Consider the following 212,326-nt stretch of genomic DNA (forward strand, 5'->3'; position numbering starts at 1 on the left):
GTGAGGTGAGGGCGAGTGTCCTTGACATCAAGGCCACATTTGACCATGTGTGGGGTCAAGAAGCCTGCTGTGGTGTCTTTGATAAATGGACCACAGGAGTCTCAGGTACAGGTTTCGATCATTTATTCAAGCAATTGCAAGGAGGGCACCATCTCAATACAGCTTGAGACAGTACTCTGCTAAACTACAAGTGTTCATCATATTTATACATTATTGGTCACGTACAAGAATAGTTTCCAGATCAAAAACAGAATTACCTGGAAAAACTCAGCAGGTCTGGCAGCATTGGCGGAGAAGAAAAGAGTTGACGTTTCGAGTCCTCATGAAGGGTTATGAGGGCTCGAAACGTCAACTCTTTTCTTCTCCGCCGATGCTGCCAGACCTGCTGAGTTTTTCCAGGTAATTCTGTTTTAGTTTTGGATTTCCACCATCCGCAGTTTTTTTGTTTTTATAATAGTTTTCAGATTCTGATCTTGTCAACATATAGGTTTCCGTTAAACAGACAAGTCTGGTAACAAGTACATGCACCGTATGTCCCTCTTTGTTTCTCACCCAGGCAGAGATCTTCCCTCCTACCTAAACTAGGACCATTTGTTCTTTCCCTATCTGCTGTAAACAGGCTCAATCTTAGTTGTTTTTCAACCTAAGGCTCTGGTCTGACTCCCAAAACACCCAATCTATCATATTTGCATTCTTCTTCATCCAATATGGCCTTGCTGATATGCACAAGACCTGAGAATGTGCAAGGCTCAGATTTATCTCTGTCCAGCCTGGCTTTTAACTGTTAACTGCTTACACAAACAGGTTTTGCATGCTTCGATATATTAAGTATCCATTCCCTTCAATAAGTTCTTACTGTATCCCTATATTCCCCCCTAACAAAGCCCCAGCAAAACTGGAGTCAATGGGAATCAGGAGGAAAACCCACCACTGATTGGAGTCATACCTAGCACAAAGGAAGATGTTTGTGGCTGTTGGAAGTCAGTCATCCCAGCTCCAGGACATCACTGGGGACAGTATAGTAAAGGGGGTGGACACTGTTCTCTGTAGTAAAAAGCGAGAGTCCAGGAGCCTGTGTTGCTTGCCTGTTGCCAGGGTTCAGGACATTGCTCAGGGCTGGAGAGGAATTTGCAGTGGGAGGGGAGGATCCAGTGGCCATGGTCCATGTAGGTACCAACAACATAGGCAGGATGAGGAAGGAAGCTCTGTGTTGTCAGTTTGAGGAGCTCGGCACCAAATTGAGAAGCAGAACCACAAAGGTAATAATTTCTGGATTATTACCTGAGCCATGTGCAAATTGGCATAGGACAAATAAGATCAGAGAAATGAATGCATGGCTCAAAGACTGGTGTGGGAGAAGTGGGTTCCAGTTCGTGGGGCACTGGCATCAGTATTGGAGAAAGTGCAATCTGTACCATTGGGACGGTTGACATCTGAACCATGCTGGGGCTGGTGTCCCTGCGAGCTACATAACTAGGGAAGTAGAGAGAGTTTTTAACTGAAGAATGGGGGCAAGGGATCAAATTTGGAAAGATGTGGTAAACCAAAGAGTAGAGACATGGCAGGAGAGACAGGTATTAATATGGGAAATGATTAACAGACTGTGACAGGAAGGAATAAAGAGTACAAATATGAGAGTAAACCTGTAGATAAGTCTAGATGCTGCAAAAATAATAAAAGGTCAAAACTAAAGGTTCTGTATCTAAACGCACCTAGCATTTGAAACAAAACAGATGAACTGATAGTGCAAATAGAAATAAATAAGTATGATCTAATAGCCATTACAGAGACATGGCTACAGGATGCATAGATTGGGACCTGAATATTGAAGATTATGCGCTATTTAGGAAGGACAGGGAGTTCAGAAAAGGTGGAGGGGTGGTTCTGTTAATTAATGATGGTATTAGCACATTAGAGAGGCTGACCAAAGTTCAGGAAACCAAGATATAGAAGCAGTTTGGGTTAAGATGAGAAATGATAAAGGCAAGAAGTCACTTTTGGGCGTAGTGGACAGTCCCTCTAATTGTAACTACATGGTAGGACAGAGTATAAAAGAAGGGATAATGGGAGCTTATCAGAAAGCTAAGCAATAATCATGGGGATTTTAATCTACATATAGACTAGAAAAATCAGATGGGCAAAGGTAGAGTAGATGAAGAATTCATGGAATGTTTTCAGGATAGTTTCTTAGAATAGCAGATTCTGGAGCCAACCAGAAAGCAGGCTAGACATGGTATTAAACAGCAAGGTAGGATTAATTGATAACCTCTTTGTGAAGGCACCCCTAGATAGCAGTAATCATAACATGATTGAAGTTTACATTCATTTTGAGGGTGAAATGAGTACATCCAAGACTGATATCTTAAACTTAAATAAGGGCAATTATGAAGGCATGAAAGTGGAGCTAGCTAAAGTGAACTGGCGAATGAGGTTAGGGGATGGGTCAATAGAGGTTCAGTGGCAGAAATTTAAAGGTACAAATTAGAATATACAGAATATATACATTACAATGAGAAAGAAAAACTCCAAGGGGAGGGCCCACCATCCATGGTTAACTAAAAATGTTAAAGACAGTAATAAACTCAAAGAAAAAGCATATAAATACAGAAAGACGTGGGGCAGATCAGAAGATTGGAAAGAATATAAAGAACAGCAAAGAATTACAAAAATATTAATAAGGAGGGAAAGAGTAAAGTATAAGAGAAAGCTAGTTAGTAATATAAAGACAGATAGTAAGAGTTTCTGTAGGTACTTAAATGAGAAAAGAGTTAACAAATTGACTGCTGGTCCTATAGAAAGTGCATCTGAGGAATTGATAATGCAAAGTATGGAGATGATGGATGAATTAAACAGGTATTTTTCCCTCTTCACTATAGAGGACACAAATAACATCCCAGAAATTGTTGTAAATCAGGAAATGAAGGAAGAGAGGAACTCTGAAAATTACAATCACCAAGAAGGTGATATTGAGCAAATTGTTGGGGCTGCGGGCTGACAAATCTCCAGGTCTGGATGGACTTCACCCTAAGGTCTTGAAAGAAGTGGCTGGTGAGAGAGTTGATGCACTGGTTTTAATTTTCCAAACTTCCCTAGATTTGGGGAAAGTTTCATTAGATTGGAAACTAGCAAATGTAACTTCTTATTCAAAAAATGAAGGAGACAGAAAGCAGGAAATTACAGGCCAGTTAGTTAACATCTGTCATAGGAAAAATGATGGATGTTATTATTAAAGATGTTATAGCAGGGCGCTTAGAAAAGTTCAAGGCAATCAGGCAGAGTCAGCATGGTTTTGTGAAAGGGAAATCATGTTTAAGCAATTTATTGGAGTTTTTTGAAGGAGCTGCTTGTGCTGTTGATAAAGGGGAACCAGTGGATGTACTGTACTTAGATTTCCAGAAGGGATTTGATAAAATGCCACATCAAAGATTTTGCGGAAAATAAAAGCTCATGGTGTAGGTGGTACTATATTGGCATAGATAGAAGATTGGCCAATCAACAGGAAGCAGAGAGTTGGCATAAATGGGTCTTTTCTGGTTGACAGGTTGTGAGGGTGGTGTGCCACAGGGATCAGTGCTGGGGCCTCAGCTTTTTACGATTTATATAAATGACCTAGATGAAGGGACCGAAGGAATGGTGGCTAAATTTGCTGATAACACAAAGATAGGAAAGTAAATTGTAAAGAGGACGTAAGGTTAAGGTTAAGTGGGTGGGCAAAGATCTGGCAAATGGGATATAATGTGGGCACATGTGAAATTGTCCATTTTGGCAGGAAGAATAAAAGAGAAGCTTATTATCTAAATGGTGAGAGATTGCAGAGCTCTGAGATTCAGATGGATCTGGGTGTCCTAGTGCATGAATCACAAAAGGTCAGTATGCAGGTACAGCAAATAATTAGGAAAGCTAATAGAATGTTATAATTTATTGTAAGGGGAATTGATTACAAAAGTAGGGAAGTTATGTTTCAGATGTACAGGGCACTGGTGAGACCACATCTGGAGTATTGTGTACAGTACTGGTCTCCATATTTAAGGAAAGATGTGAATTCGTTAGCAGTTCAGAGAAGGTTTACTAGACTAATACCAGGAATGGGTGGTTTATCGTGTGAGGAAAGGTTGGACAGGTTAGGCTTGTATCCACTGGAATTTAGAAGAGTAAGAAGTGACTTGATTGAAACCTTTAGGATCCCAAGGGATCTTCACAGGGTGGATGGGGAGAGGATGTTTCCTCTTGTGGGAGAATCTAGAACTAGGGACCACTGTTTAAAAATAAGGTGTTGCTCATTCAAGACAGATGGGGAGAAATTTTTTCTCTCAGAGGATAGTGAGTCTTTGGAACTTCCTTCCTCAAAACACGGTGGAAGCAGACTCTTTGAATTATTTTAAGGCAGAGCTAGATAGAATTTTGATTAACAAGGGGGTTAAAGGTTATCGTGGGTAGGCAGGAATATGGTGCTGAGGTTACAGTCAGATCAGCCATGATCTTATTGAAAGGCAGAGGAGGCTCAACGGGCTGAGTGGCCTATTCCTGCCTCTAATTCATATGTTCATTGGACCTAGGCACAGGAAATTACAATGGCATACCAATCTCTGTTGACCCTTCAAAGTCCTGTGCCAAAATTGGGAGAGCCGTTCTGCAGACTAGTCAAGCAACTGCCTGACATAGTCATATTCATGGAATCGTACCTTACAGACAATGTCCCAGACACCGCCATCACCATCCCTGGGTATGTCCTGTCCCACCAGTAGGACAGACCCAACAGGGGTGGTGGTACAGTGATATAAAGTTGGGAGGAAGTTACCCTGGGAGTCTTCAACATTGACTTTGGACCTCAAGATTGCAGGTTCATGTTCTGCTGTGATCGTTTAACTTCAGATTAAAAAGGGCATGGTGAGTGGCAAAGACTTCTGTTTAAAAAGGGCGTGGAGATTGAGGAGACTTTGGTTTACAAAGACTGCAGAGAGCTAGCCTATCTGAGGATCAACTGGGTTCTGAGTAAAGTCAAAGTCTGATGTCACAGGGAAACAGATAAGTGATTGGTTGGTGAGTATTTCCTTCATTTATCTTTAAACTCAGACAATTTATTATAATTGTAAGATTTTTATAAGGTTTATCAGTAAGGCTTATTACCACTGATATAGTATACCTAAGTATTGGTAAGGCTTATCAATATTGCTAACATTTATTAATAGTAATAAGTTTGATTGGTTACTAAACCAATCTTTATTAATATTGGTAAGGTTTATTACCAGCAGTGAGCTTTAATTGTAGTCACAAGGTTATCACTTAGTAAATACAGAAATATCAAGACTGCTCCAACCTTGAGAGTGCCCATCCTGTGCTATGTGGGAACTCCCGGACATTTCCCACGTCCTGGATAACCATTTGTGCAGGAAGTGTCATCAGTTGCATAATCATGAACTCAGGGTTGTGGAACTTAAGCAGCAGCTGGTGTCATTGAGGATTATCCGTGAGGCTGAGAGTTACGTAGATAGAACATCTATTGATGTGGTTAACCTGCAGCTTAAGAGTATACAGGGAAAGAGGGAAGGGGTGACCAGCAGACAGTCAAAAAGGAACAGACAGGCAGAGCAGGTGTCCCCTGAGTGCAACCCACTCTCCAACCAGTATTCAGTTCTGAATACTGATGAAAGTGATTGTTCATCTGGGGAGTGCAGCTAGAGCCAAGTCCATAGCACCACAGGTGGCTCAGCTGTACAGGGGCTACAAGGAAGTCTTGAAGAGCAATAGTGATAGGTCATTTGATAGGGGAATAAATGACCATTTCTGTGGCCGCAGATGTGAATCCAGGATGGTTTGTTGCCTCCCTGGTGCCAGGGTCAATGATGTCACTGAGTGGCTGCAGAGTTCACTGAATGGGGAGGGTGAATGGCCAGCAGTCATGGTTCACATTGGGAAAGAGGGGTGTGGCCCTGCAGTTAGAATTCAGGGAGCTGGGTAGAAAATTAGCAAGAAGGACCTCAAAAGTAGTAATCCCCGGAATACTCCCAGTGCCACACTCGAGTGAATACAGAAATAGGACGACAAGACAGATGAATGTGTGGCTGAAAGATGGTGCCGGAGGGAGGGTTTTAGATTCTTCGGACATTGGGACCAGCCTTAGGGGAGATGGCACCTGTACAGGCAAGACAAGTTGCACATGGACTGAGCTGGGACTGAGTTCCTTGTGGGACCGTATTGCTAATGGTGTTGGCGAGGGTTTATACTAAGCTGACAGGGGTGTGGGAACCAGGAGAGAATTACCACAGGAGCAGAATACTTGGAGAGATGGATAGCATTGGAGTAGGGAATAAGTTAATAGGTGGGGTCAGATTAAAGGAGACCGTAATAGGGTCTAAATTACTGTACATGTATGTGAATGCAATGCGGTAAATAATATTTGTGAGTTACAAGCGCAAATTACCATGTGGAAGTACAGGCCTGAATTTTTTGGATGGCAGGGTCTTGTTTCCTGCCAACCGAAGAGCCGGCAGGGAACACGTCCATGCCGACTACGACTGCCCCACAGCAAATTTACACTCCAATGTGCGTTAGTTGGCTGCAGGCAGGGCTTCCGCCCCTCACTCGAGAGCCTTGGAGAGCCTCCGGCCAATCTGATTTGTTGGTAGCTCTCCAGTCCCTACAGTGGCAGCGCTGCAATGGATACAAAAGGAAGTTCAGGAAGACATCGGAGAGTAAGTCCAGGAACCGGAGGCCTGGCGGAGGTGGAGGTGGGGTGGTGGGGCGGTGGGGGTGGGGCACCCAACTTCAGACAGGGACTTCTGTTGGAGACAACCCCAAGCCCAGCCCCACCCCTTCCAGCCTGGAATGTAACTTTGTTGTATTTTGGGCTTCCCCATGGAGGTTCAATGTTCCCACCAGACTAAAAATTGAGGCAGGGCTGGAAGTGGCCCTTAAGTGGCCATTAAGAGCCTCAACTGGGGCAAGGGTGGGCTTTGCATCTGAGACCTTGCCCACCCCAGTGTAAAATTGCTGTGTGTTCGTGGCGGGCGGGAACCCGGAGAGAACCCCATCCGTTAAATTTTACTTTCCGCCCCCCCCCCACCCCCATCTAAAAACCGGCTGGTGGGTGAGTGTGAAATTCAGGCCATGATGTTCTGGCTATAAGAGGGACCTGACTCAAAGGAGGGCAGGACTGGGTGTTAAATATCCTTGGATACAAGGTGTTCAGGAAAGGTAGGAAAGGAAGAAAAGGAGGAGGGGTGGTGGTATTGATTAAGCAGAGCATTTCAGTGCTGGAGAAAGAGGATGTCCTGGTGTGGGGTGGGGGGTGGGGGGTGGGGGGTCAGGGACAGGATCAATTTGGCTAGAGCAAAGGAACAAAAGCCATGCAATTACATTGCTCAGTGTAGTCTATGAGTCTATGGGCCACCAACTAGTGGGAAAGATGTAGAGGAAGAAATTTGCAAAGAAGTTAGAGAGGAGCAAAAATTATAGAGTACTTATAATGGGGGACTTTAATTATCCAAATATAGACTGGTATAGTATTAATGTAAAGGGCAGAGAGGGGCAAGAGTTCCTAGAGTGCTTTCAGGAAAATTTTCTTCAGCAGTATGTCTCCAGTCCAATGAGGAAGGAGGCACTGCTAGACTTGGTTCTTGAAAATGTATCATAAGGTTTAGGCTGACTACGGGTAAATGACAAAGAACTGTCCATAGCAAGAATAATTAACTGGGGGATAGGCAACTTCAATGGGGTAAGAAAGGATCTGAGCTGAATAAACTGGTGTCAAAAGTTGGGAAGAAAAACAGTAGCTGAACAATGGGCTACCTTCAAAGAAGAGATGATTCAGGCACAGTCAAGACACATCCCTTGAAACAGGAAGGTAGGGCAAACAAATCCAGAGCTCCCTGGATGACAAAGGAGATAGAAATTAAGATAAAGAAGAAAAAGTATGCTTATGACAGGTTCAGGTAGAAAATACATTGAAAACCAGGCTGTATACAAAGGGTTCAGAGGAGAGATGAAGAAGCAAATAAGAGAAGCAAAGAAGGAGTATGAAAAGAGACAGGCAGCCAGAACTAAAGGAAACTTCAGAATCTTCTATAGGCACCTAAATAGTAGAAGGGTGGTAAAAGGAGGAGTAAAGCCTATTGGGGACCAACAAGATGATTTACACATGGAGGCAGTGGCCATAACTGAGATATTAAATGAATATTTTGTATCTGTCTTTACCAAGGAAGAAGATGCTACCCATTTCACAGTAAAAGATGGAGTAACTCAGGCACTAGATGGATTTAAAATTGAAAAGGTGGTGGTATTGGATAGGTTATCTAGACCTAAAGCTGATAAGGTGCCAGGTCTGGATGAGATGATCAAAGGGTACTGACGGAATTGAGAGTGGAAATTGCAGAGGCATTGGCCATAATTTTCCAGTCTTCCTTAGACTCAGGGGTGGTGCTGGAAGACTGGACAATTGCAGACATTACAGCTTGTTCAGAAAAGGGTATAAAGTTAAACCCAGCAACTACAGGCAAGTCAGTTTAACTTCGATGGTGGGGGAGCTTCTAGAAACAATAATTTGGGACAAAATTAAGTCACATGGTCAAATGCGAGTTAATTAAGAAAAGCCAGCATGGATTTCTTCATGGAAAATCGGGTTTGACTAACTTGCTGGAGATTTTTGAGGAGGTAACAGAGTGTTGATGAGGGCAATGCTGTTGATGTGGTGTATATGGACTTACAAAAGGAGTTTGATACAATGCCGCACAACAGACTTATAAGCAAAGTTGTAGCTCATGGAATAAAAAGGACTGTAGCAATATAGATACAAAATTAGCTGAGCAACAGGAAACAGAGTAGTGGTTAATGGATGCTTTTCGGGCTGATGGAAGGTTTGTAGTGGAGTTCTCCAGGGTCAATTGCTTTTCCTGAAATATGATGTTAATGACCTAGACATTGGTGTACAGGGGACAATTTCAAAGATTGTGCATGATACAAAACCTTGGAAGCATTGTGAACAGTGAGGAGGATAGTGTAGAACTTCAAAAGGACATGAGTGGCCTAGATAGGATAGATAGGAAAGATTTTTTTCCCCTAGCTGAGGGGTCAAATACCAGGGGGAGGGGGGGGGGTGGCGGGTGCATAGGTGATTGGTAGAAGGATTAGAGGGGACATGAGGAGAAACTTCTTCATCCAGAGGGTAGTGGGCATCTGGAATTTGCTCAACTCATTAAAAAGGCACCTCAATCTGCATCTGAAGTGCTATAGCCTGCAAGGCTATGGACCAGGTGTTGGAAAGTGGGATTAAAAATGAGCGGCTAGTTTCTTCTTGCTCTTTCTGTCTGGCACTGATGCGATGGGCTGAATGGCCTTTTTCTGTGCTATAACTTTCCTATGGTTCTATAGTTGACATAGACAAGTTGATGGAATGGGTGGACAGGTGGCAGCTGAAGTTCAATGTAGAGAAGTGTGAGGTGCTTCATTTTGGTTGGAAGAACATGGAGACAATATAAAATAAAGGGTACAACTCTAAAGGGGATGCAGGAGCAGAAAGATCTGGGTGTATGTGTGCATAAGTCATTGAAGGTGGACAGGTTGAGAGTGTGGTTAATAAATTATACAGCACCCTAGGCTTTATTCATAGGTGCATAGAGTACAAGAGCACAGAGGTTATGTTGAATTTGTATAAGTCACTAGCTCAGCCTTAGCTAGAATATTGTGTCCAGTTCTGGACGCTGTACTTTAGGAAGAATGTGAAGGCATTAGAGAAAGTGCAGAAAAAATTCATGAGAATGCTTCCAGCAATGAAAAACTTAAGTTATTAAATAGATTGGAGAAATTAGGAAGGAGTTCCTTAGAGAAAAGAAGATTAGGAGGAGAATTGATAGAGGTATTCGAAAAATCAAGAGGAGTCTGGACAAATTAGATAGGGAGAAACTGTTCCCACTCGTGAAAGGATCGAAAACGAGAGGGTACAGATTTGAAGTAATTAGTCAAAGAAGCAAAAGGGACATGAGGAGAAAATTTTTATACAGTGAGTGGTTAGTGTTTGGGATTCACTACCTCAGTATGGTGGAGCAGGTACAATCGAAGCCTTCAAAAGGCAATTAGACTGTCATCTGAAAAGGAAGAATGTGCAGAGTTACAGAGAGAAGGCAGGGGAATGGCACCCCGTCCACCATCTTGAACATTCACTTTCTCAACCACCAGCACACAGTGACAGCAGTGTGCACCATCTACAAGATACACTTCAGCAACTCCCCAAGTTTCCTTCAACAGCACCTTCCAAATCTCTGACATCCACTGCCTAGAAGGACAAGGGCGCAAAGGCATTGGAGCACCAACACCTGGAAGTTCCCCTCCAAGCCATATGCTATTCTGACTTGGAGCTATATCAATGCCATTTCTTCTCTGTCGCTGGGTCAAAATCCTGGAACTCCCTTCTGGAAAAAACTGTGGGTTTACCTACAACACATGGACTGCAGTGATTCAAGAAGATGGCTCACCACCACCTTCTCAAGGACAATTAGGGATAGGCAATAAATGTTGGCCTGGCCAGTGACATCCACATCCTGTGAACAAATAAATAAAAGCTATTTACAATCTGTTAATGATTTAGATGAAGATAAGTGTATTTCAGTTTGCTGATGATACAAAGCTAAGTGGAAAGGTAAGCTAGGGGGAGGGCTCAGAGAGGCTGCAAAGAGATCCAGACAGATTAAGTAATGGCCAACATGATGGCAGATGGAGTATAATTTAGAGAAGTAGGGGTCATTCTCTTTGGTCATAAGAATAGAAAAGCAGAAGTTTTTTTTAAAAGGGGTGAACCTTGTAAATGTTCATGTTCAGAGAGGCTTGGGAGTGCTTGGACTGGAAGTCAGCATGGAGGTCCAGCAAGCAATTGGCATGTGGTCTTTATTGCAATGGGACTGGAATACAAGAATAAAGAAGTCTTGCTACAATTGGGTTTTAGTGACACCACATCTGGAATACTGTGTGAAGTATTGGTCTCCATATTGTCATGAAAAGCCGATTACCGCCATGAATTACTTACGGGCATATTGAACTTTTTAATGAAGACGTGCGTGTTTTTAAAGAAATACAGGATAGGACACTGAACGTCTCGTCAGTCACCCAAAAATCCATCTCCTGTTGATTTATATCTCAGAATGTGTAAGTACTTCTGAGATGGATGTAAGATGACTATTTCCCCCCATGGAATACACAGGGAAGATGGGTTAAAAAACTAGCTGTAGAGCAGTGTAGTGTGTGCTGGTGTGCTGTGAGAGTGACAGCACAGGAAGACCATAGTCATGAAGAGATTAATGTCTATAATGTTATTGGAAATTATTTTAAAATAGAGTTCTAGTGGGGTCTGTGTGTTAATTGGATTAAAACCAGCTAGTCTGGGTGCTTTGATGTATACCAGTTTTGAGATGTTGTTTAGATAAACGTAAGGTAGGAGGTAAAGTGTAAATTTGCATTTTTAAATGAACCATTCAAAAGACTGCAGGTGAAATCTTACACTTAGCTAGAAGACTAGCTAGATAAGGGAAGTGATGGTGTAGTGGTACTGTTGCTGGACTAGTAATCCAGAGACCCAGGGTAATTCTCTAGGGACCTGGGTTCAAATCCTACCACAGTAGGTGGTAGAATTTGAATTCAATAAAAATCTGGAATTAAAAGTCTGATGATGACCTTTGTTGACTATTGTAAAAACCCATTAATGCCCTTTAGGGAAGATCTGGCCTACATGTGACTCCAGGCCCACAGCAATGTTGTTGACTCTTAAATGCCCTCTGAACAAAGACAATCAGGGATGGGAAATAAATGCTGGCCTAGCCAGTGAAACCCACATCCAATGAATAAAAAAAAAGATGCCAAGCAATGTGTTTATTTTTTTCAGCTTACTAATAAAATTGGTGGGGCTGAAACGATGTTATTGTTAGAAGAGGTAAAATTAAAAGCTTAGTGATACAATAGAAAATTTACATTCAAAGAGAAAGATATGTATAAAGGAGAAAGGAGACTGTGAAATAAGAGGCATTTTAAGACCCAACAAGTTTGAGAAGTTTCAAGCTGCTGTCTGCAAGCACCCAGAGCTAAAAGAGACTCATTTTGAATGCAGCTATCCAGGTTGTGCTTTGCCAGGTGCCTGTTGCCTTAACAAGGGTGTAACTGAGAGATTAATTAGGGGATTTTTGTAGTTATTGTGCTAGTAAATTTATAGGCAAATGTATGTGTTTACAATCTTTCTTGTAATAAAAAATGTTTAATTTAGTTTTATAAAAACCCTCTTGAGACATATTGAGGTCTTATTACTACTGAATTCAAAGCCTACATCTTGAAACATACAAATTGCAAAAATGGCTTATGACAGTTGTTTCAAGTTTCCCTCTGTGATTTGAACAACTCCACCTTCACCATCAACTGTGTCACAATAACCAACTAGTCACCCCAGCAGTTGCAGGCAAAGTCTCTCTCTCTCTGTTGCTGGGGGCAAGGCTCAGCAGAAGCTACAATCAAAAAGGAAATAGGCCAGCCTCTTCAGCTACCCTGCAGAACCAAGTGTTTCCAAGCCAATTGCAAAACTACCAAAGTCAGCTCTACCAGGATCACCCAACTTAATGGTTGCAATGTACCACCATCTATGCCTCATGAAGAAGCCAAAGACTGATTTGCATTTTTTGTAAACTTTTATTTGGACTCTTAACTTTTCATTTATGATCTGTGTGCATGTGTGTTGTGTTTTATTATTTTTCTTGGGTTTTAATAACTAATAAACCTATTCTTTCTTTGACTCAAGAAAGCCTGGTTAACTTGGCTTTGTCAGGAAGAGGTATTAATATATATAATGATATTGGAAATTATTTTTTATATAATAGAGGTTAAGTCTGTGCATGTGTTAATTGGATTAAAGCCAGCTAGTCTGGGTGCTTTGATGTATAGTAGCTTTGAGATATAAACAATAAGATAAAGGGTACATTTGCATTTTGTTAAATAAACCATTCAAGAGTGGAAGTGAAATCTTGCACCTAGTCAGGGAACACAAAGTAATGTTTATATTACTAATAAAATTGGTCCTATGAAAGGAGTTCAAAGGGCCTGGTGATACAATGAGAATTATATTCAAAGAGAAAGGCTGGGTAAAACAGAAAGGAATTTGTGTGTGCAGGTCAGAGGCATGTAAGATCTAAGCCTGTAAGCCTACCACTGTGCCTGCAAAGGAGCCAAATTGAAAGGAACCTCATTATGAATTCGTAAGGTGAAAAATGCCTTGCCTGGTGTCTGTTTAAATCTATTGGTTATTATTGCCTTAGTGGAGATTAATTTGGGAATTTGTTAAAAGCTATGATAGTAGCAATTTGTAGCCATGTGTATGTGTTTTATTTGTTTTAAATTACTAAATGCCTCATTTAGTTTAGAAAAACTTCTTGAGAACTGGTGGTCTTATTCCTAAATTTAGAGCTGCAACTCAAAACCTACCAATTGAAAATGTAGGTTATGACAGTTGTTTAAAATTTCCCTTTGGGATTTTAAATAACTCCACCTTTATCAACTGCTATGTCATAACAGCTCCTTCTAAAAAATAAATACATTTGTACTGGTATTAGGTATCTATGGAGAGAATGGATCCCTTCTAAATTAACTTTGTTGCAGTCAACTGAGGGGGTTGAATAAATAAGGGGAGCTCATTCCTCCTCATCTGGGAGCATAACAAAATTGGGGTCCCTTTTGGGAAATTAACAAATTGGGAGCCTTGCCTGGGGACTGGTTGTAACAATATTTAAGGAAGGATATACTTGCACTGGAGACAGTACAGCAAAGATTCACTAGATGACAGGGCCAAGTAAACAAGTAAACCTATATTCTCTGGACTTTAGAAGATTGAGAAGTGATCTCATTGAAGTGTATAAGATTCTGAAGGGGCTTGATAAGGTAGACATTGAGAAATTATTTCTGCTGGCTCCAAAATCTAAAACACAGGGAAACCGTCTTAGGATAAGAGGACAGTCATTTAGGACCGATGAGAAATTATTTCACTCAAAGGGTTGTGAATTTTTGGAATTCTCTATCCAAGAGGGTTGTGGTTGCTCCATCATTGAGTATACTTAAGGTTGGGATAGACAGATTTCTGGTCTCTTGTGGAATCAAGGGCTGTGGAGTGTGGGTGGGACAAAGGAATTGAAGTCCAAGATCAGCCATGATCATATTGAATGGCGGAGCAGACTCAATGGGCTAGATGATCTACTCCTGCTCCTATTTCTTGTGCCATGTGTCTTAGAAACATAGAAAATAGGAGCAGGAGTAGGTGATTTGGCCCTTTGAGCCATTCAGTATGATCATGGCTGATCTGTCTCAATGCCGTACTCCCGTTCTCTCCCCATACTCCTTGACACCTTTAGAGTCCAGAAATCTATTTCCTTCTTAAATATATTCAGTGACCTGGCCTCCACAGCCTTCTGTGGTGGAGAATTCCAAAAGTTAACCGCCCTCTGAGTAAAGAAATTTCTCCTCATCTCAGTCCTAAATGGTCTACCCCTTATCCTGAGACTGTGACCCCTTGCTCTAGACCCCACAACCAGAGGGAATATTCTTTCTGTATCCAGTCTGTCCATCTCTGTCAGAATTTTATGTTTCCATGAAATCTCTCATTCTTCTGAACTCCAGTGAATACAGGCCTAGTCGGCCACACCTCTCCTCATACGACAATCCTGCCATCCCAGGAGTCAGCCTGGTGAACCTTCACTCCACTTCTCTATGACAAGTACAGCCTTTCTTGGGTAAAGAGACCAAAACTGCACACAATACCCAGTTGTGGTCTCACCAAGGCCCTGTACACCTGCAGTAAGACATCCTTGCTCCTGTATTCAGGTCCTCTCGCAATGAAGGTCAACAAACCTTTTTCCTTCTTAACTGCTTGCTGCACCTACATGCTTGCTTTCAGTGATCGGTGTACAAGGACACCCAGGTCCTGTGTACATCAACATTTCCCAATCTATCACCATTTAAATAATGCCCTGCCATTCTGTTTTTCCTACTAAAGTGGATAACTTCACATGTATCCACATTATACTGCATCTGCCATGTATTTTCCCACTTACTCAACTTGTCTATATTGCCTTGAAGCCTCTTAACACCCTCCTCATCGCTCAAATTCCCACCAAGTTTCATGTTGTCAGCAAACTTACATTTGGTTCCCTTATCCAAATCATTGATATAAGACCATAAGATGTCAGAGCAGAAGTAGGCCATTCGGCCCATTGGGTCTGCTCTGCCATCCAATGAGATCATGGCTGATCTGATAATCCTCAGCTCCACTTTTCTGCATTTTCCCCATAACCCTTGATTCCCTTACTGATTGAAAATCTGTCTATCTCAGTCTTGAATATATTTAATGACCCAGCCTCTACAGCCCTCTGTGGTAAAGAATTCTACAGATTCACTACCCTCAGAGAAGAAATTCCTCCTCATCTCTGTCTTGAATGGGCAACCCCTTACTGTGAGATTAACCCACTCAACCTCTCCTTATAAGAAAATCCCTCCATACCTGGGATCAACCCAGTGAAACTTCTCTGGACTGCCTCCTATGCCAGTATATCTTTCCTTAGAAAGGGGGAACAAAACTGTGCACAGTTTTCTAGATGTGGTCCAACTAGTGCCTTTCTTAAATACCTGCCATTGCTCATCAACCATCTTTTCTGCTAAACTCCCTTCCCGGTCCACTCCAGCCAACTCTGCCCTCATTCCTTAGTAATTACCCTTATTTAAGTTTAGCACAATTGTTTCTGATCCAAGTCTCTCACTTTCACACTGAATGCTAAATTCTACCATGTTATGGTCACTGTTTCCGAGGGAATCTTTTACGCCGAGATCATTTATTAAACATGCCTCATTACACATTACCAGATCCAAAATAGCCTAATCCCTGGTTGGATCCACAACATATTGTTCTAGGGAACTGTACAGAATACATTCAATGAGTTTTTGCTCGTGGCTACTTCTGCCAATTTGATTTTCCCAATCTACGTGAAGATTAAAGTCACCCATGATTAATATACTGCCTTTTTTATATGCCTTCATTATCCCCTGATTTATTCTGTGTCCTACAGAATAGCTACTGTTAGGAGGCCTACAGACTACTCCCACCAGCGTCTTCTTCCCCTTGTTATTTCTTACCTCCACCCATATGGATTTTGCATCTTCCGATCCAAGATCATTTCTTGGAATCATACTTATTCCATCTCATACTAACAAAGCTACCCCACCAGTCTTTCCTTCCTGCCTGAAATTTCGAGAAGTCACATCCCCTGAATATTTAGTTCCCAGCTTTGATCTCCTTGTAATCGTAATGATTATAAGATCATAACCATTAACCTGTTAGTGCCATTAATTCATTTATTTTTTTCTGAATACTACATGCATTTAGGTAAAGAGCCATTGGTTTGGCCTTTTGACCATTTTTTCCCCCTTTGACCCTATTTGCTGTTGTTTTTTCATGTTTGTACACTCTGTCCCTTCCTGTCACACTCTGGGTATCATTACTTATATAGCTGCCCAGCAAGGCTGCCATATCCTTTTGCTTTGTAAGCCTACGAATCCCCTCTCCATTACCCTCCCTCCTCTATATTTAGCTTGAAGCCCTCTCTACAGCCCTGGTTATTTGATTCGCCAGGACACTGGTTCCAGCATGGTTCAAGTGAAGCCTGTCCCACCGGAACAGCTCTCTTCTACCCCCCAGTACTGGTGCTAGTGCCCCATGAACTGAAATATATATTGTGAATAGCTGGGCCCAAGCACTGATCCCTATGGTACCCCATACTAGTCACCACCTGCCACTCCAAAAAAGACCCATTTATTCCTACCCTCTGTTTCCTGTCTGCTAACCAATTCTCAATCCATGCCAATATATTACCCAATTCCATGTGCCTTAATCTTACACACTTACTTCTTATGTGGGACTTTATCAAAAGTTTTCTGCAAATCCAAATACACCACGTCCACTGGTCTTGAATGAGGTGTCCACCTGTCTCAGGTGTAGGCCTCAAAGGTCTGTCATTAAAATTGCTATGGGGTAGAATCAGAGCAGGAAAAAATGCGGCCCCATTTTTAACTCCCCTTCTGTGAACATTCAAGACTAGATTACGTGGATGAAGAAATAGGTATGAAAGGATATAGGAATTGAGGTGTTTAAGACCATTAGATATTGTAGATAGAGAGAAATTATTTTCTCTGGTGGGATAGTCCAGGAGAAGGGAGCATAACCTTAAATGTAGTTCTTTAGGCTGTTCAGGGGTGAGGGTAGGAAATATATCTTGATGCAAAGGGTACCGGAAATCTGGAACTCTCTCCCCGAAAAAACTGTTAACAGTTGAAAATTTCAAAACTGGACTGATAGATTTTTATTATTAAGGGTTATAGAACCAAGGCAGGCAAATTGCACAACAGACTTGTGAGAAAAGCCATAGCTCATGGAATAAAAGGGACAGTAGCAACGTGGATACAAAATTGGCTGAATAATAGGAAACAACGAGTAATGATTAATAGATATTTTTCAGGCTGGAGGAAGGTTTGTAGTGGATTCCCCAGGGGTCAGTGTTGGGACCCTTGCTTTTCCTGGTTTTTTTAATAGAAACATAGAAATATAGAAACTAGGAGCAGGAGTAGGCCATTCGGCCCTTCGAGCCTGTTTTGCCATTCATTACGATCATGGCTGATCATCCAACTCAATAGCCTGCTCCCGCTTTCTCCCCATACCCTTTGATCCTTTTCACCCCAAAAGCTATATCTAACTCCTTCTTGAAAACATACAATGTTTTGGTCTCAACCACTTTCTGTGGTAACAAATTCCACAGGCTCACCACTCTCTGGGTGAAGAAACCTCTCCTCATCTCAGTCCTAAATGGCGTACCCCATATCCTTAGACTATGACCCCTGGTTCTGGACTCCCCCACCTTTGGGAACATCCTTCCTGCATCTACCCTGTCTAGTCCTGTTAGAGTTTTATAGGTTTCTATGAGATCCCCCCTCATTCTTCTGAACTCCACGATTATAATCCTAATCGACTCAATCTCTCCTCATATGTCAGTCCCGCCATCCCAGGAATCAGTCGGGTAAACCTTCGCTGCACTCCCTCTAAAACAAGTACATCATTCCTCAGATAAGGAGACCAAAACTGCACACAATATTCTAGGTGTGGTCTCATCAAGGCCCTGTATAATTGCAGCAAGACATCCCTATTTCTGTACTTGAATCCTCTGGCTATGAAGGCCAACATACCATTTGCCTTCTTTACTGCCTGCTGCACCTGCATGCTTACCTTCAGCGACTGGTGTACGAGGACACCCAGGTCTCGTTGCGCATGCCCCTCTCTCAATTTATGGCCATTCAGATAATAATCTGCTGAAGGGTCATGAAGACTCGAATCGTCAACTCTTTTCTTCTCCGCCGATGCTGCCAGACCTGCTGAGTTTTTCCAGGTAATTCTGTTTTTGTTTTGGATTTCCAGCATCCGCAGTTTTTTGTTTTTATCTCAGATAATAATCTGCCTTCCTTTTTTTGCTACCAAAATGGATAACCTCACATTTATTCACATTATACTGCATCTGCTATGCATTTGTCCACTCAATCGGCTTGTCCAAATCACACTGAAGCATCACTGCATCCTCCTCACAGCTCACCCTCTCACCCAGCTTTGTGTCATCTGCAAATCTGGAGATATTACAATTAATTCCCTCATCTAAATCAATATATATTGTGAATAACTGGGGTCCCAGTGCCGATCCCTGCGGTACCCTACTAGTCACTGCCTGCCATTCGGAAAAAGACCCGTTTATTCCTACTCTTTGTTTCCTGTCTGCCAACCAGTTTTCTATTTATCACAATACACTACCCCCCAATCCCATGTGCTTTAATTTTACCCGCCAGTCTCTTATGTGGGACTTTGTCGAGAGCCTTCTGAAAGTTCAAATAAACCACATCCACTGGCTCCCCCTCATCAAATCTACTAGTTACATCCTCAAAAATTTCCAGTAGATTTGTCAAGCATGATTTCCCTTTCATAAATCCATGCTGACTCTGTCCAATTCTGCTGCTGTTTTCCACATGCTCAGCTATTAAATATTTTATAATGGACTCTAGAATTTTCCCCACTACTGACATCAGGCTGACTGGTCTATAATTCCCTGTTTTCTCTCTGCCTCCCTTTTTAAATAGTGGGGTTACATTAGCTTCCCTCCAGTCTGTAGTAACTGTTCCAGAGTCTATAGAATCTCATAGGGTGACCACCAATGCATCCACTATTTCTCGGGCCACTTCCTTAAGTACTCTGGGATGTAGATTATCAGGCCCTGGGGATTTATCGGCCTTCAATCCCATCAATTTCCCCAATACCATTTCCCTACTTATACTGATTTCTTTCAGTTCCTCCATCTCACTAAACCCTGTGTTCCCCAACATTTCTGATATGTTATTAGTGTCCTCCTTTGTGAAGACAGAACCAAAGTATGTATTTATTTGGTCAGCCATTTCTTTGTTCCCCATTATAAATTCCCCTGTTATTACTGTAATGATCTAGATCTTGGTCTGCAGGGGACAATTTCAAAGTTTGAGGGTGATATGAAACTTGGAAGCGATGTAAACTGTGAGGAGGATGGTGTAGAACTTCAAAAGGACATAGACAAGTTGGTGGAGTGGACAGACAGGTGGCAGATGAAGGTCAATGCAGAGAAGTGTGAGATGATTCATTCTGTAGGAAGAACATAGAGAGACAATATAAAATAAGGAGTACAACTCTAAAGGGTGTGTAGGAGCAGAGGGACCTGGGCGTATATGTGCATAAGTCATTAAAGGTGGCATGACAGGTGGAGAGAGCAATTAATGAAGCATACAGTATCCTAGGCTTTATTAATAGTGGCATAGAGCACAAGAGCAAGGAGGTTTTGATGAACTTATATAAGTTTAGCTGGAGTGTTGTGCACAGTTCTGGGCACTGCGCTTTACGAAGGATGTGAACGTAATGGACAGAGTGCTGAAGAGGTTTACAAAAATGGTTCCAGGGATGAGAAACTTCAGTTATGAAGATAAATTGGAAAGGTTGAGACTGTTCTCTTTGGAGGGAAGAAAGCTAAGAGGAGATTTGATCGAGGTGTTCAAAATCATGAGGGGATGGACAGAGTAGACAGGGAGAAACTGTTCCCACTTGTAAAAGGATCGAGAATGAAAGGGCACAGATTTAAAAGAAGCAAATGTGATGTGAGAAAAACTTTTTCACACAGTGAATTGTCCGAGTCTGGAATGCACTGCTTGGAAGTGTGGTGGAGGCAGGTTCAGTCGAGGCATTCAAGATGGCATTAGATGATTATTTAAATAGAAACAATGTACAGGGTTTATGGGGAAAAGGCAGGAGATTGGCGCTGAGTTATAATGCTCATTCAGAGATCCAGTGCAGATACAATGGACCGAATTGCCTCTTCTACACCATAACAATTCTGGTGATTCCGAAATTGAGTTAAGAAACAGATCAACCATGATCTAATTGAAAAGGCTCAAGCGGCTGAATGGTGCACTTCTGTTCCTAGAAATGTGTTTAGGACTCTTTCCTTGTAGGAAGGTTGGCCTGTTTCCTTGTTGTAACCATGTTGTATTTCTATAATTATCTTTGCAAGTGAAGGGAAGAATTCACGATAACTAATAAATTCAGCAATGTTGGTGAGAGTGTGTTCATTTGCCAGTTCACTCTTGGAGAATGAGTACTGATGAAATACTCTGGTCATGTTTCAACAACAAGCAATGAAGGTCATGACTATGATATCCTCCAGTACAGTGTACAAGAAATTGCCACATTTTAAACAACGCATCAAGATTTTGATACCAAACTGTGGAGGAATAAAATACGTGTATAACTGTGAATGAAATAAAATACATGTATAATTATGAATGAAATAAACTACATGTATAATTGGGAAAGGAAATTAAAATGCATGTATAATGAAATTACTGTAGAATGTCCCCAAACAGTCACGCAGCCAGCACATAAATTAGCAAATCAAAGGGCCAGTGCTATCTTCCCAGACCAAGGGGCTCCGGATGTCAGATACGGTTGCAAAATCCAAGAGAGAAAAAACTATTGTGTGTGCATTGCCCAAGATATGTAGCCATTAACACTATCTATTTCCTGAACCATCGATATTGTCCTGTCTAATCGTTAAATCATTACCACTGATCGCTATCCTTTGAATCCATTTGAAACTATTGTAATTGCCCAAGTTTCTGTCACGAACCTTTTGCTATATCTATGTGTGTAAAGAGGTGTTAGTGAGAGACTGGTTCGCTCTGTTGTATGCGACTAGACTCTCCGTGATATCACGATTTTAATAAAGACTTCCTGGACAAGCCTCCAGGGTCTGAGTGTTCACTCCATTTTTCCGCAAAACAAACGTACAGGAAAAAAAGTGTGAAAACATGAAATAAACAATGAATAAACCTGGTGAAACTTTGAATACAATCAAGGAACTTTATATGAAGAAACAATAGAAATTTTAATTGCTGGCTACAGATTAAGAATCAATTCATCAGTCTTTTGGGTACCTTTAATTGCCGGGATAGTCACACAGGTAGAAATCTGGCATCACCAATACTCAAAATGCATTGAAGGGACCTAATCCTTAAGGATCATTGCCACTGGCAAAAAAAACACTATTCTTGAGTCATAAAGAGGATGTTGTGACAAGAATGAAATTAAAATCAAAACTCAATGTTAAGAAAAATGTTTTCAAAGGCAGGAACTGAAACAAGTCAACCAAATAATGGAAAATCCCCTTCCGCAGATTGGAGTTTCACCAACTGCTTGCATAACTACTTTCAGCTAATATCATAGACTTTCATAACTGAAACAGAAAAATGAAGTTACTTTAGTGTTTATAAATCATTATACCTATGTAAGGTAACTCAAATATTTGCTATTCCCTCGTTTTAAAACAATATTCTGCTTTACCAAGGTAAATAATTTCACGCTACCCAACAAAATAATCCACCTGCATCTTTTTTTGCCCAAATCCTTAGCCAGCCTATATCCCTTTGCAGTCTCTTTACATACTCCTCACAGCTTCATGTCCCTCATATTCTTTGAGAATTCTGAATTATTTATTTAGATGTTAGCCACTGCTTATCGACCATCATATCTTTTAATCTAATTTTCCAATTTGCTTCAGCCAATTGGCCCTTTCATTATTGCCTTAGTTTACATGGAAAATCCTAAATTCAGACTTAGCCACATAACTCAATATGAAATTCCATCATAATCTGATCACTCTTCTCTTGAGGATCCTGCACTATAAAATTAATAATTAACACCATGGGCAGAATTTAACCCGTGTCGGGTGGGCTCAGCGGGGGCGGTCGGGAAGCCGATTGGTGCTGGAGCGTGATTTCATGCTGGCGGGTTAACTAAGGCCCTCCCAGCATGAAACATGAGTGGCAGTGCTCAGTGCTGCCTGCGTGTGGGGGGAAGGGGAGGTGGCGGGTAAGGGGAGGTGAGGAGGGTGAGCGGGGTGAGCACGAACTTTGCGCATGCACGCAAGTGAGCACTTGGAAAATCTCCCTGAGGCACAGAGCTGCCTCAGGGAGATGAAGCGTTTTTTTTTTAAAAAAATAAAAATTTGAAAAATGTAATAAATGTGACTCTGTCACATGAGCAGGGCTGTGTTATTACTTCAATTTTAAAACTTTTATTTTATTTTTATTTGCTTTTGGAAACCTCATCCCAGCTGTGGATGAGGTTTCAAAAAAAAAGCTAAAGGCTGTTTCAATGGGCAGCGAAAAATATAAGTTAATTGATTCTTTAATTGCCTTAACAGGCCTTTTAATTGTTGGCGGGCGCATGCCAGAGTCGGCAGCAACTGCCTACTGACATCGGGATGCTTGGCCGACATCAATGTGCATCATTTCACGCTTAAGCAGGTCGGGCGCACGCCCGCCCACCGAACTAAACATTTTGCCCCATGTCATTACAGAATCTTCTTCTTCCCTGCCCCATCGCACCAACAGTGCGATAACCTCCAACACAAGGTAAGGCAAGGAGGCAGGTCCCAAACCCACCTCAGCCAGAGGAGGGGAATCAAGCCCCCTGCTGTTGGCACCAAACTGATCCACACCAGATATCCAGCCAACTGGCCGCCCAAGAAGTTCAAGTTGCTTTGGCAATATGCACTTTTACATGCATATTGTGTTCCTGAGCTATGAATAGTGATGGTAGAAACTCCAGTTTTCTTTCCATCACATGGCTGACCAGCAATCTCTCCCACTCTTATTGCCTGCCATTGGCATACGTGGAAGGATGTACAAGTTGATACTCAACCTGTTTGGCCATGTTATGAACACATCTTCCTTGGCCATCAAGTCCTGGAGTGGGACTTGAACCTAGAGCTTCTGGCTCACAGGTGGGGACACTATCCACCGCAAAACAAGATCTCCATCACATTCTACAATACTAGATCTAAAAAGTTTGCTCCCTACAGCTCCTTACTTTATTCCTCAACATTTCAGTCTATTTGAAGATTAAAGTCCCCATGATTATTGCATTATGCTTGTTACATGCTCTTCTAATTTCATGATTTATATTTTGTTCAACACTACGTTTCTGAAGTTGATCTTGACCATGGTTGACGAGAAGAAAGCAGGAGCTCCCAAGAAGGGCACCAAGAATGTACTCAAAAAGATGCCACTCAAGAGTGGCAAGAAGAGGAAGAGAGCCAGGAAGGAGAGTTACTCCATCCACATCTGCAAAGTGATGAAGCAGGTTCACCCCGACACCGGCATCTCCTCCAAGGTCATGAGCATCATGAACTCGTTTGTCAATGACATTTTCAAGTGCATCGCGGGTGAGGCTCCTCGCCTGGCCCATTACAACAAGCGCAGCACCATTAGCTCCCAGGGAATCCAGACCGCCAGTGCCTGCTGCTGCCCGGGGAACTGGCCAAGCATGCCGTGTCGGAAGACACAAGGGCGGTGACCAAGTTCACCAGCTCTAAGTAGAAATCCACAAAGTAACAAAAAAACTCATCCGAAACTAATCCAAAACACAACTACAATTACTTACAGGGGGTTTCCCACCTGTATTTTCTGTTATTTGTTATTTTGTAGCTCTAACCATACTGATTCTACATCCTAATTTTCTGGGCTAAGGTCCTTTCTTTTATTGACTTTGCCTAATGCCTTGTGGAGGGCTTGTGGCACAGTGGGTGCTGCCCCTACCTCTGAGTCAGAAACTCAAGGTTCAAATCCCACTCTGGGAATTGATGGCCGTGGAAGGCGTGTTGATGGTGTGGTCAAAAAGGTTGATTATCAACCTGAAAAAAAATTCTTCCAAAATGTTTATGGCAGGCATCAATAGTGGGAGAGTCTCCTAGTCAGCAAGAGTCTGCAGAAGGTAATGGCAAAGCAAACAACTGCACTACCTTGTCAAGTATAACCATGGACCAATACATGGAAGTACAGAGTAGCCAATGGCCTCTTAGGGCATGATACCTGAGAGAATCTCACCCCTTGTTGTCAGGGCTATCCCATCTCTTTTCCGATTTAGTCTACCTTTTCTCAAAGTCAAGTATCCTGATCATTTCAGGGGGAAACTTTCTACTGGTTGGAGTCATACCTAGCACAAAGGAAGGTGGTTGTGGTTGTTGAAGGTGAATCATCCCAGTTCCAGGACATTACTGCAGGAGTGCCTCAGGGTAGTGTCCTAGGCCCAACCATCTTCAGCTGCTTCAGCAATGACCTTCTTTCCATCATAAGGTCAGAAGTGGGAATGTTCGCTGATGACTGCACGATGTTCAGAACAGTTGTTGACTCTTCAGATACTGAAGCAGTCCATGTCCAAATGCAGCAAGACCAGGACAATATCCATGCTTGGATTGATAAGTGGCAAGTAACATTCAGGTCACACAAGTACCAGACAATGACCATCTCCAACAAGTGAGAATCTAACCATCACCCCTTGACATTCAATGGCATTAACATCGCTGAATCCCCTTCTATCAACATCCTGGGGGCTACCATTGATCAAAAACTGAACTGGACTAGCCATATAAATACAGTGGCTACAAGAGCAGATCAGAGGCTAGGAATCCTGCATCGAGTAACTCACCTCCTGACTCTCTAAAGCCTGTTCACCATCTACAAGGCACAAGTCAGGAGTGTGATGGAATAGTCTCCACTTGCCCGGATGAGAGCAGCTCCAACAACACTCAAAAAGCTTGACACCATCCAGGACAGAGCAGCCCACTTGATTGGCATCCCATTCACAACCATTCACTCCCTCTATCACTGACGCACAGCGGCAGCAATGTGTACCATCTACAAGATACACTTCAGGAACTCACCAAGGCTCCTTAGGTAGCATCTTCCAAACCCACGGCTGTTACCATCTAGAATCACAGAATATTAGCGGCACAGAAAGAGGTCATTCAGCCCATCATGCCTGCACCAGCTCTCCTATGAGCATTATGACCTAGTGCCATTGCTCTGCCTCTTCCCTGTATCCCTGCACATTACAAAAACAGAATTACCTGGAAAAACTCAGCAGGTCTGGCAGCATCGGCGGAGAAGAAAAGAGTTGACGTTTCGAGTCCTCATGACCCTTCGACAGAACTTGCGTTTGAGTCCAAGAAAGAGTTGAAATATAAGCTGGTTTAAGGTGTGTGTGTGGGGGGCGGAGAGATAGAGAGACAAAGAGGTGGAGGGGGGGGAGGGGGGGGTGTGGTTGTAGGGACAAACAAGCTTGTTTGTCCCTACAACCACACCCCCCCTCCCCCCCCCTCCACCTCTTTGTCTCTCTATCTCTCCACCCCCCACACACACACCTTAAACCAGCTTATATTTCAACTCTTTCTTGGACTCGAACGCAAGTTCTGTCGAAGGGTCATGAGGACTCGAAACGTCAACTCTTTTCTTCTCCGCCGATGCTGCCAGACCTGCTGAGTTTTTCCAGGTAATTCTGTTTTTGTTTTGGATTTCCAGCATCCGCAGTTTTTTTGTTTTTATCCCTGCACATTGTTTCTATTCAAATAATCATCTAATATCCTCTTGAATGCCTCGATTAAACCTGCCTCCACTACACTCCCAGGCAGTGCATTCCAGACCTGAATCACTCATTGTGTGAAAAAGTTTTTTTTCACCTCACATTTGTTTCTTTTGCAAATCACTTTAAATCTGTGCAGTCTCATTTAGCGAGCAGGAACAGCTTCTCCCTATCTACTCTGTCCAACCCCCTCATGATTTTGAACATCTCTACCAAATCTCCTTTTAGCCGCCTTCTCTCCAAGGAGTACAGTCCCAACCTCTCCAATTTATCTTTGTAATTAAAGTTTCTCATCCCTGGAACCATTCTTGTAGACCTCTTCTGCACTCTCTCCAATGTGTTCACACCCTTCCTATAATGTGACACCCAGAACTGTGTACACAATGCTCCAGCTGAGGTCTAATGAGCGTCTTATATAAATTCAGCATAACCTCCCTGCTCTTATGCCCCTGTTAACAAAGCCCAGGATACTATATGCTTTATTAACCGCTCTCTTCACCTGTCACACCACCTTCAATGATCTGTGCACATATACACCCAGGTCTTTCTGCTTCTGCACCACCGTCAAAATTTCTTATTTTATATTGTCTGTTCTTCCTACCAAAATGCATCACTTCACACTTCTCCACATTGAACTTCGTCTGCCACCTATCTGCCCACTTCACCAACTTGTCTATGTCCTTTTGAAGTTCCACACTGTCCTCCTTGCAGTTTACAACTCTCCCAAGCTTCGTATCATCTGCAATCTTTGAAATTGTCCTCTGCACATGAAGATCTAGGTCATTAATATATATCAGGAAAAGCAAGCGTCCCAGTACTGACTCCTGGGGAACTCCACCTTCCTCTGGCCTGAAAAATATCCATTCACCATTACTCTCTGCCTCCTATTTTTCAGCCAATTTTGTATCCACGTTGCTACTGTACCTTATGTTCCATGAGCAATAACTTTTCTCACAAATCGGTTGTGTGGCACTGTATCAAATGTCTTTTGAAAATCCATGTACACCACATCAACAGCATTATGCTCGTTGACTGTTACATCTCCAAAAAACTCTAGCAAGTTAGTCAAACACGAGTTCCCCCTTAGAAATCCATGCTGGCTCTTCTTTATCAGCCTATATTTTCCCATGTGACTACTAATTCTATTCTGAATAATTGTTTCTAGAATCTTGCCCACCACTGAAGTTAAACTGACTGGTTTGTAACTGCCGGGCTTATCCTTACAGCCATTTTTTGAACAAATGTGTAGTGTTTGTAATTCTTCAGTCCTCTGGCACCTCCCAAGTCTAGGGAAGATTGAAAGATTATGGCCAGTGCTCCTGCAATATCTACTTTCACTTCCTTCAATATCCTTGGATGCATCTCATACAGGCCCGATGCCTTGTCAACTTTAAGTACCGACAGTCTATTCAACACGTCCCCCTTATCAATTTTGAACCCTTCTAGCGACAGAGTTTCCTCGTCTGTCACCATGGCCTGGGTAGCATCTACCTCCTTGGTAAAGACAGATGCAAAGTATTCATTTAATACCTCAGCCATGGCCCCTTTGTCTGCGTAAATTCCTTTTAAGTTCCTAATTGGCCCTACTCCTCCTTTTACTACTCTTTTACTATTTATATGTCTATAGAACACTTTGGGATTCCCCTCTATGTTGGCTGCCAATCTTTTCTCATAATCCCTCTTCGCTTCTCTAATATGCTTTTTCACCTCCCCTCTGAACCTTCTTAATTCCTCTTGGTTCTCAGTTGTATTTTCTCCCTGACACATGTCATAAGCACACATTATCTTCTTTATCTTAATTTCTATCTCCTTTCTCATTCAGGGATCTCTGGGTTTGATTGCCCTACCTTTCCCTTTTGGTGGAATATACCTTGACTGTGCCTGGACCAATTCTTTTTGAAGATAGCCCATTGTTCAGCTACAGTTTTTCCTGCCAATCTTTTACTCCTGTCTATCTGGCCCAGCTCCATTCTTGCCCTATTAAAGTCGACTCTTGTCCTGTTAATTATATTTACTCTGGATTGCCTTTCGTTCTTTTCTATCATCATCCTAAAACAAACAATACAATGATCACTGTCTCCTAAATGTTACTCCAATGACACTTGATCTATTTGGCCCACCTCATTTCCAAGAACCAGGTCCAACAGTGCATCATTTCTTGTTGAATTGCACACATACTGCTGTAGAAAATTTTCTGGAACACAATCCAGGAACTTTTGTCCCTCTCCACCCTTTACACTACCACTGTCCCAGTCTACATTCAGGGAATTAAAGTCACCCACTATAACTACTTTATAATGCTTGCATCTCTCTGTAATTTCCCTGCAGGTTTGTTCTTCTACTTCCTTCTCAATAGTTGACAGTCTATAGACTACAACGGGCAATGTAATTGCACACTTTTTGTTCCTTAGCTTTAGACAAATTGATTGTCCTTGAACCCTCTGGGACATCCTCTTTCTCCAGCACTGCAATGCTCTCCTTAATCAATAATGCCACCCCCTCCTCCTTTCCTTCCTTCCCTATCTTTTCCGAACACCTTGTACCCAGGAATATTTAACACCCAGCTCTGCCCTTCCTTGAGTCAGGTCTCTGATATCACCACAACATCATATTTCCACATGGCAATCTGTGCCTGTAACTCCCCATTCTTATTTACTATACTCTGTGCATTCACATACTTTCAAAGTAACCCTGATTTAGATTGTTATTTTCTCCCTCACCCTGACTGCACCTTGTCCTAAAAAGACAAGGGCAGCAGATGCATGGGAACACCATCACCTGGAAGATCCCCTCCAAGACACTCACCATCCTGACTTGGAAATATATTGCCGTTCCTTCACTGTTGTTGGGTCAAAATCCTGGAACTCTCTCCCTAACAGCACAGTGAGTGTATCTACACCACATGGACTGCAGCGGTTAAAGAAGGCAGCTTACCACCACCTTCTCAAGGGTAATTAGGGATGGGCTTAGCCAGTGATGCCCACATCCCTATGAATGAATTAAAGAAAAATTAGTGCCTAATCTTGATCACCCTGCAGCTACATCTCGGTAATTGCTACTAGAACAAAACGATTTATCCCTATTTCTGTCAGTAATTCCTCTGTCTTGTTGCAAATGCTTTGTTCATTCAGATCTAGCACCTTTAATTTTAACTCTCCACTAGTTCCCCTGATGTGGCTTGGTCATTAATACCCATTTAACTTTACTAAACTCCCTGTCCGTTCCTGACATAACTGCTTGATTTTACTCACATCGCTATTCTGCAGTATAGCTTTGACTTCTCTTTTCAGAGTTATAGATTTACCCTTTTCTGAAAACTGCTTTCCCCATATTAGTTTAAAGCTTTATCTATCATCTGGTTTATTCGATTTACCAGGACAGTGCAGCGCAGCAAGTTTTAAATGGAGCCCATTTAAACAGAAGAGCTCTCTCTTTTCCCAATACTGGTACCAGTGCCTCATGAATTGAAACCCCTGTCTCCCACACAACTCTTTCAGCCCTGCATTTAAAGCTCTAATCTGTTTATCCCTATGCCAGTATGGTGGCTCCGGTAGTAATCTAGAGATTCTACCTTTGAAGTGCTGCTTTTCAATTTGCACCCAGCCCCTCAAATTGTCTCAGCAGAACCTCATTCACAGCTCTACCTATGTCACTGGTTCCTACCTGGACCATAACTATTGGATCCTCCCCCTCCTTTACTGAGTGCAGAGGAAGAAGGGAGTTATGGGGAAAGAACAAAGCCCTTTACAAATCTATGGCTGGGATTTTCTGGCCCCGCCTACCACCGGGATCTTCTGGTCCCACCGAAAGTCAATGGACTTTTGGCTGGCCCACCGCATCTCACCACGGCAAAGCTGGAAAATCCCAGCCTGAATCTATGCACGTTGGGGTTTTTTGTCAAAAATGTATTTTGAAATGATAGTTCATTCGTTCTCCAACAAAACATGTATAAATAATTTCCACATCTTGTTTTTCAAAACTGCACAGGGTAACTGTTAGTCAGCTGATAAACAATAGTTAAAATGTTATGAATTTTACATTTTCACAAAAAACGTCGAGGACTTTAGGATGTTTTGTAATTCCACTGACGACTAATACTAATTACGTATCCAGTCACCACTGAATGAAAAAAATTGAATTAAAAGCTACAGATCCTTACAGCAGCAACTTGTGAGGCTTATCTGCATTAACTCAAAGGGTCTTACCTGTATAAGGCACAGGACCAAGCCTAGGTAATATTGAATGACGATCTGCTTTGCCTCTATTCCTAGAAAGATTGCACCTTTTCTCAATGAGTTCACAATGTCACTGTGCATAACCACCTGAGTAACTTTCCCTCTGCTGTAATTTCTTGTAACCCTAGCTTTTAAAACATTTGTGAGGAAAACCAACATAGATCAATTGATTAGATGGTCATAATCCTCAAACACAGTTTTCACAGAAAATATATGGGTGAAAATGCATTATTGTGGGGACCCTCCAATGAAAATTTCACCCCTCCCCCACCAGTTCCAAGCTTAACAAAGGCTGAAACTCATGTTTCAACAGCATAGACTATTATCTGCTGTAAGGTACCATCATATTACTTGGCCTACATAACAACTTTACCACATCACCAGCTGGTTAGAAGGCAACGTCTGTATTCAAACCAACATGAGGGTGGTTAGAATGAGTGGTTGATACCCATGATGTGATCATATCTTGCTACTTCCTGCTGCAAAACAAAGGCTACCAAATGTGAGAAGGGGGTGGGGAGGAGGTGGAAGGGATGAGGTGAAAGGACAAATAAGGGTTAACAGAAAGTCCTTTAGATGAATTATATTGCTACAGATTAAATGCAAGTAGAACGTATTTGAGTTAATACTATAATGGATAGAAAACCGGGTAGGGTAATGGATGCTTTTGGGTTGGTGGAATGTATATTATTGGTATCCTGGGGCCTCGCTTGGTTTCCATTTGTAAATGATTTGCACACAAGAGGAATGAAGTCTCCTGATAATAACACATTAGAGATCTTGGTGAATTGTGAGAAAGAGACTGCAGGGAGACTTAAGATACCAAATAGGTAATAGATGCCACAGAAGCTTAACGTTGTACATTTTGGGAAAGAGAACAGTGAAAAGAAATGGTTAGGCTGTTGACAGAGGTATTCTAGGTATTTGGATACATGGATCTTTAAAGGTGGAAGTCTAAGTACAAAAAGACCTAAGCAACCATATATGATACCAGGACTTATACATAGAGCAATGGATCTAAAAGTGGGGCACTGATAATGAATTTGCAGAAGACATTGTTTAGACCAAAGTTGGTCTGCAAATCTAGGCACTTCATTATAGGAAGGATATTAGAGCCATGGAAAAGTTTCAGTGAAGATTTACCAGAACTATATCAGAATTAAGAGGTATAGTTGTGAACAAAGATCCAAATCACCACTACTACAGACATTCATTGAACAGCACCTTCCAAACCTTCTACCATCTAGAAGGACAAGGGCAGCAGATGCATGGGAACACCACAATCTGCAAGTTCCCTTCCAAGCCACGGACCAAACCCAGGAGCACCATCCTAAGGCAGCTCACCATCACCTTCTCTAGGGCAATTAGGGATGGGCAATAAAAACACTGGCCGAGCCAATGATGCCACGTCCAATAAATGAATTTAAAAAAATTTTAAAAAAAGATTTTCAGGGAAGTCTTTTTAAGTGCCTTGATAGCTCCCTTTCATAGTTGCTTTTGACAAGTCCACTAGACCCTTAACAAGTGCGCTTGATGGTTTTGATAAGTCCTCTTGACAGTTCTGACAGGTCCTCTTGACAATCTCACCAAAGTGCCATACAATTGCAGCAAGACTACTTTATTCCTGTACTCCAATACCCTTGCAATAAAGCCTTTATTTGCCTTCTGAATTTCTTGCTGTACCTGCATGCTAACTTTGTGTTCCTTGTACAAGTACGTCCAAATCACTCTGAACATCAACATTTACAAGTTTCACACCTTTTAAAAATATTCCGCTTTTCTATTATTACTACCAAGTGAATGACTGCACGCTTCCCCACATAATATTCTATCTGCCAATTATTTAACCTCTTTTTTCATCTCCTTTCAGCTACTTTGTGACATCCTGACAGCTTATGTTTCCACCTGGCTTTGTAGGAGTTTCAAAATTGGATACATTACTTTAGGCCTCTTTGTCTAATTCATTAATGGAGATTGTAAATAGCTGAGGCCCCAGCACTGATCCTTGCAGCACTCCATTAGTTACCAGGGAGGCAGTGACGTAGTGGTATTGTTGCTGGACTAGTAATCCAGACATAGTGATATTGTTGCTGGACTAGTAATCCAGAGACCCAGGGTAATGTTCTGGGGACCTGGGTTTGAATCCCACCATAGCAGATGGTGGAATTTGAATTGAATAAAAAAAAATCTGCAATTAAAAGTCTAATGATGACCATGAAAACATTGTCGATTGTCGTAAAAACCCATCTGGTTCACTAATGCCTTTAGGGAAGGGAATCTGCCATCCTTACCTGGTCTGGCCTACATGTGACTCCACAGCAATGTGGTTTACTCTTAAATGCCCTCTGAAATGGCCTAGTAAACCACTCAGTTGTATCAAACTGAGACAAAGCATCAAGAAAGGAATACAATTGGACGGACCACCCGGCATTGACCCAGGCACCAGAAACGACAACAGCAAACTCAGCCCTGTCATCCTGCAAAGTCCTTCTTACTAACATCTGGGGCTAGTGCCAAAATTGGGAGAGCGGTCTCACAGGCTAGTCAAGCAACAGCCTGACATAGTCATCTTCATGGAATCATACCTTACAGATAATGTCCCAGACACCACCATCACCATCCCTGGATATTTCCTGTCCCACCGGCAGGACAGGCCCAGCAGAGGTGGTGGCACAGTGGTATACAGTCAGGAGGGAGTTGCCCTGGGAATTCTCAACATTGACTCCAGACCACATGAAGTCTCATGGCATCAGGTCAACACGGGCAAGGAAACCTCCTGCTGATTACCATGTACCACCTCCCTCAGCTGATGAATCAGTGCTCCCCCATGTTGAACACCATTTGGAGGAAGCACTGGGAGTGACAAGGGTGCGGAACATACTCTGGGTGGGGGAATTCAATGTCCATCACCGAGTAGCTCAGTAGCATCACGATTGACCGAGCTCGCTGAGTCCTTGAGGACATAGCTGCTAGACTGGGTCTGCGGCAGGGTATGAGGGAACCAACAAGAGGGAAAAACATACTTGACCTCATCCTCACCAACCTGTCTGCCACAGATGGATCTGTCCATGTCAACATCGGTAGGAGTCAACACCGCACATTCATTGTGGAGACCAAGACCCGCCTTCACATTGAGGATAACCTCCATCATGTGTGGCACTACCACTGTGCGAAATGGGATAGATTTCGAACAGATCTACCAACTCAAGTCAGGGCATCCATGAGGTGCTGTGGGCCATCAGCAGAATTGTACTCAAACACAATCTGTAACCTCGTGGCCTGGCATATCCCCAACTCTAACATTAGCATCAAGCCAGGGAATCAACCCTGGTTCAATGAAGTGTGCAGAGGGCATGTCTGGAGCAGCACCAGAATCTCAGAATCACACAGTGCAGAAGAGACCCTTCGGCCCATTGAGTCTCCACCAACATGTGAGAAACACCTGACCTACCTACCTAATCCCATTTACCAGCACTTGGCATAGTCTTCAAAGTTATGATGTGCCAAGTGCTCATCCAGGTACTTTTTAAAGGATGTGAGGCAACCCGTCTCCACCACCCTCCCAAGCAGCGCATTCCAGACCGTCACCATCCTCTGGGTAAAAACGTTTTTCCTCACTTACCCCCCTAAACTTCCTGCCCCTCACCTTGAATTTATGTCCCCTCGTGACTGACCCTTCAACTAAGGGGAACAGCTGCCTATCCACGCCCCTCATAATCTTGGACACCTCGATCAAGTCGCCCCTCAGTCTTCTCTGCTCCAACGAAAACAACCCAAGTCTATCCAACCTCTCTTCATAACTTAAATGTTTCATCCCAGGCAACATCCTAGTGAATCACATCTGCACCCCCTCCAGTGCAATCACATCCTTCTTATAATGTGGCGACCAGAACTGCACACAGTACTCCAGCTGTGGCCTCACCAAGGTTCTATACAACTCCAACATGACCTCCCTACTTTTGTAATCTATACCTCGATTGATAAAGGCAAGTGTCCCATATGCCTTTTTCACCACCCCACTAACATGCCCCTCCGCCTTCAGAGATCTATGGACACACACGCCAAGGTCCCTTTGTTCTTCAGAACTTCCTAGTGCCATGCTGTTCATTGAATACTCCCTTGTCAAATTACTCTTTCCAGAGTGTATCACCCCACACTTTTCAGGATTAAATTCCATCTGCCACTTATCTGCCCATTTGACCATCCCATCTATATCTTCCTGTAGCCCAAGACACTCAACCTCACTGTTAACACCCGGCCAATTTTTGTGTCATCAGCAAACTTACTAATCCTACCCCCCACATGGTCATCTATGTTGTTTATATAAATGACAAATAATAGGGGACCCAGCACAGATCCCTGTGGTACGCCACTGGACATGGGCTTCCAGTCACTAAAGCATCCTTCTGTCATCACTCTCTGTCTCCTACAACTAAGCCAATTTTGAATCCACCTTATTAAATTACCCTGTATCCCATGTGCATTTGCCTTCTTTACAAGTCTCTTGTTAAAGGCTTTGCTGAAATCCATTTAACTACATCAACTGCACTACCCTCATCTACACACCTGGTCACCTCCTCAAAAAATTCCCTGGCTTATCTCTATAACCCTTCTTAATTAGCAGAACCACATTAGCTGTTCTCCAGTCCTCTGGCACCTCCCCCATGGCCACAGAGGAATTAAGAATTTGGGTCAGAGCCCCTGCGATCTCCTCCCTTGCCTCCCTCAGCAGTCTGGGACACAAATCATCCGGGCCTGGAGATTTGTCCACTTTTAAACCTGCCAACACATCCAATACTTTGATAAATACAAAAATACTGCGATGCTGGAAATCCAAAACAAAAACAGAATTACCTGGAAAAACTCAGCAGGTCTGGCAGCATCGGCGGAGAAGAAAAGAGTTGACATTTCGAGTCCTCATGACCCTTCGACAGAACTTGAATTCGAGTCCAAGAAAGACTTGAAATGTAAGCTGGTTTAAGATGTGTGGCCGGGGTTGGGGGGGGTTGTGGGGGGTGGGGGTGGGGGGGGGGGGGGGGGCGGTGGAGGTGGAGAGAGAGAGACATGTGGAGGGGGTTGGTGTGGTTATAGGGATGAACAAGCAGTGAAAGAAGCAGATCATCAAAAGATGTCACCAACAATAGAACAAAAGAACACATAGGTGTTAAAGTTGGTGATATCTAAACAATTGTGCTAATTAAGAATGGATGGTAGGGCACTCAAGGTATAGCTCTAGTGGGGGTGGGGAGAGCATAAAAGATTTTAAAATATTTAAAAATAATGGAAATAGGTGGGAAAAGAAAAATCTATATAATTTATTGGAAAAAAAACAAAAGGAAGGGGGAAACAGAAAGGGGGTGGGGATGGAGGAGGGAGCTCAAGACCTCAAGTTGTTGAATTCAATATTCAGTCCGGAAGGCTGTAAAGTGCCTAGTTGGAAGATGAGGTGTTGTTCCTCCAGTTTGCGTCGGGCTTCACTGGAACAATGCAGCAAGCCAAGGACAGACATGTGGGCAAGAGAGCAGGGTGGAGTGTTAAAATGGCAAGCGACAGGGAGGTTTGCGGACAGACCGCAGGTGTTCTGCAAAGCGGTCGCCCAGTTTACGTTTGGTCTCTCCAATGTAGAGGAGACCACATTGGGAGCAACGAATGCAGTAGACTAAATTGGAGGAAATGCAAGTGAAATGCTGCTTCACTTGAAATGAGTGTTTGGGCCCTTGGACGGTGAGGAGAAAGGAAGTGAAGGAGCAGGTGTTGCATCTTTTGCGTGGGCATGGGGTGGTGCCATAGGAGGGGGTTGAGGAGTAGGGGGTGATGGAGGAGTGGACCAGGGTGTCCCGGAGGGAGCAATCCCTATGGAATGCCGATAGGGGGGGTGAAGGGAAGATGTGTTTGGTGGTGGCATCATGCTGGAGTTGGCGGAAATGGCGGAGGATGATCCTTTGAATGCGGAGGCTGGTGGTGTGATAAGTGAGGACAAGGGGGACCCTATCATGTTTCTGGGAGGGAGGAGAAGGCGTGAGGGCGGATGCACGGGAGATGGGCCAGTCACGGTTGAGGGCCCTGTCAACGACTGTGGGTGGAAAACCTCGGTTAAGGAAGAAGGAGGACATGTCAGAGGAACTGTTTTTGAAGGTAGCATCATCGGAACAGATGCGACGGAGGCGAAGGAACTGACAGAATGGGATGGAGTCCTTACAGGAAGCGGGATGTGAGGAGCTGTAGTCGAGGTAGCTGTGGGAGTCAGTGGGTTTGTAATGGATATTGGTGGACAGTCTATCACCAGAGATTGAGACAGAGAGGTCAAGGAAGGGAAGGGAAGTGTCAGAGATGGACCACGTGAAAATGATGGAGGGGTGGAGATTGGAAGCAAAATTAATAAATTTTTCCAAGTCCCGATGAGAGCATGAAGTGGCACTGAAGTAATCATTAATGTACCGGAGAAAGAGTTGTGGAAGGGGGCCGGAGTAGGACTGCAACAAGGAATGTTCCACATACCCCATAAAGAGACAGGCATAGCTGGGGCCCATGCAGGTACCCATAGCCACACCTTTTATTTGGAGGAAGTGAGAGGAGTTGAAGGAGAAATTGTTCAGCGTGAGAACAAGTTCAGCCAGACGGAGGAGCGTAGTGGTGGATGGGGATTGTTCGGGCCTTTGTTCGAGGAAGAAGCTAAGGGCCCTCAGACCATCCTGGTGGGGGATGGAGGTGTAGAGGGATTGGATGTACATGGTGAAGAGGAAGTGGTAGGGGCCAGGGAACTGGAAATTGTTGATGTGACGTAAGGTGTCAGAGGAATCACGGATGTAGGTGGGAAGGGACTGGACAAGGGGAGAGAGAAGGGAGTCAAGATAACGAGAAATGAGTTCTGTGGGGCAGGAGCAAGCTGAGACGATCGGTCTACCGGGGCAGTTCTGTTTGTGGATTTTGGGTAGGAGATAGAAGCGGGCCGTCCGAGGTTGGGCGACTATCAGGTTGGAAGCTGTGGGAGGGAGATCCCCAGAGGAGATGAGGTCAGTGACAGTCCTGGAAACAATGGCTTGATGTTCAGTGGTGGGGTCATTGTCCAGGGAGAGGTAGGAGGAAGTGTCTGCGAGTTGACGCTCAGCCTCCGCGAGGTAGAGGTCAGTGCGCCAGACAACAACAGCACCACCCTTGTCAGCGGGTTTGATGACAATGTCAGGGTTGGACCTGAGAGAATGGAGTGCAGTAAGTTCAGAGAGAGACAGGTTAGAATGGGTGAGAGGAGCAGAGAAATTGAGACGAGTAATGTCGCGCCGACAGTTCTCAATGAAAAGATCAAGAGAAGGTAAGAATCCAGAGGGAGGAGTCCAGGTGGAGGGAGAATATTGGAGGTGGGTGAAAGGATCCGTTGAATGGGGAGAGGACTCCTGCCCAAAGAAATGAGACGGAGACGAAGACGGCTGAAGAAGAGTTCAGCATCATGCCGAGCCCGAAATTCATTGAGGTGAGGGCGTTAGGGTATGAAACTAAGTCCTTTGCTGAGCACTGAACGTTCAGCATCGGAGATGGGAAGGTCAGGGGGTATAGTGAATACACGGCTGGGGCTGGGATTGGAAGATGGGGTGGGGACGGAGGGACAGGCAGGGGTGGAGGGTCCTAGATGGGTGTTGGTGTCGATGAGTTGTTGGAGCTTAAGCTAATTGCTTTCTTAAGCTCCACCCTGCACTGTCTGTACTCCACTAATGCCTCAGCTGATTTGCTTCCCTTGTACCTGTTAAAAGCTTCTTTTCCTTCTCATTGTAACCTGAATATCTCTGGTTATCCATGGTTCTCTGGGCTTGTTACTCCTTCCTATCACCCTAGAAGGAACGTATTGAGCCTGTACCCTCCCCATTTCCTTTTTGAACGCCCTCCTCCCACCCCCCCCCCCACCCACCCCCACAAACCCCACTGCTTCTCTGTAGATTTCCCCACAAGTAATTGTTCCCAGTCTACCTTGGCCAGATCCTGCCTTATTTTACTAAAATCCACTCTCCCCCAATCCAAAACAATTTTTTGCAACTTGTTTATTTCTTTGTCCATAACAAACTTAAAATGTTGTGGTCGCTATCACTAAAATGCTCCCCCACCACCACCTCAGCCACTTGTCCGGCTTTATTCCTCAGCATTAGGTCCAGCACTGCACCATCCCTTGTTGGACCCTCTACAAATTGACCTAAAAAGTTCTCCCGTACACATTTCAAGAAATCCACTCCATCTGAGCCCTTAACACCATGTCTATCCCAATTAATGTTGGGAATGTTGAAACCACCTAATATAATTACCCTATTGTTATTGTTTTTACACATCTCCACAAATTATGCACATATTTGCTCCTCAATTTCCCGCTGACTATCTGGGGGTCTATAATAAACACCTAACAATGTGGCTGCCCCTTTTTTATTCCTAAACTCTACCTACTAAGCTTCATTCGATGCTCCCTCCAAGATATCATCTCTCCTTACTGTAGTATCTGACTCCATAACTAATAACGCAATACCTCCTCCTCTTTTACCCCCTCCCCTGTCTCGCCTGAAGATTCTATATCCTGGAATGTTGAGCTGCCAATCCTGCCCCTCCCTCAAACACATCTCAGTGATGGCTACTATATCACAATTCCACGTGCCAATCCTCACCCTTAACTCATCCGTTTTGCCTGTAACACTCCTGATATTAAAGGAGAGGCCATCCAGCCTTGCCTTGCTCCCTTGAAGCTTAATGCAGCTATACTCCCTCTGACTTGATTGTTTTACTGTATTATGATTTGTCCCTATTCTGCTAACATTCTGTGTCCCCTCCCCCTGCCAACTTAGTTTAAACTCCTCCCAACAGCACTAGCAAACCTGCACTCAAGGATGTTAGTCCTGCTCTGGTTCAGATGTAGACCGTCCTGCTTGTACAGATCCCACCTTCCCCAGAAACGGTCCCAGTGATCCAGGAATCTAAAACCCTCCCTCCTGCACCAACACTTAAGCCACGTATTCACCTGCACTATTCTCCTATTTCTGAGCTCGCTAGCAAGTGGCACTGGGAGTAATCCAGAGATTACAACCCGAGAGGTCTTGCTTTTTAGTCTACTGCCTAACTCCCTGAATTTTGATGCAAGATCTCATCCCTGTTTATATCTGTCATCGGTGCCAACATGTACCATGACCTCTGCCTTATCACCCTCCCCCTTCAGGATGCCCTACAGCCGTTCAGTGACATCCTGGACCCTGGCACCAGGGCGGCAATATACCACCCTGGAGTCGCTAGGCACACCTAAAAATGAGGTGTCAACCTGGTGAAGCTGTAACACAGGGACTACTTGTATGCAAAACAGCATAAGCAGCAAGTGATAGACAGAGCTAAGCAATCCCACAACCAATGTCAGATCTAAGCTCTGCCACATCCAGTCGTGAATGGTGGTGGGCAATTAAACAACTCACTGGAGGAGGAGGCTCCGCAAATACCCCATCCTCAATGATGCAGGAGCGCAGCATATCGGTGCAAAATATAAGTGCATTTGCTACAATCTTCAGCCAGAAGTGCCGAATGGATGATCCATCTTGGCCTCCTCTGGAGGTCCCACCAACACAGATGCCAGTCTTCAGCCAATACAATTCACTCCACGCGATATCAAGAAATGGTTGGATAGTGCAAAGGCAATGACCCTGTTAATATTCCAGCAATAGTACTGAAGACGTACTCCAGAACTTGCCACACCCCTTACCAAGCTGTTCCAATACAGCTGCAACACTGGCATTTAGCTGGCTCTGTGGAAAATTGCCCAGGAATGCCCTGCACACATAAGCAGGGCAAATCCAACCCGGCCAACTACTGCCCCTTCCATCTACTCTCCATCATTAGTAAAGTAATGGAAGGGATCATCAACAGTACGATCAAGCAGCACTTGCTTAACAATAACCTGCTCACTGGCACCCAGTTTGGGTTCTGCCAGGGCCACTCAGCTCCTGACCTCATTACAGCCTTGGTTCAAACATGGACAAAAGAGCTGAACTCCCGAGGTGAGAGAGGTGACCTTGACATCAAGGCCGCATTTGATCGAGTGTGACATCAAGGAGCCCCAGCAAGCCTGGAGTCAATGGGAATCGGGGAAAACTCTCCAATGTTTGGAATCATACTCAGCAAAAAGGAAGATGGTTGTGCTTGTTGGAGGTCAGTCTTCTCAGCTCCAGGCTGTCACTGCAGGAGTTCCTCAGGGTAGTGTCCTCGGCCCAACCACCTTCAGCCGCTTCATCAATGACCTTCCTTCCATCATAAGGTCAGAAATGGGGATGTTCGCTGATGGTTACACATTCGCAGCTCCTCAGATACCGAAGCAGTCCGTGTCCAAATGCAGCAAGACTGGACAATATCCAGGCTTAGGCTGACAAGTGGCAAATAACATTTGTGCCACACAAGTGTCAGGCAATGACCGTCTCCAACAAGAAAGAACCACTGACCCTTGACATTCAGTGGAATTACCATCACTGAATCCCCCACTATCAACATCCTGGCGGTTACCATTGACCAGAAACTGAACTGAGTTAGCCATATAAATGCTGTGGTTACAAGGGCAGGTCAGAGGCTAGGAATCGTGTGATGAGTAACTCATCCCCTGACTCCCCAAAGCCTGTCCACCATCTAAAAAATACAATTCAGGAGCGTGATGGAATACTCCCCACTTGCCTGGATGAGTGCAGCTCCCACAACACTCAAGAAGCTTGACACTATCCAGGACTTGATTGGCACCCCATCCACAAATATTCATTTCCTCCACCATTGACGCACAGTAGCAGCAGTGTGTACCAGCTACAAGGTGCACTGCAATTCACAAAGGCTCCTAGGCAGCACCTTCCAATTCCATGCCCACTACCATCTAGAAAAACAAGGGCAGCAGATAGATGGGAACACCGGCACCTGGAAGTTCCTCTCTAAGTCACTCACCATCCTGACCTGCAAATATATCGCAGTTTCTTAACTGTCATTGGGTCAAAATCCTGGAGCTCCCTTCCTAATAGCACTGTGGGTGCACCTGCACCACATGGATTGCAGTGGTTCAAGAAGGCAGCTCACCATCACCCTCTCAAGGGCAATTAGGGATGGGCAATAAATGCTGGTCCAGCCAGTGAAGCCCGCATCCTGTGAATGAATAAAATAAAACCTGCTAACTTGAAAATGGCTCGTTTATCTCTACTCTCTCCTTTTTGTCCATTCATCAATCTTCTATCCATGTTAATGTAATACCGCAACTCTGTGATCCCTTACCTTTTCATATTAAACTGTTCTGTGGCACCTTACTGAATGCCTTTTGGAAATCCAAGTCTACTACATTACTGGCTCCCCTGTTATCTTCACTGTTTGTTAAATCCTCAGAAAACTTTAATAAATTTGGCAAGTATGATTCCCTCCAATAAAACCATGTTTACTCTCTCTGATTGCACTATGATTGTCTAAGTGTGTTGTTGAGACTTCCTTAATAATTCCAGCGTTTCCCCGATAACTGATATCAAGCCATCATGTAGTCCCTTGTCATCTCTCTTCCTCCTTTCTTAAATAGCTGGGGTGTTTTCCCTCATGTCCTGGCCAATATTTATTCATCAACCAAAATTACTAAAACAGATTATCTGGTTGCTGTTTGTGGGAGATTGCTGTGTGCAAATTGGTTGACACGTATTCTATGTGACAATAGTGAATACACTCAAAAAGTAACTTCATTGGCAATAAATTGCCTTAGTACATCCTGAGGTCATGAAAAATGTAATAGGAATGCAATCTGTCTTTTTTCTTTATTTCCATAGGTGCTTTGAAGGTTACCATGAATGCGACATTTGCACAAGGAGGTGGTGGCATGGTGGTATTGTCACTAGACTAGTATTCCAGAGACCCAGGGTAATGCTCTGGGGACCCAGGTTGAATTCAATAAAAAAAAATCTGGAATTAAAGTCTGATGATGACCACGAATCCACTGCCAATTGTCGTAAAAACCCACCTGGTTCACGAATGCAATTTAAGGAAGGAAATCTGCTGTCTAACCTGGTCTGGCCCACAGCAATATGGTTGACTCTTAAATGTCCTCTGAACAAGGGCAATTAGGGATATGCAATAAATGCTGGCCTAGCCAGTAACGCCCACATTTCACCAATGAATCAAAAAACCCTCTGATTCTGCAGCCTGCCATGGTCACTGTTGCAGTGGGCTGTTTTTCCAATGAGTGACAATTATCTTGCTTTCTTAAAGCCCCGTCCAATGCGCAAGAGCACGATCCAGTCATGGGCCTGTTTCTCTCCTGCATCCAATGCTTGACACTGCAAGAGGAAGTCTTGCAGAAGCTGGTCCCTCTGAAACGGATGCTTCACACAGACAAGGGTCATTTCAGGCCCTTAAGGTTCAAGGGGAGCCACCTCAGTCAACCACTGTTCAACCTTATCTCACTCAGAGAACATTCAGTGGAAGTAGCTGTTCTGGAGCGAGTAGCTGGCAGAGTGAGGTAAAAGGTCAGTGGGTTTTTTTGTCACCTGAATCTTATTCTGCAAAGTAAACATAGATTGACTACATAGAGTTTGGAGTTCATTCCTGTGAAGGCTTGAAAGTTTTTGAAGTCTGGGAAAGATCTGAAGTATGTGGGACATCTGAAGAGATCTTCAGTTAAATGGAGAAGCAATAGGTCCCACTGCAACTCTGCAGTTCAATATATATTTCAAAATGGGACAAATTGAGGGAGGTCTGGTCCACAGGCTCATGGGGATACATTCTAACACCCAAAAAGGGCTAGGTTCGAGTCAGGTCAGAAGATAAAACGTTAAAAATTTCTAACCCGATGACAATCTGCCTTCTTCCAGGCTTGGCAGAGGCAGTACATGGGTTGGGATGCCCTCCTGCTCCCTGGAGGTAGATTGGCAATTCAAATATTTTAATGAATTTGAGTGTGTCTGATTTAACCTGTTTTACAGGCTTAACTGTGGCTAGCGGGGCTTCCCAGGCCTCGGGAAATCTGGCAGCTGAAGGGAGGCGAGGGCAAATCTGGGGAGAGGGTAAGTACATTTACTGCATGGCTTGTGGGTCAGGAGGAGCAGGAGTGCTTCCTCCTAGGCCACCCAAACTCAGACCCAGCCCTGGCACACATCGGGGATCAGAATCCAGCCCAGGTTTAGACCTCTCCTATCCGCATGTCTGGCCTGCTCCTGAATCCTCCTTACCCTACTGGGAGGCAAGCTCATCAGTTAGACCAATTGCTGGGAAGGGGGTGTCACAAGCACAAAAGACAACTGATTCTTTAAAATTAAAATTGCAAAGCATGCAGGGAAACCTGGACTTCTGGGATTCCCATACAAAACTCCACATCTCTCACTGCAACCCAATCCTGTTAATATCCAGGCCATGATTATCTTGAGAAGGGCAAGGGGAAGTTAGAAGGATATTTTTATGCACAGGTTTTTTTGGAACATGGAATACTTTACCATAAGTTGCTGCTTCAGCATAAACCATGCATAATTTAAAGACCAGTAAGTGCCTGTAAACGAAGTTTAGTGAAGGGACATGGAAAAAAGGCAGGGAAATGAGTGGAATAGATCGCTCCAGTTGGAGAACCAGACCTGGCACAAACATAAGAAGTCAAATAGTCTCCTTCCATGCTGTGATGTCTTTGGTCTATAAAAACATCCCAAGGCATCTTGCAAAAAGAGGGTTTAGGAACAGGCAGGGATCAAGAGTTAGGGAAGGTGATCATTGGCTCTGCTGAAGAACAAAAGAATCCTTTGAAGGTGGGGTGAAAGGTGGCATTATTAGACCTGGGAAGGCTGTTCTAGAATGCGGTTGTTGCAATGGCCTGAGGTACTGCCATCAATGATGGTGCAGAGGCAGGGAGGGTGGTCAGGGATAGGCAGGGTAGCTGCAAGTAAGATGTTTCTTCTCGTTGGGGTGCCTAGAACCAGGGAGCACACTTTCAAAATAAGGAGGAAGCCAGTTAGGACTGAGGATGAGGAGAAATTCTTTTTACTCAGAGGGTTGTGAATCTTTGGAATTCTCCATCCCAGAGGGCAGTGGTAGCTCAGTCATCGAGAATGTTTAGAAATTGACAGATATCTAAATACCAATGACGTAAAGAGATATGGGGATAGTGTGGAAAAAAGGCGTTGAAGTGGATGATCAGCCATGATCGTACTGAATGGCAGAGCAGGCTGAAAGGCCTACCCCAGTTCCGATGTTCCACAGTCAGAATAGCGGAAGATCCGAGCTCCAGCTAAATCCACACCTTGAATACAAACAATTTCAGATCAGTGCCATAGGTACAGGTTATTATTAAGTCTCATAGTGTTGCTTCCGATCTAGCAAGTAGTCAGAGCTGTTTATGCAATTTCTGCATCGCTGCAGCAGACCTAATACTAGTTGGGGAAGGAAAGCCACCTACATATGGAATATAAAAAAGGTAATCCACCTTATACATGCTCCTGTTTTCAACTTAACATAACAAGCGTCAGAAGGCCCACACGGTTTCTATTTTACATTGAATGTTACGATTTCAGTTGATAATTATTACTGTTCAGATAATGCTTTTTTTAAAAAGAGTTTTGTGCCTCTTGAGCTCTCTCCTCCTTTTAGACAATCCTTAAAACCTTCCTTTTTGATCAAGCTCTTGGTTACCTGCCCTAATACAGTAACACCTTTAAAACCCAGCATGCGCAGGGAATGGGTGGTGCCAGTTAATTAAAAATGCTGGTTACCCAAGCGTTCTGTTTTCAACCAATTCTGATCTCTTGGCATACAATACTGCATAAAATCCATCCTTATTAGCAGGGCAGGGAAATAGCTCTTCTGTTGTTGAAATCGGAGCATCTCAAACTCCACATGCAAGGAACGAACAGGGCTGTCATCATTTACATGGATACATCAGCCTGTGACTGAGCCTCTCACTGTATCTTGGATACCAACTCTGGAATCAGGGTGCCAGCACTGCCTTTTTCTCTTGGCTCTGGCACTGCAGAAGTCCTACAGAGCTGTCTTAAATCTCTGGCCTAATTTTCAAATTCCTGCATGCTGGCTTTTAACTTCCTGGTTAGTTTACCTATGAGTTTAGTGGTTGATGTGAAAAATATTGAACTGTCAGAAATCCCGGTTAATTGTTTTTATTTTATGCTCATCAAGTTGAGAGGTAGGAAATCTTCATATTTTAGGCACGCAGTGTCTGCATTAAGCAGCAGTAGGTTGGGTGCAGCAAAGATAGATGCAAAATAATGTTTCTTACCCAATACCTCGACCCCAATCTCAGAAGTACGATAATAATGTTATCTTGTCCCATTCATGTCATCTAGTAGCTTCTCTGAGTAACAGTTTGTGCTGAATCTTTCATCCCATCAGTCTGACTGGATTTAAACTCAGGTTTGTGAGGTGAAAGATCAGTGCCTAACCTACTGCAACACTCAGTTGTAAGATTGAATTCTTGAATATTGAGATTTAAACACAGAATTTTATCAGAAGTCTCAAAGTCCAAATGAATTATCCATGAGAAGTTATCTCACTACTTGTATTAACAAAATTTACACAATTTGTCTAAGTATTTATCCATGGAGATTAAAATAATTAAAAAAATCTTTAAGAGAAAGGAAACAAAATCAAATGCTACTTATTTGGTGATCTATACTATGACATAATTCATTCCCATAAGCCCCAAAGGCAGTGAATCACGGGGAATATAATTCCTCCAGTCATAATTTTCTTAAAAAAGTTGGTCCAGATGCAAAATTGGAGGATTGTTACACACACAACAATGCTTTTGTTATTGCCATCAGGAGGAGAAATTTTGTTCCCAGGATTTAGTATGGTTTAACTCCACAGTACCTAAGGGTCTCTGGAGGCCTGAACCTGGTTTGGCCGACATGTGACTTCAGACCGACAACAAATGTGACTGACTCTTAACTGCTCTCTGAAATGGCCTAAGAAACCATTCAATTGTCAAGAAGGCAACTCACTACCCACCGTCTCAACAATAATTAGGGATGGGCAATAAATGCTGGCTTTGCCAGCGACGCCCGCATCCTGTTAATGAATTTTGAAAAAATATACACTGCCGTAAAGTACAGGTATGAGTTGCATTAAGGCTATAGATGTAAATTATGTTAAGTACACGCTGGGTGAGCTACTTCAATGATTAATTGGTATTCAAGCTGCTGATTGAAACATTGTCTGTATAAAAAGATCAGTTCAGAGGTTGCAAACATTGTAGCACTGATATTTTCTCTTCTTGGAGATTTTTTCTGTACAATAAAGACTGATTTTACTTCTTGATACATTTTGTGTTCAAGTGCGATATAGAAATTCACATTAGACAGTATATGACACCTAGTGTGGCAGTCAGAAACTACACCCAAAATCTCCTGTGCATTACTCATCGTATGATAGACGATGTGCTTTTTCAATATGAACAAGGGCAATTACACTAAGAATAATATTATTCTGGTGTGTAAGAATAGATGTATGGCTCTTTAAGGTTAGTAAGTCTATTGGTTTTAAGTAACCATCTGTGTTGTTGGAAGTTTGTCTGTACGTTCCAAAAAAATTGCCTTTATTTCATTATATTTACTCCCTAACACTCTAACAAGTATCACAGAAATTTGCATGGGACAATGTGTGACATATGAAGTGTGGTAGACAGAAAATGCATGCGTATAAAGAGATTTTTATACAAATAAAGCCTCTTTATAAGGATGCATTTCCAGACTAGCTCTATGTATATGTATTTTCATGTAGCATGTATATGTTGTGTGATGTTACTTAACAAGTAAACATTTAAAACTATAATCACTGTTTATTAAAAGTTGAACAAGTCTGGATGGCCCAAGAATTTACAATTTACCATAACTTATCAGGGATTAGAATTGCAGTTTTGACAAAGAACAGCTAATGTATAAGGACACTTCAAACAGGAGTTCAGACATCAGCATTATGTTTCATAACTAAGGTTACTGCTGACTGGAAAAAATGGTAACAACAAACGCAGCTGAGAGAGATGGCCAACAACATCTGAACAGTATTGATTTACTGGGGAGATAAATAACAGAATCTTCAAGCACATCTATTAACAACCATATATTTTTATTCTCAGAAGTGCTTGAGCAAATTAAAACAGTGATCAAGCATCAAAGTCTTTACAGTTCTTTTGTATCAAATTCCCAAAATAGATTCATCCCAAAGCTTTTCTTCTTCTGTTCTCATATCAACTTCCTTCCTCTTTTTTTGCTTTTTATGTTTTTGTTTTATTTCATCTCTTTCTTGATAAAGGTCCTTTTTTTCCTTTTTATGTTTCAGCTTTTCTTCTCTGCCCAGTAGAAACTCTTCTTTATCCCTTTGCTCTGGTTTCTGCTTTGACTGATCTTTACCTTGTTCTAAAGCTGGCCCTTCGGGACTTTTCTCTATTCTGTAGCTCGGATGTTCACATTCTTTTTTAGATTCTGTCTCCTTGTTTCTTTTCTCCCTCCTGTGTTTCTTCCTCCTATCACCCTTGTCTTTTTTGTATGAGCCAGTGCTGTCGTCGGAGGTCATGGGTTTACATTCATCGGCAGACTCCACGCTGGATGGATCTCGACTATTTTCTGGATGAGTTGGCATTATATAAGGTGGCATTTCTGTGTAGCACTCTATATGCAAGTCACTGTTTTGCTCGCACTTGTCCCTCAGGTGGTCATTCTGCAATGGAGGCCACTGTTCAGCTTCAGCTTCCACATCCACTGGGAAAATCTGCTCATCTGGGAAGCAACTTGGGTTGGACACAGGCATGCCTTGCATGACTTCCCATGGGTATTCAGGAGAATAGGGAGGGCTTTCTGAAGGTAAGTCCTCAGTCATCTCTTCTTCTGGAACATCCTCACATTTTCTAAAGGACACCTTTGGCACAAGGCCCCTTGCTTTCTGAACTTTAATGAAGTCATAAAGTTCATCCTGGAATGAGTCATATATCTTTGACTTTGTATTCTTTACCAGGTTAACCACTTTATTTTCTCTGTAAATAAATAAAAATGAATGTCAGCTTTCGTCTTTAACAAATCCTGTTCATTCTTTTGAAAATATGGTTTAGTAAAGGATGCAAGTTATCCTACGTGGCGCTCTTAGATTACAAGCTGATCATTTCACTGTATCTATGAAGAAACATATAGAAATAACAGGCATCTGATCCATCAAGACTGTACCACACACAAGTGTGATGCCTGAAGTGATGTTGTTTCGACAGCCCCTATCCACCAGAAGCTCTGCAATCTTTTGGAAGAGGCAATAAATCAGACTAAAACAAAACAAATCCAATTGGGAACAAAATGAATTCGGAAATAAAATATCTTTCTGCATGCATTTATTAAAATATGTTGAAACATGTTGAAAAGCAATGCAATTGTTGGAAAATTTTGCGAAACAATGAAGAAGTATAATTTGATTTGAATGCCTCAAACAGGTTGTCAGTTCAGCAGGGTCACATAGATCTTGGAACTTTGCAGATAGCAAGAAAAAGCACTGAAAGATACTTAACACCATCAGAAGTAAAAACATAGATTTAAAAAAACTCTGTTCTGAAATGTTAAGATTAGAAATGTGCATCGAGTTTGAAAAAACATTCGTTTTTGAATTAGGAAAAAAATCTCTAACTTCTGTTCAGTTTCAAGTAATGTTGGAAGTGAAAGCATTAAGCTGACATTTTTTTTATATATGGCACACTTTTGAAAAATACACAAGCATACATATTGTGATGATGACGTGGCTTATCACTCATGCACATTAATCTTTAATTTCATCAGCTGATCAAACTGATTGGACTGTTTAAAGATGACTTTTTAAAAGCAAGAACAGATACTGACTTAAGATGGCTGTCACAAGTTACCTGATGTCAGGCATTGCAATTTGACTTTCTGGAATGTTCCAATGTGAATTACAGTTCAGACATGCCCAGAAACCTTTCTATGGAATTTTACATCTGCTGATGTGATATCAGAAGGATTTACTGGAAACTGTACTGGACCTCATTTGTATTTCTATAAGGCTACCTCTCAAGTGGAGTCAGAAAGCCTACTAGGCCAATAGCTACATGGAAAGGTGTTCTTCCTATTTCAGCAAGGTAGATAATGGATATTCGGGAGTTAATGGCTGGGACAATACAGAATCTAATCATCTCGGCAATAAAACAAAAGCCACAGTCAGTTCAGATATCAGTTAAGCTAATATGTTCTGAAGTCATTATGGGGAGGTCATGTGACTGAAATAACCATTTTTGAAATCTCTTAATACAGCACGCAAGCTGCTAAAACAGTAGTCTGGAAAAGCTGCCAGTGAAGTAGTAATGAGCTCTCTTCTTTTCTCTCCCAAGTTAAGGCCCTATCTCTTACAGTTTAAAAATCCAGCACAGAAATACAGGAAGTCCATCGAAAGGAACCTTATGTGCAAAAATCATCGACATTTTGGAAAAGACGGATTGCATCTTAAAAAGAAACTGTCTCCATAAATTGCAGTCTACATGGACTTCAACTGCTCACAGAATCACAGAACTGCTTAGTGTAGAAGGAGGCCATTTGGCCTATCATGTCTGCACTGGCTCTGAGCATTTTAACTTAGTGCCAATCTCCTGCCTTTTCCCTGTGACCTTGCACGTTGTTTCTATTTAAATAATCATCCAATGCCCTCTTGAATGCCTCAATTGAACCTGCCTCCATCACACTCCCAGGCAGTGCATTCCAAACCCTAACTACTCACTGTGAAAAAGTTTTTCTCACTTCGCATTTTCTTCTTTTGCAAAACACTTCAAAACTGTGCCCTCTGGTTCTTGATCCTTTTACGAGCGGGAACAGTTTCTCCCTATCTACTCTGTCCAGACCGCTCATGATTTTGACAACTTCTATCAAGTCTCCTCTTAGCCTTCTCCTCTCCAAGGAAAACAGTCCCAACTTCTCCAATCTTTCCTCATAACTGAAATGTCTCATCCTAGGAACCATTCTTATAAACCTCTTCTGCACTCTCTCCAATGTGTTCACATCCTTCCTATAGTGTGGCACCCGGAACTGTACACAATACTCCAGCTGAGGACTAACCAGTGTCTTATATAAGTTCATCATAACCTCCATGCTCTTGTATTCTATGCCCCTATTAATGAAGTCTAGAACACTGTATACTTTAGAAACAGCTCTCTCTACCTGTCCTGTCACCTTCAATCACTTATGTACATATACACCCAGGTCTCTCTGCTCCTGCATACCCTTTAGAATAATATCCTTTATTTTATACTGTCTCTCCATGTTCTTTGTACCAAAGTGCATCACCTCACACTTCTCCGCATTGAACTTCATCTGCCACCTATCTGCCCACTCCACCAATGTGTCAATGTCCTTTTGAAGTTCTACACTGTCCTCCTCACAGTTTACAATTCTCCCAAGTTTTGTGTCATCTGCAAACTTTGAAACTGTCCCCTGCGCACCAAGATCTAGATCATTTATATATATATGAAAAACAAGGGTCCCAATACCAACCCCTGGGGAGCTCCACTGGAAACCTTCTTCTAACCCAAAAAATACCCATTAAACATTACTCTGTTTCCTATCCTTCAGCCAACTTTGTATCCACCTTGCTACTGTCCCTTTTATTCCATGATAAATAACTTTCCTCACACGTCTGTTGTGTGGCACTGTATCAAACGCCTTTTGGACGTCCATATATACTACATCAACAACCTTGCCCTCATCAACCATCTGTTACCTCTTCAAAAATCTCCAGCAAGTCAGTTAGGCACGATTTTCCTTTAACAAATCCATGCTGACTCTTCCAAATCAATCCACTTTTATCCATGTGACTATTAATTCTATCCTGAATAATTGTTTCTAGAAATTTCCCCATCACCAAAATTAAACTGACTGGTCTGTAATTGCAGGGCAGATCTTTATAACCTTTTTTGAATTGGGTGAATTGCTTGCAATTCTCCAGTCCTCCGGCACCTCCCCCAAATCCAGGGAACATTGGAAGATTATTGCTAGTGCTTCTGCAATTTCCACACTCACTTCCTTCAATATTCTTGGATGCTTCTCATCTGGTCCCGATGCCTTATCAACTTTAAGTACCTATAGCTTATCCAATACCTTCTCCTTATCAATTTTAAATTCTTCTAGTGACAGAGTTTCCTCCTCAGTCACTATGGTCTGGTCAGCATCTGCCTCATAGGTAATGACAGATGCAAAATATTCATTGAACACCTCAGCCATGCCTCTATGTGTAAATCCCCTTTTTGGTCCCCAGTTGGCCCTCCTCCTCCTTTTACTACTGCTGTGCTTATAGAATACTTTGGGATTTCCTTTTACGTTAGCTGCCAGTCTTTTTTCATAATCCCTCTTTGCTTCTCATATTTGCTTTCTCACATCCCTTCTGAACCTTCTGTATTCAGCTTGGTTCTCAATTGTATTTGCTACTTGACACTGTCGTAAGCACACTTTTTCTTCTTTAACTTAATTTCTATCCTCTTGTCATCCAGGGAGCTCTGGATTTGTTTGTCCTAACCTTACCTTTTGAGGGAACATACCTTGATTTTGCCCAAACTATCGCCTCTTTGATGGTAGCCCATTGTTCACCTACTGTTCTTCCCGCCAACCTTTGATTCCAGTCTATTCGGCCCAGCTCAGTTCTAGCTCCATTGAAGTCTGCTGTCTTACTCTAGATTGACCAATGTCCTCCTAAACGTTATGATACAATAACAACTGTTCCCTAAATATTCCCCCACTGTCACTTGATATACTTGGCCCACCTCATTCCCAAGCATCAGGTCTAGCAGTGCCTCCTTTCTTGTTGGACTGGACAGATACTGCTGTAGGAAATTCTCCTGAACACAATCTAGGAACGCTTGTCCCTCAATGCCCCTTAAAGTACCACTATCCCAGTCTAAGTACAGGTAATTAAAGTCCCCCTTTATAACTACTCTATGATGTTTACACCTCTCCGTAATCTCCTTGAAAGTTGTTCCTCTATATCTTTCCCACTAGCTGGTGGTCTATATATTATACCGAGCAATGTAATTACACCCTTCTTATTCCTTAGCTCTAGCCAAATCCGTCCTTGAATCCTCTGACATATCCTCATTCTCCAGTACTGCAATACTCTCCTTAACCAAAAATGCCACCCCACTTCCATTTTTCCCTTTCCTATCTTTTCTGAACACCTTGTAGCCAGGGGGAGAATTTTCTCCCTGTTGAGGGGGTTGGGTGGGAGGAGGCATGGGCATGCGTGCAGCCAATCGCTGTCCGTGATTGGCTGGGCACTCGAAAGAGCGCAGAAATCTCCGAGGCACAGAGCTGCCTCAGGGAGATCAGTTTAAGTTTAAAAAATCTTAATAAGGGAAATAAAAATTTTTTAGGACACATCCCCTCATGTGAAACTGTCACATGAGCTGGGGCATGTCTATGAATTTTATTAAAAATTTTCTCAAACCTTTAAAGACCTTCATGAAAGCTCATCCTGCCCAAGAATGAGGTCCCATGAAAAATGCGACGGCAACCTGGGCTCTTCGCCTGCCCGCCAACCTTAATGTTGGATGGGCAGCTCAGTTTATTGTTTTAATTGATAGTTAACTGGCCTTAATAGGCCGTTGACAATTCAACTGAAAATCTGAATGAGGCGCAGTGACATCAGGACGCATGCCCGACATCACCGCGCGTCATTTTACACCTTGGCGAGTGGGCCCCGCCCCCGCTTGCCGAACCGAAGATTCTTTCCCAGGAACATTTAACACCCAGGTCTGCCCTTCCTTAAGCCAGGTCTCCGTTATTGCCACAACATCATAATCCCACAAGGTAATCTGTGCCTGTAACTCCCCATTTTATTAACTATACTCTGTGTATTTACATACGTGCAGTGTATCCCTGATTTAGACTTCATTACTTGATCCCTTACTCCGACTCCATCTATTAACTTACTATTCTCTATTTTAGTGCAATCGACCTCTCCCAGCATTCTGTGCACCCTAGTATTACTTTCTAATACTCACTCCTGGTTCCCACACGCCTGCTGTTAGTTTAACCCCTCCCCAACAGCACTAGCAAAATGACCCACAAGGAACACAGTCCCAGCTCTGTTCAGATGCAACCTGTCCAGCTTGTACAGGTGCCATCTTCCCTACAGCCAGTCCGTGTCCCAGGAAACTACAGCCCTCCCTCTTGCACATCTTTCCAGCCATTCATTCATCTGTCTTATCTTCCTCCTGAAATCGCAAGACCGCCAAAAGTTTCTGCTTCATCAACCAGATGCCAGCAAAGGTCTTAAACAGCAAACTCTCTTTTTTACCTTTTAGCATTGAACTTCAATTTGGCTAAAGAAGCAACTCTCTGCTGTATATCTCGTAAGTCCACATGCAAGTGTGTGTGTGCATGTGCGTGTGCTTGCGCAAAGGTCAGATGCGGGTCTGCCTTTTTAAACCTTTACCTAGGTGTACTTTTTACTCAATAAAAACTAACCCCTTTTTTGTTTTAAACTTGAGAAAGCCTGCCAGACTAGTTTCTTTATAAATGGCATGCAAATGATTAAGCACAGGCATTGAGTAAATGCCTTTACCTGTACAAATTCACAAAACAACCCTGTTATGGTCAGACTTGGAGTGGTAGGATAGGGGAGTGGTAGGAAATGGGAGTCATTTCTTTACCCTCTTCATGTGGCTGTATCAATATTTAAAAATGAAAATCCAGGCATGGTTTAACTGCGCCAGTCAGAAGGTTGTGGATTCAAGTCCCGCTCCAGTCACTTGAGCACATATTCCAAGTTGGCACTTCACTGTCATTCGTCAGAGGTGACGTCTTTTGGATGAGGTGCTAAACCGAGACTCTGTCTGCCCTTACAGGGGTGTAAAAGATGCCATGCGTTGTTTCGAAGAAGAGTAAGTGTGTTCTCCCCGGCACCTTGGCCAATATTTATCCCTGAATCATCATGTACTAAAACAGGTTACCCAGTCATCATCACATGGATGTGGGAGCTTGATGGATGCAACTTGGGTTGTCACATTTCCGACTTTACAACAATACAGTCACTTCAAAAGTGCTCAATTGGCTGCAAAGTATCCTAAGTGCCCCAAAGTGGGGCATCCTGAGGTTACGAAAGGCACCGTAAAAATGCAATTATTTCTTTTCCCTTATAATTGACTATGGAAAATTGACCATAAAGACAATGACAGTAGAAAGGTCACATTGAATCTGCCATTCAAATAAAAATGGAAGAAAGTACGATGAGCAGGTTTAGGCATGCACTGGAGCAACTGAAGAACCAGATAATGCATTTTCCAAGCAATGAGGGTCTAAATTGCTTTCATTAAAAGTAAAATCAAGTAGAATATTAACCCTGAAATCAGACTTTTATATATATTGTATAGAAGCACACAGCAAATGTTGTTCCATGAAAATTCTGTACATTTCCAACATGAACCAGTCTAGTCAACTAACACTGAAAATTAAGAAATAACTTGCATTATACAGTGCCTTCAAGCTGTCAGAACATTGCAAAGCGTTTCATGTTTAATGTCGTCACTTTTGCAATTCAGGCAAATGTGAAAGCCAATTTGCACATGGAACAACTAAGCAATCTGTTTAAAGTAAGAACAAAAATACTGGATAAACTCAGATCAGGCAGCATCTGTGGAGAGAAAGAGAGTTAACATTTCAGGTCAGTGACCTTTCATCAGGATCTTTTTTCCGGCATTTTTGGTTTTTATTTCAGATATCCTGCATCAGCTTTGGGTAGCCCATTTAGGACTGAGATGAGGAAAACTTTCTGCACTCAGAGAGTGGTTAACCTGTGGAATTCTCTACCACAGAAGGCTGTGGAGGCTGGGTCACTGAGTATATTCAAGAAAGAAATTGATAAACTTTTGGATATTAAGGGCATCAAGGGGTATGACGAGAAAGCGGAATGTGGCGTTGAGATAGAGGATCAGCCATGACCATACTGAATGGCGGAGCAGGCTCGAAGGGCCGAATGGCCTACTCCTGCTCCTGGTTTCTATTATTTTGCTTGCATAGACGATGTGTTTTGCTGACATTGATTGAGAAGTTAATGTCGGCTAGGACACCTGAAAAGCACAATATCAGTGCCACGTGATATTTTATAGTTGGAGTTTCAAGACTTTCCTGAGACATGGCATCTCCGATGGTGCTGCACTGCCTCAGCCTTGATTAAATAAATGCTCAAGTGTCTGGAGTGGAGTGTGAAGCTATGACTTGCTCATTTAAGAGACAAGCGTCCTACCACTGAGGTAAGATTGACAGTATCATGATAAATGTATCTCAGCAGTGAGATGACTTGCTAGAAGTTAGCCAGATGACACCAGCGCTCAATTTGATGGAACACACCATCCTGACTTGGAAATATGTTGCTGTTCCTTCACTGTCGCTGGGTCAAAATCCTGGAGCTCTCTTCCTAACAGCACTGTGGGTGTACCTACACCACATGGACTGCAGTGGTTCAAGAAGGCGGCTCACCATCACCTTCTCAAGGGTAATTAGGGATGGTCAATAAATGCTGGCCTAGCCAGCGATGCCCACATACAAACTGGGAGTAGGAGTAGGCTATTCGGCCCCTCAAGCCTGCTCCATCATTAAATAAGATCATGGCTGATCTGATTGTAACCTCCCACATACCCCCGATAACCTTTCACCCCTTTGTTAACCAAGAAGCTATCTAGCTCTGTCTTAAAAATATTCGAAGACTCTTTTGAGGAAAAGCGTGCTCTCAGAGAGAAAACATTTTTCCTCATCTCTATCTTAAATGAGTGACCTCTTATTTTTAAACCGTGATCCATAGTTCTTCACAAAAGGAACTATCTTCTCCACATCCACTCTGTCAAGATCCCTCAGTATCTTAAAGGTTTTGATCAAGTCACCTCCTACTCTTCTAAATTCCAGTGGACACAAAACCTAACCTGCCCAACCTTTCCTCATAAGACAATCCACCCATTCCTGGTATTAACCCAGCAAACCTTCTCTGAACTGCTTCTAACGCATTTATATTGTTCCTTAAATAAGGAGACCAATACTGTACACATTACCCCAGATGTGGTCTCACCAGTGCCCTGTACAACATCCTACTTTTGTATTCAATTCTCCTTCACAATAAATGATAACATTCTATTAGCTTTCCTGATTACTTGCTATACCTGCACACTAGCCTTTTTGTGATTCATGCACTAGGACACCCAGATCCCTCTGAATCTGAGCTCTGCAATCTCTCATTTAAATAATATGCTTTTTTATTCCTCTTGCCAAAATGGACAATCACATTTTCCCACATTATACTCCATTTGCCAGATCTTTGCCCACTTACTTAACCTATCTATGTCACAATGTAGCCTCTTTATGTCCTCTTCACAATTTACTTTCCTACCTTTGTGTCGTCAGAAGATTTAGCAACCATACCATCTGTCCCTTCATTCAAGTCCTTTATATAAATTGTAAAATGTTGAGGCCCCAACACTGATCCCTGTGGCACACCACTCGTCACATCCTGCCAACCAGAAAGAGATCCATTTTTCCTGTTTCCTGTTGGCTAGCCAACCGTCTATCCATGCCAATATGTTACCCCTACACCATGGGCTTTTATTTTCCACAATAACCTTTGTGGAACCTTATCAAATGCTTCCTGGAAATCTAAGTACAGTGCATCTACCGGTGTCCCTTTATCCACAGCACATGTGACTCCTTCAAAGAACTTCAAAAAATTGGTTAATTGATTTCCCTTTCACAAAACCATGTTGACTCTGCCTGATTGCCTTAAACGTTTCTTAGTGCCCTGCAATAGCTTCTTTAATAATAACTTCTACCATTTTCCCTATGACAGATGTTGAGCTCACTGGCCTGCAGTTTCCTGATTTCTGTCTCCCTCCCTTTTTGAACAAAAGGGCAGAATTTTTCATTCAGCATGTGGGCATGCGCCTGACATGCTCGAGTGTAAAATAGTGTGTGATGATGTCGGGCAAGTGTCCTGACATCATTGTGCACTCGCACGATATTTCGGTCGGCAGGTGTGTGCAAGAGTTGGTATCGCGCCTCCCGACGATTAAGAGGCCTATTAATGCCTTTAGCGTATTAATCAACCGTGATTTCTCGATGCCCATCCAACTTTACGGTTGGCGGGTGGACGAATTGGTTAGACGGTATTTGCCTTTTTGAGGAAACCTCATCCAAGGGTGGGATGAAGTTTCCAATATTAATTTAAAAAAATGTTTGCACAGAATTATCATGTTGTATATGTTCAGGTGACTGTTTCTCACGCATGGGCATTTTTTCCAGGTTTTAAAATCTGACTTGAATTCTCTGCTTTCAGGAAGCTTTGTGTGGGCACTCTCCCATGCCCGTGCTGACTTCAGCATTCACCCTCCTCCCATTGCCACCTTGACAGCACTGAGTATTTCAGTGCGCCTTCCACGCTGGCTGGCCGTTAATTGGCCAGCCAGCGTGAAATCGAGTTCAGGGCCGATCACGGTTGGTGGTCCATTCCCTGACTGCTCTCGGGCCTGCTGATTGCGCCCGCCGAGCTGAAAATTCAGGCCAAGGAGTTACATTTGCTATTTTCCAATCTAATGGAACCTTCTCCGAATCTAGGGAACCCTGGAAAATTAAAACCAACACATCAACTAACCTACTAGACCTTAGAATGAAGTGCATCAGGACCTGGGGATTTGTCAGCCCACAGCTCCAACAATTTGCTCAATACCACTTCTCTGGTGTCCACTGAGTTCCTCCATTCCTTCCATAACCTGATTTACAGCTATTTCTGGGATGTTACTTGTATCTTGTATAGTGAAAATCAATGCAAAATACCTGTTCAATTCATCCTAACTTTCCATTATTAATTCCCCAGACTGACTTTCTATGAAACCAACACTCACTGTGTTAACTCTTTTCTTATTTAAATACCTATAGAAACTCTTACTGTCTTTATATTTCCAGCTAGCTTTCTCTTGTACTCTAATTTTTTCCCTCCTTATTAATCTTTTTGTCATTCTGTGCTGTTCTTTGTATTCCGTCCAGTCTTCTGACCTGCCACCTACCTTTATGTAACTATATGCTTATTCTTTAAGATTGATACTATCTTTAACTTTTTCAGTTAACCACAGATGGCAGGTTTCTCCCCTTGGAAGATTTTTCTCATTGGAATGTATCTATTCTGTGTATTCTGAAATACCCCTTTAAATGTCTGCCATTTTTAAAAATCCCATATCCCATGAATGAATATATTAAAAAAATTGCCATGTTGTTACCTTAGAAAAAAGATTCAGGTAGCCTGATAGATTTCCCCAATGGAATGGCTTTATCCAAAAGTAATTCAGACAATACAATTTGACATAATGAATTATGTTGATGTGAATTGTGCAATGCTACATACAAGTTGAGAGTTAAGCATCCATAAAAGGCAAACGGCATAAGTTGAAAATCAAAAGCCAAAGAACTTTGTTTCATGAAGACTTATTCTCTGGCTCATTACCACCAAGCCTTCAAGCTACATGATATATTGTCATTCAATCCCAATCATTAAGACTACAAGTGTTTTTGCATCAATGGGATTTGGCTGGAAAAAACATAAAACTCTTACTTTAGGTGATGTTTGTATCCTTGCAGGTGACACTGGTATTGTTCAATGGAATTAAGTGTAACATTGCAGATAGCACATGGATAGTCGCCTGTCCCTACTACAAAACATGGATTGAATTATTTTTCCAATCAATAATCAGATCAGGACAAAATTAAGACTGTTACACAATTTACTTATTTTCAAACATACAAATGTTAAGGATGTAAATTATAATCTGCACCATCTATACCGTTTTTATCACTTCTAAATGTTTAACAATACAGTATGTGTGTCTACTGCATATCAGACACCTGTGAAGTAGTCAGGAGTCTCTCACACGTCTCTTTTCTTAGCCTTACATAGCTGAAACAAGCAGATACAATATCAATTCAGTTTAACTCTATTATATTCTTGGATCTTCTTTGGATGCTCTTCTCGACTGTAGATTGGGACATGCAAACTGCTCCCACTTAAATAAGAATACCTATGTCACAGTGTATTGAATATCCTTTGTTTCCCAGGTTAATTTTTAGCTTCGTAGAGTCCTTTAGAATCACAGCATGTTATTACACCATTGGGTCCAGTGTGTGTGGGAGTAACTGCATTGAACAACAGTCAGGAAACTCCACCTTGCCCAGTTGCTTGATCAAGATCCCTGCCACTGGACTCAATATTCTCTCTGCCTTCACTGGCACATTTTGATTGCTGTATGTACCATCTACACTGAAGAAACTCATTAAGCTGACTTACGGCATCTCCTAGGCCATTCTTATCCCTGGGAAGGGCAAGTATAATGTGAACATCAGTTCAAGTTTCACACCACCTGATCTGGACATATTATCATTGCTCCCTTGTCACTGGGATGAAAATTTTAAAATTCCCAACTTAATCCCATTGTCGGATTAAAGCTGCAGTGGTTCAAAAAGGCAGCCCCCTAACACCTTCTCAAGGCAATTAGGAATAGGAGCAGGAGTAAGCAATTGAACCCCATTTAATGAGATCATGGCTGATCCGTATCCTAACTCTGTCTAATTACCTTAGCAAGGTAGATGAAGGACAAGGGCAGCAGATGAATGGAAACACCACCGCCTACAAGTTCCCCTCCAAGCCACACACCATCCTGACTTGGAAATATATCGCCATTCCTCTACTCTCACTGGGTTAAAATATTGGAACTCCCTTCTTAACAGCACTGTGGGTGTATCAGCACCAGATGGACTACAGTGCGTTATGAAATCTGAGTTATATTAAAGTCGAAAGCAGGGGGCAGGAACTCCGAGTCCTGATGGGCCTCGGGAGTTTTGTGCATACGCAATTCAGCATTTTAAGATCTTCAGGCTGAGGATGGGCCCAGCATGTCTGCACGAAAAGAAAATGGCATGAAAAACTGAGACACGTGACCCAGAAGCGAGTACTATATCGAAGAAGAGTCCCATGCAGAGGACAGCAAGTGTTCCCGAAGAAGAGTCCCAGGCAGGGGACAGGGAGAGGTCCCAGTTAAGTTACGGAGAAAGAAGAGCATAGAAAGAGGCTGCAAGCAGAAAAAAGGCTGCGGTTAGCAGACTTTAAGTGGTGAAGGCTCAGAAGAAGCCTTGGCAACCGAAGAGAGCTCAGGAGCAGCCATAGTAATCGAAGAAGGCAGCAGAGGTTTGGTGACTTCGTGCTGCGAACAGTTGGGGTAAAGGTGCCCCTTTGGAGCAGAGCACCTAAAATGGTGTTTGAGAGTTAGTGCTTAAGTGAATACTCAGGAATCCAGGAAATTGGAATTTTGGGAGGGAGGGTTGAAACCCTCCGAGGTAGGCTGTGGTTGAGGCCATCCGAGGTGGGGTGACTTTTGGAGAGAATTCCAAAGTTAGATCTTTGAAGGTGAATACTGGAATCCCTCGTGAGAGGCAAAGTCTCAACGAGATTGGCTGACTCACAGTGGTTAGTGATTTCTGGGTTGGTAATTGAGAAATCCGTGGAATCTATCTTGGTCGCACATCTGCCATTTATTGTGCAGTGTGGTGTGTTCGACCACAGTTTATCTGCTAATTCACATGTACATCATATTAGCCCTAAACGTTAAAGCATAAGATAGATATTGTAAATTGTTTTATCTTTATGACCTTGCATAGTAAAGTTTATTTTTGTTTGTTCAAAACCTCTGGAAGCTTGTGGCTTTATTCTCTTAGCCGGTATCTTGAATTTCAACTTTGTCTACTTTAAACAAAAGGTTATTCGCCCCTAACCAGATCTCACCAAAAACTTGGAGGTCTGATCCAGGATCTTCATAAGCAGTTCAAGAAGTTGACTTACCACCACCTTCTCAAGGGCAATTAGGGATGGCTGACTTAAGACAGTGACAAAACATCCCATGAAAGAGTAAAAAAAAACCCTTAGCTAGCAAAAATCCATCAATTGTAGATTTAAAATTATTAATTGAGCAAGTATCTACTGCTTTTTTATGGGAGAGTTCCACACTTTTATCTCCTTCTGTGTGAAGAAGTGTTTCCTGTGAAACTTTAGTCACCATAAAGGCTCCAACTAATTTGAATTATTTAATGCTGTGTATTATGGTTATAATGGCATCTTTTATGAGAGCTGGGTGAAACAGTTTGCACAAGAAATACTTCCCACATCCTCCAGAAGTAAAGTGACCCGCGTACAATTTATATGCATGTGTGTGAGAAACTCCAAAATCAGGGAAAGGCATGTGTGGGTTAATTACTCTGGATTAGTAAAGTTATATTTCCCTTTCTCATTGGTGATGGAGCAAGAAGCATATATCCTCACTTTGACAGCAACTCATTAAATATAGGGGAACAAAATGAAGGGAGACATAATATAATATGATGAGCCTGACCATGGGAGATTGGAACTGACTCAATCCTGGATGGTAGACTCAATAAGCTGCCTGTGGTACCCAAGTGCAAAGTGCTCTCTTCAGTCATGTTATTAAAAGATTTGCAACACAACTACAGATGGAAAAACAGTTAAGTTGGCATGGAGGCAACTGAGTTTAAAGAGTTTTAAATATTGCCTTCATACATTACCTTCTGACATACGGACAGATTGTCACAATGCAAGTCATAGAGTCATTGCAGCACAGAGCATTGCGTCTGTGCCAGCTCACTGTGGAGCACTCCAGTCAGTCCCATTCCCCAATGCCCCCACTCTACCCCTGTAGCCCACAAGTTTATTTCCCTCAAGTGCCCAACCAATTTCCTTTTGAAATCATTGAGTCCGCTTCCACCACTCTTGTAGGTAGTGTGTTTCAGGTCATTATCGCTCACTGCCTAAAAAAAGTTCTTCCCCACATTCCCTCTGTATCTCTCGCCCAAAATCTTAAATCTGTGCCCCCTGGTCCTTGTACCATCAGCTAATGGGTACAGTTTTTCTTTGTCTACCTTATCTAAACCTGTCATAAGCTTGAACAACTCTATCAAATCTCCCATCAATCTCCTTTACTCCAAGGACAGCAACCCCAGCTTCTCCAACCTAACCTTGTAACTAAAATCGCTCATCCCTCAGGCCATTTTGGTGAATCACCTCTGCACCCTCTCAGGGACTCTCACATCATTTCTAAAGAGTGGATGACCCGATTTGGACGCAATGCTTTAGTAGCGGCCTTATCTGTGCTTTATAAAGGTTCAGCATAACTTCTCTGCCTTTGTTCTCAATATCTCTATTTAGCAATCCCAATCCCAAGGTTCCAAATGTTTTGCCTTGGTATGTTCTGTAACCTTTAAAGATTGATGCTCATGGACTCCCAAGTCCCTCTGTCCCCGCACACTCTTTAGAATTGTACCATTAAGTTTATGTTGCCTCTCCCTAACCGTTCTGCTAAAACGCCTCACTTCACAATTCTCAACTGAATTCCATCTGCCACTTATCCATCTGTTCTGTTTGCCTATCTGAATCCTTTTGCAGTGTTCTTTTTATCTTTTTGTAGGATGGTAGCATTGCTGAGAAGGCCAGCATTTGTTTCTCATCCCTAATTGCCCTTGAGAAGTGTCTTCCATTCTGTTTTAGACGGTGGCCGCCTCCATAAAGATTGCACAAGTGTGCAAATTCGTGATCTACAGATTTACAGTAAGACACTAGGGCTTTCTTTTCTGCATTTTCCAATCTTTCAAAATTATAAAATTTTGATTTAGTGAAGCCAGTAAACATAACCACGTTTTGGGTAAGTACACTCTTTACCTGCACCCTCTGTATATTTTCAAATGATAATTACTAATAGTTACTAACCATTTTTTTCAGAAGAATCTGCCTCCTTCCCCATTTCCTCCATTAACTGTCTCCTTATGTCATTTTTCTTGTGCTTCTTGCCATTATAATGTTGCTGGGCCATTAGTGGGTTGTTAAAGGAGGCACTACATAGTTTGCAGAACTTGTTGGGATCCTCCAGGTCCAAAGCTGTGGAAGCTGAAGAGGCTTCATGAGCCAACTCTTGCTTGCCTTTTTCCAGTTGCTCATTCTGCACAGAACTCTTCTCCTCTGAAGGTGTACTTGCTACATTCGTGGACACTGTGATAGAACACAGCACTGAAATTCAAAGTAATGGCAGCAATGATTCAAGTCAGCTTTCAAAATTTACTCTTCACATTATTGTTTTTAAAAAATTAAACAGTGTACAGATTCTACTGAAGGGAAAGGCCACATTTATACCCATAATTCTGAGCAGCTAACAAATCATAACAAATCAGTGTATAATTCAAGCCCCAAACTTGTGGTCTTAAAAATACAAAGATACAACATATACATATTTCAAATTTTCAATCTAAAAAGTAAAATAATAGTAATTTTCAAATATTTCACTCCAATTTTGAGTCAAGTACTAGATTGCTGTAATTTATCAATTAAACCCTTAAAAGTATTTTACAAATAATTCTGATTCATTACACAATATGAAAGTAATTATATCTTCTAAAGCTATCTGCATTACAAAAATTATGCAAATACAGTGTTAGAGAAAACCACTGCATTCTCAACAAGCACTAATCTGGATAATTACAGGTCTGTTAATTTAACATCTGTGGTGAGGGAAATTTTGGAATCCCTTTAATTGGAAGGTTAATTTATTATATATTGGATGAAAGGAAAATAATCAGAAGCAGCCAACACTGATTTCAGAAAGGAAGATAAAGGCATATAGATAGGTTAAAACCTGGGTGGGCAAAAAAAAAAATTGGCAGATGGAACAGTGGGAAAATGTGAGGTTGCCCACTTTGGTAAGAAGAACAGAAAAGCATTATTTAAATGGAGAGATATTGCAGAATGCTGTGGTACAGAGGAACCTGGGTGTCCTTCTACATGAACCACAAAAGGTCAGCATGCAGGTACAGCAAATAATTAAGTAGGCAAATGGAATGTGGTCTTTATTGCAAGGGGAGGGAATATAAAAGTGGGGGAGGGGGGTCTTGCTACAACTGTACAGGGCATTGATGAGACCACAGTTATAGTATGCGCAGTTTTGATCTCTGTACTTGAGGGACATAGTTGCCATGGAGATAGTTCAGAGATGATTCACTAGGCTGATTCCTGGGATGAGGGGTTTGTCTTATAAGGAAAGGTTGAGCAGGTTGGGCTTATACTCATTGGAGCTTAGAAGAATGAAAAATTATTGAAAAATAAAAAATTCTGAGGGGTAGATGCTGAGAGGATGTTTAACGAGGGGACGCTGCTTCAAAATAAGTGGTCTCCCATTTAAGATGGAGATGAGGAGGAATGTCTTCTCTCAGAGGGTTGTTAGTATTTGGAATTCTCTCCCCCAGCAAGCAGTGGAGGCTGGGTCATGGAACGTATTCAACATTAAGTTAGGCAGATTTATTTATTAAAAGGGAGTTAATGTCAATGGGCGACAGGCAGAAAGTGGAACTAAGGCCATATCAGATCAGCCATGATCTTATTGACTGGTGGAGTAGGCTCGAGTGGATCCTGCTCCTATTTCTTATGTCCTTACACTGAATGAATAGGCTTGGAAGGGGCATGAGTTGGCATGTAGTGTATAAGGGGCCATGGAGAGTGGCTGTGGGCAGGGGGGGAGAGGAGAGGAGAGGGTGTGGGGGGGAGGTGGATAGGTGGAGTGGGTAAGTACCTCTGAGCCTATCTTTCAAAAGGCTCCCCAAATCCAGACCATAGGGGCAGTGAACCATGAATCATGAAGGAGCTGATCCAACTCCATGAAAATTGTAGAGGGGGCTAGGAAACGCCTACCCCCGCAATGGTGATGGCTAGGTCAGGAATGCAGTGTGCAGGCTTGCCACCCACGCCTTTATCTTGAACCGGTAAAAGTTGCAGGCACAAGGAATCAGGGCAGGAATCCCAGAATTGGGTCATGCCTGCCATTTTTAAATGCCTCTGGAGGCTGCGAAAATCCAGCCCTTTGTCTACGATTCCAGCCATTGAAGAGTTCTCCCAATGAGTCCTAGTGACTTCAATTTTACTCAGGCTCTTTGATGCAACACTTGGTGAAATTCTGCTTTGACTAGCTGACTGGTTGGGCAAATGTCCTGTTTCTATGTTGTCAAAAACTTGTGATTTCTATGTCACTGAGATAGATTCTACTGTGGTATACTTGTCACCAGATATGATGATGAAACTGTCATTTAAAAAATTCTTTCACAGGATATGGGCATCGCTGGCAAAACCAGCATTTGTTGCCCATCCCAAGTGTCCTCGAGGTGAGAGGCGCGCTAGGTTAATTCAGAGGGCAGTTAAGACATTGCTGTGGGTCTGGAGCCACATATAGGCTAGACCAGGTAAGGATGGCAGATTTCTTTCCCTAAAAGGACATTAGTAAACCAGATGGGTTTTTAATGACAATCGATGATAGTTCTTTCCAGTGTCATTAATTGAATTCAAATTCCACCAGCTGCCATTGTGGGATCTGAACCCATCTCCCCAGAGCATTAACCTGGACCTCTGGGTTACCAGTCCAGTGACATTACCAATACACCATCATCTCCCCATAATGCTACCATCTCTATGCACAAGTTTGCAAATGCATTGGTTGTGCTTTTTGATTGGAAGCTCAACATTTTTAGCTCACCTGGACCTGCTAATGAGAGCAGATTCATACACTCTTCGTAGTTTTACACTTGAAAATTGAATAAAGCTGATATTGTTAGCAAGTCCACAGAGCATAAGTTAAGACTGAGGTTATATTTTGAGCAACATATTAACATAATTTTATTTCTCTGAAACTCTTCAGTTGATCAGTTGTTCCCACGTATGTAAAGCTCTAGCTTTCTCTTTCCATAACAACATTTTCAAAAGAAAGTGGATATGAAAGCAGATATAGCATTCTAGTTAGCAGGCCTTAGGGTGAACCTGAATACATTACAATAAACACAATATCTGCAATGAAGTTGAGCTGAGGGTGAAGCGAGGGTTTGGGGAAGAGAAGTGTTAAGGTTCATGCCAGGTCCTTTGGAAATTGTGTGTCAAGTGTGATCAACAACTCGTTAAAAAAACAAATTAACTTAGTTGCATATTTAGAAGCACAATAATCAGTTTCAATGGATGTTATCAGATCTAATTAAAGAAAGCGCATGACAGATGCAACCTCCCAAAAGATTGATTAGACTGAATATTAACATAATTTGTAAGTTAGAGCTATCTCATGAGTAGGGATACTCATAATAGCTATCCTATTTCAGACAGGTAGAAGGTTTGTTTTAGTAAAGTTTGTTCTAGGTTTTGTAACCCAAGCTACACTGCCAAACAGTGGCTAATACAATGCTTAAACCATTTTTAGGTAATATATCTTTTTGTGAAAGGGGCTACAGAAATGTACGCAAAAAAGAGCAAGTTGTAAGATTGAGTGTATCTCATGAACTAGACTGGAGTCAGAATCAGATAGCTGAAGTCAGCACCAATGGTTTGAGCTGCTATTCTTGAGCCACAATATGCCAACTCGACTGAGGCCAGCAAATATTCTGACAAAATCAGACACTGAGTACAACACAGAAGAGCATATCCTACCGGTCTGTGGCTCTGGGACACACGACTGTTCTCCGACAAGCTGTTTGAGCCGCTTTGCATGAATCTTGCCTTGATAATGGGATTGAGCAACTATCGGGGATGTGAAAACCATATTGCACAGGGTGCAAAATTTATTCTTGTCCACTTCTCCAGTTCCAGCATCCTGCAAATCAAGCATCAGGTACAAACTCAGCAAATATACTAGTTGCTCAATAATAATTTGTGTTATTTGGCCAACACTCTGCACCTTGAATACCTTACTGTACAGTAGTATATATCTTTTTCATAAAGAAAGACAAGTATTTCTGTAACACCTCAACATTTCTAACCAAAATGTCCCAAAGTGCTTCACGTAGAATGAAACTCTGTGCAGCAACTTAAGTAAGAAATGTTGCACTTTGCACATGAAGATCCTAGAATTAGCAACAAGATGAATTGCCAATTAATGTGCTTTTGGTAGAGGGAAGAATGTTGGTTAGGACACCAGTAGAATTTAGTATTCCTCTTCAAATAATGGTACAGGATGTTTAAAGCACAGCTGAACAGTCAGATGAAACTTCAATATAGTCTCCATTTAGTACTTCCCTATTGATTAGATTATGAGCTTAGTATGGTAGTCAAAGCCACAATTTTTAGACCCAGTGATGAGAGTGGGTGAAGTTTGCTTCTTTGCTGGGGAATTCTTCCACACTTGGGAGAAAAAAATATTTTCTTCTAAGACCAGTGCAAACTGAAAGATATTTCAATAATGTAGTTAGCCAGATAATTTTGTACTGTTTAACGTAATCTTCTTTGCCAGGTAGCATCTTCGATTATCTGAGGGTCACTGAACTATGGGGCAGGGCGAGGAGGCAGGCCTGAAGTCTACCTTAGCTGGAATGGGGATTGAACTCTACACTGTTGATGTTATTTTGAGCCACACAGCTCCATTTAATGTAATAGGATTTTTTTTGGCACAATTCTGAATTACAAACTTGAAAAAGTGGTGGAAGCAGATTCAATAGTAATTTTCAAAATGGAATTAGATCTGTACTCGTAAAGGAAAAACAATGTATGGGGAAAGAGGGAAGTGGGACAAACAAACTGGATACCTCTTTCAAGGGTCAGCACAGGCATAATGGGCTGAATGGCCTCCTTGTGCGCTGCAGGGTTCTATGATTCTCTACTTTTATGAACAAGGTACAGCACTGTGAAAAAAGCACAGCATGTAACACCATCCAATTTCACCTTCAAGAAACACCACTGGCTTTCTAGGCAATACAACAGTGAGGAACCATATGCAGGACTGACCGAATAAAAATATTAACATTCAGCTTTTTTTAAGAGAACAAAAATTCTGTGCTGAGCTTCCTACTGCTTATTTCCTGTTATAGTGTCAACTGTCATAAAATGCATTGCAAAAAGGAGACATCCCCAAAACAGTGCAAGAAAAAAACCAATATTAGATGATGAACTTGTAAAAAAAAAGAAATGGCTCATCCTCGATAATGCAGCACATTTTGAAAGCAATCAGCTTTTTAAACCAGTCACAAAATTAACCTGTAACTTTCCTAATTCAAAAAAGTATCTGCTCTGAATTAGCTTTATCAGTGACAATTGACGATCTTTTAATAACACAGGTCAGATGGTGCATCTCTTCACTCCATCCACCCCTGCTCCCCTTTTGTTTGCTCTGATATCTGAATGGCAAATTTGCCTTATTCTTGATACCGATAGTGCTTTAATGAGTATTTATTTTATTGCTGAATAAAAGACATTTTGTCATTTTTCAGCCTTCTAAGATTGTGTCTTGGCACTGTCTCTTTAATTTAAAATAAAATGGAACAATGAAGGAAGCCATGTGACTTGTTTTGAGTTGTGTTCAACAACAAATCTTTCTGACATTTATCCGACTAGATGGCTCCTGCTAAGAAAGGTGGAGAGAAAAAGGGCCATTCTGCCATCAACGTGGTGGTTGCCAGGGAATATACAATAAATGTGCACAAGCATATCCATAGTGTGGGTTTTAAGAGACACGCTCCTCATGCCATTAAGGAGATGCATAAATTTGCCATGAAGGAGATAGGTACTCCAGATGTCTGCATTGCTACTCGTCTGAACAAGGCTGTTTGGGCTAAAGGTGTAAGGAATGTTCCATATCGTATTAGTGTGTGTTTATCCAGAAAACGCAATAAGGATGAGGACTCTCCTAACAAACTCTACACATTGGTAACTTATGTTCCTGTCACATCCTACAAAGGTCTGCAGACAGTTAACGTTGATGAAAACTAAATTGTAAATGTTTTGTTAAAAATAAACTGCGAAAAGTGAAAAGAAAAACAAGCTTGGTTGTTAAAGGGGCCCAAGGTTGTTTTACTGGGAGGGTGATGTGGGATATTCACTCCTGTAGACAATGGCAAGGGCATCTGTGATGACTGCGGATAGACTGTTCGTCTCCAAGTCTCACCGGGAGGTGTTAGGAATGTCAGGTTTTATAAACAGTTATACATTGTCTATTTAATTTCAAAGATAGAACGGAGTTAGGGGTTTAAGGAAAGCTAATTAGCACTTATACATGGATATAAGATCCATATAATTCATGTTGCCACAGGTTCCAGGATTTTGACTCAGTGACAGTGAAGGAACTGCAATACATTTCCAAGTCAGGATGGTGAGTGACTTGCAGAGGAATTTCCAGATGGTGGTGTTCCCATCTACCTGCTGCCCTTGTCCTACTAGATGGTAGCGGTCATGGGTTTGGGAGGTGCTGCTAAGGAGCCTTGGTGGATTCCTGCAGTGCATCTTGTAGATGGTACACACTGTTGCTACTGTGCATCGGTGGTCGAGGAAGTGAATGTTTGTGGATGTGACGCCAATCAAGTGGCTGCTTTGTCCTGGACTGTGTCAAGCTTCTTGAGCGTTGTGGGAGCTGCACTCATAAAGGCAAGTGGGGAGTATTCCATCACACTCCTCGCTTGTGCCTAATGGATTGTGGACCGGTTTTGGGGAGTCAGGGGGCGAGTTACTTGCCGTAGGATTCCGAGCCTCTGACCTGTTCTTGTAGCCACTGTATTTATATGGCTAGTCCAGTTCAGTTTCTGGTCAATGGTAACCCACAGGATGTTGATAGTGGGGATTCAGTGATGGTAATGTCATTGAACATCATGGGGCGATGGTTAGATTCTCTCTTGTTGGAGATGGTCATTGCCTGGCACTTGTGTGGCGCAAATGTTACTTGCCACTTGTCAGCTCAAGCCTGGATATTGTCCAGGTCTTGCTGCATTTGGACATGGACTGCTTCAGTATCTGAGGAGTCGCAAATGGTGCTGAACATTGTGCAATCATCAGCGAACATCCCCACCTCTGACCTTATGATGGAAGGAAGGTCATTGATGAAGCAGCTGAAGATGGTTGGGCCGAGGGCACTACCTTGATGGACTCCTGCAGTGATGTCCTGGGACTGAGGTGACTGAGCACAAACATCTTCCTTTGTGATAGGTTTGACTCCAACCAGTAGAGAGCTTTCCCCCTGATTCCCATTGACTCCAATTTTGCTAGGGCTCCTTGATGCCACATCTCGGTCAAATGTGGCCTTGATGTCAAGGGCAGTCATTCTCACCTCACCTGCTGTTTGGGAATCTGAACATGGGGGCACAGTCTCAGGATAAGGGGTCAATCATTTAGGACTGAATGAGAAATTTCTTCACTCAAAGTCTTTGGAATTCTTTACCATTGAGGGTTGTGGAAGCTCCATTGTTAAATAAATTTCAGGCTGGGATAGAGAGATTTTTGGACTCTCAGGGAATCAAGGAATGTGGGGAGTGGGCAGGAAAGTAAGGTTAAAGTCCAAGATCAGCAATGATCGTATTGCATGGCGGAGCAGGCTTGACTGTCTGTATGATTTACTCATGTACTGATTTCATGTCTTATGATCCATTGGTTGTGTAATTGCTTAGCTTTGTCTACACTGTTCTGCATGCATGTAGCCCAGTGCTGCAGCTTCACCAGGTTGGCACCTCATTTTAACAACACTTGGTGCTGGTCCTGGAATGCTCTTCTATGCTCTTCAATGTACCAAACTGGTTCCCTAACTTGATAGAAATGGTAGAGTACCATCAACATAATTACTGTGTTGAAAATGGAGCAATTAAAAGGAATATTTCAACCAGTGGTAGATGTTTTACAGAAACCAACCAGAATCCTCAACCTCTGCTCAATGTCAAGTGGTGAGAATAAAAAAATTAAAGTAACTGAGTTTATTGCAAATTAAATGTCCATTGCAGCACCATACAATAGCAGTTTAAGGTATTACAGGAACACAACTAAACCTGGGGCAGGATATTGGGATGTCAGGGTCAAATGGAGGTCAAAACTCCACACTGTGAGGGAAGCAGTCACCTGGCAGTGATTCTCCGAGTTGGACAATTAGTGACCAGCGGGTGCGCACACCGTCTAATTAAGGAGGCGAGTATGTTCTGAAATCTGGAGGCCAATAGGAGACCCTTCAGCACTGGCTGCTTTTTCAGGCGAGAGAGAGGGCACCTGAAGATGGAGGCATCTTAAGCTTTAAAATAAAAATGGCTATAGTAGTCAGGCCACTGTTATGGAGGGGAAACTTCTCCAAAGAAGCAGGCTGCAGGTGCACCTGAAACTAGTCAGGTGGGGATGACCTTGAAGCCTGTCTGGAGTGCTGCCCTTTCTCCTGGTCTGCCACTAGGACACTGCCTTCAGGCAGCTGGCCTAGTCCTGACGCCTCAGGGGATCTGCAGGCTGACTGGAAAACTCCAGTTAGGCTCCAATAATAGGCCTTCAGAGAGCCTCAATTGGCTACCCACCTCTTGTGGGTGGATAGCCATGCCTCCATCTGCCTTTTGGAAAATGCCCCAGGTGCGGGAAGGTGCTGGTAAATTGGCACGATATTCCATGCCCACCCAACTCTGTACTCGCCTCCATCAGGCCTAAAAATCAAGCCCTTGGTTTCCAAGGAAATGTTCTGTTGGTCCAGATTAATCACAGCACAGCTTGAGCCAATAAAATTTTTGACTGTTTCAGTACAGCAAGTGTTTCCAACAGTAATTTGCCATGCAGTATTATAGCAATATATTCAAAGTAGAAAAAAATATGACCTATGAGCTGGTCCTCAAAAATTGGATGATGCACTGGCATTGATAAAACTCAACCACCATTATATAATTATAGAATGGTACAGCACAGAATTAGGCTCTTTGACCCATCATTCCTTTTTGAAAGAGCTAACCAACTAGTTCCTCTCCCTGAGTCTCTCCCCAGAACTCTCCAAATTACTACTGAATTTGTTCATGCCTTTCTTTCAGGTGGCATATTCCAGATCATAGCAAGTCATTGTGTAAAAATATTTTTATGTTGTCTTTGGTTCTTCATTAATTATTTTAAATCATTGTCCTTTGGTCACCGACCGTTCTGCCACTGGAAACATTTTCTCCTTATTTACTCTATCAAAACCCTTTATGGTTTTGAACACTTTGCATCAAATCTATTCTTATCTCTCCTGCTCCTTGGAGAACAACTCCAGTTCCTCTAGTCTCTGCAGATAACTGATGCCCCTCATCCCTGGTACCATTTTTAAAAATCTGCTTTGCACCCTCTCCAAAGCTTTGATGTCCTTCCTAAAATGTGATGCCCAGGAGTGGAGACAATGGTCCAGCTGGGGTTTTAGCAAGTGTTTGATAACAGTTTAGCATTGCTGTAAATACTTGTCCAGCTCAACTGCAATTTCAGTTCTGAGAAAGATCTCCAACAATATAAAAATACCCACCTGAAAACCAACTGCAACATTCTCCGTTTTGATTTTTTTTGATGGTGTTCCTTCTTCTTTATGCATTTGAAAATAAAACCGCACTTTGTTGGCATGTTTTTTGCTCTTTAAAACAAAACGCACAGAGAGGGGGTTTAAAATTGTCAATTATCTTTAAACAGAAAGAAGCAGCCATGACTAAAGGGGCAAAGGTGAGGCAGGGAGAAGTGGGAAGCAGAGGGGAGAAGGCTGCCATAGCACAATACATGGATACAGAGTTTCCCTTTGTTATCGCCACACTGGCACTCAGATTCCAGGTTAATCAGCCGAACCAACACAAAAGATAGAGGAATTTTAAATGTGAATCATGCTCAGAATTGCTCATGTTCATGCTTTTCATTGGTTCAATTCATTCAGATCAGGTTCATCCCACAAAACTGGTCAAGTCCCTGGGTTGAAGTGGAGAGATTCTACCTATTCCACTAGTTTGGGAAGGCTCTTCCGATTTGCTCATTTTCTTAGGCACACAGGCACCAGGAGGCACTTTTAAAAGACTTTTCGCATCAAAAATATTTAATTTACTAAGAGACTAACTAATTGTTTCACTACTGAGTTTTTCCAGGTATTTTTATGATAGTTGTTTCGCTGCTCCAATGAAAATATTGCATAGTTCAATGTAGCTTTTAAGGTCAGTTTCAGTGATTTTAAATCTGATTGTTCCCAGATGGAGGATTGGACATGTTTATGAAACGTGCTTTTTTGTTGAAAAACCCATTTTCAGCTGTTTATTAAAACTTCAAAAGGTTACCCACTCTTAACACAAAAAATACGTTTAATGGAAAGAAAAATAAACCATTACATTCTATTGCACTGGTTCATGAAAGATTTTACATTTGTGATTTTGAGAATGAATTTTGAACTGCAACCTAACCTGTGCAACTTCAAGTGGAATTTCGGCACAATTTCTCAAATCTGCCCAAAGCAGGATCTCTACACCATGGGTTTTAACTGCTATTTTACCTTCTGATTAACTGCACAAGGCATACATTGGCAGGGCAGGGAGTGAATATTTTTACAACACCTCAATGGAAATATGCTTCATAAGATCACAATGAAAATGAAACAATTTTTCAATGAGTTAGCATTTAAGTTACACAGAAAATAAATAATTGTTTAGCTGTCTGCGACATAAATGATATTTGAAGAACGTCAAGTTTTAACAGCAAAATTTGAATGAATGGCACATCCATTTAAACTGGGAGCTTCAGGTGACCAGGGAGGGCACCTTACCAAATGAGATTTGATTATAAAGGGATCTTCAAAAGTTTCTTCAACTATTCTAGTGAATGAAAACAAAATACGTGTTGCATATGTTGTTAATACATGTTTATTATTCAAAACCTATAAGCTACCTCATAATGTGTGGTCCTTTGGACTTCTGAGATCAGCATGGCACAGCAAACCCTGCAGTAGTTATCCATGAAAAGTTCGCAGTCATTGTGACCTCCCATTTTGTCTGAAAAGAAGATTTCAATATATCAGTGGCGGCATGTTGAAATCGATACATCTATCACTCTGACCAATTCAAAGTAATTTCTTTACAATAGAGAAAATACTTAAATTTTCCAATAACTGAAGTTAAGCAGTGCATACAACATAGCCAAATGGGAATTTTAGGTCTAAAAAAATCGACTTGGAATTAGGAGCAGATGGTCATCTGTAAAGTGCTCACCTCAGAGGCAGGCCAAAAATTATTGCCCTGGTTAAATTTTTTTTTTGGTTAAAAATATCCGAACAGATTTCATACAAAATCAGGTAACTACTAAAAACTCCTGTATTTCACTAAGATTTAAGAGCACATTCTGAGAATTAAAAGTTTTTTTTGGCTTTCTGCTCATGAAGCAATGAATGCTGTACAGAAATAAGGAGAGAAAATGTTGGAAATATATATCAGTTCAGTCAGTGTCAGGAGCAGAGTGAACATTTCAAGTGGAACTCTGTCTCAACTATTACCTGGTCTGATGAAATGTCCCACTGGAAGCTGGCGTTTCCCCAACAGATGCATTTCAAGCATTTTATTTTCAAATTTTTATTTCATATTTCAAACATTGTGCTTTTGTTTTACATGATGTGCAGAGTTTTTTTCTTGGATTAGAAATGAAATAAAATAAAATAAAATAAAACCTTGTATAAAGTTTGATGCTCTCCCTCTTACACAGAGTTTACAGCACAGAATCAGGTACTTCAGCCCGGCTAGCCTTGATATGCTCGTGTTGATGATCCACTCGAGCCTCCTCCCACTCTACTTCATATAACCATATCTGTATATCCTTCTATTCCTTTCTCTCTCATGTATTCACCTAGCTGGCCCTCAGGTGCATCTACCTCAACCATTCCATTTGGTAACAAGTTCCACATTTCAAACATTATCTCAGTAAAGAAGTTTCTCCTGAATTCCTTTTTGGATTTATTGATGACTATCTTTGCAAGTAACATCCCCAGAATCTAGTCAAAGAAAGCAGATTACACCATTTTCATGATAGATTACCTGAATACCAGTCTGGCCTATAGCACTTAATCCACATTTTCAATGCATAATACGGTTATGAAGGAGCATTTAAAATGCTTTACTAGTTACTGAGCACTAACATTTTGCTGTAGGTAAATCGCTAGGGGAAACAACAACAAAAATGCCATTTATATAGCGTCTTTAACATAGTAAAACATCCGAGGCATTTCATTGCATGTTATCAAACAAAACTCATTGTCTGTGGTGCAATGATTGAAGATCGCACGATGCAATTTAAAGAGCATTGCAAGTTTGTTTTTTTATTCAGCAGTTATTTATTATGCAGCTACATAGTATAAGTTTGTGTTTGCTGTTGGTAAATACTTATCACCAACATTGATGAGGATAGCCTGATGGTATAACTTACAGATGTCTCAGGAGACAACGTAGATGCATAAACTCATATGTTTTTATTCATTCATGGGATGTGCGTACCGCAGGGTAGGCCAGCATTTACTGCCCATCCCTGTCCTTGAGAAGGTGGTGGTGAGCTGCCTTCTTGAACTGCTGCAGTCCGTGTAGTGTAGGCACACCCACAGTACTGTTAGGGACGGAGTTCCAGGATTTTGACCCAGCGACATTGAAGGATAAAATTTCCCTTAAGCTATGCTATTCCCCTGTAGCATTCAATAAAATTAATTCTAACATTATTCATTTAGCGTGTGCAGAGTCACGGAGCCAAGCAATAGTCTTGTCAGTGGCTAGGTGGAATTCTTTAAGCCTGCCTTCATGTTTAGATGGTGGGCACTTCTGGACAATGTTAATCATTGTTTGGGCTGTATCACAGCTGCAGCCTGGATGGTCTTGTAACCCCACTGATGTTGGATGGCTGCACAAAGGCCTTGGCCAGTCCAGAAATGATTTTAAAAGGCCCACTGTCGCCATGGGAGATCAAAGCCGGGTGGAAGAACATAGCATCTATGATGAGAGAATCTGGTGGATGTTTTCTCCTGCCAATAGTCCTGTCATGGGTCCTCAGCTGTTACTCCTTGGCATGCTGGGCTTAACCGTATGGGGTGGCGTGAGGGAAGGTGCACTGCTGGCGGGCTGAGGAGGTCACTGACTAAGGGTTGGGTTCGAGTAAACTTTCTCCATTGGCTTGCCTGTTGCAATTAGCCTCCTGATTGAAGGGCGGGGGAGACAATGTTGCTCAGGACTGGGAGTGAGGGGGAGGTGAGTTGGTCAGAGAGTACCTGTGATGACACACATTGTTGAAGTGAGTTGCACATCAATTAAATTTGGTGTGGGCAGGCTGGTACCATACTGGGGCTCAGTATTCTGCAGTTGAGTACGTGATGGAAAAAGCAGAGGTCCTTAGGGTCTTCACCTGTGATCCCCATAGGGTACCAGCCAGTTTACTGAGGAGCTTGTTGTGGATTTTAATTTTTTCTGCAGTATTGATGAGGTGCTGTTGGTACGTATGGTTTCTGACAAGAGTGACGCCTAAATAAACAGGGTGTGGATTGTGCTTCAGTCTCTGGCCTTCCAGGGTGTTGTCCAGTTCCCTCTTAGCACTGGCATTGTGAAGATGGAGACTGCTAGATACTATTTTACTGGTGCTCGGTTGTAAGCACCATGTCTTGCAGTCGTCAGCCAGCTTTGCAGTATCATTTAAAGCATCTTCCAGCTCAAATAAAGTTTGAGCCTGTGTGCCACATAGAGCATATGTACAGATGTCATCTGTACAAATAAACTTCCGGGACTGGGTTGGAGAAGGTCTTTGATGTATAAGCTGAGCAGGGTTAGGGCTAGGACAGACCCCTGGGGTAGCCCATTCAGCTGTTTCCTCCAGGCACTAGTCTTGTCACCCAAATGCACCCTGAACAGGTGTCAGTAACCAAGGGATGGAGGCCTCTTGACATTTTGATGAATAAGCCAATGTGCCAGACTGTATCGTACGCTGCATTGAGGTCAAGGAAAATTGCCCCTGTTTTGAGATGCCTTTGAAAGTCATTTCATGTGCTTCTGCCTTGTCAAAAGCCTAAAATTCTAAGATTAACAATTCTAACATTAAAATAAAGGCAAAATACTGCAGATACTGGAAATCTGAAACAAAAACAAAAAATGCTGGAAAAACTCAGCAGGTCTGACAGTATCTGTGGAGACAAAGACAGAGTTTAACATTTTGAGTCCGTATGGCTTTTCTCCAGAGCTAAAGGGAAGTAGAAATGTAGTGAAAAACATACTGTTTAAGTGAGGTTGGAACAGGTGAAGCTGGAGAGAAGGCCAGCGATAGGTCGAGGCAAAGGAGAGATTGCAAAAGATGTCAAAAACAAAAGGTCAAAGGGTTATTAATTCTAACATTAATCCTTGCCTAATGAGTTGGTTTGGGTTCAGTTGATAGTATTCACATCTGAGAGAGAGAGAGTTGTGGGTCCAGCCTCTTTCCCACTGAGCACAAACAAAAACTTGCATTTATAAAATGTCCCAAGGTGCTTCACAGGAGCATTATCAAACAGAGTTTGACACTGAGCCACATAAAGAGGTATTGGGAAAGATGATCTAAAGCTTGGTCAAAGACATAGGTTTAGAAGAGGGAAGTGAGGCAGAGGGGTGATAGGTATAGCGACTGTATTCCAGAGTTTAGGGCCTATGCAACTGAAGGCTGGGCTACTAATGTGGAAACTATTAAAATCGGGAAGAGAACAGATTTGGCGAAGCACAGCGATCTCAGAGGGTAAATCTAGGAAGATACTTGAGTGTAGCACCTCAATGCTGTATTTTCACTGTGCTGTCCTTTCCATGAAACAGTAAATTGAGATTGTCTGTTCCGGCAGATGTTAAAGATCTTATTTAACCACAACGGGGTTTTTAAAAAGGAATTTAGAGAGTATATGTTTTGCCAATTCTAGAAGTGTCCCATGTTACATGTTGAGGTTGTAGAGAATTACTCAAATAAGTTTTCTTAGGTTAAACAAAGAATGGGGTAAGTTTATTGAAACTATTTCTGAACTAAAAAATTTCTTAAAAATCGTGGGCCCACACACAAAAAATTCAGATAGCGAAGCAAAAGGATAGGTTTACAAGGATTCTTTAGTCCACGAAAGAAAAAGTGGAGCACATGGTTAGCTGTTCCTTGATTGGTCTCGATGTGGTGATTCAGCGTTGTGGCCATTCAGCTTAGTTGTTCTCCTGGATGCAGTCGTATCGAGCATATTTCCACATTGTAAAATATCTCAGTTCACAGTCATTTTCTTCTCAGGTGATCACTTTACAAACTGAGCGCAGTACTTGCAGAGAGAGAAAGAGAGAGAGAGAGAAGCCACACAGCTCCAACAGCCTGTTTCAGTACAGCATTGTCCTTTTCGCTTCTTCCTCCATCCTGCTTGACAGGGGTTCCCTTGAAATATCTTGCTGGTCATATATTCCAGAGGGGCTTCATTAGTTCATGTCTGCTGCAGTTATTGTTTCTGAACAGGTAACTGAATTTTGATGTCTCATCTCAGAAACATTTGCAAAGTCTCGGCATGACGTGAAGTCAGGAGATGGGGTCTTTCATGCTCCCCTGGGGGTAGATTGTCAGTCTTCATTCAACTTTTTGGAATGCAAAATTGTGTTTTGTAGCAGCTTGGCCTGTCTGGGCTGTTTCTTTTTTTTTAAAAAAAACACAATTGTTTGCATAGGGTTCCAGTTTAAAATTCAGCCAGTGAAAAAATCAGAAATCATATCTTCAAAAAGCACATCCTCATGACAAGGGTCTTAATCATTTAATAAATAAGCACAAGCTACACTGACATCTGGGACACTATGCCAATAGAAACACAAAAATTATTAAGAAACCTCTATTGCTACATATCATAAGAACACAAGGTTTCCATTCAAAGTTCATACTCATGCTTTATGGTATCTCACTACCCTGAAACCCACACAACCTCCCATAAATTCCCCACGTTTGGGGAGTATATTCAGTACTTATCTGACAACACATAAATGCCAGAAGTTCCTCATGGATTATGATAGACCAATAGATAAATCAGATAAATCTCACCCAAAAAACACTGGCACTTGTATTTTGTTTAAACAAAAGCTGCACTCATCACATTCCAGATTTGAGCACTGGAGGTGCTACTCTCCAGTATAGTAATAAGCAATTGTTGCGCCGTTGAAGATGCTGCATTACAGATGAGAGATTAAACCAATGCCTTATCTGCCTGCTTAAGTGGACATAAAAGACCCCAGGACACCATTTTGAAGAAGAACAGGTGACCTGGACAACATTTATCCCTCTACCAACATCACTGAAAAAAAAATCATCTGATCACTAACACATTGCTGTTTGCAGGAACTTGCTATGCACAAATTGGCTGCCACGTTTCCTATGTTACAAAAGTCACTACACTTCAAGAGTACTCCATGTATTGTGAAAAGCTGTGGGGTGTCCTGAGGTCATGAAAAACACTATGAGCTGGATTTTACAGCTTTGGTGGGGTAAGGGATGTGCAATGTGAAATGCATGGTCCACTCACTCCCACCCCACCCCCAAACCACCCCCCCTTCCCCCCCCCAACGGCATATCCAATCAAGCCAAACAGGCAGGAAAGCTGGCCAAATAGCATGGTGAAGGGGTTCTCCATGTCCGATGGGAGGGGGCTTAGGCTGTGAACCCGAAGTCAGTCCTGGTCACCCATTTAAAGGGCACGCTGCGATCGAGTTGTTGGCAGCTGCAGGAGAAATCCATCCTTGGTGAAATCAGTCTGGGATGAAGGCAGTAGTCATTGCTGACACTGAAGCAGTGGAGCAGCAGCAGGTGAGAGCAGTTTGTTCCATTCAGGTGACTATTGTGCCAGCTGTGTTACATTCAGGATACTTGCCAGGGAAGAAAAAAACATCTGCTCAAATCTGTCCCTTCTGAAGAAATAGCATTCTGAGCCGGATTCAACCTTGTAACTCCATTTGTCTCAATACAGATGCTGACAGGCCTGCTGGGTACTTCCATTACTTTCTGTTTACATTCCATAGCACCTTCTGCAATTGCAAGTCCAAATGGAAGGAGCTCAGGCCATGGGTGGCCCCCACATTTCGACAATGATTCCCTGCGAGTCCTCCTCCAGGCTATGAGTCTGCAGCAGGATCTTCTTATGCCCAGTGATGGCAAAAGGAGACCCTCCCCACCAAACAAAAGAAGCCTGAATAAAGGTGCCAGTGGAAATCAGCAGCTGTGGGGGTCATCCAGAGGACATGGTTGTAGTGCCCTAAGGAGTTGCATGATCACCTCTGTTAGGCAAGGGTCTAATCTTTTGGCAGAAGGACCTAGATGGGAAGGTGTGATACCATAGAACACTACAGCACAGAAAACAGGCCATTCGGCCCTTCTAGTCTGTGCCGAAATATTATTCCGCTAGTCCCATTGACCTGCACCTAGTCCATAACCCTCCAGACCTCTGCCATCCATTATCTATCCAATTTATTCTTAAAACTTAAGAGTGAGCCGGCATTTACCATGTCAGATGGTAGCTCGTTCCACACACTCACCACTCTCTGAGTGAAGAAGTTCCCCCTAATGTTCCCCCTGAACCTTTCCCCTTTCACCCTAAAGCCATGTCCTCTCGTATTTATCTCTCCTAATCTAAGTGGAAAGAGCCTACTCGCATTTACTCTGTCTATAACCCTCATAATTTTGTAAACTTCTATCAAATCTCCCCTCATTCTTCTACGCTTCAAGGAATAAAGTCCTAACCTGTTTAATCTTTCCCTGTAACTCAACTCCTTAAGACCCGGCAACATCCTAGTAAATCTTCTCTGCACTCTCTCAATCTAACTGATATCCTTCCTGTAGTTAGGCGACCAGAACTGCACACAATTCTCCAAAGTTGGCCTCACCAATGTCTTATACAACCTCACCATAACATCCCAACTCCTATACTCAATACTTTGATTTATGAAGGCCAGTAAGCCAAAAGCTTTCTTTATAACCCTGTATACCTGTGACGTCACTTTCAGGGAATTAGGTATCTGAACTCCCAGATCCCTTTGTTCCTCCGCACTCCTCAGTGCCCTACCAGTTACTGTGTATGTCCTACCTTGGTTTGACTTTCCAAAATGTAACACCTCACACTTTTCCTCATTAAATTCCATCTGCCATTTTCTGGCCCATTTTTCCAGTTGGTCCAGATCCCTCTGCAAGCTTTGAAAGCCTTCCTTGCTGTCCACAACGCCTTCAATCTTAGTGACATCAGCAAACTTGCTGATCCAATTTACCACATTATCATCCAAATCATTGATATAGACAACAAACAACAATGGTCCCAACACAGATCCCTGAGGCACACCACTAGTCACAGACCTCCAGTCTGAGAAGCAATCATCCACTCTATCTTCTCCAACACAGCTAACTTCGAATCCAGTTTACAACCTCTCCACGGATACCAAGTGTCTGAACCTTCTAAACTAACCTCCCATGCGGTACCTTGTCAAAGGCCTTACTAAAGTCCATGTAGACAACATCCACAGCCTTTCCTTCATCTACTTTCTTGGTAACCTCCTCGAAAAACTCTACAAGGTTCGTTAAACACGACCTACCACGGACAAAGCCATGCTGACTATCCTTAATCAGCCCTTGGCTGTCCAAATAATTATATATCCGATCTCTCAGAACATCTTCCAATAATTTACCTACTACTGACGTCAGGCTCACTGGTCTGTAATTACCTTGTTTACTCTTGGAGCCTTTTTTAAACAACAGAACAACATGAGCTACCCTCCAATCCTCCGGCACCTCACCCGTGGCTAAGAACATTTTAAATATTTCTGCCAGAGCCCCTGCAATTTCTACACTAGTCTCCCTCAAGGTCCAAGGGAATATCATGTCAGGCCCGGGGGATTTATCTACCTGTATTCGCTGTAAGACAGCAAGCACCTCCTCCTCTTTAATCTCTATATCTCTACATGTAAAGTGTGGGGTTGCCTATTGCCTGGGCTGTTTGCAGAAGGCAGAATGAAACAGACATGTTACACTGCATGGCACTGGATGATCCTGAGGGGGGTCTGAATTCAAAGAACATTTAGTTTGTGAGGATCACTGCAACGTGGTGGATGTTGACATTGTACATGTTGGGCACAAACATGACAGCATGAACTTTCCACAGAAGATTCATGACAATCCCCACTTTTTTTGAAGGGGAAAGGGCATGTACTGTCCATGAGAGGTCAAGGGCTGGTGGATGTGCTAGCTCTGGCAATCTCCTATGGACGTGATGGTATTGAAGGTGGCCAGCAACCAATGGTTGGCCACGGAGCAGCTGGAGGGCAGCCCAGGGCGGTGAGATTCCAAGGGCCTACAGCTCACTCCTGACAATCTTTGTTGGATAAGGGTGGGTGGTGGGGGGGGGAAAAAGAGAGGAGTCTGGGGAGTGTGCGGGGGAGCATTGATGGGATTGAGTTCAGCAGCTTGCTGCATTTGTGGAGGAATGTGTCTGTCTCAATCTTGAAAGGGGCGAGGGTGAGACTCTGGTTAGCATTTTTTCATGGCGAGAGTCTGTTTTTAGGAAGAGTGAATCTTTGAAATCTGCTCAAATGATGATGGAGCCCTTTATAATCCTTGTTCCAGCATTTTCTGCTGATGTTCCTATTCCGACACCTGCTTGCCTTCTGTATTATTGGAGACTGGTGGGATGATGGTGCATTGCTGACCTGACGTGGGGGGTGGGTAGCCCATCCAATTTGCTGCCGTAACATCCAGCCCAATGTAAATGCAAGTCTGTCTGTCTTTATTCGTTGTAGTGAAAGATGGAGTCAAGATGAGGCAAATGAGGTCAAAGCTGATACAGTCAGGCAATGGGGATCACTGTTCTTGATTCACATATATACAAACATACGAGTTAGGAGGAGTAGGTCACTTGGCCCCTCGAGCCTGCTCCACCATTCAATAAGATCAGGGCTGATCTCTTTGCTACCTCAAATCCACATTCCCACCTTCCTCTGGTAACCTTTTGCCCCTTGCTTCTCAAGAATCTATCTACCTCTGCCTTAAAAATATTCAAGGACTCTGCTTCCACCACCTTTGGAGTTCCAAAGATTCACAACCCTCAGAGAAAAAATTTCTCCTCATCTTGGTCTCAAATGGGTGACCCCTTACTTTTAAACAGTGACCCCCTCATTCTAGAGTCTCCTACAAGAGGAAACATCCTCTCCACATCCACATGGTTCATATGGTGCCTGAGGTTTATTGGAGATTATGGCCGGAGTTGGAAGCACCACTGAGTGGTTTAATGCGGAAGCAGGGTTTTAAGTTGGATCAGGTCAGGTTTTTGTTTTATTTTTATTTCGGCCTGGCATCTTTCTTTACAAAAACTAAGGTCACAGCCTCATAGAGGGACAGGAAAGAAAAAGCCAGAGGCAGGGACGAAGTGTGGCTAAAGAGCCTGAGCAGGAATGGGATAGGGAAAGGAGGAGTGGGGGAGAGGAGAGGGAGGAGTAGGGGCATCTAGTGGCAGGAATTTGAGGAGAAGGGAGGGTCAGTGAAGGTGGAGAGGAGAAGCGAGGTGTTGAGAGGTGAGGCAAGGGAAGGTTGGGGTGGGAAGGGGCAGGAGATAGGAGGAGTGAGGGAAGGGGAGGACAGGGGTGGGGGATATACACTTTTAAGGTGAGCATATTTTATTCGAATTCACATTTCTCTGCTTTAGTGACTTATCTACTTTCAATTCTGCTATTCAAATCCTACCAGTTATTGCTGGGAAATCTGAACATTTCCTGCTGCTGCCAACAAACGTGTTTAGAAACTCAGAAGTGAATATCTTAAGTATCTTATGAAGAAAGGCTGAACAGGCTGGACCTATACCTATTGGAGTTCAGTAGATTGAAAGGTGATCTTATTGAAACATATAAGATCCTGAGGGGATTTGACAGAATGACATCTGGTCACTTGTGGGACAGACTAGAACCAGGGGACACAGTTTAAGAACAAGAGGTCTACCATTTAAGATGGAGATGTGGAGAATTTTCTTTCTCTCAAAGGGTCGTTAGTACGTGGAATTCTCTTCCCCAGAAAGCACTGGAGGCTGGGTCATTATTCAAGACAGAGTTAGACAGGTTTTTGATAGTCAAGGGAGTCAAGGGTTATGGGGGCAGGCGGCAAAGTGGAGCTGAGACATAACCAGATCAGCCATGATCTTATTTAATGGTGCAGCAGGCTCAAAGGGCTGAATGGCAGGCTCAAAGGGCTGAATGGCCGACTCCTGTTCCCAAGTCCAATGTTCCAATGAATAGACTCTTGTCAATGAAAATTAAAAGTGAGGACATGGAATTTGCATTGCTCTGGGATCAAGGTAGGGATAAAATGACAAATTTTATGTCACTGGAGGCTACACTGCTAACCAACTGCAAATATAGTGTCCTTTGTTGACAGAAACTAAAGCACAAATTATTCAACTGCAGGGACCTGCACAGAACATGGTTTGCAAATTCAGACAATAATAAGGTTTGGGTGCAGGACTGCACAACTGTGTGTTAACTTGTAAAAGCTCACAGTATTTGGTGAAGGAAATTTTCAACAAAGAAAATCATTATTTTCAAATTTATGAAATAAATATATTAGAAGTTAAAATGAAAATGGAAAGTGCTGGAAGTACTCAACAGGTCTGGCAGTTTCTATGGAAAGAGAAACAAAGTTAACATTTCGAGTTGAATATGACTTCTTCAGAACTGAAGGAAGGTAGAAATTGTCATTTGATAGTACAGAACTTGAGTACTGCTGAAAAAGAGACATGCTGACGAAGTTTTTTGCCTTGGGCTCATCAGGGCAGATTCACATGAATAGTAAATCTCAAAGGGAACAACAGTTTATACTGCACCCTCTTCTCATGCAGTTTAAATTGTTGTTCCCTTTGAGATTTGGTATTCTTGTGAATCTGCCCTGATGAGTGCAGGACAAAAATCTTCAATATGTCTCTTTTTTCAACAAAACTGAAGATAGAAATGTTGCGAGTTTTATGTTGCTGGAAGGGGAGATGGGAAGGAGGAACAAAAGGGAAGATCTGGGATAAGGTAGAGGGTGGGAGAGATTAAATGGCAAATATGTCATGGAACAAGAGGCAAAGGGAGTGGTAATGGTTACAGTGCAGAAATAAGGCATTAGTCCAGAGGGAGTGTGAATGACAGAATAATGAACAGCAATCGCTACCTCAAAGCTGTCCTGGTCCACAGTTTCATTCCATCCTTTGTCTCATCTGACATTTTTACAAAAAATGTTTTCTCTTCCTTTCAGGTGTTAAGGAATGTAAGCTTCAACAACTCAAGGATACCAATGCCTCTCAAAATCTTTCTTCCACTTAACTTCCCTCTAATCCCATCCCTTTTTTTAACCCCACCCTCTTGCCTTGTATTCACAATACCCTCTGACCTTCCCCTCTCTAACGCTGAATGATTTACACTTAGCAAAGAACTCAATTTACCCACCTCAATGAATTGGGCTTGGCACAATGTTGAACTCTTCTTCCATCACGTCCTCCTCAGAGCTCATTTTTTTGACTAGGAGCCTGCTCCTGGCTAGCAGACCCTTTCTCCCATCTCCACCTAAATCCCACCCTCTGACCAATTACCCACTCTTGATCTTTTCATGAGAATTACTGCTGTGACATCAGCCATCTTACTTTCTTTGCTTCCCTCATTCACTTTAATATGTCTTCCTCTGAACTTGCTGCATTCCATTCTCTCAAGTGCTGTAATTGTCTGGTGTTGCAACCTCTATTTTGCACAGGCTGAGTGCCAACTCTCAAACACTTCTTCCTCCCTCTCCCTGAACCATGACCCCACCACCAAACATCAAGCCATTGTTTTCAAGGCTGTCACTGACTTCTTCAACTCTGGAGATCTTCCCTCCCACCTTTCCACCTCATAATTCCCTAACCCCAAACAGCCCACTTCAATCACCTTCCCAAAAGACTGTCCTGGTAGACCCATTGTTTCAGCCTTTTCCTGCCCCACTGATCTTATTTCTTCCTATCTTGACTATTTACTCTCGCCTTGCCCAATCTCTTTCCACCTACATCTGTGACTCTTCACCAATTTCCTGGCCCTGACCACCTCCTCTTCACTATGGACATACAATCTCTCGACACTGCCATTCCCCACCAGAACAGCCTGAGAGCTCTGCACTTCTTCCTTGAAAGGAGGTGTGAACAATCCCCATCCACCACCACCCTCCTTCGTCTTGTTGAAGTTGTTCTCTCATTGAACAATTTCTTCTTTAACTTGTCTGACTTTCTCCAAATAAAAAGTGCTATGGATACCCACATGTGTCCTACTTAAACCTGTCTTTTTGTGAGGTATGTGGAACATTCCATCTTCAAGTTCTGTTCAGGCCTCCTCTCCAAGTCTTTTTCTGGTATATCTTGCCTAGAACGCAAAAACTTCCATCAACTTTGCTTCCAATTTCCACCCTTCTCTTACCTTCATGTGGTCCATCTTTGACACTTTCCTTCCCTTCCTTGAGCTTCTGTCTCCTTTTTTGGGGATAGGCTGTCTACCAATATTCATTATAAGCCCACCGACTCCCACAGCTACCTCGACTACACTTCCACAAATCCTGCCTCCTGTAAGGACCCCATTCTATTCTCCCAGGCTCTCTGTCGCTGTTGCATCTGTTCTGATGATGCAACCTTCCACAATGGTGCTTGATATGTCTTCCTTTTTCAACTGAGGATTCCCCCCCACCCCCAGTATGATTGACAATGTCCAATACATTTCCTGAACTTCTGCCCTCATCCTTTTCCCTCCCTCCCAGAACCATGATATTCCCCTTGCCCTCACTTTCCACTCCGCCAGCCTCTACATTCAAAGGATCATCCTCCACCATTTCTGCCACCTCCAGCGTGATGCCACCACCAAACACATCTTCCCCTCCCCTGTCAGCATTCTGTCTGCAACAGCCTGGTCCACTCCTCTGTCATACCTAGTCCCCTTCCTACGGCACCGTCTCATGCAATTACAGGAGGTACAACACCAACTCCTTTACCTCCTCTCTCAATGCCCAAGGCCCCAAACACTCCTTCCAGATAAAGCAGTGACTTACTTGTACTTCTTTTAGTTTAGTCTACTGTATTTGCTGCTCATAATGTGGTCTCCTCTACATTAGGAAGACCAAAGGCAGACTGGGTGACTACTCTGCGGGACACCAAGACTCAGTGCACAAGCATGACCCCAAGCTTCTGGTTTGCTGGCCATTTTAATTCACCATGTTGCTCTCACACACATATTCCTGTCCTTGGCCTGCTACAGTATTCCAGCGAAGCTCACCACAAGCTTGGGGAACGGCACCTCATCTTCTGATTAGACATTTTACAGTCTTCTGGACTCAGCATTGTGTTAAACAATTTCATACCATGACTCTGTCCCCCATTTTGATTCTGTTTTTTTTTTGGCCATATGCCGGTCTGAATTTTGTTTTTCATGCTTTTGCTTTCAGACAGATCCATTCATTATTCTGCCATTCACACTTACTCTGGACATTGTTTTGTTCTTTACTACAACCATTACCACTCCCGTTGCCTTTTGTTTCATGACACCTTTGTCATTTAATCTCTCCCCACCCTCAGCCCTATTTCTGTTTTTCTTCCCTCTTGCAATGGAATAAAACCCATCACACTTCTACCTTCTTTCAGTTCTGAACAAGAGTCATATTTGACTTGAACAATAACTATGCTTCTGTCCCTACAGATGCTGCCAGACCTGCTGAGTATTTCCAGCACAATCTGTTTTTATTCATTTTTTCAGCATCCACAGTATTTTGCTTTTATATTGGTAGATAATTATGTTCATTGGCTATCTATTGCCTAACCTGACAACACAAAATTTCCAGGTCTTTGCTGCTGATGTCATTTTAGTAGTCATCCACATTGGCATGGGTCTGTAGTCACATGTAGACCAGGTAAAGACAGCAGATTTCCTTCCCTAAAAGGACATTAGTGAATGGTCTTTACGACAATGGTTTTGTGGTCATTATCATATTTTTATTTAATTCAAATTTCACCATCTGCCGTGATGGGTTTCAAGCCCGGGTCCCCAGAGCATTACCCTGGGTCTCTGGAATACCAGTCTAGTGACAATAGCACTATGCCACTGCCTTCCCATCCAAGCCATTAACTTAAAATGTACACTTTGGATCCAGGAATGGAGGTTTTGGCTAGGAAAAACACAGAAGGCTCAATGTGCTTTCAGGTTCTGGATGGATTCACTTTGTTGCAGACTTCAATTCCCAATTCCCCCTAGTTTTCCTTCTCTATTCCCTCTTTTCAAAGGCACTGACTGATGCTGGTGCATGGTTTCATAAGCAGTGTCAGTCTCGGTTTTAGGTGGACTATTTGAAATGCTAACATTTTCTCTTTTCAGAGGCTGATAGATTTGCCATGCAATTCCAATATATTCAGTTTTTGAGGTTTGTGTTTTTTGATTTAAGACTTTAAAGCTGTATCCCCTGCATTTAACTACATGTAAAGACTATCACTTTATTAAAACTTAGGTGAGTGGAAGTTGTAGCCTGCTTTGTATACACTTTGCAAGTTGACTGGTTGTGAAATTGGCTGCAATCCAATCTCACATGCATTGCATAACTGACTAGAATCACAGGTGCTGAACCGATGTTGCCATAACGTAGATTCAATTAGATATGATTTTACACTGGCGCAGATTCAAACACGTACTGAATGCACTTAGGATAAATGTGGCAGCTTTCAGCCTTTCAACACACGAAGTTCATTAACAACAGCAGCCCCTCGTGGTAACTGTTAGAAAACTGAACCTAAGCTACCCATTGCTGCCTCTGTTAATCAGCTAAAAGAGCACCAAGTTAGGATCAAAACCTGTGGGCTATATCGCCTATAACCCCAAACAGTACTTTTATCCAGTTGGGCGTCAGAAGAGCTAGGTCAGTTTAGTTAGAACAGGAACCATCAGACCACTAACAATTTCTAAAAGATTATATAACATATAAAAATAATATTCTCTTTTTCTTTAAGCTTTTTCCCATTAATACATTTTTCAAACTGCAGTTACTAATGAGGACTTGCATCTAAATTCGCATCTTACATTATCCATCAGAAACTTCTCAAATTCTTAACATACCAGGTCCATCCTGAAGGATGGCACCTACAAAAATCTAACATTTCTTCAATCCTGCACCATCCTGTTAGTTTAGATCTTGGAGTGGGATTGAACCTACAACCTCTGATTCAGAGGAGAAGATACTGTCTACTGAGGAACAACAACCTTCATTCTCACAAAAACATTCTCACAAAAGCAAAATACTGTAGATGCTGGAGATCTGAAATAGAAATGGATAATGCTGGAAACACTCACAGGGAGAGAGTGCGAGAGAAACAGCATGGTCATTTACAGGGAGAGAATGCGAGAGAAACAGCATGGTCATTTACTGGAGAGAGTGCGAGAGAAACAGCATGGTCATTTACAGGGAAAGAGTGCGAGAGAAACAGCATGGTCATTTACAGGGAGAGAGTGCGAGAGAAACAGTGTGGTCATTTATAGGGAGAGAGTGCAAGAGAAACAGTGTGGTCATTTACAGGGAGAGATTGTGAGAGAAGCAGCGTGATCAATTACAGTAAGGGAGTTTGAGAGAAACAGTGTCGTCATTTACAGTAAGGGAGTTTGAAAGAAACAGCGTGGTCATTTACAATAAGGGAGTTTGAGAGAAACAGTGTCGTCATTTACAGTAAGGGAGTTTGAAAGAAACAGCGTGGTCATTTACAATAAGGGAGTTTGAGAGAAACAGCGTCGTCATTTACAGTAAGAGAGTTTGAGGAAAACAGCGTAGTCATTTACAGTAAGAGAGTTTGAGAGAAACAGCGTGGTCATTTACAGTAAGAGAGTTTGAGAGAAACAGCGTGGTCATTTACAGTAAGGGAGTTTGAGAGAAACAGCGTGGTCATTTACAGTAAGGGAGTTTGAAAGAAACAGCGTGGTCATTTACAGTAAGGGAGTTTGAGAGAAACAGCGTGGTCATTTACAGTAAGGGAGTTTGAGAGATACAGTATGGTCATTTACAGTAAGAGTTTGAGAGAAACTGTGGTCATTTACAGTAAGGGAGTTTGAGAGAAACTGTATGGTCATTTACAGTGAGAGTTTGAGAGAAACAGCGTGGTCATTTACAGTAAGAGAGTTTGAGAGAAACAGCGTGGTCATTTACAGTAAGGGAGTTTGAGAGAAACAGCGTGGTCATTTACAATAAGGGAGTTTGAGAGAAACAGCGTGGTCATTTACAGTAAGGGAGTTTGAGAGAAACAGCGTGGTCATTTACAGTAAGGGAGTTTGAGAGAAACAGCGTGGTCATTTACAGTAAGGGAGTTTGAGAGAAACAGCGTGGTCATTTACAGTAAGGGAGTTTGAGAGAAACAGCATGGTCATTTACAGTAAGGGAGTTTGAGAGAAACAGTATGGTCATTTACAGTAAGAGTTTGAGAGAAACTGTGGTCATTTACAGTAAGGGAGTTTGAGAGAAACTGTATGGTCATTTACAGTGAGAGTTTGAGAGAAAAAGGGTGGTCATTTACAGTAAGGGAGTTTGAGAGAAACTGTATGGTCATTTACAGTGAGAGTTTGAGAGAAACAGGGTGGTCATTTACAGGGAGAGATTTTGAGAGAAGCAGCGTGGTCATTTACAGGGAGAGATTTTGAGAGAAGCAGCGTGGTCATTTACAGGGAGAGATTTTGAGAGAAGCAGCGTGGTCATTTACAGGGATAGAGTGTGGGAGAAGCGGAGCTTTAACAATGAGAGTGTGAGAAGAGAGACCATTAAAGAGCGTAAGAAGGAAAAGAGCGCGGAGAATAGTTGATTGGTGAGTAGGATTGGTGAGTATCTCTAATCTTTAAAGTAAAAGTAAGGTCTTGAGTTTGCCTTTAGATCTCATGTCTTTTTTTTCCTTTATTTCCTAAAGATAGCTGAAGATCGATACTGGTGTGTATAAAAAATAATTATAATAACGTGTAAAGAGTGGGGAAACTAGAGTAATTAATTAATAAATTGAATAAAATATGATAGTGATGGCAGGACGGGTGATGTGTTGATGCTGCAACATGTGGGAGCTGCTGGCCACAAAGGTGATCCAGAATGAACACATCTGTACCAGGTCTTTGAAGCTCGAGGAACTTTGAATCCAAGTCAAGGAGCTGGAGTCCAAGCTGTAGACATTGCGCCACATCAGAGAAGGGGAAAGTTGCCTAGAAATTTTGTTTCAAGAGGCAGTCACACCCCTCAGATTAGGTAGTTCAAATTTGGTCTGTGATAAGGGACAGGAGGGTGTGACTGCAGATGAAGCAGGTATTGGGGCCCAGGGGTAGTGTTCGAGGAACTGCAGCCCCTGCAACTGTCCAACATTTACAAGGTTCTTGCAAGCTGTGTGGATGAGAGTGGGCACTGCAGGGAGGATGAGCGAATTGACCACGGCACTGTGGTACAGGGAGCCATTCAAGTGAGGGGAGGAATTAGGAATGTAAGAGTGGTACGGGATTGTATAATTAGGGGGATAGATACTGTTATTTGCAGCCATGAGCAGAGTCCCGAAGGCCGTCTTGCCTGCCCAGTGCCAGGGTTAAGGACATCTCCTCAGGGTTGGAGAGGACCTTGGAGTGGGAGGGAGGGATCCAGGTGCTGTTGTCTACATTGGTACCAACAACATTGATAGGACTAGGAAGGAGGTTCTGCTGAAAGAATTCAAACAGTTAGGGACTAAATTAAAAAGCAGAACCTCCAAGGCAATAATCTTGGGATTGCTGCCTGAGCCACGGGTAAACTGGCACAGGGTAAATAAAGTCAAGGAGTTAAATGTATGGCTCAGAGATTGGTGTAGGAGAAATGGTTTTCAGTTCATGGGGCACTGGCACCAGTACTGGGGTAGAAGGGAGCTGTTCCAGTGGGACGGGCTTCACTTGAACCGTGCTGGGACCAGTGTCCTGGTGAGCCGAACAACTAGGGCTGTAGAAAAGACTTTAAACTAAATAGAGCAGAGAGGAGGGGGGGGGGGTTCAGGAAAGGGGATACATAGACCTACAAAGCAAAAGGACAGCTACTTGGGAAATGATACCCAGAATGTGACAGGGAGGGACAGAGTGCACAAATATAAAAAAAAGCAGCAAATAGGGTCAAAGGGGGGAAAAATGGTAAAGAGACAAAATTAATGGTCTTTACTTAAATGCACATGGTATTCAAAACAAAATAAATGAATTGAAGGCATAAATAGAGGTTAATGGGTATGATCTTATAGACATTACGGAGATGTGGTAACAAGGAGATCAAAGCTGGGACCTAAATATTCAGGGGTATGTGACATTTCGAAAGGACAGGCAAGAAAGAAAGGGTGGTGGGTAGCTCTGTTCGTATGAGATGGAATAAGTATGATAGCAAGAAAAGGATCTTGGATCGGAAGATGTAGAATCCATATGGGTGGGGGTAAGAAATAACAAGGGGAAGACGACACTGGTGGGAGTAGTCTATAGGCCCCCTGACAGTAGTTAAACTGTTGGAAAGAGAATAAATCAGGAGGTAATGAGGGCATGTAAAAGAGGCAGTAAATTAATCATGGGTGACTTTAATCTTCATGTGGATTGGGAAAATCAAACTGGCAGAGGTAGACACGAGCAAGAATTCAGAGTGTACTCAGGACAATTTCTTAGAACAATATGTTGTGAATCCAACCAGGGGTCAGGCTATTTTGGATCTGGTAATGTGTAATAAAGAACAAAGTACAGCACAGGAACAGGCCCTTCGGCCCTCCAAGCCTGCGCCGATCATATTGGCCGTCAACTAAAACATTTTGCACTTCCGGGGTCCGTATCCCTCTATTCCCATCCTACTCATGTATTTGTCAAGCTGCCTCTTAAACACCACTATCGCATCTGCTTCCACCACCTCCTCCGGCAGCGAATTCCAGACACTCACTAACCTCTGCGTAAAAAACTTGACCTGCACATCTCCTTTATAGTTTTCTCCTCTCACCTTAGATCTATGTCCCCTAGTAACTGACTCTTCCACCTGGGAAAAAGCTACTGACTATCTACTCTGTCCATGCCACTCATAATTTTGTAAACTTCTATCAAGTCACCCCTCAATCTCCGTCGCTCTAGTGAGAACAATCCAAGTTTCTCCAACCTCTTCTCATAGCTAATAACCTCCAGACCAGGCAGCATCCTGCTAAACCTCCTCTGCACCCTGTCCAATGCTTCCATTTCCTTCTGGTAATGTGGTGACCAGAATTGCACGCAATATTCCAAATGTGGCCTAACCAAGGTTCTATACGGCTGCAGCATGACTTCCCAGCTTTTATACTCAATACCCCTGCCAATGAAGGCAAGCATGCCATATGCCTTCCTGACTACCTTATCCACCTGCATTGCCACTTTCAGTGACCTGTGGCCCTGTAAACCCAGATCCCTCTGCCTGTCGATGCACTTAAGGATTCTGCCATTTACTGTATAATTCCTGCCTGTATTAGACCTTCCAAAATGCATTACCTCGCATTTATCCGGATTAAACTCCATCTGCCATTTCTCCGCCCAAGTCTCCAACCGATTTATATCCCGTTGTATCCTTTGACAATCCTCTTCACTATCTGCAACTCCTCCAACCTTAGTGTCATCTGCAAACTTACTAAATAGGCCAGTTATATTTTCCTCCAAATCATTTATGTATACTACAAACAGCAAAGGTCTCAGCACTGATCCCTGCGGAACACCACTAGTCACAGCCCTCCATTCAAAAAAGCACCCTTCCACTGCTACGCTCTGTCTTCTATGACCAAGCCAGAATTCTGTATCCATCTTGCCAGCTCACCTCGGATCCCGTGCAACTTTATCTTCTGTACCAGTCTGCCATGAGGGGCCTTGTCAAAGGCCTTACTGAAATCCACGTATATAACATCCACTGCCCTTCCATCGTCGATCATCTTTGTCACTTCCTTGAAAAACTCGATCAATTTAGTGAGACACGACCTCCCCTTCACAAAACCATGCTGCCTCTCACGAACACGTCCATTTGTTTCCAAATGGTAGTAAATCCTGTCACGAAGAATCTTCTCCAATAATTTCCCTACCGCTGACGTAAGGCTCACCGGCCTGTAATTTCCTGGATTATCCCTGCTACCCTTCTTAAACAATGGAACAACATTGGCCATTCTCCAGTCCCCTGGGACCTCACCCATAGCCAGTGAGGATACAAAGATTTCTGTCAAGGCCCCAGCAATCTCCTCCCTTGCCTCCCTCAGTACTCTGGGGACTTAGGTGTCTTGAAGAATATTAAGGTGGATAAGTCTCCAGCCTCTTTTTTGACCTCAACATGATCTAGGCTATCTACACACTCTTCCCTAGACAAATCAACCGCTAATTCCCTCTCTTTGGTGAATACTGATGAGAAGTATTCATTTAGTATCTCTCCCATTGCTCCCATTTAATGAGACAGGTTTAATAAATGATCTCAGAGTAAAGGATTTCTTAGGAAACAGTGACCATAATATGGTAGAATTTAGCATTCAGTTTGAGAGTGAGAAACTTGGGTCGGAAACAATTGTGCTAAACTTAAATAAGAGTAATTACAAAGGAATGATGGCTGAGTTGGCAGGAGTGGACTAGGAAAGCAGTGTAGCAGAAAAGACGGTTGATGAACAATGGCAGATGTTTAAGAAAATAGTTCATGGCTCTTAACAAAGATATATCCCAGTGAAGAAGAAGGATTCAAGGAAGGGGATAAGCCAACCATGGTTAAGCAAGGACGTTAAGGAGAGTGCCAAATTGAAAAAAAAATACAATGTGGAAAAGATTAGTGGTAAGCCATAGGACTGGGAAAAAGTTTTAAAAACCACCAAAAGGTGACCAACAAAATAATAAAGAGTGAGAAAATAAACTTTGAGGGTAAACTAGCAAGTAATATAAAAACGGACAGTAAGAGCTTCTTTAACTATATAAAAAGGAAGAGAGAGGCCAAAGTGAACAGAGGCCCCTTAGAAAATGAGGCTGGGGAAATAATAATTGGGAACCAGGAAATGGCAAAGGAGTTATACTTTGGAGACTTTTATATTTTTATTCCTTATGGGGGAATAAATACTTTGCAACAGTCTTCACAGAAGAACAAACTAATAGCATTCCAAAAATAAATAGTCAAGGGGCAAAAGTGGGGGAGGAAATAAATACAATAACTATCACTAGAGAAAAAGTCCTAGGGAAACTAATGAGGCTAAAGGCCTGGACCTGATGGGTTGCTTCCTAGGATATTAAAGGAAGAAGCTACAGAGATAGTGGGTGCATTGGTAGTAATCTTCCAAGAATCCTTAGATTTTGGAAAAGTCCCAGGGGATTGGAGAATGGCCAATATAACACCCTTATCCAGAAAGGGAGGGAGGCAAAAAACAGGCAACTATAGGCCAGTTAGCTTAACATCTGTCACTGGGAAAATGTTGGAGTCTATTATAAAGTTTGTAAAAGCACAGCATTTAGAAATACATAATCTAATCAAGCAAGGTCAGGGTGGCTTCATGAAAGGGAAATCATGCCTAACAAATTTATAAGAATTCTTTGAGGAGGTAACAAGCAGGATAGATAAAGGGGAACTAGTAGATGTAATATATTTGGATTTCCAAAAGGTGTTTGATAAGGTACTGCACATAAGGCTACTTAATAAGATAAGAACCCATGGTGTTCGGGGTAGTATATTAGCATGGATAGAGGACTGGCTAACTAATAGAAGACAGAGAGCTTTGATAAGGAGTGCATTTTCGGGATGGCAACCTTTAACTAATGGAGTGCCACAAGGATCAATGCTGGGGCCTCAATTATTTACAATATGTATTAATGACTTGGATGAGGGAAGTGAATGTACTGTCGCCACGTTTGCGGATGATACAAAAATAGGTGGGAAGGCAAGTGATGAGGATGACACAAGGAGTCTACAGCGGGACAAAGTGAGGATAGGTGATTGGGCAAAAACTTGGCAGATAGAATATAAGGTGGGAAAATGTGAGGTTATGCACTTTGGCAGGAAGAGTAGAGGAGTTGAATATTACTTAAATTGAGAAAGACAGCAGAAAGCTGCAGCACAGAGGGTTTTGGGAATCCTTGTATATGAATCCCAAAAAGCTAACATACAAATTCAACAGGTAATAGGGAAGACAAATGGAATGTTGGCCTTTATTTCAAAGGGAATGGAGTATAAAAATAGGGAAGTCTTGCTAAAACTATACAAAGCACTAGTTAGACCACACCTAGAATAACATGAACAATTTTGGTCACCTTATCTAAGGAAAGATATACTGGCATTGGAGGCAGTCCAGAGAAGGTTCACTAGGTTGATCCTGGGTATGGAGGGATTTTCTTACGAGGAGAGATTGAGTAGGTTGGGCTTGTACTCATTGGAGTTTAGAAGAATGAGAGGCAACCTTATTGAAACATATAAAATTCTCAGGGGGTTTGACTGGGTAGATGCTGAGAGGTTGTTTTCCCTTGGGGGAGAGTCTAGGACCAGAGGACATAATCTCAGAGTGAGGAGACACCTATTTAAAACCAAATCTCTTCCCTCAGAGGGTAATGAATCTGTGGAATTCTTTACCGCAGAGGGCTGTAGAAACTGGGTCATTAAGTATAGTCAAAGCTGAGATAGACAGATTTTTAGTCAGTAAGGGAATCAAGGGTTATGGGGAAAAGGCAGGAAAGTGGAGTCGAGGATTATCAGATCAGCCATGATCTCATTGAATGGCGGAGCAGACCCAATGGGCTGAATGGCCTTCTTTTGCTCCTATGTCTGATGGTCTTTTGGTCTTATGATCAGGTAGTACTTCTGGAGGGGAAAGCAGTTCATGTTTCAGGTCGATGACTTCTCATCAGAATTTTCACACAATTTGAACAGTATGCTCCATATTCAAAGCACGGAGTTTAACCTTTCTGGACTCATTACGATGATCAACTTCTCCATAAAGGCACAATCTCATCAAATATTAAAGGCCACCTTTGTACAACAATGTGATATCAAATGTACAATAATGATTCTACTAAAAATATGTCCTGGGTGTTTGTGACACAAAATTTTTTTCATTCATAGGATGGGGGCATCACCGGCTAGGCCAGCATTTATTGTCCATCCCTAACTGCCCTTGTTCAGAGGGTATTTAATAGTTAACCACATTGCTGTGGATCTGTAGACACGTGTTTGCCAGACCAGGTAAGGACAGCAGATTTCCTTCTCTAACGGACATTAGTAGATGGGTTTTTACAACAATTGGCAATGGTTTCATAGTCATCATTAGATTTTTTAATTCCAGATTTTTATTGAATTCAAATTCCACCTTCAACGTGGCAGGATTTGAATGTGGGTCTCTGGATTACTAGTCCAGTGACAATACCACTACGCCATCACCCCCCCCCCCCCCACTCCCCCCCCCCCCCCCCCGCCTCCGCCAAATACTGCAGAATTGTTGTGATATTCCTAATTGTTTTGACACTTGCAGGGATTGTGGGATTTTCACTGAAACTACTGCTTATCATATAATTGTTTTATAAGAATGCTGGCTGCCAAATATCTTTGTTATACTTATAATACATCTCCTGCTTTACGAGATGGCACAATAGTCACCTTTATCTGCGTATTTGCTGGGCTTAAATCTGCTCAGACTAATGATAAAGCTATTTGATTTTTAAAACATAAATCTAGGTTATATTGTCATTATCAAAGGACTTTCGGATACTTATATTTGTTAGCAATGTGCATCTGAACATCTGGTGTTACTAAGAGTGGTTTATTGATGCATAGTATAAAGAAAAAGAGGACAGAGTACTGCACAAAGAACAGGTAATTATTTCAGATTGCAAAGAGATAAAGCTCTCATTAAATGAGCAAGGTAATAACAGGTCAAATAAAGCATTAAAGCCACTTGTGCAAGAAACTAATCATCTTCCTATTTGCTCCTGGTCCGATAATGATTTCATATGTCAAATAATAAGTCTTCCCCAGAAACCCAAAATCATTGAAGCAATTTGTACAGGAACCTCCTGCCTTCAACTCCAACAACAGGCAAAGATGAGAAGAGGCAATTTAGCCCATCGCTCTTGTATCCTGCTGCATGTTGAAATTTCTAACTACAATTTTTTTCTCCTCCGCTCCATCAGAGATTACAAAAAATACTTTCTCGCATCCAGTGCTGTTAGGTAGAATTCAAGGAACAGCTGGAGAAAAATATGGACTTTTTGAAAACCGATGCAGTAGTAATGGTGCAGCTGTCTGGAATGCCTAGCGGTAATGTCACTGAACTAGTAATCCAGAGACCCAGGCTAGTGCCCTGGGGACACGGGTTCAAATCTCACCATGGCAGCTGCTGGAATTTGAATTCACTTCATAAATCTGGAATTGAAATCTAGTCTCAGCAATGATAACCATGCAACTATCATCAATTGTTGTAAAAGCCCATCAGGTTCACTAACGTACTTTAGGGAAGGAAATCTGACATCCTTGGCTTGTCTGGTCTAGATGTGACTCTAGACCCAAAGCAATGTGGTTAACTCTTAACTGTCCTCTGAAATGGCCTAGTAAGTCACTCAGATCAAGGGCAATTAGGGATGGACAATATAGTTCCAAGTCAGGATGGGTTGAGCGACTTGGAGGGGAACTTCCAGGTGGTGGTGTTCCCATATATCTGCTGTCCTTGTCCTTCTAGGTGGTAGTGTTCGTGGGTTTGGCAGGTGCTGTCTATGGAGCCTTGGCGAATTGCTGCAGTGCATCTTGTAGATGGTACACACGACTGCTACTGTGTGTCGGTGGTGGAGGGAGTGAATGTTTATGGATGTGGTACCAATCAAGCAGGCTGCTTTGTCCTGGACAGTGTCAAGTTTCTTCAGTGTTGTGGGAGCTGCACTCATTCAGGCTAGTGGAGTGTATACTATCACACTCCTCACTTGTGCCTTGAAGATGGTGGACAGGCTTTGGGGAGTCAGGAGGTGAGTTACTCGTTGCACGATTTCTAGCCTCTGACCTGCTCTTGTAGCCACAGTATTTATATGGCTAGTCCAGTTCAATTTCTGGTCAAAAGCAACCTCCAGGATGTTGATAATGGGGGATTCAGTGATGCTAATACCGTTAATCGTCAAGGGCCGATGGTTAGATGGTCATTGCCTGGCACTTGTGTGGCGCGAATGTTACTTGCCATTTGTCAGCCCAAGCTTGGATATTGTCCAGGTCTTGCTGCATTTGGACATGGACTGCTTCAGTAACTGAGGAGTTACAAATGGTGAACATTGTACAATCATCAGCCAACATCCCCACTTTTGACCTTATGACGAAAGGAAATTCATTGATGAAGCAGCTGAAGATGGTTGGGCCGAGGACACTGCCCTGAGGAACTCCTACAGTAATGTCCTGGAGCTGAGATGGCTGACCTCCAACAACCACAACCATCTTCCTTTGTGCTAGGATTTCTTACCCTTCCCGCTGCAGCCTTGTCAGATATGGGGTGAAACCAAAAATAAAAACAGGGGGGAGAAAAATTACTCTCCGAACTCCTCAGGCAAACAAAACCAAATGGCTCAAAAACCATGGTACGGGTGGCCCATCTCTCTTCTGCCTTATACAATTATTAAACTATATTGTCTGCACATAGTGCCTAAATGTGCTAAGTTTTTGTGACAAACCAATTGGTGCACCTCTGGTTACAGCTAACCAGTTAAACAGATGGGGAGTACCGGCTCTTCAATTAAATCCTTTGAGCTGAGGTCCATCCTGATGTATAATACTGATAGTCTGCCTAGAAATTACAAAATTGCTACAAAATTTGGTTCTGCAGAAAAGAGTGTGAAAAGTTTTAAAACATTCTAATATGAATTGTGCTATTTGTAGCCTTAGTGCTGAGAAGGGAAAGTCCAATTCGTGCTCATCATCAGGCAGCAGCACAGCATTATTCTCCATGAGCTGAGACCAGCCAAACAATTACCATTTAGCATTTATGATAAGCACTCCCCCCACCCTGTTTATGCACAGATTGATGTATTGTTTTTTAGCAACTGTTTGCTTCAGTGAGTGCCCTCTTTTCCAACAGGAGCAGCCATCTGTTGAATGATGGCACCTCAAAGGACAGCGATCAGAAGGGAAAGGGAGAATAAACACTAGGATGTTTACTTTGTTTAAATCCTGTTTCAAGTTTGAAGCCCGTTTTCTTTTTATTCACTTTTTTAAAATCAACGCTAAGTTTTCAATAAAATAACCTTAACTGTTGTGATAGATATGTGATTATAAAACTTGTTCGTTCCTGCTAAGGTCATGAGCTGAAAGAATAAAAGTATTTGTACTAGCAGCCCAGGGTTTGCTTGGGAAATTATGACAAGATGAATGCTCAGGACATTATTAGTGCGTAAACAACCCAGCAATTCATGGCAAATTGAGATATATCATGAGTTGCGAATTGCCATAAATTTTGTGCTGCTCCAATGTCTAATGTTGGCAGATGGAGCATAATGTGGGGAGAATGAGAGCTTGGTCACTTTGGCAGGCAAAACAGAAAAGCAGTATATTATTTAAATGGAGAAAGACTGCAGAACCTTGTGGCAAAGAGAGATCTGGATGCCCTGGTACATGAATCTCAAAAAAGTTAGTATGCAGGTACTGCAAGTGATCAGGAAGGCAAATGGAATGTTGGCATTTATTGCAAGGGGAAAGGAATGTAAAAATAAGGAAGTTTCACTACAGCTGTATAGGGTCTTGGTGAGACTATGTCTTGAGCAGTGGACAGTCTTGGTCTCCTTACTTAAGAAAGGATATAATTGCATTAGGAGTAGTTCAAAGAAGGTTCACTCAAGTGATTCCTGGAATGAAGAGCTCATCCTATGAAGAAAAATTGGACAGGTTGGGCCTGTATCTGTTGAGAATGAGAGGTGATCTTATTGAAATGTATAAGATTCTGAAGGGACTTGACAGGATGGATGCTGAGAGAATGTTTCTGATTATGGGAGAGATGAAAACTAGGGGGCACAGTTTAGAAATAAGGTGTCTCCCATTTAAGATGGAGATGAGGGGAACTTTTTTCTGTCAGAGAGTCGTTAGTCTGTGGAATGCTCTTCCCCAGAGAGTAGTGGAAACAGGTCCATTGAATATCTTTAAGGTTGAATTACATAGATTCTTGATTGACAAGCAAGTCAAAGGGTAGAGGGGGCAGACAGAAAAGTAGAGTTGAGGCCATAATCAGATCAGCCACGATCTTAGCAAATGGTAGAGCAGGGTCCAGGAGCCGAATAGTCTGGTGCTGTACCTAATCCAGGTGTTCATATGTAACAATTAATGGGCTGGAGGCAAAATATCCCTTACCAAATTATCTCTAACTAGAATATCCAAAAAAAGATAAAGCAGTAATTAGCGCAATGGATCAGTGTGAAATTCTCTGAGTACTGCAGCCAGACTGTGGAGCCTCCTTAACTGCTTAATGGACTGCAACAGTGAGACACTGAGCAGAATCTAGGCTCTTTCCCAGTGGAAAGCAGAATTAAAAACTAAAGGATGTCTCCCCTTGGCAACAATCGAGTAGCTAATTTTGACTGCTGATGAAGACTTCTGGATAGGATAGCAGCCACCTGCCAAAACAGGCACAACTGCCCATCCCTGTGGACACAGCCACCCACTCCTGCAGGCACAGCTACCTGTCCCAGCAGGTGGAACCGTCGCCCCAGCAGGCACAGCCACCTGCCATTTTAGACAAATGCACCTGCCCCAGTGGGCACAGCCGCCCACCACTTCAGACACATCTACCTGTCCCTGAGGGCACAGCCGCTCGCCCCTGCGGGCACAGTTACTGTGCATCCCGAAGGATAAAACATAGGCGGGATTGTCCAATTTTCAAAACATGCTGACACTTTGAAGTATGGTAACATGACAAAAACACCAGCAAAGGTATGACTATATGATTATGGGGAATGTAAATGCTTCAAGATATCATTAAAGTGGTAAGTTACAAATGATTAAAAAGAACTGCTTTTTAGTACACAAAAGTGTATTGAATGCAGATATGGGTTTGTGCCTCTCTTCAAAATCATACATTGTGTACCATTCTTTCGACAGCACCTTCCAAACACATGACCATTACCATCCAGAAGGACAAGGGCAGCAGGTAGATGGGAACACCTCCACCTGGAAGTTCCCCTCCAAGTCACTCACATCTTGACTTGGAAATATATTGCCATTTCTTCACTGTCGCTGGGTCAAAATCTTGGAACTCCCTTCCTAACAGCACTGTGGATGTACCTACTACACATGGCCTGCAACGGTTCAAGGCGGCAACTCAGCACCACCTTCTCAAGGGCAACTAGGGATGGGCAATAAATGCTGGCCCAGCCAGCGAAGCCCATATCCCATTAACGAATAAAAAAAACCCTCTCAGGACAGCAACATTTTAAATTGTCATTTAATATTCTCAGTTCTTCACAAGTCCACACAGTAAGTATAATCAGGCTCTGTGTATGCAAACACACATATACATGCAGCGAAAGTCACTGGATTACAATCAGGAGTAGGGACATTGTCCAATTGCATTCCTCTTTATACACAGGTTACTGTAATGCACATAGGACTTAGGAGCAGGAGTAGGCCATTTGGCCCCTGCTCCGCCATTCAATATGATCATGACTGGTCTGGTTGTGGTCTCAGCTCCGCTTTCCTGTCTGCCCCCCCATAACCCTTGATTTCCTTGTCTATCAAAAATCTATCTAACTCAGCCTTAAATAAACATAAAGACCTCCACAACTTTCTGTTTCTGGGGAAGAGGATGCCACAGACTGATGACTCTCAGAGAAAAAAAATCTCCTTTTCTCTGTCTTAGAAGGTAAACGTCATATTCTGAAACTATGTCCCCTAGTTTTAGTTTCCTCCTGAAGAGGAAACAGCCTCCTGGTATCTACCCTATCAAGTTCCCTCAAGATCTTATATGCTTCAAAAAAGATCACCTCTCATTCTTCTAAACTCCAATAGATAACTCCAATGGGGATAGGCCCAACCTGTTCAATCTTAATCGTATAAGCCCTTCATCTTAGAAATGTGTCAAATGAACCTTCTCTGAACTGCTTTTAAAGCAGTTATTTTTTTTTCAAAATCAAAACTGTACAGTGTTCCAGATGTGGTCTCACCAAGGCCCTGCACAGCTACAGTAAAATTTCCCTACTTAATATTCCATTCCCCTTGCAATAAATGCTAACAATCCATTCGCCTTCCAATAATAAAGGAGGATCAAGTTGAAGAAATTGTCATCAAGGTAGATTTAATGTAAGTAACTTCATTGCAGTGTATCATTTTGTTTTAGCATAGGCTTCACACTTCCAAAAGCTAAGCATCGCCAAAAGATAATATATGCAACTTGAAGTTTAAGGTCAGCCATGGCTCAGTTGGCAACATGCTTACCTCTGACTCACAAGGTTCCAAGTTGAGGTCCCACTACAAGGTTTGAGAGCAAGAATCAATGAAGGCTGACATTCCAATGCAGTACTGAGGGAGTGCTGCACTGTTGGAGGTGCCATCTTTCAGATGACATGCAAGGCCCCATCTGTCTGCTCAGGTGGATGTAAAAGATCCTTAAAGCACTACTTAAATGTAGGGGGTATGATCAAGAAGTTCGCAGGTGACATGAAAATTGGTAGGGTGGTAAATAGTGAGGAGGTTAGCTGTAAACTGCAGCTGGATATTAATGGTCTGGTCAGGTGGGCAGAGCAGTGGCAAATGGAATTCAACCCAGAAAAGTGTGAGGGTAATGCACAAGGCACAGGATTACACTATGAATGGTAGGACCCTGGAAAGTACTGAAGATCAGAGGGGCCTTGGTGTGTATATCCACAGTTCCCTGAAGGTAGTAGGGCAGGTAGATAAGGTGGCTAAGAAGGCATATGGGGTACTTGCCTTTATTAGCCGAGGCACAGAATACAAGAGCAGGGAGGTTATGCTGGAACTGTACAAAATGCTGGTTAGGCCACAATTGGAGTAGTGTGTGCAGTTCTGATCACCACATTATAGGAAGGATGTGAGTGCACTGGTGAGGGTGCAGAGGAGATTTACTATGATGCTGCCTGGGCTGGAGGGTCTGAGCTATGAGGAAAGATTAGATTGGACAGGATGGGTTGTTTTTCCTTGGAGCAGTGAAGGTTGAGAGGGGACCTGATAGAGGTGTATAAGATTATGAAGGACATAATATAGGGTGGATAGGAAGGCACTTTTTCCTTTAGTAGAGGGGTCAATAACCAGGGGGCAAAGATTTAAGGTAAGAGATAGAAGGCTAAGAGGGGAATTGAGGAGATATTTTTTCACCCAGATGATGGTGGGAGTCTGGAACTCACTGGCTGAAAGGGTGGTTGAGTCAGAAACTCTCGTAACATTTAAGAAGTACATAGATATTAAATTGCATTACCATAGCCTCCAGGGCTATGAGCCAAATGCTAAAAAATGGGATTAGTGTGGTCAGATCTTTGTTGACCAGTGCAGACATGATAGGCCAAATGGCCTTCTGTGCTGTAAACATCTACGAGTTTATAAATCTATGAGTCTACTTCTTTAAAGAAGAGCAGGGAAGTTAGCTGGTGTCCTGGTGATTATTTATATAACCAGCTTCACAAAAAAGTATAGATTATTTGATCAATTATCACATTGTTATTTGTGGGAGTTTGCCGAGCATAAATTAGCTCTATAACAACAGCAACAACGCTTCAAAAAATACTTCATTGGTTGTAAAGCGCTTTGAGATGTCTGGTGGTCATGAAATGTGCTATATAAATGCAAATCAATCTTTCTTTCTACAAGTGTTAATTAACATGAAGAAACTGTAATCTTTGATTGGGCGGCTAAATATGGGTTGACTGGAATTAATTCACTTTAAGTAAATCTTAATTGGCTGACAAAGACATGGAAACTAATATTTGTATTAACTGAGAAAGTGACATCTGCAATATTCAAGAATATGTATTGTAACAACCTTTCAAAGCACTTATGATACTGCTGGAAGTACGTAGCTAAAATATTTGTAGTTATAAACTATGATCGCAACTTTATAAGTTGGAAAATTGAATATGTTCACATATTTTTCTATATAGATTAACAATAGTCAAGATACCTGTCAACAACAGGAGAAAAATAAATAAGCAGAAGGAGGCCTAACATGAAAGATAAGCTGATCAAAATAGCTGTGCTGAGGTACATAAATCTTTTTAAATCAATCAATGCTCAGGGTGATATCTACCGCCTTGTCAACAACTTAAAGCATTTTTAACATAATAAAACATCCCAAAATGCTTTACAGGAGGAGAATTAGACACTGAGCCACGTTAGGTCAAATGGGCAAAAGCATGGTCAAGGTAGGTTTTAAGGAGGCCTTAAAAAAGGAAAGCGAGGTATAAAGTCGGGGAGGTTTAGGGAGGAAATTCCAGAGTTTAGAGCCAAGGCAGCTGAATGAATGGTGACCAGTGATGGAGCAATTAAAATCGGGGATGCTCATGAGGCTAGAATTAGAGTGTAGATTTCTCAGAGGGTTGTGGGGCTGAGGAAAATACAGAGATAGGGATAGAGTGAGGCCATGGAAGGATTTGAAAACAAGGATCAGAATTTCAAAACCAGGGCATTGTTTGACTGGGAGCCAATGTAGGCCAGTAAGTATGAGGTCATTGGTGGATAGGCCTTGGTGCGAATAAGGACACCAGCAGATTTTTGAATGACCTCAAGTTTATGGAGGGTAGAATGTGGGAGGCCAGCCAGGACTGCATTGGAATAGTCAAGTCCAAAGGTAACAAAAGCATGAATGAGGATTTCGGCAGCCAATGAACTGAAACAGGGGCAAAGTAGAGCAATGTAACTCTTTCGAGTACAAACACGTTTCCATCTGTTCCTATTCAGATGAAGTTACATTGTTTCATAGTTTGCCATTGTGAGATTTGAACTCTTGATCTTGGGGTTACAAACCCAGTACCATAACCACTTGGCTATTTAGGCCAAGCCCCAGTAGAGCAATGTAACACAGTTGGAAATAAACAGTGTTAGTGATAGAGCAGATTTGTGGTTGGAAGCTCATATTAGGGTCAAATCTGACTCCAAGGTTGCTAACAAACTGGTTTAGCCTCAGATGTTGACAGGGAGATGGATGGAGTTGGTAGGTAGGGAATGGAGTTGAAGCTGGGACTAAAGATAATGGCTTCAGACTTCCCAATATTTAATAGAGGTAATTTCTGCTCATTCAGTACTGGATGTCTGAAATGCAATCTTATAATTTGAGAGAGGTGGCATTGGGGTAGAATTTACATGTGAAAACTTACGTACATACAAATTACAAGGAATAGGTCATTGAGCCTGCTCTCCCATCTCATAAGATCATGGCTGATCTGATGGTGGCCTCAATTCCACTTTCCTGCCTACCCTTTTTACTCTTTGATTGCCTTGTCAATCAATAATCTAATTCACCCTTAAAAATACTCAATGGTCCTGCCTCCACTGCCCTTGGGGGAATAGAATTCCAAAGACCAACAACACTCCGAGAAAAAAATTCTCATCTCTGTCTTAAATGAGAGGCCTCTTATTTTTAAACTGTGTCCCCTATTTATAGTCTCTCTCATAAGGGGAATCATCCTCTCAGCACCTCCCTGTCAAGTCCTCTCAATATCTTAGGTTTCGATAAGATTACCACTCATTCTTCTAAACTCCAATGGATAAAAGCCCAACTTGTCCAACTTTTCCTCCTAAGAGAAGCCCTTCATCCCAGGAATGAGTCAATTGAACCTTCTCTGAACTGCTTCTAAAGCAGCAATATCTTTTTTCAAATAAGTACTCCAGACATGGTCTCACCAAGGCCCTGTATAATTGCAGTAAAACTTCCATATTTTTATATTCCATTCCCATTGAAATAAATGCCAACACTCTGTTTGCCTTCCTAATCACTTGCTGGACCTTCATACTAACTTTATGTGATTCATGTAGCAGGACACCCAGATCCTTCTGTGCCTCAGAGTTCTGTGATCTTTCTTCTTTTAAAATAAAATACTGCTCTTCTATTCTTCCTGCCAAAGTGGAGAAGTTCACATTTACCCACATTATACTCCATCTGCCCCCATTTTTGCCCACACACTTGATATAGATTCTGAAAAGTTGAGGACCCAGCAATGATCCCTGTTACAGCTTGCCAATTTGGAAAAGACACATTTATCTCTACTCCCTGCTTCGCGTTAGCTAACCAATCTTTTTTCCATGTTAATATGTTGCCCCCTACACCATGAGCTCTTAACTTGTGCAGTAAACTTTGATGTGGCACTTTATCAAATGCCTTTTGGAAATCCAAGTACACAACATCTACTGGTTTTCCTTTATCCTTGAACGTTGCTTCGTTAAAAACTCTATTCAATAAGTAAAACGTGATTTCCCTTTCATAAAGCCATGTTGGCTCTGCCTGATCACATTATGATTTTCTAAGTATCCTGCTATAACCTCCTTAATAATGGATTCTAGCACTTTCCCTATGACAGAAATTAGCTTCACAGGTCTATAGTTTCCTGCTTTCTGCCTCCCTCCTTTCTTGAATGAAGGTTACTGTTGTGATTGCTATCACCTAGAGGCTCCTTTACCATAAGGTTATTGATTAATCCTGACTCACTGCACATTACCAGGTCTAGGATTGCCTGCTCTCTGGTTGGCGCCAAAACACACTGCTCTAAGAAATTGTCCCAAAAACACTCTATGATCTCATTTTCCAGTGCTTTTGCCAATTTAATTTGCCCTATCTACATGTAGATTAAAGTCACTCATGGCCATTACAGTACCTTTATTACACGATTTATTTCTTCCTGTGTAATATTAGGGGGCCCATAAACTACTCCCAGGAATTCACCAAGGCTCCTTCGACAGCACCTTTCAAACCCACGACCACTACCATATAGAAGGGCAAGGGCAGCAGATAGATGGGAAAACCACAACCAAGAAGTTCCCCTCCAAGTCAATCACCATCCTCACTTGGAAATATATCACCATTCCTTCACTGTCACTGGGTCAAAATCCTGGAACTCCCTTCCTAACAGCCCTGTGGGTGTACCCATACCACATGGACTGCAGCGGTTCAAGAAAGCAGCTCACCACCATCTTCTCAAGGGCAACTAGGGATGGGCAATAAATGCTGGTCCAACCCATGAATGAATAATAAAAAGAAGTGACCTCTTACATTTACTGTTTCTTATCTCTACTCAAACTGATTCTACCATCTTGCTCTTTCAAGCAAAAGTCATCTTAGTACTGAACTAATGCCATTCTTAATTAACAGAGTTACCCCAACACCTTTTCCTAGCTTCCTCTAGAACTAGGGGTCACTGTTTAAAAATAAGGGGTCGCCCATTTAAAACAGAGATGAGGCAAAAAATTTTCACTCAGAGGGTTGTGAGTCTTTGGAACTCTCTTCCCGAAAAGGTGGCGGAAGCAGAGTCTTTGAATATTTTTAAGGCAGAGATGGATAGATTCTTGGTAAGCAAGGGGGTGATAGGTTATCAGCGGTAGGTGGGATGCAGATTTCAGGTTACTATCAGATCAGCCATGATCTTATTAAATGGCGGGGCGGGCTCGAGGGGCTGCTCCTCGTTCGTATGTTCCTGTCATTCCAATAGGCCAAATACCCTTTAACATTCAGGTCCGAAACCTTGGTTACCTTCCAACCATGTTTCTGTAATGTTTATCTGCTCATAGATATTTATTTCTGGGCTAACAATTCATTCCTTTTGTTACAATGCGGCGCACATTCAGGTACAGGGCTTTAAACTCTTTTTTTTAAACCATTTTTGCAATCTCCGGCCTTATCAGCTGGTGCACTCTTACGATTGTATGTTACAAATTGATCACATTGAGCCGCTGTTTTTGTCTGTACTGTGTCGGACCACTCTGATCTGGATTCACAGCAGGATTTCATACATAAAAGAGTAATATTCGACTTAATGTGCCACTCAGCTTCTCCCTTCTACTATCCTCACAAGAAATCAGAAATGACAAGCAGCGACTTCGAATAAGGACCAGGCCAGCTGATTTTCAACACATGGGACAAAACAACAGTCTAGTATGAATCTTGCTGCTTGTAATATTTGATTGTACATGTAGACCAAGCCACTGGCCTAACTGTACACATTTTTCACTCCGATTTAAAAAGTTGATTCCACAACTTCTTTGTTAACTTAGAATGTGAAGACAACTGGTACAGATAACCATTAAGTCTGTGAATAAATTAATTACTCTTCGCAATCCCCCTCAGGCCTCTGAACGAAACTATCTAATAGATGACCTTGCCTCGTGGAGCTGATAGCCTCCTTTTCTCTATACTGTACTTACAAATACAATATTATCTCTTGTATGTGCGTTTCCAAAAACACTAGAATAACAAAGCTGAGGTTGCTGAGGAGATAAATTAGTGCTCAAGGCTGGAGTGCTCACAAACACAGAGTCAGGATTATAGAACAATCTGTAATGGCTTTTTGAAAAGAACTCAAAAGCCTGATGGCAGGAAATTATCAAAGCAATGCTACTGAATAGCTGATAAAGCCAAAATTAATGAGTGACAATAACTCAGTAATGTTTGCAGACATAACAAGATAGACTACGTGGTTCCATATAGCTACTTCTCATTCCTCAATGTCTAGTGACAGGGTGACACTAATAAAGTGCGTCTAAAGTCTAATAACACACTTTCATGAATTACTGAGGTGACAAATTGCTGTTATATACAGTTGATGAATTTTCCCACTCACTCAAGTTTTATTGCGCTAGACAACATTCTACTGACTAGATAGTTGCCACACAAATGGCCCCCACACTTCAGTAAAATACTATTCAGTCACCAATAGTGGTGCAAAGATGCCGTTTCACCTACTAGTTTATCAGTGGAGCCAGACAGGATCCGCACTAGGAAGATGTGGATGAAAGAACAAACTTGCATCTATATAAAGCATTTCACAACTTTGGGATCATCAAAAATATTTCATTGGCACTTTTGAAAGTGTAGTCATTCCTGTAGAAAAATGGGTCAGTCAATTTGCGCATAGCAACAACCTGCAAAGAGCAATGAGACAAATCTCTTTTAGTGATGTTGGTTGAGGGACAAATGCTCACCAAAGCACTGGAAGAACTCTGTGACTCTTCATCAAATAGTGCGGTGAGAGATGTCTGACTGACAGACAGATTCCTATCCCATTCAAAATACAATATTAGAAGAAGCTTCAGTGTTCACAAGGAATCCATTTGGGATAGAAGATACTTTTTTCTCAGATCAGTCCTCATTCTTGAGGCAGGAGCTGAGGCAGAGACTAATGCATGTTTTAAAGAAAAAGTGGATAAACATTTGAAACAAAGGGAGATGCGGAACTATGGGAGCAGATAACTAAAAGCTTGAAACAATAAGGTTCAAAGAGATTTAGAGGACTAGAATACTAGCTGGTCGAAGTCATGCTCCAGCTATGCTGTTAGGAAATAGAGATGGTTTAAGTTATATTTGTACGTGTGTGTAAGGAATAAGGTATATCTTTAAGTTTAAGCTCTATTTACATTTTTACTATTTGTGGGTTAAAAAGTGAAACCTGGGACCTAGTTATTTTTGGGTGGAGGGAGCAGGTCTAAAGGTCTGCTTGTATACCTGCATTTCTAATGAGATTTTAGCACTTTTGAAGGAGAGTTAAAGCAACCAAGAGTAGGAAAGAAACTATGCTGTTGCCTAGTAATGGGGTCCAGAGAGGGAGGCCCCACCCACACACAGGCAAAGCTAAAAAAAAAGTTTGAGTTCAGTTTGTCATTATGCTGTAAGTTGAAGGAAGCAGTTTAAGTCTCTCTCTAGGTGACATGCTAACAGACTACTGAGGGAAATAAGTCTAAGAATCTTAGATGAGTTGCTCTAAAGTTAAAGTAACGGTAATGTCAAGTGAGTTCTGGATCTCAAAGGAAATACCAAATTGTTAGCAGTCTACTGGGAGGGGGAACAGCAGAGAGAGTAGATCTCCCAAAAGAAGGGAAAAAGCCCAAAGCCAAGGAGTAAGACAGAAAGGAGGGGGTCCAAGAAGACTTTCTAGTCTAGTCAAAGGACAGGGATCTGGAAGAGGTTCTATTCTGTGGAAGTGAAAGGAAGGAGCAGAGAGGAAGGCTCCAAGCTTCAGGCTTAAAGAGAAGAAAAGCTGCACAAAGCAGGTTTAAAGCAATATAGGCTTGGGAGAAGCCAGAAGTTCCAAAGAGACAGCTGAAGGTCTTTATTATGGACATGTGAAACAGTGGTGTTCTGATGACATGGCAGAGTCAGTGAGAGAGAGTGCATGGAAGGAAGCTTGAATGCACGTGGTGACCCAAAGGAGAGGAACATCAGAAGGAGAGTTTGAAACCCCGGAAATGGACCCTTGTGGAAGGCGTCTGAGAGAAAGTATCGGTTTAGGAGAAGATTCCAAAGCGAGTTCTTCAGAAACCCCATGTGAGAAAGATGGAGTTCAGTGAGGCTGGTTGGCTCACGGTGTGACGAGATCCATAGCACCTGTTTGGGGTGGCATCTGTCACTTGGTTTCAGAATGTGGTGTGCCTGGCCACAGGTCGTCTTATGGTTTACATGGGCTGCGTACTTACTGTGAACATTAGAGTATAAGATAGCTTTTGTAATTTGTGTTATCCTTACAAATCTGTATATATCTGTGAAGGAGTATTGTAATATAGTTAATCTTTTCTGGTTTAATAAATGTTTTATCCTTTTGTTAAAAGTTTATCAGCTGACTTCTGTGACTCTGTTCAGTAGCTACTCTCCACGTATCTAAACAAAAAATAAAAGTTAGGATCTATCAAGCCGGGTTTCCCTTTGGGATTTGGCTTGTTCAATAGTAACATCAGCTGGGGTCATAACAATACAAAGCCCTGGTTAGAGCACATCAGGAGTAGTGTGAGCAGTTCTGGGCACCACACCTTAGGAAGGATGGAGTGCGGTGTAGATTTGCTAGAATTATGCCTGGGCTCCAAGGGGTAAATAATGAGGAGAGGTTACACAAACTAGGGTTGTATTCCCTGGATTTTCAAACATTATGGGGGAACTTAATTGGAAGTTTTCCAGATGTTAAGGGATAAAGCAGATAGAGGGAAACTATTTGGCAAGCAGGTTAGGAAGTCTAGAATTAGGAAGCTTTGTCAAAAACCTGTCAGACCTTCAGAGTGAAATTAGGAAATGCTTGTGCACACAAAGTGTGGTGGGGTGTGAACTCTTCTGCAAAAGGCAATTGATGCTAGGTCAATTGGTAATTTTAAATCTTAGATTGAAAGATTTTGTTATCCAAATGTATTAAGGGAAATGGAGCATGGAGTTAGATCACAGAGCAGCAATGATCTCATTGAATGGTGGAGCAAGCTCAAAGGGCTAAATAGCCAACTCCTGTTCCTAGATCTGCCATTTAGCAGTGAAATCAGGAAGTGTTTTTTGAAAATGCAGCAGAAATCTGGAAATGTCTTTTCCAAAAGGCTATGGATGCTGAGTCAACTAAAATGTCAAAGACTCAAATCGATACACTCTTGTTTGGTACGAGTACCAAGGGATATTGTGCAAAGGTGGATAAATGGAATGGAGATACAGATCAGCTACAATTTAACTGAATGGCACAGATCAGATTCCAGGGGCTGAATGACCTACTCCTGCTTTTGGGGCCATGGATTAATTTCGGAGTTCTCTTTTAACAAGGCAGCACTGATAAAGTGGATAAAATGATCTCCTCCTGCACTGTAAACTGCTATACATCTCGTCCTATTGTCACTGAAACATTTATTCATGCCTTCATCGCCTCTAGGTCGACCTTCTCACCAGCTCCATCTTTCACTTCAACTTGTCCAAAACTTTACCAGCATATCCAACCTTTCAGTACTAAGTGCTGAAGTTTATCACCTTTTTACTTGTTGATCTCCTCTGACACGTTGTCCCATTGTGCAATGTGGGTTGAGGTGAAATATAGGTAAAATAAATTGACTGCAGGAACAGGTCTATTTGTGACACGTCTTCAATATAGATAAATATAGCATGGTGAAACTGGGTTGGCAGAGACTCAGGGTATAGTTCACGAAATGTCAAAAACCTATCACCAGTGTGTGAGCCTATGAAGGAAACAAATGGGTTGTTATAGCTGGGACAGTTCACTATAGAAATACTACAGACATACAATATGCCTTATACCAAGTCTTGGTATGATCACAACAGAATACTGTACAGTTTTCGTCCCCTCACACAGTAGATCGTATTGAAACCCTGGAGAAGATTCAGAGACGATCCACTAGAATCACAGGGTCTTTTTTCTCAACGTCCCTGATAACTGGGTTGGAAGGGTATGGATTTATGTTTTAAACTGCTGCATTTCCAGCCGGGATAAGCTGGAGGGGATCTTGTTAATAATCCTCCCAATCTTCTCTTCTTTTCGATATGCTCATGGACAAAACCCTTATACTAACCTAGTTGGCCTTGCCCATCCCAATGCTACAACAACCACAGAATCATACAGCATAAAAGGATGCCATTCTGTCCATTGTGACTGTGCTGACTCCCTGGGAGAGCTATTCAATTAGCCACATTCCACACTCCTGTAAATTTATCCCCTTCAAGTGTTTATTCAATTCTCTTTTGAAAGTTACTATTGAACATAAGAAATAGGAGGAGTAGGCCATTTGGTCTCTCAAGCCTGCCCTGCCATTCAATAAGATCCTGGCTGATCTGCCCAGGCCTCAACTCCTCTTTCGTGCCAGCTCCTCGTAGCCCTCAACTCCCCGATATTTCAAAAATCTATCTACATCCTTTTTAAATACTTTGTGATCTAGCCTTCACAACTCTATGGGATAGGGAATTCCAGACATTCACTACCCTCAGAAAAGAAAATCCTTTGCATCTCAGTCTTAAATGAGTGTCCCTTATTCTGTAGCTATGTCCCCTAGTTCGAGATTCCCCCACATCTTATCATCTACCCTGTCAAGCCCCCTCAGAATCTTGTTCATTTCAATAAGATCACCCCTCATTCTTCTAAACTCTAATAAATAAAGGCCTGACCTGTTTAGCCATTCTTGATAAGTCAGATAAGTATTGAGTCTGCTTCTACCACCCTTTCAGGCAGTGCATTCCAGATCATAACAATCGGCTGCATAAAAAAAATTCTAATTTTCCCCTGGAAGTTTTGCCAATTAGCTTAAAATCTAGGTCCTCTGGTTACTGATTCCCCTGCCAGTGCAAATGATTTCTCTCATCTACTCTCAAAATCTCCCTTAACCTACTCTGTTCTAAGTGGGTACTCCAGGTCTAAGCCCCAACTATCAACTCCGTTGTCTGGATAATGTTTGCTATGCAATGCTATTCTGCTTCAGCAGAAGTGGCATTGCCATCAGCTGACATGCTCCTAACTCCATTACCAAACCCTCTGCACTTGCTTCACCTCTCATATTTAAAAAAAAACTAGCCTAAACCTATTTCCTGGATCACTTTCACCAGCTTAGTTCTGACTTAACAAAGGCTATAAAAAGTACAAATCAAGGTAACAGCCGACAAGCCATTACAAGTAAATAGCCCAGCTTTGCATTCATTGGCGAAAATAAATTAAGTGGATTTAGATTTTTTATTATAACAAAGTAATAATTTGGAAAATGGGTCTGGAGCAGTCCCAAAAACCAGCCAGAACCACTTCCCTCTGTCCAATCGACAGCTTGGGCCGAGTGACAGATGAACATATGGCATCTACCATTTCATGCCCTGCCTTATATCAACAATTTATATTTGTATAGCACCTTTAATATAAATGAAATGTCCCAAGGCACATCACAGCAACAATATAAATAAAATATGACACCAAGCCATACAAGGCGATATTAGGTCAGATAACCAAAAGCTTGGTCAAAGAGGTAGGCTATAAAGAGTGTCTTAGAGGAGGAAAGTGAGGTGGAGAGGTGTAGGGAGTGTGTTCCAGAGCTTGGGGCCCAGGCAACTGAAGGCATGGCCAGAAATATTGGATTAAAATCAGGGATGCTCAAGAGATGAGGATTAGATTAGTGTAGCTATCTTAGAGGGTTGTGGGGTTAGAGGAGATTACAGATAGGGAGGGGCCAGTCTATGGAGGGATTTGAAAACAAGGATTAGAATTTTGATGTTGCTTGACTGGGACCAAATTTTAATCAGCGAGCACAGGGGTGACAGGGGAATGGGACTTGCTGAGAGTTCAGATGCGGGCAGCAGACTCAAATCTACAGAGGGTAGAATGTGGGAGACCAGCCATGATTGCATTGGAATAGTTGAGTCTGGAGGTAATAAGGTAGGAGTGAAGGTTTCAGCAGTAGAAAAACTGAGGTAGGGGCAAAGTCTGATGATGTCGTGGGGATGGAAAAGGGCAGTCTTAGTAAGGGCACGAATACGAGGTGGGAAGCTCATGGTTCAAATGTGACACCAAGGTTGCGAACAGACTGGCTTAATTTCAGACTGTGGCCAGGGAGGAGGGATGGAGTCGGCAGCTAGTGAATGGAGGCATGACACAGTTTGGACAGGGATGGGGAACCATTGAACCCTGAACCAACCTAACTGACAATGGGCTCACTGGGAGGCAGTAGCTGGAATTTTGATATAAATGTGAATATAAATGGACACACTTTTAGCACTAGACACACAATATTTGTGATTCTATGACTGATTCCAAAAGTAAGCATATCACTGCTTTAATTTGAGGCTTTTGATGTTTACCTAACCACAGAATTAATTAATACAAAGCCAAGGATCAAACCCCAGCAAAAGGTTTATTCTACAAGGGACATAATCTGTGCCATACGACGACACTGGTTTGCTTGTATTGTAACACAGCAGCCATAATCAGAGAATGGGCAATAAATGCTGGCCCAGCCAGCAATGCCCACATCTTAAGAATGAATAAAAAATATAGCTCAGGAGGAGGCTATTTGGCACATTGTGTCATCACCCTCTGTCTCCTACAACTAAGCCAATTTTGAATCCACCTTATCAAATTACCCTGTATCCCATGTGCATTTGCCTTCTTTATAAGTCTCCCATGTGAGACCTTGTCAAAGACTTTGCTGAAATCCTTATAAACTACATCAACTGCACTACCCTCATCTACACACCTGGTCACCTCCTCAAAAGATTCGATCAAATTTATTAGGCATGACCTTCCTCTGACAAAGCCATGCTGACTATCCCTGATCAAACCTTGCCACTCCAAGTGGAGATAGATTCTCTCCTTCAGAATTTTCTCCAATTGTTTCCCTACCACTGACGTGAGACTCACTGGCCTGTAGTTCCCTGGCTTATCTCTACAACCCTTCTTAAATAGCGGAACCACATTAGCTGTTCTTCAGTACTCTGACACCTCACCCGTGGCCAGAAAGGAATTAAAAATTTGGGTCAGAGCCCCTGCGGTCTCCTCCCTTGCCTCCCTCAGCAGTCTGGGAGGCAAATCATCCAGACCTGGAGATTTGTCCACTTTTAAGCCTGCCAACACCTCCAAAACCTTGTCACTCTCTATATCAATTTGCTTAAGAGCCTCGCAGTCTCGCTCCCCGAGTTTCAAGTCCATATGACTCTTCTTCAGAGCTCTGGGTTTTCATACGTGTTAGACATCCAACTAATCAAACCAGATAATGATTGCAAAATAGCACATGTAGTGTAACTTGCCTCAATTGAGTTTTGATAATTTTACAAGTATAAGGACAGATTTAAAGAAAGAACATACTTAAAGTTATAAAGAATCCTTCTGACCTTAGGACATCCCAAAGCATTTTAGTGTCAATGACTGACCTTTTTAAGTGTATTCACTGTTATAATGTAGGGATTGGTGGCACTCAATTTGTGCACAGCAATGTCCCACAAACAGAAATGAGATAAATGATCAAAATAATCTATTTCCATATTGTTGGTTGAGGAATGCATGTTTGTCAGGACACTGGGAGAACTCTACTTGAGATAGAGTCATGGGACTTTTTACACCCACACCATAAAATACCCAGACAGCTGATGTCACCACATGCCAACAGACATAAATGGGACTACATCCTAATCTTTAACAAGATGAGTATTCATTGTACAATTTATTGTAAAATGCTACTTTGTGCAATTGCCTGGATAGGAAGTAGATCTAAAATTACAGCATTTCTTCAATTTCTCAATTTGAAATGAAATTGCTGTCACGGATGATACCTCAGAAGTGGTTTTTAACTCATTTACGGTTAATTACAGAAACACTGTGCTGATCCCAAATTACTGCAACCTAAACTCTACAGCAAGCTATCCAATAAATCTGTTTTTTTTTTCAATATTTCATAGATATTTTAATCCATAAATGACAGACCATAGACCAGATTTTCCCCTTTGAGCCATCAATCAGGTGTCGGGCCACTCCCCGACATTGGGATTCTGCCTTCTTGGTGTGCCCGCCCACCACATTATCCCCCCAAGTCAAGGCCAGCTGCAGCTAGGGCTGCTGCTTCCTGAAGCAGTGCAGAAGTGGGAACGGAGGTGGGTGGCTGCTGAGGAGGCCAGGTTAGAAGGCTCACATCCATTCCATGGGACATCGGCCCATTATGTAAAAAGTGTGATTCCCCCTAAGTTCCACCCACCTTACACACCATTCCCCCCATGCTCCCCATATCCACTGCATATCCCATGCCCCTCATCCTTCATGCAGGTTTCACCCATCCCTTACTCAGTATCCACTCAAGTCCTAAAATAACATGGGAAAGTCCTCGAGACACTCTTAAAACTGTTAAGATAATCAAACTCTCAGTCCCCTTGACAGCTGTGCCAATAACCCATGCTAAGCTGAATCCATTAGTGGAGTTCAGTCAAGAATGCATAATGAGATTCTAGTGAATGACTGTAACAACAACCTGTGCTAAGTTGAATGCATTAGGGGAGCTTGAAGCTCAGTCAAGCATTCCTAATGGGATTGCATTTCATGGTTGTATAAACAAAGCCTCCAGAGCTGAATACGTTAAAATCTTTGAAGTCATTGAAAGGCTTCAGCGGTCTGTTCAAGATTAAAAGCAGAGGGACATATGTATAAGCTGTCAAAGACCTCAACCATCTGTTCAAGCTCAAGATCAGGTGAACAGGTATCTGAGCTGGCATCAAAGAAAGGATTAAATTACAGGGGACAACTGACAGTCAAACCTGAATATGAATACTGTTCAATGCAGAAGACCACGTGATCCAGTGAATGACGTACTCTATTGCGTCTGAACACTTTTCCACTTTCACAAAGAGATAAAAACAAAAAACTGCGGATGCTGGAAATCCAAAACAAAAACAGAATTACCTGGAAAAACTCAGCAGGTCTGGCAGCATCGGCGGAGAAGAAAAGAGTTGATGTTTCGAGTCCTCATGACCCTTCAACAGAACTGGGTGAATCCAAGGAGAGGGGTAAAATATAAGCTGGTTTAAGGGGGGCGTGGTGTTGGGTGGGGGGAGAGAAGTGGAGGGGATGGTGTGTCTGTAGGGACAAGCAAGCAGTGATAGGAGCAGATAATCAAAAGATGTCACAGACAAAAGAACACAGAGGTGTTGAAGTTGGTGATATTATCTAAACGAATGTGCTAATTAAGAATGGATGGTAGGACACTCAAAGTATACTCCCCATCCCCACTAGAGCTATACCTTGAGTGCCCTACCATCCATTCTTAATTAGCACATTCGTTTAGATAATATCACCAACTTCAACACCTGTGTTCTTTTGTTCTTTTGTCTGTGACATCTTTTGATTATCTGCTCCTATCACTGCTTGCTTGTCCCTACAACCACCAACCCCCCCCCGCCCCCCCACCACCCAGCCACCACCTTAAACCAGTTTATATTTCACCCCTCTCCTTGGATTCACCCAGTTCTGCTGAAGGGTCATGAGGACTCGAAACGTCAACTTTTTTCTTCTCCACCGATGCTGCCAGACCTGCTGAGTTTTTCCAGGTAATTCTGTTTTTGTTTTCCACTTTCACAATGCTGGTCAATTTAATGGTCACTTATCATTTAAGAACAAAGCCCTACCATTAATCACTGCATTAAAAACATTATTAACTTATCATACAACATTTCATTATGGCATGTGATGTTGCCAACACCTTTTGAACTAACCTGTCAAAAGTTTCTCGAATCCAGACTAATGTTTCCCTATGGTTCAGGGCACCACAGAGCTTACATAAACCATGTCACCTTCAGAAGCCGGCCCAATTCCAACAAAATTGCGGGGGAACTAAAATGCCCACTCCCACAATGGAGCCAACAAGGTTGGGAGTGCTGGAGGGGCCTTGTGACCCGCCTACTTACCTGTGTAGATCAAAACAGCTGGCAACAGGAATGGGGTAGGACTTCTGCACTACTTCAGGGGGCAGCAGCCCTAGCTCCAGCCAGCCCCTGACTCTGCGGGGGGATAATATGGTGGGCGGGCACACCAAGGAGGCAGAATCACAATGCAGGAAAGTGGCCCGACTCCTGATTCCTGGTTCATGATCTATCGTTTATGAAGTAAAGTATCTATGAAATATTGGAAAAAACAGATTTATTGGGTAGTTTGCAGTAGAATTTAGGCTGCGGTAATTTGGGATCTGCATACTGTTTCTGTAATTAACCATAAGTAAGTGAAAAATTACTTCTGAGGTGTCATCATGACACCAATTTCATTTCAAATTGAGAAACTGAAGAAATACTGTAATTTTAGATCAACTTTCTATGCAGGCAATTGCACATCTTTTTTCATTCATTCACTGAATGTGGGCTTCACTGACTGGACGAGCATTTAATGCCCAACCCTCTTTGCCCATGAGGTGATCTGCCTTCTTGAACCGCTGTAGTCCATGTGGTGTAGGTATACCCATGGTGCTGTTAGGAAGTGGGCTCCAGGATTTTGACCCAGTGACAGTGAAGGAACAGTGATATACTTCCAATCAGGATGGTGAGTGACTTGGAGGGGAACTTCCAGGTGGTGGTCTTCGCATCTATCTGCTGCCCTTGTCCTTCTAGATGGTAGTGGTCGTGGGTTTGGAAGGTGTTGTCTAAGGAGCCTTGGTGAATTCCTGCAGTGCATCTTGTACACACTGCTGCTATTATGCGTTGGTGGAGGAGGAAGTGAATGTTTTTGGATGTGGTGCCAATCAGGGAGGCTGCTTTGTCCTGGATGGTGTCAACCATCGTGTTTTGTAGGGGCTGCACTCATCCAGGCTAGTGGGGAGTATTCCATCACATTCCTGACTTGTGCCTTGTCGATGGTGGATAGGCTTTAGGGACTCAGGAGGCGAGTTACTCATCGCAGGATTCCTAACCTCTGAAATCTTCTTCTACCTGTCCAACATGCGCTGTCCCCGTGTCGGGGTGGGAAAGTTCAGCCCCATCTTCTAGCATTAATGTTAATTGATTGCCTGCCTTGATAGTGGCCAAATGGCCATGAAATGGGCTTTTAAAACTGAAAAAATATCACAAATGTTATTACCATTTCTTCCAAATATTTGGCACTAGGAACGAACCAAATGAAACTGCCTGTGGATTGTTGAAAAGGGGATAAAATTATATTTAATGGACATAATGGGCCAGATTTTCATCTGTGGTATAATGGTAATGTCACTGAACGAGCAAATCCAGAGGCTGAGGCTAATGCTTTGGGGACAGAGGCTCAAATCCCGCCAGAGCAGATCATAGAATAACAATCACAGAATCACACAGTGCAGAAGAGGCCCTTCGGCCCATTGAGTCTGTACCAACACGTGAGAAACACCTGACCTACCTACCTACCTAATCCCATTTACCAGCACTTGGCCCATAGCCTTGAATGTTATGACGTGCCGAGTGCTCATCCAGGTACTTTTTAAAGGATGTGAGGCAACCCTCCTCCACCACCCTCCCAGGCAGTGCATTCCAGATTGTCACCACCGTCTGGGTAAAAGAGTTTTTCCTCACATCGCCCCTGAATCTCCTGCCCCTCACCTTGAACTTATGTCCCCTCGTGACTGACCCTTCAACTAAGGGGAACAGCTGCTCCTTATCCCTGTCCATGCCCCTCATAATCTTGTACACCTCGATCAGTCTTCTCTGCTCCAATGAAAACAACTCAAGTCTATCCAACCACTCTTCATAACTTAAATGTTTCATCCCAGGCAACAGCCTGGTGAATCTCCTCTGCACCCCCTCCAGTGCAATCACAATTACAAGGATATGAAGACAGAGCTGGCTAATGTGAACTGGGAAATTGGGTTCAAGTTGTAGAATCAATTCGGGTAGAAATGAGAAATAACAAAGGTAAGAAGTTACTTGGGGGAGGAGTTTACAGGTCCCCTAATAATAACTACACTGTAGGACAGAATGTAATTTAAATTCAATTACTAAATCTGGGATTTAAAGCTAATGATGACCATGACTCTATCATCAATTGTTGTAAAAACCCATCTGGTTCATTAATGTCTTTTAAGGAAGGAAATCTGCCATTTTTACCTGGTCTGGCCTACACGTGACTCCAAACCCACAACAATGTGGTTGACTATTAACTGCTCAATGAAATGGCCTAGCAAGCCACTCATCTCAAAGACCGCTAGCTAGCTTTCTCTCATATTCTAATTTCTTCCTCCTTATTTTTGTTTAGTCATTCTTTGCTAGTTTTTAAAATCTGCATAACCTTCTGAACTATCACTAATCTACACTTTTTCTTTCAATTTTATATTATTTTTAACTTCATTAGTCAGTCTCAATGGTGCATCCTTCTCCTAGAATCTATCTTTCTCACAGGTATGTATCTTTGCTGAGTGTTATGAAATAACCTCTTAAATGCCTGCCTCTGCGTCTCTACTGACTTGCCCTTGAACCCAATTTCCCAGTTTACATTAGCCAGCTCTGTCTTCATACCCTTGTAATTGCCTTTATTTAAGTTTAAAACGCTTGGTCTTAAACTCACTCTTCTCACCCTCAAATTGAATGTGAAATTCAATCATGTTGTGATCACTGCTACCTACTGGGTCCTTCACCATGGGGTAATTAACTAATCCTGTCTCAGTGCATAAATACCAGATCAAGAATAGTCTGCTGTCTGGTTGGCTCCAGAACTTGCTACTCTAAGAAATTGTCCCCAAAACATTCTACAAACTCATCTTCCAGGCTACCTTTGCCAAACTGATTCATCCAATGTGGATTAAAATCACCCATGATTATTGCAGTACCTTTCTTACAAGCTCCCATTATTTCCTCCTATACATTCTGTCCTACAGTGTAGTTATTATTAGGGGACCTATAAACTCCTCCCACAAGTAACTTCTTACCTTTGTTATTTCTCATTTCTACCCGAACTAATTCTACAACTTGATCTTTAGAACTAAGGTCATCTCTCATTACTATACTAATGGCATCCTTAATTAACAGAGTGACCCCACCACCTTTTACTAGCTCCCTGTCCTTTTTAAATGTCATGTACCCTTGAATATTCAGGTCCTAGCCTTGGTCACATTGCAACCACGTCTCTGTAAAGGCTATTAGGTCATATGCGTTTATTTTTATTTGAGCTGTCAATTCATCCATTTGTTACAAATGTTACCCACAGTCAGATACAAAGCCTTTTGTTCTGTCTTTTTACTATTTTTTGCCAACTCTGGCCTAATCTGCTCACGCACTCTTATGTTCGTACACTGTCCCTTCCTACCATGTTCTGATTATTACTCTTATTGCCACCTTGCTCTTTGGCCTTTTCCTTTAATTTACCACATATTCCCTCCCGTGATCCCTCCCATCAACTATTTAGTTTAATGCCCTCTCTACTGATAGTAGCTCTTCTATAGTTGATGCAATAAGAAACTTTATTCTTCATCTAACTATATTTTATATTTGGCTCAGAAATATTTGATACCACCAATAGATACTTATAATGAAAAATGTTATATTCCTTAGTATTAACATTCCTCTCCTTTATGTGAAAAAGATTCATACAAAAAATTCATTATAAAATGTAATGATTCTCCCCCCACATTATTCAGTGGGACAAATTCACATGATGAGCGGAAAGGTAATCTGCCATCTTTTGTATATAATACTATCTTCTAAACTACACTTAGTAGTACGTGGCAGAGATCCAAAGAAATATTGAAAGCAATTAAAGAGTTCCAACATTCAAGGTCTCTCTTCTCTTGAAAAAAGAAGGCTGAGCGATGATCTAATAGAAGACTTTAAGATGATTAAGGGGATCAGAGAATATTTATCCTTGTGGGGAAGAACATAACCAGAAACCATCAATATAACACAGCCACCAAGAAATCCAATAGGGAATTCAGAAGAAACTGTTCTACCCAAATAATGGTGAGAATGTGGAAATCACTGCCATAAGGAGTGGTTGAAGGGAATAAAATAGATGCACTTAAAGACAGGCCAAACACGCATAGGAGGGAGAAACGAATACAGAGTTATGCTGATAGATTTAGATTAGGAAATACAGGAAAAGGCTCGAGTGGGGCACAGATGCTGGCATGGAATGGTTGGGTTGAATGGCCTGTGTCTGTGCTGCATATCCAATGTTGTCCCATGTAACTCTGCGATAGGATCTTTGCTGGTCCTTTGAAAGACTGTAGTCAAACTGTCAACTAACAAACTATCATTATACTCTAAACAAAGGAGAAGTAAGCTAAAAAAAAACTACATACCTAATTCCACCTAAGTACTCGTCAAGACGTCAATGCTACAGTCACACACTTGGAACAAATTGCAGATGTCACCAAACCAGCTATTGAACCTGAAAGCTGAACAACAGACTTGTGACTGCAACTGCAGATTTTGATAGGTCCTCACTATCAATAATACAAATTGACTACAGCAGATGAAGGGCTATTCCTGGAACATTCTCTGCCTAACATTCAGTTTCCCCTTCTGATTTACAAATGAAATTTTTCTATGGCAAGCCAAGAATTCATGTTCCCATTTGCCTAAGATGATTGAGTATCAAAACCCTTGAGAATGAGAAATAAGAAGTGTCTTTCAGCACATTAGCCAATTCTGCTGAGATCTTTTGTTGACCTTGGAACATGCTTCACAAATGATAAAGCAAGTACAGACATATGGCACAACTTGGTTACTGGAAAAGATTCATATAATTTTGACACTGAGAGCTTGCACTAGTTAACAACTTAAACGGAGTTAACTGGCTGAACTGACCAAGGGAGGCTGGTGGCCAAAATGATGGCAACTTGATGAAAGAAGAAAATGTACAATTTTATAAACAACATAATGAATTTGAAGAGCTTCTCTACAATGCTTGCAAGGACTGTGAAACCAATGAGCAAAGATGTTAATTATTTCTGTTATGAAGCATAACGGCCATTCATGCGACAAAAAACTGTGCAACATTAACAATAGAGTGGCATGGGGCAATGTCACCTGACCATGCACCATTAGATAACAGCATCTAATTTGTATGTGGAGTTGATCAAATTAAGAATATTTCCTTATAAAATATATTTCCATATCATAAAGCAGTTTTAATTGATTTTCTTCACTTGCATAATTTATTATAAACATGAATATTTTCAAAATGAAATAAGTCATGGCTAGATGTATATAATTAATATACATAAAGCCGACAATAACTTACTTTATCATTCGTTAGCTACTCTATGAAGATTCTAACTTGTGAAGATATTCAGTATATCGTTCGCCAGGACGTACCTGCTAGTTTAAACTCACTTGGTTCAACAGAATTCATTCCACAAAACTATTTTTGACCATCGCATTTTGTAAGAAATTGTAAATTTTAATTTTATTACCAGAAGTATTTTTCTTAGGTTGGCTGTTCTGAGAAACACTAGTGCAAGTAAAATCATTTTGGCTCTGGCACCACAATAACAATACTATTATCAGAATTTGAAGCTACAGCATAATGACGCAATATGAAAGATTTACTGTGTAAATGTTTCCATTGGCAGCAGGGTTGGCAACCAGAAGATACAGGTTATAAATAATTGGGAAATAAGCCCAGGTGGAAGGGGGGGGGGGGGGGGGGAGAATTTTTATAAAAAAAAAACTTAAACTGTTAAGGTGATCTGGAATGTGCTGCCTGAAAAGGTGGAGGAAGCAGATTCATGAGTATGTTTCAAATGGGAATTGGATTTTACTTACGACTATGGCACTAATGAGTAGCACTTACTAAAATATGGCACAGGCACAATGGGAGTCAAATGACTCCATGATTCTGTAACTCACAGACAGCAAATAAAACCAGATAATGTTGGAAATGTACAGCAAATTGATCAGAATTTGAAAGAAAAAGATATGTTACTTTGGCCGACATGTAGCAAAACCTGCAGTTTTAATGGTTTATTGATTTCTGTCAAAATTCACTTTGATAGACGGGAAAGGGAGGGAGAAAATTACAAGTGGTAGGAACACTTAGGGCACAATCAGAATAGTTTCAATGAGTTCCATCCCCAACCCCTCCAGTTATCCTCCATTGAGACTAAATTAGTCCCCCTAGCTTGGTCACCCTGGAACTATTTCCAAATCTCTTCCCTGACCCACCTGACTCCATCAAATTATTTATCTGCTGTCTTGCCCCCATATTTTGACATCCTCTTCTCCACAAAAACTCCCAATGCCCCCAGCTTTCATTCATCCAGTATAACAATCCCTGCACATCTTCAAATCAAGACAGCCACAAGTTTTTGTATTTAAGATGCACAACAAACAGACACCGTTGTCAAATCTGGTTAGACAGGCTAAAAAGAAAGTCTCCCTCTCTACAATTACTCCAGTTTTGTATTTATATAGTGCTTTTCATGATTTTAGGTTGTGCCAAAGTGCAGTACAGTTGATGAAGTCCTTCTAAAGTGTAGTCACTGTTGTAATGTAGGGAACAGAGCAGCCAATTTGTACACAGAAAGCTCCCATAAACAGCAATGTGACAATGGCCAGATTATCTGCTTTTAGATGTTGATTGAGAAATAAATATTGTCCAGGACAGTGGGGAGAACTCCAATGTTCTTCTTCAAAACAGTGCTGTGGGATATTCTGCAAACACCTGAAAAGGCAAATGCCACCTTGGTTTAATGCCTCATCCAAAACACTGCATCTCTGACACCACTCAACCAAATTATTCTCCTCCACACCACCCCTTTGTTGAAATATTCCCTCATAGTTCTATTTCTATTTATCCTAACTTTGCCTCCAATGTTTTCTCCTCCACTACGTACATGGTCACTTCTATACAATGGTACATTGCCGCATAAAAAGAAACAGGCCAATCATATTCTCCACTTAATTGCTCTTTTATGGGATGTAGGCACCAATGGCAAGGCCAGCATTTGTTGCCCATCCCTAATTGTACCTGAACTGAGTGGCTTGCTAGGCCATTTCAGAGGGCAGTTAAGAGTCAGCCGCATTACTATGGGTCTGGAATCACACGTAGACCAGATCAGGTAAGAATCTCCTCCCCTAAAGGACACTAATGAACCAGATGGATTTTTACAACAATCAAATGATAGTTTTCATGGTCACCAGTACTGAGACTAGCTTTATATTCCAGATTTATTAATTGAATAATAATAGCTGCTGTGGTGGGATGTGAACCCATGTCCCCAGAGCCTCTGGGTTATTAGTCCAGTGACACTGCCACTACATCACCATTTCATCCCAGTTTCCTTGCGTATGGCAAAGCACTATATGGCTTTACCCTTCCTTTTCCACATAATTCCATGATACTGCCATAGTGTTGAATATTCCCTCTGACATCAAACTCTGGATAAGCCACAAATTTTTACAGCACACCATCCTGTTTGGCTGAAAATCCACACCAGAGTATCTCCTGCTGCTGAAAAAACCCTGAACTGTGAAACGTCTGGGGTGTTTTGCTAAGTCAACATACAAACAAATGAATTGGGAGCAGATGATGATCATTTGGCCTTTCAAGCCTGTTCCACCATTTGGTAAGATCATGGCGGATCAGATTGTGGACTCTACTTTCCTGTCTATCCACTATACCTTCGACTCCCTTGTCAGTCAAGAATCTATTCAACTCAGCCTCAAAAATATTCAATGAACTTGTCTCCTCTGTTGAGGAAGAGAATTCTACAGATGAATGAACCTCTATGAGAAAAAAAATTCTTCACATCCAAGTCTTAAATGCGAGACTCATTTTTAAACTGTGTCCACTAGTTCTTCTCTCACCAACAAGGGGAAACATCCTTTCAGCATCTACCCTATCAAGTCCCCTCAGGATCTTGTATGTTTCATTAAGATCACCTCTCATCCTTCTAAGCTCCAATGGATACAGGCCCAACCTGTCCAACCCTTCTCATAGGATAACCCCCATATTCCAGGAATCAGTAGTGTGAACCTTCTTTGCACTGCTACCTTGCAATTCTATCCTTTCTTAAATAAGGAGACCAAAACTGTACACAGTACTCTAGATATGATCTCACCAATGCCCTGTACAAACGTACCAAAAATTCTTTACCTTAAATTTCATTCCCCTTGTGATAAACAATAACATTCCATTTGCCTTCCTGATCACTTGCTGTATATGCATGCTAACTTTTTGTGATTCAAATATCAGGACACCAGGATCCCTCTGTACGGAGTTCTGCAATCTCTCTCCATTAAAATAATATGCTGCTTTTCTATTCTTGTCCAAAGTAGGCAAGTTTACATCTTCCCACATTATACTTCAGCTGCCACATTTTTGCCCACTCACTTAACTTGTTTATATCCCTTTACAGACTCATGTTCTCCTCACAACTTATTCTCTACCTATCTTTGCATCATCAGCAAACTTAGCAACCATAATTTGGTCCCTTCATCTAAGTTAAAGATACAGATTGTAAATGGTTGAGGCCCCAGCACTGATTCCTGTGGCATTCCACTTGTTACATCTTGGCAACCCAAAAATGATCCATTTATCCCTACTCTGTTTCCTGTTAGCTAACCAAGCCTCTATCCATGTTATGTTACTTCCAACACTATGAGCTCTTGTTTGTGTAGTAGCCTTTCACGTGCCACCTTGTCAAGTGCTTTCTGGAAATCCACATCTACAGGTTCCCTTTATCCAACACTGGTGTAATATAAATGCAAATAGTTATTACTCTAACTAATAGGCTATAGTGCATTTCCAGCATTTGCCAGTGTTATTTCAGATTTTCAGCATTCACTGTTTTCCTTATAGCTTGCAAGTAATTGTCAGATGTGCTTATATTCCTTGGCTGACAACCTTCGTTACCTCCAAATTTGATGTTGTTATGACCACAGCCACTGTTAATTGCTGCATAAACCAAAATCCCAGAGGGCAACTTGGCTTACGGGCCACAACCTTTTTTTTGTCTTCTAATAATGAGAAGACGATGTACCAACCTCAGGAGTAAGAGGTCCAGTGACACTTCTGGGTTTTTAAAAATTAAAAGTAAAAGTTTTATTAACAAAAAAAAAGGAAAATTTAAACACACAAGATTACAGTTACACAATTAAGGTTAGTCTTACAAAACTTTCCCCAAAACTCTCTACATGGTCAAGTCCATAAATATGTACTTTCTAGGCAACACTCCCTTATAGATATTTAAATAATCTATCTTGTACTATCACACAAGGCAGACTGCTGTACTTCAAAATGACCTGTACCCCTTCCACTTTGCTATGGAAATCACTTCGGAATCAAACTGCTTGCTGCAGCATAAGACTTCTCAATAGCTCAAACAGCTCCAGCCATCTCCAGCTTAACGGCTTGACAACTATCCAGCTCAATAGCTATTTCTAGCTCTCTCCCCCTCAACAGCTATCCATAATATCTCCAATATACCTTTTTCCTCTTTCATCTCAGTCCCATTGTTCTCATACCCCATTGAAACTCAAACCCTTCCAAATATAAGATCTTTCATGATTCCATCTCATCTTTGCTTTCTGGTCAATAAAAATATAATATCCCCATTACTTGTTTACCTATGAACTCCTGCAAGATGCAAACATTTTTCTTGTTGCCTCTGATTCCCCTTTGAAATTCAAACAACTGCTCGACTTATCCAAAAATGCAAATGTTAGATCTAACCTATTTACTTGTACCTCAAACTTAACACTTTTAACCTTTTCATGTTTCCAAACATCCAGATGACCCGACTCCTATCAACCTCTTGCGCAGCTTAATTAAATCTCTCACACACACACACACACACACACACACACACACACACACACAGATACTCAGCCTTCTTTACAGAATAACACAATATTCCCCAAAATATTAAAAAAAAAATCCATTCTCACAATGTTTCCGAAGTTCCCTGCTCAAATCTGTATAAATTCCATTTCATTCAGGACTGCACTGCCAGGACTGCACTGCCCACCACCTGTGCCTTACAAAATCCTGCACGCTTATCAGCCAATCCTTGCTGTTCATCGCTGGCTAGTCCCAACGCAACCACAGCAAAATCGCTTGTCTTCAAGTGCCTTCATGGCCCCTCCCTGACTTTGCAGTCTCTATGAGCCCTGCCTGCACTCTCCAAGACTGGCCTACTAAACTGGAAGCAAACCTTTAGCCATCTTGCTACATCAAGGCAGAACACCCAATCTTAAGCTCCTTCATTTCATATGTCCCCACTTTCAAAATCCTCCTTAAAATCTACCTCTTTGACAGCACTTCCAGACACCTTCCTTACCCCGAACTGTGATTGTTACTTTAAAGGTGTAATATAAATGCAAGTTGTTATTAACCCATCCTGCAATAGGTTGTCATGCATTTACAGCATTTGCTAGTTTTATTTCAGGTTTCCAGCATTCACAACTTTTTTTTCAACTCACAAGTTGGTTATGGGGATTGTATTCAATTGCATGACTAGTTATTTGCACTCTGTTCAGCGTACCCAGGTTTAAAACAGGAAGATACATATTTATGATATTTTTCCCTGAATTTTTGCAGCCCAAGTTGCTTTGTGGTCTCTCAATCACTTTGAAGCCTTACCTATGAAGAGGGGGTTTTTAATTGCACTAGTGTCTTCCCTTTTGAAGCAGCATAACATACACTACCTTGTGTTAATTTTCTGTAATTACCTACAGGGTAAATTCTGGTAATATTTGCAGTGATTACGTTAGTTTTACAACTTCACGGTGTGTCCTGCTTACTGTCCACTTAACTCAGCGAGAAAAGAACTGTCCCCACCAAGTCCAAAATATGTACTACAAAAAGAGATGTTTACATGGCATTAATTTACCAGCAATAATTTCATCTTAGTGTTGAAATAACTGTTATAAACAGCTCAACCTTTGTTTGTCGTTTGTGACATCATTTGACCCACTGATGACACTTCTGCCTAATAATTACTCCCACACTGATTACTTAAGAGGGAACAGTGATTTTTTTTTTTGTTGCAAAAAATGACATAAACTCTTGTTTTTGTAGGCATGTTTATAAAAGGAATAGTGTGGCCAGGATTAGACAAAGAGGTGGGGGAGGTTTATTTGGAGCATCAACTCTGGCATAGAACAATCGAGCCAAATGGCCCGTCTCCATGCTGTACATTCTACATAAATCTAGCCAAGTATGGTAAATATCCACTCATGGGATCAGCATAACTTCCTCACTCATGGCTTATCCAGTCAATCTCAGTTTTGGAGACATGTCATATGCTGCAGCTGGTTATTATTCATGAATATTCATAAAAGACATCTCTCGTTAGCATGTTGCAATTTCCACATCAGGTTCATGACTGTATGTATGACTCCTGTTATTCAATTTTTGCAGTTACCAGTTGTGGGAACAAAGCAAGCTATCTGCTACAGTTTATTTCTGGAATAGGGCACTGACAATGTAGCCAATGAATCATAAGGATTATTACCCTGATTACTATACCATTATCAAAGCTAATAATGAACCAGTTACCAGGCAACGAGAAGTTCAGTTACACCATTCAAACAAGTTTGATCTATATTTTAATGGTTGGATGCCTTTTGATGTTACATCATCAAAAGTTGTCCCCACTTCACTCTACAAAACACTTCTTGGGATAGCTCTTGAATTGTTTAGTTTAATGAATACTAGGTCATCCCATAACTTTTCATAGGCTGGTGTAATTTACTATTGCTGCATTTGGCGTAGCTCTGGCCTATACCACTTTCCTGTGCCATGGCAGCGATCCGGGCATCTACTACTTTATATTTAGATTAAAAATGGACTGTGTCCACAGGGACACGATAAACAAATCTCTAGAAGGGGAAAAGCATATCTAACATCACTCTCATCTGCATCGCCACATTTGTGTGTGGCTGCATCAAGTTGTCACTGTGCTGAGATTCTAGCTATCAATTCTACGTGTTGCAAAGGATGGACCCGCCCATGTTGCCATGGGACGCTCCATTTAGTTGGACTATGTCTTGCCACCTGTTCCCTCATGGAAAAGTTTATACAGGGAGACACCTTTGACCACAAGTCCATCAGGCGGTGGTCTGTATCTAAGGTCCTCAAGGCTTTGTGGGGAAAGAGGGAAAAACATATCCAACGTCATCTTCATCCTATTGGATGGTTCCATGAGCAGGCTATCAAAGTCAATTGGCAAAATGCCTCATTACCAGAGCTTATAAGTAAGTACCAAGATGTTGCTTGGCTGCTAGGATGAAAGGCCCTTCCCAAGAGATCCTTCATGCACACTCAGGGTCTCAGTGCCACCACACACCACGCTTGAGGCAGCTGTGATTGGCAAGAGACTGTTGCCCACTTTCTACTTGAATGTGATTTTGCAAAGCAGGTCTGGAAAGATGCAAGGGTTTTTGTCAAGGTTCATCCCAAGCAGCTCTGTAATGCAGGACACAGCTCTATGGGTTGTTCCAAGGGGTGTAAGCCTAGGCAAATATTCAACTGGGCCATCAACTCAGTGAAAGACATGCACTGGTCTGCCTGAAACTTGTTAGATTCCAGTGCAAAGAGCTGTCCATGATAAATGTTGCAGACTGGCCCATTCAAGGTCCAGGAACATGTGCTGAGGGACGCACTCAAGCTTTGGGGAAAGGCTACAATCAAGGGTCCTCCCACCATCGTATATCAAGGAGCTGGTACCCATGTAAAATGCCTCGGGCTGCGTGTACCAGAGAATGTTTGACGTGAATGAATAGTGTAAATGTAAGCGGTAATTGTAAGGGTAGTGAGGCACCTCAGAATGCCACATACTGTATTGAATTAAACTGTATTACACGTGAGCTGTTATGTCATGTACTTTTACAAATTTTAATAATAAAGTATATTTTTTGAAAAAAAACTTCTAATGGTCACTTCAATCATAGTGACCTTAATAGTTATAGTGCTGTGACTTCAAAGCTTGAATTCTACTCTGATGGTATCTTGAGAGTATGTGACAGCTTAGAATTTAGGATACACATTTCGATCTTATTTCAGAGTTATAATGGTTGACATTACAACGCAATCTGAAGGTGTTGTGGTCTTTTGGATGAGACGTTAAATTGAAACACTATCTGCCCTCTTATGTGGATGTAAAGGATCCCACGGCACCATTTGAAGAAGGATAGGCGAATCCTCCCAGTGTCATTGACAATATTTATCCTTTAATCAGGAGAGTTACACACAATTAGCTGGACCACTAGCAACAGTGTTCCAATTAGTCTCAGGACTAAGTAAATGGAAGGGAATCAGCCTCAGTTCCTCTTTTATCTATTCTCTTGTATAAAAGTTGATTTGGAAAAAGCCATGATCTTAATTCTTGCTCTCAAAGGGCTGAGTTCTGAGTAAAGAGTATGGAAACATGGCTTTCCAGCCTTGCAAGGAATGGACTTCTTTTTTAATCGTTCATGGGATATGGGTGTTGCTGGCCAGGCCAGCATTTATTATCTATCCCCACTGTCCCTTGTTCAGGGGGCAGTTAAGTGTCAACCACATTGCTGTGGGTCAAGAGTCACATGTAGGCCACACCAGGCCAGGACAGCAGATTTCCTTCCCTTAAGGACATTGGTGAACCAGATGGGTTTTTTTTACAACAATTGACAGTGTTTCATGGTCATCATTGGACTGTTAATTCCAGATTTTTGTTGAGTTCAAATTTCACCATCTGCTGTGGCGGGTTTCGAACCCAGGTCCCCAGAGCATTACCCTGGGTCTCTGGAGTCTCCAGCGACTGAGATGTAATCTTGAATTATATAAGATAGTTTAAAAAGGTAGATCCGTGATACTACAAAGTGACTTGTAAGGCAAGGAGAAACAGCATCAAACTAAAACAGAGATTTAGGACTGATATTCAAAAAGGGAGGGGGACAGAAAGCAGGAAACTATAGGTCAGTTAGCCTAACATCTGTCACAGGGAAAATGTTAGAAACTATTATTAAGGATGTTATAGCAGGACACTTCAAGGCAATCAAGTAGAGTCAACATGGTTTTGTAAAAGGGAAATCATGTTTAACCAATTTATAGGAGTTCTTTGAAGGTGTCTACATGTGCTGTGGATAAAAGGGAACTGGTGGATGTACTATACTTAGATTTCCAGAAGGCATTTGATAAGGTGCCACAAAAGTTATTGTAGAAAATAAAAGCACTCATGGTATAGAGGGTAACATATTGGCATTAGCTAACAGAAATCAGAGTTGGCATAAATGAGTCTTTTTCTGGTTGGCAGGATGTGATGAGTGGTGTGCCACAGGGATCAGTGCTGGGGCCTCAACATTTTACAATTTACAATAAATTACTTGGATGAAGGGACCAAAGGAATATGTGGCTAAATTTGCTGAAGACACAAAGGCAGGTAGGAAAGTAAATTGTGAAGAGGATGTAAGGAGGCTACAAAGTGACGAAGAAAAGCTAAGTGAGTGGGCAAAGATCTGGCAAATGGAGTATAATGCAGGAAAATGTGAAATCATTCATCTTGGCAGGAAGTATAAAAAGGAAGCTTATTATCTAAATGGTGAGAGATTGCACAGCTCTGAGATTCAGAGCGATCTGGCTGTCCTAGTGCATGAATCAAAAAAGGTTAGTATGCAGGTACAGCAGATAATTAGGAAAGCTAATAGAATGTTCTCATTTATTGTGAGGACAATTGATTACAAAAGTGAGAGGCTATGCTTCAGTTGTACAGGGCATTGGTGAGGCCACATCTGGAGTACCGTGTACAGTACTGGTCTCCTTATTTAAAGAAAGACGTAAATGCGTTAGCAGTTCAGAGAAGGTTTACTAGACTAATACCAGGAATGGGTGTGTTGTCTTATGAAGAAAGGCTAAACAGGTTGGTTTGTATCTACTGGAATTCAGAAGAGTAAGAGGTGACTTAATTAAGATTTTGAGGGGTCGTAACTGGGTGGATGTACAGAGGATGTTTCCTCTTGTGGGAGAATCTAGAACTAGGGGTCACTGTTTAAAAATAAGGGGTCACTCATTTAAGACTGAGATGAGGAGAATTTTTTTCTCTTAGAGGGTAGAGTGTCTTTGGAACACTCTTCCTCAAAAGGCAGTGGAAGCAGAGTCTTTGAATATTTTTAAAGGAGAGCTAGATAGATTCTTGATTAACAAAGGGGTGAAAGGTTATCAGAGGTAGGCAGGAATGTGGGGTTGAGGTTACATTCAGATCAGCCATGATCTTATTGAATGGCGGAGCAGGCTCAAGGGGCCAAGTGGTCTACACCTGTTCCTAATTTGTACGTTCGTATGATGCCAGAGAGAGAGTGATCAAGACAACATACAGGTCATAAATAATCAGTTAATTTACTGCTGAAACCTCATCCGTGTGTTTGTTACCTCTAGACTGACTATTTCTGGCACCCCTGGCTGGTCTCCCAGGTTTTACACTCTGTGCACTTGAGGTAATCTAAAACCCTGTTCCCTGAATCCTAATTCACATCAAGTCCCATTCAACAATCACCCCGTGCTCACTGACCTACATTGGCTCCTGATTAAGTAATGCCTCCATTTTAAAATTCTCATTCTTGTTTTCAAATTCTCCATGGCCTTGCCCTTTCCTATCTTTATATTTTCCTCCGGCCCTACAATCTGGAGAGATCTGTGCCCCTCCCATTTTGGCCTTTTGCTGATCCCCGATTGTAATCGCTCCACCACTGGCAATCATGCCTTCAATTGCCTACGCCCTAAGCTCTGGAACTCCCTCCCTAAACCTCTTTGTCTCTATATTCCCTTTTAAGATGCTCCTCAAAACCTCCCCTTCAATCAACCATTTAGTCATCTGCCTAATATCTCCTTATGTGGTTCAGTGACAAATTCTATCTGATAACCGTCCTGTGAAACATCTTGGGGTGTTTATAGGCTTTGTATAAGTATAAGTTCTTGTTGAAGAATCAGATTATTAAATAAATGTAATTGTAGTTTCTATATTGGAGTGTCAGGAGCTCAAAGTACTTGTGCAGTGAAGGTGACATTTCTGGGACCATTGGATATTGATGGTTGGGACAGGGAGGAGTGTGGAAATTTTTATGGATGAGTAAGCAGTTGGGTTGAACAGCATTATTTGATTGTATTTACTTTGTGCTTCTTGCTGGAAAATGCGAGACACCAAGATCAGGTTCAGCTATGATATGCCAAAGGCTGCTTCAAAATGACAGTCGGAATAGAATGGTTGATTTTTGTGGTTTCACACGATGTGTGTCTCAGGAAGTACTTTGTGCTCCTGTCCTCATTCAATAGTCAGATTCACTTATTTCTAAAATTACGAGATGCAAAGATTACAATTGTAGCAGTCACCTATTTGCCATTTTTCCTTAAGCGATTTATTTTGCCCTTTGCAAACCAAGGTAATATATTCAAGCTTACGTTCTGACAGATACAAGGTTTGGGATGCTGGCTTCATCTCTACTACTCCTGTTTTCCCTGATCTTTCTTCTTTGAGGTCCATGACTTCTTTCTAGAACATTATTTCACAAGTGGAGATAGCCATCTGATAGGTCATGGTAAACCACGATGGGCCTTTCAATCATGAAAAGCATAGAAATGACCTTGTTCTTGATCTCATTTACCATCTGGACACTCAGACTGGTCAGAGAGATAAGGATCCTAGAGCTGTAACATCCCTCTCAGTGCACTCCACTAACCGTATATAGCTCAAGCTGATATGTGTAACACATTGCACCACAGGGGAGCCTTGCCAAAACAAATTGATTACATTAAAGCAATGCTGAAATATTAAATTTTCTTTTTCTTAATTTTTGGTAACTTTTCACTGTGCCAAAGTGCACAGATTTGAAAATATAGGGTACCAGGAACACAACCTCAAAAATAAAAGCAAACTACTGCAGATGCTGGAAATCTGAAATAAAAACAGAAAGTACCTGAAAAACTCAGGTCAGGCAGCATCTATGGAGAGTCCAAAATGGCTCTTCTTTGGAACTGAAGGAAAACAGGAATATGATGGGTTTTATGCTGCTGAAAAAGGAGGGACGGTTAGGTGAAGCTTAAGGGTAGATCAGGGATAGGTTAGAGGGCAAGGGGATTAAATGGCAAGGATGCCATAGAACAAAAGGCAAAGAGAGTGGTAATGGTAGTAAAGGAACAAAGCATTGGTCCAGAGTAGGGGTTAATAGCAGAATAAAGGTCAGCGCTGTCTGAAAGCGAAACATGAGAAGGTACAGATTGGCACTGGGGGAAGAAAATATCAAATGGGGGGAAGAGTTCATGGGCTGAAGTTGTTGAACTCAATGTTGAGTCCAGAAGATTGTAAAATGCCTACCTGGAACTCTCTGCCTAACAGCACTGTGGGTGTACCTACACCATATGCACTGCGGCGGTTCAAGAAAGTAGCTCACCACCATCATCTCAAGGGCAATCAGGGATGGGCAATAAATGCTGGCCCGGCCAGCGACGCTCACATCCAATAATTGAATAATAAAAAAAAATTCAGCAAGCTTGCATTGGGCTTGGCTGGAAAATTGCAGCAGGCCGAGGATAGAAATATGAGCAGGTGGTGAAATGAAATGGCAAGTGAATGGAAGGCTGTACTCATGCTTGCAGATTGAACGGCATGTTCTGCAAAACAGTCACCCAGTCTTGTTTGGTCTCCTCAATGTAGAGACTGCATTGTGAGCCGTGAATACAGTAAACTAAATTGAAGGAAGTACAAGTAAATCACTGTTCTCCATTTTGCAACTTTTTCTCCCCCCAGGGCCAGACTGTACCTTGTTCTCATGTTTTGCTTTCAGACAGCGGTGACCTTTATTCTATTAACAGCTACTCTGGACCGATGCTTTGTTCCTTTACTACCATCACCATTAACACTCTGTTTGCCTTTTGTTCCGTGACATCCTTGTCATTTAATCTCCTTGTCCTCTAACCTATCCCTGACCTACCTTTTACTCCACCTAACTGTCCCTCCTCTTTCAACAGCATAAAGCCCATCACATCTCTACCTTTCTTCAGTTCCAAAGAAGAGTTATATTGGACTCGAAATGTTAGCTGTTTCTCTTTCCACAGATGATGCCGGACTTGCCGAATTTTTCCAGTATCCAATCTCCAAGATTACTTTTCCAATTTCTAATTTTACTCAGATTAAAAGTTGTAGCTGGGCAGACAAAGAACCAAGTCAAAATGGCATTCTGTGTGGTTGTGTGTTCATACACATAGCATTTTACTGACAAGCTCAATCAGTTTTACCTGGAAGGTTAAGCAATTCAAAAACCAGTTGCATAATTCATTGCTCTTGTTATTTCCAAGGAAAGCAGCCATGTTTTTAATATACAATAGGACAAATGCTAGGGATGCAAATCATTATAAAGGTCTGAATGCACTTGAAAACTCCAGTTACTTAAATTAAGGCACAAGTTTGCTACTGCATCCCATATTAATGTGCTGATTGTGGTGATGAAAGAGCAGGGAATGAAAGCTACATTTGTAATACTGGACCACTTTATAATTAGGATCTTTCAAATAAAAAGGAAAATAACGAGTGAGAATTTTAAAGGAGAAAATAATTGATACACAAAATAGTCACATGTCTAGTGTAAACATCATGCCTAGCTGCTTTGTTACTTGAAAGCTCTGTAGAGTCACTAATAGGAATACTGCCTATAAACTCAGTTGAGAGCAATAATAAACTGTGAATTCGAGCCAGTCTGAAAATCAATCTGAAGCCTAGGAATGCAGGCTAGCATGGTTTGTTGAACTAGGTTTCTTCAAATCGTTTCCCAACCCAAATTGGTCTGCAGTTGCGGATCTCACTGTAATCCACAAAGCCACACCCCCAGGCTTTTTGCATTAGTGGCATTGTCAGAGCAATGAAGATTTGACATTGCAGACTTCTGTGCAGATTATAAAATTAGAAAACTATTTTCTCAAAACTTTAAGAGCTTTCCCTAGGTTTTCTATCTGCATTAATGCCTATCATTCAATAGTTTGGGCATCATAAACTACAGGAGTAAAGCTCAAACCATTTGCAAATATCAAACTCCTTAAGACAATACGCTTCCGATTATCATGTAATTAGGTAACATTGGGAAATCTACCTAACGTTTCTTGCTTGCATTAGGCTCTTGAGCCATAACAGCGGTTGCTCGAATTAGATTTTCACTTTTTGTTATGCTATATTCAGATGCGTCATGAGGGGGACCACTTTTGCTATTGTGCATGATGGTGATCCATTTGAAGTTGACATATTTTACTATTACATCAACTATTTTACCTTGCACATATATGAACTCTTAAATAAATATTGTGGAATAGGCATAGGCTTTTGAGGAATTGTACTGCTTGACCAGATTACAATCATATTATATGATAAGAATGTGTTGCAATAAACAAATCCCTTCTCATTTTATATTTCAAACAAATTCAGTGGTTTGTTTTAGAAAGATTATTGTGCTGTGATAACCTGAATGAGATTCTCTCTCCAACAGTTCCTAGAGTAGGCTACTGTAATTAATATTTACTCAGAAGTTAAACTGCCATCTTAAAATACAGCAAGTCAAGCTCTTGGCACTAAAGTGCTTTTCAATTTTAAAGATTTATTTTCACTATCAGTTTTGTTATTTTGAGTGTTCTTGATAAATTAGGCAAATAAATGTTTAATGGAGAAGAAAACCTGGAAGAAGAACATTTTCAATGTGAAATACAGTACCCAGCAAGCATATAAAACAATGTCTACCTAAGGACTGATGTTATATCGAGCTATTCTGAAAATACAGCACAGAAACAGGCCACTTTGCCCAACCAGTCTATGCCGGTGTTTGTGTTTCATTCAAGTCTTCCTCATCTCACTATCGGCATGACCCTCTATCTTCATGCTCACACTGGGAATGCCCTCTTTCGTCTTGTGTGGCACTACCAAGGTGCTAAATGGGATAGATTCGCAACAGAGCCAGCAACTCAAAACTGACATCCAAAAGGCAGTGTGGGCCACCAGCAGAATTGTGTTCAACCACAATCTGTAGCCTCATGGTTTGGCATGTATCTCACTCTACCATTGCCACAAGCTAGTCAAGCAGTGCAATTTCTAAAGCAAGATAAAAACAAAATACTGCAGATACTGGGAATCTGAAACAAAAACAGAAAATGCTGGAAAAACTCAGGTCTGACAGCATCTGTGGAGAGAGAAAATAACAAAGTTAAAGTTTCGAGTCCGTATGACCCTTCTGACAGAGAGCTGCTGCCAGACCTGCTAAGTTTTTCCAGCATTTTCTATTGTTGAGCTAGGAAACCAATCCCGGTTCAGTGAGCAGTGTAGAAGAGGATGGCAGGAGCAGCATCAGGTGTACCTAAAAATAAGGTGCCAACCTGGTGAAGCTACAATACAGCTAAACAGCAGATCTAAGCAATCTCACAATCATCAAATTAGGTCAAAACTCTAAATCATGCCACGTCCAGTTATGATTGGGGTAGACAATTAAAGAAATACTGGAAGGTGGAGGCTCCACGATCATCCCCATCCAGATCAATGACAGAAACCAGCATTTCAGTGCAAAAGACAAGCTGAAGCATTTGCAACCACCTTCAATCAGAAGTGTCAAGTGGATGATCCATCTTGACCTCCTCCAGAGGTCCGAAGTCAGTCTTTGGCTAATTCAAGTCAGTCCATACAATGATCAAGAAATGGCTATGTGCACTGGATACAGAAAAAGGTATGGGCCTGATAACAGCCTGGCTAGTGTTGAACCTGTACTCCAGAGCTAGTGGGCCTCTAGCTAAGCTGTTCCAGTCCTGGCTTAGAACCATAGAAAAGTTACAGCACAGAAGGAGGCCATTTGGCCCATCTTGTCCGTGTCAGCCTGAGGACGCCCAAGTGCCCTTTCTAATCCCACGTTCCTGCACCCGGCCCATAGCCCTGCAGCTTACAGCACTTAAGGTGCAGATCCAGGTACTTTTTAAAAAGGGTTTCTGCCTCCACCACCAACTTGGGCAGCAAATTCCAGATACCCACTACCTCTGCGTAAAAAAGTTCTTCCTCATGTCCTCCCTACACCTTCTGCCACTTATCTTGAATCTATGTCCCCTGGTTCTAGAATTCTCCTCCAAGGGAAACATTTTTATCCTGTCCACTCTATCTATTCCCCTCATAATTTTGTACACACTTCTACCGGACGTGGAAAATTGCCCAGATATGTCCTCTTTGGCAGCCTTCTGTCTTGTGGAATGATGATTTGCACTGTGGTGGTCAAATCTGTGTTAAGAATCAACTAATACGGCTCAGAAGTCCCCCTCTGTTATGGCAGTCTCTGCTGCAGTTGCTGCATATGAAGACAGTAGAAGGTGCAGGATTCATTGGCCTCTTATCTCTGAGCCTTCTTCTCAGTCAGCTGAGCTTTTCATTTCACCTCGCCCCTTCCAAACGGTCATCCTCCAGTGGTGTTGTGACTGTCTTCTGTTGTGTGTGTTGATGCCTGCCATCTTTACATCTTGCTTGCAGGTGTCTTTGTAACGGAGGTTTGGGTGTCCAGCAGGTCGTGACCCAGTTCATTGTGCAAAAGGTTTTTGGGTATACAGCCATCATCCATTCAATGAATGTGGCTGAGCCAGCGTAGATGTTGGCTTAGCAATGAGTGCATGCTGATGGAATTAGCATGTTTCAGAACCTTTCAGTTGGTGATCTTGTCCTATTAAGAGATGCAGAATACAGCTATGTCGGAAACTGTTCAGCCTTTTCTCCTGTCTAGCATATTTTGTCCAGGTCTTACTACTGTAGAGTGTGCTGAGGATGCAGGTTCACAGTTTGGTTTTCTCGGTCAAGTTACTGTTGTTCCACACTCTTTCTCAACTTGGACATAACAACTGCAGCTTTTGTGATGTGTGAGATGATTTCAGGATCAAGTGGCAGATTTCTGGTGATTGTTGTGCCTAGATATGTGAAATTAGCAACAACCTCCTCACATTATCAATGCTGATTGATGGGGGTATGCTCAGGTATGTCCTGAACATAAAAAGCAGGATAAATCAAATCCATGCTGCCCCATCAGTCTACTCTCAATCATTAGCCAATTGATGGAAGGTGTTGTCAACAGTGCTATTACCAATAACCTGTTCACCAACACTCAGTGTCGGTTCTGCCAGAGCAACAGGTTCCAGGACTCATTACTGCCATGGTCCAAACATGGACAAACTAATTTAACATAGGTGAGGGGAGAGTGGTTTCCCATGACAGCATTTGATCAAGTATGGCATCAAGGAGCCCTAGTAAAATTGAAGTCAATGGGAATCAGGGCAAGATCTATCCATTGGTTGGAGTCACACCTAGAACAAAGGCTACAAGAACAGGTCAGAGATGGGAATTCTGTGGTGACTAACTCACCTCCTGACTTCCCAAAACCCGTCCATCATCTACAAGGCACTAGTCAGGAGTGTGATGGAATACTCCCTACTTGCTTGGATGAATGCAGCTCCATAAATACTCAAAAAGTTCAACATCATCCAGGACAAAGCAACCTGCTTGACTGGCACCCCACCCACTACCTCCAACATCCACTCCCCTCACCACCAACACACAGTGGCAACAATGTGTACCATCTACAAGATGCATTGCAACAACTCACCATCGCCTTTGATGGCACCTTCCAAACCTGCAACCTCTATCACCTAGAAGGACAAGGGCAGCAGTTGCATGGGCGCATCACAACCTGCAAGTTCCCCTCCAAGCCACACACCATCCTCCTGACTTGGAAATATATTGCCATTCCTTCACTGTTGCTGGGTCAAAATCCTAGAACTCCCTCCCAAAGAGCACTGTGGGTGTACCTACACCACATGGACTGCAGCGGTTTAAGGTGGTGGCTCACCATCACCTTCTCAATGGAAATTAGAGATAGGCAATAAAAATGCTGGCCTAGCCAGCAACGCCCATGTCCTGTGAAAGAATGAAACAAAAAAGGATGATGATTGTAGTTGTTGGAGGCCAATCATCTCAGTCCCGGGACATCACTGCGGGAACAGGGCAGCTACTTCATCAATGAAGTTCCCTCCATTATAAGGTCAAAAGTGGGGATGCTCACTGATGATTGAATCATGGTCAGTTCCATTTGCATTTCCTCAAATAATGAAGCAGCCTGTGCCTACGTGCAAGAAGACCTGGGCAACATTTTGGCATTAGCTGATAAGTAGCAAACATTCATGCCAAACAAAGTGCCAAGCAATGACCACTTCCAACAAGAATTTACCTGCGCTTGACATTCAATCCCATTTCCATCACAGAGTCCCCCATCATCAACATCCTGGTGGCCACCATCAACCAGAAACCAAAGTAGACCAGCCACGTAAATCCTACGGTCAGAGGCTGGGAATTCTATTGCAGGTAACTAACCTCCTGACTCCTCAAAGCCTGTCCACCATCTGCAAGGAACAAGTCAGGAGTGTGATGGAATTCTCTCCACCTGTCTGGATGAGTGCTGCTCCAACAACACCAAGAAGCTTGACACTGTCCAATACAAAGTAGCCCCTTGATTGACAGCCTATCCACCACCTTAAATATTCACTCCCTCCACCAATGATGCAACTGTGGCTGCAGTGTGTACCATAAACAAGATGCATTGCATCAACTCACCAAGGCTCTGTATTGTTACTGAAAAACTGATCTTCAGGAAACTTACCATGTTAAATCAATTGGTTGAAAAGACTTATTGGGGGATGTGTGTTGTGCTCATCTTCAGCAACATCTCATTAAGCTGAGTGGGACTGTCATCCCTCCCAGTACCTGGATATTGACTTTAGTGTTCAAAATCAACTAATAAATCTAATAGGGAATTCAGAAGCAACTTCTTTATTTAAGGAGTGGCAGGAATATGGCACTTGCTACCACATAGGTATTTCAGGAGAATAGCATAGATAGATTTAAGGGAAAGCTAAATAAGCACATGAGGTAGAAAGGAATAGAAGGATATACAGATAGGGTTAGTTGAAGCAGAGTTGGATGACATCAGCATTGATCTGTTGGGTTGAATGGCTTGTTTCTGTGCTGTAAATTTCAGTACCAGCTAGGCCTTATAAGCTTAAAATCAGAGGCCATTCAGCAGAGAAGTCACTAAAAACAGTTCTTCATGAAAAGGGTGATATAAGTGTGAAACTCTCTCCCACAAAAACAGTGGATGATAGCTCAATTAATCATTTTAAATGAGATTGATAAGAGTCTTGCTAGACAAGGGTATAGAAGGACATGAGTCAAGGCATCTGGATGGAGTTTAGATCAGGTCAGCCATGATCTCACTGAATGGCAAAACAAGCTTGAGGGGTGGAATCTCTTACTCCTGCTCTTATGTTCAAGTCACAATGGATTTCAAGCAAGTTGTATTTTCAGCAACTACATCAAATTATCACATCTGAGCTAGGGGTTGTTCATTAAAATTTCTGCTGGGGTTTCTTTTACCTAGTTATAATGCAGTTTTGGAGCAAGGTCCTCTGTTAAACCTGATAATGTAGATTGAAAAAACTGTTTCCATTAGCGGGGAAGTCTAGGGCTAGTGGACATAACCTAAATCTTAGAGCCAGGCCTTTCAGCAGAGAAGTCTTCTGCATGCAAAGAATGGTAGAAGTTTGGAACCACACAATTACTGCCACCCCTGACATGGAATTAAACTGGGTACTTATGCTTTTTTTCAAATGCTTCTATGAACCAAATATAAAATCCAATATTTATAAAATGCCTTTTAAATATAATGGAATTAGCAATAAATATGGACCTGAGCATTGCGGAAAAAAGATGACACGCTAGCAAAGCTTTTCATTTTGCATTCATCAGGCCTGATGCAAGAATGCCAAATTTCAAAGGGAGTGACAATTCAAACAGCATGAGGAAAAGAGTGCTGATAGGTTAGCAAGTCAACTGATTGGTTGAGGCATTGCTATGGAGGGTGCACCAGGGAACTATGGTCCCCATGCTTTTGTTTAATTCAAAAGAGGCACAATGCTGAACATTGTTCCTTTCTCCTGTACAGGACAGGTTGTATATATGTAGCTTTTGGCAAATGTAAGTGGGTCACATTGTGAACCTGACTGACAATCTTAAATTGGTTGTTAGTGTAATTCTTGGCATGCTCGGGATTGTTCAGCAAATGCTACCTAATTGCAGAATCACAACTAACATTAGACAGTATGTTCTGAGTTTTGCAAGCATGGGTTGGTTGACTACAGCAGTACTCTGCCTATTGCAAGCAGTTAAAGGGATGTGTTATTTGATATGATCCACCAGTAGCTGGGGCATCCAGGCTACGTACCTGGCATCACTGGTACTGAAATTCATATACCACACTACTCATTTGTGCGATAGGCTGAAGGTCTTTTTGGCTTGACGGCAGCATCCTGTTGATGGAAGACACTACTTGTATTGCTACTGCATAGTAACAAAACGAAATAGTCAAATTTTTGAGGAATTTGAGCAACAGGTCAAGCTAGATGTTTCAAATTGCTATAAATATGGACCTGTAGAAAATATTAAAATGTTTAATTCCCTCATCCAATTAGTTACATTTAATGTCAATGTAAAAACTTGTGTTATGTGCTGCAAGGAAAATTAAAGGGGTGGAGGAAAGAAGAGTATTTGCAATATATCCTTCCCTTAATAATCTCTTAAAATGTTACAAGTTTCTTCCCCTACCTGTGAGGAGAAATAGCAAATTTTATTTCACTTGTCTCCTAAAGCACTTACTAAGTTAGGTCTTAGAGATGGAAGAGAAGTAGACGCTTTTGGACCAGTTGTACTACCTCATTCATTAACCACGTACAAGATCCCTTTACAAGCATTAACCATACTACACCGTTCATTATGACTATTATTGAACACATTATGACATAGCCACTGAACTGTGACAGTTGAGTTGACACTCAAAGTGTCAGACTACCACATATTTACTATACCATTGGTTAATTAATTAATCATATGATCAACTGCAGAGATTAAAACAGTGCAGGAACAAATGCAATCTCACCAAGGGTTCAGACGTCATTACTGTCTTTAAGGCACTGTCTGGTCCCTGGGATTAGATTACTGACACGTAATCACTCTAGGCCATCAAGCTATTGATTTAATTCTGTTTAGACAAAAAATGTTGCAAAAAAAAGCAGAAAATTCTTCATGGCTGGCAGCAGCAATCATTGCAAACTCCAATGACCAGCATATTCTGATGTCATGCACACAGAACAACATAATTGCTGTCAAGTTTTCCATAGAAGTTAACAGCTGTTCACTGAGAGATACTAAAATATAGTAAATATTGATTTGGAAAATTAAAAAATGTAGTGCTCATTATCTAAAGTAAAATGTCTCATTCTCAAAATGGATTATACAAGAACTCATTCAAAAGGCAAACACATTTTAGAAATAGCATCACATCTTGCTGAACCAGACTGTATTCCTTCACATTTGGTCTTGGCTTCGTACTCTTAATGCCATTGCCAACAGCCCCCTTTTCCTGAAGCCACAGCCACTCAACATTAGGTAAATAGGCAATCTGATTTAGAAGGTTAAGAGTTTGAAAATAAATGAACACAAAAAGTCTCTGGAATCAACTCGTTAGCTACAAGAACAAAAAGCAAAATACTGTGAATTCTGGAATCGGAAATACAAGCAGAAAATGCTGTTGGTCAGACAGCATCTGTGGATCAAGAAACAGTTAACAAACATTTCAGGACATTTCTGAAGAAGGTTCACAGGCCTGAAACATCTGCTGTTTCTCTCCCCATAGATGCTGTCTGAGTATTTCCAGCAAATTCTGTCTATATTCCCTATCTACAAGACATGGCTTAAGTTGCCTTTTCTTATATTGCTCCTGAACAGGCATAGTATCTTGATCCAGGAATAAAACTATATTTTATTTTATTTTGGAAAGCTTTACATCTTTAAAAGAAAGTACTTTTTCACCAAAGTCAATAAAGGACTTAAGCAAATTCAATCTGAATTCCCAGAGGTCAAAAATAATAATAATGCTTTACTTTTGAATGGTAAATTCTGATACTGGCTTCTAAGCACACTGTTTGGTCTGAAGAATTTCAATTTGTATTAATGCATTTATTCAGAAGAATTGTTATTTCCCTTATCACCCACCCCCACCTCATACCAATACCGGGTGAAAAGAGATTGTCACAACTTTCCAAATAAAATACCTGTAGGGATACATGATTCAGAACAAAGTAACTTGGTCTTTATTATTGGATTTCCCTACCATATAAGGCACGAGTTGTTGCAACAACCTACTTCCATCAACATCCTTGTACAGTATTCTAGTATTTTTATTTTTAGAGCTAGGGCACTCGGGAGTGAAATCAATGTTTTCTTTTGCTTAACGGGTAGAGAAAATTTGAAAAGGCTGTGGATATTGGGTTAATTGTAATTTTCAGGACGACTGATCAATTTTTATTCGGTAAGGTTAGGTAGCATTCTTGCCTGAGTTCATGTCCCATTCCAGAAATTTGAGTACAAAAAATTCGACTGAAACTCCAGTGCAGTACTGAGCAATGCTGCATTGCCAGGGGCGTTATCTTTCAGATGAGACGTTAAACAGAGGCCTCCTGCACTTTCGCGGGTGAATGTAAAAGATCCCACGCACTATTTTGAAGAGAAGAACGGAATTATCCCTGATGACCTGACCAATATTTATTCCTCAATTAACATCACAATATTACACTATCTGGTTATTGTCACATTGCAGCTTTTGGGAACTTGCTACGCACAAGTTGATTGCCGAATTTTCAACAGCAACTTGTCAAAAGTACTAAATTGGCTGTAAGGCACTTTAGGACATCCTGAGGTCATGAAAGATGCCATATAAATGCAAGCCTTTTTTTCATCTTGGTCTTATATTCTTGCACTAAGAAAAATTGACAATCATTTAGCACTTCATATACAATGGATCTTTTGTGGTGAAAGCTCAAGTTAGCTAGCAAGTCGTTTGGTAAGGGATGCAGTGTTATACTATTGATTGCATAATATACGATTCTGCTGCAAAGATGGAGCTAAGGCCCTCCAAGAACAAAATATAAGCTTAGGGAAATCAGTATTTAGTGGTGTCTGGGCAGAGAACTTTGCAGATTTGGAAGTGCTTGTAAGTTTCAAGCTGCACAGAAACTCCTAGCTTTGAGTAAGTTTACGAATAAAATGGTAAAAATGTTTTGACTCATTCATCAACTTCTTGTTACACTAAATAGCTTAAATGGTTGGGTTTCTTTTCAGTATTTTCTGGTACATGATATAGAAAATGGGGGCCAGTTAGCTATAGCGCTAGTGTGTGGTTCAGAATAATGCCAATAACACGGGTTCGATTCTTGGGACCTGCCTCCTTGTCCTGCTCAAGAGTGGAGGGCAATGGCAAACCACCACTGACAAAAACTGCCAAGGAAACAACTGAGGATGAAGCATCAGCAGACAATGAGCCAAGGACCTGCCTTTGGACAGAGCACACATAGAACAGAATGGATATAGAAACTAAATTTGCATGTAGATAACATATGCCCTAATTTTGCATAGGTATGGGTGGACATTGTTTGCTCCAATTAAATCAAATTATCCCTATCCTGATGAACAGGACATTATGTAGCACCTGCTGCTAAACTAAAGATCCTTCCCTTTATTGCCACAAAATCAAATTAAGCAAACACTGGGTGAAGTCATTTAATTTAATTGCTGCTGAGGTAATCTGTCCACAACCCTTGCTTTGTCCATTTTAAGTGTGACTGAAGTAATTCAAGGGGCCACTTTCTGACTATAAGACTTTGGTGCGGAATTTCTTTCTACGTTGTAGATACCTATCTTTGTTTCTTTGTACTGGCTAATGCCAATTATGAGGCTGCAGATATTCTGATTCCAGTGTTGTTTTATATGCTAGGGCATTTCTCAGATTGTAATTGACAATTTTTGGAGATGTAACAGAAACTTGAGTACAATACTAAGTGAGAAAACAAAATGTTTATATTAATGGAAATATATGAAGCGATGGATTTATGTATACTTTAGTTAAAAATACATCAATTTGCAATAACTGGGAAAAATACACAATATATTTCACTGACTATAAATATCTTTTCAACGGCCTTACAGATTTGCCTGTAAATCTGTAAACAGATCGAAAAGTATTCGGATGTAATTGTACATGATTTATTTTCTCCTCTTTTTTCCTGACGTTGCTTCATTTTTGATTTACACACTCTCTCATATCTTTGCTTCTTTTATCATCTCTATATTTTATACCTTTTCAGGTGACAGAAGACTCCAAAATATATTTCTAGCAATAAAAAGCAACTGCAGATACTGGTAGTTATCTCTTTCATCACTAACACTGACCAGAAGTGGAATGTTGCTACCATTGTATGCACAGGTCTGGTACATAAACAATGCTGCAAAATACATGTTTATTTTTCAGTAACCTAGCGTAACTGAAAGATCAATGAGCGCAGATGGCAGATGAGCAAAATGCGTACAATGATAAAATCAAAAAACTGCGAATGCGGAAATCCAAAACAAAAGCAGAAATACCTGGAAAAACTCAACAGGTCTGGCAGCATCGGCGGAGAAGAACAAAGTTGACGTTTAGAGTCCTCAACACCTCTTTGTTCTTTTGTCTGTGACATCTTTTGGTTATATGTTCCTATCACTGCTTGCTTGTTCCAACAACGCCCCCTCGCGCCCCCCACCCCCCCCCCCCCCCCACCCCTCCCATCCCTCCCCCCCACCCCAAACCAGCTTATATTTCACCCCTTTCCTTTTTCTACTTAGTTCTGTTGAAGGGTCATGAGGACTCGAAACGTCAACTTTGTTCTTCTCCGTCGATGCTGCCAGACCTGCTGAGTTTTTCCAGTTATTTCTGTTTTTGTTTAGCAAAATGTGTACTCTCTCCACGTTTGAGCCTTTCAGCTAGAAGCAAGGAATACGTACTTAGACCACATACCCTTGGTACACAATACAATCACTGTTAAATGCATGTCAAAATGCCTGTTATTTAACATTCTTATGAGGTATTCTTACCTTCTTGCTGAGACTATAAACTTGACCCTGGGCTGTTGAAGCTTATAATGGATAAATTAACTTCAGCGTCAGCAATTCTGGGACAACTATCTGGACTGATTACTTTTCACAGAATGTAACAGCATGGGAAGCAGCCATTTGGCCCATCAGGCCTGTGCAAGCTCTTTAAGAGTTATTAACCCAGTTCCACGTCCTTACACTTCACTTTTTCGTTTATCCACTTGCCTGGTAAAAGCCATTATGATTCTACAACGCCACAGGAAGGGCATTTAATTTCCTAACAACATTATAAAAAAAATCCTCATTCCTCCTTTTAAAGAATTTGTGTAACCTAGATTTTGAGTTACTGATCAGTGGAAATTGATTTTTTTAAAAAACCATTTACCTGATCAACACCTTTCATGTACTTATATTGGGAGGTAACAATGGGGTGGCCGTTGCATAGTGGTTTGTTACTGGACTAGTATTCCAGAGACACAGGGTAATGCTCTAGGGACCTGGGTTCAAATCCCATCAGACGGTGAAATTTGAATTCAATAAAAATCTGGAATTAAAGTCTGATGATGACCACGAAACCATTGCCAATTGTTACAAAAACCAATCTGGTTCACTAATGTCCTTTAGGAAAGGAAATCTGCCATCCTTACCAGGTTTGGCCTACATGTGACTCCAGACCCACAGCAATGTAGTTGACTCTTAAATGCTCTCTGAACAAGAGCAATAAATGTGGTCTAGCCAGTGACACCCACATCCCATGAACAAATAAAAAAAAGCTTTAAAATTCTGAAAGGTATTGATAAGGTAATTGCCTACCAGGTTTTCTCAAACTTCTGTTTTAGTAAAAAGACCCCCAGTTTTTCTATTCTCTTCTCCTAACTAAAGCCTCAGATCCCTGCTATATTGCATCTCCTAGCCGTTCATTCCATGGCCTTCGTATTCTTGCTGAAATAGGGCAGCCAAAATTAGACACCGTATTCAAACTATAGCCTATTCAATGATTTGTTTCACTTATGTGTAACAGGGAAAGATTGATATATCCAGAGCCTTCCAAAATTATAGAGCTAAAGTGCTTTGCAGTGAACATGGGAATTATGTAAATGTTAAGAAAGCTGATTAAGAAAGCTGATCCAGCAATGCAAAGATGTTGAAACTAAGCTGTCACAAAGTATAATTTTATTGAATTAATTCTAAAAACAATAGTAATATTCTGATGTATGGATTTTTCTTTAAAAAGTATATACTCCATGCATGTAATATTTAATATAGATCTCCATTTTTCAAACTATGTTTTTAAATTTGCATTGCTGGAACCATTCTGATCAAAATGAAGAGAACTTTTTGTCAACAATCAATTTTTACTTGCTGGCTTCAAACTTTCTCTCTAGATCATGCATCTTTGGTGACCAAAAAAGATGAGGATTGCACATACTACTAAGATTTGGCCCTGAACAAATGCACAAGTATAACCTGATGATTACTCGCCTTCAGATTTGCCCATCTCTCCTCAGACAGGCCTTTTACTTACTAGTGAGATGCTTCTCATAGAAACAGGTCTCATACTAGAAATTCAGTGCGGATAATGAAACATGTGCCTGAATTTTCACTCCTGAGTCAAGTGCACAGAGCCAAGAAATTTCCCGACTCCCCAAACCCGAATCAGGAGAAACTTCCCTGAATGGTCAGATTTTAATTCCTGAGGGGGAACAGGTGCATGCTGGACTCGGGCCCGCCACCCCTGGAAGCAGTTCAGAGCAGACACAAGGACTGCCAAAGCAGGCTGTTTAAAAGTCTCTGTCCCAGTTATAATACAAGTAGTTAGGCCCTCGGGCCCTCACACTTCCCATGCTCCATTCTTGCCAGCTCATGCCCCCCCCCACCCCCCGCATCCACCCCCAATGGCCACTCATAGTCTTCAAGCCAACATATGCCCCTCTACCCACCCTTCATGCCATCTTAGTGCCAACTCATGTCAACCCATGCTCCCCACTCATCCCTTGGTTCCTTATAACCCCATGCCAACTTAGTGCCAACTTATGCCAACCCATGCCCCTAACCCACCACCCTTTGTCCTTCCACCCTCCATGCCAACTCACCCAGTATCCATCATGGCAGATCCCAGGAGCAATCCTGAGATGAAATAAAATTAAGTTCTAAGCATCTATTACAGACCAGTATATAAAGAAACACTTCGATAGAAGCCCATTCAATGCATTTAAATCTCTTCAAGTACTTAATCCAATAATAACCTCTTGTGAACTTACAGCCCACAGATAGATTGTGGAGGTAGTCAAGCAGTACTAATGCTATCATGATAGCCCTCAGGCTTATGTCAATAAACATCTACTGAAATTGCAAGCTCGGATTTTTTTCAAGTGAGACACACAGCAAGCATTATTTTTTCAAAATTTAAAGAGTAGGGGGTTTAAATAATTTGACAGTTCCGCAGACCTTATCAACCTTTTAAGCACATTTAAAGTCTACTCTTAAAAATTGCAAAAGGATTCCAAAGGACCTCTCCAAAGAACTCCAGTAGGTTTAGACCTTGTCATCAAATTGGTAAATTTGACAAGTTGTGTTTCACAAACCTTGGCGATGAACATTACTTCTGAGTGAAGGCAGCTGCGCTTTTAAACATGCCGCTGCCTCCATGAACCATGTGTAAAATACATCCCTCCCCCGGCAAGGGTGGCGGGTGCCAGTTACAAGGGTGGGACTTCCCGATTCAGCACTAAAGGCTGGAAAGCTTCTTTCTCTGAAAATTCGGGCCATGGTGCCCACCCAACTCCATACAACAGCACTTCAACAAGGTAAGCTTAGCTATTTTTAAATTTGTCCTTCTCAAAAGTGGAAAACACTCAGAATAATCAACATCTGTGGGGATTTTTTTTTTGCTTAACAAAGTTTAGCAGTAACTGATAGTGTTAATCATGCCATAAATATGACTGTATTACAATTATTCTTTCAAAATGGCCAATTTACATAATTGACTTGGTTGAAGGGATGGTTGCCAAATTTGCTGATGACAGAAAGATAGGCACGAAAGTAAGTTGTGAAGAAGACATAAGGAGGCTACCAACAGATACAGATAGATTCAGTGAGTGGGCAAAGATCTGGCAGATGGGCTATGTGGAAAAATGTGAAATTGTCCATTTTGGCATGAAGAATAAAAGAGAAGCATATTATCTGAATGGTGAGAGATTGTAGGGCTCTGAGATTCAGAGAGATCTGGCAGTCCTCGGGCATGAATCACAAAAGGTTAGTATGCAGGCACGGCAAGTAATTAGGAAAGCTAATAGAATGTTATCATTTCTTGCAAGGGGAATGGAATACAAAAGTAGGGAGGTTATGCTTCAGTTGTACAGGGTACTAGTGAATACTTGGAGTACTGTGCACAGTATTGGTCACCTTTTTTAAGGAAGGGTGTAAATGCATTGGAAGCAGTTCAGAGAAGGTTTACCAGGCTAATACCTGGAATGGGCAGGTTGCCTTATGAGAAAAGGTTGGATAGGCTAGGCTTGTATCCGCTGGAGTTTAGAACAGTAAGAGGCGACTTGGTTGAAACATATAATCCTGAGGGGTCATGACAGGTTGGATGTGGAGAGGATGTTTCCTCTTGTAGGTGAAGCTAGAACTAGGGGTCACTGTTTAAAAATAAGGGGCCACCCATTTAAAACAGATGAGGTGAATTTTTTTCACTCAGAGGGTCATGAGTTCTTCCTGAAAAGGAAGTGGAAGGAGAGTCTTTGAATATTTTTAAGGCAGATGTGAATAGATTCTTGGTAAGCAAGGGGGTGATTGGTTATCGGGGGTAGGTGGGATGCAGATTTCAGGTTGCTATATCAGCCATGATCTTATTAAATGGCAGAGCAGGCTTGAGGGGCAGAATGGCCTACTCCTTGTTCGCATGTTGCATGTTGATGTGCAAGAAGACAGGTTACTGTTGTGTGCCAAGCTTGTCCAATTCATTAAAAATTCAATGCACAAAATTTAACTATCTTTTCTCTTGTTAGCCCTGGGGCTCAGTTGGTAGCTCACTTGTCTCTGAGTGAGAAGGTTCAAGTTCCATTCCAGAGACTTGAGGATAAAAATCAAGGCTGACACTCCAGTGAAGTACTAAGGGAGTGTTATACTGCAGAAGGTACTGTCTTTCGGATGAGGCATTAAATAAAGGTCCCTTTTTCTCTCTCAGGTGGATATGAAAGATCCAATGGCACCACATTTGAAGGGAATTGGGAGAGTTAACCCTGGTGTCCTGGCCATTATTTATCCCTCAATCAACATCATAAAAACAGATTATCTGGTCTTCATCACAGTTTGTGGGGGGAGCTGTGCACAAATGTCTGTTACATTTCCTATATTACAACAGTGACTACAGATCAAAAGTACTTCATTGGCTGTAAAGCGCTTTGGGATGTCCTGTTTGTAAAATGTTGATTTTTCTTCTCTTTCAAAAGGTCGTCGAGTTATTGCTTATTGCTAGTAATGTTCTTGTTTAAAATTTTGAATTTTTTATCACTTACCTGCCCAATAGTATTCCCTATGATACTTGCTACAATCCTTCCTTCCTACTCTTCATATTTATCAATAAACAAAGGAAAATTTATGAAAGTTAATCCATTACAATCTTGAGATTCAGATGCTTGTTATGATACACCTGCTTTTCATCCTAATTTATTACATCATTTCAGATTTTTAATGAAATTACTATGCTGGAATCTTTCCTAGGGACCAATTATATTCTTTACAATGTCTCATTATTTATTTCAAAAACATGGCCTTTCAGCTACGCATCTCCCCCAAAAGATTCAGTGTCTGGGTGTTGCAAGGTGTTGATTTTCATCTCGCAGCTATCCTGGGGATAAAACACTGTATCCCAGTTCTAAATCAAGGGAATCCCCAATAGGAGTTGTCGGGGCATAGGACTAAAAAGAAACAAAAACTATGTAATGCACCACTAAGGGGGTCTCTACCAAGTTAAAAAATAGTGCAATATTTTAGTTGCAAGTCCACGGCACAAAACTGCTCACAACTCTGCATTATTTGCAATCTCAAACAAGAGTGGCCATTTAAGATGCTGAACTACTCACACTGGTGAAGTATAAGTTATCAATTAGGTTTGGATTAACACAGTATCTTCTGCTATATATACACAGGTTACTCTTAGGGATGATGTATATTCTGGGAGAGCGGGTTAATGAGAGAAGCTTTATTTTGTACCTCGCCTACAGTGTGCTCAACCTGAGAATATTCGACATTGAGATCAAGTTGAAAAGTGTTCCATTTCCCTGCACTAATGGTCTATGGCTTGCCAAACAATAAGATAAAATAATCGTAGCAATAAAGGCCATCTTAATTCTGACCTGCTTGAAAAAAATATATGCTACTCTGTTAAGGGGACGAGAGCATAGTTGTAATGTTACTGGGTTAGTGATCCTAAGGCTCAGGCAAATGCTCCAGAGACATGAGTTCAAATCCCACCATGGCGGCTGAGGGAATTTAAATTCAATTAATAAAAATGATAATAAACCTATCAGATTGTCATAAAACCCATCCGGTTCACAAAAGTCCTTCAGAGGAGGAAATCCGCTGTCCTCACCTAGTCTGGCTACATGTGACTTGAAATTCACAGCAATGTGGTTGACACTTAACTGCCCTCTGAAATGACCTAACAGGCCACTCAGTTGCTCAAAGACAATTATTGAAGGGCCTTGCCAGTGACGTTCACATCTCAAGAATAAAAGTTTCTTTGTTGCCATCATTTCCCATTTGCTCTCAAGAGGACATCTCTCAGCAATGCCTAATTAATCTGGACTCCAAATAATTGTCATATTTTATGTTAATTAAGTGTCTGTTACTCAATCAGATATATAGATATATTATGCAATGTTATACTCTATTGCTGCACAGGAGTATTGGCACAATAAATTGAGTAGATATGGTGTAAGTTTATTTCAAATGAAACTTTAAAATGAAAACAAAAAAGACAATTAACTATCTATTATGTTTAACACGTGCAAGATGAAGTAGTGCTTTAATACAGAAATTGGAATTCATGATTTTTCAAAGGCAGCTCACTGCTCATTAAAAAGTTACAAAGAATGATCATCAAAGATTACCCTTCTTGGTCTTTGCACTTGCCTTTTAAAGGATAAGATATATTCTTGTTTAATTAATCTAATGAGCTCAGCTGACTTACAGGAAGCAGAGTTTGGCAGCAGGGAAAAAGTTGAAACATATGGAGCATACCCAGGTTAATTATTATCTTCTGGTGCAAATTCAACTCCTACACACGGCTACGCCCAGAAACTTGTCCAAGTCGGTTCACTTGATTAGGTCATTTGCAATGTTTAGATGACCAAGAAAAAATAAATAAAAGGATATTTGCCTTTACGAACAATAGATACTGACCCAAGACAAAAAAAAAGGGATCGTTGTGGCTCATTGATTTAGACCAGTAGAACATCAATCTACCTCAATTGCACTTTTAAGGTATTTTTTTAAACTTAGTAAGCACCGCAACATCAGTGTAGGGATATTGATGAAAAGAGTTGACGTTTCGAGTCCTCATGACCCTTCGACAGAACTTGAGTGAATCCAAGAAAGGGGTGAAATATAAGCTGGTTTAAGGTGTGTGTGTGTGTGGGGGGGTGGGGTGTTGAGAGAGAGAGAAGTGGAGGGGGTTGGTGTGGTTGTAGGGACAAACAAGCAGTGATAGAAGCAGATCATCAAAAGATGTTTGTCACAAACATCTTTTGATGATCTGCTTCTATCACTGCTCGTTTGTCCCTACAACCACACCAACCCACTCCACTTCTTTCTCTCTCCCCCCATCCAAACCACCCCCCCCCCCAACACACACCTTAAACCAGCTTATATTTCATCCCTTTCTTGGATTCACTCAAGTTCTGTCGAAGGGTCATGAGGACTTGAAACGTCAACTCTTTTCTTCTCCGCTGATGCTGCCAGACCTGCTGAGTTTTTCCAGGTAATTCTGTTTTTGTTTTGGATTTCCAGCATCTGCAGTTTTTTTGTTTTTTTTTGTTTTTATCTATAGGGATATTGAACACTTCTCCACTCAATCTCACACATTAAGCAGACTGCAGACTGTAAAGCTTCTTCAATGTTTCGCCACCAACCCACTTCCACCAACCCCCACCCCGCAACCCAATATACTTATCCTTCAGAGTGATGTTTGTGAAGAATTTTTGAATATCAGCAGGAGCTTTCCAGTTAACCAAATCTAACCAGTACCTTCTACTTCACCAGTGTAAATGGTTCAGCATCTCAGATGGCCACTCAGTGAGATGGGAAATGGTGCAGAATTGTGTGTAGTTTTGTCTGTGGAACCACACCTCACTTGGATACAGTACACTTATTCGAAATTGGACACTTACAAAAAGTAGGGAGATGACATTTTCATCCTACTAGGCTGTGTTGGATTCAGTGGAAGCAACATTGTGCTGTCTCACAAATCTCCCGTGTTAGTTGGGAGGCTCTATCTTTGAAAGTTAAAAATAGTGTTTACAGGCAACAACTTGTATTTACATAACATCTTTAACATAACAAAATGCCCCAAAGCGCTTATAGAGCAAAATTTGACATAGACAAACATAAGATGATATTAGAGGAAATGGCCAAGAATTTGCTCAGAGGTAAATTTTGTGGCGCATGCTAAAGGAGGAAATAGAGGTAGGGAGATGGAGAAGTTTAGAGAATTCAGGAACTTAGGGCCTAGGCAACTGGAAGAACAGTGATCGACGGTGGAGCGATTAAATCGAGATGCTCAAGAGGCAAGAATTAGGGGAGCGCAGATATCTTGAAGGGTTCTAGGGCAAGAGGAGATAAAATAGATAGGGAGGGGCGAAGCCATACAGGGAGTTGCTGGGAAATATACTGGTACATAGGTGCACCAATGGAATAAACAGACCTGGAGCCTTTAAAGATTATCTGGTGCATAAAGGGTTGAGTTGGTCCTTTGTATCAAACTACAGCTTTCAACTTGATCATAGTTAATATTTTATTTTTGGTATTACAAGCCTATGCCATATTCATCCATTCCTTTCTGTTGCAACATAAAATGGTTGACAATTCCAGTTTGAAGAGAAGTATTGAAAGGCAAAAACTGATCCGATCTATTCTGAAAATTAAACAAACAATTCTTCCAGTCACTGGGAATGTTGAGACAGTATTTTTTTAAATCAGAAGTCAGTAAATGCTTAGTATCTATATACCTTTGCATCATTTTTATAGGCGCTATCAAGGTTATAATCATCTAGAAAAAGCAAATATTCAGGCTTAACAAGCTCCTTCACACATTATTATTGATATCCATACTATTGATACACATCAGTCTGCAGCTCAACTACTTTGCTACTTCTACATTTCTATACAGTGCTTTCATACAAGGATGACTTCATTGAGCAAAAATCTCATCCCTGTTTTCAAATTATGCTAGCCTGGCCCATCCTACAAATGCAATCTCCGTTGCCTTTCATTCCTGCATAATCCCCTCTCTCCATCACTGGCGGATACTTGTTCAGTCAGTGTACTACTTCTGCCCAGTGCTCTGTTTTGCCATGTCACATTCTACTTTTAAAAAAATTATTTGCAGGATGTGGACATCACCGGCAAGGTCGATATTCATTGCTCCTCCCTAGATGCTCTCACAAGGTTGCAGTGGGATTTCTTCTAGGACTGAAGTCATAACTGGGCCAGATAAGCCCAGCCATTATTTTTCACTAAAGGATATTAATAATCCAGTTGGATATTTCCAACAATCTGACAGCTTCACGGTCACTTTTACTGATGTTAGCTTTTTACTTGCAGTTGTATTTTACATGGTATTCAAATTCTCAAACTATCATAAAAGCAAAAAACTGCAGATGCTGAAAATCCAAAACAAAAACAAAAATACCTGGAAAAACTCAGCAGGTCTGACAGCATCTGCGGAGAGGAACACAGTTAAAGTTTCGAGTCCGTATGACTCTTCAACAGAACTAAGGAAAAATAGAAAAGAGGTGAAATTTAAGCTGGTTTAAGGTGGGGTGGGACAGGCAGAGCTGGATAGAGGGCCAGTGATAGGCAGAGATAAGCAAAAGATGTCAAAGACAAAAGGACAAAGAGGTGTTGAAGGTGGTGATATTATCTAAAGAATGTGCTAATAGTTGACATTAAGGGTAGAAAGCAGGACAAGCAAGGTACAGATAGCCCTAGTGGGGGTGGGGTGGGGGGAAGGGATCGAAATAGGCAAAAAGGTAGAGATAAAACAATGGATGGAAAGAAAAAATCTATATAAATTATTGGAAAAAAGGGGGGATCGGAAAGGGGGTGGGGATGGAGGAGAGAGTTTGTGATCTAAAATTGTTGAACTCAATATTCAGTCCGGAAGACTGTAAAGTGCCTAGACGGAAGATGAGGTGCTGTTCCTCCAGTTTGCGTTGAACTTCACTGGAACAATGCAGCAGGCCAAGGACAGACATGTGGGTATGAGAGCAGGGTGGAGTGTTGAAATGGCAAGCGACAGGGAGGTGTGGGTCATGCTTGCGGACAGACCGAAGGTGTTCCGCAAAGCGGTCACCCAGTCTGCGTTTGGTCTCTCCAATGTAGGGGAAACCGCATTGGGAGCAGCAAATGCAATAGATTAAATTGAGGGAAGTGCAAGTAAAATGCTGCTTCACTTGAAAGGAGTGTTTGGGCCCTTGGACAGTGAGGAGAGGTAAGTATAGGGGCAGGTGTTGCACCTTCTGCGGTTGCATGGGAAGGTGCCTTGGGAGGGGGATGAGGTGTAGGGGGTGATGGAGGAGTGGATCAGGGTGTCCCGGAGGGAACGATCCCTGCGGAATGCCACCAGGGGGGTGACAGGAAGATGTGTTTGGTGGTGGCATCATGCTGGAGTTGGTGGAGGATGATCCTTTGAATGCGGTGGCTGGTGGGGTGAAAAGTGAGGACAAGGGGGACCCTATCATGGTTCTGGGAGGTGTGAGGGCGGATGCACGGGAGATGGGCCGGACACGGTTGAGAGCCCTGTCAACCACCGTGGGTGGAAAACCTCGGTTAAGGAAGAAGGAAGGCATGTCAGAGGAACTGTTTTTGAAAGTGGCATCATCAGAACACACGCGACGGAGGCGAAGGAACTGAGAGAATGGGATGGAGTCCTTAGAGGAAGTGGGGTGTGAGGAGCTGTAGTCGAGGTAGCTGTGGGAGTCGGTAGGCTTGTAATGAATATTGGTGGACAGTCTATCACCAGAAATTGAGACAGAGAGGTCAAGGAAGGGAAGGGAAGTGTCAGAGATGGACCATGTAAAAATAATAGAGGGGTGGATATTGGAATCAAAATTAATAAATTTTTCCAGGTCCAGACGAGAGCATGAAGCAGCACCGAAGCAATCATCGATGTACCGGAGAAAGAGTTGTGGGAGGGGGCCGGAGTAGGACTGGAACAAGGAATGTTCCACATACCCCATAAAGAGACAGGCATAACTGAGACCCATGTGGGTACCCATAGCCACACCATTTATTTGGAGGAAGTGAGAGGAGTTTAAGGAGAAATTGTTCTGTGAGAGAACAAGTTCAGCCAGACAGAGGAGAGCAGTGGTGGATGGGGATTGTTCGGGCCTCTGTTCGAGGAAGAAGCGGAGAGCCATCAGGCCATCCTGGTGGGGGATGGAGATGTAGAGGGATTGGACGTCCATGGTGAAGAGGAGGCGGTTGGGGCCAGGGAACTGGAAATTGTTGATATGATGTAGAGTGCTAGAGCAATCACAGATGTAGGTGGGAAGGGACTGGTCAAGGGGAGAGAGAATGGAGTCAAGATAGCAAGAAATGAGTTCCATGGGGCAGGAACAGGCTGACACGGTCGGTCTGCTGGGACAGTCCTGTTTGTGGATTTTGGGTCGGAGGTAGAAGCGGTCCGTCCGAGGTTGGGAGACTATGAGATTGGAAGCTGTGGAAGGAAGATCTCTCCAGAGGAGATGAGGTCAGTGACAGACCTGGAAACAATGGCTTGATGTTCAATGGTGGGGTCATAGTCCAGGGGAGGTAGGAGGAAGTGTCTGCGAGTCCCCTTGTCCAGTCCCTTCCCACCTACATCCGTGATTGCTCTGACACCCTACATCACATCAACAATTTCCAGTTCCCTGGCCCCAACCGCCTCCTCTTCACCATAGACGTCCAATCCCCCCACATCTCCATCCTCCACCAGGATGGTCTGATGGCTCTCCGCTTCTTCCTTGAACAGAGGCCCGAACAATCCCCATCCACCACTACTGTCCTCTGGCTGAACTTGTTCTCTCACTGAACAATTTCTCCTTAAACTCCTCTCACTTCCTCCAAATAAAAGGTGTCACTATGGGTACCTGCATGGGTCCCAGTTATGCCTGTCTCTTTATGGGGTATGTGGGACATTCCTTGTTCCAGTCCTACTCAGGCCCCCTCCCACAACTCTTTCTCCGGTACATTGATAACTGCTTCGGTGCAGCTTCATGCTCTCATCTGGACCTGGAAAAATGTATTAATTTTGCTTCCAATTTCCACCCCTTCATCATTTTCACATGATCCATCTCTAACACTTCCCTTCCCTTCCTTGATCTCTCTGTCTCAATTTTCGGTGATAGTCTGTCCACCAATATTCATTACAAGCCTACCGACTCCCACAGCTACCTCGACTACAGCTCCTCACACCCCACTTCCTCTAAGGACTCCATCCCATTCTCTCAGTTCCTTCGCCTCCGTCGCGTGTGTTCTGATGATGCCACTTTCAAAAACAGTTCCTCTGACATGCCTTCCTTCTTCTTTAACTGAGGTTTCCACCCACGGTGGTTGACAGGGCCCTCAACCATGTCCGGCCCATCTCCCGTGCATCTGCCCTCACACCTTCCTCTACCGCCCAGAACCATGATAGGTCCCCACCAGCCTGTGCATTCAAAGGATCATCCTCCGCCATTTCCGCCAACTCCAGCATGATGCCACCACCAAACACATCTTCCTGTTACCCCCGCCACCCCCGGCGGCATTCTGCAGGTAATAGTATTTCATGAAACAATCACTTAGAACACTAAATCAGGGCTAATTTAGGACTGTTGAGCTAATTCTGATTACTTTTTATTCTTTCATTGGGCGTGGATGTCACTGGCAAGGCTCATTGCTGCCCATCCCTAATTGTGCTTGACCTGAGTAGCTTGTTAGGCCATTACAGAGGACAGCTAAGAATCAACCACACTGCTCTGGGTCAGTAGTCGCACGTAGGTCAGACCGGATAAGGATGGCAAGTTTCCTTCCCTAAAGGGCATTAGTGAAATGGATGGGTTTTTACAATAATCGATGATAGTTGTCATGGTCATCATTACTGAGACCAGCTTTATATTCCAGAATTATTCATTGAATTTAAATTCCATCAGCTGTTGTGGTGGGATTTTAACCCATGTTCCCAGTGCATTAGCTGGGCTCCTGGATTACTTGCCCACTGAGTGCGTAAAAACAAAGTTGTCAGCATCCATGAGTGAGATTCCACAATCATATATTGACAGAGACACGTAATATTCTCAAGATTGAACATCTCTTCCTAAACACTGAGTTTGGTTTTTTGATCATTACTAATGCATCCAACTTTCTGTTTACTGATCTGAACTAATTATTCTTACACAGACACCAAAGTCAGACCATGAAGGTCACAAGAAAATCACTTTCATAGGCGACCAGCCTTTCTTTTGAAATGCCAGTTTGCCTGTAATGTTAACCTGATAAACAGGAAAGCTATGCAGATGGACAAACATGGAAACAAATATTGAAAGTAACATAAAAATTATATGCAACATTTCTTGCCAGTGCATAAAATGAACATAAGTTAATGTAGATCAAAACCACTGGGTAAACCCCAGAATTATCTGTGCTAAGGGTGTAGTACATCGATCAAAATAACATACATCATTTATGATCTTTGGCACAGATCTCTAAATGTTTATGCAATAGCTTCACCAACCCTAATGCACATTGGAACTCACTCCATCTGATGTCCAAGCACTTTACTTGGTATGTATATTTTGTCTGCATAACCTTTTACATGTTAAAACTGTGCTATGACACATTAGTATCAAATTGGTTAACACATTTGTTTGAAATTTAACGTTATTTTTATTTAAAACTATTTTATATGGGAAAACACCTGTGTTAAAATATTAGAATGAATGCATTAACAAGTTTGTTGTTACACAACACAATATAAACTTTAAAATGTAACCAGCCTAAAAAAAACTGCAAAGTGAGAACTCCTGAAGTGCAAGGTACTGTAAGGAAATAGTGACAGGTTAATGAAAGTAATTTGTGCCAGCTTTGTTTTCCAATCAAGTTGAAATGACAAATTGGACCTTAAAGATTTCCCCCACTCTTCAAGTTTATCCCGGCTGCCATGGACAGGGAAAGAAAAAAAAAATCATACAACGCCCGACGAGGAGCAAACAGATTTGCATGAAAATTTACAAGAGTATTTTGAATTATTGCTCATGTCTTTTTATAAATGTATTCCAGCTACATGTTCATTTATATTGCAAGATAAAACCACACTTTGCTATATAATAGTTTACATCATCACTACAACAGTTTGTGCTACTAATGAAACAGCACTTTGCATAACAGGCGGAAATTTTAATCTTGAAGAGTACTTTTTTATAGTCCCGTAAAAAGGTGGCCTCAATTTAGCCACTCTTTCTATAAGGACCATAAAAATTACTATACAAGATTCACGAAGCTATTTTAAAGCATTGTACATTTTTGTAAATTCAAAAGGAATGTTAATGTGACTTTAATTTTGATTTTTCAAATTGAGAATCACCACCCCAGGAGTAAAATGTCATCACCATGTATATAAAATTGTTTTTTTTTTAATTCCACCCCTCAAATTAAAACCGAATTTCGCAAAATTAAAATAACCATAAAGAGAAGGAAAATATCTCTTGACCATCACTCATTTTCGGTGATGCCTCCATCTCCCCACCAACCACCCCCCCCCCCCCCTTACGATTGAAGGATAGTACTATAAAGAGAAGGCTTTAAAAATAATCCAAATATCACCCAGCCCTGTTATGGTTTAAAAATATATATATTTTTTAAAAATCCAATCATCTCTTCTTAACAGGAAAAAAATGTTATATTGTTGGGGTCGGCGGGATCAAGAATAATAAATTTATTTAATCACCCCCATTTCCTCCACCACCCCCTGGGAAGCAAAAAAAAAAGTTAAGGAATCGAGGAGAGAACAGGCTGCAAGCACTCGCCTCGCTCCAGGCGAGGAGCAGGAGCACTAGGCCGCTCCGCCTCACCACTAGGTTTGTCCGGGGGTTATACTTTTTCTTTTAAATTATTTTATTTTTTTTTCTGTTGACGTGGTTGCACTGACTGCTGGAGCTGAACTCACCTTCTCGGTTCGTTTGCACGGATCTATTAATCTCCCTGTTATTACTAGTGTCACCCCCTGCCAAACTGTTACATGAATAGTCGGCCTTTTGCTTCCTAAAACTCTCCACTAGCTGCGGGATAGGGCTGCTCATCTCCATGGTGGCAAGTGACCAGCAACAGCACTGCGCCTGCGCCATAGGTCAGACCCCCGGCCTCGCCCGTGGCCCGCCCACCCATCGGGGGGGAAATAGCCGCGCCCACAAACGGCGACCTGGCCACGCCCACAGCCGGCACCATAATTCCACTATCGACTCGCCACCCGGCGTTGGTCATAGCCCCGCCCCCCCCCAGCCTGAGTCAAAGGCAACCCCCTATGCCCCGCCTCCAACCACAGGTCTTGCTTGAGCAGCGCTGAGTGTGGGGGAACGGGTGGAGAGCAATGTAGCTTTTCGCAGCCGCAAGAAATGTGACTAATCCTTGGCCCCACCTACTTCAGCAGCTCCTCCCACATCTGGTTCATTTCTCAGAAATAGGTTCTGGTTTTAGAATCATGCAATGGTTATAGCACAGACGGAGTCCATTCGGCCCATCCATCCAATCTGGCTCTCTGCAAGAATAACTCAATTTGTTCCAACCACCTGGATCGTTTCCATTAGTACTGCAAATTTTTACCTTTCAATCTTCCTTTGGGTTGTGCCCAAGAGAAATGCAAGTTCACCCTTTTTCAGAAAAGGGTGTAAGGGTAAGCCCAGTCCAGCAGTTTAACCTTGGCAGAGGGGAAGCTTTTAGAAACAATAATTTGATTAAACAATAATTATGTGCTGGGACAAAATTAATAGTCATTTGGGCAAATATGAGTTAATTAAGGAAAACCAACATGGGTAAATTGGGTAAATCACATTTAACTAACTGGCTTGAGTTTTTTGATGAGGTAACAGGGTTGATAGGAGTTAATGTGATGTGCATGAACTTCAAAAAGGCATTTGATATAGTGCTGCTCAACAGACTTGTAAGTAAAGTTAGAGCTCATGAAATAAAAGGGACAATAGCAACATGGATACGAAATTGGCTGAGCGACTGGAAACAAAGGGTTGTGGTGAACAGTTGTTTTTCAGATTGGAGGAAAGTTTGTAGTGGAGGGCCCCAGGTGTTGGTGTTAGGACTCCTGCTCTTCCTAATAAAAAATGTCTTAGATCTAATGGGGGTGCAGGGGCAGAGAGACCTAGGTCTATATGTGCATATATGTACATTGAAGGTGGCAGGAGAGGTTTAAGAGTGTAGTTAATAAAGCACTCTGGGCTTTATCAATAGGGGCATCATGTACAAGAGCAGCAAAGTTATGTCAAAGCTGTATAAAACATTGGTTCAGCCTCAACCAATCTGGGCATCACAATTAGGAAGAATATGAAGGTGTTTTGAGGGGTGCAGGACAGATTCACAAGATTAGTTCTCGGGGTGAGGAACTTCAGTTATAGTCATTGGTTCTACAGAACTTGAGTATTGCTGAAAAAATAGACATGATGGAAAGTTTTGGGTCTTGCATTCATCAGAATAGCTTGTAAGAAATTACCAACAGTACCGAGGGAACAACAATTTATGCTGCATGAGAAGAGAGTGCTGATTGGTTAGCAAGTGGGCGCTGATTGGCGGAGGTGTTGCCATGGAGAATGCAACATGAAACAGTTAACTGGATAAGTCCTGTTGCACCAGTAGGATAGGCCCACCAGAGATGTAGACACAATCGTTTATAATCAGCAGGGAGTGGCCTCAGCATTGACTCCAGTACCCATGAAGTCTCCTGATGTCAGGTTAAACATGGGGAAGGAAACCTTCTGCTGATTATCACCTATCACCCTCCCTCAGCTGATGAATCAATACTCCAGCATGTTGAACACCACTTGGAAGAGGTAGTCAGGGTAGCAAAGGCACAAAATGTATTCTAGGTGAGGGATTTTAATGTCCACTATGAAGAGTGGGTGGGTAGCATCACTACTGACCGAGCTGGACGAGTCCTGAAGGACACATCTGCCAAACGGGATCATTTTTCTCTTATTCAGCCTTGGGATGTGGGTGCCACTGGTTGAAATCATACCTAGCACAAAGGAAGATAGTTATGCTTGATCAAAGCCAATCATCTGAGCCCCAAGACATTGCTGCAGCAGCTCAGTGTCCAAGGCCCCATAACTTCAGCTGCTTCACCAATGACCTTCCCTCGATCATAAGGTCAGGAATGGAATGATTGCATAGATTTCAGTTCTATCTGCAACTCCTCAGACAATATAGCAATCTGTGCCTGCCTGCAGCAAGACCTGGAAAATATTTAGGCTTGGAGTGGTAAGTGGCAAATAGCATTTACACCACACAAGTGCCAGGCAATGACCACATCCAATAAGATAGAATCTAACTACCTCCCTTTGAAATCAGCAGCATTACCATCGATGAATCCCACACATCAACACCTGGGAGATTACCATTCATAAAAAACTTATCTAGATCAGCTGCATAGAATCATAGAATGGTTACAGCAAAGAAGGATTCAGCCCATTGTGTCTGTACTATCTCTGTGACAGTAACTCAGCTAATCTCCTGTCTTTTCCCCTATCTTTGCAAATTTTTTCTCTTCGGACCATTATCCAATTCCCTTTTGAAAGCTCGATTGAGTCTATCACCATCACCATACTTTCAGGTAGTACATTCCAGATCATAACCACTTGCTGCATCAAACGTTTTTTTTCATCTTGCCTCTAGTTCTTTTGCCAATCATTTAAATCAGTGTCCTTTGGTTCTCAGCTATTTCATCAGTGGGAAGAGTTTCTCCTCATCTACTCTGTCTATAACCGTCATGATTTTGAATACCTCTATCAAACATCAACCTTCTCTTCTCTGAACCGTCCCAACTTCTCCAATCTATGTAACTTAAGTTCCTCATCCCTGGAACCAATTTTTTCAATCTCTCTAAATACTTCCTAAAATGTGATGGCTAGAACTGGATGCAATACTCCAGGTGAGGTGGAACTAATGTTTTATAAGATTCGTCTTAACTTCCTTCTCTATGCCTTCATTTGTTCAGCCCAGGATCCTGTATGTCTTATTAAAACCTTTCTCAACCTGCCTTCAACAATTTGTATATGTTTAACGCAGGTCCCTCTGTTCCTGCATGACATTTAGAATTGAATCCTTTATTTTATATTGCCTTTCTTCATTCTTCCTAGCAAAATGTATAACTTAACACTTCTTTGCATTAGATTTCATCTGCCACATGTCTGTCCATTCTACCAGTCTGTCTATGTACTCATAAAGTCTATCACTAGCCTTCTCACAATTCACAATATTTCCAGTTTGTGTCATCTGGAAATTTTGAAATTGTACCCTGCAAACCCAAGTCTAGGTCATTAATGTACAGCAAGTAAAGCAGTGATCCTAATACCAGCCCCTGGGGACCCCACTACACACTGTTCTCCAGGCTGAAAAAGAATCGTTTACCACTACTTTCTGTTTCCATTCACTCAGCCAACTTTGTATTCAAGCTGCCACTGTTCCTTTTACTCCACGGGTTTCAACATTGCTGACAAATCTGTTACGTAGCAATTTATCAAATGCCTTTTGGAAGTTCATGTATCCCACATCAACCTTATTACCCTCATCAACATATTACCTCATTACAAAATTCAAGCAAGTTAGTTAAACACGATTTTAATATTCTGTTGACAAGGCCAATGGTTGGGAATTCTATGGCGAGTAACACACATCTGTTTTCACCCAAGCCTGTCCACCATCTACAAGGCAAAAATCAGGATGTGATAGAGTACTCCCCAATTGCCTGGATGAATTCAGCTCCAACAACATTCAAGATGCTCAACACCATCTGGGACAGAGCAGCCCACTTGATCGGCACCTCATCCACCACCTTAAACATTCACTTCCTCCACCACTGATGCACAGTGGCAGCACTGTGTACCATCTACAAGATGCAGCACAGCTACTTGTAAAGGTTCCTTCAATAGCACTTTCCAAACCCTGCTTCTGTTATCTCGAAGAACATGAGCAGCAAGCACATCGGATTACTACCAAGTGTTCCTCCAAATCATTTATTACTGAGACAGCACCGTAGGAGGACCGAAACCACATGAACTACAGCGGTTCAAGAAAGCCACAGCCTTCCCAATGGCTATTCAGGATGGACAATAAATGCTGGCCTTGCCAACAAACCCCACACCTCATGAATAAATAAAAACAAAATTCAAGTTAAGGGCTTGGGCCTGGGGGGATTCTTAGAACATGTTTGGCCTGGTGGGCTAGGGGAAGGGCTAGAAGCTACAGAGGCAGCTGAACAGATTTGACAAAGAGCACCATGAGTTCTTCACATTCATTTTGGAGAAAAAAAGTAAGGATGGAGGAGACAGGAGAGAGGAGTTTAAGAAGAGATTGTAGTACTTTCCAATTGTCATTACTGCGGTATTGTATGAACTAATGTAGGAAACTTATTGGTCTGCTTCTAACACACCACACACATTGATGATGTGCACAGGGAGTTCTCGCTGGTGTCCTGGTTAAAAAATCCCTGAACCAACATTAGTTAAAAACAGATTATCTAACGGATCATTATCTCATTGCTGTTTGTGGGTCCTTGCTGTGTGTGAATTGACTATCCTGTCCTCTGCATTCTTTTTTATAAAGTACTTCATTGCTGTAAGGGACATTTGGACATCCTGAAGTGGTGAAAGGTGCTATATAATTATAAGTTCTTTCTCTTAAGGTGAACCATGAACATTATCTAAACAAAATATTTCTTACATTGCACATTCATTCGCTTGTATATGTGGTTACTTTTTACGTGCTACACCGATAGAAATTGTATGTGTGTGCACCAACGCCACACTTCTGTAGATCATATATAAGCATACCTACAGAAAAAGTAACACATGGACCGTACCATTTCAGTACACCCAGAAAAAGAGAGAACTAAGTTGTTAATTCTTTATAATCAACTAAGCATCTTATTAAAAATAGTTATAAAATGGGATTTTTGCACCATTTGAAAAATCTTTCAATTGTTAGAAGTTTTCTAAAGTTTCATTGCAGCTCCAAGTCTAGCAGATGTAATTAATTTCATTTAATTATTTGTTAAAGGAAAATTGCAAGGTTCTTTTTCTAGGTGTCTGGATACTGACATGGTTAACCACACCACCCTCTTACAACGCCTCTCCTCCTTTGTCTAGTTGGGTGAATTTGACCTCACCTGGTTCCATTGCTATCTACCTAGTCTTAGCTAGAGAATCTCATGCAATAATTTCTCTTTCCAATCCCAGATAGTTACCTCTGAAATCCCCCAAGAATATATTTCTTCCATTTCTCACCAATGTGCTGCCACCCACCTCCCACGCACCCCCCCCCCACCCCCCCAACCACCACCACCACCACCACCACCACCACCACCACCACCCTTCGCAATCTCATGCAAGAATACGTCAGATTTCATTGCTGGCAATGTCCAGATCTACCTTTCTGGAGCCTTCAATTGCCTGATTTGTCCCTCTGCTTGACCAGCATACGGATGAGCAGAAATTTCCCCAAATTAAATATTTGGAAGACAAAAGCAATTGCCTATGATCCCCACTGTGAACTCTGTTTCCTAGCCACCAGCTCCATCCCTCTCCCTGGCCACAGTTTGAGGCTGAACCAGATTTTTAAGGTGGAGGACAGATTGTAAATTTGCCACTGTCTAGGGTAAATTGTGAGATAGAGAATTTTTTTTTAATATTCATTCATGGGATGTGGGCATCACTGGCTAGACCAGCATTTATTGCCCATCCCTAATTGCCCTTGTTCAGAGGGCATTTAAGAGTCAACCACATTGCTGGAATCACATGTAGACCAGAGCAGGTAAGACAGCAGATTTCCTTCCCTAAAGGACATTAGTGAACCAGATGGGCATTTCCAACAATCGGCAATGGTTTCATGGTCATCATCAAAATTTTAATTCCAGATTTTTATTGAATTCAAATGTCACCATCTGCCATGGTAGGATTTGAACCTGGGTCCCCAGACCATTACCCTGGGTCTCTGGAATACTAGTCAGTGACTAGTATAGTGATGCTACAGCCTCGCACTAGTGGGTTCTAGCAAGTCGGATGCTGAAAAATGGCTGCCAACTCACTATTGTCCATTTTACAAATTATTTTTCCTATTTCCCTTTTCCACTTCTTGATATTTTCTTCGTATCCTTTTGTTGCTTTTTAATCACTTTCTTGGTCTGCTGGATTTCCACTTCTCCTTGTATTTTGTTTAGAGTTTTAGAGTTATGTATTGGTTTTGTTTCATATCAAATACTTCTTTGAATACAATTGTTGGTCTGGTATAAAATAATCAGAAAAGTAGTCAAATTTTGGGGAACAGAGAAAAAAAATGAAGAAAATGTTGTACTTGAAACTTTATTGCTAACTAGATTGGATATTATGGATCCATCAGCCTGTCCCTTCAATACCGTATAATCCTTTCTATCATCTGGTCTCACTGAGGAAGGATTTTGCGTGGTGTGTCTCTTCCCCTCCTCCCCCAAACAAAATTCTAGAATAGTTGCTTAACTTTAATCCACCACAACACAACTGATTCCCTTTGCCATCTCAGGGATTCTAGAAAGCATTTGGTAACTTTTTAAGTATATTGTATAATGTATATTGCATATTGTATAAGTAAAATGTTCAGCACCATTTGCGCCTCCTCAGACATTAAAGCATATGTGTCCATATGCAGCAAGACCTGGACAACGTTCAGGCTTGTGCTGATAAGTGGCAAGTAACATTCATGCCAGGCAATGACCATCTCCCACAAGAGAGAATCTAACCATCTCGCTTTGACATTCAATAGCATTGCCATCGCTGAATCTCCCACTATCAACCAACTTCAGGATACCATTGACCAAAAGCTGAACTGGACCAGCCATATAAATAAAAGCAAAAAACTGTGGATGCTGGAAATCCAAAACAAAAATAAAAATACCTGGAAAAACTCAGCAGGTCTGGCAGCATCTGCAGAGAGGAGCACAGTTAACGTTTTGAGTCCATATGACTCTTCAATAGAACTAAGGAAAAATAGAAAAGAGGTGAAATATAAGCTGGTTTGGTTGGGGGGGTGGGGTGGGTGGGCAACAGGTAGAGCTGGATGGAGGGCCAGTGATAGGTGGAGATTGCCAAAAGATGTCATAGACAAAAGGACAAAGAGGTGTTGAAGGTGGTGACATTATCTAAGGAATGTGCTAATTAAGGGTAGTAAGCAGGACAAGCAAGGTACAGATAGCCCTAGTGGGGGTGGGGTGGTGTGAAGGGAAGGGATCAAAATAGGCTAAAAGGTAGAGATAAAACAATGGATGGAAATACATTTAAAAATAATGGAAATAGGCAGGAAAAGAAAATTCTATATAAATTATTGGAAAAAAAAGGGGGCATCAGAAAGGGGGTGGGGATGGAGGAGACAGTTCATGATCTAAAATTGTTGAACTCAGTATTCAGTCCGGAAGGCTGTAAAGTGCCTAGTCGGAAGATGAGGTGCTGTTCCTCCAGTTTGTGTTGAGCTTCATTGGAACAATGCAGCAGGCCAAGGACGGACATGTGGGCATGAGAGCAGGGTGGAGTGTTGAAATAGCATATAAATACTTTGGCTACAAAAGGTCAGAGGCTTGGAATTCTGCAGTGAGTACCTCTCCTCCCCAAAGCCTGTCCACCATCTATGTTGTAAGATGTTGGGCGTAGTTTGGTAAGTCTTATTAAGGTATTTGTAAGCTTAGGTAGTTCAACAGTAAGTATTTAGTAACTACTAAAATCTATATACATAGGTACAGCAAAGGTCCAAGCTAGGAATTCTCTCCATGCTTGCTTCTATGGCTCTGTCCAATATTACACTGAGCCCTAGCTGTGGGCCGTGTGTTTTCTTACATCACTGTGTGGGCGGTACTGTATGCAGTTTCACGTTAACACTTAATGTGGCACACCCTTATACTACAATCTACAAGGCACAATACAGGAGTGTGATGGAATACTCTCCACTGGATGAGTGCAGCTCCAACAACGTTCAAGAAGCTCGACACCATCCAGGACAAAACAGCTCATTTGACTGGCACCCCACCCGCCACCTTCAACATTCATTGCCTCTAACACTGATGCACAGTGGCAGCAGTGTGTACCATCTACAAGATGCACTGCAGGAACTCACCAAGACTCCTTCGACAGCATCCTTGAACCCCAAGACCTCTACCACCTCAAAGTACAAGGGCAGCAGATCCATGGAAACACCACCACCTGTATGTTCGCCTCCAAGGTGCACACCATCCTGACTTGGAAATATATCACCTCTCCTTCATTGTCATTGGGTCAAAATCCTGGAACTCCCTTCCCAACAGCACTATGGGCATTCCTACACCACATGGACAGCAGTGATTCAAGAAGGCAGCTCACCAGCACCTTCTCAAGAGCAATTAGGCATGGGCAATAAATACTGGCTTAGCCAATGTCGCCCACATCCCATGAATAAATAAAAAATTATCATCTCAGTCCCTTTTCTAACCAAACACTTTTTCAAGGTGTTCATCAATGAATGCTCATCAGCAAAAGGATTACAGCAAAAATCATTAGAAATGGAAAAGTAAACAGGAAAGTTAAACTTTGGGAATTGGAGGAAATACTGATTACCTGCAACAGCTGGATCTTTCTCAGCAGAGCTTAACACAGGCTTTTTATTATCTCTCGTAAAGATTTGCGTATCCAGGGCAACAGTAGAAGCATTGCATGTAAATGATTGGCTGGCATGAAAGAAAAGAATATATTAAAACTAATGAACTGCCAAGAAATATAATTGCCTAATCGAATAGAGTACTTGCATTTCTATAGTACCTGTCATGACCTCAGGACATCCCACAGCACCGGACAACCAACCAAGTACTTTTAAGGTGAAGTGACTGTTGCAATGCGGTGTGTACACTGAAGCCAATCTGCGCACAGCAAGATCTCACAAATTGTAAAGCTATAATGACCAGGCAATGTTATTTTGTGATTAAGGGATACCTTTCAGCCAGAATGTCCGAAATGACTTCCCACCTCTTCTTTGAAATAGCCTCCCGGAAACTTTTACATTTCCCTGATGGGGCCTTGGTTTAAAGTCTCATCTGAGAGCACTCCCTCAGTACTGCATGTATCAGCCTAGGGCAGGTCAGGCAGCACTTGAAAGTTCCCAGGGAGAGTTCACATCTGAAACTTTCTCCAACCTGTCCTTTCACCGCACGGGTGCGGTCTGACCTGCTGAGTTTTTCCAGTATTTTCTGATTGATGTTAGCTCCGTATCATGGCCGGTCGGTGATTCCACTTTTGAAAAAAAAGAAGCCCTCTGGATGGACACACCTGAAAAGGATGTGCTCCACTGTTTCTATGGCGATGTGATCAAGAGAGTGCTCCCTCCGTCATTTTGTCACAGAATATAAATCACCATGTCACCTGGTGGCACCAAGTGAATCATAAATAAGTTTTTGCAGCCCCCGACCCGACCCAGCCTCCGCGCCCCACCCCCCCCCCCCCCCCCACTCCAACAACGGAAAGAAAATGATAGAGAGAGAAGTGATCCCTTTCATGTTGGTGTTTGTGGCTACAATTGTATTCGGTACAACGGGAAATATCATCGTCCTCTACGCGTTCATCAGCATTGCTGTGAAAAACAAACGTTTCCCTCCGCTGGACAGAGTGATCGTGAACAAGACATTCGTCAACTTGTTGCTGTGCTTCTACCAAGGCATCCCCAGAATGCTGACGTGCTACAGGGGCGAGTTGCTGCAGGAGACTGGCTGCATTATTCTGGTCTACCTGAGCTCTTCGCTCAGATGCATCAGCATCTGGTCAGTTTCCAACCTCAGTTTCCTTCACTTGATCCAGATCAAGAGACCCAACTGCGCGTTGGTCAATTACATCCGCAGCCACCAGAGCAGATATGTCAATGTTACCATCAGTGCCCTGTGGCTCACCAGCTTCATCTTCTACATCCCTTACACCATGGACAAAATAATCCGCTTGTCGCAGGAGAACCAGAACGGATCAACGGGATACCTGCCCAGCTCCAGCTGCAACGGCCTGGCCAGCAGCTCGGCTTCCGACATCGTGACCTATATTTCGGTCAGCATGGATCTAGTCGCCATCGTCTGGGTGGTCGTTCTGAACGGTTTGATCATTCAGCTTCTCTGCAAGCACCGAAGGAGGGTGGGGGCGGCAGGGCAAGGGTTAAATTCCGGGAACAAGACCACCATGCAGGCCACCAGGATCCTGGTCTCTCTGCTGTGCATCTATGTGACCTGTTGGATCTCGAACGACATCGTTTGGATTATGCTGATAGGAAATATAACGCCCGATCAAGCTCAGAATCAGACTCTGAAATACACCTCCAGTTTGATATCCTCACTCTATTACACGGCCAGCTCGTATGTCTTGGTTTTTGGGCACAGGCATGTCAAAGATATGTTCACTCCGTTCTGCAAGCGTTTGAAACAAAGGAAAGGCACACATTTTCAGGATGTGGAAATATAGTTGGAAGAATGGTCTAACAAATAGCAGGATAGCCCAAACCAAGACACAAGAAACAGCTAACAATTTGTGTCCAACCTACAATGGACGATGGAGGATAGAGTAGTCAGCTGCGTGAAATTATTAATAAAGTAACTGGAAATGGCCGTTCTATATTTATACAGTGCAATGGTGGATTATACTGGGATCGTAAAGAGAAGCATGACAAGAAGGAAGCCTTTCAATCTATTATGCCTGTGCCTGTCCTTTGATACAGCAATCCAATGAACCTGTGCTCTTTCCTCATATCCCATGGAGATAAAAAAAATCCTTCCAGCATTTACCCAGTTCTCTTCTCAATGTTACTACTGAATTGGCTTCCATCAGCTTTCAGGCAGTGCATTCTGGATCACAACTGGCTGCTTAAAAAAAAGTCCCTGTTTCTTCTGGTGCTGTTACCAATCATCTCAAATCTGTGCCCTCTGTGACCTTTCTGCCATTGGAAACAGTTTTTACCCTGTTTTTTATTCAACTATGGGATGTGGGCATCGCTGGCTAGTGAGAACTGAGTGCCTTTCAGAGGGCATTTGAGAGTTAACCACACTGCTGTGGGTCTGGAGTCACTTGTAGGCCAGACCAGGTAAGGACAACAGATTTCGTCCCCTAAAGGACATTAGTCCTTTAGACATTAGTGAACCAGATGGGTTTTTACGACAATCATTTCATGGTCATCGTCCAGATTTTTATTGAATTCAAATTTCACCATCTGCTGTAGTGGGATTCGAACCCCAGTCCCCAGAGCATTACCCTAGATTACTAGTCCAGTGACAATACCACTACACCACTTCTTCTATGTGCTTGATTAAAAAAACAATAATTTTCAACTTCTCTATCAAAACTTCTCTCCTCTAGGGAGAACAACCCAGCTTCTCTGAGCTCCCTGCATATTTGAATCTCTCATCCACTATACTATTCTAGTAAATCTCCTCTGCTTCCTCTGTAAGACTTGACATCCATTCTAAAGTGTGGTGCATAAATTGAGTGCTGTGGGCAAAAGTGCATCAACAAGGTTTGTTGCATGTCCATTATCTTATGTAGATGGAAGGTTGCTGCTGCCCTGGTGATTCCAGCTGAAGCCTAATCAGTGTTTGATAAAGATTTAGCTTAATTTCCTTGCTTTAGTATTCTATGCTTTCATTAATAAAGCCAAGTATCCCATATATTTGTTTAACAGCTTTCTCAACTTGTCCTGACATTCTGAAAGATTTGTGTACATACACCTCCAGATTTTTCTTTTCCTGCACCCTTTAACATTTTATAATTTAGGTCTTATTGTGTTTCCTCATTCTTCCTGCCAAAACGTATCAGCCGATACTTGCTCCACCACACTCTGACCATTTTAACTGTCTGTCTATGTCCTCCTAAAGCTGTTACTATCCTCAACATTGTTTACTACATTTCTGAGTTTCATCTCATCTGGAAACTTTGAAACTATGCCTCAATATCTGAATCCAGACCATTAATACATATCAAGAAGAGCAATGATCTTAATTCCCCAACCCTGGGGAACACCATTGTACACTCCCCTTCAGTCTGAAAACCAACTATTCACTCATACTTCCTGGTTTCTGTCCCTGAGCCAATTTTATGTCCATGACTCCACTACCCCTTTAATCCCAGGGGCTTTAATTTTGAGAACAAGTTGATTAAATGATACTTTGTCAAATGCCTTTTAAAAGTTGATATTCAATATGTCAACCTCATTACTCTCATCAACCCACTCAATCAAGTTAGTTAAACATGATTTACCTTTAACAAATCCATGCTGACTTTCATTAGCTTATGTAAGAGTTTAATGGAATATTCTCCACTTGCCTGGATCAGTGCAGCTCCGACAACACTCAAGAGGCTGAACACCATTCCCCACCCTAAACACTCACTTCCTCTACCACCGGTACATTAACATGCAAGTTCCCCTCCAAGCCACGCACCATCCTGACTGGGAACTATATCAGCATTTCTTCAGTGTCACTGGGTCAGAATCCTGGGATTCCTTTCCTAACAACACTTCGGGTATCCCTACACCACTTGAATTGCAGTGGTTCAAGATAGTGTCTCACCCACCACCACCTTTTCAAGGCAATTAGAAATGGGCAATTAATCCTGATCTTTCCAGCGATGCCCACATCCCATGAACAAATAAAATAAAACTTCCAATGCCAATTAGTTTTGTCTCAGATTATCAACTCTAAAAGTTTCCCCACTAGTGGCATTAAGCTGACTGGCTTGTTGTTGCCAGGTTTATCTTCCTCACCTTTCTTGAACTGTCATCATTTATAATGGGCTAAAAATCAGCTCATTGCAATTTCAAACCCTAAGTGAGGCTTGAATATTTGATCAAAGGAATGAATGAATTCCTTACCCATAGAAGAGCAAATGGTAAAATAATTTGTACTGTATTAAGGCTGCTTTAATACTGTTATCTTTATGTTGCTGAAAATTGATAGTATTAGAATAGATCAACTGTTAAATAGAGGTTGAACTGTACAGTATAAGGCTGATTTTACAATCTGAGCTGTCTATCAAGGCTCCATGCCAGAAGTGGTGTGTGGTAAAATGACTTCTGATCAATCAGAAGTCAAGCCTTGGAGTAGTGTGAGGTTGCCCATTCCCCCCTCCCTTCCACCACTTGAGGAAGTGGGTCTAATATCACTTCAATTTGACACCATAGGACATATAACATCAATGTGGTATCAATCAGCTTTAAACAGTGCTGGAAGGTTCTTTGGACCTCCTGGACATTATACATTTATGCAACACATTGTGGCACTCAATACATTTAAAATTGATGGTTGGTGGTGGAATGCTGGCAATGTTTTTTATAAATGAATAGAGCTCCCTCCTGGACCTGAGAATTTAATATGCAATTAGGCAACACAAATTATGCTTTTCCCAGCTGGATTTAATTCTATAGCAATCACCCTCGCACTACTACGGTACAAATGTATCCTATTTCACTTCAAGCAAATTATGCAATACATATCAAATTGCTTCTTAGTTGGCTAAGATCTTACTAATATCTTTTATCAGTGAGAATACATCAGTAGTATATATGTAATTACCCTGCAATCTATTCTATTTCCCTTAATATTATTCAAAGCACCATTGCCTACTCTAAATTGTTTCACAGAACCTTAAAAATGTGAAAATTTGTAACATCCTCAGTCTCCCCATCTCTTATACCTACTTTCAAAGCCCAAACTTCTTCATGTGGATTTAGGTTTATACTAGTCTTTTGAGCTTTGATAGCGCTCTGGACAATGATCCTTGGCCACTCACGTTGCATTTTTTCCATTAGAACCAATGTTTATATTCATCTTATAACTCTGTTTTATAGCCTGCTGTAGTTGGCTTTATATCCCTTCATTGAGCAGCAGCAGCTTATCTGCAAGGGGCTGGAATTTGCATGGAAATAATTGAGGCTAACAGTCTTTACTGTTATTAATGTGTAAATTAAGCAGCAACTACCTGTGACAACATATGCAGTCAAATATGTAAATCAAGAGGTTGCTATTCAAGATGCCCCCCCACTTCTCTGTAAATTGTGCAATAGGAATAGCTTGCCGAGAGGTGCACCATTAAAATATATTGAATGGTGTGAAGTTGATGTATTCATATAATATATATATATATATATATATACACAGGATAAGATCACACAGAGTTAGGGGTAATATATTAGCTTGGATAGAGGATTGGCTAACCAACAGAAAGCAGAAAGTCAGGATAAATGGGTCTTTTTCTGGATGGCAAGCTGTAACTAGTGGGGTGCCACAGGTTTTGGTCCTTGGGCCACAACTATTTACAATCTATATTAATGACTTGGATTCAGGGATAGAAGATACTATAGCTAAATTTGCAGATGACACCAAAATAGGTGGGAAAGTAAGTTGCAATGAAGAAATAAGAAATTTACAAATGGATATGGACAGGTTAGGTGAATGGGCCAAAATTTGGCAGATGGAGATTAACGTGGATAAGTGTGAGGTTGTCCATTTTGGTTGGAAGAATAAAAAGGCGACTCATAAATGGAGAGAAACTTCAGAATGCTTCAGTGCAGAGGGATCTGGGTGTCCTCATGCATGAATCGCTGAAAGCTAGTATGCAGGTACAGCAGGTAATATGGAAGCCAAATGGAATTTTGGCATTTATTGCTAAAGGAATAGAGTATAAAAATAGGGAAGTGTTGTTAGAACTGTACAAGGCACTGATGAGACCGCACCTGGAGTGCTGTACACAATTTTGGTCCCCTTACTTGAGGAAGGATGTAGTTGCACTGGAGGCAGTTCACAGGAGGTTCACTAGATTGATTCCTGAGATGCAGGGCTTGTCTTATGAAGAGAGATTGAGCAGTTTAGGCCTATACCCGCTAGAGTTTAGAAGGACGAGAGGAGATCTAATTGAGGTATGTAAGATGCACAAGGGGATAGACAAAATAGACATGGAGTGGATGTTTCCCCTTGTGGGGCATTCTAGAATGAGAGGCCATAGTTTTAGGCTAAGGGGTGGTAGATTTAAATCAGGGATGAGGAGGAATTACTTTTCTCAAAGCATTGTGAATCTATGGAATTCACTACCTCAGAGTGCAGTGGATGCCAGGACACTGAATAAATTTAAAGAGCAGATTGACAGATTTTTACTTAGTAATGGGTCGAAAGGTTATGGAGAGAGGGCGGGAAATTGGAGTTGAGGCCGAAATGAATTCAGCCATGATGAATAGCGGGGCTGGCTCGAGGGGCTGAATTGCCTACTCCTGCTCCTAGTTCTTATGTTCTTTTATATATATATATATATATATATATATATATATGTACACATGCACGTAACTCACCAGGAAAATTAAGGCTTGGCTATTCTGGTGTAAGCAATTTTTTTGTGGTATGTCTTAATTACTGCCAAACAGCCTCTCCGGCACTGAAAATTAACTAGTGCGTGGAATCTCATTCCTTTAGGTTTCACTAATTGTTTGAGATTTTTTAAAAATCAAAAAGAAACCCTTTTCTTTTTCTCTTTTATCTCTTTCTTAATCCGGTTTGACTTTGAATTCAGTATCCTAACTCTCACTTCCTGGCTCAGACTCTGCATGTTCATTAACAATTTTTCACTCTAATTGGTCTCAGTTACTTGCAATATTCACACAGGTCCCAAATCCCCTTCAGAGGGGGTTGCACCTTATCAATATTTGGCTGACTGGAACTTGCAATGCAAAAACTCATAGAAAGTAGATGCTCATTTGTTTGCTGCTCACTGCAAAATCCAGTATATTGAATAGTTCACATGACATTTGCACCACACAAGTGCCAGGCAATGATGATCCCCAACAATACAGTGCCTAAATGCTTTGGCTTGACATTCAATTGCATTACCATCACTGAATCTCTAACCCATCCCGATGGCTCCATCCTGGGGCTTATACTACCTGGAATCTTAAGTTTACCAGCCCAGAAAATTCCATGGCTCCTAAGGCAGGTCAGAGACTGGGTATTTGGCAGTGAGTGGCTCACCTCCTGACTCCCCTAAAGCCTCTCCAAAACTTACATGCCAGAAGTCAAGGAAATGATGGAATACTCTCCACTTGTCTGGAATCTTGAGACCATCTAGGACAAAGCATTCTGCTTGATCAGAACCCTATCTACCAGCTGAAACATCCAGTTCCTCAACCATTGGAGTACCGAGGCTTCAGTGTACACAGAACGAATTGCAGCAACTTGCCAAGGCTTCTTCGGCAGCACCTCCTAAGCCTGTGACCTCCACCATTTAAGAAAGTCAAGCGTAGAAAATGCATGGGAACGCCATCACTTTCAATTTCTCCTTTAAATCACACATTATCCTGACTCGGACATGTATCACTGTCCCTTCATTGTTACTGGATCAAAATCCTGGAACTTCCTATCTAATAGCTTTGTGGGAGTACCTTCACCACAAAGACTGCAGCAAGAAGAAAGACTACTTCCTTCTCATTTGCGGATGAGCAATAATTGGCAGCCTTGCCAGCAGCACCCATATTCCAAGGATAAATTTAAAAAGGTGACTGGTGCTGCACAGAACAAATATTAAATAATACTTGTCCTAACTGAAAGCTGCACATCTCAGGCACAACATTGTTTTTGATAAATTATATACATGCTGATTACTCTAACTTGCATATTATCATTACCTCAGAAAAGGTGGTCATCTGTAGGTCTAGCTTGGATGCATCCCAAGGTGGATGGTCACTCTTTCTGCCTGCCTCTCTTCTGCAGTCTTGTCTGCACCACATGGCCCTGGAGAAGGAACACATTGATTCTGCTAGTATGTGAGAGACCTTCCACAACCAATGGGCACTGCATGGACTGGAATGCTTGGTGGACACTGGCAACAATATTATTAAAGTTTTAAGTTATCTAGATTTCATTTGTTTTATGATTTAATTTTCTATTAGTTGGGATTTTTAAAAAGGAACACTTTTGTGTGATACCTCTAAGGGCAACCAAGTGGCTCCTAATTATTTATTAAGAAAAGACATACTATCATGACATAATCCATTTATATAGCATACTGATACTGTGAATTTCCTGATTTTCTGAGTTATTTTCTCTGTTTATATCCCTGTGCCTCATTCACTTTTGCTGTTACAGTTCACTGAGTAGCACGGGTTTTGATTTAAGCTACTGACAGCTTCACTATATTTGAGAAGTATGATATACATTTTGCTTACACTCACTAATGCTTAACTGTTTCCTGAATAGGGCACTCTCATCAGCACTGTACATTTATTTGAGGTTTGATAATCCATCAATCAGGAGAGGTTACATAACAACCAACAAATGAGACCTACTGGATACTCAGGAGTTACCAGTCACGCATGAGCCCTAGTCATTTTCTAAGTCTGCATATTCACTTAATACAATTTGTCATAACATTCTATTTTTAACACTTGTTAGCTTAGCAATTACATTGTGGAATATTATTATATGAAGTTGTTGCATGTTGTAACAGTAAGGCAATAGCTGAACACGACACATGCATGAACCCAGGGCCTACTGACCCTCAACTGTGCCCCCCCAACCTATACACATATGTATTGATGTAAAAGGAATAACATTTGTATAAGCCATATGATCAAAATCTCAGTTATTACTACTTATACAAAGTGTAGTGAAATGCTTATAATGCATAAGTTGCATTTACAGGTACAACCCTTTAGAATATTACTTCAGCACAACTATTATAATGTGATATATAAGCAGCTCAAAGCTTTTACATTATTTATTTGAGACAATAAAAATTACTTAGTAAATTCCCCTGATTGTTTGACGTTTTAACCAAATTAAACATTAATCCATGGGATAGAAAGAGTAAGCCCCAAAAATGCCAGTGATGTAAAGGCTTGGTTGAGAACAGTTATATCTGATTGTAATGATTGGTCCAAAACTCCTCTTTCGAGAACAAACAGGTGACGAAATTGTGGCAACACCTGGTTTTGAAACATGCAATTTCTGAGAATTATTTTATTCATTAGCAAGTCTTGTATGGACAGAAACAGGAAGTTTTCATTAAAAGAGCACTGTCACCCCCTCTATTGTATTTCTTTTACAGTACCATCCTCACTTGTCAATGATTTACCCTAATGAAAGCAAGGATGACTATTGCTTACTGAGGTATTCTGCCTGAAGTTTGTGATTTCCTTGTCGGTCCCCAATGCAGTTTTTTCCAAATTCCTTTGGACAGCTAGCAGCCACCATTTTCTGAAGTTTGTGAGACATCTGCCCTTGTTTCATTTCCTTCTGGCTGCACTGCCCAGCGAAAAAAAAATACAAAGACAGATAGCTCAAGTGCCACCAAGCCAAGAAAGAGATTTTGCACAACCGATTCATGTCACTGTAACAATGTGCTATATTTGTTCATGACCTCATTATACACAATACTCTGCTAAGCAAATAGACTTTTGGAACAAATCAATGTGTTTCCTGCATGTTGAAGGTGATTTCAAATGATGGAACATGTAAGTAAATGGAAAGTGTAGAATTAAACCTGCTGATGATTTACATTGATCAAAGCTATTTAAAGGTTCAGGGTTGAACCTATATTTGGATCTTAGTTTACTCTATCTGCATGTACAGGCTTTTTTAAAAAAATCAATTATGGGATGTGGGTACTGCTACAAAGGCCAGTATTTATTGCCCATCCCTAACGAATTACATTGGATATATGGCACAGAAACAGGCCATTCGGTCCAACCAGTGCATGCTGGTGTTTATGCTCTACTTGAGCTTCCTCCCATCCTTTTTCATCTAAATCTATCATTATGATCCTCTTGTCTAGATTCACTTTAAATGCATCTGTACCATTCCCTTCAACCACTTCCTGTGTGTAGCAAGTTCCAGATTCTCACTGCTTCTTGGGTAAAGAAATTTCTTCTGAATTCCCTTTTGGATTTATAATATCTTATATTGGTGGCCTTTTCCCCACACAAGGAAATTTTCTCTCTGTATCCACTCTAGCAAAAGCTTTTATCATTTTAAATACCTCTATTATGTCACGCCTCAGCCTTCCTTTTTCAGGATAAATGGAATCCTTTCAACCCTTTCCTGATATGTATGCCCACACATTTCTGGTATCATCCTTATAAGTCTTCTTTGCAACCTTTCCAGTGCCTTTATACCTGCATGCAGTATTCTAGGTGTGGTCTAACCAAAGTTCGATACAGGCTCACAATCCCTACTTTTGAATTCTATCCTTCTTGAAATAAAGCCTAGCGCATGGTTTATTTTTTTATGGCCTTGCTAACCTGTGGTGTAATTTTTAGTGATTGGTGTATTGTACTGAGTTCCCTTTGTTCCTCTACAGTCTTGCACCTTCCAAATAATAGATGACCTCCCTGTTCTTCCTACCAAACTATACCACTTCAGATTTATAGGTGTTGAACATAATTTGCCAATTATTTTCCCATTCTGCAAATGTATTAATGACCTCTTCTAATTTGTTGCAGTCCTCCCCAGTATTGACTAACACCACCTCCCCATCTCTCCAACAGTTTGGTGTCATCCACAAATTTAGAAATTGGGGTTTTGATTCCAAAGTCCAAATTGTTAATGTAAATTGTGAACAATAGTCGTCCTAGCTATGATCCTTGTGGAACACCACTTCCCACCCTCTGCACTCAGAATATCGACTCTTTATTCCCACTCTCTGCTTTCTGTCTAGAAGCCTGCTTGCAACCCATTCTGCCACGACTCTTGATTCCACATTCTCTGATCTTATTCATTAGTCTATTATGGGGCATCGTATCGAAAGCCTTTTGAAAATCCAGATAAATTACATCTACTGCATTTACCCACTTACCTGTGGAGAGAAAGGCAATGGGTCTGCAGGAGGTACACAGCTGTGAGAGGATAAATAGAGACCAAGGAGTGAGGCCTAGTCCACTTACCTATGGAGAGAGAGAGGCAGAGTTTAAGAGTGGACCTGAAGGAGATACACAGAGAGAAATCTACGAGTGCCGGGTCCAAGGTGGGGGTGGGGGTTGGAAGTCCATGGGGGGGTGGGAGTGGGTAGTGACAGGGGGATTGGATGTCTCAGGGGGGCGGTCAGAGGTCCAGGGAGGTGAGGGGTGGCATGGCGTGGGGGGTGGCGAGGGTGTTGGAGGTCCAAGGTCTGGGGTGTTGGGTGGGGTGCTTGGGGGTGTCCTAGGTCTGGGGGATGGGGTGGGGGTGTCAGAGGTCTGGTGGGGGGGTGGATCTGAGATCAGAGGTCCATGCAGGGTGCGGTGGGGGTTGTCTGAGGTCGGCAGGGTTGGGGTGTAGGGTTGTCGGAGGTCGGGGGTTGGAGATTTGGGGGTTGGGGGGGTGCGAGGGGATTCCTGTTGTGGGGGTGGGGCTGGAGGTTGGAGGTGTAGGAGGAGTCCCATGGGGTCAGTTTGGGTCTTTAAAAAATAGGTACCCAGAAGTTAGAAGAAGTTATAATTCTTCAAACTTTTTCTGAGTAGCTATTGATGTAACCCCGTTGGAACCATCTGAAGTTTGCAATTTACATTGCATTTTCAGATGGTTCTCTGCACAGCGCAATTGTCCAGAGGAAGTGTGCACTTCTGGGCAATTGCTGTGCACACCCTTACCTGGGAACCTCCCAGGCGGATTCCCCAGCGCATCTTTGGGATTTGGGAACCTCCCAAATCCGACGCTAGAGAGCTCGGAAGTGATGGCCCATTAACTTTTTAATAACCATAAAGTACCTATCTTATAATTAATTTAGAGACACTAGCAGAAGCGAAGAAAAACTAGTGAGTCCATTATTTCTTTTATTTTAGAGCGATAGCTTTTATTGGATTAATAAGATTTAAATTAGTACAATAAGTGATGGTGAGAAGAGGCATTAATTTAATTCAAATTTAATTAAGACAATAAGTAATTAGTTACTTAATAAAGATACAATAAGGTTGGCAGGGCAGGCGATGTGCTGCAACTGCAGGATGTGGGAGCTCCTGGATGCTAGTATGATTCAGGGTAAAGACATCTGCAGTAAGTGTCTGTGGCTTGAGGAGCTTCAGCTCAGAGACTTTGGGCTGGAAGCCAAACTATGGACACTGCAACACATCAGGAAGGGGGAATGTTAGCTGGACACTTTGTTCTAGGAGGTTGCCACATCCCTTAAGATAGGGTCCTCTCATTTGGTCAGGGACAGGAGAGTGTGACTGCAAGTGAAGCAGGTAAGGGATCAAGAAGGTAAAAATGGAGGAGCTTCAGTCCTTGCAACTGTCCAGCAGGTTCAAGGTGCTTGCAGCCTGTAGGAATGAGAGTTGGGACTGCAAGGTGGATGATCAATCTGACCATGGCACCATGATACAGAAAGCCATTCCAGCAGGGGAAACTAAAAGGGATGTAGTGGTAATGAGGGATAGTATAGTGACAGCGATAAACACAGCTCACTGCAGCCAAGAACAAGAGTCCAGAAGGGTGTGTTGCCTGCCTGGTGTTAGAGTTCTGCTGTGGGCTGGAGAGGAACTTGCAATGGGAAGGGGAGAATCTAGCTTTCATGGTCCACGTTGGTACCAACGACATAAGTATGACCAGGAAGCAGATCCTGCTTAGAGAGTATGAGCAGCTAGGGGCTAACTTAAAAAGCAGAACCTCAAAGGTTCTTTGGATTATTACCTGAGCTGTGAGCAAATTGGCATACGGTAAATAAGATTAGAGACTTAAAAGTGTGGCTTAAAAATTGGCATGGGAGAAATGGGTTTTGATTCCTGTGGCACTGGTATCAGTACTGGGGAAAGTGGGAGTTGTTACCGTTGGGACGGTCTTCACCTCAACTGTGCTAGTCATATAACTAGGACAGTAGAAGGGACTTCAAGCTAAATAATGGGGGTGAGGGGAGATGTGACAAACTAAAGAGAGAGGTGATGATAAGAGAGTAGGATAGCAATAAGGAAAATGGTTTTCAAAGTGTGTCAGGAAGGGACAGAGTAGACAAACATAACAGTGCGTCGGCAGCTAAGACTAGAGATTAGGAAAATAATAAGTTATAATTAAAAGCACTCTACCAGAATGGACACAGCATTTGCAACAAGGTAGATGAATTGACAGCACAAACAGAAGTAGATAGGTGTGATCGAATTTTGTTACTGGCACGGTCGATGGTAAATGTTGAGCTGCTCAAATCCCACAGGGAAACTTAGAACATAAGGACATAAGAAATGGGAACAGGAGTAGATCTTTCTGCCCCTTGAGCCTGCACAGCCATTCAATAAGATCATGGCTGATCTTCTTGTGTTTCGATTTCCACATTCCCACCTAACCCCAAAAACCCTTGATTCCCTTGCCTAACAAGAATCTCTGTCTTAAAAATATTCAATGACCCTGCCTCCACCACCTTCTGAGGCAAAGAGTTCCAAAGTCACACAACCCTCAGAGAAAAGATTTCTCCTAATCTCTGTCTTAAAAGGGCAACCCCTAATTTTAAAACAGTGTCCCCTAGTTCTGGACTCATCCACAAGAGGAAACATCCTTTCGCTGTCTACCTTGTCAAGGCCGTTCAGGATCTTGTACACTTCAATCAAATCACCTCTCCATCTTCTAAACTCCAGTGGAAACAAGTCCAGTCTGACCAACCTTTCCTTATAAGACAACCTACTCATTGCAGGTATCAATCTAGTAACCCTTTGAACCGCCTCCAATGCATTTACATCCTTCCTTAAATAAGGAGACCAAAACTGCACACAATATTCAAGGTGCCGTGTCACCAATGCACTGTATAACTGAAGCATAACATCCTTACTTTTACGTTCAACCCCTCTCATAATAAAGGATAACATTCCATTAGCCTTGTAAATTACTTTGCTGTACCTGCATACTAACTTTTTGAGACTCAGTAGTAGGACACCTAGATCCTTCTGCACCTCGGGATTATGCAGCCGTTCTCCATTTAAGTAATACGCTGCTTTTTTGTTCTTCCTGCCAAAGTTCACATTTTCCCACATTAAACTCCATTTGTCAGATATTTGCCCACTCACTCAACCTATCTATATCCATTTGCAACCTCCTCATGTCCTCTTCACTGCATACTTTCCTACCTATCTTTGAGTCATCTGCAAATTTAGCTACCATGTCTTCACTCCCCTCGTCTAAGTCATTGATGTAAATTGTAAAAGTTGAGGCCCCAGTACAGACCCCTGTGGGACTCCAATCATCACATTCTACCAATCAGAAAAAGACCCATTTATGCATACCCTCTGCTTTCTGCCAGCCAGTCAATCTTTTTGTTTATTCATTCACGGGATGTGGGCTTCGCTGGCTGGGCCAGCATTTATTGCCCATCCCTAGTTGCCCTTGAGAAGGTGCTGGTGAGCTGCCTTCTTGAACTGCTGCAGTCTATGTGGTGTAGGTACACCTACAGTGCAGTTACGGAGGGATTTCCAGAATTTTAACCCAGCGACAGTGAAGGAACAGTGACATATTTCCAAGTCAAGATGGTGAATGACTTGGAGGGGAACTTGTTGCTCTGATCTATCTGCTGCCCTTGTCCTTCCAGACGGTGATGGTCATGGGTTTGGAAGGTGCTGTCAAAGGAGCCTTGGTGAATTCCTGCAGTGCATCTTGTAGATGGTACACACTGCTGCTACCGTGTGTCAGTGGTGGAGGGAGTGAATGTTTGTGGATATGGTGCCAATCAAGCGGGCTGCTTTGTCTTGGACGGTGTCCAGCTTCTTGAGTGTTGTGGGAGCTGCACTCATCAAGGAAAGTGGGGAGTATTCCATCACACTCTTCGCTTGTGCCTCATGGATGGTGGACAGGCTTTAGGGAGACAGGAGGTGAGTTACTCGTCGCATGTAGCCTCTGACCTGCTGTTGTAGCCACAGTATTTATATGGCTAGTCCAGATCAGTTTCTGGTCAATGGCAACCCCCAGGATGTTGATAGTGGGGGATTCAGTGATAATAATGCTATTGAACATCAAGATGGTTAGATTTTCTCTTGTTGAAAATGGTCATTGCCTGACACTCGTGTGGCGCAAATGATGAGGATGAGGTCAAGCATGATTTTCCTTCTTGTTGATTCCCTCACCACCTGCTGCAGACCTAGTCTAGCAGTTATGTCCTTTAGGACTTGGCCAGCTTGGTCCATAGTGGTGATACCTAGGCACTCTTGGTGATGGACATTGAAGACACCCCCTCCCCCACCCCACCCAACCCCAGTGTACATTCTGTGCCCTTCCCACACTCAGTGCTTCCCCCAAGTGATGTTCAACATGGAGGAGCACTGATTTATCAGCTGAGGGAGGGCAGTCCGTGGTAATCAGCAGGAGGTTTCCTTGCCCATGTTTGACCTGATGCCATGAGACTTCATGGGGTCCAGAGTTAATGTTGAGGAGTCCCAAGGCAACTCTCTCCTGACAGTATACCACTGTGCCACCACCTCTGCTGGTCTGTCCAGCCGGTGGGACAGGACATACCCAGGAATAGCGATGGTGATGTCTGGGACATTATTTGTAAGATATGATTCCATGAGGATGACTACATCAGGCTGTTGCTTGACTATCCTTGCTAATATGTTACCCACTACACCAAAACAACAACAAAAATACCTGGAAAAACTCAGCAGGTCTGACAGAATCTGCGGAGGGGAATACAGTTACCATTTCGAGTCCGCATGACTCTTCATCAGAACTAAGGAAAAATAGGAAAGAGGTGAAATATAAGCTAGTTTAAGGGGGGGGGGGGGGACAGGTAGAGCTGGATAGAGGGCCAGTGATAGGTGGAGATTGCCAAAAGATGTCATAGACAAAAGGACAAAGTGGTGGTGATATTAGCTGAGATGGGTGCTAATGGTGACATTAAGGGTAGAAAGCAGGATGAGCAAGGTACAGATAGTCCTAGTGGGGGTGGGGTGGGGGAAGGGATCAAAATAGGCTAAAAGGTAGAGATAAAACAATGGATGGAAATACATTTAAAAATAATGGAAATAGGTGGGAAAAGGAAAATCTATATAAATTATTGGAAAAAAGAGGGGGGGGGGGGGATCAGAAAGGGGGTGGGGATGGAGGAGAGAGTTCATGATCTAAAATTGTTGATCTCAATATTCAGTCCGGAAGGCTGTAAAGTGCCTAGTCGGAAGATGAGGTGCTGTTCCTCCAGGTTGTTTTGAGCTTCATTGGAACATTGCAGCAGGCCAAGGACGGACATGTGGGCATGAGAGCAGGGTGAAGTGTTGAAATGGCAAGTGACAGGAAGGACTGGGTAATGCTTGTGGACAGACCGAAGGTGTTCTGCAAAGCGATCACCCAGTCTGCGTTTAGTCTACATGTCCGTCCTTGGCCTGCTGCAATGTTCCAATGAAGCTCAACACAAACTGGAGGACAGCACTTCATCTTCCGACTAGGCACTTTACAGCCTCCCAGACTGAATATTGAGTTCAACAACTTTAGATCATGAACTCTCTCCTCCATCCCCACCCCACTTTCCGATATCCCTTTTTCCAATAATTTATATATATATTTTTTCCCACCTATTTCCATTATTTTTAAATGTATTTCCATCCATTGTTTTATCTCACTTTACTTACTCTTTTCCTTTTAAATACCTGTAGAAACACTTGCTACCCGTTTTTACATTTCTAGCTAGCTTCCTCTCATACTCTAATTTCTTTCTCCTGATTAACCTTTTAGTCATTCTCTTCTGTTCTTTATATTCTGTCCAATCATCTGTCCTGCCACTCACCCTTATGGAGTTGTATGCTTTTTCCTTAAGTTTGATGCTTTCCTTAACATCTTTAGTTAACCATGGATGATGGGTCCTCCCCTTAGAATTTTTCTTTATAGTAGGAATATACTTATTCTGAATACTCCAAAATATTCCCTTAAATGTCTGTCACTGTTTCTCTATTGATTTATCCTCTAGCCTAGTTTCCCACTTAAAACTTAAAAGAACTGCCACAACTTGTTTTGCAATTTGTTTTGATTTTGAGATGCCTTGAATTCAATAGTAATAAGACCACCAAGTTTTATAGGTTCCTTACTAAACTAAATTAAACATTTATTAATAGAAGAAATTATTTTAAATACATACATAGATCTACAAATTACTACTATGATAACTTCTAAATCCCCTAATAAATCTAAACCCCCAGTTACACTTTCGTTAATGCAACAGTAAAGCACATAGATTTAAAAAAAACCCAGGCAAAGAAACATGATACCCTGAACAATCCAATTCAAAGTGGGTTTCCTTAACTTCAGTTATTTGTAGACAGCAGCTTGAGGCTTAGATGCTGCAGGGTTTCACACTTGTTAGACCTTAGAATGCCAAATTTTACACACAACCTTCGCTCCTTTATACATATTTTCCCCTTTGAATGCAAATTCCCATTGTTTTACTGTGTCTTTGGACTTTACCTCTCTAATACTAAAAATCTCTCATAGTACCAATTTTACCAGTAATCTTTGGGAAAAATAAACTCACTGGGCAGAAATTTTCACTCAAGCATGCTAATGTCAGTGCTTAGTTGCGTGTTAGCTGTGTCAGTGGGAGCATGCTGGAGCTGGCAGCGTGCCCACCAGTTGTTAAAAGCCATTAAGTTAGCAATTAACATAAATATTTTGCTGTCCGTCCAAGCTAACGGATGGCGCGCAGGTGAAAAGGCCAAGCGGCCTTTGCCGCTTATAAAAATAAAATAAAATAAATTAAAAACAGGTCCCTGCTCATGTCACATGAGGTGACATGTTGTATTACATTTTTATGTTCTTTATTTTAAAAAAAAATCTCTTCATCTCCCTGAGGCAACTCCGTGCCTCATGGAGATTATGCAGTGCTCACTTGCGCACATGTGCGAAGTTCACACTCGGCCCACTCGCCCTCCTCCCCCCAACTGCACAGGCAGTACTCAGCGCTGCCGCTCACATATCACACTGGGTGCGTCTTAATTGTCTTGCCAGCGTAAAATTGTGGTGCGATGTCAATCACGGGCAGGGGTCAGCTTCCCGACCGTCCCTGCCAGCTCCTGCATGCCAAGGGCAAAATTCTGCCCACTGTTTCTGAACTTCTACTGGTTAGGTGAAACATTTCGCACCCTCTTTTGAATTCAAGCTAGTCTGGTTCATTTAAAAATGCAAATATTCCCTGTACACCTCTGTCTACCTACTTAACATTTCAAACTGTGCTTATCTTCTAATGCATCAAAGCCTTCAGACCAGCTGCTTTTAATTCAGTTAAGTCACACACACACATAGACCCATAGAAATAGATCCCATTATTACTCTACTTTACAATAAATTTCAATAACATTATGAGAATTATTATACCTTCCTGACAATTGCCATTACAGAGACATGGCTGCAAGGTGACCAAGGCTAGGAACTGAAAGTTCAAGGGCATTGAGCATTTAGGAAGGATAGGCAAAAAGGAAAGGAAGGTGGGGTTGCACTTTTAATAAAGGATGGGATCAGTACATTGGTGAGAAAAGATCAAAAGATCAAGATGTATAATCAGTTTGGCTGGAGCTAAGAAACAGCAAAGGGCTGGGAACATTGGTAGTTGTTAATAGGCCATCAAAAAGTAGTGGTAATATAGGGCACAATATAAACACAGAAAATTAGAGGTGCATATAACAAGGGTAATACAGTAGTCATGGGGGAAATTCAATCCTCCTAATTAGGTAAACCTAATTAGCACTAATGTGGCGGAGGTCAAATTCCTGGAATGTCTACATGATGGTTTTTAGAATAATTTGTTGAGGAACCGACTAGACAACAGGCTAATATTGTGCAATGAGAAAGGGCTAATTAATAATCTCACTGTGAAGGAGCCTTTAGGGAAGAGTGACCATAATATCATAGAATTGTACATGGCTTTTGAAAGTAATGTAGTTTAATCCAAAACGAGGGTCTTTAAATTAAACAAAGGAAACTACAAAGGTATGAGGGGCAAGTTGACTGAGGTAGTTTGGGAAATTACATTAAGAAGTATGACAGTAGAGAGGAAAAAGAATTATTATTTTTTCATTCATGGGATGTGGGCATTGCTGCTATTTCTTGCCATCCCTAACTGCCCTTGTTCAGCTGGCATTTAAGAGTCAACCACACTGCTGTGGGTCTGGAGTCACATGTAGGACAGAGCAGGTAAGGATGGCAGATTTCCTTCCATATAGGGCATTAGTGAACTAGATGGGTTTTTATGACAATTGGCAATGGTTTCATGGTCATCATCAGACTTTTAATTCCAGATTTTTATTGAATTCAAATTTCACCATCTGCCATGGTGGGTTTGAACCTGGGTCCCCAGAGCATTACCCTGGGCCTCTGGGATACCAGTTAGTGACAATAACACTATGCCACTGCATCCTCTGTAATTAATACATGATTTGCAACAAATTTACATTCCTTTAAGGTACAAAAAGCCAGCAGGTAAAGTGATCCAACCATGGCGAACAAGAGAAATTAAGAGGCATATGATATTGCCAAAAAAAGTAGCAAGCTTGAGGATTGGGAGCATTTTAAAATTCAGCAAAGGAGAATTTATGAAGAAAGAGAAAATAGAATATGAAATTAAACTAGCAAGGAACATAAAAATGGACTGTAAAAGCTTCTATAGGTATGTAAACAGGAAAAGGTTAGTAAAGGCAAATGTTTTCATGAAGGAATGTACAAAAAAAAACCACCCTGTAATATAGGGGAGCCAAGGGACTAGTGAGATTGAGAATCTGAAAGAAAATAGTTTTAGTAACAAAAAGTACAGCTGGAGAAATTAATGAAGTTGAAAATTGATAAATCCTCTGGACCTGATGATCTACATCCCAGAGTGTCGAAATGGGTGAATAGAGATCGTGAATTCATTGGTGATCATCTTTTCAAAGTTCTATATATTCTGGAATGGTGCCTGTAGACTGGAAGGTAGCAAACATAACCCCACTATTTAAGAAAGGCTAGAGAGAGAAAACAGGGACCAACAGACCTGTTAGCCTGACATAAGTAGTGGGGAAAATGCTAGAATCTATTCTCAATAGTGTGATAACTGGGCACTTAGAAAGTAATGGTGAGATTGGGCAGAGTCAACATGGATTTATGAAAAGGGGAATCAGATTTGGTAAACCTGTTGGAGTTTTTTGAGGATGTTACTAGCAGAATAGATATGGAAGAACCAATGGGTGTGGTATATTTGGATTTTCAGAAGGCTTTTGATAAGGTCCCACACAGGAGTTTAGTAAGCAAAATTAGAGCTCATGGGATTGAGGGAAATATAGTGGCATGGATTGAAGATTGGACAGAAAACAGAGTAGGGATAAATGGATAATTCTCAGGTTGGCAGGCTGTGACTAGTGGGGTACCGCAAGGATCAGTACTTTGGCCCCAGCTATTTACAATCTGTATCAACGATCTGGATGTGGGGACCAAATGTAATATTTCCGAGTTAGATGTTCTTCTATTCTCTCCTTTAGTAGGGCTTCCATTATTTTTCCTACCACTGATGTTAAACTGATTGGTCTATATGTTTCTGTCTCCCTTCTTAATTATACGAATTACATTGACTAGCTATCAGTCCTCTGACACTGCACCTTTTTCAATAAATTGATAAATGTGTGGTAATTCCTAACTGCCCTTGAGAAAGTGATGGTGAGGCTTAACACATTCTCAATGAATTCATAATAGCACAGCAAAATCCCTTCAAGCAAACTCTATTGTTATTGCCAATTGCACATAATGTAAAAAAAAAGCTGTTGATGCATTTCAAGGTATGTAGTAGTGCAATTGATTTTACTGCTTTTTGCAACAAACAAATCAATCATTTATTGTGGAGCTCTGGATTCTAGACATAAAATATAAAATTTTTAGCTCGTAAGATCGTGTGTTATTTCTTTCGTAAACCATAATTAACCTATAAAGAGGGATTCAACATCTTTAACAATCTGCATAATACAGAACATGGCTGTCAGTGATTAAAAAGCAATTAATTGTAATAAATACAGGAATTGTACAGCAAAGAATAAAGACCAGAATCAAGTACCAAATGTTGAACAATGGATACTGGGAGTTATGAAAGATACTAATCAAACTGAGGAAGCCATAAATTGTCAGATGTTGAATAGACTATGAAAGAGTCAACACATTAGGAACTGGTGGCTTATGCAAAATAAATTACCAATGATACAGATTGTATAACTCCCAAGGCACTGCATGGATGAATGAGTTACAACAGGTACCATACGATGTACCACATCATTTTTCATGAATCAACATTCCCTAATATGTATTTATTTGTACAATTTTTCACTCAATTTTTTAATTAAATGAATTTAGCCTTTGTTTCTACTGACTGTAGACAGGTGGTACCAGTAGTTTTACTGAGAGGTTTTGGGTGACCCCCATTGTGTGAAGCAGTTCAAAACTGTCACAAAAACTTGAGAAATAAGTCACCTGTCAAAACATGCACTGCGATCATTAAATAGATTGCAAGGCTAGAGCATGTGGTTTGTGAATAAATCCATTGGTTTTCAGTGGAACTTTCATTATCCACAATCCAATTATTTAACATGCTGATTATCCACTAAAATTCCTACCAATTGGTAGGAGAAATGAGGATAAATAATATAATCTAAATGCCATAGTTTTTAAAAGAAGATGCAAGAACAGGGAGACCTGGATGTTTACATACACAGATCTCTGAAGGTGGCAGGACAAATGAAGGCAGCTATTAAACAAAACATGTGGAATCTTTCACTTTATAAACAGATGCCTTGAGTACAAAAGCAAAAAGGTTCTGCTAACTCCCTGGATTATTGAGTCTAATTCTGGCCTGAGGGAGGGTGCAGAGGGCATTTACTAGAGTGGTACCAGGGATGTGGTATTTAAATTATGTGGAGAGACAGTAGAAGTTGGAGTTGTTCTTCTTTGAGCAGGGAAGCTTAACTGGGGCTAAAGCAAAATACTGAAGATGCTGGAAATCTGGAGTAGAAACATAAACTGCTGGAAATACTGAGCAAGGCAAGCAGATTCTGTGGAGAGAGAAACAGAGATAGCATTTCCGGTCCTCAATGACTTTGCATCAATTTTATTTTATATACACAGTTGAGAGTGGTTATGATCTGAAATGTACAGCTGAAAGAGTGGTGGAAGCAAATTCAATAACTTTCAAAAAGGAATTGGTTAAGTGTTTGAATAGGATAAATTTGTGGGTCAATGGGGAACAATTAGCAGAATGGGACTAATCAGGTAACTCTTACAAAGAACTGGCACAGATACAACAGGTCAATTGACCTCCTTCTTTGATGTATCTTTCGGTGATTCTATCTATGTTTCTATTTTTGTGGGGAAGGCCTTATGTGAAGGGTCTTGAAGTTTGCTGACATCAATTGTTGGACATTAGTCAATTTCACAGTTCAACAGTTCAAGATAAATTACATTCAGTTCATTGATTTGTATTGCGCTTATCTGTGCTGAGGATATTGCTATACAAGGCCAAATTTATATAGACATTTTAAAATGTAATTTTGGCTAATAATGGCAGTCTACTCACCTGCCAACTGTCACTGCATTCATTCACTATCAATGATCACACAAAAACATTGATCCATCGCCAATTTGTTTAGCAGTTGTCAGAAAACTCCCTGACTGGTATGCATTGTGTACATTGAAACATATGTCAATACCTGACAGAAGTTACAGGGTGAATGGTACAAAGTTGGACAATAGATCTATGATTTTCTATCCATTTATTTTAAAGGATTGAAAGTCATGGAGGGAAACATATGCCCAAAATTCCAGTATGTGCTCTTGGCTGGCAACGTTCTGCTTTGGGAATGTGAGTACATAAACTATAACATCACTAGTCAATTATGCTAACAAATGTTATAAAGAAGCAAGTAGCAAGCTAGAACTTCAACAGTGCTGTCTCAATTCTATATTCTTTGTGTTACCAGGTAACAATGCGAAACAGTAACTGAACCTGTTATTATTGCTTATTTGCAAAACTAATAAACGCAGTCAAGAAGAAATATTGGCATAACTTGCCTGTTAGCTTCCCTGATACCCACAATTTCTAAATCTAACCCATTACACTGTTAATGGTGAGCAAAAATACATACCTTTCAAAGCCTTTAGTAGCTCCATGATATAAACATGGCATAACTAAATCTTTTTTAACTGAAGCTGAAACTATCAGTGCAACTTTCAACAACAAACTCCATTTTTAAGCTTATTAGTTAGTAACAGGTCTCTGCAGTACTTTAATAAAGGCATGATGAGACACCAAAATAAATGTTGTGGCATTAAATTAAATGGCTTTTGTGAGTTTAATGGTGGCAAATAATTACTTCCCTTAAGGAAAATAATGTCTTATTATTTAGGGACAATTTTTTTGGAAGTTCATTTTTCAGTAAATAATGTAAGTAATAGAACAAAAGAACTTGCTTTCATCGCATGCCTTTTCATGACATTAGGATGTCCCAAAGCACTTCTCAGCCACTGCTGTACTGTTAAAAAATGATTAAAGTAGCTTGTTGAATAGAGAGCCAATATCATAGCTTAATATAATTAAAATGATTTTAAGAGGCAGAAGGTTTAATTTATTTCTTAAAGGATCTTGATAGCCAAATTAGCAACTGATCCTGTCCAGATTTTGTGTTCAATTTAGATTGAAAATTAGGGGAGATTTTACGTTAAGTTGTTTAGATGAAAGTCTTCCAGGATTCCAGATCACTCCATGTTAACTCCTATTGGAAAATGTGCCGAATATATGTCAGATGATGACCAGGATTGCACTTGGCTGCATGATTTTCATGGAAAATAGTCCATGGATAACATTTGTCTAAGCTCACGTGTGAAAAAGGGCCACTTAGCTGAGTAATCAGAGGGTTGCTGCTTTCTGTGTAATTGTAATAAGTCAATGGGCAGAATTTTCCATGCCTGCTGGCAGTGGGCATGATAGGTGGCATGCGGGGACAATATGGCACAGTCTGGTTCATGATGGCGGGAAGGTAGGTCATGATCGCTTGTTCAGCCTGCCGACGGTGGGCCGCATTTCCTGCCAACGGTCGGCAGGGAGCTCACTGTAATACATTAGCATCTCATTAAAAAGCCAACCCACCAGGCTCTGGACCCCCGCCGGATCGTTTGTCCACGTCAACAGGAAAGCATGTCGACACGTTTCACAACAGCACGCAGGCGATGTGCACTTGGTGGCCTTCGCTTTGGGGGAACTGAGGTGAGTGAGCAATGTCGTTTTCCACAGCTTGCCAGGGCCACCTGTTGCTCTGCAGGCTTCAGGGGCGCCAGGGGGCCAGGATGAGGTACCGCCTGGGCCCGGAGGTGACTGTAGTCGGGGTTGGGGGATGTAGCGGTGTCCGGGGGCAACTGCTGCCATGGCGTTGGATCCCACATGCAAGCAATCGAGGCAGGGGATAGGGTAGGTGAGGGAAATAGCCACGCAGTAGGGACACCTGTATAAACTGATCATCCCTCTGCAACTGAGGCAGTTCAGGTGCAGCCATAGTGATATGATTGGGGTCAGGCTGCTAGCTTGCCCATCCATGCAAGCAATGAGGAGCCACCAAATACTCCAGACCTTACCCCCAACCACCCCGGCACAGATTGTGAGTCTGTGACTACTTTAGTGAACCAAGCAGCAATTGGACTGCAAACATTGTACAATCTCCTCACCAATGCTGGCCATGTAACAGTCACTGCTCGAGGCTCTCACAGTCCTTTGCAATCTCAGCATCCCAGTTTGGACCAGTATCCCTCGTGTCGCAGGTTGCTAGGGCAGCCAAGCAGCGCACTCATCCCTGGCCATCCAACAGCACTTCCTGGGAAGCGTTAAGGGGTGGTCATACAGGGCCAAGAAAGGATGCTAAATGCACCCATGTTGACCAAGTCTCTCTCTCTCTTTCATGCTGCAAGAGGACTACCTCAGGATCATGGATCCTGGTGACCTAGCTGTGCACCTGATGGCCTATAGAGAGCGAAGAAGACGGAGGAGAGAGCGACTGGGGCTCTTGGCTGCGCAAAGACAGGAGCAGCAACCTCAGGAAGAAGGGGCTGCTGGGGCTCTGGCTCACATTGTCCAGGAGCCACAGTGAGCCGTGGCTGGTCGACACCTAGTGACAACCAGAGTCTATTGACGCTGCCTGTCATTCTTTCAGATGACCAAGAACCAGTGTCTCCGAAGACTGCATGTGTCTAAAGACCGTGTCTGCCACTTGCTGCAGGTCTTGGTGCCAAGGGAACATGGAGGGCATCCACTGCCAGTGGCTGTGAAAATGACTGCGGCACTCAATTTCTATGCCAGTGGCACTTCTAAGAGCTCCACAGGTGACCTCTGTGGGATCTCACAAGCCACCACCCACAAGGCATCCATGAGGTCACGGATGCCTTCTTCTCGAGGGCACACAACTTTGTGCATATTGCCTGGGACTGGGACAGCCAGGATGCAAGGGTCATTGGATTCGCCCAGATCCCAGGATTCTCACAGGTGCAGGGTGCTCAGGTCTCCGTCGCTACACAGGGTGGACGACATCAACCGCAAGGGCTTCCACTCACTGAACATGCAGCTGGTGTGCGACCAGGTGTGTGCACTTTTTCCAGGGAGGGTGTATGACGCCTACATCTTGAATCGCTCGCAGATCCATGCAGTCTCCCTGGGTCCACAGAGGCTGCAGGGATGGCTCCTTGGGGACAAGGGCTACTCAAAGAGGGAATGGCTGATGACACTCGTGCAGCAGCCTCAGACTGCACCAGAGCAATGGTATAATGAAGCTCATGCTGCAGCTCACAACTTGGTGGAGCAAACCATCGGGTGCTGAAGATGTGGTTCCAATTCCTGGACCAGTCTGGTGGTGACCGGCAATACCGTCTGCAGAGGGTGTCATGCATCATCATCATATGCTGCGCCCTTTAGAACCTGGCGCTGCAACGGAGAGACGAGCTGGCTGAGAAGGAGATGGAGGAGCTGGAGGTTTCCTCCGATGAGGAGGATGCTGACAAGAATGAGGATGAGGGGGTCCTCGTTGGTGATGATGACAAGGATGAGGCTTTCGCACTGGCTAGATGAGACAGGCATGCTCGGGAGGCCCTCATAGCTGCCAGATTTGTGGAGGATGATGACGATAGGCAGTGAGGTGACCCCAGAGATCTTCATGTTGCAGTTGTGAACTTTTGACTCCAGTCTGGCTTATGGCAGCACCAAAAGCCTCTGTGAGAATGCTCCTGTCATGGAAATGCGGTGGAGGCCCTAATAGTCGCTCGATCACAGGAGGATGATGACAACATGCAGTGAGGACACTCCATAGATCTTCACATAGCTTCTGTGAATGTCTGACTCCTGTTTGGCCAAGGGCAGCTTGCTTGTGCTCCATGATCAGGGTCATCTCATAAAGACACAGCCATGAAACGTTAGGTGCATCAGATGCAGCTGGTGCACAGCATCACTGATCGCAGACACTGGTGCGATGGGGGCCAGCCCAACCTTAAATGTCCTGAGAGCACACAGAGAGAATGAGAGAATTCTGTGGTGCCTGCCCAATACATTCTGGGCAGCAATGACCAGCACCGCCAAGGTGCAGGCATCAGTAATGTTTCCAGGGAATGTGAGACTGGACTATTACTGTGGTCTGAAGGCTGAACAGAGCACAGGGAAGAGGACCTGGACTGAGACACCTGTCTTTATCTTGTGCAGGAAGGTTTCACATCCGAGTGTCATGAACACTGCTCATCAGAACAAGGCAGGGAGACATTCTTAGGAGTTTATTGACGATAGTGAACATTATGTACAAGTGACCAACACCTGTGGCCTGGCTGTGCAACTACCTTTCCTAACCCTGCCACTACGTCTTGGTGCTCCCCTGACATCCACAGCGGAGGTGGAGGCAGCTGCTGACTGTGACGCCCCGTCTGTGAGGACTTTGGCGGGCATCCTCTGGAGGGCCGAGACTTGGAGGGCCCCGGCCTGCTTTCGGGGTCCTGCTGTGTAGCAGTGGCACCCTCCTTGGCCTGTGAAGCTGGAGCTGTGGAGGTCACAGGAAGAGGGGATTTGGATGGGCTGGTTACTCCCAGAGTCACCTTGGTGGATGGCCCCGGAGTGTGCACCGGCTGATCCTCCTCCCTATGGATGCCCGAGGGCCCCTGACTGACTCCATGAGGGGGAGGGGTAGCTGGAGTGAGACCGAGCTGACCGGCACCCCTCTTACGTACACACTGTTGGAGACCAACTATGGCATCAGCAATGGAGTTAAGCTTGCGCAGCAGTGCAGGAGCGACTTCCTAAACCAAGGTCTCCAGGCGGCCGCCATCCTGCCAGTGTTAACGTTGGTGCACTGCAACGCCGGCGCTATCACCTCAGCCTGTAGACAGACGGACTCCTCCATTGTACCTTTCAATCTGAGGAGCAGAAATCCCCTCCTGATGTTCCCAAGCTTGCCTTTGCAGCTCCAGCAACTGTGACATGACAGAATCCAGAGGCTCGTCATCTGACTCGGACTCAACAGGTTCCTGGCCTCCAGCAGCCCTCTGAGTGGCGGGGACTTGGGAAGTCCCTGCCTTCACCTGCTGTGGATCAGACTGTGCACTGTGCTCACCGGTATGTGATCCCATGCCTATTCTAGAGCTAGGTACCATCGAGGTGTGTGTCTCTGCGCTGGTGGAGGGTGTGGGTGAGCGCTGTGATGGAATTTGTATGGGGGTGCATTCTGGTTCCCCTTCGGAGGTCCCTCCTGAACTGGCTTGGAGACTCTGGATCATGGACTTCATCGGCTCTTGGAATGATGGGCCTGTGGGAGGAAGGGGAGATAATTAGTGCAAGGCAGTGGCCTGTGGCACAGGACACATCACTCACAGCATGGTTGTCTGATGGATGTTGCACTACTGGATCCTCACTAAGTAGAGCAGCGCTGACGTTACCATCAGCACAGGACTGCAGGACCGGTCCCGACCATCGCTGGCCTGCTGGGTGGCTCTGTTCTCAAACTCCGTAAGGAACATGAACTCCGGCATTCCTCCACTGGTCTGTAACCTTTCCCTCCTGTTGTGTGCCAGTTTGTCCTACATGGATAGAGATGGGGAGAGTGATCAGGATGCCTGCTGGGCCAGATGATACATGTGCCTGGCCTGGATGGTGAGTGGTTCCATGGATGGGCTGAGGACAACGGAGGTGTGTGTGTGTGTGTGTGTGTGTGTGTGTGTGAAACAGTGAATGTTGATTTCCCTTGAACAGGCAGTGAGTGAGGGCCCTGTGGATGTGTGATGGGCTTGTGAGTGTGAGAGTTCAGAGCGATGAGAAGAGTGACTTACCCTCTCAGAATGGAGGAGATCATTCATCCTCTTGCAACACTGGGTGGCTATCCTCTTGTGAAGGTCATTTGCACTGACCACTGCTGACACTGCCTGCCAAGCTGGGTTGGTGACGTTGCTGCCCATCCTGCAATCAAAGCAGGGGTACAGGACAGAACAGCACATCCCGGCGGGCCTCCACAGCATCCAGCAGTCGCTTGAGGGACCTGTCATTGAAGCGGGGGGGCTGTAGTCTTTTTTCCTTTGCTGGCCATGTCTCCCGGGCAGCAGCGGTGAGCTGGTGACAATCAGCGCTGTGCTGGTGGCTGCCTTTTAAACATGGCAGCAGGAGTGATACAACAGTGGGGTGATGGCGGTAGGGTGAATGAGAGCCCGTCCGCCCACCATGGAAACGCCATGTTTCCTGGGAACGCATAAATAATGAGGCAGGTTTGGGACAAGACGGCATGAAAACCTGCCATTGTCGTCGACAGGTAGGACGCCATTTTGCCCGCCTGCTACCGCACTGAGTGCAAATATGGGAAAAATCCACCCAATGACTTTAAGAGAGATGGGGTAAAAATTGACACAATGGGAATGAGGGATGTCCACACTCATTTGCTGTAACTCTCCTACAGTCAGCTTACAGGTGAAGCTTCCATATTGTCAAAGTTTCCAGAACCAAACTGAGACAAAAGAATACTGCACTATAACCTCTCTGGTCCAGAATGCTTGGGTCTAAGTCATTTCTGGATTTTGGAATTTTCTGCATTATAGAATGGTGTTAGAATGCCTAACCATGGGTGTATGAATCAGAAAACACCATAGATCTAAATGAACTGTGATAAAGCATTGTTTTATTTATCCAAATACTGCATCTTCCCCTTCAAAAGTACTGTACCAAAACAATGCTGTAATTGCTTGGGTCTGAAAACATTTCTGGACATCTGGTGTTTCTGAACAACAGATGTCCAGACTGGAGAGGTTACATTGTAGTTTGTTTTAGTGTGAAGCTCAAAAATCAGGACTCTGACAAGATTGAAAAAGGGAAGGGAAAATAAAAATTCGATCAATAATTATTGGTTAGGTAACACTAAAGAACCTATGGTGTATTTAAACTGGAGCTCAGGAGAAACAACAAAGTGCTTCAGAGGAGCAATGCGCATAGTCCTGAAAGACATATCTGTCAGACTGGGCCGGCTGCAGGTGCTGAGTGAAACAACCCAAGGGAAAAGCCTACTTGACTCACCATTCTACCTGTTGCAGATGCATTTCCATGACAGTATTGGTGGCAGTGACCACAGCATAGTCCTTGTGGAGATAACACTGAGGAGTCTGTCCATTATGCTGTGTGGCAATGTCACTAGGTCAAAATCCTAAAACTCTCTTCCTAAGAGCACTGTGGGTGTACCTACACCAGATGAACCACAGCGGTCCAAGAAGATGGCTTACTAGCAGCTTCTCAAGGGCAGTTTGGATGGGCAACAAATGCTGGCCTTGGGAGCGATGCTCACACCTCAAGAAAGGATAAAAAAGGATAGATTCTGAACAGAAATAGCAGCTCAAAACTCGACATCTATGAGGTGCTGTTGGTCATCAGCCACAGCGGAATTGCATTCAACCACAATCTCTAATGTCATGGCCCAGCATATCTTTCATTCCTGCATTACTATCAAGCCAGGCAACCAACTCTTTAAAAAGGAGTGCAGAAGAACATTGCAGTATCAGCACCAACCATACTGAAAAATTAGGTGCTAACCTGATGAAATGACAGCACTGGACTAAATGCATGGTAACCAGTAGAAACAGAACTTTAATGGCAGAGTAAGCCAACCAACAGATCAGAACAAAGCTCTGCAGTCCTGCAACATCCAGTTGTGAATTGTGGTGAACAATTAAGAATCTAGGAGGATCCATGAACATCCTATGGCTGATCGCAGCACCTGAGTTCAAAAGACAAGGTTGAAGCATTTGCCACCACCTTCAGCTAGAAGTGCCTCTCAACCTCCTCCTGACATGTCCTCAGCATGACAGATGCCAGTCTTCAGCCAATTCAATTCACTCCACAAGTACACCGGATACAGCAAATGTTATAGACTCTGACAATATTCTGGCTGTAGTACTTAAGACCTGTCCTCTGGAACTAACTGTGACTCTAGCCAAGCTGTTCCAGTACACCAACAACTCTGGCATCTACCTCACAATGTGGAAAAATTTCCAAGCAAAACACAGGAAAAGGCAAGACCTAACAGCCTGCTCTCAATCATCAGCAAAGTGATACAAGTTATCATCTGCACTGCAATCAGCAGGACTTAGCTATGCTTGGTTTGGGTTCTGCTAGAACCACTCAACTACAGACCTTATTACAGCCTTGGTCCAAACATGGACAAGGATTCCAGAGATGAGGTGAGAGTGACTGCCCTTGACATGCAGGCAGCATTTAAGTGTGACACCAAAGAGCCTTAGTGATATTCAGTCAATGCAAATCAGGAAGAAACTCTCTGCTGGTTGGGGTCATACCTAGCACAAAGGAAAATGATTGTGGTTGTTGGAGGTCAATCATCTCAGTCCCAGGGCATCGCTGCAGGAGTTCCTCATGGTATTGTCCTCAACCCAACCATCTTCAGCTGCTTCATCACTGACCTCCCCTCTATCATAATGTCAGAAATGGAGATGTTCACTGATGATTGCTCAATGTTCAGCACCATTCGCAACTCCTCAGATACTGAAACAGTCCATGACCACATCGGCAAGACTTGGGGCAGAATTTAGCCTTTGGCCAATTAAAGTCTGCCCAGCAACCTGCCCGACAGGAATCGCTATGCGCTTCCTGTTCCGGGGGGAGGGAATCCCCAACTGTCAAAGTGCACGCTGCTTCCTGAGGCAAAGTCCTGTCTCAGGGAGCTCAGTGAAATGTAAAGTAAAGTCAAAAAATAGAGACATTTTAAAATTATTAACATGTTCCCCTCTTGTGACAATGTCACACGAGATGGGACGTTGATAACAAACTCATAAAATTTATTAAATTTTTACAAAACGATAATGAAACTTCATCCCGCCAGTGGATGAATTTTCTTAATAATCTACAGGCTGCTGGGGCTCCTGGCCTGCCCGCCAGCCTTAAGGTTGGATGGGCAAGGCATTTAACTATCTTAAATGAGCCTGTCAATGGCTTTAATTGGCCATTGACAGGTCGGTGGGCGGACAGCTGATTTCACTGTCCACCCACCTTCCTTAAGATTTAAATGGCCCAGGATGACGTCAGGGATTCCTCCTGATGTCATCCCGCATCATTTTCCCCTTGGCGAGTGGGCTCCGCCCCCAAATCTCCTTAACATTTAATGGCTTTACCACTGCTGAATTCCCCTGGCTCCTGGTGGTCAGAATTCAGCAGAAAGTCAGCTGGGTCCAGCCACAGAAATGCCATGGCTAGCAGAGTAGAACAGAGGCTGGTGCTCTGCGATGAGTGTCTCATCTCCTAACTCTGCAAAGTCTCTCCATCACCTACAAGCAGCATTAGGAGTTAGGAGTTGTGTGATAGATTATTGATAATTGTGCATAGATGCAGCTGCGCCAACACTTAAGGAGCTTGTCTGGCACCCTCCCCCATTCTCCAAATTAAACATCCACTTCCTCCACGACTGGCATGCAGTGACTACAATGTACGCTGTTCACAGGAAGCACACCAGCAAGCCAGGAAGACTACTTTGGGAGCACCTCCCAAACCTGTGATGGAGAAGAATATATGTATTTAGCACACTTAAGGTAATAAAACATCCCAAGATGCTTCATAGGCGCATTATAAAATAAGTTACAACTCCGAGCTATGTAAAGAGACATTAGGGAAGATGACCCAAAGTCTGGCCAAGGAGGCAGATTTTAAGGTGTGTCTTAGAGCAGGAAAGTGAGGTGGAGATGGGAGCTATTTCATAGCTTAGGTCCTAGGCAAATGAATGCGAGGTCACCAATTAAAATCAAGAATGCTCAAGAGGAGAGAATTAGAGGAGCGCAGATATCTCGGAGGGTTGTGAGGCTGGAGGAGATTACAGGGATAGGGAAAGGCTAAGCCATGGAGGGATTTGAAAATAAGGATGAGAAATTTAAAAATCAAGATGTTGCTTGACTGGAGCCAGTGTAGGTCAGCCAATACAGGGCAGCTGAATGTGCCTTGGTACAAGTTAGACATGGACAGCATAGTTTTGGATGACCTTAAGTTTGTGGATGGTAGAATATGGGAGAGCAGCAAGGAGAACATTGGAATAGTTAAGTCCAGAGATAACAAAAGCAACAGATGAGCTGAGACAGGGGCAAAGTTGGGTCATTATATGGAGTTGGAAATGGGCAGTGTCAATGTTGTCAAATATGAGGTTGAAAGCTCATCTTGCGATTAAATGTGGCAGCAAGCTTGCAAACAGACTGGCTTAATCTCAGACTGTTGCCAAGGAGGGGCATGGAGTTGGTAGCTAGGGAACAGAGTTTGGTGGGGAGACTGAAAATGATGGTTTCAGTCTTGCCAGTATTTAATTAGAGGAAATTTCTTCTCATCCAGTACTGGATGTCGGATAAGCAGGCTGATAATTTAGGGGGGTCAAGGATATACCCTTAGGGAACAGCTGAGGTAATGGTTTGGGAGCAAGAAGATATGTCATTGCCAGTGATTCTCTGGCTACACTTAGATATATAAGAATGGGACCAGGGCAGTGGGTGCATGAGAACACCACTGCTTTAAAGTTCTTCTCCAAGTCACATCATCCTGACTTGTCAGAGGCTCATCACAACAATGTCTTTAAATCTTCATAACTCCCTTACAATTAAACACCAGTTTGTTTTCTCTGATCTGCAGAAACACTTTTTTTCTACCTGCTATAATTATCCAAGCCAAGAGAGGGAGCTAAATGCTCATTATAATAAATCCTGCCATAATACGTTTTGCAATGATAAACTGTACTTAATCTGTACAATTTCTATATTAATAGGCAAGCATATCTGTAATCAATCCTCATCTGCTAATAAATAATTAAGAAAATATACAGAATAAAATTTCATAAATTTGCTATTGTTCTCCTTAAAACAGAAGTAGAGAAAGAAAAAAAAACTTTTTCTGCATTTATACGACCACTGGACATCTCAAAGCGCTTTATAGCCAATGAAGTACTTTTCAAAGTGTAGCTACTGTTGTAATGTAGGAACTGTAGGAATTTACGCACAGCAAACTCCCATAAACTGCAATGTAATCATGACCAAAAGTCATGTTCATGGAAGGATTAGTATTGGCCAGGATGCCGGACATAACTCCCCTGCACTTCCTCGAAATAGTGCTAGGGGAATTTTTACATCCACCTGAACAGGCAAGTGGGGCCTTGTTTTAATGTTTCATCCAAAAGACACCTCAGCCGTGCTGCACTGGAATGTCAGCCTTGACTATTGCACTCAAGCCCTAGAGTGGGACTTGAACCCGAACCCTCGTGACTTAGAGGTGAGTGTGCTACAACGGAGTCATGGCTTACTCAAGGTAAGGTTAACATTTTGAGAAATTGCAAGAAACAGATTCCAGTGTCAGGAGGCTGGTATCCAGAAGATATCAATTTACGTCAATTAGCAAAACAATCAAAGAGGAGTTTTTTTTAAACACAGTCAGTAGATGTCAAAATCACTGCCTGAATGTGTGGAGGCAGCAGATTCAATAGGAACTTTCAAAAGGCAACTGAATAAATAATTAATCTAATAGCCTTGTTCTGTGCTATATGAATGTATGATTCTACCAAATCTAAACATTCATTCAGGCTGCCTGATAGCTCAGTAGGGGAAGGTGTAGAGTGAAGGGGTACAGAACCATACACATCGGGACCTTGAACCTTGGTTCTTAGATTTCAGTATGAGCTGTGTGGCAACAAAAACAGCCTGTGGGGTAAGGAGGGTAAAATGAATACAGGTCGACTATCCTTAATCTGTAAATTCGAAAACTGAACGCATCCAAAAAGCCCACTTTCTTTGAACCTCATTGACCTTTAGCGTGGAAGTCTAGCTGCTTTTGTCTGCACTGTTTGCGATTTTTGTGGTGAACATATCAAAAAGAAACTTATCACAGGTACCCTGTATTTATTGTTCAGTGGTATGTCTGACTTTTCTAGCCATTTTATTTACTTTAGACTATAGCTAGCTCAGGTTTAGGCTATTATAATGTAAGTTTATATCCGGTATCTGAAAACTGGAATTACCTGAAATCCAAAATGCAATCGGCCCCAAGGGTTTCGGATGAAGGATACTTCCTCAGTCTGTATATACCAGGGGTTTTACATCTGATCAATATTCAATTACCTCTTGGAATCAGCATGAACTGCGATGCCAGGTGAGGGCAGATAGTGCTTGGTTATAATGCTCTTCCCTTCTCTCATCAACCCCAACCCCCACTCCACCCCACCTTCACCCACCATCCTATAGTGAATACTCTGCCCATACATGACCCAGTTCATGCATGATAAATAGCCATTTATGTGAGGGGTCAGAGAGGTTTGTATTTGAATTCGAACATTGTAATCACACTTTTTCTGATTATCAGACAAGGTTAATATCAGAATACTTACTGAATGGAGAGATTTATTACATTTATCACTTAAATCCCACTCTTACAGGGTCTGGATACCTGACTGATAAGACAAACCAAAGCCATTCACTGCAAATCTAAGCAATGCATGGCTTCACCCACAGTCATCCAGAATGAAACTCCTTTTTTTGGCCTGGAATTTCCCCGCTGTTGCCTGTATGAATGCATTTCATGCTTGGTTAACAGACTTGTGGTTAATTTTTACGTGTAGGCATTTAAAAAAAAAGTCATACGCTACTCCTGAGTAACCCATTCACCTACAGACTGACTCAGTTTGTCAACCAGTGAGTAGTACAGGAATATGGAAACAACTTCAAAAGCCTCACCCTACGTCTACCATTCCTTGGCCCACAGTGCTGACTGATGAAGAAACGTTATAATTAAAAAAGTGTGTTTTGTGGTGATTTACAACAGGCTGAAAGATAACAGAACCAATTCAAAACAGGACACATAAAACAAAGTAAAACTATATTATTCATTTGAAATTATATCACATAACAATTTGACAATTTACAGCCATTGTCTAGCCTTGAAAGAGTAGAGAAATATTTCACTGGGCGATAACGTAAAGCTTGTGTTCTCCCAAATAAACTGTGTGAAAGATGAACTTGGCTGAAGGGACATGCATAATGTTTTAGGCTATCTATGGTAAAGAGTAAAACATTCCCGTAAAGGTTTTGTGTCAAATGCACACTATTTATTAAACTCAATTCCTGCATCAGGATTTTCTTCTTAGAATCATAGGCCATTTGGCCCACAAGTCTGTACCAGTACTTATGCTCCACATGAGCTTCCTCCTACCTTACTCTCACTACACATCTCACCCTATCAACATATCCTTCTATTCCTTTCTTCCTCATGAACTTATCACTATCATTATACTTAAATTATTCCTCCTTGTGGTAGTGAATTCCACATTCTAAAAGTTTCTCCTGAATTCCTTAATGGATTTGGTAGTGATTGTTTTATATTTCCTATATGACAGCACTTCAAAAGTACTTCAATGGCTTTAAAGCATTTTGGAACATCCTGTGGTCATAAAGTCCATTTTTAAAAAGTTACGATCCCTAGTTTTGGACTTGCTCACATGTTGTGGGTGGTGTTGTGGTATTGTCGCTGGACTAGTAATCCAGAGATCCAGGGTAATTCTCTGGGGACCTGGGTTTAGATGGCGAAATTTGAATTCAATAAAAATCTGAAATCAAAAGTCTGATGATGACCATGAAACCATTGTCGAGTGTCGTAAAAACCCATCTGGTTTCCTTTAGTGAAGGAAATCTGCTGTCCTTACCTGGTCTGGCCTCAGACCCAGAGCAATGTGGTTGACTCTTAACAGCCCTCTGAAATGGCCTAGCATGTCACTCAGTTATATCAATCTGCTAAAAAATCTAAAAGGATTGGAACCGGACGGACCACTCAGCATCAATCTAGGCACTGGAAATGACAACTGCAAACTCAGCCCTGTTGACCCTGCAAAGTCCTCCTTACTAACATCTGGGGGCTAGTGCCAAAATTGAGAAAGCTGTCTCACAGACTAGTTAAGCAATAGCTGACATAGTCATCCTCACAGAATCATATCTTACAGATAATGTCCTAGACACTACCATTACCATCCCGGAGTACGTCCTGTCCCACCGGCAGGACAGATTTAGCAGTGGTATGTATTTGAGAAGGAGTTGCTCTGGTAGTCTTCAACATTGAGTCCAGGCCCCATGAAGTCTCATGGCATCAGGTCAAACATGGGCAAAGAAACCGCCTGCTGATTATCACTTACCACCCCACCCTCAGCTGATGAATTAGTACACCTCCATGTTGAACACCACTTGGAGAAAGCACTGAGGGTGGCAAGGACACGAATGTACACTGGGTGGGGGACCTCAATGTCCATCAGCGAGTAGCTCGGTAGCGCCAATACTGACCAAACTGGCTAAGTTCTAAAGGATATAGCTGCTAGACTGGGTCTGCAGCAGGTGGTGAGGGCACCAACAAAAGGGAAAAACCATACTTGAACTCATCCCCACCAACCTGCCTGTCGCAGATGCATCTGTCCATGACAGTATTGGTAGGAGTGACCAATGCACAGTCCTTGTGGAGACAAAGTCCCATCTTCACATTGAGGATACCTTTCATTGTGTTGTGTGGCACTACCAGAGTGCTATATGGGATAGATTTCAAACAGATCTAGCAACTCAATGCTGGGCAACCATGAAGCACTATGGGCCATCAGCAGCAGCAGAATTTTACTCAACCACAATCTGTAACCTCATGGCCAGCATATCCCACACTCTACCATTACCACCAAGCTAGGTTCAATGAAGAGTGCAGGAGGGCATGCCAGGAGCAGCACCAGGCATATCGAAAGATGAGGTGTCAACCTGGTGAAGCTACAACACAGGATTACTTGCATGCCAAACAGCAGAAGCAGCAAGTGATAGACAGAAGCTAAGTGATTCCACAACCAATGATTCAGATCTAAGCTCTGCAGTCCTGCCACATCCAGTCATGAATGGTGGTGGACAATTAAACAACACACTGGAGGAGGAGGCTCCACAAATCTCCCCATCCTCAATGCTAGGGGAGCCCAGCATATCAGCAGAAGTGTTGAGTGAATGATCCAACTCAGCCTTCTCCGGAGGTCCTCAGGATCACAGATACCAGTCTTCAGCCAATTTGATTCACTTCACGTGATATCAAGAAATGGCTGAAGGCAGTGGATACTGCAAAGGTTATGGGCCCTGACAATATTCTGGCAATAGTACTGAAGATTTGTGCTCGAGAACTTGCCATACCACTAGCCAAGCTGTTCCAGTGCAGCTACCAAACTGGCACCTACATGGCAATGTAGATAATTGCCTAGGTATATCCTGTACACAAAAAGCAGGACAAATCCAAACCGGCCAATTACCACCTCATCAGCCTACACTCCATCATCACTAAAGTGATGGAAGGGTCATCAGCAGTGCCACACAAGTGCCAGGCAATGACCATGTCCAATGAGAAAGAATCACTGAATCCCCCACTATCAACATCCTGGGGGTTACCATTGACTAGAAACTAAACTGGACTAGCCATATAAATACTGTGGCTACAAGAGGCTAGGAATCCTGCAGCGAGTAACTCACAACCTGACTCCCCAAAGCCTGTCCACCATCTACAAGGCACAGGTCAGGAGTGTGATGAAATACTCTCCACTTGCCTGGATGAGTGCAGCTCCCACAACACCCAAGAAGCTCAACATCATCCAGGCAAAAGCTGCCCGCTTGATTGGCATACCATCCACAAACATTCACTCCCTCCACCACCGACGCATAGTGGCATCAGTATGTACGATCTACAAGATGCACCACAGGACTCACCAAGGCTCCTTAGACAGCACCTTTCAAACCCACGACCAGACCATCTAGAAGTTCAAGGGGAGCAGAAACATGGAAACAACACCAAGTGGAAGTTCCCCTCCAAGCCACTCACCATCCTGACTTGGAAATATATCACTGTTCCTTCACTGTCACTGGGTCAAAATCCTGGAACTCCCTCCCTAACAGCATTGTGGGTGTACCTACACCACATGGACTGCAGCGGTTCAAGAAAGCAGTTCACCAGCACCTTCTCAAAGACAATTAGTGATATGCAATAAATGCTGATCTAGCCAGCAACACCCACATCCAATGAATGAATATTAAAAAAATGTGGAAATATCTTCGCTATGTCTACCCTACTGAACTCCCTCGTAATATTAAAGATCTCAATCAAGTTTCATCAAGTCTTCATTGAGGAAAAAGCCCCAAGCTGTTCAGTCTTTCCTGATAGTTGTACCCTCTCAATATTTCTGAGCCCCACTCTGTCGGATTGCACTACCCTCTCAGTATGTAAAAGCCCCAGCCTCAACAGTAGATGTGCCCTCTCAATATTTAAGAGCTCGGTCTGTCTGATAGCTGTACCTTTTCAGTATTTAGAAGCCCCAGTTTGACAGCTGTACCATCTCAATATTTAAAAGCCACAACTTGTCTCATAGCTGTACCCTCTCAGTATTTAAAAGCCCCAGCTTGTCTCATAGCTGTACCCTCCCAGTATTTAAAAGCCCCAGCCTGTCTGATAGCTGTACCCTCTCAGTATTTAAGCCCCAGCCTGTCTGATACCTGTACCGTCTCAGTATTTAAAAGCCCCAGCCTATCTGATAGCTGTACCCTCTCAATATTTCTGAGCCCCAGTCTGTCTGATTGGACTCCCCTCTCAGTATGTAAAAGCCCCAGCCTCAACAGTAGATGTGCCCTCTCAGTTATTTAAGAGCCCAGTCTGTCTGACAGCTGTATTGTCTCAGTATTTAGAAACCCCAGTCTGACAGCTGTACTCTCTCAGTATTTAAAAGCCCCAGCTTGTCTCATAGCTGTACCTCTCGCTATTTAAAAGCCTCAACCTGTCTGATAACTGTATGATAGCTGTACTCTCTCAGTATTTATAAGCCCCAGCCTGTCTGATAACTGTACCCTTTCAGTATTTAAAAGCCCCAGCCTGTCTGATAGCTGTACCCTCTCAGTATTTAAGCCCCAGCCTGACTGATAGCTGTACCCTCTCAGTATTTAAAAGCCCCAGCCTGTCTGATAGCTGTACCCTCTCAGTATTTAAGCCCCAGCCTGTCTAATAGCTGTAGCCTC

The 212,326-nt window shown here is 42.2% G+C and overlaps 3 protein-coding genes across 8 annotated transcripts; 2 read left to right on the forward strand and 1 right to left on the reverse strand.

Annotated features, from left to right (window-relative positions):
* Positions 1–47,039: 47,039 nt before the first annotated feature.
* zmat1 (zinc finger matrin-type 1) lies at positions 47,040–163,930 on the reverse strand. 6 transcript variants are annotated; one of them, XM_041201564.1, is made up of 8 exons: positions 163,772–163,895; positions 123,682–123,777; positions 73,951–74,054; positions 72,560–72,664; positions 66,787–66,949; positions 63,049–63,345; positions 58,837–58,933; positions 47,040–48,250 (listed from the first exon to the last, which is right to left on the reverse strand). In XM_041201564.1, the coding sequence occupies exons 3-8, from the start codon at positions 74,047–74,049 to the stop codon at positions 47,416–47,418; spliced, it is 1,596 nt and encodes a 531-aa protein (XP_041057498.1). In that variant the 5' UTR covers positions 74,050–74,054; positions 123,682–123,777; positions 163,772–163,895; the 3' UTR covers positions 47,040–47,415. The 6 variants fall into 6 exon arrangements, with proteins under 6 accessions (XP_041057498.1, XP_041057487.1, XP_041057476.1 ...); XM_041201553.1 differs by lacking the exon at positions 123,682–123,777 and having other exon boundaries at positions 63,049–63,327; positions 163,772–163,930; XM_041201542.1 differs by lacking the exon at positions 123,682–123,777 and having other exon boundaries at positions 163,772–163,930.
* LOC121285238 (60S ribosomal protein L31-like) lies at positions 68,683–69,057 on the forward strand. Its single transcript, XM_041201609.1, has one exon. It carries the CDS (start codon positions 68,683–68,685, stop codon positions 69,055–69,057), a length of 375 nt encoding a protein of 124 aa, XP_041057543.1.
* Positions 163,931–173,339: 9,409 nt separating the features above from the next.
* Positions 173,340–174,311, forward strand: LOC121275866 (taste receptor type 2 member 136-like). Its single transcript, XM_041183625.1, has one exon. The coding sequence runs from the start codon at positions 173,340–173,342 to the stop codon at positions 174,309–174,311; it is 972 nt and encodes a 323-aa protein (XP_041039559.1).
* The last annotated feature ends 38,015 nt before the right edge of the window (positions 174,312–212,326 follow it).

The sequence above is a fragment of the Carcharodon carcharias genome, chromosome 1 (genome assembly GCF_017639515.1).
Source record: "Carcharodon carcharias isolate sCarCar2 chromosome 1, sCarCar2.pri, whole genome shotgun sequence".
Taxonomy (NCBI): domain Eukaryota; kingdom Metazoa; phylum Chordata; class Chondrichthyes; order Lamniformes; family Lamnidae; genus Carcharodon; species Carcharodon carcharias.

Coding starts and splice junctions, on each gene's coding strand:
- LOC121285238 (XM_041201609.1), top strand. CDS start 68,683: ATGGCTCCTGCTAAGAAAGGTGGAGAGAAAAAGGGCCATTCTGCCATC.
- zmat1 (XM_041201542.1), bottom strand. CDS start 163,910: ATGGAGATGAGCAGCCCTATCCCGCAGCTAGTGGAGAGTTTTAGGAAG. Junction 63,346..66,786: donor TGTCCCAGAGCCACAGACCG/GTAGGATATGCT, acceptor TTTGAATTTCAG/TGCTGTGTTCTATCACAGTG. Junction 58,934..63,048: donor AGATTCTTCTGAAAAAAATG/GTTAGTAACTAT, acceptor CATGTTTTGTAG/TAGGGACAGGCGACTATCCA.
- LOC121275866 (XM_041183625.1), top strand. CDS start 173,340: ATGATAGAGAGAGAAGTGATCCCTTTCATGTTGGTGTTTGTGGCTACA.